The sequence below is a fragment of the Myotis yumanensis genome, unplaced genomic scaffold (genome assembly GCF_028538775.1).
Source record: "Myotis yumanensis isolate MYYU_CA2020_CCGP unplaced genomic scaffold, mMyoYum1.0.hap1 SCAF_15, whole genome shotgun sequence".
In the NCBI taxonomy this organism is placed as follows: domain Eukaryota; kingdom Metazoa; phylum Chordata; class Mammalia; order Chiroptera; family Vespertilionidae; genus Myotis; species Myotis yumanensis.
Window position 1 is genome coordinate 20,371,083 of NW_027223766.1, and position 261,755 is coordinate 20,632,837.

The 261,755-nt window shown below is 39.4% G+C and overlaps 2 protein-coding genes across 2 annotated transcripts; one reads left to right on the top strand and one right to left on the bottom strand.

Annotated features, from left to right (window-relative positions):
- Positions 1–84,382: 84,382 nt before the first annotated feature.
- CYP7B1 (cytochrome P450 family 7 subfamily B member 1) lies at positions 84,383–242,833 on the top strand. The gene is made up of 6 exons (XM_070392161.1): positions 84,383–84,650; positions 210,269–210,405; positions 220,473–221,060; positions 221,539–221,745; positions 232,254–232,429; positions 238,270–242,833. Exons 1-6 carry the CDS (start codon positions 84,538–84,540, stop codon positions 238,564–238,566), a joined length of 1,518 nt encoding a protein of 505 aa, XP_070248262.1. The 5' UTR covers positions 84,383–84,537; the 3' UTR covers positions 238,567–242,833.
- A 7,484-nt stretch (positions 242,834–250,317) lies between these two features.
- Positions 250,318–253,876, bottom strand: BHLHE22 (basic helix-loop-helix family member e22). Its single transcript, XM_070391912.1, has one exon. The coding sequence runs from the start codon at positions 253,088–253,090 to the stop codon at positions 251,978–251,980; it is 1,113 nt and encodes a 370-aa protein (XP_070248013.1). The 5' UTR covers positions 253,091–253,876; the 3' UTR covers positions 250,318–251,977.
- Positions 253,877–261,755: the final 7,879 nt, after the last annotated feature.

The following is a 261,755-nucleotide window of genomic DNA, read 5'->3' on the forward strand; positions in this document are numbered from 1 at the left end:
TCATATTTGTTTGCCAAATGTGTATTTTAATTTAGCTTTCTCTGATTGATGCATGTAATTTATGCCGCTCAGAACTAAGGCATCATATTTTTCTTTTTTCCTAACAGGGGGAGACTTTCTTGGAAACAGATAAAGGAAAGAGTCCAGTAATTTGTAGCAATGTGACTACAGCCACACATGTCCTAGAATTAATGTTCTTCATTAGGGTGAGTAGGATCAGCTGTATGTATACATCAGGTTTTTAATTAACTCAGTCCCCACAACAGGACTCATGATTCAAACTGTTAGTATTTTTTTCTTAAATCACAAAATAAAAAAATTGGGTGGTACATCTTTTCCACACACACACACACATACACACACACAAAAGGAAGGGGAAACTCAGAGACATGAAAGGCTCTTTGTACTATACTAACAGTGCTCAGGAGATCTTTATAATCCTCAGTTAATCAGATGAAGGAGAGCCTGGCATTGAAGGATTCCACCGAGATGCTGAAAATCCAATCATTGTGACAGTATTTTCTCCATATACTAGATATGATTTCAGTTTATTTGTACTGATGTCTTCAAACTAACATTTGGAACTTGTTAGATATTTTTAACTGCCTTGTTCTTGCAGTTAAACTGACCTGGTGATATTTTAATAAGACACTGCTAATTTAAAGAAATTTCAATACAACAACATGAGGCGCTTACGCAAGGGGTGAGGGGAGAAACTTTTTATAGCAGCTTCATTCTCTGAGATCATATTAACATAAAGTTGACAGTTAATCTCCATATTGCAAAAAGGCTGCCCAGACTTATTTAATTAAACTTAGAACAAATATGTTTCTTTATTTGCCAGGTACAGCTTTTATCTTAAAATATCCACTTCCAATTATGAGGCTATGGTTTAGGACAGGAGCTTGGGGCCGTGGGTGGTCAGAGCAGTGCAGACGGAGGGATATGCTGCTAAGGAGAGAGTCTGGCTGCTGATGCAGTGATCCTGGTTCCCAGGATCCGAAGAAATCTCACAAAAGATGCTGATGATTTGTGAAATCGATTTCTTTGCTTTAGATTTTAAATGATAGAATTAAGTTTGATCGAGATGTTTTTTCCCCCCTCAAATACATTTACAATCTATTCTTTAATAAATAATTGTTGAACAAACGTCCAAGCTATTTATCCAGAGAACTCTCTCAAAGGATGCACATGGAAAAACTGCGCAGGAATGAGCAAGGCCTTTGACATGGGGAGGCAATGAATTTATACTTTGGATCTGTTCTATACTGCAAATAATTTAACCTTTATGAACCTCATTTTCTCTTCTGCTAGCCAAGATGAAGGATATCTCATAATTTTTGGTAAAAGTGAAATATGATGGTTCATTCATTCCATAACTACTTATGGGACACCTTGTTTGTCCCTGCCTTCATGGAGCTTACATTATGTCAGGCCATTTTAAATCCCATGAAGCAACACCAGGAATAAGAGGATACACCATGGTGGCAGTGCGCAGGTGATATTTAGCTAGGGGACAGGCAAAGGTCTCTGAGAAAGTGACTTACTGCAATGACACTGTGGTGTAAAGGTTATAGACAGCCTCAGCCTTTAACTGTTAAAGTACAATGAAACCTTTGGAAATTCTCCACGGGGGTTCCTGTGTATGCACATGATCAAAGCTATAATATATGCAAAACTCCACCAAACAAACAAAAGCAGCCAATGTCAGGAAATAACCTGATGGTGCTCAGGTGGAAGTAAGAGGCCAAGCCAACTCAGAGGAAATTTCACACCAACAGAGGATAATCTTCCATGTTATAAATCCCAGGAGGACAAGACTGTGTTCTTCTTCTTCATATCACCAGGGCCTTCTTCATGCTAGATGGCCTTGTACTATTTATTGGAATGAACAGCAGTGAAAAATATAAGGGCTTTTAAGGAAAAGCTCATAAAAACAACTTTCAGACATTTAGCCTCTATAGGCAACATTTTGGGTCCTTGTGAGACTTGAGGCAGTGACCATTTACCAGTTCCAGATGCAAAATGTTTGCGGTCTTTGTATTCCTCTCAATAAAACTTCCTACTGTCAACTCACAGTCTGGGTGTTTACATAATTTTGAACTATTGCCAATCAAGTTGGATGCCCAGTTTCCACGTTTCTCAAAAGCCAGTGCAAGTGTCACTTGCCTACAGAGTAACCTGAACCCTCCACACCACCTGGTTTCAATGATAACAGTCCTGGTAATCGGTCACAAGTGAAGAGCAGGAGGTGGTAACCCTCAGGAGAGGAGACAAACTGGGAAGACTGATGGAGGGAGGTGAGGGTTTCCCTTTCATGCCATGAGTGGGATGGTCATGAACTTCGTTGCCCCACATGTGCATCTGAAGCTCAATGGCCTATTGTCTAATATCCTCGACACAGACGGTTGAGTTATAGGTTTTCTGCTCCCTGTCCCCCTGTGCACCCCAATCTCTGATGTTCTTCTATACTGAGTTTCAAGCTCCAGTAACACGTTGGCCTCTCCAACACACAGCAGACTGGCTAAGTAGTTTTCTGGGGACATCTTAGTCCCCTCCCCTTCAGAGGAACTGGGAGGAGTAAAGAGAGAGAATTTTCTCCCTTTCCTTGAACAATATTGAGCCATTGTGTCTTAAGAATACCGAAGAGAATAGCAGAATATAAAAATCAGGATTAAATTATTTTTCCCTCTTAGAATAATATATAAAAGTAAATAAGCAGTTTTTCACCAATTGGTAAAATATGAAATAAAAATAATCATCGTACTTTGGGTAAACAATACTTTCACTTCTATAACATAAATCACTTAACATATGACAGCAATTTTACATGCATTTACTTGTTCGATAAAGGTCGATGGAATAGAAATTGTTCCTGCAATTTTATAGATATAAAACATGTTCATCCAGGTTAAGAGACATGTTCAAGGATACGTGATATGTCATGAGCCAGGACTCTGCTGTGGGTCCACATAGTTGACTTGGTACAGGAACTTTGCATCTATTTACTAAAATTACTGTATTAGTCAGGGTTCTTAGTAGCACACATCAGTTTGGGCTGATTTAAGCAGAAAAGCATTTATTTTTCCAAAGGCTCTTGGGTGGTTCCCGGGATTGCCAAAAGGTCTGAGAAATGGTTTCATTTATGTGCCCCAAATCTTTGATGAAAAAGACTTTTGTCATATCCATTAGTTGTCACACTAACTGGTCATTAAATATCCACTTAAGGAATGCTTTGTTCACAGAAATATTTAACTATTACTCATGGGCGAATAGTCTAGCATAATCTATCTTTTCTCTTTCTCCCCTCAATAGTACTTAGTGAACCCAAAGACAGAGGAACTCAATGATATGTTGTTTTCGTCTAACCCCTGCAAAACAGTCTACAAACATCAGAAGATTAAGAACCATGAGATCTCTTTTGCGTCCCAGATCAACACTTACTACCCATGTGATTTCAATTCTCAGATTCCTTACCTTTCCTATTTACCTCAAAGAGTTGATTGTTCATTCATTCTGAAAATATTTATTGAGGGCTGAGATTAATACTGTGAGAGTGATTTGTAGACTATAAAGTTCAATGACAATTATTGTTACCACACAATTTAGTGCTTAATTTTATCTCAGCACATATTTATAACTGTTTCCTGTTTCTGTTCTGCCGGGAGCCGGTCCATCCTTGCTGCTTGACACAGTCGCTGCAGAGAAGAAACATCTGCACAGCATCTGTTTCAAGGGACCTGGCGTATATGGCATACTGTTCTTAATATGTTTGCTCCCCTTCTTGGCGCTATGTGTTAACCAAGGTCACCTCTCCGAAAAAGGTTGTTTCCCCAGGTAGGAATTTTTCCCTGAAGTTAGGGAGGGAATAAAACCCCTTAACTAAATGCCAGGCGGGTAGTTAATCACTTTAACTATGGACAATCACCCTTAAGCTACATAATCTTTACTCCCTGGAATGGAGATAAGAAACGCCCTAACCTTTGCAATAGAAATTGACAGGATTAAGATCAACTGGTATAAATACAGATGTAACAAGACAATAAACACGAGAACTTGACCAGAACTTCGCTGGAGATCCTGACCAGAACTTGGCTGGAGATCCTGGCTAGGCTGCTGATCAACTGAAGGCTGTCTCTTTGTCATTCCTTCTTCGCCAACTCCGTCCACACCTTGGGGAACCCCTGGACCTGCTGGGGTTGGACCCCAGCACTGTTCTTTCCTCTTGGGTTGTAATATTTTTTACCATAGTTCATTCTTCTTTTAATATGCAAGGAGAGTGCTAGTTCATAGTAAGCTCAACTATGGGACATACTGAAGTCCCAAGTTGATCTGCATAAGGTGCAGCTCTGACTTTGATTCTCAGCTGTTTAAAGTCATCTAACTTTCCCATTGCTCAGAGTCACAGCTGAACTCCTTAGACCACCATTCAGAACCCTCCACAATCTGGCCTTTATGTACCTATCTTTTCACCCTTGTTTTCTTCACCAAACCCCAACTTTCTCTGACCAAATTAACTTAAAACCCCTCACCACTGGAAATGCCCTGTGCTCACTTCCCATCAAACTTGTCTTACTTTTGTTATTTCTTTCCTGTGGAAACATTCATCCCATTGAGTCTCCACATTTCAAAGCCCAGCTCAAATGCTAATTCCTAAATTACTCTACATGGGCACAATGCCTTTGTTTCACAAACAAATAGCAATTTGTGTATCTATAATATGTTTAATGTTATGAAGCCATTTTTCATAGGGCATCTTAGTCATCTCAGGGGGATGTGTTCCAGGAAGTTACATCTTCTGTGTCAGGACAAAGTTCTTAAAGCTTATTGTATTTCCTATTATGACAAATTTTGGATGCATTATTACTTACATTTCATAGACAGAAAAGTTAAAAGTCAGGCTGTAATAAAATCAGGTAGTAATGATGGAAACAGGATTAGAAGCCACGTTCCTTCCATTTAAGCTCTACATTGCTCATATTTAGGTTTTGTCTACATTTCTTCCTACAAGTTAGAAAACTAAAATAATAACAATTGCAGATAAGTTAATATTTACAGTAGATGTGGTTTCTGAGTGACAGTGTGGGAGTGAATCACAGGGCACTTACTGGGCTTTGTGGAAATTGTACTTTTGAATTGATAAAAAGGGAACTAGCAATCTTGCTGGTCATCTGGGGAGATAAATCTGTAAAACTTATGGCTGATATGATAAGATGCTACAGTAAATCTACCCCAGAGGTGGTGACTTCAAGCTCTTTCTGCAACTGAAAACTGGGTTACATACTTCCTTTGTTTAAGGAAGTTAGGGACTCCACTTCCAGCTATTAAAACAGATATTATCAACCAAGTGTAGGAAAAGGATTATCATTTTGGAACTATGATTTCATATATATTTCTAGTCTCTGATACTAGAGAATGTTGTCAAATATTTCTGAGAAAGCTCACACTGTCTCCGTGGGTTGATTAGATGAGCTTTCCTACATTGGAAACCTGAGTACTTTCCAACAACTTGATTTCACAAATGGAAAAACAGCATCTGTTTTCCTGCAGCTTCGCATATGGCGATCATTGTTGCTAAGATGAGCTGAAGCAGGTAGACCGTGTGTCAGTGCCCCTCTGAGTGCTGCAGTCTCCTGGGACCAGAGAACGCTGGTCTGCTGTGCGGGGCTCTGGCTCCCCAGGCAGCGGAAAGTGTATATTTAATCAACATATGCAAAGCATCCGTATGAACAGCAAATTACTGAAAAATGATCAAATGTAATATTTAGAACCGTTGTTTGCATGTGCAGTGGCTAATTTGGATAGGTGTACTTTATGCCATATTCTCCTACTTTGAATACTTAAAAAAAATCAGCTACGCTGAAACCGGTTTGGCTCAGTGGATAGAGCGTCGGCCTGCGGACTGAAAGGTCCCAGGTTTGATTCCGGTCAAGGGCATGTACCTGGGTTGCAGGCACATCCCCAGTAGGAGATGTGCAGGAGGCAGCTGATCGATGTTTCTCTCTCATCGATGTTTCTAACTCTATCTCTCTCCCTTCCTCTCTGTAAAAAATCAATAAAATATATTTTTTAAAAATCAGCTACTGCCTTGCATAGGGGGAAGGAGTTGAAATGCTTGTATATATGCAGGAAGGGGGTGGTAGTATTTGTTATGAGAGAATGAGACTTTGTCACGTTAGCCAGCAATGAAGAATGAAAAAGAGAACCAGTGTTGGACAGAGATGGGAAGTGTATTTTGCATATGAAAAGCCTGGACACCTCTAGAATTTCATTAAGAGGAGTCCTGTCCCCCTGGGTGCTCTGACTGTGTTTTAAAAATTTCAATGTATATAACATAAATAAGATTCCTTAATCCGTGGCCCATTTGGGGAAAAGAATAGCCATGAACCTGAACGACAAAACCCTTCTTCCAGGATCAATGTTTTAAAGGTCAAGAGATTGGCAGCAGTAGAAATTAAATTCTAGAATGCATCCACCAGCCAGGTAGATTGCAAGCAGATGTTCTTTCTCCGAAGTTGCCACACCAGTCACCTTAATCCTGATTTGAAAGGACAATGCAATCAACTATGGAAAGAAGAACCATTAGTGATTCTGGAGTAATGTTGGACTTTTGAATATTATTAAACAAATTATTGTTTATCAAGAGCTGTTTCTCCAGCTGATCTCTACCACAGGCTCATAATAGATGGGAACTGGAAAATCTCAAAGTGTTCAATTTTTAATTATCAAAGTAAAAGCCAGGATTCCTAATATACCCATATTTTTGTGTGTGAGATCAACTTTATTCTGAAAAATGTCCAGTGAGACACTGATAAATTTGGAGCCTTTTGCAAAGTTAAACAGTAAGCCTCTTTTGACATGAGAATTAGGAAGATATAGGGAAAAGGCAGAAATTAAAGGCAGCTTAGAAGAAGAATATCAAGTTAAAGGCTAAGAGCGACATATGGGTTAAAAGATGTCAGGAAGAAGACAGCAGAGGCTACTGTTCCTCAGCAAAAACTGCAAAATCAAATCCCCACATGCAGATCAGTAGGAGGACACCTGTCTAGGGCTGCCTTACAATTTAGAAACTCATACACTTTAGGACTTGTACCCACAAAGTACACAATCTGAACAGTATTGGATGTCAGACTTCATGTGATTCTGTGACCTCAGGCTGCCCATGAATTGCATTTATAAAAGGCAGTTTTCAATGATTACCATCCATGAGTCTCTTACACATATTCATAAGCTGCAAGAGAAGTTTTCAAGCCTGGTCAACTTTCTTCTCAGATCACACCTGGGCCTCTTGTCCTGGGAATCGCCTCTTCCTCTGTTTGGCGTCTTCATGCCAATGGCCTATGCTACTCCCAGATGTTGACCTCACTTTCCCATTCTTGACCCAGGTGATTTGCCCATACCTGTATTATTGGGTTTGCCCAAAGCCCATTTCGGGCTTATTGTTTCTCCTAACCAGTCTGAGTTCTAGTAAAAATAATCTGGAGATAATATACTATGTGGATTCCATTTTCAACTCTGTACCTAACTAGCAGTGTAACTTTGGGAAGACAATTTCTTTATCTCACATAGCCTCTCTCTTTTCAACTGTACAATGAGGGAATTTGGCTTGAGAAGTGAAATTCACTTTGAAAAGCACCTCAAAGGCCCAGGGAAAGAGTTGCTTCCATGCACTCCTTCAGCCAGATTTCACGTAGTAATATTTGGATTTCTGTATAAAATTTTGTTTAAAACAAGGTTTGGTCACCAAAAAAGAATCCTTAAACATCTGAACTAGGGGGTTGCCAAATTCCATTTTAGATTCAATAGTTTAGGTTTTTTTTCCGATAATTTATTCTCATAATCAATCTTCATTTGAAAATTGAGGATCTAGCATTCTGCAAAATTGCCTGGTGAAAATATTTGGGACCAAGGTGGATTGCAAGCAACTTTTAGAACAAAGGGAATATGTTTTAGTGTTTTGCATTTCTTTTTTTAAAATCAAGGGATAAGTTGTACTGCAGGCACTTAATACAATTTGATAAACATGTACTGTGTGCCTGTTTTATATCAACACCTTCTTGTGTTTGGGGATGCAAAGGTGAATTAGGCATTCTTTAACAGATCCAGTGGTGAAGTGTTGTCAGGATAAAGAAATATAACTAATAGAAGAGAGAAAATTCAGAGCAAAATTTTAGCAAAGTTGACATAAGATGTAGATTGGCAACCCATTTAATGCTGTACTGTATTTTAATATTTATTTTTTGATGAAAATTAAAACCCTAATAAGATTTACTATATTGCCCTGCTGGTGTGGCTCAGTGGTTGAGTGTTGACCCATGAACCAAGAGGTCCCTGGTTCGATTCCCAGTCAGGGCCTGGATTGTGGGCTTGATCCCCAGTAGGGGACATGGAGGAGGCAGTTGATCGATGTTTCTCTTTCATCGGTGTGTCTATCCATCTCCTTTCCTCTCTAGAAAATCAATTAAAAAATATACTTATAAAAGATTTACTATACTAAGGAAAAATTTTGCTTGAGGAAAAATTTCCTTTCTTGTTTTTTTCAAACTTAGTAAAAGTCTTAAGTGTTTTATTCTACCCTGCAAAAGACCAAGCTTTATGGCTGAGACCTGACCCCTGACTACTCACAAATTTTACAAATCAGTTGGGGAGAAGTTTTGACATTTAGTGTTCTGCAGGCTGCTGCACTCTTTCCCTGATGTTCATCTTGAACTCAGCCTTGAAGCACCCTCTGAACAACTAACTGTCCAATGTCTAGTGGTAGTTATTACAGTATCACCAAGCATACTCCAAAGGCAAGCTTATGAGTTCCATAAAGTCCTGACAGTCTGCTTGTTTTTCAGCAAAACAACTCCCAGAAACAGTATTATGCAGCATTGATATAAAAGCCTGGCCTCGGAAGCCATACTATGGTTCAAATTCTAGTTTTTCCTTAGTTTCCTAATCTGAGTAGAGATAATAATGGCATGTAACTGATAAGCTGTTTGAGGCTACAGCAGATATAAAACCGAATGTTTTTGCACTTAAGAGGGCTCTATATAAGCAGCAGCTACTATTATTATTATATCAGATTTTTTTTTTTTTTTAAAGTGAGGTCAGTAAGAGGCTTGACAAGTCTCTGTGGAAGGTAGTTCATACCAGCTTAGGACACACACTGAAACATCTGTGGGGCCCTCTGGGTGAAAAGTGATCTTTCCAGAGTAGGAAATAGCAAGGGCTTGGGAGTCACTATGCTTGAGGATTGGGCCTACTTCTCCCACACTCAAGACTCACCAGAGATTTGTAGAATGCAGACTCCAGGGCCCCACCTTAACCTGCAGGGTCAGGATCTCTGCAGTTGGAGCCCAGGAGGTGCATATCCACCACAGACTCTAGTGTATACTCTGCCACCCAGGGTTTAGGCACCAGCTCTGCCATTTACCTGATTTGAGCTTGTGACATTGGGACCGTTACTTGATCTCTTCAAAACCTGCTTCCTCACCTATAAAATGGGGCTAATTGCTTTAAACACATTGTGGAAATTACATGAGACAATGCAGGGAAAATGCTCTGCTGGTCTGGCTCAGAGGAAATGTTTGAAACATGATGGGTATTAGCTTCTTTAAGCTTTAGCCCTGTTTTGAATTAAAATCACCAGAAAGTCTTGAAAACTAGTTGGACAGTACTAACGTCTGCATTGAGTTCCATAGAGAGGTGAGTGTCCAGATATCTTTTTTCTCGTAGCCATGAATCTTTCCTGTGGTAGGTGGGCTGGGGAGACAAACATTTTTCTGTAATAAACAAAACAAAGTTACTGATGAGAGTGTGGTGAAGCCTTTGGTTGTGTTACAGCAAAAAACCAAAAGTTTGAGTACCACTGCCCGAGATGGACTTGTATGATTTTTACTTTGACAGTATCATCCAACTCCTCACCCTCAATTCAGTCTTTGCTCTTCCACTCTTAGGAACTTGGTACCCAGTTAGAGTAATTCACTCATCCCAGATCCCCAGTTTATCCTCTTTCTCCTTTCTCTAGTGTCTTTTGATCTTCTTTGAAATTTAAAATTTTGGACTAGCTATCTGATTTCATATTTACTTTAGGAATTTAAATTATATTAACAATTTTATATATGAATGAGTAAAACAGATAAAAATTAAAGTCATAAAATATATAGGAGATATATTTGTGTTCTCTATCTAGGGAGGCTAAAATGAGAGTAAGAAGAATCAAAACACTGATGGAAATCGATTCAGGTCAGACAGAGCTCAGCAATCAAAGAAAAATTAAGCTTGTAAATTAACAATCAAGAATAAATAAATACATCAGGACAAAAACCTTTTTGTTAACAAAGCACAAAGTACCAAATAAAAGAAAAGGCAGTTACTAATCAGACCAGAATTTTCTTGTAACTATGACTATACCTAAATATTGCCAAATATTAAAAAAAATGGAAAAATCCAGTGAATGATTTTTAATTACTCTTTTCTAAGTGATGCCAAAATGCATATTAACAAATAGCTGAATGATTGACTGAATGTTTTGGTTTTCATCTGTATGTTTGGAATTAGGTAGATAAATACTCAATCTAGAATCATATTAGCAAATTGAGAAGTAAAGCAGCAACTCATTGAAGAAATGATGAAGGATTTTTAGTTTTTGTTTTACACATAAATACCATAGAGAAATTTCCAAATCAAAACAGCAATATGTACTTGTTAGCATTATTTCTAACCCTTAATTGTGCTTTTGCTGCACTGATGAATCTTTCTTGAACATTCAATACTACTATCCCACTCCTATTTAAATTATAATATTATGCCCTAGCCAGTTTGGCTCAGTAGATAGAGCTTTGGCCTGCAGACTGAAGGGTCCGGTTCAATTCCAGTCAGGGGCACGTGCCTGGGTTGCGGGCTTGATCCCCAGTGGGGGACGTGCAGGAGGCAGCCAGTCAATGATTCTCTCTCATCATTGATGTTTCTGTCTCTCTCTCCCTCTCCCTTCCTCTCTGAAATCAATAAAAATACATTACAAAAATAAAAATAAATAAATTATAATATTATAATGCAGCAATTTTCAACCATTTTCCTCTCATGGCACATATAAACTACTAAAATTCTGCAGCACACTAAGAATATATTACATATTTTGCCTATCTGACCAAAAAATAGGAATAATTTTTATTCATTCATACCAGATGGTTATTGTTGTGTTGGCTGTTGTCATTTTTTTAAAATTTGACAATCTAAGGGAAAAGAGGTCAGTGCCCCTGACTAAATAGTCAAGTATTGCATGTTTTAAGGATTCTTGGGACACACCAGTTGGAAATCGCTGTTATAATGTGTATTTGTTAGTCAAACTCCAAATGCAGATTGCATAATCCTTCATTTGTGTTGAGGCTTGCATACAAGGCTGCTGTAAAATGGGGTTTCTTTTTTAGAAAAACAGAAATAGCAAAATATCTCTACAATTTATTGACAAGGACTACAAAAAAGGACAGTCTTTAAATATACGTATGAATGTTTGAAGGGTGGCTGGTCCTCCATTGATATTCCAAACTGATATACATATGCATGAATATTAGAGCTGGCATCTCTATATTTGAAGCAGCAAGGTTTTCTTTTGGGGGGAAAATGAGAAGTTCTGTGAAAAATAGTAAAATTCTCCTTTTATCCTTCCCTGATGTTCATTCCTCCCCGTTTTCCCTTCCCTTCTACCATCACAGCCTGCTACATGCACAATATATAGAATGTCAGGTGTAGATGGATGGGTATCACCAGTGGCAGAGGGCAAGTGGTCCTCTCATCAGTTCACACATAATTTTGGCACAGACATATTGAGTATCAACATATGCATTTGCACGTGAACTTTGCCCCACCAGTTAATCCAGATGCAATGAGAAATTTTAGTTAGTATATTTGAATGTTGTTTTCAAAAAGAGAGTATCCAGACATGTCACTGGCACAGCAGATTAAAACTAAAGGGAATTTGTATGCATTAGGCAACAGTAGGCAGAGTCAATTCCCAGTTCTCTGTGCTGGTGGATGATACAGACTATCCCAAACTATAGCTGATCTAACAGCCATTTGTGCCTGGTACAAATTCCAAGGCATTTTTGTTTCCCACAGCTCCACCATTTTTATTATTTAACTTTTATTCATAGTTGAGTACGTTGACATAAGGGTACCTTCACATAATATTTTTGAGAGTACATGGCTATTTATTTTCTGAATTCATGTAAACCTGATAAAGTCTTTGCTGCTATACATGTTCATTTAATGTATAGAGTTAACTTTTCCCTACCAGCATTCTATAAATATCTATTGACGTTTTCCCATCCATATAGTACAGGTGAGCGAGGTTTGAGGCTAACCTGATTTAGCTGTTTTGTAGATAAGCTGTCTTTACTGCATGAGTCCTTAAAGCAGTGGTTCTCAACCTTGACTCACATTAGAATCACCTGGGAATCTTTTTAAAATCCTGATTTCTGGGCCTCATCCTCCAGAAATTCTGTTTCTTTGTGATGGGGTGGGGCCACAACATTAGTAACAAAGAAACAGAATTTCCGGAGGATGAGGACCAGGAATCAGGATTTTTAAAAGGTTCCCAGGTGATACGAATGTGAGCCAAGGTTGAGAACCACTGCCTTAGAGGATATTTTCATGTCCTTGCAACCCAAAACTTTTAGTGTAAATGCTGGGACTTTCAATGTGCCTACTCTTGTCTTCTGTAACTCAGGAAACTTCCAGTGTTATTCCATAATCACTGATATCTGATTTATCTCTTCCTTTTCAAAAACATTATTTGCATATTGAATCTCCAGACTATATCTGAAAAAATGGTCTCATTTGTTTTATTTATTTTGGGGGGACATTTTCTCTGAGTTCTGAGAAAGCTTTTCCAGTTTATCCTCCATATTACTGGGTCTAGTTTTTACATTGACCATTCTACTTTTTATTGGCCCACTGATTTTGTATTTCTTCAGTTAAATCATCACTTAAAATATAAATTTATATAATTTGTATATGAATGTAGCAGTGTGTTGTAGTTTATATACTTACAATCTCTACATTTTTTTAAATCAAATTTTAAATTTTCAAGCCCTAATTTATCTCAGCCTGCAGCTCATTAGCTCCTTTCCTTTTCAGCTCAGCCCATTGACTTCTCAGGTCTATTTTACTTATTTGTTGTTAGATAATTCAGTGCGGTACAGAGAGGGCTTGAGAAAAAGATACAAGTGAAATCAGTTAAATGAATGCAAGTGACAGAAGGAGCTATTTAGAATTAAATGGTACTGTGACAGCTCAGTCTTTACAAGACAACTGAAGAATCCCATGTATTCTGGCTAATGGTTACGATAACTGAGGAGGAAGACAGGAGAAAAATGGCGTTAGAGGCTTTTAAAGAACTCTACAAGAACAGAAAACCATAAAGTAAAAACCTAGCCCTTGGTCGGCAAACTGTGGCTTGTGAGCCACATGCGGCTCTTTGGCCCCTTGAGTGTGGCTCTTCCTAAGCCTTAGGAGTACCCTAATTAAGTTAATAATAATGTACCTACCTATATAGTTTAAGTTTAAAAAAATTGGCTCTCAAAAGAAATTTCAGTCGTTGTACTGTTGATATTTGGCTCTATTGACTAATGAGTTTGCCGACCAATGGTTAGATCATCGCCCTAACCGGTTTGGCTCAGTGGATAGAGCGTCAGCCTGTGGACTCAAGGGTCCCAGGTTCGATTCTGGTCAAGAGCATGTACCTTGGTTGCGGTCACATCCCCAGTGGGGGGTGTGCAGGAGGCAACTGATCGATGTTTCTGTCTCTCTATCCATCTCTTTTCCTCTTTATAAAAATCGATAAAATATATTTAAAAAAACAAAAACAAAAAAACCCTAGACCATGTCTTGGCAATAGAAATGGTGTAGATATGACCAGTATCCCATCTAGAAAAATTCTACAGAGATGGAAACCTGACATTAATCAGATGGGCAGGCAGAACTTGGAAATTAATGCAACTGTGACATCATTTGTATCATAGGTTGTGAGGACCTAAGGGTATAGGGGTTGTGCCAGTCATCCTGACACTATAATATATTCTATTAAATTATCCCAAACATTCTTTTCTCTGATGCTTCAGCAACCCTAACATCAAAATTCCCAACCTCCTCTCCCCATGGAGATCAGCGAGGTCTGGAATGGGATTGAGACATGGGCTGTGAACTGCAGCTTCCACCACAGCCACTAGTCCCACTGCTGGTTCGCTTTCTCAGTTTTGAAAATGTCTACCAGCTTATCTCCATTTCTATGTTTATTACACTTCTATGTGAGAAACTGGACAAATCTGTAAAGTAAACCTCAAAGCTTTTACCTTTCTCTCCCAGTTTATTGCCATTCTCTGTGTTCCTCCTGGAGTAAATATTGTTGAATCTGAGCTAGGAGTTAAAACAACTGGAAAACACTTATAGCCTCTAAAAGTTATTGGCCCTCCCCTTTTGCATCACATTCTTGCTCCTGTTTAGACTCTTTTGTAGCAGTAAGCAAGGGAACGAATCACTTCTCCAGAACGTTCACACGACACTGCCCCCTTGTGCAACTTGATAAGGGCCCAAATGGCAGGGATCCAAGAGAAAGAAAAAAGGCTCAAATAGGATTCTTTTAGGGATTTTGTTTCCAAATATATAGATGAGCCAAATGCATTTTCACACAGCAGTTCTTTTTTCCCCCCATTCATTGCCTATGTAAAGGAAAACACTTTGTTTTTAAAAAGGGGAAATCCACCTCTGAAATTATGGAACACTGACACAGCATCATTCATCTTGGCAAAAGTTGATTGAGCAGATGATGTAGATCCACTGAACTTGGACTCAATCAAAGGTTTTGCTATTTCCATTTCACAGGCCAGATGTAGCTCATCATCGGTTGGAATCAATTCCAGAAGAGGTGTTAGAGTCTGTTGTTCCAAGAGAAAATCTGATCCAGGCGCCAAAAAGAGCCACGAGGAAAACGGATACTATCTCCACCAGGGGCCCAGCAACTTAGTCCAATATTCAGTTCAGATTAAGCTGAGGGATAACCTAGAAGTGATGCTATTTTATTTTTTGATGTAAAAAAAAGAAAGCTTTATTGTTTCCATTTGGTCCAATGCATGGGAGAGGGCTTCAGGTAGTTAAAAGAATGACGAGGGCCTTTGGGGAGAGGCTCAGGCAAAAGCCAGACACCGGGGAGTGCAAAGGGGCCCTCAAAGGCCTCAGGGCTCCAAAGGCTCTTAGTCGTGCTTGAGGGTGAGCCTTTGGAAGAGATACTTGCCCAGCCCGGCCTGGGGGCCGGCCAGCCTGCGGAGGTGAGTCAGGTGTAGCCCATCTTCTTGATGAGCTTCACCTCCTCACCCCGGAAGTGGTTTCTCTAGGAAGTCACAGAGACGAGGGTGTGTGTGGGTAGAACCCAGGGCCTGCAGCTCCAAAAGGACCTGGTTCGGGTTCCTCTCCAAGGCCAGGGCTGCTTCTATGGCATCCTGAGTTTTGCCCACTCATCTTGGGGAGGCTTCAGCATGTCCTGGAGAGAATGCGGCCACCACGCTGGTTTTGCATCGTTAAGAGACGCTCAGCACCCTTTTGCTTCTTCTTGACCAACTGGCAGAAGAAGTGACCACGCTGTCCAGAGCCACATCTTCAGGGTCGAAATGGAAGCCCAGAGAGAGAGGTAGGTGTGGGAGGCCCGCAGATGCAGGTTGTCCAGGCGGTTGAAGGTAGCCTCCACCTCGGTGGAATAATGCTGACAAATTTGGGAGCTCGTTGTTGTTCGGCCATAAGGAGTTAAGGTAGAAAAGAAATGGTGTGTTGGCTGGTCTCAGAGATGGTTCCAAAGGTGGTGACTGGATAAGTCGTTGGAGAGTGGTCGGAGGCTGGAACACTGTTAAAGCAAGAGATAGATCCGTGACCACCAAGAGCACTGTGAGAAGTGATGCTATTGTATTTATAACTTATTAAATCCCCAGTCATTGTGAAATCATGTCTCATGTCTACTCCTGTGACTACACTGTTATATCTGAATGGATAGGAAAACTGAATAATTAATAATATATACACTTGGGTTTCTGATACGTAGAAAAAGCCAGAAACCAATGACAAGCTAGGGATGTATTTAATTGGGCTACTTGAGTCATCTGTGTTGACTTGAATCTGACTACGGAATAAATGCTTTATAATTTATCATAGCTCCTATAATTCAAATGAAAACAAATTCTTAATTTATTGAATAGAATACAATGAATCAATGTTACCTGATTCAAATAAATTTAAAAGAAGTTTAGAATCTTTATATTAATCTTGTTATATATTACAATATAGATTTCCCATTCTCATAAGATAACAGTGGATTTCTCTTCACATCCTTCATAAATCAAATAAGACCAACCACAATTAATGCCTACAGCTTAACTTGGAAACAGAAAGTACTGTAAATATCTATACCTGAGTAGGGAAATGAAACTCTTTCAAAAAATTCTGAGATGTTGTGACTACCATCTACTGATATTATGAATTGAAATTTTTCCCCTTAAAGGATGTTGAAGTCCTGACTTTTAGTGCTTATGAATGTGGTTTCTTTGGAAATAGAGTCTTTGTAGATTATTGAGATTTCACTAGGTTAGATCTTAATCCAATGGGACTAGTATCTTTATAAAAAGAAGACACTGGGACAAGACAAGCATCTCCATTCCCCCCATATCCTCTTCTACCTTCTCCCAATCCCCCCCAGACGTGGAAGATATTAAAATATATTATAAAGCTATAGGAAAAAATAGTTTGATATTGGTACATGAATAGATAAAATGATCAATAAACAAAAGAGAGTCCAGAAACATAGTATCATTATAAATGAAAACAATATAAATGCCTATCAGCAGAGGAATCGTAAAAATTTAAATAATGTATTTATAAAATAGAAGATTATACAGCAGTTAAAATACCTACAGCCAGAGCTACCTGTGTTAACATAGTTGTATCTAAAAGAACTTAATGGAGTGTGAAGACAAAAACAATCAAGAATTAGAATGATATAATATACTACCATATATGCAAAATTTTAAACACACAAATAATACTACATGATTTTGGATACATACACACATAAATAATAAAAATTTAAAAATAAGGCCATGAAAAATACACAACCTAGTTGTTAGGAGGCGATACACTGCCTTAACTCATCAATGTCATTACTCTTTCTTTTTGTTAGTATTTACCTGGTAAGTCTTTCTCTGTTACTTAGTTTTTGGATAGTCTTTCCTTTTTGAAAATTGTTTCTCTCCTAAGTGGTATATAGCTAGATTTTGTTGTTATTTTAAACTAATCTGATAATTATTTATTTACTGACTTATTGATTGATTGTTGATACTATTAAAGTTGTCCCCCCAGCCTCCCACCCCCCCCCAAACTCCTCTAGCCATTACCACACTGTTTTTTATCAAATAAAAAGCCAAAAGCATACAGACACCCAGACCTCTGTAGATGCCTCAACTACACAGCTGCTTGTGTAGCTGCTGAGAGTCTGCCAGGAGCCAGATGAGGTCCTTGGGATTGCTTCTCACAGTTGGCTCCCTGAGGTCAGGGGGATATTATCACATGATGCTTTGCATCCCTAGGATCCTGTTTGAGGACGGGATGACAAAACTCCCATGATACTGTTGGGGGAAGACATGCTTTGGGGAAAAAGTAGCATAAGGAAAAAATCTATTAGAATCCTCACCTCATATTTAATCGTAATGCATATGATTTGTTGCAGCTCAAATTATGTTCTTATACAAACTGTACATGCCTTTTTCCCATAATGTGGAAAGAAGGCTGCATAGCATTATCTAATGCAACATCGGTTCACTCAGCACATACTTACTTAGTTCCGACTAGATACAGGACACTGCACTGGCCACCATGCGGATGTAACACTAAGGCTGATTTGATTGTGATCTTCAGTTTACAACTGATGAGAGAGATTAAGTGCACAAATATACCACCTTGCGTTTGTATAGCACTGTTGAGTTCCTTGATTGCTTTCCAATATTTTATTCCAATTAATTCTCATCACACTCCATGAGATAACTTCCCCCCAAGGAAAATGAGCATCCAATAAATCGCCTGGCTGGTAAGCTGCAGAGAGAGGGAAGCCTGTGTTGATCTCTCTTCAGACCTCAATGCGGACTCCCACCAGGCAGCAGCAGGCCCCTTTGCAGAGACACAGAGGACTCACTGACCCTGAGCAGCCCACGCATGCCTCCCCCTCTGTCCCCAGGCTTTGCCACTCTCTGGGCTTACAATTCCCCTGCACCTAACGCTTACACATCATCTTCAAGCCCAACTATGAAGCGCACCCGGATGTCAGAGGTGAGAATTAGTTGCCATCCTCCCTGATTTTCAAAAGCCTTTTTTGACCCCTCTCATACGTGAGCGATTCAATTTCAGCATTACTAAATGTCAGGAACACAACAGTGCTGTGAGGTATTATCTTTACCATACTAAAGGTCATTTAGAGTAGTCGTTTAAAATGTAGATTCTGTAAGCAGTCTTCACAAGTTCCAGTCCTGGCACCAGGTTATGCTCCCCTCAGTAAGGTGGGATAATAAAACATTCGACTCCAAGAACTTTTGTAAGGATTGGATCAAATAATACAAATGAAATGTCTGATGCGGCCCTGCTGCCATGGCTTAGTGTTTGAGCGTCAACCTATGAACCAGGAGGTCATGGTTTGATTCCCGGTCAGGTCACATGCCCAGGTTGCCAGCTCGATCCCCAGTGTGGGACATGCAGGAGGCAGCCAGTGATTTTCTCTCATCACTGATGTTTCTGTCTCTCTCTCCCTCACCCTTCCTCCCTGAAATCAATAAAAATATAAAAATAAAATAAATAAAAATAAAATGTCTGATGCACGCAACACGTTAGCTAGTATTAGTTAACATATGAAGAAATTGAAGCTAATAAAAGTTAAGTAAAAGTTATTCAACCCTCCCTTGGCTAGTAGGATAATAAGTGGTAGGGACTGGATTGAGAACAGATCGGTCTAGCTCCAGCCTTGGAAATATGCTCCTTTCTTCAGAACAATTATACTCAAACTTTTAAGTTACATTCTCATATCAGTAGGGAAAAAAAAGAGCATGTTCCCAATATTTATTATAAATTTTATCTGTAATACTTTAATAATATATTAATGCACACTATAAATAACACACAAAACATAAAGGCTATAAAACCAGAAATAAGGTTACACGAAATTTTCTCTCACTTCAGATTGTTCTTGCTACCTCCATATGAGTGTTTGTCTTAATTTTAGTTTGTATGCCTAGCCCTAGTATAAAATATAATATCTTGCCTATAGCAGATGCTCAATAAACATAGTGAATAAAAGAGAATGAGGTTTTACTCTATGTTGTTATACTCTATACTCACTGCTGTAACATACTGACATATTTGAATGCAAATGTGCTCAAAAGCAGCGTCCTTGAATTGCTTTTTAATATAACCACTAGCTTTCAGCTGCTAAAGGTCAAGCTTCAGTCGTCATCCTCAGAGCATTAGTTAAAAGAGAGAGTTTGTTATACAGCATGAACAGCTGGTATCCCAAAAGGGACATTTACAAGGAGGAGGAAGATCTTCAAAGGCATACATATCCCATTCAAAATTGTTTGTTTAATTCCCCTATCCGTATAATCTTACAGAAAACAAATGCTGTTGCTGTCTCTTTAAAAGCCCTGGATCTGCTGGGGAATTTGAAATTGTTTAATAATCATGGCCCTTAATTGTTTTTTTTTTTTTTCGATGAATGGAATAAACTATAGGTGTAGATCTTCAACTTGGAGGTGATTGCCTGTGGACTGGATGAACGTGTGTGTTTTATTTCCTTCCCCACCAGATGAGAGGGCATAAAAGCAGTCACCTGTCAACCCACTCCAGCAATGAAATTCAGCAGCCTATTGTCCCAATCACTGCTCTCAATCACTCTAAACGGCCTCCAGAGGCCATCATTATTATAGGACATGTTCCTAAGAGCAGATAAATGGAGCTCCACCTGCCAGCCTGCATAGGGAAAGATGGACACTCTTGGCCAAAAATATGAAAGGGCCTGGAGCTTTATTGACATTTACATCAAAAATAGTTAGCAATGAAAGCAGCTGTTGTGGCGTGCTTTCACCACGACGTGTTTGGAATATGCTGTGAATTGAAATACAGACCTCCTGACAAGCAATTTACCTTCTGTCAGTCTCCATGTGCTTGCAGCATTACTGGGTACTCGCTGTGATAGGCCACTTAAAGCTGCACATGTGTACAGTTTGGATGAAAGATTAACTACAATTTGAGACAGGAAGTAAGGAATTGTGGAGTGTCATTCATAATGGCTTACATTGTCATCTGCAGGGTGACACCAGAGCAAGAAGGTGCCTCTGTTGTGACTGCCTTATGGAATCAGATGTCATTCATTTTAATGAAGATCTGACTGCAATTCTAATAAGCAGAGTGCAAGACAGCTCAGGCCTGGAAGCATTAATCTGCCTTGTTTGTTGACATTACGGTGACGACTAAAATGCCATTATGCAAGAAATTCTTTCAGAAGTGACTCGATAGGGGCAATTGTAACACAGCGTATATAACAGCCCAGAACAAAAGATGTGCCAGGAGTTCATTTCTGTATTTATTCTTCTCAGTCGATTCACTACATTGAATTCCCCCTTCCCTTGAAAAATTTCTATGAGATGAAATATTAGGATGTCTCATTAGTAAGGTACTGATTGCTCTAAGAATTCCAGGTTTTAGAATTCCAGTATCCTCAATGCAAAATTCCGTACCAAGTTTTGGTGGCACTTTCAGAAATCAATGTAGCATTTCTTATGAGTAAGAGTAGATTAAATACTTAGTCGCTCTTTCCCTAAAACTGTTGCCCTGCACCATGCTATCTGCAGTTCTAGAAGGAATAGTCAGTCATGTGTAAAGAGAAATAAATAGCTGATTGGTTTTTTTTTCTCCCTTGGCTAAGGAGTTCATCATATTCAATCCAGTAAGCTGCTCCACAATGTAGAGCCAATGGTTAACTGCCAATGCTGATATTTCTATAGAAATCCAGTGCCTTTCGAGTCATTACCAAGCCCACAAGTCATTCCACATTTCTTTTGAAAAGACGACAGAGAGTTTCCTTTTCCTCACTAAGTGTTGAGAAGATGTTCTCTGCCTCTTCTCTTTCACTAGCATCTGAGTTGGGAAGTTCCTGGGAGTGTAGCTGATGAGGAAAGAAAGCGGTGAGGAAATGATTCACGACAGTGAATTTTTAAAAAATATATTTTATTTATTTTTTACAGAGAGGAAGGGAGAGGGATAGAGAGTTAGAAACATCGATGAGAGAGAAACATCGATTTAGCTGCCTCCTGCACACTCCCCACTGGGATGTGCCCGCAACCAAGGTACATGCCCTTGACCGGAATCAAACCTGGGACCCCTCAGTCCACAGGCCGACGCTCTATCCACTGAGCCAAACCGGTCAGGGCACGACAGTGAATTTTCACAATTCCGTAGAAAGAAGGCAGCAAGGAGATGATGCCTCAAATATCCAATGCACTTGCTTTTAGGATCATGTGTGTATCATCAGCAACCCTTGAACCATCCGGTCTCTAATTCTTCAATTTCACCCTTTTTCACCACTAGAGTCACAGGCTGTGTGTGGCCAGCATTTCTACTTCTGCTTCAGATCCAAATGTGATCTGAAGTCCTTAGTAAGCTTGGGAATCTAGGCTTTCAACCTCTTCAGGCTGGCCAGACTGATTTGGTTTTGTTTTTAAACTTTTTTTTTTTTTAATTTAAAGAAGGAAGATATGGTTACTGATTTCTAATGTATGCTGAAAGATGTAACTGAACGTATTCCGGAAGCATATTCCTGCTAATAACAACTCCAAACATGTTCCTATGACTATACACTTACACATGTATTTCAAAGACCATAAATTCACGGAATCATTTGTTGTGATTGGCTGTTGGGCATTTGGCGGCTACTGCTGGCTCAGCACAGAAAATTTATGTGAGGCGAGTTCTAACGGGCCTGTGTGTATCAACGCAGAGGCGGTGCTGTGGGCGACTCACTTTCAGTGAAACTGCCTTAATTGAGTCTTTTGGTAGCTTCCAGCCAATAAATAGCGGAAGGAAATCACCGGCAGCTGCCTAGCTGCTGGCAGGCAGAGGCTTTAAGGCAGCCATGCAAATTAACGTGTTCCTGGAGCCCCTCCCAAAAAAACAAACAAGCAGCAAACATCAAAGTTTCTCTGAGTGACTTCCTTTTGCCTTTCTGTTAACTCAGCCTTGTCCTCATTCCTATTCCCGCTGTAAAAATTGTCACAAATTTAGTGGCTTACCACCCTATGAGTTTATGACCTTACAGTTCTGTAGGTCAGAGTCTGAAATGGGTCTTACTGGCCCAAAGTTGAGGTGTCACCAGAATTGCATTCCTTCTGGAGGCTCTAGGGCAGAATTCGCTCCCTGCCTATTCCAGTTTCTAGAGGACACCTGCATTCTTTGGCTTGTGGTCCCTTCTTCATCTTCAAAGCCAGCAGTCCAACACTGCTCTCTAATTCTGACCCTGGCCTCCCTCTTTCCCTTAGGACACCTGTGATTACATTGAGCTCACTTGGACACTCTCCCCATCCAAGAATCCGTAGCTTAATCACATCTGCAGGGTTCCCTTGGCTGAGTAAGGTAACATAGTCTCAGGTTCTGGGGATTAGGATGGGGACATCTTTGAGGCGCTATTATTCTGCCTCCCACACCTACTTTATAGGGATGCTCTCTGTGTTCAATGTCTTTTTCTCCCTTACAAACTTGAGAGGTAGGCACTGTAGGAAGGGCTATCACTCCCCCATGGTCAGCGAGGAAACAGGCTCAGAAATGTTGGTGACTTGCCCAACTCCATAGTGCTTTGTGCAGAATTCTATGCTGGGAAAGGAGTATAAAACTCATCACTTTTTAAAAAACAACAACTCTCACTTTTGAATCCTTATGAGTCTATCACAAAGGCACACAGAGTGCCTGGTCCCCACATGATGACCTTGCATTCCAGCTATAGTTCTCTCCATGCCAGCCTCCCACAGTTTGAGTCTCTGCTTCTTTAGAATCCAAAGGTGGGTTTAACAGAGAACAAATCTTTTGCTTCCCTTTATTAAACCTCCTACCTGCTCTTCCTGTTAGGCCTATCCTCCCAAAAGCACACATGCTCTTAAATAATCCTTCAGGCCAGATGAGTAAAAATCTTAAAAAACAAATATTGTTAATGGGCCACTGCATTAGGGCAAGCTTTTCAGTAGATGGAAGGTAAACAGTCACAACATTACAATTCCTATAGTACAGTGAGGCCTGGATTCAAATCTGAAATTCTTTTTTATCTAGATGACCTTGGCTAGATTACTTTGTACTTCTCTAGACCTTAACACCATTTTTTTAAAAAGGGGCACTTGTGATTAATGGCATAATTATTAGTGATTAAAAAGGATGACATATAATAGTACCATGCTGGTATGGTACTATTATATGTTTAACCTGTGTTTATTCTTTCTCTTTAGAGACTCTAATTAGGTGTATTTGCACATTAAAGAAAGCAGGAGGGGAATTTGGGGGGCAATATCTAAAAATTTAAAATCTCAAATAGTGTGGCAGATGCAGAGGTGTTTCTAAGTGAGCACCTTCCAGCTATTTGTCAAATTTCATCACATGGGTGTAGATCCCAGATCGCAGGGAATTACAGTCATTATAATAAATTACATGGGAGATCCCCTCAAATATATGATAAAAATGACTGGGTAATACAAATCTCTTTTAAAGATTATCTTTATTGTTGAAAGTATTACAGATATCCTCTTCCCCCCCATCCCCCCAGTAACCCCACACACACCTCACCCACCCTCCTAATACAAATTTTTTACCAGAGGATCATGGAAAATTGAAAAAAAATAGTAAGCCAGCAGTCCTTGTCTAATCTCCTTCATTCCACCCAAAGCTCATTGGTTCATGATTTTCCCATGCATTACTTTATTGGATATTTCCTCTATATTTACTGTGTACCACTTGTATTAACGTAGTAATATCATGATTAATAAAATAAGCTGTCCTCCAATGTAGCATAGACAAGCAGTAACAACTGAGGAATGTGAATGCTAGGATACCCAGTATGCTAAGATGCTTTAGGAGCAGAGTGGAAGGGCATCCATTTCAGTCATTAAAGGAAGGGAGTCAGAGATGTCTTCCTGAGAAGGGGCTATTTAATATGAGGACTGAGTAATAAGTAGGAATTACCCAGGCAAGGAGAGAGAAGTGAGGGTATTTTAGCTAGACAAAGGCAGAGCCTATGCAAAGACTTGAAGAAGAGAGCAAATGGCATGTTTGGGGGACCATAAGACATTCATCTGGCTAGAGCAGTTTGTAAAATATTAGGACTTAGGAAATGTGCTATCCCTCTCTGCCTTCCCCAACTCAACATTCTCTTGAATAGCAAATGTGGACCCCCTCTCCCAAGAACACACTCTCGAAGAAGAAGACACAACTCCCCAAAATGTTCTTTTGTCAGACAAGATTCCCCTAACATTTTTCAACTATTCTAAAATGATTTCCCTCAGAAGCACTGATCACTTTTCCACACCTCTGTACCCACCTTTTTGGGGAAATAGCTTCATGCTTCAGATCCTACTAGAGTGACTCCAACATTATTCTATGTACAAAAAAAAAAAAAAAAAAAAAAGGATTAAAAATGTAAGAGGAGTCCATCATAGGGCTACCTGAAATTAAGCAAATAGCTCTCTAATTCGTCCTGCTTTTGCCTCCACCCTATCCCTTGGACTTGGAAATGCAAAGTGTGGTCCAGTCTGGAGAGTGAACAGCTATATATCTACTGAGTGAATACTACTTGGGGAATCAGCTTGAAAACTGTCTCCTTTCCCCTGTCACAATCAACACTCCTTTTTCTAGAACAGAAATGGATTGCCAACTCCTATAAAACAGTGATTTTCAACCTTTTTCATCTCTTGTACACATCAATTTCTAAAATCCTGCAGCACACCAAAAATACATATATTTTTGCCGATCTGACAAAAATATATATAATTTTGATTCATGAACATTGGTGGTCTATTCTTACCCCAAAGAAATAAGAAATACATTACTCACAAACTGATCAAGAAAACAAAAAAACCCCAGGAATGGTACACACTGGAGTTTGAGTCTTTGGGATGCTGGGAGACCATAACCAAGAAGAGTTGGAGCACTTTCTGCTTAATGTAAATAAGGCCAGATGGTCATACCATCTTAGTGCAACAGAGCCTTAGTAGATGAAGGTGTGGTGACCCCTGAGAGGTGGGTGATCTGGAGGCTGGACATCTGAATGTGCTTTTCAACAGCAGGTCTGAGAATTGTCTTTAGTGAAGTCCCAAAATGGGCAGAAAATAAAACCAGTGCAAACCTAGCTAATCAGCCTCTTACTGGTAAAGATCACATCTCTGGTATGAGTGAAAAATTAAACACAGAGAAGACATAATAAACAAACCCAAAGCAAAGGGTTGAAAATAACTGTAGAACAAGGAGTATGGAAAGACTAAGAGGGAGAAAATAATTCCAAAAGTAATTTACTATAGCTATCTGGGAAAACAATCACAAAACTGTTTAAAAACTTAGTAGGCTATAAGAAGATAAAGCCTTTACGAAATGGTACTCACACATAGAAAAGAAATAGGAAAGAAAAAAAGGAATGAAATGAAAATGATATGAGCAAGCTAAGGAAAAATATCACTAAACGAAAACACATAAAATTACAATGAAAAATACAGCAGACACTACATAAAATAAAATCAGCAATAACCAGGACAAACTTTAGATTGGCCTTAAGGAAAAAAAAAAGGATAAAATAACAAAAGACTAAAACAAATGAGAGACCCGTGATGGTGAACGCAAAATAGCAACATAGCTTCAAAGTTGTATTACTGCTTAAGGAATAAACCGGAACGACTATACCAAAAGCAAAAATTCAAAGACAAATTTCAGAGTTAACTAGTATCAATAATTATGATGATGGATTTCAGGTGGTTGTCAAGTGGGAAGACTGTTTCGCTGAGGAGGCCTTACACTTGACAGGAATCCGGGCACCAATGCCTATCGTACTGGTGATAAGCCATATAATGTCTAATGCGGGACTAAAGAGTTACAGGAAAGTTTGAAAGTTTAAAGGTCAAAGATATATGTATTATTTTTTCCTCAAGCTTCAGGTTCTTTAATAATTGAGTAGTAAGGTCAGGAAGAGACACCATTATTTTTTTTCTAGCTCCATTCTTTCCTCAGAATGTTTGAAAGAAAAATAATAGAATAAACTATACCAGGCAAATGCTAAACAAAAGGAAATGGATTGGTTGATATCAGAACTAATAGAACTTAATGTGATATGATGAGAAATATTTCACCAAGAAGATATGACAATTATAACCTGCATTCATTGCAACCTCATATACAGAACAAAAGTTGTCAGAATAACAAGAAAAAGTCAGCAAATCTACTATCATACTTGTAGATTTTAATGTACATCCAGAGCCCAAATCAATAAGGATAAATATTTTAACAGCCTAATTCATAAATCTAATTTAATGGATTATTCTAAAGATACTTCTGTTTTTCCAAAATAGAGAAAACACTTTTTTCCCCAGTAGAGTTGGAATAATCACAAAAATTGATCATATACTAGACCCCTAAAGGATCTCACAAAATTCTAAAAAACTGGGAATCAATAATGAAAATATGTTCTTCCAAATCCATGCATTTGGAAACTAAAGCAAGTCTAAATAATTCAGAGTTAGAAGGAAACAATCCTAATGGAAATTTCAAAATATTCAGATTCTAGTAATTGGTCACAAAGGAAGATGAAACTCTCTCACTGTATCTGGTTACTTTAGAAGCCCACTGCTTTCTTGAGTTTTAGATTATTCTGCATCTAAATGCCTCTTTGCAAGGCCTGATGCTCCACCAGGCAGTTCTGTCCTCCGGCTTCTCTGAGCCCTCTGGGAGGTCTGGAGATTGTGCCTCTGCAGCCCCTGTCCTCACGTGCCCTTCCAGCAGAGGTTTGCCCAGGTTAGTGTTCAACAGCCAAATGCAGGACCCTGTGGATCTCTGGAGCTCTTTCTCTGTGGCCCTGTCCCCTCTGGTTCTCTGCTCCACACATTCCAGCTGCCAAACCCTCCCTCACTCCAGACTCTGTCTCTCTGCCTCAGCCAGCTCCCTCTGGCACCCCTGCCCTACAAGCTGGTCAGGAAAGTGCCTCCAGGAAGAAAGCCAGGGCAGCAGTCTCAGGGATCACAGTTCTGCACGGCTGTTGTGCAATGTCTGAAAATAGTCCCATATATTTTTGTCCACTTTTTAATACTTTACAGTAGGAAGGAAAGTCCAGTTCCAGTTACTCCCTCAGAGCTAGAAGCAGCATTGTGACCCATATCATTTTAGCATTTCTCCCATGTGCTATTTTTTAAAAATATATATTTTTATTGATTGCAGGGAGGAAAGGGGAGAGAGAGAGAGAGAAGAGAGAGAGAAAGAAATATCAATGTTGAAATCATTGATTGGCTGCCTCCTGCATGTCCCCTACTGGGGACCGGGCTCAAAACCTGGGCATGTGCCCTAGACCAGAATCGAACCTGGAACTCTTCAGTCCACAGGCTGATGCTCTATCCACTGAGCCAAACCAGCTAGGGCTCCCCTTGTGCTATTTGAACGTAAAAATGCTCTTTGTGTGAGCTTTGCTTGTTTCTTTCTTTCTTATTTTCCTCCAATTTCAAGACAATTTGGAATTTGATTTCTTATTAAACTCTAGTTAAACCATAAATCCAGGAAGACAGAAATCTTTAGAATCTAAGCAAACTGAAAGTAGAAGGAAACATCATTTAACTCATTTAAGATGAATTCAGAGTGTTAACATCCACACAACACTCCTACTCCTTCACCACCAAGAAAAGTAACTAGAAATTCTGAGAAAGCCCATAACTCCTTTAGTGGCCCCCATTATGTGATTCCCACGCAAATCTCAAGGAGCAGCAAGTGATAAGCTTGACCTGTGAATGGTAACCTTCTCCATGAGACCACGCTCACATGTATCTTCACTTTTAGTTTTCATCTGGACAGCAACAGAAAGACTTACATGGTCACAGAACTAATTGAACAAAGTTAAGTTACTATAATTTGCACAGTCGAGTTTCTATATTACATGGTCTTTTTGTTATTACTGTTCAACTCCCCCATTTGAGACGGACCAAAAATTTGCTTTCCTCGTGGTGGGACAGTGCTCTATTGAGGGGCACAGGTGGGCTGGAGGCCCTGGCCATGGGCCACTTGTTGTTATGCTCCTGTCCCTGAGTGCTCACACAAATGCGAGTTTCCCAGTAGGTGCCCCATAACTCCCTCACTCACCTGCCTTAACCAGCTCTGCTTACTCCCATCACCTCTGAAGGTCACATGTTTCACAATGAGAAAACCCCATGGAAGCCCCTTTCTCTCACCCCTGATTTCCAGTGTGGTGGGAGCCTTCCCTGGCTTCTGCCTAATACATTGCGATGCAGACCGGCCAGCAAATATGCTGACAGCTAGCCTTTCAGGTAGGTCAGACCTTCCCTTTCGGTGATTTATTACATGGCCAGTGTTTCAGTTAGATGAAAAAATGCCATGTGCTGATGAAGGAGTGAGTGTCCTTAGTCCTCTGCCTAAATTCTAAATGTGATCTATTCTCATCCCTCAGTTTCAGGAAAACCATGCAAAGTAGGCAACATGCATAAGCATGATTGTCCCAACGGAAAAGTAAGCAGGAAAAGAGAGAAGCCAAATGTTTGAGGAATATTTGGTTAAGTTCATAATAGCTTATTGTTATGCCCAGATTTCAGGATCCCCAAGAAACCACATCAGGGAGCTAGCCATGTCCGATGCAAAAGCATAAGAGTCTTTATTCGAGCTAGCTCGGCTCCCCCACCTTGCCGACACAGCAGCAGGAAGCAGAGAGAGAGATAACTCTGTGTGGAGACGGGTTTTATAGTGGGGGTTGGAGTAAGGGGAGGAGAAAGGACTGTGCTCTGCCGATTGGCCAGGAGCAAGTCGGTGTCTTGTTCCTGGGTGTGGCTAGCAGAGGCTTAGACTTCTGGGAAGAAGCTCCTTGCCAAGCACGTGGCCAAGGTAAGATGGAGCACTTACCCTGGGGCAAGATGGAGGGCGTAGCCCTTACCCTGGGCCAAGGTGGAGGGCCTAGCCCTTACCCTGGGGCAAGGTGGAGGGCCTAGCCCTTGCCCTTTCACTTATATTACAAAGTGAGCCCCTACTTGGTAACAGTAAAACCTGCCTATTTTGCCTTGTGCGTATTGTCTTTTGTTTTATTTTGGTTGGGTAGGTAGCATTTTGTAAGATTTAGGTTTATGATGATAAAAACATTAACAACTGATATTTGTTGAATTGCTTTAAATCATCCAAAATTATTTTCTTGTTTTTTGTCTAAAAGATTGAAATTAAACATACTATCTTCTATGTCTCATGTTATTTTCAATTTTTAGGGAAGATCAAAATAATATGTAGCCTGTATTTATTCTCTCTTTGTTGTAGAACAGAGAAGAAAAGTTTATGCAGACAGAGCATTTTAAAGTATAATACCAATCAAGATAGAGACAACAATTTACTTATTTACTTATGAAATTGGCTAGTAGAATTTTCTAAATTGTAGAGTTTTTTCTTATGAGATTCCCAAAGATACTTCATAATAACATTTTCAAATGTTTCCATAAAAAAGGAAGTTTATGAAACATGTTTAAATATTTATGGAATGTTAAAAATGAGGCATTAATTGGCAAACAGCTTAATTAAAATGCTTTCTCAAGTAATTAGCAAAAACTACTTCCCTATCTGCTTTGCATGCCATTTGTCTTTTGTTTGTTAAACCCGCCTGTCAGTCAAACTTTGCTTCAGGTAATTTTTTTTTTTTTCTCTGTGGGGAAAATCTTCAAAAAATTACATCTGAATTTAAAATATTTTGATTATCATTTTTATCTAACAAATTCTCTTTTTTACTTCATCTTCTATATGTCCCAGTAAACCACCATCCTGGGAATTAAGGGCCTGAAGATGAAATTCCGCATCAAGGCATTACTGAGTTTCCAAAAACACTCTCGAGAGAACAAACGGAATCAATCTAGAATCAACAAACAGTGCAGTTAATTAATGAGAACACCATAAGGGAGCTTTTTTAAACAATGTTGACGGCTGCTGCCTCAGGACCAATAGCACCAGAAGTTATTGCTGGTTTGAAAGAAGTGACTCTTAGGGTTCCCCCAAGGCACCTTTTGCTTACATTAGCTATTTACCACAACTTTTCCTTTTATTTGCACTCTAGGGGAAGTACACTTATTTCCTAAATTACTTTTTAAGTGATGCTTATTCCTGCCAGTAGCCTGAGGTACAGAGTGAAGGTACCACAGAGTAAACAAAACAGAAATCAAGTCTGAAAGAGCACTGAACAAGTCTGCAGAAAAATCTTTGTACCGTAGAGTTGTTTGCCAAACCACAAGTCCTCAGATGGCTCATAAAGTGTGGGGGCTTCTTCCTTGGGCCTGATCTAACTGGAGGGGGTGAAGAGGAGAGGGTGAGGGTAAGAGGAAACCTCAGAAGCAGGTGGTGGTGTTGGGTGTGAACAGTTAGGAAGATGTAAATACTTATTTTGGGCAACAAACCTCATTAAGTGACTAAAAGATATTTAGATCTTATGATAAGACTAGAGGCCCGGTACACAAATTTGTGCACAGGTGGGGTCCAGCTGGCCCGCCCCATTTGGGGCCAATCAGGCCGGGCCAACAGGGGGAGGGGCTCTGGGCGGTTGGCCGGTCAGCCCTGCCCCCTGGTTGAACTCTTGGTGGAGGGGACAATTTGCATTTTAGCCTTTTATTATTTAGGATCTTTTTTTAAAAAAATTAAATCTTTATTGTTCAGATTATTACATTGGTTCTTCTTTTTTCCCACCATAACTCCCCTCCACCCAGTTCCCACCCCACCCTCCGCCCTCACTCCCTACCCACTGTCCTCATCCATAGGTGCACGATTATTGTCCAATCTCTTCCCCAAACCCCCATACCCCTTTCTCCCCCAAGAATAGTCAGTCCATTCCCTTTCTATGTCCCTGATTCTATTATAATCACCAGTTCATACTGTTCATCAGATTATTTATTCACTTGATTTTTAGATTCACTTGTTGATAGATGTGTATTTGTTGTTCATAATTTGTATCTTTACCTTTTTCTTCTTCTTCCTCTTCTTAAAGGATACCTTTCAGCATTTCATATAATACTGGTTTGGTGGTGATGAACTCCTTTAGCTTTTTCTTATCTGTGAAGCTCTTTATCTGACCTTCACTTCTGAATGATAGCTTTGCTGGATAAAGTAATCTTGGTTGTAGGTTCTTGGTATTCGTCACTTTGAATATTCCTTGCCACTCCCTTCCGGCCTGCAAAGTTTCTGTTGAGAAATCAGCTGACAGTCGTATGGGTACTCCCTTGTAGGTAACTGAGTTTCTTTCTCTTGCTGCTTTTAGGATACTCTCTTTGTCTTTTGCTCTTGGCATTTTAATTATGATGTGTCTTGGTGTGGTCCTCTTTGGATTCCTTTTGTTTGGGGTTCTATGCGCTTCCTGGACTTGGAAGTCTATTTCTTTCACCAGGTAGGGGAAGTTTTCTGTCATTATTTCTTCAAATAGGTTTTCAATATCTTGCTCTCTCTCTTCTTCTGGCACCCCTATAATTCGGATGTTGGTACGCTTGAAGCTGTCCCAGAGGCTCCTTACACTATCTTTGTATTTTTGGATTCTTTTTTCATTTTGCTTTTCCAGTTGGGTGTTTTTTGCTTCTTCGTATTTCAAATCTTTGACTTGATTCTTGCGATCCTCTGGTCTGCTGTTGGGAGTCTGTATAATATTCTTTATTTCAGTCAGTGTATGCTTAATTTCTAGTTGGTCCTTTATTACGACATCGAGGGTCTCACTAGATTTCTTGAGGAGCTCACTACATTTATCAGCGGTTTCTAGAAAATTCTTGAAAAACGTAAAAAGTGTGGTTTTGAACTCTATATCTAGTAGTTTGCTTTCCTCCATTTCTGTCATTTGTGTCCTGTTTCTTTGTCTCGGCATTTTTTATGCTTCGCTGTGCCGATAGAGTGGCTTTCTGTGCTAAGTGTCCCAATTACCTGAGGTAGACACTCTTGGTGCACCCCCTTGTGGGCTTTGTGCACAGTCTTGTTGTAGTTAAGCCTTGATTGTTGTAGGTATCACTGGGAGGATTTGACCTCCAGGCCAATTGGCTGTGAGAATCAGCTGTGTCTACAGTGGGAGAACTTCTGTGCTGAAGACACCCTTATGGGGCAAGACTTGCTTCAGTGGGGCTTTGATGCTCACTGAGTCTGCCCCCTGAGTGTGTCCCTTATAGATCTGAGGAGTTGTAATTGGATGGTCCCACTCTGACCACTGGGTACACTGGCTCTAGGATCTAAGGAGATGCTAATCTAGCCTTTGCCTGAGGCTACCCAGCAGAAGCCAGCTGTAAAGCAATGCAAGTTGCCCTGGAGCCTTGGGGCAGCTGCAGTTTGTTAAGTTATTTTCAGATTACAAAGGGCCGGGCCTTTCATATGCAAAAGCCTCCGTGCATGGCTTGGGCAGGGCAGGGTCCCAGGGGATCAACAGGGCGGGCCGAGCGAGCCAGCAGTATGGCTGCTCTCAGTCCTGCCTTCAGAGGTCCTGGCAATCTCTGTTAGTGCCTCTGAGAGAAAGCTGCCCTCGAGTTCCGACTGATGCCAGACAGTCTCGTTTCTCCCGTATGAGTCTGGGTCCCCAGAGACTCGCTTGGAACTGGAGCTCAGAGCCTGAGACTCCCTCCCGATTGAAAAAGACAATCGTGTCCTCAGCCACCAGCCCTCTCTGCATGCACCTCCACACCTTTGTATTTACTTCCGCACCGAACCTCCTCTGAGTCTCGGTATGCTTTTCTCTTTCCTTCTAGTTGTAGAAATTCCACTCAGCCAGCCTTCCTGTGGTTCTGGATGATGTCCGTTCCATCTTTTAGTTGTATTTTTGAAGTGGTTGTGCAAGGCAGCAATCTCCGGTGTCTACCTATGCTGCCATCTTGGTTTCCTATTATTTAGGATCTTGTTACATTTCAGTGTTTAAAGGCATCAATGTACAAAACTTACTGTACACAGAATGTGAATTCTTCAAAAACAGGCATCTGACTTTTGTTTGCTCACTATTCCTAGCTCCTAAAACAGTGTCTGCTGCATAATAAGCATGCAAAAAACAAATAATTGTTGAATGAATGATTAAATGATTAATGATTGAAATGAGTGGAATTTGAGAAAAGAAAATCTTAACTTGGTTATTAATTGCCTTAGCAGTTGTTAGTTTTTAGAATCAGCCATTTGCTATCGATGTCTAGTGCCTGATATAAGAAATGTCCTATAAAGTTCAGTCATTCACTAAGTATTTGTAGAAAACCTATTACGTGTCATGTATTGTATTAAACTTGGAGATCAACAGTCACATAACAGATTTGGTCTTTGCCATGAGTTTGTATTCCGATGGGGAAATCAGATAGTAATCTAACAATTACATCAATATTTAATTGAGCAATGTGACAAGTGCCCTAAAAATGATACTGGGTTCTATGAAAGCATATAAAAGGGTCCAGAAGATTGAAGTGGTCATATAAGGCCATTTTTAATATAATGAAAATATTTTAAGTGCAAAAAGGGTAATTTAAGATGTGGGACTTAGGAATTCACAAAATTAGCCTATTCACCTCTGCATCCTTTCTTGTGAATTATAATCTCATCCAAAACTCTGAAATTCAGAGTTATTTAATATGTCAGCTACTTCAAATCATATTATGCAGTTTTAAAACTTTCAAAACTTGTACACCCACATAATACTATTTGAGTAGAATAAGTAGGCATTAAATTTAGTAAGTCTTAATTCCTTTTCCTATAACTAGGATTTTTAAACACCTTAGGAAAAAAAAAGATTAGTCTTTAAGTAATGAATAACCAAATGAAGAATCTAAACTTTTTGGATTTTAAAACATTTAGGTTTCATATTAAGCACAATAATAGAAAAAATAGATATTTATTGACTGCTTTCTGTGCCCCAAAACTATGCTAGATTCATTTACTCAATTTCAGTATTCAATTATATTTTAGTAGTTTTATTAAACTAAAACAATGTGGGTTTTCTTGCCAGATAAGATTCTTGTTTTCATGCTGTTCATTTTATTTATAGTTTTTATATATAAATGAATGAGATGAAAATATAAACCATTCTGAACTTTTTTTTAATCTAAAGAAAAATTTTGATACAGACATATAGACAATGCCTCTACCAATGGTTATATTTATCATTTTGTGCCTAATGCATAAAAATGTTGGGCAAATATAGGTGCTCCATTTTTGGAAAAGGTGAATCCTTGGTTTTTGTAGCTCTGTGTGTGTGTGTGTGTGTGTGTGTGTGTGTGTGTGAAAGAGAGAGAGAATATGCATGTTTCATTCTTTCCAATTCCTTTATTATATCGGTTGTCACCTAAAAAATTGAATTTCATCACTGAATAAAGCTAACATAGTTGGTTAAAAGCTACATTTTTAGAACTGATGGTGCCATGAGAGTTGGATAAAACAAAAAAGGCAAAAACAAGAGCAGCTTGGATTTTTAGGCATAATCCATGGTGCACACAGCCAAATGTTAGAGAACCTATATAATAAGATAGCAAACTTCTAGCAATAGAGTTTGGGAGGGCAGGCCTACATAAATTGTTTTATGTAAACTTTACCTGTTACACCTCTATTCAGAAATACTCAAGTGCTTATGTCTTAGTGAATGTGGTACTTCTCTTCACCTTGGTCTTCACACATCCTCCTGATCTCTTTCACAAATTTGCAAATTCCAGATGGTAAGGCAAGACATCTAAAGTAATGTGACATTCAGATCACATTGGAATCAAAAAAATGTAAGAGCTGGAAAGCCACATATCTGAAGAGTATAATTTATTAAAATAAATGCTTTTTTTGTTTGTTTGTTTTTACAAGAGTGGAGGGGGGCAAGATGGCGGCAGAGTAAGTGGATGTTACATTTACCTCCTCCCAGGACCAAATTGGAATTGCAACTACAATATAGAACAATCAACCTTAATAACCAACTGAAGACCAATTATTCAGAACTCTTATAACCAAGGACTTATAGAAGAAGCCACATTGAGACTGGTAGGAAGGACAGATACATGGAAAGGGCTAGTCCTACTCCAATGGAAGATCTTAGCTCTAAAAGTTCCATCTAAGGATCTGGAGTCTCAAACCCACGAGGGGTTCCCAAAACCAGAGCACCAGAGCTGGAAAGAGGTGCCCACATAACATCTGGCTGTGAAAATCCTCAGGGATTCCATCTGCCAAGGAGAGATGATAGTCTGATAGAGACACCTGGAGCCCTCTTAAAGGGCTAGCACACAAAATCTTGTTTGCAGCCACTCACTCTGGGCTCTGGCAGAGAGAGATCAGAGCAGACTAGACTCATGTGAGAAGAGATTGGGGTTTGTAGTTCTGGGGAGAGAGCTGGAAGGGATAGCTACCAGGACCTTTATTCTTGGTGACTCTCCCACACTGCAGAAACCATCTTTCTTGGGTGGAACACTCCCCTCTTTATGGCATCAGCCTGGGGAACTGCAGTAGCCCCACCCTTTGGACTCCTTGTCACCCCACCCTACAGGGATCAAGCCATGAAGAGGAGTCAGTTGCCAGGTATGGAGTGTAGAGTTCTGGGCAGATTTAGGAGGTGTCAGTGACTGTGTGGTATGGCTTTGGGGTGGGGGCTATTTCCCCACTTTCTCATTAACCTGACTGGTGCCTCACCCTCATGAGAGATCCACTAGCCCCACCCTTTGAGGTCCCGGTGGCCCCACACTCCCAACTTCTAGTAGCCCCCCCACTAGTAATGGCTAAACACTATTCTCGTCTCCCTCTAGTAACAACTCACAAATCAAGGAACTGAATTTAGTTGTATGGCTCTGGGATGGGGGCCATTCATTTTTACTTTCCTCCAAGCCTGACCTGAACCTCCCTACACTGGAGATCCACTAGCCCCACCCTTCCAACTCCAGGCGGCTCTTGCTGAGCTCCAGCTTCTAGCAGAATCTGAGACAGACCGAGTTGTGTGGCTCTAGGACAGGGGCCATTGTTTACTTGCATGCCCGAGTAGTGCAGAGCCCTCTCTTCACATGGCCAAATCTCAGTCTCTTTGGAACTCAGCTGACCTCACACAGATGACTCCCTGAGGCCCCACCACCCCACAAAGGTCTGTGGGCACTCAGAGGGCAGCTAAACAATATACCCTGGGTCATTTGCTGAGTAACCTCAGGTCCAGCACTGGCACTGAGTTTAAATCTCTGTCAGTCTGTTGAACACCACTCACCCCTGCCTGGTGACTCCCTGAAATCCTACTTTACGCAACTAGAGTACTGCCAGAGGCTCTTTCATTGACTGAGTCGAACAGGCAGCAGGCAGGTGGAGGCAGACCTTGGGTGCTTTAGGGCTTTTGCTGATCTTCCCCTTGGACCTATGTTGGTAAAAGCTGGCCTTGGTGCACAGCTTGGTCCTTCCTGTGCACATCCAGGCCCAGCAGGGGCAGCCACAAAGTGTGGATCACTTTGTACCTCCAAACAGGTTTCCCAGGCCAGTCACAGGCAGCATCTGACAATGGCTGGCGCCAGAGTCCCTCCCAAGAGGCCTCAGAGCCAACATACCCTTTGGCCAGTTTCAGAAAACACCAGAGCAGAATCCAATTAGCTTCATAATGGGCATATCCAAGAGAACCACCAAACTCAGAGATAGAGCAACAGTATGGTAATGACCAGAAGAAAAGGGGGTGGTGGAAGGTAGATGAGGTAAAGGCGGAATACATGGTGACTAAAGGGGACTTGACTTTTGGACTTATGAACACACAATACACAGATGGTGTATTATAGAACTGTACACCTGAAACATATAATCTTATTAACCAATGTCAATAAATTTAATAAAAATTCTAAAATATTTTTAGAAGTAAAAACTTGCCTACTTGGCCTCCAAAGAATCTAATGTATACCATTCAATGCTGTAAAAAGTGAAGACTGTAGAGAAATAATAAACATGCCACAGAAAAGGAGAACTGGAGAAGAAAAGTAAAAATTAAGGCATTTAAAAAGTAATTTTTAAGGTGACAATATTTAGGAAAAGCACTCAATGAAGTATTGGATGAAACAAGCATTCAGACACCAAAAATGATAGAATTGCATGAAATGAAGAATATAGAAGAATAGAGAGGGGACAAAATGTATTAAGATAAATAAGGGAGGAAAGGATTAGAAAATTGTTTTTGGCTCTTATTTATATATTTAGATAAACAAGCTATTCTCTAGCAAAGAGGAAGATTAATGTAATGCTCTTGAGCAATAAAAATGAACAGGAAGGAAGTATGTTTTGACAGCAACAATAAAAAGTCATATTTCTATGAAACTAGTAATGACTAAGCACTATTCTCGTCTCCCTCTCATAACAACTCACAAATCAAGGAACTGCATTTAGTAGAATCTGCATTTAGCAGATTCCCAAAGGAACCAAACAAGTTGTATTTTGGCATATAATATTTAGTCTAAAAATAATGAAGCAATGTCAGACACCAGAGGTAATCTATTAAGTGAAAAAAAGTGGAACTATAAATGCAATAGTCCTCATCTCTGTTAAAAGTAAATAATTTTTGGTTGTCTGTGTAAATATTAGTAAATAGCTAAATATCCTTAATCCTAAAGTAGAAGTTTCTATGAAGGAAGAATATATTCAATGTAACTAATTCTGAAAAATCAATCCAGCTCTCTGTCATTCTGAAGGTTCATTCTTGAGTACCACATTTAAGAGCCTACAGTTTTGGGACAAGTCTAGGTTATTCTCATATTATAGGCTAAGTTGTATCTGATTTAAACTTATAGGATTTCCTTCAGCTTTACAGCAAGATCTGAGTGAGGTTGCGGATTTGGATCAAATTAGAATCCCAGATAGCCTCTTTCTTTGTGGGTGACTTGCTCTTTTCTCGAATTCTATTGTTGGGGCTTGGCCATAATTTAGCCAAACTCCATGGTGGCAAGGACATCTGGGCATTTACCTCAATGTGTTCAACACATTGTCAGATCGAGAGAGATATATGCATCACAGAATGGAAAGTTTTGGTTTCACAGAGCATTGGAAATACCTCCTAAGAAGAGAAGTGTCTGTTTGGATTAGATGGTTTCCAGTTAAACAGATGGGGTACCAGCCTCCTGGGTTTAAAACTGGCAGAACCTTTTAGGGCATTCAGTAAAAGAATCCACAGTGTTTAAAGAGGAAGCAGAAACAGTAGGGTCAAAAACATGACATATTTTTGCATGCCAAATAAAAAACTTAACATATCTACAAGTACAATGTGCCAATAAATTTGATTCTTTGACAAAGTAAAATTATATAAGTTAATGGAAATTTTGACCTTTTTTTAAGATGTCAACATTTTGCCCTACAGTCACTGAATTTGGCATAAAAATTTTATAGAAAATTTTTTATTTCCTATGGTTTAAACGTTGTGATTGTCCATGGCAAATGTTGGTCTCTTTCTTCTGCCATAAAACCAAGTCTCAAGTAAAGCTCAACCAAAAGTGAGTTCGAATTAATTTAATAATCACATATTGGCTACTTAATACGCTCCAGGTCCTGTGCTAGTTTCAAAAGGTGAATAACACTCAGTCTCTGCCTGCAAGGACTTACTATCCAAAATTTTAGTTCTTCACATTTTATCTTGTTTCCACACTCATCATCCAGGCAAGACATCCAGAAATGAATCCTAACCTAAAGGTATGACCTTCTTAAGAGTCTGACATGCTATGGATCTTCATAACTGCTTATCATTTGCATATTATTGATCTAGCTAGGGAAGAAAAGCAACCTAGAATTCAACAGATAAAGCAAAGACTTTCAGGCATTATTTAGAAATCTAAAGCAAATGAAGCAGAGGGAAGACAATTGAGTTAGTTTTCATGATTTTCTTAGATTCTTTTGGTCTATCCACATCGACTATTGATCATTCTATGATCTGGAATTCAGGAGAGAAACTCACCTTAGACATACAGATTGCAGGATGAGTCACACATGGGTAGAAGTTGAAGATATAAATACAGATAAACTTGTGTGGGTAATGGGCATACAGAGGAGACAAAATGACAACGGAAGTGAATATGTTGTAAAAGTCAAAGGATAAAGTATTTCCAAAAGAGTGAAATAATTTTACATGCAGAAGAGACCACATAACAAGAGACCTGACAAGAATGGATTGGGTGTTGTAATTTGGGTACAATTGGTGACATTTGCCTGACCAAATGAGGTGAGGAAGGAGCTTAGATTTTAGAGAGAAGTATAGAAAAAAAGGTGAGTGTGATGAATTCGTGGTTTTAAAAGACTATCTTTTGTGTAACTTATAAAATACCAAAAAGTATAAAGTGAGGACTAAAAGTTTCAAGTGTAAGTAAGAAATTGGAGAGAGGAGTTATTTTTTGACTTGCTTTTGTTTATTTACTATTGTTATCTGGTTAAGGTTAACTTTAGTAGAATAATTAAAAAGAACTAGTTAGTAGGAGGTTGAAAATGTAAAAGAGAAATCCAAGAAAGAAGAAAACACATTGTACAGAACTCCCCTCCATGATAACAAAGAAAATTACAGAAAAAAAAAGCAAAAATAAAGAAAAATACTTATTTAGGCCAAAACTTAACAAGCTCTGACTTCTGATGACAAACTACAGGATATTTCACATTTTGGAACAAAAATGTTTAACACTAAGTAGAAATTACTCATCCAAGGGATTAAAATTCATAAAAAATATAAAAGTCATTAACCTTTGTATATCTAATGACATTGCATTTTAATGCATACAGCAAAAGGTGTTAAAAATGTAAAGAGAATGAAACAAAGCCATGTTGGTAGTGGAACACATTAAAACACTTTTTCCAGTGGGTAGGAGCAGAGAGGAGGGAAGAAGTGGGGGGCAGGGGGGAATGGGAGATATATTTAATACTATCAACAATAAAAAAAATATATGTATAAAAACCACTTTTCCATAATTCAGTAGGTCAAAAAATCAACAAATAAGTAAATATACAAATGATTTGAACAACAGGTTTGATTCTATTTACAAACTATGAGGCGGTTAGTCTCGATAAACCCATTGTACATTAAAAAATATCCTAAGTCAAAATGCATTTAATATACCTAACCTACCGAACAGCATAGCTTAGCCTCGCACATCTTAAACATGCTCAGAACACTTACATTAGCACACATTTGGGCAGTTATATTGAAATATGTTTCATGAGTAATTGCCTTCCTCTTCTCACCAGAAGCAGGAGACAGAGATTGGCATTTTGTAGACATGATGAGATGCAAAAACATAAAACACAATATCCAAAAATGCTGAAAACACAGTGCACTGTTGAGTACTGGTTGTTTACCCTTGTGATCGTGTGGATGGTTAGGAGGAGCAGCTCTCTGGCGCTGCCCAGCATCACAAGAATATTGTACCACATTTTGCTAGCCTGGGAAAAGATCAAAATTCAAAATTTGAAGGTTTATGGGTATTGCTTTTACACCATAGTAAAGTAAAAAAATCATAAATGGAAACATGGTAAGTTGGGGACCATCTGTACATGAAATATTGCAAAATTTAATCATGTACTAAAAAGTGAATCATCTTATCATAAAAATGAGAAAAAGTCATGAAGAGGAAATTCATAGGACAAGAAATATAAATGGCCCAGCGGGGTGGCTCAGTGATTGAGCATTAACCTATGAACCAGGAGGTTGCAGTTTGACTCCCAGTCAGGGCACATGCCCTGGTTGTAGGCTCGATCCCCAGTGAGGGGTGTGTGGGAGGCAACCAATCAATGATTCTCATCATTGATGCTTTCTCTCTCTCTCTCTCTCTCTCTCTCTCTCTCTCTCAGTCTCTCTTTCTCTCTTCCTCTCTGAAATCAATAAAAATATTTTTTAAAAAGAAAAGAAATATAAATGGATAATATAAATAAGAAATATGCCCAGCCTTATTATTAATAAAAAATGTGCAATATAAAAACAATGAGGTACCTTAAGATATAAAAAGATTGAAAAATAATGTCCGATGATGATGAGAATTTGGGAAACTATGAAGTAATTTATCTTATTGGTATGAGTATAAATTGGCACTGTTTTCTGGAGATAATTTGGCAATAAAACTAAATGTTAAATGTTTACATATTTTGGTCAAGAGATTCCATTTATAATAATTTTTTCAGGAAATAGCAGTTTAAAGGTGTATGTTCAAGAATGTTTCCTTCAGTGATGTTCAAATAGTCATAAATTGAAATCAAGTAGAGAGTTTAAAAATAAAATTGCAGCTTTGCAATAATTAAAGAGAATAAATCAACTATATACTGGCATAGGAAATAATAATCGAAGTAAGGAAAGTAGATAGTAAATAGATTACTAGTATAATTCCACTTATATAAATTAAAAATTTACATATATATGTAGCATATATGTTTATTTTTTTTAATTGAAGGAATTTACTTGGGGGCAGAGGGTGCTTAAGTGTCTCAGGCAAATATGGAGCTTTTTGTAATTCAATTTCCTGATAGCAAAGACAGTCATCAATTACACAAGATTCAGATCTGCTCCCTGAAATCTGAAGTTACCTAGACCCAGTGAGGTGGATCAGCATTGCCTCCTCAAGGCCCATGTCAGAGAAGGCTTCTGAAGTAAAATTACCTCAAGGAAATAGTATAGGCTCATGAACAGGGCTGGCAACATGAATCCCTTGTGAAGATCATTCCAGCAGAGCTTTTAGCTGACCAGAGAAACAACTTGAGTCCTCACCACACACATGTTTGTTCTCTCAGAAACCATGGAATGTAGTTAGAAGAGGGATACAAAGCAGTTATTCAAGAAATATTTTTTGAATGCTATCTCCATGGCAGTTACTGTTCAAGGTACTGTTAAAGGTGTCTTTGCTACAGCAGTGAACCAAAAATACAAATATCCTTGCCTTCACAGAGCTTGCAGTCTGGTAGGGAGAAACAAATAAACATTATTCTTATATTGGTGACATTAAGAACTGTAAAGTGAAATATTGCCAGGAGTACAGGGGCAGGATAGGAGCATTGCTGTTTTTATACAAAGTTGTCATTGAAGCCTACCAAGATAAATTTTGAGGAGGCATCTAAAATAAGTGAGGAAACAAGTCATAGAAATATCTGGTAAAAAGGATTCCAGCTTGAGAGAACCACAGAGCTAGATACCCTGAATGTGTTTCTTATGCAAGAAATATAAAGAGGCTAGTGAAGCTAAGATGAAATTAAGGAGGGGGAAGTAATAGGAAATGAGAGATTGGTGGGTTAAGCCATCTTTAGAATTTTGGCTTTTACTCTGCAGAAGAGAAGAGAGGAAGTCACTGGAGGATTCCGAGTAAAGGAGAACACTTGGCTGAGGTCTGCACTGACGAACTGGGAGTGGTAATCAAAGGACAACAGTGTGGTCTCTGTCAGCCACATTCAGGAGGCTATATTAAGGGTGTCCTACAAGAGACCACTACACAGAAGAAGAAAACAATAGCAATCACTGACTTCTGAAATAAAGTCTTAATTTTTAATATGGGTGGAGAATAGATTTTACTCTTCCATAGACTTTAATCTTTTGCAATAATTATGTTATCATACAAAATGATAAAGGTACGGTAACAAAAATAGAGTAAAAGAAAAATGTAACACAGAAAAGAAGCTATTTGTGATGAAAGTAACAGAAAAAAAAGAGTGAAGGAAATATATAATGAGTACAGAGGAAGGATGTGATTTGAACAGGCAAATAACACATCTTCCCAAAATATTTTTTAAAAGAATGTGTTTGTAGGCATATTGATGGAAGATTTGAGTAATTTTCATGAACATACCCTTAATCTCCTCTGTAACATATAAAAAAAGGTTAGGTTGCTTAGACTATGTTTCTAGATGTTGGAATCTGGGACCTAAAGAGGTTGGCAAGCATTTGAAATAGCAATAATAGGAAATGGTGCTGAGAAGGCAGCTGAAATTGAGAATCATCTATATATATAAAAGGCTAATATGCAAAGTGTCCCCTCAGGAGTTTGACTGAGAAAATGTGAGTTTGATCACTCACTATGATGTGTGCTGTCCACCAGGGGGTGGCACGGAACATGGCGGGTGACCAGCACCAGCAGTGGGGTGCTGAGGGGTGAGGGAAGGGGAAGGCGGGGGGGGGGGGGGGGGAAGGTGGGGGACCATGCAGTGGCAGCCCACAGGTGGTGAGGGAAGGAGGAGCCGGGGTAGGCGGGGGAACCTGATGGGCCCTGATCTCTGGCCTAGGGACCCTACCCATGCATGAATTTCATGCACCGAGCCTCTAGTAAAAATGTAATGTCCTACCATTACTCACATTTATGTTATTTCCTCTAGCAAACCACTTCAGAAATAGAAGTAGAGAAGGCAGATGTTTGGATTAAACCAAGGTTCTAGTTGCAGTATAACATGGAAGAGACTCTGAGAGACTTTCACTTATGACTAGTGCTTTCATGATATACTAACAGGGACTGGATTTGCCCTTATATCTTAAACAGCTACACAAGTAGAAAAATAGATGAAACAACAATTTCAGACAATTTATGACAGCCCAAAACAGTGATCCCTGAGAAAAAAAATAAGTGAAGTGAGACCTACAAGTGTCCAAAATAACTACCCACAGAAACTTTCCAGATCTCAGAGCAAAAAGATACCCAATCGAAGCCCAGAGGTCTGGCTGAGTAGAAGAGTGAGAGTTGGAAATTTCAGGAAGGCCAAGATGGCTCGAATTTGTTGGGAGGTGTGGACTTCAGAGAAAGGAGCTGCATGGAGATAGCTCTAAGGATCCACAGAGGGTTTCTCTTGAATGATTGACTAAGAAATGATTTTCACATACATGGGAGAAAAGTAGCAGAGGCTGAAAAAGGATGCATTCAGAAGAAAGGGAATAAGTACAGAAAGATCTGGTGTTAATAAGGGGTTGGGAATAATCTGTGTCCCAATCAGCCAGAGTGCAAAGGCTTCCAAATATAAGAATCAATATTGAATAGTGCTTAGAAGGATATTGCTTCAGTTGTGGGGCTCTGAATATGCCCCATAAAAGCCTTAAAACAAGCCGAAACCGGTTGGGCTCAGTGGATAGAGCGTCGGCCTGCGGACTGAAAGGTCCCAGGTTCGATTCCGGTCAAGGGCATGTACCTGGGTTGCGGGCACATCCCCAGTGGGAGGTGTGCAGGAGGCAGCTGATCGATGTTTCTCTCTCATCGATGTTTCTAACTCTCTATCTCTCTCCCTTCCTCTCTGTAAAAAAAATCAATAAAATATATTAAAAAAAAAAAAAAAAAAAAGCTTTAAAACAAGCCTGAAAAGAAACTCATTCCAACCAACTTAACTGTGTCCCAGAACCATCAGTTAACAGTAAACATGTTTAGGTTTTAGACCATAGAGTCTAGAGACATAGGTATGGGCTTTAACTAGATACTTCAATTGTTTTTTTTTTTAATATTTTATTGATTTTTTACAGAGAGGAAGGGAGAGGGATAGAGAGTTAGAAACATCGATGAGAGGGAAGCATCGATCAGCTGCCTCCTGCACACCCTCTATTGGGGATGTGCCTGCAACCAGTATATGCCCTTGACCAGAATCGAACCTGTGACCCTTCAGTCCCCAGGCCGACGCTCTATCCAGTGAGCCAAACCAGCTAGGGCTCAATTGCTTTTATTATCATGTAGCTTACAATCAAAGATTTAAAAAGCATGTTAGTCATGTTCCAAAGGCCTGTCTCTAAGTCAAGATCCAGGAGAAATATTTAAAAGTACACTTTGCTTGAGATGTTAGAAAAATGCAGCTAGTTTAGTGTAAACCAATGATAGCTTAAGCAATAACAAAGGTCACAAGATTTGTTTTAAAGAGAACATCACTGATATACAATCATAAGATAATTTGCAGAATCTTGCTTCCTCAGCATGATTAGATCACCACAGTGACGAAGGCACCAGACAAGATGATGTCAGGAACTGAATTAATCAGAATAGGAAAACCCCTGAAGCTTGTACAAGAATTAACCAATCAACTTCACCCTCAAACCCTAACTCCTAACCCTCAATCTCCTTGATTAAAAACCACTGGGGAGTTTGGGTTTTAAGCAATAGTTTCCCCTTCTCCGGGCTTGGTGCCCTGCCAATAAACTCTAATTTTTTCACTGCAAAACTCAGTATTCAGTGTTAGGCTCTGCTGCACATCACATGGGAGGGGAGGACTCTCTTCAGTTCAGTAACACTAGCACGAAAGTATGGAACCCATGGGAGCCACGGGCACAGGGAAAAGATCAACTCGTTGGTAGGCTCTTCCCCATGGAGCTCACCGACTGCTTGAAAAATTGGCAACAGAGCAAGAAACCTGAAAAAGTCTCTCATGTGCAGGTCTAGAGAAAGGAAACAGAAGCTGCTGTGGAAAAGGCTCAAAGTTGCCCTGATCCTTCTATTCTTTCTCCCCTACAGAAAAAAAAAGGCTTCAAGTCAGCGAGGGACACAACACATGTCACTATCAGGACGTATGTGAAGACCCAGGAAAGCTAGAAAAAGGGAATATAAAATAAAACACCTCTACTCCTGGGGAAAAGGCAGGGAAATATCCTGAACTCAAATCATTAGAGAATTCTCACTGGAGAAGAGGCAGGATCCTGAGAAGGCCCTCCCTCATTTTAAGATACAGGTATCTGCCCCCCCTTCTCCCCTCCCTCCCCCTGCCCAAGGCATATACCTGCCTAAGATGGAGGCTCTACCACAGTGGTTCCCAAACTTATTTGGCCTACTGCCCCCTTTCCAGAAAAAATATTACTCAGCGCCCCCTGGAAATTAATTTTTTTTAAATTTTAATAGCAATTAAACAGAAAGATATATGTATTAATGTTTCTACCTTTTTCGTAAAATATAGTAGAGAAAGGTGTAAATTAGAAACATTGAAGTTTGAAATTATGAAACTATTTATTGAACTCAGAATAGAAAGGTAATACAAAAAAAGTTAAAACAAATGCACCTGTGGCCATCACCGCCCCCCCTCCCCATCGCTGCAGCGCCCACCAGGGGGCGGTAGCGCCCACTTTGGGAATCACTGCTTCTACCAGGACTCTAGAGCAGTGGTTCTCAACCTTGGCTGCACATTAGAATCACCTGGGAATCTTTTTAAAATCCTGATTTCTGGGCCTCATCCTCCAGAAATTCTGTTTCTTTGTTATGGGGTGGGGCCACAATATTAGTAACAAAGAAACAGAATTTCCGGAGGATGAGGCCCAGAAATCAGGATTTTAAAAAGATTCCCAGGTGATTCTAATGTGCAGCCAAGGTTGAGAACCACTGAGTTAGAAGTTTCTTCATTGGTTAAGGCAGTTTCAGTAGAGGGGTGGGGGCAAAAAATAAAAATAAAAATATCCCACAACATATTCCAATAAATGATAGAAGTCAAAGGAAAGTAGAAAGTAAAGTACGACATCCACACTGCTCTTTTGAGGCTTAGTTTGAAAGAGAGAAGCTAGATGGGACTAGAGAGAATATGTCAGAGAATGGCTTATAGGCTCAACCCAGTATGTCAGTTCAATAAGAAGTGATTACAAATAAATTCATATAAATCATCTTGTTTTGCCCTTGAAAATTTCAGTGTCATTTTTTTTTTCAAAAGTTGAAGTAACATTCCCCTTCCCCCAATGGGATTGGGGCTTCTAAATTAATTGCCATTCATTTAAGTGATGGATTGAGATTTTGAAAAATTAAACCTTACCACTAAAACTTTTCTCAAAGTAATATTTCTAAATATTTTGCATAACACATCTTCGCCCTATTACAAGAAAACTTCAATAGAAATATTAATCTTCAGGGTGAGTCTTATGAAAAACAGTGATAAAGCAAAATTTGTCTTCAGTGACCACCTTCTTCATGATGCACCAAATATTTCTTAGATAAATCACAAAAATCACAATCCAAAACCAAAAAAAAGACACATTTGATTACATCAAAATTAAAGATTTAAATTCTTTGAAAGAATGAAAAGATAAGTCACAGACAAAAATAATATATATTTAGAAATCATTATCTGATAAGGACTGGTGCCCAGAATATATAGAAACACTCAAACACCAAAAATAAGAAAACAATTCAATTTTTTGAAATGACAAAAGATCTGAATAAATATATTACCAAATAAAAGATACAAAATGTCAAAAATACACAAAAATATGTTTGACATCATTAGGTGTTAGGAAAATGCACACTAAAATCATGGGATACCACTATAAAACTACGGAATGATTAAAATTTGAAAAAGCAACAAGTGACAATACCAAGGAATGATGAGAATATAGAGCACCAAGAACTCTCACTAATTGCTGTCGGGAAAGCAAAATGGTAAAGACATTTTGGAATACAATTTGACATTTTCTTATAAAGTTAAACTCAATACCATATGATTCAGACTTTCCAATCCTGTATATTTTCCCAAGAGAAATGAAAACTTATGTTCATGCACAAACCTTTAGGCAAACAAAGCAGCTCTATTCATCAGCACTAAATCTGAGGACAACCGATTGCCCTACGACTGGTGAATAGGTAAACTGTGGTACAACCATACAATTGCATATTACCGAGCAATAGAAAGGAATGAATGACTGCTATAAGCAACAAGATGGATGAATTTCAAAAGCTTCATGCTAAATCCCAAAGCTACATACTGTTTGACTTCATTTATGTGATATTATGGAAATGGCAAACTATAGGGAAAGATATCTGGAGAAGAGGGTTGACCTCAGTTCATGAAGGAAGTTTTGGGTTGGTGAAACAGTTCTATATCTTGACTGTGGTGGTGACTGTACAACTATGAGCATGCATCAAAGCTCATAGAACTTTTAACAAGTGAATAGTACATCTTAGCACATTTTAACAAGTGAATTTTACTGTATATAAATTATAACTCAATAAAAGTGAAAAATAGTAACTATAGAGATCATTATAAATAAGTGTAAACCTATAGGCCAATATTTTTGGTACCTAGAATTTTTAAAATTCACCTAATAAAAAAATATACACACACACCTTGACTATCACTCCCACTTCTGAAAATCTTTGATACAGATATTCATTAGTAACACATGGAGATAGAAGTATAAACATGTCTATTACCTTATTGTTTGGATTAGGAAAAATAATCAAATTAATGTATTAAAAATTAGGAGAATGGTTAAATAAATTATATATACATACATATCATATGTGTAGATATATTATGTGTAGTATATCTGTACTATATATAATATACTTTATATACACACTATAGAATATTTTGCTTTTAAGCTGTAGAATATGATCCCCTTTGCAGGATAAGAAAGAAAGAACAAAACCAAATAGTTTACATTAATGAAGTCAACACACCTTGATATTTGCTACAGTCAAATATCTGTACTTTACAGCTTTAACTTATTAGACTACCAGTTGTAACATGGTCAAGAGTATGAATTCTTGAGCCAGAGCTTTCTATTCAAATGCTGGCTCTACTACTACGAGCTCTGTGACCTTAGAGAAATTACTTAACCACTCGGTGCCTCGATTTACACTTCTCTAAAATAGAAATAACAGTGAATGTCCAACTCAGGATTTTTGTAAGGATTAAATGTGTTACTACATATAAAGAGCTAAGTATAGCACTTTACTGATCCATAGTAAACATTAAATGTTTGCTGTTATTAGTAATAAAGTCTGAGATTTCAACTCATTCTAGAATCTGAAGTAAAAAGAATTAAGATCATAATTGCTTTAACTAGAGCATCAGACTCTAAGCAAGTTTCTTTTTCTTTATTATTCAAGGAAAGAAATAACCAAAAACCCATACACAGAATTCTCCACTATGTCACTTTAAAAAATAAAACTCGAATAAAACCATAGTACTAAAGTTGTCTTTTCACAAAAAGGTAAAAGTACTCCTTACTCATCATATAATCCTGTATTTTAAGCCTGACACTTTTTTTTCTTTTCTTCACCTCCTTCTCCAAAATTGTGCCCAGGTGCAGAAAAGGATTTGAGTTAGTAAAAGGGAATTCACTGCCATCTAAACTCCATATGGTCACAAGAGATATCAGAAAATGAAAGAAGTTTCAGTCAAAAAGACACTCGCAGTAAAACTGAATTTTTAAAGCTACATCTGTCATATTATTTGTGCCACATGAATCATTTGGTTGCAATGAGCACAAAAGGAACTCAGTGCTAGGACTGTAGAATATGTGAGTATCTCCTGTGTGTGTGTGTGTGTGTGTGTGTGTGTGTGTGTGTGTGTCTTTCTCACAGAACATATGTTATCCCACTTGGATTTTGGCAAAGGTGAAGTTGGACCATGTAATAAAATATAGTGTTACACAATCAAAATGTTGGGGTTTAGTCCTTGTCTGAAGAAAAGCATTTGATTTGAATTTGGATTACGTGGCTGTGTTGACATTTTAGCTAGGGCTATAAAAAAAAGATGCTTTTATCTTTTCCAAATCAGCTCTTCTTTTTCCCTCCCCCCCTGGTGTGTGGCACTCAACAACAGGAAGGGAAACTTTGCAGACAATAAATGCAGCCGAACCATGAAAAAAATAAAATGGAATCGCTCTGCGACTCACATGGTGTGGCTACAGCAAGGCAGATCCTACAGAGTTGGAAGCATATCACCCTGAGCATCTGCACCACTCCTCCTTGGAGAGTGCATACTAATCATCTCTCTTCATGGTCAGTAACCACATAAGGACACCACCAGACGATGCCAGTGGTTTTGATCCTGTAGCATTTATATGCTTCCCTGCGAAGATAGTCATGCCAGATAATATTCGTCAACCTTGTCCTTGGTCTTCTCTCTTGATTGAGGCAGATGTTTATTTTCCATCTGTACTGTATGTCAGTGCAACTGCAGCCTTCATCTGGCAAAGGGTGCCTGTGATATTATGAGGCCATCACATAAGCTGCTGGAAAGATTACTCTGGTGAATAAAATCAGTTTATGGCTAAAACCATTTATTCTTCATTTTGATAAGCTCTTAACAAATGGAAATTTGCTTTCTTCCACTTTTGCCAAGCATAGGACCATGTTTATTTCTCGCTATATGGGTCACGAAGGATTCCCAGCTGTTAGCTAGAGTCAGTTGTGCATTGCTGCACTCAACAACATCTGTTTCACAAAAACAGTATCCAGCTTTTAGCGCTCAAATGGAGGCTATACCATATGCCGGCAGACCACTTAGTTTTTACCTTGGGAACTAACTTTACCCCACTCAAGGTAACAGAGGAAAAACTGAACATTTGAATGTTACCCAGCTTCAGTCACATCTTCATGTGGGCTTGTCATTTCCAACAATATATAGTAAAATTAGTTTCAAGCATATACCACAAGCTGTTCCTCTGTTTAATTATTAATTGGAAGAAAGTTTGTTTGCAAAACAGTCGAAATGTATTTAGTGATAGACCCTGATGTTGAAAGTAGTGCCATCAGATGATTTTGCAAACAGAGCCTATTAGTGACTATGATAACCTAATATGCTGTCTTAGAATTTTTTTATGGAATGAATATTTTAAAAATAATACTAAAGAACATCAACATTCTATATTTAGGTCTTCTACTTTTCTTAGTTCAAAAAATGAAGACATTGGTCCTATTTGTCTCTAAGGCCCATTCTAAGTGCTGTGATTCTACAATAGTACATAATGATTACTCAGAAAAGTCTGTGTGTTTTCTCTATGGGCAGAAGCATTCGTTTTTTAAGGTTTCTTTGATGGTATGACAAGTGCCAAGAGATTTTCCTGAGTCAAGACTTTAATTATGAAGCCAGAGCATCAAGAAGGCCTTACCTGGACCTCAGTTGGGGAACATCTTAAGTCTTCCAATTTCATTTTCAAAGACAGTAAGAAATATGTCCATGTCGGGACTGAATTTCTATAGAGACTCTAGAACAACCAGGTTAGAAACCTGATGAATAATTACCACAACTAATTATTAGGTTATTCAGATTTTTCATCTGTGAACTTGCATTAATCCACCTCTGGATTAATCACCCAATTAAAAGGAAGAAATAAATAGGTTATTAGCATGAGCAGGCCATTCCAATCCTTAACTTTGATTACCTTCTTCTTTAGAGAACTGCCTGTTTTAGAAACTAAGTCAGGGTTTGTGGCTTTGGGGAGAAATGTGGAGGAATAGTTGCCAGGATTCTGGTGCTGAGACATCTTCCAATACCACCGCAGCCATATTTCTTGTTTGGAGCAATCCCTTCTGAGTGGAATCAGCCTGGGGAAATGCATTTATTCCACTCTCTAGAATCCTGTCACCCCACCCTGTGGTTCTTCAGCCCTGCTGAGGAGTCAATAGCATAGACTCAGGGGTAGAAGTCTGGGCAGACTCAGGGGGTGTCAGTGACTGGCTTTGGGGCTGGGCCATTCCCCCCACTTTAGCATAAACCTGACTGGCACTTTCTCCTCATGAGGAGATCTGAAAGATCTCCTGGTTTTAGACAGACCCAACCTCTAGGCTCCAGAGGTCCCACCCACTTGACTACTAGGGGCTCCACCCTGCCAACTTCAGGGAAAAATCTGGAACAGATACAAATGTGTGACTCTGGGGCGAGGGATCACACCCGCCATCTTCCCAGAAGCCTGAAAGACACCTCCATTGGCTCCATCTTCCCAATTCTGTCAGAGGCTCTTTCAGTGACTGAGTCTTTTCAGTAACTAAGCCTAACAGGCAGCCAGCAGGTAGAGACAGGCAGAGGTGGATCCCAGGATGCCTTGGGATGTTTGTTGACCTACCCTTGGGTCCAGTGCTGGTAAAAGCCAGCTTTGGAGTGTAGCTTGGTCCTTCCCATGTGAAGCCAAGCCCAGCAGAGGTAGCCACAAACTGTGGATCCTTGTAGCTTCAAACTGGTTGCTGAGGGCCAGGCATAGGCAGCATCTGACATTGGCTTACACCAGAGTCACTCCCAAGAAGCCCAGGACTGATACACCAAGTGGCCAGGTTCAGACAACATCAGAACAGGATCCAACAAGCTTCACAAACAGCATATCCAAAGGAAGATCGCAACAGGCAATAAGTCTGCTGAGGCCAACTCCACTTCTTTCTTTTTTATTTCATTTTTAAATTTTTCCTTTTATTATTCTATTCTTTCCCTTTTTCCCCTTTTTATTTTCTTATTCTTTATTTGTTCCTTTTGATACTATTTTTTTCTTTTCTTCTTCTTCTTCTTTTTTTTTTTTTTTTTACAATGTTTTTTGGTTGTTGTTTTTTTCTCAGTACCTGTATAGGACCTTGCAAGCCATGGTTGGAGTTGAGCCTCACAGACAGCCAGCCTGAGGGTTGACCCCACCCTCAAATGGGCCAATAGTGATCAAGGGAGGGCCCACATGCATTCATGGCCTCGTATGTCGAAAGATCTGGATGGCAATTTCATGACTAGGGTATAACTCGAGCAAGATAAAACATAATCTTTCATTCCCCTTGGGGTAATTTTACTGAACTTGAGGTGTCTATTGCATAATTAACTTCTTCTATGAAACCTCTAATTTATAGTATTTTTTAGTCATGTTATAGAGACAGATGAGCTCATCAAATGGAATACATTTCAATTAAAGATACAAGAAATGAACACATGGCAAAAGGTTAATAGACCTTATAAAAATTAAATCTCTTGTTTCCAAAAAGTTGATGTTCTTAGTTCTTAAATTAATCCTCCTGCATTTCTACTGTTTACTGAGGTCAGTTTCAGGGAGGGAATGTGGTTCTCAGAATTGTGTTTTAATATGTGAACCAGCAAAGATACTCTCAAAGAAACAACTTAGTTATTATATAGTCATTTGTGTTGTGTCAGTTTATTTTTTTAATTAACAATTAGCTGCAATCAAGAGAGGATGAAAAACAAAAGACAACCTAAAATAATAAAACTCACTTTCTAGGCTTTTGAAAAGAACTCTGGGAAACATTAGTCTTTAGCTGCTAATTGAAAATAATCTTACTTCCCCATAAATACTTATCTTTGAGTTACTTATAAAAGTCCTAGAGTAACTTCTTAAGAAGCTCTAACAAAATCACTTCCTTCCCTTTTATCATTAATGATGATTGTGCAAAGCTCTGAGCAAATTTAAGTTTTATCATTGACAAACTAGGATTAGAATGTGCCATTGGCTTTCTTTGCATATCATATTTTCAAAAATAAAGGAAAACTTCTATATGTGCCTGTAATTCTTCTTACTCTTCTCTTTATTCTCAAATATTTAGACATAGAATGACTATATAATTTATTGTAAAAATATTTTTAAAACTTTTTAAAAGAAAAGGGGACATAACTAAGAATTATTCTAGGACAACTGGTATAATTGGAATATAGTATTACCCTATTTAAAGAGCACTTTAAGCTCATCTTTCTTTTATTGTTAACTGTAGAAAATGGGTTATAAACTCTTTTAACAGCATTTATGTCAAGTTCAAAGTTTTTCTTCTCAGTCCCTATTTGAAAATTATGTGTAAAGCCAAGACCGGTTTGGCTCAGTGGATAGAGGGTCGGCCTGCGGACTCAAGGGTCCCAGGTTCGATTCCGGTCAAGGGCATGTACCTGGGTTGCGGGCACGTCCCCGGTGGGAGGTGTGCAGGAGGCAGCTGGTCGGTGTTTCTCTCTCATCGATGTTTCTGACTCTCTGTCTCTCTCCCTTCCTCTCTGTGAAAAATCAATAAAATATATTAAAAAAAAAAAAAGAAAATTATGTGTAAAAAGATATGTCCTTAGGAGCTATGTAAGGTTTGATCCATGAGCACAAGTGCTACTAAAAATAATTATACAAAAAAGAATTTTTAACCTTGATGATACAGTCACCTGTTTCCCCATTCATGTGCTAATTTTTGAGAATTTACTAGATTTGGGCTATATTGATCAGCAAGACCCACAATTCATCGCCTCGCTAGTCTGTCATTTGGTGAGCAAATATTTAGAAAATACGGATAAAAGGGCTGTGTTGAGGATGGCTCATGGTGCCATGGCAATACCTGTGAGGGGCACCAAGCTTGGACATGGGGTGAGGGAATGTTCAGGGGATGGCTTCCTGGAGAAGCAAGAACTTCTTTCATAGTCAAGTGAAAGAACATTTACAGGGATGGGCTGTAATATGGAGAAGAAAGAGTGGGATGAAAAGGTTTTCAGGAAGAGGGAACAGCATGCATACAGGCCCCAAGGACAAAGAGATCAAGGGAACTAAAGGTAGTTTGGCATGAGGGAGAATGTAGTTGGGGAGAATGTAGAGATAGCAGGTAACTGGGGTTGGAGAGGGTGGCCAATTTGGAGGCCCAGGCCTAACCCAGGCAAGAAATAGCAGTTGGCTGAATCAAGGAAGTGAGAATGAAGACACCAGATCTCCAGCTTGAGGGAACTTCCAAGTACCATATTGTAGTCTTTCCATTAGGCAGGATCAAAAAGAATATTGGCTCCCAGTTGTTTTAAATCAGATAGTTCTGCCTGTGATTTCTAGTGTGCGCTCAGCTGCAAAGCTAATGTCTCTCAGCCATAGCACTGATCTGATAGATGATACCTAACCCCCACACCCAGTGGGGAGAAGCTGGTTTTCTTCCATACCTGAGCACCTCGCAGAAGTCCTCCAATCATCCCAACCCCCAGTTCAGGGCTATAGGAAGGTGTTTAGTGACTTTCAATTTTTGGATTGTATTTTCAAAGTAAATTTTGTTTAAAATTTAAAATCCCTGGGGATTTTTAAAAGTTCAGTTAAGAACCAGAACTTTTGTTTACCACTTACTGTACCAAATAATGGGGCCAACGGACATTACTAGTCCATTCTTGACTTCTGGGGACTCACCACCTGCTAGGGGGATTGCAACAACACGCCAGCAGATCGTGCACAGGGCGGGGAAGGCATTAGGTGATGTTCAATAGAAGATCCAGAAAAACCCTTTCTTATGAAAGTGAAATTACTTCTGCTGAAATTTTTAGTATCAATTCCTTTTTTCATTGGCATAGATAGGGGTATGTGTGTGCGTGTATACCTGGTAAAAAATATGCTGGGGATTTTTTGAAGAAAGTGAAGAAATAAAAGAATTGTGTGATAAAATAGTACTTGGGCTCTAAAGAAACCCCAATTTTCCATGACACCTCAACACCCATCAGCTGCTGTGTCCATTTTGGTCCCACCCCCTCTAATCTGTAACAAAGTCATCTTTACAGACCCATGGTCCTGCGTCTGTTTTCAATTACTGGCCCCATGATGATTAGGTAAAACTGGAAATCCTTTCCTTAGGAAAAAAATCTAATTGAAATTTTTGCACAGAATTAGAGAATATTTTTTCTCCTCCAAATTTCTATATTGAATTTATGGACTTCCTGACACCCATCTATGGAATCCTATTAAAGAACCTCTGTTCCATACTGAACTCCCTGAGGGTAGGGGACAGATGAGGAATATCATCATATTTATGCTTTATTCCCACCTTCTGGCTGAAGGTAAGACAAATTTTTTTTTAACAAATAGCAAACAGTAATAAACAGATTTTATCACCTAGCATGTATTAAGTGCTTACTAATTGCAAACATTTTTTCTAAGTCTCATATACAGTGGAGCCTTGACTTACGAGTTTAATTCGTTCCGTGACGGAGCTCGTAACTCAAATTACTCGTATGTCAAATCTTAAAGTGAACGAGTGAGGCACGTGATGCTGAGCTGATGTTGTGGCGTTCACTGTGACGTTCGCTGTGCCAACTAACGGTGGGGTATCTGAAGCTGGCTCGTAACCCGAATTTTAGCTCGCAACTCAAAGCAAAAAATCGGCCGAGAGATGGCTCGTATCTCAAAAAACTTGTTAGTCGGGACACTCGTAAGTCAAGGCCCCACTGTAGCTAATTAAATTCACAGCAACCTTTGAGGTAGATTTTATTATTTCTCTTTTACAGATGAGAAACAGTTCAGAAAAGTTGTGTAACTTCTTCATGGCATAAGCTCAGAAGTGATAAAGCAAAGTTTCATACCCAGACATACTGGCACCCAAATCAGTGCTTTCTATAATTACATTAGGGAAGAAATAAATGAATGAATTAAAGCCTTTTCAGATGTCATAAACCTAGCAGACCAAGGTTTAAGTGGTATCTTCTTTAAATTCTTCATAAGTATTTACCTAAAATTAGCTAGGAGATGGTAATTCAGATTTCCTACAGTTCAAATGCATGAGAAAAGAACTCTTGCTGTTCTACAGCTAAGGAAAAAAATGTGCCAGGAAATCCCAGCTTTTCCTATTCTATTGATTATGAATACCAGTAACTTCCCTATAGGTCTTCTCATTCATCCCTTGTTATTAAAAACAAATAGTCTGTCCTGTGATTCCCAAGGCAAAAAGTCCCAAGCACCTAAGATAAGCAAATGTCACATGGAGTTATTTTTAAAGGTAGATCACAGGTTCTTCCAAATCAACTAATATTTCCCAACAGAGAAATGCACACTATTACCAGATTTTTTTTACTCCTGTTTTTCTTCTCAATTGGTATTTTTATTGTAATTTGTTGCTGCTCTATTTCCCCCATTTTTAGTTCTCTATTACTTCCATTTAAGTTCTCCCTAACCTATAAGTCTGATGAGCTTTCTATAAAGAAAGCAGGAAAGATATTAAAAATAAGAGGATTTTCCAGGTGGGTTCTCCCAAGCTCTCGGTTCTCTCATTATAATAAAGATTTTACAGTTCCATCTGCAGGGTTTTTTAAAAAAGAAAAAGGTATATAAAGGGGGAAGATAAAAAAGAGCCCGAGATATGCCATCACTCTTCTCCCCCCACCGTCCAGATGTGCAGAGGATTAGAGGACGGTACGGAGACCATGGTGAGACGGAGTGGGCGTGCACTGGAACACTCCAGCTCCCTTTACCAAAGCATCAGGTTCACCTTTCCTTCCAAAACGGATGTCCTTACCTATAGGTGAGCCCACTTAAAAGTATCCATCCCATATTTATATATCATATTACATTTTTTTGAGATTCAATTAGTTACCAAGAATTAAGGAAAGCACACAACTAATCATTGGTCTCTAGACATCCAACCTTTAGCTGAAATAAAACAAGGGGACAAGGAGGGGAAAGCCCATTTCATTTCATCTTGCTGTAAAATTGCTCTAAGAGTTATTTTTATTAAATTCTCTAATTTTTATATCTGCTAATTAGATATGTCAATGTAACAAACGTCCAAACCTGTAGAGAATTTTTATGAGTTTGTTTGAGCCAAACACTGATGACAATTGCTGGGAAGCAAAATCTCAGCAGATTGAGAAAATGTTCCAAAGAATGGCAGTTTTATAGCTGATTTTATACATTACAATCAAAGCGGAGGCCTAAGGAGGGTTACGTGGAATCCATTAGTGGTAGGATAAGGGGGTGGGAGAAAGCAAAATGGAGAGGAAATCTCTGGGATTGGATAAAAAGCAGAATGGAGAGACACATACTTCTTTTACATTGGTGGGTACAGGATAGTTAGTAATTAGCTATGTAATTAGCATTTATGGCACAAGGAGATTGTAGGAGGGGAACAAAATGACAATGAACAAAATAACAATGAGGGGTTCTGTGGTTTCTTGCTTTTGTGTGGAGATCGTGCCCTGAGGGGTCTGGAAAAGATTACTGGGACGTTCCCAAGGTTTGTTATCTTAGATACAAAAAGATAATAGACAGGTTCATGTAAGGTGGAGATTGGCTTTGTCAAGGAAGCTATTGGCCTACCTGTCATGACTCACTTTTAGTTAGGAATATTTATGTTCAGTCAGCCTATGTGGTTCCTGTCAGTCTCTGAGTTTCTCTGGTTTAGTATGTGTTCCCCTTTTTCATCCACAGATAAATGTCCAATATTTGTCTATCTGTAAGTATGAACATCTGTTTAGAATTGTTAAATAAATGGGCAAGTGACTAAGATTATGACATGGGCTCCGAGTGACTTCTGCTTTCAGATGAACATTTCACATTATGCATTTTTGTACCAAGAAAACGTAACCAGCTGTGTGAAACCAGCCCAGGATACTTTAAAATCATCTTTCTTTTGGCTTCTTGTCTTGATCCACTTGCTATGGAATAGGAAGGACTGGAAAAGTAAAATAAAAACATCTAAATATTTAAAATTAACAATGTTCTCATAAGTTAGAAAGTTGTCATTTGAAATTATCCTCATATTAAATTAACTGAAGGTGCAGTTACAAAGCAAATAATGTGTCTGGGAGCAGTCATTCTCATTCCTGAATTAGTGTCATTATTTTATCTACAGAAAGATAATAAATCAATATCCCAAAGAAAAGAGGGTAGTTTTCTACTTATTAGATTTTCCATGGGCATGAATTAAAGCCTTCAAAAGAATTTTTTTGTTGTGCTCACATCATTAAGAGACATGCTTATCTAGTTGAAGAAATCCTTCACTAGAAGACCTACTTATTGCTAAGAGTAGAAACAAAGTACCTAGCTCTCAGAGCAAGGGCTTCAGCAACAAACCCACTAGGTTTGATGCAACCATAATATAGAGAATTATGCAATAACAATTATGTTTAGAAAACATGAATTCTACAGAAAACAATTCATAATAGAAGAATGAAAGAGAGAGAAAATGACTTATTTTCCCTCCAGATTTACTCTCAACCTTACTCCACAGAGAGGTGATAGAGCCTTATTTGCCCCCATCTCTTCCATCTATCTAGAGATGGACACTGAGCATGATCTCTGCCCCCAGATGTCCTACCATGTATGAGAGAGAAGCTAGAGCAAGACAGGTGTGCCTGTGGGGCTGAGACACAACACACATCAGGGTAGATGTTTGGTAAACAGATCACCAGAAAAACAAGGTAATTTCAGTAAATGACAGGTTCTACTGGAAAATGACACAAGGTACTGGAGAGTGTCAGGGGAGGCTAAACTGAATTGGGATTTTTAAAAATATCTTTTATTGATTTTTTACAGAGGAAGGGAGAGGGATAGAGAGTTAGAAACATCCATGAGAGAGAAACATCGGTCAGCTGCCTCCTGCACACCCCCTACTGGGGATGTGCCCGCAACCAAGGTACATACCCTTGACCGGAATCGAACCTGGGACTCTTCAGTCCACAGGCTGACGCTCGAGTCTAGCCACTGAGCCAAACTGGTCAGGGCATGAATTAGGATTGTCAAAGAACATAATTCAACCAAGTAAATTTAAAGATCTAATTGATTCTATTAAGTGATTCATGAATTGGGCAGCATCCCATCTAGCAACTAGAAGGGTGCTCCAAGGGGTAGTAAAAAAAATGGAAGGATTTTGTAGAAAGAATAGGAAGGGTTATTTTTAGACCAGGACATTTTCTTTTTGGGGAGAAGGAACTGCAAGGGTTTTTATCAGACAGATTGGCTCTTCTTTCTATGAGGAGAGGAGATAGAGAGGGCCCACATGACAGATTACCTCATTAGTACTGACCAGAAAGTTCCAGAATGGTTGATTAAGATATATTTCTAAGAAAGGTTGAGATAACAATTAGGTCAAGTATTAAATCTAGGTTTGTTGTCACGGGCTTGAGCATAAGTGATGCCATTTGGGGCTTGTGATTTTCTCTTTAACAGCATTTAGGAAAAGACCTCTCTAAGGAATGAGATTGGAGATGGAAGGAGCCAACTATGTAAAGATCTGGAGAAGGCACGTTTCAGGCAGAAGGCAGAGCAGATACTCAGACTGAGAGGTGGGAAAAGGCAGCAGGATAGAGGAAAATCAGAGGGACCCAGTGAGTGAACAAAGGCGAGAAATGACGCAATGAGGTCAGTAAGGGAGATAAGAAATAAAAGCCAATCTGTCCATTCTGACAACAGTTTTCATGGGTGGCTTATGGGAGAGGTCATACTTGGATTTATAAAGCTGGATAGGACTCTTCAAGTTGAACTCAGCCCACCCCATACACAAACAGCCTGACAATAAGCCTTGACACAATACCTCTCATACTTGCCAAGGCAATGATGCAACTCACCTTTTACTACATGCTCTTTCTCTAATTTTTCCAGTTGGCTCTCTAAACCCTGGTCTACCACTCTGTAATTCTCCCCTCGACTCCTTGACTATCTAGCTTCAACCAACAATGCTTCTCCAAACTATCTGCTGGAAAAACATATCTCTGCCCATAGCATGGGCCAGAAGGGAACAGGGTAGCCAAGCCTGTCACTCAGTTCACTGCTGAGGGAAGGGAACTGGATAAAAGGAAGACACCCTCACTCCCCACTGTAGCCTGGTAACTGCTGAATGGAATGAAGGAGCAATGAGCAGGAAGAGGGACTGCCATGGAATAGAATCCAGAGTCACATGGGAGCCCAGGGAGGGCAACAAATGCTAGTAGAGGCAGAGACCATGGCTGTGGCCTGGTATCATGACCCTGTTCTTCCTCTCTATCTCTCAGAGAGAGGATGGCAGCTTTGGTTAGTGTATCAAGTTCCATAGTCTCTCTGGTGACGCAGCTGTTGGAAGTTATCTCCATCACTAGACTAAGTTGCAAGAACTATATGTACTCATCTTTGTATCTTTAGTGGGTAGCATATGTTAGCTGCTCAAGTAATAGTTATTAAATGATTTATGTTCAATGATGTTCATCACAGCATTTTAATGGAATAATTAGAAGCTGCTTAAACACCCCATTTTGATACAACCATAATATAGAGAATTATGCAATAAAATTATGTTTTAGAAAACATGCATTCTATAGAAAATAATTCATAATAGAGGAGAGAGAGAGAGAGAGAGAGAGAGAGAGAGAGAGAGAGAGAGAGTTTTTCCCTCCAGATTTACTCTCAACTTTACCCCACAGGGTGGTGATAGAGCCTTGTTTGCCTGGGACAGTTATGCTATTGTCCTGGGTTTATTGGCATTATGAGTAATTCACTCCTTCCCACTCTCAAAAGCATCCTATTCTTGCAATAAATTTTAAAGTCACCCTTTGGTTCTGAGTCCCTCAAGGAGTCCCAGGTGTAATAGGAATGATAGCCTGGTCTCTTGCTCCCTGGTTTCTACCTGAGTTGGTCCAGGGGGAGCACTGACTGGTGATTGACAGTAGGGAGGAGGCTAGTGGGGTACAAGAGTTTATTTCCACAGCTCCTTCTCTGCAAAGCCAGTCTGGGCCTGTTGTATCTCTCTGCCAAAAGGCCAGGCAGCTGTTTTCACACCTAGAGTTTCTCTACTTCCAGATCCCAGGACCTCTTCCTCCCATTACCTCATTAGGCTTCTAGGTAAAATCAGGCTCCCTGCTGTTTCCACTGTCTCTTCCAGTTTCCCTACAACCAGCCCACATCTTTGTAAACAGTCTCTTTATGAAACTCTCCTTACAATGTCCCAATGTGAGTGTGCCATCTGTTTTCCGCTGGCAACCTGGTTGATTATCAGAGACAGCAACAGAGATACAGAGACAAAGAGAAAGAGGGGAAAAAAAGCATCACCAAAATGTTCTCAGTGGTTATCTCTGTGGGGCAAAAGTATAAATGATATTCATTAGGAAGGCTTTGTTTGTGTTTTGATGTTTTCTAATTTTTCTCCATTTAGCATGTATTTGTATTTAGAGAAATGATACAAAATAAGGTGCAAATTTGCTGAAAAAATAAATTATTGAAATACCCTTTCACTACCTCTAGAATCAGAGTTCATGTTCAAGCTTGATTCATATTCAAACTAAAATCTGCTTCTTATGAGTGTATGTTCAGTTTAAAGAGCATTGCTATCATGCTTGCTATTTATTGAACCATCACTATGACATTTTTTCTATGTCCATTATTTTATTTAATCCTTACAACCAAAGATAGATGTTACTAATCCCATATTACAGAAGAGAAAAGGAAAGCTCAGAGAAATTATGTCATCTGCCCACGGCCATTTAGGTAAGAAGAGGCAAAGTCAAGATTTAAGCCCATGCTCCCAGCCACTTCCTCCCATAAATTATATAGACATGCCCATAGACACATTAATTAAAGCATGGCATAAAATCCCTTTGAGAACAGAGTGTTCTTTTGTCCTAAAAAAATTAATTGGCCTTTTGATTATGCAAATATAAAGTAAGAAAAAATTCTATTCTCCCTGTCTTTAGAGAACGGGCCTTGGATAGGAAGGAAAGCTGTGCTCAAGGGGACTCCTATCCGCAGTGACCCCAGAGCTTAGAGACAGGGTGGCACCCAACATTAAAGAGAAAAGCTACCAGTAGGCTACTCTAACAGAAAAGACAAGTCTCTAATTTCTGAGAATCCTATCTACTACGTGTGGTTTGCGTGTTTTTTACACTGTAATACCCGTTTGGTGTTTCCCAGTCTTCGGTACATCTAGTTAAGTAAGGTTTGTTCTCATCTAGGCTGAGGTGAATTAACTGTAATCTGTTTCCTCAGGTAGGATAAAGTGACTTAAGGGGAGGAAGAGAAGGCCAGCAGGGCTGTCTGTGGAGCGGTGGTCCAGAGCTAGGCCACTGGCTGGGTCAGGTGACCTCCAGAACCAATCTTTGGAGCTTGTATGCATTCCCTGGGGATTTCCAGTCAGACTAGTGCCTCTTCTATCATTGCATTTAGATTCTTTTTATGAGTAGGTGCTATTACGTCTGTCAACTGGAGGTCAGGGGCTATGTCTTGTTTTGTATTTGTATTCTCTGTCCCTTGCACAGTGCTTCGCATATAGGAAGAACGCAATATACTTCTTTTAAACTAAAGAAAAAAAAAAACAGAAAACAATGTTTTAAAAATAAATTATTCAGACTTATTTTCTCATTTTAGGAATTCTGTAGCAACTTATGCACCAGGAATTACATCTGAAATCTTAAGATTTTATTTTACAACATACATTTCTGAAGTTTTTTTTCCTCTTTTAAATCAAGTATTAAAGTGTTTCCCTATTGATTAAATTTTTGGGAAATATTACATTTGCTCTAAGTTGTAATCAAACAGGTTTCCATAAAACAGAAAACTTAGCCCTTTTTTAAAAAAGAGAAATGAATATTTTGAATTCAATATTGATAGTATTTCCTATTAGACAGTGATATTTAATCATTTAATTTAGTCACAGCATGTTAATATTAAAAGTTAACATCTTATTTTGGCACTAATGTTTAATGGATTCTAGAAAAATAGCAGTCCATAAACAACATTTATAAAACATTTATTATGTATCACGCTCAGTGCTTTATAATGAACTTAATCCTCAGAAAATCTCTGGTAGTTGAGTGCCATTATTCTAATTTCAAAATGAGGAAATTAAGTCTCAGGAAGGTCAAATAACTGACTCCCGGAAGCATTATGCTACCTCTTTTCAGGAGGTAGATTTGCCAAAATACATAACCATGTTCGTAAATATCTTCTACTTCCTCATTCTTACCTCTGAAGCCATCCATCCTGCACACTAAGAACTTCCCTTTTTTTCCTTTTCACTCGGAACTTTGTTATGGAGATAAAAAGGGCTGGTTTATGCAACCAGCTATTAAGAAATAAGGGGAAAAATAACATTTGTCATAATAGTTCCCTCTAAATGTGCCTTTGTGAATGAGGGGTGGACCTAGAAGTCTTTTAGAGGTAATCACTGAAACGGCCCCTCCCATACAATGCACTCATTGGATCCTTCCTTCAACACATGAAGTCTTTCTTTATAGAAAGATTCCATCTCCCCTAGTTCAAACATTAGCAAACTTTTACACATCTGAAACATAGGTAACAAACAGAAAGCAATCAACCTTCTTCAAACCTGTCAGGGGCATATCAAACAGAAGAAGGCACGTTGGAGTTCATTCACGTTGCTGATGTGTGAAACCTCCCTTCCTCACTCCAAGCATATTTATGCCTATGTAGCATTTGCCTTTAGCACGTTTCTGGGTATTGTTTTAAAATCCTCTTCACATAAATAGCAGAAAATTGCCAGAGAGAAAAACAGTCACTCCTCTCAGATACAATGACAATCACAAGACATGGCAGCTGAGCGCAAGAGAAGACACCAGGAAACTGCAGAAGCCGGTAGAATGTTAATATCTATTAGTGAAATATTTAAGGAGAAGCTTGTCTAGGACCAACACACTAGACTGTCTTTCCATTTGAAATGCTCAAATAAGGATTCTATGAGAACAAAGGCTCCTGACCAGAGATTACTGCTTTAGCCCAGGATTCTACTTACGGGTCCTTCCCTGGTAATGCCATGTCAAAATCACAGTAAAGCTTTTTAGACCGAGTAAAAGGCAGATCTCAAACAGTCCTGCAGTATTACAGGTAAGGACTCACTGCAGATGACAAATCTGTTTTAATTAAATAGGGAAGCAAATGGTCTCAAACTGAAGCTTGCAGTGAACCAAGCCCTAGACATCAGCTTCACGGGCAAGTGGGACATGGTTTACCTCCTTTCTCAAGTTTGCTTAAGGCTAAATAGCATTTCTCATCTGTTACTACATGCAATGAGGATGTTGTGTTGCTTTAAAATAGTTGTCAGGTAGGGTGTGTACACATGTGTTTGAGTATGTGTGTGTGGTTAACTAATTTTTTTGTGGCAAGGAACTACTGTCATTGATGAGTCAGTTTCATTTAACCAAATTAACTCTGTTAGTTACATGAAAGATTAGGCACTATTATCTTATACTGGTATGCAGAGAGTTATACAGAAGTACAAAATGTACATCGAGGGCCAATTACACATGAAGAACTACTGATAATTATGAGAGCTGGTTAATATTTCTGAATTATTAAGTCTGACAGCATAATCCTGCTTTCTGTGTTGTTTGGTCTATTGATACCAGATGCTTAATGCATAGTAAAATGTGACAGTTCAGTAGAAGTTAATGCTATCCTGCAAAATATAGAAAATTACTTGGTGCAATATGAAATGCGGCAAGCAGAAGCTGAAAGTTACAATTGGCTTTAAACTAAAGGGTAGCTGTAAGTCTGAAAGCGTATTCAACTTCAAACATTGTTATCTCTTATTCCCGAATGCAGTGGGGTTTAGAGGGCTGTGGTCGCTTTCCACTACGACAGCTGGTTAGAGATTACCCCTTCTCCTGTCATTATGTTTGACATCATAACACCCCTACCCTCAAATGCTGAAACTGCTATGTATCCCTTCTGACAGTTCATGTGCCCATGTCGTTGGAACTCTCCCACCTGCGAGGGTGTTATTTTGGGGTCATGGATCATTTGCCATCAAGCTGATGTTTAGTACTGGTTCATTGATGATGATGCTAAACTTTTTAGTACTCAAAAGCAGTTTCTACAAAGCAGCATCAGAGATCAGTGAGAACCATGCACCTGGCTAGATTTAAAAAAATACTAATTGTAAAATTCACTTAGTGGCACAAGAGAGAGAAATTCACACGGGCCAATTATGCGTGATATACCATAGATGATTATAAGAGTGGATTAATGTTCTTGAATTATTAACTCTGACAGTACAATCATCTTTTTTTTCTTGTTTCTTCTGATGATACCAGATGTTTAATGCAGAGCAAAATGTGATTGTTACACTATATGTTGTACTTATGGCTAGAAAACAAAAAAGTACATGCTATCATTGTGACTACGAAAGGCATATGTATCATATAAGACAAAACAGATGTCTTCTTCGGGATTTTCACTCTCAGTTAAAGTAGGTGAATGTCCATAGAATATATGGGTAAGCGGGAATTTCCTATGACAAATGGGATTGCATTTCATTGCTTGGATAATAAAATATGTCACTTTTGTTAATTGGTATTATTAGTTGCAGAGGTGATGGGATGGGATGTATCAGACTCTGCCCACATAAACTGAAATTTCAGTTGTCTCAACCCTGGTCAGTGAAATGTCTTAATGATAATAGCTAAATAATGACATGAGATATGCTAAGTATACTACATGTGTTATGTTAACCTTTATACTACCCTTGTGAGGTGGGAATTATCATTATCCTCATTTTGCAGATAAAGAATAGACACAAACAGGTTAAGCAAGTTGCCCAAGATCATACAAATAGAAAGTGGCAGAACTGAAATTTGAACCCAAGGGGTTTGGTTTCTAGTCCGCACTCAAAATACACGCTAATACCATCACTACAGCCAGCTCAGTTAGCCCTAACACCCTCATTCTCCCCTTTCCCTTACCACCAGCCTAACTGTTGTTTAGAAAACAACGTCATGGCTCTAGCTGCTGGGAAGGGGGAGAAAGCCTCTATTTTCTTGCTAACAGAATGTAGCGCTAAAAGAGATGCCACCATTATCACAGGCATGCAGTTTTGTATGCTCTCATTCTTTAACAATCATTCATACTTCATGGCATAAATGAGCTTTTTCAGGTAAAACAGAATCTCTTATTTACCAGACCACTCAATTCTACCATCATTCACTAGCTAGAAGCTTAGTCATCAAATTTCAATTTTAAAAGAACCTATGCAAATGTGGAAAGAGAAAATGCTGAGACCAAAGATATCTGTAACTTTGCCAATACATAGTAGTTAGTCCTATATAAGTGGCAAGACTGGTTGTATCAGCATTTGTTTACCTTGAAATAACAAAATATAAAACTCCAAAGTAGAGGAAGACACGACTATGGAAGAACGGCCACAGAGACACAAAGGTGCTTGGGGGAAGAGTACTGATTGCCACGGAGTGTGGGCAGCCTCTAGAACAGCGGTTCTCAACCTGTGAGTCGTGACCCCATTTGGGAGTCGAACGACCCTTTCACAGGGGTTGCCTAAGACCATCGGAAAACACATATATAATTACATATTGTTTTTGTGATTAATCACTATGCTTTATGTTCAATTTGTAACAATGAAATTGGGGGTCACCACAACATGAGGAATTATATTAAAGGGTCATGGCATTAGGAAGGTTGAGAACCACTGCTCTAGAAGCTGGGAAAGAGTCTCCAATACAATCGTAAGTAGAAGTAGCAAGAATGTACATCCTTTTTCTGTTGCTAATCTTAAGAGAGATTGCCTACAGATCATTTCTACAGAAAGAAGGATGCAGGTGATAGGCCTGGAAGTGCATCTAATATAGGAGTGGGGCGTGAGAACTATACAAATCAACTGAAGTCAAACAAAGTTAAGTCAGGGGCCTGCTACGTGCTGCCTGACACATAACTTGGCTGACAAAGAGCCTCTGGCAAAGATTAATAGCTACTCATCCATACCTTATCATTTACTCATATTCTACCATAAAAGAAAAAACAAAATATACCTTGCAAAGGTTAGAGTTAATCCCAATCTTTTTCCACTCTATTTCCCCATGCCAGCACACACGCGCACGCACACACACACACACACACACACACACTCACACATACACTCTACTCCAAAGACTTTCAGGTGTTTTGCCACTTAATTTTCAAATTCTGATATTTTTAGACAGAAAAACAAGATTTTATCTTAGCAAAATATTTTTAAAGAAAATAATTACTCATTATGTATGAGGGGAATGTATTTATATAGAAATTATTGTTCAAATTTATTTTTATGTAGTTTATATTATTACAACACTGTCATCAGGATTTCATTTAGGAATAGGGATGTCCTCCCAAGCAAAGACATTCTTTCGAGGGAAGTGAGTGGTAAATTACTAAAAGGAAGGAAGGGAGAATGAACCTTGAAGGACAATTAGCAGTTCCTCACAGAGTGACACTTATTATTCTCCCCACTTGTTGAGAAAATGGTTGGTAAAGTATAATAAAACTCAGGAATACCATGCAAGGGATTGCTTAGTGGTTGTGAGCACTGAAAGAAAGAATGAATTTCAGGCTATAGTCCACATGGTTCAGCCAGAAGCTACAAGAGCCCAGAAATGGAAGAGATTAGGAGAGCGAATGTATCTGAGAATTTGCAGAAATCTTGAGGATGCCTTTGGATTCCTAAACACCAGGGGATTGAGATGTTGGAGGCAATTTCCACTGAACTAGAAGTGGTAGAAGGTTCCTCAGCTAGATGGAGTCTGGGTCTCATTATTAACATTTGGAAGATGCTACAATTTGCATAGATAGGAGTTTTTTTACTTGGAAGTTTTAGGCCACGCAGAAAGAACTAATTATTAAAGGTCTATGTAGAAAAAAGACTAAGAAGAAAAGAGTTGGGGTATTTGAGAATTGCCTCTCTATGGGAAACAGTTTATTTCCAATATTTCTAATGACATAGTACATGGGCAGCAACCATTAAATTTGGGAGTGGTATTTTGGAATTCAGAGCAGTGTTTCCCAATCCTAGTTAAACATCACATTCACTCATGGAATTGTGTTTTTTTTGTTTTGTTTTGTTGGGTTTTTTTGGTTGTTTTTTAGTTTTTTTAAAAAAACATTAATGCCTGAGCCCATTCAAATCCAATTGAATTGAAATCTTTTCTACGAGCGGGGCCTGGGCATTGGCATTCTTTGTGCTATATTCCAAGCATTGAGTGACTCTAGTGACTAGTCAGTATTGAGAACAACAAACAGTACCACCTGTTTCAGTGGAGCACTTAATTAGGCTTTCTACTGAACATACCGTAGCTGTTTGAGTGTTTATTCTTCTTTATTGATTATGTATAATTGCAATCGGGAGATTTAAAAAACTTGCCCAGATTGAGAAACTAATCTAAGAATTTCAAACAAACCTTGGTTTGCTGAAATATTGCTTGCAATGACTTGAATATTATTTTAATTTCCCTTGTTATTAAAAACAAGGAAGGTGCATTATGTAATAAGCTTATTCATTTGCATTTTTCATAAAGAGGTTTCCTGATAGTGCAAGTATTATCCTGTAAATTTAAATGTTCCAATCTCTGGTAAAAGTTAAAGAAGCGTATAAATGGAAATTTGCACAAATGCAAAACACAGTTTAAAAGTGGATATCTTCTAGAAGCTGATGATATAAGTAATAGAATTTGTAATGAGAAAATAATGTTTTCTTTAGTTAGAAAAATTAAATTATAACTTCTTCACTTTTTAAAAACTATATTACCTAGTGCATTATCTTATTAGTTGACAACTTTGAGATAAAGTTAAATATTCAGATTTTAATTTGTTTTTTTTTCTCTGAGGATCTTAACCTGGATATGTTATTTTGAAGTTTAGATTTGGGTAGGGTGAGGTAAATCTGGTATACTGGAAGTGAATATAAAGCACTCCCTAATACCTACAGATCAAATTGTTCTAAACAAGATAAGCTAATATAAGGTTGATCATTTAGGGGGGGAAAAAAATCTCACAAATCAAATCCCCAGAAAATCTTATTGACTTTATCTTAAAAATATGTCCAGAATTTGGCTACTTCTCACTTCAACCTGCCAGGCAACACACCTGAGATCCCCATCCATTCTAACCAAGTATGCCAAGAATGTAAGGCCCTGACCAGTCCTCACTCAGGACAGCTCTGAGGGTTGTGCTTGTAGTGAGCACCCTGAAGGGATGGGGCAACGTCACCCTCCAGGACAAGGAGCAGCTTTGCTTACTGCCTGCTGCTATAAAAGAGATAGATTTCCTGAGCTCAGTGTTCCTCAGCTGCAGCACATGCCCACCAATTATATAGCACTCATCTGGGCCCATCCATATTGCCTCCAAGGGACTTGGCAGGACAAGGGGAGCTAACACAAACATGAAGCTCGTGCCGCTTGCTATGCCATGAGTAATAAAGTCCTTTGTTTCTGACCCAAGAGTCTCATGTCATTTGCCAGAATCTATGAAAGTTACAGTTTAATATATTACCTTATAAATAGAGTAAAATCAAATCCCAGATTCCTGACACTCATGAAATACCACCCTAACTCAAGACACCATCCTTTCTGACCTGGATGATTACAATAGTTTCCTCATGGGTCTCCCTGCTTGCACCCCTTTGCTGTCTGTTTTCAACACAAAACTCAGAATAATTCTGTTAAAAGTCTCATTATGTCACTCCTCTGTGTAAAACTCTTCAGTGATTCATATCTTATTCAGAATGAAATTCAAAGTTTTTACAATGAGACAAAGGCCCAACATTATCCCTCTTGACTTTATCTCTTCTTACTTTCACCTTTGTCCTATCGGCACTGTTCTCTTTCCCGCCAGGCACATTCCACTGTCCCTCAGGTGTTTACTAGGTCAGCTCCCTCACCTCCTGCAAGTAGTAACTCATTTCCTGAAGAAAGCCTGTCCTGCCCATCCTGTATAACATTTCCACAACTCTACTTATCCTTCAACATTTCACGTTCTCCTTCCTTATTTTTGTTTTAACTCTTAGTTCTTATAACCCACTTATTATGTTCACTGTCTTTCTTACTATCTTAGATAAGATAGAAGCTCTATCTCCAGCATCTATAACAGGACCTGATATATACTAGCAATACATATTTATTGTATGAGTGAATGAAGAGGGCTTATGAAAGTAACTAGTGAATAACTGAATACAAAAGAATAAAAAGATTATTTAATATCCTAGTCTACTTGAAGAAAAAGATATACTGGGGAAATGGTAGATGATTGTTTCTACAATCTATTGCTGCATAATTTATCATCGCAAAACTTAGTGGCTTAAAACAACAATTTATTATTATTTCCCATAGTTCTATATTTGACTGTCCTCAGCTGGATAGCTCTTGATTAAGGTCTGTCATGCACTCGTGGTCAGCTAACACATGGGGCTACAGTTATCTAACATGGGCTGGACATTCAAGATGGCTCACTTGCAGTACAGGCAGATGATGCTGGCTCTTGGCTTGCTCTCTGCCCCTGGAGCACCTAACTATGGTAGCTAGGTTCTGAGAGGAACATCCTGAAAGCCAGTGTTTCAAGAGTCAGGAAGAAGTAACAGCAAGGCCAATGAAGGGCTACATCCAGAAGTAGCTCAACGTCACTTCTGTGATATTCCATTGACTGGAGTAGTCACAGAGCTCATCCAGATTGATAGGAATACACACATAGGCTCCACCTCTTAGTGGGGGACTGGCAAGGACAGCACATAATATCAAGAGATTGTTGTAGCTATCTTTGCAAATGCAGTCTGCCACAAAGGTCTCTAAAGAAGAATAGAGTATGAGAATAAGAAGCATACAGTTAGCAATCTTCACATAGCCTGAGTAAGGGGAAAAGACCCTGTTTTTAGAAGGAGTGTTCCATTGATTAGAAAGTTGGACTTTGCTTTGATATAGGAAAAGTTTGTGAGATATTTTTTTTCTGGTTTAGGAGCTATTCTTCTTCAAAACACCCAATTCCTAATGCCTTTTTTTCTCTCCTTACCAGATCACACATCTGATTCACTATTGATATCCTCAATATAGAGTTAAAACACTTCTTACTTGAGAAGAAAAATGAACACATTGGCATTTTGATTCACATATCCATCTCTGTCACAGATTTCAGTGTGCATCTATTCTAGACAGTGTGATCTAGTCTGATATCATAAAATCAACTTTCTCCACTGACCCCACTAACAACGTGCCACCTTGTGAGTGTCCTATCAGCAGCCACCTCTATGTCATATTTATCTTACCTCAACCTAAGGTTCTAGGAGTTTCAGCATGTAGGTATCATTTTTATTATAGAGTAGAGGACAGTTCTATGGAAAACTGTCCTTTTAGATTATAGAAGGTGTCTAGAAATTCAGATTTATTTGTTGATTAAAAAAAATTTTTTTTTACCAAAAGATAAGATTGAAAGAAAATAATTTTGCTACTCTTTCATCAGAGGTAACCTATGGTCTTGGGAAGATTAGTCTGCCTAATCTATTTTATTTATACTCCAAAATTTTGGGGAGAGAAAACAACTGTTTTATAGCAGTTTAATGCACAAAACATGTGATTAAACTAGTTACTTATAAGGTAGTAAAAATATAAAAGCTATCGGAAATAATGGTATCAGTGCTCTTATAAGTCTTGACCCCCGTGTGTTTGGATGGGACCTGGGGGGCAGACCTGTATGATATTTGGAAGCTCTTAGGATTCTTCCCCTGCTCAATATGCTCTGGTACTTGTTTGGTGAGAGGTTACGGGGGGGGGGGGGTGGGGGGGGGGGGAGATTCTCTTGACGTAATGTATCCAATCAGATTCATTATTCATAATTTTGATTGGGGTTATGTTCTTCTTTTTAAAATGAAAGTTTTAGTAAGTTACTGCAACATCAAGGTGCAGTAACACAACTTTCATTGAAACTAAGTGGAAAAGCACAAGGGGTTCTAATTAATGATCTGCTGAGATCTACACAGGTTTTCCCTACTGTCCATTCTTTATTGGGCATCTCACTCAAACTTACAGGAACAGTGTAATTGCCTATTTTACCTCTTAACTTGGAATGGGACCCATTATTTCTGATGCATTTCCATAGGCTTAACTGCTTGCATAGGCACTGTTTTAGTAGGATCTCTGACTCCATATGGCTGAGATTAAAAATGAGCACAACTATACATCTGTCAGATGCAACTCATTTTTTAATGAGAGAGACCTTGGAATGTTACATTTCTGTTTGCTTGTTTTTCTGTGTGACATTACTTCTCCTATGAGCTCAGTAAACTGGCCATTTTTCTTGTCTGTTTTCTTTAATTTATTTTCATTAAGCTGTCAAAATTGAATGCATCCCTCATACCCTGTGGTATGTGACACATCAATATGCATCATCACACACCACCTTCCCCTTTCCCATTCCCTGAAAGTAATATTGTTTACAAAAACTGACCACTTTTCAGCTTTGTGGTGAAAAAGTTACTTGAAGATGCTCAGAAGACAAATATAAAAGTAAGAATCATCAGAGAGTTCTCACATGTATTTCATTTATCCATGCATGTACAAAATATGTTTAAACACCAAGTGATTCTATGAGCAGTTCAAATATACAGTATATAAAGGCATGTCACAGCAGCACATTTGGTCAAATCAACATAGAATGATTGTGATTCAAAAATCACATTGAAAAGGACTGAAGTATTTTTGTTCTAAAAAGTCTTCCTCTACTGATCATCCAGTTTGGGGGAATTGGGGAAAACCCGAGGAAGAAATCCATGAAAGTCAGTTGCTGTTCTTGCACAAGCCACATAAATCCTTCTGCATGATCATCAACATGCTATAAACAAACAGCCTTTTACCTTCCTCCTCAGTCTCACTTGGCAGGGATCTACATTCCAACTGATTAGGATGAGACGGCCTACTTAAGAAGATGCTCATTTTATGATTCCCCAGTGACCACCACTGGGAGACTTGTGTGAAGATGAGTTTCATCACTTTTATGATTGCTGGTCACGCTCTGGAAGACTGATTGTTTCCAGAAGTCATAAGAGTGTGCCATGGGATGTTTATTGACATTTGAGTAATGGTGCATTTTACAAAGAATATTCTGTGACTATTTTACTTTGCCATTTTAAGTTTTGGGGCAACCTTCTCCCCAGTCACACTGACCATGTTCTTTCCTTCTTAACTTCTTACCATGCTTAACTTATAAATTTACTTTTCCACAAATAGTAAGAGAAGGCATCACAGTTATTCTAGTGATTTTTTTCATAGTAAATATTTTTGCATTATGGTCCTTTATAGACATAGCAGCAAAATCTGGGCAGGGAAGGAGAGTCTTAGTTGCTTTTTGTGGCAGATACAAGCTGCAGGGAGTGCTGTCAGTGACCCAAGTTGCAGGTCTCAGCTCCTCCAAAATCTGCCTCAGTTGCAGAGAGGCCTCTCCCAAGAGTACCCCTCTCCCCCAGGCTGTCCACACTCGGTGACTATGGGAGGTAGTCAGATAAAGGCCTGGACAATTTGACCCAACTGGGGACACTCTGATAGTTTATCTGTAATTCAGAGTTCCAAATAGGTTGACTACAATTTTATCAGTGTAATACGGCAGTTAGATTTCTTCTGCCCAATCTGCTCCCTCCCCCTTCCTTGTTAGGTGGTGTTATCTAAAAAACATCTTGCACTCCAAACTGCATCTCAGCATCTGCTTCTAGACAGCCCAACCTGTGACAATTATTATATCCATGCATGTACATCTTCCTGTATTCCTTTATCAGGACATTTGCTTCCAAATGGTTGTTTCCAAATGTTTGAGTACCAAATGGAGATGAGTGTTTTTGGTATTGATCTACTTTCAAGGGGTTGGATTTCCTGTCTTATTCATATAACTTCCTTATCATATGAAGACTAGATGCCCGGTGCACAAATTTGTGCATGGGTGGGGTCAGGCTGGCCCCCCCTGATCAGGGCGATCAGACTGGGCCGGCCAGGGGGAGGGGCTGTGGCCAGTTGGTGGGCCGGCCCCACCCCTGATAGGGTGGGAGGGGAGCATCGGGGGTGGGGCCGGCCTGGTGGAGGGACTGTGGGTGGTTGGCCCACTGGCCCTGCCCCCAGGTAGAACTCCTGGTTGAACTCCGGTCCAACTCCTGGTCAAGGGAACAATTTGCATTATATAGGATAGGCAAAGTTGAGAAATTAAAAAGAAAATACCTTAGGGCAAAACTACAGTACACAATAGGGACTTAGAGTCATTGAAATGATTTCATGCAAATGACAGAGGTTGAGAAAGAGGCTGTCACCAATTGGCTAAAATCAAATGTAATTGTCCTTCACCTGTTGCCCACTGATCCTTCTTCACGGCAGCCTCAAACATCAGCTCTCTAGTGAACTTATTCCTCCACACCTGTGACCCAACAGCACTCACACTAACTAACCTTGGAGAGCTCAGATTTTTCAACGCCTCCCCGCACCCCCGTGCCCGTCTACTTGTTTGCCCACCACCTCCCAGACCCTAGTTTCTATTGAGTCTTCCCCCCCTTTTTCTGTTAATCCTCACTGTGGATACTTTTTCCATTGATTTTTAGAGCGAGAGAAAGGGATGAAGGGAGGGAGGCAGGGAGAGAGAGAGAGAGAGAGAGAGAGAGAGAGAGAGAGACATCAATGTGAGACATATCAATTGGTTGCTTCTCTCATGCACCCCTACTGGGGCTGGGGAGTGAATCCACAACTCAGGTACGTGCCCTGGACCAGGAATCGAACCCATGACCCTTTGGTGTGTGGGCCAACATTCTAACTGCTGGGCCACACAGGCCAGGGCAAGCCTGCCCTTCTTCACAAGGGTTCTACTCTCCCAACATCCCTTCTTCAGGATCAAATGCCTTCCTGTCCTGTCTAGACCTAGTGACCATTTCAGGACCTGCCCAGACTCATGCATGGAGGCAATGACAGAACAGTGACTATCATGCAGTAATGCCCCCACGGAGATCCAGGTTGTAGTTAAAACCTGGCTTTTTAAGTATGACTATCCCCCAAGAAATTCAGATGTTGTGCCAGGAGGAAAGGGAGACTGAAGATGAACAAGACACACCTTTAAGGAGCAACAGTTTTCCTCATAAAGGCAGGTGGAGGCAGAAAATCACTTGAGCTAAGGTATTTAAAACATTATTTTTATGTTAATGGCATTAAACTTTTTCTTAGTTTTGAAGTTAAAGACTGAAAAAGCTATCATTGTTTCAGCTGGCAGGTTCAAGGCCAGCAGCAGATCACATACAAAGTGAACTTTCTTCTGTGTTAGATAGAGGTGCTTTGGTAGGAAGGGTTATAAAGCATCATCTTAGGGGGAAGGTGAGGACCGATTATATGTAGAAGATAGAAGAGGAAAAGGTACTCACATGTGCATAAGACCATGGAGGATCCCATAGGGTAGTATGGGGAGCATTCACAGAGGAATCTGAATCTATGGTAAACAGAACCTGGGATCAAAATAGAAGAAGAAAAGTGACCGTGAAAAATGCCATAAACCTTTATCAGTTTTCTATTGTTGCTTTAACAAATTGACCCAAGTTCAGTGACTTAAAACAATGCAAATTTATTACCTTACTATTATCTCATTGAGCTAAACCAGGATGTTGGCAGAACTGAGTTTTTTTAAAAAATTGACATTACTGCAGGATTTCACCAAAATGAGGAAAAAGAGCACAACATCCTTTAAGAATTATTGTTTTTATAAGATCTCAACATACAAAGTTAGGCAAAATCCAGGAAATGCAAGCAATTTTCTTGGTACACCTCACCTTTCACAGTAATCAAGCATTGCCCTTAAAGCAGAAAAACTTCTAAGTAGTCCTTTGTCACCATAACCATATTAACAGTTATGCTATAAGCCTTTTAGCTACCCTGGGATCCTCTGGGAATACTGGGTAATAGAAAGTTGGGAAGAGAGGTTGGCTTTACCAAAGAAATACCCAGCAATATCCTATCAGTTCCAGGGCATATAGAACTCAGGGGGTTCAGCAAGAACTGGGAAACTTGTATGTCATCAGTAAGATGTTAGTTTCTATAAGGTTCTGTCTTTTTAACTCTTTTAAACCATATCCTATAAAAAAGAAGATAGATTTTTCATGAAATTTTGAGAGTATATTTGGAGTGGTCTGATTTAAAATATAAATTATACACTACATATGATTACACAAATTACATGTAGGGTCTGAGGGAGCATAATTTTAAAGATTTCAATTAGTTATATTGTTTGTATTTTGAAAAAAAAAAGATTTGTTTTAAATGAAGAGGACTCCAAATGTTCATGAATTTTCTAACATGGTTAATTTAAATATTCTTTTGGCCACGGGCATGAGAAATTATATCAGATAAAAGGCAAGCTCAAAAATTAGCAAATCTTAGTTCCACATCATCAAAAGCCTGAAAACAAAAATGAGAATTCAAAGTGAGCCCAAAGGCCATGTGGAAAGGATGGCTACTTGTGGACACTCAGGAGAGGCATGTTCTGTCAAGGAGACCTGAGACTGATGCACAATGTGAGGGACAGCTGACCACCAAGGACAGGCGTCTTCTAGAGCAGCTGAAACCGAAGCATGCCCAAATGCCCATGTGACTGCAGGTCCAGACGGGCTGCCACCGGTAGTTAAAAGTCCAGCCTGAGGGAAATTTGGCCGCTACTCAGGAGAGACATGCTGTGCATATTAAGATCTCATGGACAGAGAAAACAAACAATGATTTTAAATATGAACCTCGAATCACAAAATGTAATATCAGTTATGTTTGAAATGTGCTATTGATAAATATTGAAAATAAAAGATCAGTGCAAAGGTTTCATTAATAAGCCTACTGATTATTAAAATGGTAATTAATAGGACAAAAAAACCACACCCCACATAATTTTGAAAATAGCATCAAGATAAAAAATATTATATGACCAGAGGGTGCATTAAAAGAAAAATAGTGTTTTACACGCTGGATCCAACAGTTTTCTTGGGCAACCCTTCCTTTTTTAAACCTTCACAGTTCCTATGGAGCATTTCCTTCACCCTAGATATTACTAGGTCACAAGTGTAGATGCTACAAATTGCAGGCACTGGTTGGTGATTGAGCTGCTTCTCTATGTAATGTGCTTCACAAAGAGAATAGCATTCATGTGTGCATTGTATAGCAAATGTTTCTATGTATGAAAGCATTTTTAAAGCTACAAGTTATAGGTCTATTTTAATTAAAATTATAAAAACATTGCAACATTTACTTTAAAAAAAATTACATAAGGATGATTAAGGGCCCTCTTAAGAAAGGCTGAACAATATGGATGGATATAAAAGACAGAAAGAGAAACAGCAGAAGAAAAGACCAGAAGAGGGAGAAGAGGAGGGGAGGGGTGAGGAACTGAAGCAATTTTAAAATTTAAACTAATAGACTGACTTTTATATAAGAATGTGAACCAGATACAGATTTTGGTTCTTGGTTGAAAACTGCAGTGGACATTTCTACCCCAAACATACTTTCTCTCTTCCTTCCAGTAGAAACTCTACACTCCCTCCTTTTTAACCTTTCAGGAATTTCATTCTTTGTGATTATGGTGGAACTACCAATAATAGTCACACAACTATTCCCAGAGATGGAAAAAGAACTCAAGCAACATCAACCATATTCATGCCCTCAGGGATGTACATTAGAAAAATATCCACAGATGAAGAAGGCAGCTGTGGCTGGATGATCTAATAAAGTCATTTCAAAAAGTGGGTTCTCAGGTTCCTGAAACTGAAAGGCATAGACACGCTAGATCCTGTCTTTCATTTTGGCAAGCTCATCTATAATTCTGAAAGTGGATTCCATTTTCTTGCTTAAGTTATGGTTCCTTTTGCTTTCAATAAAAAGATTCTAGACAGTATCTCCATCTAATTTCACTCACTGTTACATCCCCATGTTTGTCTCTACACTGAATTTTTGTAGGCATTCAACTATTTGCCAAATGATGAAACATGCGTAAATAAGTATATCCCAACTCTTAAAAACACTTCCTGCCTTTAAGATGTATAGAGTAATTTACATCTTAAGTCTAAATAGTTGAGGTAATTTTCACTAAACATCTAAAATAATATGACAGAGATGAGTTGAATATTAATATGAAAAGTTGTGTTTTAAGAGGCAAAAAATTTTAAACATTTTTGTAGTTTCCTTTATATGTTCTATTTTATAGAAGACAAGTGTAATTTATGTCCAATTCCTACTCATTCTCACTAATGAGTGACATTTTAACATCTTTTTATTCTTGTGCACATTATTGGCTTATCTGCATGAATTATATTTTTTCACAGACTTCAATTTACTAAAATTTATTGGTAATTGCATTTTTCTTGAACACCATTATAAATAATCTTTGGCCTCCCCCGGCCCCAATTCATGTGTTGAAATCTAATCTCCAATATGATGGTATCTGAAGGTGGGGTCTTTGGGAGGTAATTCGGTCATGAGACTAGTGCTCTTCTAAGATGTCAGAGAGACTCTTTCTACCATGTGAGGCTATAACAAGAATTCGGTAGTCTGCAAATCAAAAAACGGCTCTTCCCAGAATCTGACCATGCTGGTACCCTGATCTCAAACTTTTAGCCTCCAGAACTGTGAGATATGAATTTCTATTATTTATAAGCTGCTCAGTCTATGGTATTGTGTTATTAGTGCCATACTGCTAAGATAAGCACATATAATTAGCAAATTTGGTACACGTGCCTCTAAGAATCTATGAGGGTTTCCCAAAAACTTTGTAGGCAGTGAAAGATTTAAGAAAATCCATTTTTCATATCCTCAACTTTTACGTTTTGCTAAAACTGACCTGCCTGATCTGCTTGTGGTCAAGGAATTAATGTATCTTTCCCATCTTCCCTTCTCACAGTGAAAAGTTCCCTCATATTACAAAAGAAAGGATTATGTTTCACCCACCCCAACTTTTATCAAAAAGTGTCTGAAAGCTTTTTTAACCAAGTTACTATAAACTTTTGATAAGGCTTTTGCCTTTCACTTTCTCATAATTTTTCTGTTTTAGATAAAGTAGGTCATTAGAAATAGGGGTATTTTGTCTGTGTTGAAATATTTTGAAATCAGATATATTTGTAGAGTTAGATTAAAATAGTGACAATTTTCTTTTAAAGACATATCTTATTTTCCCTCCCTAATTTATGTCAAGGAAATTGTCAGAGCAAATACTAGAGGGCAGTGTGGGTTATTTCATCTAGGTGAGAAACTCATAGACTGTGTCCTTCCTTCCTATCTATCATCTATCTATCTATCTATCATCTATCTATCTATCTATCTATCTATCTATCATCTATCTATCATCTATCTATCTATCTATCTATCTATCTATCTATCTATCATCTATCATCTTTCCATCTCAGAATTAAAAGAGTTAAGATTTGTAAAAACACATGCGTTCTTTCCCCTCCCTATCTCATTTCCTTTCAGAATAATTTAGTCCAAAAGTCAGTAGCTGAGGCACAGCAAAATAACACAAAGAGGGGAAGTAGAAATGCAAGCCGAGCCATGTGTCAGGCATCAGAGCTAATAGGTGAGAGGAGATTGTGGGGATGGGGCAATGCTGGTGGTGGTGAAGGGAGGGTCTACATATAGATGGGATGGATCAAATAAGTAAATATATTGAGGGTGATGGGATCCAAGTTTCTAATTGTCAGAGAAGAGAGTTACATATGCATAGCCATTCATATACATATTTAAATGTGCATTTCTAATTAAACTTTACTTTTTATCAATTTCTGTACTATATTTAAGTTTCTTTGATCAACAATATGCCAATAATAATGGTAATGATAACTTAATCCAGATGAAGGAAAAATAACACTTAGGTCATCTGGTCATAAAGAATATAAAAAATAAATTTCAATTTATATACATATTTTTATAGCAGAAAGATAAAATGTTATCAATAAAATATCTTCAAGCATAAAAATATATTACATTAGAATAAAAGTCTGTGAGAGAAATGAAATGGAAATATGAGTTCAAGGAGAAAATATAAAATGTAAAGTTTAAAGAAGAGCTTATTCATGGGTTTTTAAAAAAATTGATTGATTGTGGGCATTAAGTCACTATAGTATTTATATTGTATTGAATAAATAAATTGAAAAGAAAATTACAGTTTTTAAGTCAAATGTCAATAATTAAAATATGCCTGGGATCAAACACCTAGGATCAAACCCTTTGACATTCATTGATCAAGTAGAGGAAGAACTGGCCACGGGGATTAAGAAACAATCAGAGAATTAAGAGTACAATTGGGAGTGCACAGCCATAGGAGTGCCAAGAAGAAGGTATTTCTTGAGAATGAGAGAGCTGTTGAGAGGACAATTTTCTTTTAAAGACCTGTCTTCTTTTCTCTCCCTAATTTTTGTCAAAGACATTGTTGATGCTGAGGAAGACCCTAAGAAGAAAGCAACAAAAGAGCAAATACTAGAGGGCATTGCAGGGCCAGAATTCAAGCTCTAATCATTGATCAGGCCGAGAACAGAGACAGAGGCTGACCGCTCCGACCAGCTGGTAGATGAGGGTCACCTGAGCTGGTGAAGTATGACCCATCATCTGGATTTCACAGCTCACACTGTAGAGACTCCCATGTATCATCCTCTACCTTTATTCCCTTAGCTTTCCATTCTGTTTTTTTCTTGTATTTCTCTATCTCCATATGTCTCAAAGTCAGTATTGTCTGAAGGCCAGTTGCTATCTGTACTGATCCATATCCACATTTGGATACCTCGGAGTCTAAGGGCTACCCCATGACTTTCTTGGGTCTGTTGGCCCTGGTCTAGTTAGATACACAAGACAGTAACACTGGAGCGTGATGTTGAAGGAACAATTTGTGGTTGGTTTCTGAAGTGGACAGTTGGGCAGTTAGAATTTTGTAGTTGCTTTGTATGCCTTATGAACCCTTGTGTTGGAATTAAGCTACTAGAGTTGCCAGATTTAGCAAATAAAATGAAAGAATCCCCAGTTAATTTTGACTTTCATGTAAACAAAAATAATACTAAATGCAGTATTTGGGACATACTGATATGTACTAATAGGGCCACTTGAGTTCCAGGGATGTAGTTCACAATCTAAGCAGCAGGAAAAAGGAAAGGCAGCAAAGGGTCTGTCCATTCCTGTTAAGGGTACTTTCCTGGAGTAATAACTTACACTTGGCCTACTGGTTAGAATTCAGTCACATGGTCACATCTAACTACAAGGAAGGCTGGGAAAGCAGTGTTTATAATGGACAGCTGCATTCTTAGCTAAAATTGAGAGCTATTCCTGAGGAGAAAGTAGATATGGAGGGTCAATGAGTCATCTCTATCAGAGAAGTGATGTGGATCAAGGCATGTGTATGAGGTAAAATAAATTGAACTGGATTGAATATAATGATGCAAAAGAGGAACAAAAGATGTCTTCAGATTTTATTTCAACCAGGTCAGTTTACAGAATGAAGGATCCTTTGAACAGAAATGAAAAACATATTCAGAAAGTATTAAGTGTATACTATAATCTTCTAAGTAAGGTACTATGCAGATACCATAGGGCTAGGAGACACAGTTGTTAACCAAATCATCTTCGGTCCACTTCCAGGGGACAGTGTGTTTAACTGCAGGGGTTTGCTGTTATCCTATATAATACAAGGGTAATAAGCAAATTGACCCTAACAGCAGAACAACTGGGAATGACTGGTCACTATGACACACACTGACCACCAGGGGACAGACACTCAATGCAGGAGGTGCCCCCTGGTGGTCAGTGCGCTCCCACAGGGAAGCTCTGCTCAGCCACAAGCCAGGCTGACGGCTGCCAGCAGAGCTGTGGTGGCAGGAGCCTCTCCCGCCTCCTCAGCAGCACTAAGGATTTCTGATTGCAGCTTAGGCCTGCTCCCCGCTGGCAAGTGGACATCCCCCGAGGGCTCCCGGGCTACCAGAGGGATGTCTGACTGCCAACTTAGGCCCAATCCCGCCAGGGAGTAGGCCTAAGCCAGCAGGTGGACATCCCGAGGGGTCCCAGACTATGAGAGGGCACAGGCCAGGTTGAGGGACCCCTCCGAGTGCACAAATTTTTGTGCACCAGGTCTCTAGTTGCTTAATAAACAAAATGTTTAGTACTTAGTAAATGTTCCAAAAATTGATCAATGCTTGATATTTTTACCTATATTTTCAAACAGGTGATCAAATGGAAAATAAAATTATGGAAGTTGAGGCTTCTTGTGAAAATCAGCAAGAGGGACTTGCTGCCGTGGTTACAGAAATGCACAGCATGCACAACATCCTGCAAATGAGCTCTGCTGGCCAAGCAGTGATGGGAACCAATTTGCTTTCTTTTGGAGGAGACAAAGTAGCTATTGGCTCTCTGCACTTTATCATATTTCCTGGAAAACTGAATCTACAACAGGAGGAAGGAGAGGCTGTAGAAGGACCCTGGAATAAGTCAGAGATGAAGATACTTATAAACATTCGGGTTCCAGTGCTGGCTCAGCCCTTCTCAGCTTTAAGGCCAAGGACAGCAACACAGCAGTAATTCCGTTCTGGAGCACAGACTAAGAGCCAGGCAGAGGCAAAGTCCTTCCAACTATGTTCTTTGAGGATATGGGATGAGGGGCTTGGGGATAGAGAGTGGGTGCAGACATGGTTGTCTAAGAGACAGTTCCCACCTGCTACAGCAGGAAAGACAGACTGAAGTAAACTTAGATATAGTGGGACAATTTGATGGGGTGAAAAGTAGAGACAGTGTTAAAAGTATGGAGGAGAAAGAGATCAATTACCAAAGTAGAGTTAGGGGTCATTTCTAGAAGGAAAGGGGATTTGAGCTGGGCCTTGAGAGGTAGCTAGAATTTTAGTATTCAGAGAAGAGAGGAAAAATTTTCAGGCAGGATGAATATAGTAAGTCTTGAAAGGGCTGATTGTGAGCGACATACTGGCTCAGGCTTTAGTGTATACGAAACTGTACTAGCCATGGGAGTTGTACCATAAAGAGAAATTGTGGAGTGCTTCTCATTTCAGGGTGAAGATTTATGACTCTATCACAAAGACAGCCATTGAGCATTTTGAACGGTCAAAACAGAATAGGTCTGTGTTGTAGGAAGGTGGCAAGGGAGAGGATGGCTGGAAAGGTCAAAGGTATGGAGGCCACTTCTGAAGTGATAATAGTTTAGAGAGCCCTTGAAATAAAATGTTGCACAAAGGAAAAACAAAACAAAACAAAACACATGGCTGTCTGGAATAGCCTTGGTTAGAATGGTTATTATTCTTTTTTATTTATCAACTCACCGGGGCAAGTCACTTAACCTAAGTCTTGTTATATGTTCTCTAAAACGACACTAAAAATTACATCACCAGTGTGGAGTGGAGAGTGAATAAACATGTGTGAAACGGCAGGAAAAGTTTCTCCCTTATTTTAAAAGCGTCTCCCTTATTCTTTCTGAGTACAACCTGTAGGGTCCGCACCACTTCTGTTCTGGCCCTTAGGGTTGTTCTGCAGTAAGCTGGTGGCTTCTGTCTTCTCTCTTCCTGGACTGTGTGCATCCTCGGGGCTTCTATGTGTTATTCCTGGTCCCCATATTCCCGGTCTCCGAGCACACAGAAGGCTCTCCAGGTAAACAAATAGGATGTGCAGGGTGACCAGGCAGGCGCGGGGCCGCGCACTCTGCAGGTCTCTGCCTGCCGAGCTCGGGGGTCGAGCCTAAGTGACACCCTAAATGGGGCCAGAGCGCCGCGGGCGCAGTCCCACCCTCTTCAGGGGCAGGTAGGGTCCCTCCCGAGGGGCGCGGGCTATGGGACGGGGAACCCACGCCACACTCACTCCCAACTCGGAACCCTCCCGCCACCCCCCCCTCATCCCCTCCCCCTCCCCCCTCCGGGCCTTACGAGGCTGGCTCACGGGAAATCCCTACCCCTTCCCCCTCGCTGGCTCCTCTTCCCGCCCCGTTTTCCAGGAGCCGGGCTGGGAGCAGGGCGGCGCGTGGGTGGGGGTTGCGCCGGGGGAGGGGAGTCGGGAACTTTAGGACCCAGGCTCCGGGGGCCCCGCCGTGACATTCCGGGCAGCGCCGAGGGCGGACAGCCGCTCGGGCCGGAGCGAGGGCGCGCAGCCCAGAAACCACGCGGGCTGCAGAGCCGCCGCCGCCGCGCCGCGCCGCTCGGAGAGACGAAGCAGCTCACCCACCGCGGCCGCGCGCACCGGACGGCGGAGGACGAGACGGCCGGCATGGGCCGCTTCCCGCTGGAGCCCTGGCTGCAGCCGCTCCTCAGCCCCGCGGGCCTGGCCCTGGCCGCGGCCCTGCTGCTCCTGGTCCTGTGCCTGCGCGGCCGGCGCACCAGGTAGGCGGCCCCGCGACCTCCCCGCGCGGCCCCGCGGCCCGGGCCACGCATGCGCCCTGGGCCCCGGGGGCTGCGCGCCACTCCGGTGGCCCAGACGGTCCCCTCCAAGGTCCAGGGAGCAGATAGTCAGCACTTACGGGGGGGGGGCGCCGACGTCTTTGGGGATCCTGGGCAATGGCACAGGCTTTTTATGACTTTCCTACACGTACGCGTCCGTGTGAAAGCGTCGGGACCGACTTGGATTTGCTGTTGGTGCAGGTTGTAGTAAGCGCTGGGCTGTGTTGCACGTTATGCGTCACGCATGGCTCCCAGACACATTCTGGTGCCTTGTCGCAGCCTGTTGAAGCTTTAGGGCCTAGAATTCATAGCGCATTTAGGGAGGGAAATTTTATTCCGTGGAGAGTGGCATGTTTTAGGAAAGTGCGTGGTATGAAGAATAACTCTGGGTGCCTCTCTGTGCCTCAGTTTACCTCACTGTACCTCGTCTGGGGGGGGGGGGGGGGGAATAATGATACCTCCTGGGATTTTTGTGAGTACTAAATGAGTTTACAGTGTGAGTTCTATGCATTTGCTCTATTATTTTTATTAGAACAAAACAACCCCCAGAAGTACGTCGCTTTATGTGATCTGATATGTGGAAGTAGATCAGAAGTTCAAAATAAAAGCATTCATTTTGAAATCACTCTACTTTCCCTCTTTACCGGGTTATTTTCCTTTTCTACTAGGTTCTTTATAGCTTTTGAAAAAACAAGCAGGTATGTTTTACAGGATAGTAATAACTACTCTGTGATCAGATATCCTACACACCCACATTCACACACATTATGTGTGTGTGTGTAAGTATAGATACACACACTCTTATATGTATCTGTATATGCACAACTATATATCCTATATAATAAAGGCTAATATGCAAATCGATCGAACAGTGGAACAACCGGTTTCTGTGATGTGCCCTGACCACCAGGGGGCAGACACTCAATGCAGGAGCTGCCCCCTCATTGTGCTCCCACAGGGGGACCGCTGCTCAGCCAGAAGCTGGGTGAGCAGCGCTAAGGATGTCCTTCTGACAGCCAGCAGGGAGTGGGCCTAAGCCGTCAGTCGGACATTCCCCAAGGGCTCCTGGACTGCGAGAGGGTGCAGACCTGGCTGAGGGACCCCCCTGAGTGCCTGAATTCATGCACCAGGCCTCTAGTATAAGTACCAGTATTTATGTGTGTGTGTGTGATCTAGGTTATTTCTCAATAGTTTTGGGGAAATAGGGTAAAGACTTTTATACCCACAGCCACTTTGGAAAGTTGCCACTTTTCCAAAGTAATTGTACTATTCTTTACATTTCCATCGGTGCTATATGTGAGTTCCAGTTGTTGTACATCCTCACTCATATTTAATGTGGCCATTCTAGTGGTTATAAGCACTATCTTTCTAGATTCTGGACTTCACTATCCTCCCCTGAAGAGTGTTGGGTTTTGTTTTAGTGTGCAGATACATTTCTGGTTATCTTGATAGGGCTACATTCCTTTGGGTGGGTCCTGCCTTTTCCAGTTTCTAGAGGCCACCAGATTTTATATCTCTTTTTCATATGCTGCTACTCCTGCCTCTCTCTTATAAGGACCCGTGTGATTACATTGAACCAATCTATATAATCTAAGATAATCTTTCCATCTCCAGGTCTTTAATTTAGTCATATCTGCAAAGTTCTTTTTGTTACATAAGGTAACATATTCACAGGTTTGGGGATTAAGACATAGGCATCTTTAAGGTATATTCTTATTCTTCCTACTACAATACGTCCACCAACCTCCAAAGATTTGTTATGTCCATCTTACATGCAAAATATATTCACCCCATCCCAACAGCCACAAAAGTCACGAAGGTCCCAAACAATGACACTGAATATCCAAGTTCACACTGTTTACAAACGTTGCTTTCCACCTAACTTCAGGGCACAACGCAGCTAAGCTTTCTGCAATTATATGACAGGGATTTCTTTTTTCCAGTTTCCAATAACATGCTCCTCATTTCATCTGGGCCCTTATCAGAAGTGCCTTTAATGTCAATATTTCTACTTACAGTCTATTTATGACAAGGTAGGTATTCTTTAAGATGATATATCTGTTCTTTACCATACTCATCACTTCCGAGTCCTCACTAGGGGAGTTGTTAACATTCATATTTGTACTTACCATCTGTTTAAGGCAATCTAGGTTTTTCCTATTGTCCTCCTCAGAATTCTCCCGGCATCTGCTCATTGCCGAATTCCCAAGCCACTTCTACATTTTAAGGTATTCCAGGTACCAAAATCTGTATGGGTTTCCGATTGCTGCTGTAACAAATAGCCACAAGTTTGGTGGTGTAAAACAACACAGACTCTCTCACAGTTCTGGAGGTCAGAGTCCTACCGGGCTGATATCAGGGTGTCAGCAGGCCTCAGACCCTTCTGAGGTTGTAAGGGAAAACTCTAGATTTTGAGAACACAACTGAACTTGTGCTAGATGAACAAAGTCTTTAACTAGGAAAAGACCTCAAAGATTGAGCCCTGAAGAGGATGTCTCACCAAATGACATTTTCCAGGCTACCTCAGGGAGAACCTCTTCCTCAGCAGGAGATTCAAAGGGTCCGGGAACTCTGTGACTGCTGACTGGTTTGACTTTCTAGTTAAGGAAGATGACCTATCTGATCATCTTCCTTAACTAGAAAATGGCAATAACAGCTACCTCACAAAGCAGAGGTGAGAAGCAAAGTGCATGAGAAATGTGAAGATGTTTTGTAAAGTGGGAAATCACTTAGGAGACAGTTGGGCTTGGGAGGGGTGGGGTCAATAGGGGAATAAAAAAAGGGAGCATCGGTAATACTTTCAACAATAAAGACAAAAAAAAAAGAGACAGTTGCTTGATCAGGTTTCTTTGACACTTCCCAGAGACCCTTCTAGTTGCTGGTTTCCTTTCCTCTTTCATCTTGTTCCCCCAACATATATAACTCCACACCCCCAAAATGCTGTAATAGGTAAGAAATAAGATTTAAATGCTGTTAAGATACATTTTAATCAAAGTAAAAATTCAGTGATATTTTTTTAATTGTAAGATGTCAGGGTTATGTTGATAACGAATTGTTTTGAAACGCTGATTTGTTGACATCACTGTATCACATAAATTTGTTATTTTCTCCTTATAATTACTTAAGTACTCTCAGACGTGACCCCTGGTGCTCCAGGTTCCTCACATTGTTACTACGGCCTAGAGCAGTGGTCAGCAAACTCATTAGTCAACAGAGCCAAATATCAACAGTACAAGGATTGAAATTTCTTCTGAGAGCCAAATTTTTTAAACTTAAACTATATAGGTAGGTACATTGTTATTAACTTAATTAGCGTACTCCTAAGGCTTAGGAAGAGCCACACTCAAGGGGCCAAAGAGCCGCATGTGGCTCGAGAGCCACAGTTTGCCGACCACAGGCCTAGAGAATGAGAAGAGCTAGGATGCCATCATTAGTGGATCTTTTTCCTTTGGTCCTCTCTTCTCATACCACCATTAGGAAGAGGATGTGGGCAGCTGAAAGCCAGGTAGTTTCCTACTAAAGCGTGTGCTGAATTTAACAGGTGGACTTTTGTGTTTTTACATAGGAGGTGATAGGGAGGGTCTTTAATTAAGGCACATCTGCGGCTCTTGATTGAAGGGCTAAGCAGTTACCGCATACTTCTCCTTATCAAGCTGCAGAGTTTGGATTGGTCTTGTTACCATTTGAGACAGATTTCAGACTTGCTTCAATGTGTTATTTTGTAACTAAAAAAAAAAAAAGTTCTCGAACATCCAGAACATTCCTGTTGTGTTGTTCTGGGAACATGGAAGCTCTGAAAAACAAACATTTGGCTGTTTATTTTGTGGGTCATTTAAAATGACCATTTAATGCTTCATGAGATGGTCAGAACTGCTAATATCATCAGCATGGAGGATTGGTCGACACTGTAATCATATTCGGCTGATAAATCCTGGTTTTCCCTTTATAATTATCAAATATTTGCATAAGAGAAATCAATTCAGAATTTGTGCTGGATCAGCCTAAATCTCTTACCTCCATCAGAATAAAATCGTGGAGTGCTTACTTTAGTAATACTACAGGGCCAATAGTGTATGTAAAGCCATTGTTTGCTCAGTGTTTCCCAACAATAAAACCTTCTTGTAGAAGGCAGTGTAGTGTAAGACAAGCATGGCTAGAAGCCAAAATGGACCTAGATCCAAAATCCAGCTCCCTCCACGGTGATGTTGACTTTCGAGAGGAAGATAAGAGATCAAAATTATAAGACAGAAATACTTAATGTCCACAGCTGAAAGCCTTTTTAAAAGACAGGGTTTATTGTAGACTTGGAGAAACAGGGACCAGAACATAATCTCTACAGTCATATTCATGGTTAATTCTGTAGTTCAGACTCTAAGGGCCAGAAGACTGGTGGCTGTAGAAACAAATGCTGCAAGATGCAGCCTTGAAATACGGTTCACCTAGGAATTACTATGTAAGATTTTAATTGGTAAAACACAAACATTTATATTACAGGCTTCTTTACGAATATGAAGAGTTGTTTCTCTCATATTTTATGTACTAGAGGCCCGGTGCACAAAAATTTGTGCACTGGTGGGGGGGTGTGTCCCTCAGCCCGACCTGTGCCCTCTCACAGTCTGGGGCCCCTCGGGAGATAACCACCTGCTGGCTTAGGCCTGCTCCCCGGGTGGCAGATGGCAGGCCTGGATCCCGCGCTGGGTAGCAGATGGCAGGCCCTCTGCCACGCTACCCTGCCCTGCTGCCCGCCGCACATGGCAGGCCCAGGCCGCGCACATGGATGGCAGGCCCGGCGGGCAGCAGGGCGGGGTGCGGGGCGGGCGGATCGAGATCCGCTGCACCTAACCCCACCGGCTGCCAGGCCACGCACACGAATGGCAGGCCTGGAGGGCGGCGCGGCAGGGCGGGGCGCGGGGCGGGTGGATCGCACTGTGCCGCCCTGCCTGCAGTATGCAAATTTAACAGCCATCTTTGTTGGGTTAATTTGCATACTCTTCGGATTGGCTGATGGGTGTAGCGAAGGTATGGTCAATTAACATCTTTGTCTTTTATGAATGTAGATGATGCTCAGCTCTGGGGTCCCTGATGGATGGGAGTTGATATAGCCTGGGGATACTGAGAAAATAAATAAAAGCAGGATTTATTGGACCTTAAAAGAGCAGTTTCAGGGTGTGAATCTAACCCACCAGCAGCATGGTTAGGTGGAGAGGGCAGCATGGCCGCCATCCTGGAGTTGATGGTGCTCTATCACAGGTCAAGTTTGGGGGAAGAAGGATGGAAGTTGTTTTGAAAGAATTTTCATTGGCTACAGATAAGGTGGGCAGAATAAGGTGAAGTGAGGGCAATTCTAGGATAGGGGCACAATCCAGAAGGAAGATGTGTTTGCTGTTTGGATTGGTTGTGGGCAACAGTCTAGAAAGCTCATGGGAAAGCAAGAAGCACAGGTTCCTGGGGTGGGTGGCACCTGGCCTTTCTCTTGTAGACAATCTCTGTAGTAGCCACCAGGAAGTTAATTTAAAGTTTCATCATATACTCAGGAGTGTGAGCAGTCTTTTGTTGGTTTTGCCCTGTAGGTGTTAACTGATTAGCTTCTTCCTCGTCCTTCCATCCTCTGGGCTGCTGTAATTTAATTAAGGATATCTCAGAATGTTTTCCTTATCACTATCTACAGTGTCTGGGCCCTACTTTATACCAGGCTCAGGTGCTTAGATGTTTTGCATATATAATCTAATTTAATCTTTATTGTGGTTGTTGAGATAGTTATTATTAAGCTATTTTTTCAGAAGAGACTAACACAATAAGAGATTGCCTAATTTACCTCAGGTTGCAGAGTTCTTGGGAGTAGAATCGTTTTTTTTTATTCCAGGTCCATTATAGCTGTGGTAGAATAAAGCTCCCTTAATCCTGCAGCTGTTCACACCTTAATGCCCAAACCTGTGTCCTAATACCAAGAAGCTGTCTGTAGTGGTGTCTATAGTATCTGTAGAGGACAGGAGAGGGGATCAATCAACCATTGCAGGCTTCGGGGATGGATTAAAGAGTCCAAAAGCCAAACAATGGGCAGCCTCTTGAAGCTGGAAAGACAAGAAAAAGAGATTCCCTTCTAGAGCCTCCAGAAAGGAACCTAGCCCTGTGAACACCTTGATTTTAGCCAAGGGAGACTCATTTTGGACTTCTGGCCTACAGAACCATAAGATAATAAATTTGTATTGGTTAAGCCACACATTTGTGGTAATTTGTTATAGAGGCCATAAAAAGCGAACACAATGCCTATATCCCCCATGCTTTCAGTATCAAACTATACTGCTTCTTGTAAGAAGAGGCAAAGAGTGGGAAAGACGGACTTAGATGACCTTTCTGATTGCCCGTGACAAGCAGGATGGAGAGTAAATATTTCTAAATACTCAGTGCCTTCATCACTCTGTCAATATATAATAATTTGAGAGTTTTTGGTCCCAAGCTTCACAGATTATCATGAGCTATGCATCAGTGTCTCTCTTTCTTATTCCTCAATTCACGAGTAAGTTTTGAATGGTTGTGATGAAGCTAATAACTCCATGAACCTTTTTGAAAAGAAGACATAGGCTGTAGGCCCTGTGATCCAGATGCGATTTGGTCAGGAAACTTTTTATTTTCCAGCCTTGGGGCATTCCTCCTTCCTGCTGTCCATGGCCTGGAGCAAGAGCTGAGGATGACTCTGAGGATTAAAAAAAAAATTATTATTATTATTTTATTTTTCAATTACAGTTGACTTTCAAAATTATTTTGCATTGGTTTCAGGTGTTCAGCCTAGTGGTTAGAGTAGACCATTGGTTCTCAACCTTCTGGCCCTTTAAATACAGTTCCTCATGTTGTGACCCATCCATAAAATTATTTTCGTTGCTACTTCATAACTGTAATGTTGCTACTGTTATGAATTGTAATGTAAATATCTGATATGCAGGATGGTCTTAGGCGACCCCTGTGAGATCTGCTGGGTTAGACCATTATATACTTTACAAAATGGTCCCTCTAATATTTCCAGAGTCTAGGATTTGAAGAGATCTAGGGAAATGGGATGCTGTACTTCACTGATTTCCCCAAAAATAGTAGAGCAGAAAGAACCATCAGCTAGAGAGGAAAGATTAACAGCTTCTTATAGGAGAATATTTTTGTACTTTATCCAAAGTAAAATCCCTGAAACGACTTAAGTTACTGTTCTGTGAAAGGCAAAGGACAAAATTACAGAAAGTACCTTGCTGAATGAGAGAAGGTGACATCTATTATATCATGCATTTTTATAGCTGCAGTGCTCATTTTTATGGCTTTGGCATTTTTTTTCAACACAGGGGTATTTGGGATAGGATCTTTTTTCCTCCTAGGAAAGTAGAAAGCATTAATTAAGTCTATAATTGGGTAATACAAAAATTAATAGAAATTTTAATAAAGGTGCAACCATAACAGGATTTAAATCCTTTGTCATTTCTCTTCATAACTTTATTCTAAATAGTTGGTAGCAATGAAGAGGGAACTTTAGAAGCTTTCCTTTAGTTTTAGCACCTGGCACAATACTAGACACTGAGTAGGTCCCGGTGAATATTTGTTATAAGGGAGAAGGATGAATGAATGAGTTAACTGCTTGGTGCCGTAATTGTTATCTATTTCCAATATGATATTGTAGAGTTGTAGGTACCGATAGCAAACTGTTCAAACCTCAAGTAAAAAGGATAAATCAGATGTCACCCAAATCAAGTTTTCTGCTGCTTTCATCAAAAAGTAAAGGTTTTATAAGCAAGTGCTTACCTATTATGAATATTTGAAATGGAGAACATAATGGTGCAACAATTATTCTTTAGTGTAAACCTCACTGAAAAACAAAGCAGTTGGAGTGCAGTCAATTCCTAAAACTCTTGCTTCTGAAAACTCAGAGTTTAAAAATATGTATTGTTAACTTTTGGGTCTAAATACTGGGTTTGTATAACTGGTATAGGTGGACGCCGCTTTATTTAACAGGTGAGCTCCTTTGTGCAAGGGCTCAGCCTGGTTTGGGTTAATCGCATAGAATCACACACATTTTGATCTTTACACACTTTCAACACATAATGGTAGGATGATTTCCCATAAATATTAAAGAGATCAGGGGTTCTGTTTGAAAATCAAAGTTGCCTTGGTGAAAGCATTGCTTTGTTTTAGAACTATGAACACCCAAACCACTTTCTCCCAGGAAGACAAGTGGCTTATTGTTCAGCCATATCCAGTGAGAATTTAGTGTCCTGATATAGTGTTTCACCGGTGCTGTCTTTTTGGGGCAGGACGTGGAGGGATTAACATCTTTGGAAGATGGACAGTTACTACTTTTGGTTTAGCTACTCCAACATTCTGGACTCTTTTATATATTTTTGTGTATTGCGTCAATACTAGCATAGAATTGTTTTTGACTTGTTATAATAATGACAGCCAACATTTCTGAGCACTTCCTATGTGCCTACCAGACATAGAAGCAAGTACTTTATATTATTATTACATGGAATTTATTGACTCCTCCTTCATAACGACTTTCCTAATTTTATAGAGGTAAAAGGTAAATCTTATTTAAATAATGTTCTCAAAAATCATAAAACTGGAATATAATGCAGTTAGGGTTCAAATGTAGTGTTTAACTTGAAGTCCAAACATTTAATATTGTTTTTTTTTTCTTTTTTATTATTCTTTTTTAATTTTCTCAATATAATGTTCTGACATTTGCACTTACTTGTTACTAAAAATAAAAGTCTTAAGATCTAATACAACTTTTAAGCATTTCTAGTAGAAATTGAACCAAGTTATGACTATATGACTATATACATTTGGACTTTAAAAGGATACATTGTCTGAAAAAAGCAGGCACGAATAGTCTGCCATCTCCCTCTAACACTAGGTTGTATGAAAATCATATTTAATGGACTAAATGTGAGAAAATACCTCTTTTTCTCTATCCCATTTACTGGCTTCTGCGCCCACTCACTTAATGGCTGGATTTGAGGTTATTGTGTACCCCTTTTATTCAGATACAGTGGAAAATAGCCTCCTTTTTTTGACATACATATTTAAAATATACAGTGAGTCTGGAGATAAGTATACGTCAGTGAAACCATCACCAAAATCTATACCCCAACTATATCTATCACCTGCAAGTTCCCTCTCATCTTCTTTATTCATGATGATGATAACAATGAATACTGAACATAATATCAACCCTCTTAGCAAATTTTTAAATATACAATACAGTATTACTATAGGTACTATGCTGTACAGCAGGTATCTGGGATTTGTTTATCTTCTATAACTGAAACTTTGGAGCCTTTGATGAATATCTCTCTGTTTCACTCTCCCCCTAGTCCCTGTTAACCACTATTTTATATTTTTTTCTGAGTTTGATTATTTTAGTTAGATTTTTCATGTAAGTGGTGTCATGTAGTATTTGACCTCCTGTGTCTGGCTTAGTTTACTCAGCATATTGTCTTCCAGGTTCATTCATATTGTCACAAATAGTGAGATTTCCTTTTTAAAGTTGAGTAACATTCCATTGAATATACATAACACTTTTTAAAAATCCATTCCTACATTGATGGACATTTTAGTTGCTTCCACATGTCTTAGCTATTGTGAATACTGCTTTAATGAACAGGAGAATGCAGATAAGCTCTTTGAGATCCTGATTTCATTTTTTTTTTGGATTTTATGCCCAGAAGTGGAGTTGCTGGATCATATGGTAGTTCTATTTTTAATTTTTTGAGGAACTTCCATAATGTTTTCCATAGTGACTGTACCAACTTACATTCCCACCAATAGTGTGCAAGCGTTCCATTTTCTCCACATCCTCACCAACACTTACTTTATTTTTTTATAATGCCCATCCTGACAGATGAGAGGGGATATCTTGTTGTGGTTTTGGTTTGCATTTCCCTGATGATTCGTGACGTTGCACAGCTTTTTGTATACCTGTTGGCTATTTTATGTCTTTTTTTTGGAAAATCGTCTATTCACTTCTTTTGCCCATTTTTTAAATTGGGTTATTTGTTTTTTTACTGTTGAGTTGTAGGCGTTCCCTATAGATTTGGGGTATTAATGCTTTATCAGCATATGGTTTGTAGATATTTTCTCCCATTTCATAAATTGCCTTTTCATTTTGTTGATAGTTTTCTTTGTTGTGCGGAAGTTTTTTAGTTTGATGTAACCTCATTAGTTTACTTTTGCTTTTGTTGCCTGTACTTTTATTATCAAATTTAATAAACCATTGTTAGGAAGCTTTTCTTCTATGTTTTTTCCCCCCAGGGGACTCTGCCTCTTGATACAAAGACTAGTGAGCAGGCCAAGAGTCACACCATAATCTTTCTGGAAACATGTACAGTTTGATTTAAAAATCACTGTTTTCCAAAGGAAAACCATGTTGAAGCATCCTGGAATCAGAGGGGAAGAATATTGTCACCCTCTAGGAATCCATTAAAGACCGTTTAGCGTGTTTCTCCTTTGAACAATCCTTCCTAAATGTATTATACAAGCTGTCACGCCATTACTGCGGTTCCTATTGCACATAGAAAACCAGCATTAAATATTGTGTGAGAAAGTGTTACCGACGGTTCAAAGATTACTTGATGTAGCAAAGCACAGTGGTTCCTGATATGTCTCTTGAATGCTTTCAGACCTACAGTGAGCTCTTAATCTTGCTTTGGATTTCGAATGACCTTTTTTCACATGGACAGAGACTCTCCGTACTGTGTGTAGAATGTGTAACGTGGCTCTTATTTCTTCGCAGGCATACATGCAAGTTCTTTCACTATACATACAGTGTATGTGTGTGTGAATATGTAAATGTGTAAATATATGTGTGTATATATGTGTATAGATTTCAAACTAGTTCTACCCTTTTTGCTTGTCAGTGTGTTGTACCATATGGTATAGAGCATCATGCCAAAAGATAAAAATACTCCTAGAACATATGAAACCACCCGTCAACTGCAGAAGGGTAAAGACTTTTGGCCACGGCATTTGTGACTGTGATGCATTTATGGACAGTAGTCCATGGCAGAATACCCCAATTGTAAAAACAGGACATATTTTGAAATCAAAGTGGCTTTTACTTTTTAAGAGAAGGAACCCAAAAGTAACAGCCTTGAACGTTTTCTTTTTCTAAAGTAAAGGAATTGATCCAAGTCAGTGTTTTCTTTCTACATGGAAAATCTCCATATTTATACATAAAATTTTCCCATCTTATTTACTCTACAGAGTTACCATACAGGGAGGCCTTAGAGATGAAGCCTGCTCTACTGCAGGTGGGTGGAGTTTCTTGGTTGTAGATAACATGGCCACTACACAGTTTTTCTAATGATTCTGTGGGTGGGCTATCAACCAAAAAAAGAAAGGTATAGAAAATCAAATCCCACAGCATTCCTAGGGACCATGGGATAAAGTCAGAATGACAATGTGATTGAGGGCTGTTTATTCCCCAAGAATAAAGGTCTTTAGGTGGTCTACAATATGCCTTACCTGTGTTACTCAGATTTTACTCATTGTAGGTTTCAAGTAGACCTGTGGTCATTTGTGTCACATTGAATATTGTTTTAAACTAACTAAGTCTACCAAATTTGGGGGAGGAGGGCTCAGTAGTTAATTTTCTAACTAAGGCCAAAACCGGTTTGGCTCAGTGGATAGAGCGTCGGCCTGCGGACTGAAAGGTCCCGGGTTCGATTCCGGTCAAGGGCATGTACCTGGGTTTCGGGCACATCCCCAGTGGGAGATGTGCAGGAGGCAGCTGATCGATGTTTCTCTCTCATCGATGTTTCTAACTCTCTATCTCTCTCCCTTTCTCTCTGTAAAAAATCAATAAAATATATATTAAAAAAAAATTTTTCTAACTAAGGACTGAGTATTTTTTACTAGAGAGAGAAATCCTATATAATGAAAGCCTAATATGCAAATTGTCCCTTCGACCGGGAGTTTGACCAAGGGGCGGAGCCGGCCCACCAACCGCCCACCACTCCTCCCTCAGCCGGCCCCACCCTCAACACCCCAATCGGGGGGGCAGGGCTGGCTGGCCAACCTCCCACGTCCCTTCCCCCAGCTGGCCCAGCCCGATCAGCCCCAATCGGGGCGGGCTGGCTGGATCCCACCTGTGCATGAATTTGTGCACCAGGCCTCTAGTTACTACATAAAACAGAGTAAATGCTATTGTCATGAAATTTCTGGGTAATAGTTCTGTAAATAGTACTCATGGAACTTGACAAATATGCAAACTTAGTTTTTCATCTCTTCACTAATGATTCTTTTTCTTCTTTTGTATTTTACCCTAATTTTTTGTTTAACAAAATGATCCTACCTGAACTTGGTTTTTACAGGATAGATCTAAAATAGAATAGTCTTGCTAGACTAGACTTCATTTTAGCAATGTCCTTCCTCATTTGATGATTTCTGCTGGAAAAATGCTATTTTGCAACTGACTTCCTACCTTGAGACAAACATAGATCTCAACACTGTTCAAGCAAAAGTCTTAGTCCAGAAGCATCTACATATTTTATTTGTGTGCTTTCCCCTTCCCTTTGTTCACTGGAGAGCTACCATAGAGCAATTATTTCAGCCTCAAATATAAAGTTAATAAAATTGAGTAAGTAGGTAAAAAATGTTCTTAATTACACTGCATTGGAAGATATATGCAGATTGCATTCCACTTTATAGGCAATTGTAATATTTTTAAAGGGTTAGTCTTTCCTTTTTAGGAGCCAAAGTGACTGATTCATGTCAGTTTCCTTAATCTGCTTTAGTGGGACTAAGGTAACCCAAACCCTCTTTGAAACTCTGCATTTGTACTCTGAAAAGAGTCATCTTTGAGAAGAAGTTCTGGCCAAACAGAACCAAAGGCTGGACTTCTGTCTGTTTGGGGACTTTAAAAAATTGTTATTCTGTTATAAAAAGGAACACATAAATTAAGAGTCTCAAGCACTGTGCTTATATGATAGGGTAAGAGGGCCTTTTAGTATTTTAAGATGACTCAAATTTGTAGGACATCTCATGACCTGTGTCACAAATTTGGAATAAACTTAAAATGGATCATTCTTCATTTGTAAATTATTTTGAACAGAGACAGTTTTACAACTATGTATGATATACATAGATTTATTTTCAAATTCACCCCCTTCCGTAGTACCCATACTTATAAAAGGAAAAGGAAGGAAGCAACAGTCAAGAACATTGTTTCTGTCTGTCACAGGATGGCTCTGGAAAATGGCTAGAAGTTTGGCTACACCCAGAGCATGCTTTCCCAGGGTCCCTGGAGCCTTAAGATCAAGAAAGGAGGAGTCCATAGCAGTGAGTGCTCTCTTTTTCCAACTGCTGTTTCCAAGTTTCCATTGGAATGCTGCAGTTACAACCAGGTCAAAGAAATAACTTAGAGTACTTATCCTTATTAAAGGAAAACAGCCAGGGTCGTGATATTTGTGAAGAAGGCAATGATGGAAGAAGGAACTGATTCCCACAGAGGAATGGCACGATAACATTTCTCACTAATTCTCTCTGAGACTCAGTTTTCTCATAAATAAGAAAGTCAGACTAGATAATCACTTTGGGAATGATAGGATTCTACAAGGACATTGCCATTCTCAAATTAACACCACCAAAAGATTTATATTTCAACTATCCAGAAGGTATGCATCTTCAAACAGGGCGAGTCTTTTATTATTATGATTTTTCCATTGAAATATCTTTCTTTCAACCTTTATAGACCCAGTGTAAAAACTCCACCTAACTGGAGTTTTTCCAGCTCTTTCCCAGACAGAATTCACCGTCTTCTGCCCTAGCACCTCAGAATTCACATCACCATGTATTATAATAATCAGCCAATAGACATCGCTCCAGGCTATTATGTCAGGAGCTAGTATGAGAATCAGAGTCTGCTTTTTATTAATCTCTACATCCTCAGCACCTAGAAAAAATGTCTGATGCATTATAGGTAGTCAATCAGTAAAACGTTAATAATTTTAAAAAGAACTGCCCTTAAGTAAAATCATTGCTCATCACATTGTGGAAAATAAAGCCTGTGAACAATTTTCTTTGTAGTCATTATTGGTTCATAAAATGCTGGGAAATCTGACACACACTTGACGATAAAGAATATGAGTCACGGCTCCACATGATTCAGAGAGCTAAGCCAGTTGTTGGAAATTCCTGTTGGACCACTTGTCAGCTACATGAGTAGTTTCAGGGTCCAACATAAAAGGATCACAAGATCCTGAATCCCAGAGAGAGTCTGGAGCCATGAGAAACAGCTCATTCCTGAAGACAGAATAACCCTGTTTCTGGGAATTAGAGAAAAGAGTTGTTTGAGTGGGATTGGATAAGGACATTTGGAAATCTAAGCATGCCTCCAGAACTTAGATCAGAGGCCACAAGATCATTTCAAAACACAAATCAGATGGAGCTCTTGGTACAAAAAGCAATATAGCAGAGGGTGGCCATCCATGTTTACCTTTATTCAAAATACTTCAGGTATATGGCAGAGTGGTGAAGAACTAGGGCTCTAGAACCAGAGAAATAAGGAGGTTGAAAATTAGCTCTGCTACGCAGCATTTGAGATAAGATCTTCCACAGTTTATTTTACATCTGAGGATAGAAGTAGTTTTGGAGGCAGATGGATGAGTTTTGAAAAGGCTTTATTGCTTATCCCCTTCAAGAAAAGTAGGCATGCACTATTTAGTAAATAGTTATTGAATTCCTGCAATATTGAAAACCCTGAGAGGTGTAGAAAGCAGAATAAGGTACCATTCCTACCTGCAAGGGGAATATAGCTGCATTAGAAAGACATGCAAATACGTCCCAATCCTCAAATGTTCACACTTTTCTGCTATATTATTTCAAGATTGCTTACTGCCCATATTTGTCAGTGTTTACACACTTAGAGCCTTTCACAATTCTGATAGGTCAAGTTAAATGATCCCTTAAGTCTGTTACCTGCACTGGGAGAAATTGAGGCCACTCATGTTAACTGTTACTATTTACATAAATTACCCAACAATCACCAAGGCAAAAGAAGTCCCCATCTCTCAGATCCATTAGTCTTCTCTTTCATGTGTTCTTCTCAGTCCAATTCAACAAGTGTGTGTTTTGGTGTGTTTTGGTTGTCTACTATATCATGCTTTTTGGCTGCTGGATGTACAGAGATGAAAGTTGGTTTCTATCCTCAACCCAGAATTTATAGATACATGATGAATCTAGCAATTTCATTACATAGTGTGATAGGTAGTCAGGATAGAGATAAGCTCCTTAAACAAACAAACAAAAAAACAAACAGAAAACAACAACAACAAACCCCCAAACAACTGTTGATAGGAGGGCTAGAATTGAGAAATTCTTAGTTGTAGGAACTACTTGACTTGGTATTGTGTTGCATATGGATGGAGGAAAGGGAAAAGGTATAAAGATGATTCTTAGGCTTTTAGTAACTGGGCCATTCAACAAGATAGAAACTGTTTAGAAAGGTTAGGTTTGGGGCCAGAGAACGAGACCATTTTGTTGGACATAATGAATGGGCAGTGTCTATGGAATACCCTGTTGTACTATTGTCTTTGGCAATTGTATATGTTAACATTATTTTTTCTTCAATTATGACTTAACCAGAGGCCCAGTGCATGAAATTTGTGCACTGGAGGGGGGGGAGGTGCCCATCAGCCCAGCTTGCACCCTCTTGCAGTCCTGGACTCCTTGGGGGATGTCTGCCTGCCTGCTTGCTCCTTACCACTCGGCTCACTGCTCCTTAGCGCTGCCGTGGAGGTGGGAGAGGCTCCTGCCACCGCCACTGCGCTTGCCAGCTGTGAGCCTGGCTTCTGGCTGAGCCGCCGCTCCCGCTGACCACCAGGGGGCAGCTCCTGCATTGAGCATCTGCCCCTGGCAGTCAGTGCACATCATAGCGACCTGGTCATTCCGGTCCTTCCACTGTAATGGTCGCTTAGGTTTTTATCATATAGATGATTTTTATCAGGAGAAGGGACAGAATGATGGGTAGGTTAGTAGAAATAAATCGAGGTAGGTGCCAAATCAGGACAATTCTCCCAGATGTCACATATTCCCTGACATCCCATGTTACATGTAAATGCTATCTACCATCCTTTCACAAGATGTGTCCTTTGGGCCAACGTATTTGGCTTAAGGGTAGGCATGGCACCTAAGATTCTTTCACTTGAATTTTTTTTAAACTACAGTTGACATGGAAGACCCCATTCATTTATGGTCCTAGAGTTGTAAAGATATGAACCTGGAAATGGCTAGCAGCCATTTGCCTCATCTTGAGGGAAGCAGATCAACATCTTGAGAGAAAGTTTAGCTGTCTAGTAGAAGAAAAAAACAAAACAAAAACGAAAAAAGAGAAGATAGCTAAAGATCACCCTCATTTATTTATTCAACAAATACGACTTTATACTTTTACTAGAGGCTCAGTGCATGAAATTCGTGCATGGGTAGAGTCCCTAGGCCTAGCTGGAGATCAGGGCCAGTTGGGGCTTTCTGGCTGCTTTCCAGGGCCTCCCTTCCCTGGCTGCTGGCTGCCAGCCAGGGCCTGCCTTCATTCCATGCCGTCCCCTGGTGGTCAGCGCACATCATAGCAAGTGACTGGTCTCCCGGTCAAACTCCTGCAGGAATAATTTGCATATTAGGCTTGTATATATATAGATCTTTTAGCTTATTTTTATTGAATTTATTGGGGTGACATTAGTTAATAAGATTATATAGCTTTTATGGCTACAATTCTATAATACCTCATCTGTATATTGTATTGTGTGTTCACCATTCCAAGTTAAGTCTCCTTTTAGCACCATTTATCCCCCCAATAACCTCTTCTATTCCGTCCCCCCCCACCCCCACCCCAACTCCCTGTCCGGCTGGTAATCATCATACTGTTGTCTGTGTCTATGAGGTTTTATTTTATTTTATCTTTCTTAATCCCTTTACCTTTTTCACCCAGCCTCATAACTCCCTCCCCCTCTCTAACAACTATAAATCTCTTTTTTTGTATTTATGAGTCTGTTTCTATTTTGTTTGTTAGTTTATTTTGTTCAGTGGATTCCACATGTAAGTGAAATCATATGGTACTTGTCTTTCTCTGACTGGCTTATTTCAGGCATTGTTTTAGATGCTTGGGAAACTACCAGTGAACAAAACATACAAAAATAATCTGCACGTAAGAAGCTCTCATTGGATTCAGACAGTAAATAACACAATAAATAGGTAAATTCTATATCACGTGAGAAGTGAGTGCTGCAGAAAAAATAGAGCAGGATAAGAGGGATCTGGAAGTGGAACTGGTTGTAATTTTGTAAGGGTTCACCCTCCCGGAGGAAGTAACATTTGACAGAACTGAAGAAAGTGAGGAGGAACAACCAGTGCAAGGGCAGGAAAGTGGAAGCAGGCCTAATGTCTCTGGGGAACGGTCCGCGGGCCAGTGTTGTGGGAGTGGAGTGAGTGATGCATAACGTTGTTGAAAATCAGGTCAGAGGAGTGACAAGTAGCCGGATTGTGAGAGGCTTTGAAGACCATTGCACGTCTTTGGCTTTTATTTTTAGGGAAACGGTAGACATTGGAAGATCGGGCACAGTGGGGTCAGGTCATCTGATTCACAGTTTTAAATGATTACTCTGGCTGCAAGGCATTGAGCAGGTTGGAAGCCAGACACCTGTAGGAGGTTAAGAAGTGATAGTGGCTCAGGTTAGACAGGTGATGGTGAGGACTTAGAATCTGAATATATTTTGAAGGTAGAGCTGACAGGATTTTCTGAATGAGGGAAGGAATTGCTCAGAGCTGATGTAGACAACTGTGAATGAGTGTGTTTGGGAGGGAAGATCAATGGCTCAGTTTTAGTTGTGTTACATTTCAGATTTCTAATTACACAGCTAATTGGACATGTCCCATGGAAAGTCAGATATTAACTATCAAGTTGAGGAGAGGGGTTTTTGGGTCTTTGGCATATAGACAGAAAATTAAGGCGACAGAGTAGCTGAGATTTAAGCGGTAGTATAGATATGAAAAAGTAGAGGACCAAGAACTGAGGCTTGGGCACTCCCACATTCAGAACTTAGGCAAAAGAGGACGGATCAGGGGCTATCAGTGAGGTAGAGGAAGACCTTGAGAGTGGGGTGTCCAAGTGAAGAAAGTGTGTCAAGGAAGAGAGACCGATAAACCTTGTCAAATGCTGCTGGTCAGTCAAGTAAGATGAGGACCAAGAAATCTGTTGAGTTTAGCAAGGTGGAGATCGTTGCTGATCTCAACAAAAGAAGTTTCTGTGGAGTGGTAGAGCTGAAAAACTGTGTAGAGGAGGTGTACTGGGAAATGGGAGGTGTGAGATTAGAGACAGTGACTACAGATAAATCTTTACAAAAATTTTGTTGGGGAGGGAATAAAAGATAAGGCAGTACCTGCTGGGGACATGTAATTATATATATATATATATATATATATATATATATATATATATATATATTTATATATATATGGCATGTTTTAATGTAAATGGAAGAGATCCTATAGAAAAAATAATAAAGAGAGGTGGGAATTTCCAGAGACAATTCTTTTTAAAAAAAATATATTTTATTGATTTTTTTACAGAGAGGAAGGGAGAGGGATAGAGAGTTAGAAACATCGATGAGAGAGAAACATTGATCAGTTGCCTCCTGCACACCTCCCACTGAGGATGTGCCCGCAACCAAGGTACATGCCCTTGACGGAATCGAACCCGGGACCCTTCAGTCCGCAGGCCGATGCTCTATCCACTGAGCCAAACTGGTTAGGGCTCCAGAGACAATTCTTAGCATTAATGAGAGAGATGGTCTTTAGAGAAACAGAATCAATAGAGGAGTGTGTGTGTGTATTTGTGTGTGTATGTATTATAAAGAATTGGCTCATGTGATTAAGGAGGCTGGCATGTCCAAAATCCAAGATTTGCAGAATGGGTCACATCAGGCTGAAGACCCAGGAAATAGCCAATGTTGAAATTCAAGTCCAAGGGCCATGGGTTGCACAATTCTTTTTTGCTAGGAGGAGGTCAGCCTTTGTGTTCTATTCAGGCCTTTAACTGATTAGATAAAGCTGAAGAGCATTATGGAGGGCAATCCACTAATTTAAACCTACCAGACCTGAGGCCCTGAACCTAACTGTCCCCTATACCTGGGCTCCTGAGCATTAAAGAGAAAAAACCAACATGATATAGAAAAATGTTAGTTACATGCAAACAAGTGGTTAGAATAAGATGGAACTTGGAGACATTGTAGAAAATAGGTCTACCTTTCATCTACCTTTCATCTAGCGCCAATATTCCACCTTTGTGTGGAAATTACCTAAAAATCAGTACAGCGGTATAGATATGAAAAAGCAGAGGATTAAGAACTGAGGCTTGGGCACTCCCACAAGTGTTAATCTCATTCAAAAAACCTCACAGAAACATCAGAATAATGTTTCCTTTGGCCCAGCCAAGTTAAAACATGAAATGAACTCTCACAAGTGGGATCTCATGTGCCAGAGAATAAGGTAGGAAGGCGGAGTATGGGTGTGCGATGCTGCTTGGTGGGTGGCTGCAATGCTGAGAGTCTGTGACAGCTCTGCAGATTATTTCAGTTTCCTCGAAAGAACTGAAGTAATCTGAAGAGGAAGTAGGAAGCACGTCATCTGATGAGAGTGAATATGGGGAATGATTACGGCCAGAATTCAGGATCACTGGAGGGTCATTCATTTAAAGTGAGACCTGTTAGTAGAATTGTGTCTTTTTCTTCAGCTGTGTTCACTGCCCAGGCTATGTGTGGAGAAGGCAGTGTTGCTGATGGAGCTATGGTTTTGCCCATGAGCTCCCTGTAGTGTGAGAGATTCAAGGGAGTTGAAGGGGTAAGCCAGGAGTGAATATGATGACTGGCCATGGAATTCAAGCAGGAAAACAGGAAGGAAGTACATTAAATGGGAGAGGGTCTCAAAAGGTGAATGCTCTGAGGGCATGAAGCCCCTGGCTCCTGTCAGTCCTGGGGCCAGTTTCACACCTGACATTAGTTATCTGAGCAAATTCCCCTTTGAGCCCAAGTAGGTTGGGTTTCTGTTATTTGAATTTTAAAAAGTCCTGCCAATTTGGGAAGAAAATATAAAGAAAAGTAAAGGGAAGAATATGACAAAACTTTCACTCTCCCCAAAGAAGTAGTTCTTAATTCTCACAGAATTGAAGTGTATCGATTTTTTAAAAAAAATGATGCTCAGATTTCACCCCTGAGATTCTGATTCAGTTGGTGAGGATGGAGGAAACTGTTTTCAAAACTCCCCAGGATAATCCGATGGTCAGCCTGGGTTGAGAATGATAATTCTAGACCCTCTCAACTATGGTCTTTAGTGACAGCTTCAAATTATTTAGATGCTGCAGATTAATCTTTGAATTCAGTGATCAGTTAATTTTTGGATTATCTCTGCATGTCACTGGGAGATTTATGGGGGAGGGAAAGGTGTTCAGATTTACTGTGGACAGTTTTTACAGCTCTAGAGATCAGCCGTGTATGAAGTCAGAGGCCAGCAATGGACTGTGGGTGACTGGTGTGCTGGGCACTGTGCAAATAGAAGCATGGCTGCCTCTTTCCAGGAACTCACTGTGGGTTATTTGTGTTTTTGATTGTGTAATGTTTATTGTGAGGAGTATATTGGTTTTAGATTTATGGCTCAGTAGTTTTGTTCTTTATGGTAGTCTAACACTTTATTGCAAATTAAGGCTCCTTAAATAACTGGTGTGTAAAGTATGGCCTTTATAATAGGCATTTATAGCAGGGCAATAGAATATACTAGAAAGGACTTTGGTCTGGGTATCAACAGAGCTGTGCTCAAGTTTCATCCCCCACCCTATCCCAGCTCTGAAATTCAGGGCAAGTTTCTCACCCTCTCTGTGCCTTTGGGGTCACCATCTGTAAAATGAGGAGGATGTCAACTATATTGTCCCTCTCACACTACCATAACTTTATTAGTATGACATCCTGCCTTCTCCACGCCTAGCCTGTTCCCAGCCCCGAAACTCTATGACTTAAGCTATAGTTTTATTTTTTCCACAATTATTTTTGATATAGAGTTGCATTTTTTTCCTGTTTTATAACACGCTATTGATCTCACCTATGGTTCATTGGAATATTGCCTGGTGCCAGATAGAAAACATGAATGGGATTGATGACAATCTGCTTTCCAATATGGCGGTTAGGGATGCATTGTGGGAAGTGAAGATGCCTGTTCAGAAAACAATGTCCATGAAGATACTAAATGATAAAGATGAGGTGAAGAAGAATGGTGAGAACACTGGTTCTTGCTGGACTTCAGAAAGGAGGAGAGAGCGAGTTTCTTTGTTGTTCTAGGAAGACTTCAGGCAAGAAGTGATAATTGACCCCGACGCTTGCAGGTTGAGCTGGCTCTCAATATTCAAGGGAGAAGAGGACTTTCTCTTGTGTGCTTGGCTGGAATGATGGAATGAAGGTGGAGGACTGGGCTAAAACATGAAGTGAGAGAAGCGAGGATTATATTTGATGGAAGAAGGGAGAGGATAATTTGCCTTGCAGGAGCAAAAGAAAGGACTGGAAATATAGAAATTGTAGACATTGAACTGCATACCAGCAGTGGACAGTGCTGTGGGGTATAATGGATGGTCATGTTCTCGTATTAATACTTAATGTTTGTGTGAAAGGTTGAACAGTTAAAATGTAATGGGGAATGGAGACTTAGGAGGGGGCAAAAATCTCTAGAAAAAGTAATACGAAGTGGGGTTTGCACATTCCTTGGAGGACATGCAGGGGATAGTGTGAAGGTAGTTTCTGGGCTTTTAACTTTCATACACCTTATAACCTTTTAACCTAAATTGATAGATTCCTTGGCATCATGCTTGGCTGCCAAGGAGCCTATCCTGCCTCCTCTTTTTATAATTTTCCAACTCTTGTTGAATCTTACCATTATCTTAAGGCATAAAAATCTCTTTGGTGGGGGAACAAAGTGAAGATTCAAAAATTTTATGTGTTTATCAAGACTTCTTTAATCAAGGCACTGCCCCCCCGCCCCATGCATTTCATTAGGGATTGGATGCCAAAAAATTTTATTTTTTTAGGTTTAATAATAATTTATAAAGTATATAATCATCTAACCTATTTTGTTTAATTGTGTGCTGCTGCTGCTGCTAATGATTGTAATAATGTAATGATAATTTAACCCATAAGAATGTTTTTAATAGCATATAGTGGTCACGAACATTAAAAACAATATTTTAAATTTTAATACACCAATATTCCTGCAGAGATGTACAATGGGTGATCTATAAAAACAAAACAAAATGGATGTGTAGCTAATAATCCTGTGCCACTAATCTCATATAGTTTGCATTCTGTTTTGGAAAATCTTTCAGGAATTAGAACCACTCAAAGGTAGATGATTCTTTTATTGGGAGATTTGCTTTAATTTGATTTGGTTTTTTGAATGGTCAAGTTAGGCATATGGTTAGGCCTATTTCAAACACATCTTTGAATCTAAGCATAGCCACCTACCAACTATAAGATCTTAGATAAATTACTTACCTTCTCTGGGCCTCAGTTTTCTCCTGAGTAAACTGGGAATAATAAGACATACCACATAGTTTTGACTTGAGGAGTAAATGAGATAGTGATGTTGAGTGCATAGTACAGTGTCAGGTATACACAAGATTCTCAGTCAATTGTCTCTCCCCTTTTCACCCTCTCATTGTATATAAATAATTCAAGTTGATTGTAGATCGATTACTAAGTTAAATGTGACTTTATAAAGTAGACTCACTTGGAACATTGTCACAGAAAAATATGAGTAAATTAGTTTTTAAAAATAAATGAAATACCAGAAATGCATCAGAAAATTACAAAATAATTGCTCCTTGATGTAAATAATAAATAATTCCTCTTCGTTCACCTCCTGTATTTTAGATTTTTGTGTATTGTTTATGCCTGTCTATCTAAATATATACCTATCTATTTATTAATATAAGAAATATCTTAAAAGGCATTTATTATCCTCTAATGATTATGACAATGAATAATAAAATACAGGTGGAAGATGTTTTGGAGAAAAGAATAATATGAAGCTTTTGGTTAATTTTGGTTTATAAGATTAATGCATACAGCAGTTACATGAAAGCTCATTGGAGGGATTTGAACTTTTATGTGAATAATGGCCATCAATAATAGTTTTCTCTCAAAAAGGATGGAAACTACTAAAATATATGCTTTTAATACTGTGTAGATTTGTGCTATAGTAGTCATTTTATCATTAACCAAGGTTTCAAATACATGATGAAAACTTAGTAAAGTAACCTATTTTCTTACCTTTTTGTATTACCTTCTCAAAGAATTCCACCCAACTATTCATAATTCATTGTCACATTTTCCTTGAGTGCAACTTATTATCAGCATTACAGAAATTCTAGAAATTTGAGGAGGGGGTAGTTGTTGGGGTAATATAAGTAAAGTTGACCATTAAACCTGTAACTTAAGAGGAGTCAGAAAAGAAAATCAATATGATGACTCATGAACAGGTAGGTTTATTCTCAAAAATCTTTTTAATACATCCCCAGGGACCCTGGATAGACGTATGTAGCTTTACGAATAATTCTTTTAGATAAGATGAAATTACTAATTTAACATTCTTACTGATGCATTAAGCTGTAGTTAGAACTACCATATTGGTGACTCTCCATAAGCTGAATGTGTATGTTCAGTGCTCTCATTTATAACAGTTTTTGAAAGCTAAAGGAATTTTCACATTTGAAAATTTGGAAAGCAATTCAGAATCTCAGTTTTGGAAAATGCCCGTCTTTCCCAGTTCCTGCCTCCCTCCATAGCCCTCCATTCCTCCTCACCATGGAACATGCATAGGAGCGAATGGCTAGAAGACAGTACTGTACACAGTTCACACGAGGTCTTGTTAAGAAGACGAGAGGGACTGTATCTTCAACCATATGGAGTGCTGAAATTTTGGGGAACAAACCAAAATGGTAATCTGAAGTCTTATTTAGGAAACAAAACTTGTGTGACTAGAAATAGACCAGCTCCTAAATATATTCTGGTTTATGTGCATTCTGTTGTAAACCACATGTCACTAGGTAGGATTTTAGGTGGTCAGTAGAGGGCAGGTATATTTTCTACCTAAAGAATGTGTCTACCAGTCCAAAAAGCTGATTATATTATTTTCTAGTTTGATCATTTCTACCCCCATGACAAATTTGTGCTTATACATACATGGTTTTTAATATCGTCAATCCCTTTGAGGCAATGAATGTTCATCTTAAGACAGTTTTAATTATGAATTAAGGTTTCAGGATTCTCATTTTTACATTTCCAAATTTTGAAAGTATCATATAAGATGGTCTCTGAAATATTGGTTCCCATCTTGGGCTTAAACAACTGAAATAAAATTATAAACTCTTGTTGGAAATTTTTCTATATTTTACCAAAATAATCCACGTTGCTCATGATATGCAGCTGTGATAGAGTGGGTTCAAATCTCTAGATTTTCAAGCATCAATAACTTTCTCGCTAATTAGGTGCTTCATCTGGTTAAATACAAGTTATTTAACCACTCTGAGCTTCAGTGTCATAAACTAAAGATTTTTATATTTCATGACCTTAAAGACTTATACTAGGTCTGAATTTTTATTTTTACAAAAGTTTAACATCCCATACTCATAGTTTGACCATTTTCCATATTTTTTTCTTTTAAATCATTTACCTGTCAGCTTCTTTGTTGGCTGCTTTTTATAATTTGGCAATTGCTTACTCTTTGTTCCTTTGATTTTTTCTGGTACATTCTTTGGCAGTTGATAGAGGAAACCCAGTGGAATGTATTTTTGTAAAAAAAGTATAAGAAGTATAGATATTTAGAGATGTAAGTAATCATAAACAGCATCAAACTCATCCATTAAAAATAAGAGAAGTAATGGCTGGATTGTTCAGGGCCTTGATTTTGGTTTAGAAGGAGGACGCAGGAACTCAGAAATTAGACCGAGGACCTCTCATACTGCACCCTGTGCATCACCTTTTAGCTGTGTCATCGGCTGTAATGATTCTACTCTGACGTAACTGGTTTGTGACATTTGAGAACAAAACTGTGATTCTGGTGAGATAAAAGTTTGAGATTTCTGTAGCCAAGGCCCCAGCCAGTTCCTTCTTCTATGTTGGGTTTGGAGCGGACCAGGCTGAGAAGGCCACCCTAACCGTAGTTTATCCTCGTCCTCCTTCATCTTCCCATAGTGCAGCAGGACCCCTGTGGTGCTTGGTCACCTACTTGGTTAGCATTTGTTTGGCAGCAGACCCTGCCTGCCTTGGGCTTGTCTTCCTGTAGATGGTGATCAGGATTGTCTGATAGCCTAGATGGGAGGCAGCATAGTGTGATAGGAAGAACAGGGCTTTGCCTTTAATTGAGCAGGTGTCATGGATCTCTTAGCCTCATTGTTTTAAAATGGAGGCTTTATTATTTTTCAGGTTATGGTGAATAATACCACACCACAGAGGGACACACAGGGTAGCATCAGGTTGGTCAGGAGACAGAGAGAGCAAGGAAAAAACTAGGGGAAGGGCCTTTATTATGGTTTCTACAGGAAGGAAAGCCAAGGCAGGGTAAGCAGGCTGAGGATTGGCTAGTTTGAACGACTTTAGCAGGCTCTGGGGCCTGTGAGCTGTCCCTGGTTGTCTGGTATCTAGCCCTGTGGTAATTAGGGCAGGGGGCTAGTCCCCAGATGGTGAGAACCCAAGGTAAAGGAGCTGGTTGAGATGGAGTCTCTGAGTCGGTCGGTTTGCTTATGAAAGGAATGCTTTTAGGTGAGCCATTTATTAGCTCTAGGAATTGGCTAACCCTGGGAAGGCGGGATCCCTCCAGTGTCCACAAGGCCTCAAGATGTCAAAGTATCAAAAATATAGACTATAGAATAAGAAGACATGCTTAATACACTCACTAGGCCTTAGGATTTTTTAATTTGAAATAATGTAGGTAATTATTACTAATGTAATGTTAGTACTTAATAATCCTGTTATACTTACTGCAAACAGGAATGTGGTCTATTCATTTGATTCTCGCTATAGTGAGGTGTGATTATTATATCCTTTTTACAGAGCTACAAAATGAAGATAGGGGTTTACTTGCCAAGTTTACACAGTGAGTAACTGTGTAACTATGCCTGCTTATTGCACTTCGAAATAAAAGGAGAACAGAATTACACGTATTGAATATCTACTGTGTGTCGAATATCTTCTGAGGTACTTTGGTATACTGTGTTATTAAATATTAAATGAATAAAAATATTTCAATACTATTAAATGTTTTTAATAACAATGCACAAAGGAATTATCATGCCATTTTATAGATGAGATAAATGAGGTTCATAAAAATTAGTGAAATTGTTTCAAGGCTGCAGACCTAATGAGTGGCAGAACTGAGATTTGAATCGGCTGGGTCTGTTGGACCCAAGGTAGCAAATGAATTTTATCTCAAGCATCAGTGTCAGTGAGCGGACAGAGGCTGGCTGCAGCCGTGTGGAGAAGGAGTCTGAGGCTGTGTCTGGACTCCCTGGGAAAGAATGTCACATTTTGTTAGTGACTTTTGTCACAGGAGTGAGGGGAGAGAGGCAGCACCCAGCCATATATTTCTCGTCTTCGAAGGAAACTCTCTTTAATATCTGTCACCTCCACAAACCTGTTGTTCTGGGTAGTCTTGGTAACAGGTTTAGCCCCATTCCCCTGAAAGCAGAGCCTGACACAGAGGCTTCTGTGCAGGTAGTTTGAGGATGTGACCCCAGGGAGCAGGAGCCAAGGATGGGGAAGGAGGGAAAGCCATAGTGTTACTGAGGCAGCCACCACTTGTACCCAGTCTGCTGTGACCTTCTGCGAAGCTTTATGAAATGTATCAGAACCTTTCACATGGGAGGATCACCGGGGCAGACGCATTTATGCGCATATAGACTCTCAGACCATGTTGGACCAGGGATGTTTTGGGCTGTTACCTCTTCTATACTGCCAGGTGGCACGTGTGAGAGTCTTCCAGGGGGTTTGGGGTGTCCTCTGCTGTGGTATCAAAGAAGCCCGAGGGTAGGAAGCAAGGAGCAGGCAGTGCAGATTGCTCATGTACTATGCAGATGCGCTGGCGTGAGATGGGTAAGAGCCTGCACTGACTTGGTCAGCTCAGCAATGGCTGGTGTGTGCTGTGGGGCCAGAGGATGTTGAACAGGTGCCCAAGAGGACACTGACCACTGTTGATCTCCGTAACTCCCAGAGGCCGGGTGAGACACCATGATTCTTGTGAAGGCTATACTTATTCCAGGAAGTTGCTAATGACAGCTAGTCTTGGTACTTCCTGAACTATTTTTCTATTGGTAAGTTGGGATTATAAATATCTGCCTGTTTATAAGAGAGCATGTATGTTGAGCACTTAGTGAGCCTACTTAGTTGAGTATCTTTTTTTAAAATATATTTTTATTGATTTCAGAGAAGAAGGGAGAGAGAAATAGAAACCTCAGTGATGAAAGAGAGTCATTGATTGGCTGCCTCCTGCACCCCCCACACTGGGGATCGAGCCTGAAACCCAGGCATGTGCTCTGACCTGGAATCGAACTGTGACCTCCTGGTTCTAAGGTCGATGCTCAACCATGCCAGCCGGGCAAGTTGAGTATCTTTTATTTGCTAGACTCCACCAACCCAGGATCTCATTCAGTCTTGAACCACACTGTTCAGAAGGAGGTATTACCCCCTTGCCCTGCACAGAGCAAATCACTCTAGGAGCCAAACTGAATTGCCTAAGACCAGCCCTGCCAAGCAGTTGAGCTGCAATTCACACACACCTCCAGCTGCTTCCTAAGCCCATCATCATTTCACTCTGCGGTTGTCTAATGGGAAAAAGCAGGGAGGGTTGGCTCTGTTTTGACCAGTGTTTGAGCTCTCACCCTGGGATTCTACAAAATGGCTTACATGTGGGTATCTGGCCCATCAGCATCCTCCACTTGAGTCAACTGGAGACTGGCCGTTCTCACGAAAAGTGCTGGAAATCCCCAGTGCTTCTCTGAGCCCGTGAATCTTTCAGCTGGGTAAGCACCAACTGAGGTTGCTGAAAGTCCCTAGAAACTGTACCCTTTTCCCTCTAGAAGGGCTAGAAGGCCACATTTTCTCTAATACTCAGAAACCTAAAATGAAACAGCAAATCATGTTACAAAGAAAACTAGCGTCAGCCTCTCTGAATGCCAGTTTTCTCATTTATGAAATAAGGCTGTGGGTTTTATGATCTCGAAGGTGCCTTCCAAGCTCACTTTTATGAGGCCAAGGCTACTACACGGAGCAGGTTTCCAGAAGCCAGTGGATAGGGGCCTGGTTTCAACATTTGTTTCTCCTGTAGTCAGCACACAGTGAACCCTGACCTGTGTCTTCCAGATGACAGCTGGCAGGCCGCCTTCTGCATGCCTTTCTTCCACCTTGATAGTCCTTCATCCTATCCCAGCACCTGTACATTCTGCTTCCAAAACAAACCCTGGGCGTAAAAAGTGGTGGGGGCATTGAGTGTCCAGGATCTCAAGTCAGTGTATTCTCTCCCCCAAGTATATTTGCAAATTGAGATTTATACCTACTTGTGACATTAAAGGAATTTCATCTACCAGCCAGTTTCCATTTTGAAAGATAGGGCTCTTCCAAGGTTCTAAAATCATCCCATTGAATGTAAAACCCAAATTGCCTGTTTGGCTCAGAGGGAAGGGAAAGAAGGAGAAAAGGAGGAAAATGAGTGAAGAATTGGACATGACGTGACCACGGGCACTGCTGGGAAGCCAGATAGTCTTTCTCTGGTTGCAGCTGCAAACCCACCAGGTACAAAGCACACAGGGTGGGGGAATGACGTGAGAGTTTAGAGCAGGAGTCCGAAGCTACAGCCTGTGGGCCAAGTCCAGCCCAACCCCTGTGCCTTTGTGTGGTGTGCAAGCTGGGGGTGGTTTTAAGCTGGGGTGAATATTTGTAACTGATGTGACGATTGAGAACACTAACTTCGAAATTCAATTGCGTGAAATGTTAACCCCCCAAAAAGAATTCCATTCCTTTCCTTAGTAGGCTTAGATTATTTCAAAAATTGTACTTTATTATTATTATTATTATTGTTGTTGTTGTTGTATTTGAAATTTTATTAATGAGAAATATGTGAAAATTGTGTTTCTTATTATGTAAATACCTGTGTAATATAATTGATTTTGCCTCTTGGCCCTCAAAGCTTAAAATCTTTACTCTCCATCTCTTTACAAAAAATATTTGCCAGACCTTCGTTAAGAGGAAAAGAAGCCAGACAATAGGAAGATGAATAGGGCTATGGGAGAGGATAAAAGTGAAGTGATGTTACAAATGAAATGAAAGAAATAGGATATTCTGTCTTCAATCATGTGAAGTACCTACATAGCATCTTTAAGGACTGGCCAGTTTCTCCCTACTTCAGAAAAAAACTCTCTTCTGTGTTCAACATACACAGGGCACTTGCACATACAGACATGGCACATGCACACAGACACAGCACACACACACACAAGTGTGCACACACCCACATCCGGACAGCTATGAGGACAATGTCACCCTGAGCCCAAGTCACAGCTCTGCCTTGAACTCATGAGATTTGGCGAGTTATTGCCTCTCTGGCCTCCCAACTATAATAAAGTTGTCCTTGGAACTTGGAATCATTAAAGCCAGAGGATTTTCCCATGTCTCGGTCTCCTTAAAACTTTGTCATTGGGTTTCATGTGCTGCTCTCACAATTCTTCAGTGACTCCAATTTTATCCTGAAATTTTCTACATAAATATAGGCCTCGCCCAAGGTTCTGTCCTCAGCTCTCTGCCTCCTTTGTTTTACATATTCCTTCAAAATTCTCATTCCTTCTCCAGTCTGATCATGACACTCCTTTGTATTACCAAATAAAGGTCAGGTGACTGATGCATAAAAGGCACTTACGTCTTCACCTCTCTCCCGCCAGCTCTAACTATGCCTTCTTGCCTTTCTAAACACTTGCCCCCGATTCCAGGGTTCACTTCTGCTTGCCTGTTTGTCTACTGAATCCTGTCTGCCCCCTCTCACCTTTCCTGGGCTAACTTCTGGTCCTTCCCGTCCCCGTCTGCCTTGTCCCCTGTCTGTTAGATTATGGCAAGCATGTAGACATTGGTTTAAATTAAATATATCAGGTTATCTTTTGGAGCACTTCAAATGACTCTCAGGGCAATCAATCACAACCCCAGTGTGAGGACACTCCCAAACACTGAGATCGCGTGCAGATCTTAAAAATGAAATTGGTCAATGTACTGCAGCAAGTTTGCACAAATATTCCAATACTAAAAATATTCAACTGATTTGCATGAGATCCTACATTTTGGGGACAGGCTTTCTATAACTTAATCAGATCATGCGTGTCACTCCCCACCTTCCTACTTTTCTCAGAAGGGTGAGTACATCCTAGTTGGGGTGACTAAGCCTTTACAGAGGCCTCCTCCCATCCTCTGCTGCCCTGTGCACGGGCACCAGCCACACTGGCCTCTTTGTTTCTCAGCCATGCCAAGCTGGCTCACCTTTGCACCCTTGCACTTTTGACTGGGATTCAGCTCCCACATATCCATGACGTGCTCAAGCTTGTCATCCAAGTGCAGCTCAAATGTCAACTCCTCAGAAAAGACTTTCCTTACCACCCTAATGCTGTCTTCTCACTCTGTCAACTAAATCCATTTCATTTGCTTTATAGACTCTTCGCAGTCTGAAACTTTCTGGCTCATGCACTTGTGTACTTATTCTTTTCTGTCTACAATTCCTATAATATAAGCTTCAGGAGAGCAGAAATCCTATTTGGCCATTACTAGGCCTCCTCAGTTGTCCTGCCCCATGTTCATTCCCTCAGGGTGTCGGTACGAAAGGTCTGATTCATTCTTTGCTGGCAATGGGTTGCTTTGGTGTAACAAAGACACATGTTTGGGTTCAAAGAAATTACATGCATGCATGCTTAATATGGAGAGCAAGGATTGTTTGCAATACAAAGATTATTTGCAGAGCAATGGGAGCTGATGCAATGCTAAATATTAGCATAGTGCTTCAGAGTTCAACAAAACAATTATTTTGTAGGCTCAGCAAATTAAAATAAAAAACAGCCCTTGAGAGTGGACATTTGGCATTGTTTTTCAAAATCAGTATAATCTTTTTTATGAGAAACTCCTGTCAGTCTATTCAAATCTGAGTTCATCATCTTAATTTTAAAAGAGTGTTAACTGTTTAAAGAGAACCATTGAATTCTGGTACATTCTAAACAGAAGTCTTCTCTTTGAATCTTCCATGAAAAATAACATTTCAAACACTGGAAGACCTTAGTAATTTACATTTGACCTCTGCTTTTTGTACAGGCTGTTAACTTTTCCAGATTGTTAATCCAGGTTGTTAATCGTGTGTGCTATCTGTAGGTCCTCTCAAATTTCATCTCATTCCTTTACATGTAATAGAAGGAGTTTATGTATAGTGAATTTACCAAAGCTTTTATAATTCCTGACTAGAAAACCTAAACCAAAGTATTTGTAAGAAGACATTGATGGGTACCATGCAAATGTACAAATTTCTCAGATTTTACTTTCTTCATATGTTGCAAGAAAAATTATATTTATGTATATGTAGGATGGGACAAAAGTAGGTTTATAGTTGTGAGTACATGAAACAGAGTTCATTCTTGTATTATTATTTATTAATTACTAGAGGCCCGGTGCATGCAATTCATGCACTGGTGTGTGTGTGTGGGGGGGTATCCCTCAGCCCAGCCTGCACCCTCTCCAATCTGGGACCCCTTGGGGGATGTCCAACTGCTGGTTTAGGCCCGATCTCTGTGGCCCAACTAAACCGGCAGTCAGACATTCCTCTCACAATCCGGGACTGCTAGCTCCCAACCACTCGCCTGCCTGCCTGCCTGATTGACGCCTAACTGCTCCCCTGCCTGCCTGATTGCCCCTAACTGCCCTCCCCTGCAGGCCTGGTCCCCACCAACTGCCCTCCCCTGCCGGCCATCTTGTGGTGGCCATCTTGTGACCACATGGGGGTGGCCATCTTATGCAAGGGTGTGATGGTCAATTTGCATATTATCTTCTTATTATATAGGATTATATTATTTTCCATACAAACAACTGCAAGCCTGCTTTTGCCCCATCCTATATAATGGTCAAGGTTCAAGCATATATATATATATATATATATATATATACACATATATATATATTATATCATATATATAGAAAAAGATATAAGATGTTTCAATTTTCCTTCAAATACTACAGTGTATAATTTCACACAGAGAACATTAGGGAAAAATATTCTCTCCTTGAGTCCCATTCTGTATCTCTTACCACCTACCTCAACTCTACATAATATCCCATATGTCTTTCCTCATTACCAGCATATTTTAAAGTCATTAGAACTCTGTGGGTAGTGGAGATACATTGGAGAACAGCTCATAATTAATATAACCCCCTTGAGGGAACTTTAGAGTTTATTTTGAATATATATATATATATATATATATATATGTATATATATACACACACACACACACACACACACACACACACACACATGCACACACACATATATGACTTAGTTTAACAGAAAATGGACATGGTATTTAATTATGAAAATATATGGCAAAGTATATAGTCTGCTTGTAAGTAAACTTTGTTCACATAGTTGTTCTGTAACCTCAGCTGGGCACCGTCTATGATCTAGCTAGTGCACTGGTTTGCTTACAGGTCCTGGAATCTCATACTTAAAGATTTTTTTCTGCTTATACATCATGGATCAGGTAGTGGCATCTGCTGGCAGTGAGTGATATTGCTTTCTAATCCTATAGGCGGCCTGGCTTTTCATAACAATACATCCCTGGAAAGCAGATCATCATGCTGTTTGTGTGTGTGTGTGTGTTTTTTAGAATGGACATATGCCTGAAAAGATAAATAACAAAACAGGGTGACGAAACAATTTACACATTGGCTGATATGTCACACGTGGAAGGAAGAAAAACTTTTATTGTGAATTTACTGTGCCCATGTGGTGTCATGTTCACAAACTGTCAGAGAGGTTAAGAGATCAGCGAGGTTAAGAGACTTGCCCAGGTTCACAGGCTGGGAAGGCAGGTATCACGTAAAATCTGGTCTTAAGTAGTTAGGATGGCCTAGTTTGTGAGCAAAAAAGAAAGGATATTCAGAAAAGGATTTGGGTGGCAATGAACACTCTCATATGCTGCTTCAGTTTTTCTGGAGAGCAATTTTCCCATATGCATTGAAAGCCCTAAAAATGGGCATGTCAGTTGATTAAGCAATTTCAATTCTGGTAATTTATTCTCAGGAAATAATATTAGAGATGCTTGAAGATTTATTAATATATGACTATTGCATCTCTATATGTACATACTATATATGACAGCATTTACTATAATCCTTGAAAAATAAATGCTCTAAATAACAACCAGTAGCAAAGAGTGGGTAACATAGATTATAGTATATCCCTATAAGGGAATGATATTCATTATTAAAATATGTTGTATAGGGCTATTTATTGACATGAAAAATGTTTATACCATATTGCCAGGTAAAAGAGCTGGTTTTGGGTGCTGTGTGATGTCATTTTCAAGTAAAACTCTATATATGTCCATGTGAATTGTGTGGGCTTATAAAGATGTATCAAAATACCAACAGTGGTTACTTTTGAGAGATAAGATGACAGGTCACATTTATTTTCTTCTTTTCCTCATCTCTATTTTATAAATTTTTAAAGGGAAAACACATTATTTTAAAAATGTAAAACAGTTTGTATCTTAAGAAAAGAATTACTATGGTAACAAAAAGCAACTAAGGGGCCCAGATTACAGAGATCCAACAGGGATGGAACTGGAGAGGGACAAGTTTCTCCGGTGGGAAGTCAATGGGATGTGACATTCAACAAGATCTGGCATTGGCCTAAGGATGATATCCTGCTATGTCAGAAAGGGAGAGGCAAGAGGCATGAGGCACCTGTTCAGGTGCACAAGTCTCATCAGAGATGTTTAAACGGCAGTCGTGGTGCCTAGAGAGAGGCCAGGCACCATGATATATAAATAATGTTTGTCGCAGAGAAATTGGTGGGCCGGGAAGGGAACCAAAGACAGGAATGAGGGTTGGCTCCGGGAAGTGGATGCAAACCCAGGGCAGTGGGGGAAGCAAGTTCAACTCAGTGTTATCAATTGTCCCTCCTTGGGATAGTTCACATTTCCCTGTGATCATGCTCCAGACCAGCTTTGTTCCCCCTCACAGCAACACACTCAGATTTGGAGACTCATTTGTTTTCAGATAGATGAAGCACAATGTCTCGAATACCAAAAGTTGCTTCAGGCTACTAATGTTCTTGGAACGAGTTGGGAAACATACAAATAAAACCAAATCATCAAATGGAACCGATAGATTTTTCCCCTACTTATTTTTTTCCCTAGGAAGCAAAGGTGCTTACATTTCTGCCTTTGACTTCAAACATGCCCCTACGTTTGGATTGTTTTCAACATCTAGATGTTTTAAACCTTGAGAAAACTTTGATCGTCAAGTTTTAGAGAGAAGAACTTTAGATCTAGATCATGTTGTGCTGCCATGCCTGACTTCACATTTTTAGATCTCAGTTCTGTTGAGTGAGAGCAAGTGAGATAAAGGTGGAGGGTCCTTTGGCCCTGAAACTCCAGGACTCTCTGGTCCTGAAACGTTGCTCTTATTTTCATTCCCATATTGTCTTTCATGTCTACCCACCCCAGTCCCCCAAATACAAGAGCAATAACAGGGAAATTCAGAAGATCAGACTGAGGGAAGAGCTGGCTGTCTCCTCTTTTTCTAGAGTATTCTACAGACTGACTGCATGGCTAAAAGGAGCGTTTTCCCATTCTTTATTCATTTATACTCATTTATTCAAGAAACACTGAATACCCAGGTTTGTTCTAAATATTGTGCTAAGTCTTAGTTAAACAGTGTTTGAACAGATACCTCTTCTCCTGTCAGGAAACTTCCTATGTAGAGAGGATTTTCAATTCTCCTACTGTATATTCCCCTAGAGATTCTGAACTTCCTCCCTCTTCTCCTCCCCCTTCCGCCCACACTGCTTCGAATAAGAAATATTATGATGGAACTTGATTGGATATATGGATACTATGGATGTAGAAAAACACTGAAAACCACAGTCTGGTGCAGGAGACAGACTCATACTCGGGCACTTAGGAATTGCCATTGTACAATCTATTACAGGTGATATTCTTTTGAGCCATAGAAACATAGCCACCTGAACATACATGATCCCATGTTTTTTCTCCTCTTTCCAGGAGTGTCTTACATATCCAGCTTTAATTAATAAGCATTACAAATCTATTCAATAAATTTCTCTAAAGTCTGTCCAACTTTTTTTTTTGTTCCCACTGCCTCTACCTTAATCCAGTTTTTCCTCATTGTTTACCTGGATTACTATAGCACCTCCTAACTCATCTCCCTGCCCTCTTTGAATTCATTATAGTCAAAGTGATCTTTCTAAAACAGAAATTTGATGATCTCTCTCTCCTTGTTATACTTTTTTAAAAAAATTTTTTTTATTGATTTCAGAGAGGAAGGGAGAGGGAGAGATAGAAACATCAATAATGAGAGAGAATCATTGATTGGCTGCCTAAAGCATGCCCCCCTACTGGGGATCGAGACCACAACCCGGGCATGTGCCCTTGACCAGAATCAAACCTGGGACTCTTCAGTCCAAAGGTGGACGCTCTATCCACTAAGCCAAACTGACTAGAGCCATATATTTTTAAGTCTAAATCCTCAGTGCAAATTAGGTTAACCTTCTCTGTGCACATCTCTGTGTATCAATAGATATTGTAATTGCCTGTGTAGTTATCTTTCTCCTAGACTACACTAAACTGAAGACTAGTTTAGTCAGCAATCAATGAATGAGCCTAGCCCTATGCCTGGCACAGAGTAAGTGCTTAATGGTATTTTTTAAATGACTGTAGGATGTCATTTTGGAGTTTGACTGAAGTCATAGGCATGGATAAAATTCAGATATAGGAGGTGCTTAGTAAGGGTTTTGTTGAATGTACTGATAATGAAGATTAGTAAACCAAGAACAGACATAGACAATAGGACCCTGAGGAACACTGACACTTTACTAAGTGATAAGGAAGGAAAATCTATGAGAGTGATTGAAAAGATGGGAGCAAAGATAGGAGAGAATGTGGGAGGGTTGTCCAGAAGCAGACAATTCAATAAATGCTTCTTTGTATCCCCAGAACCCAGCACAGGGGCAGGTGAATGAACGGGTTAAATGAATGGTGGTCAGCAGATTAGGGTTAAGTACATTCCACAAAAGGCAGTTGATAAGAGTATGTCAAATCTCCTCTTAATCCCTCTTGTGTCCTGATTCTGCAGCAAAGTAGAATATCAGCGGGACTGAGAAGTGTTCACGGGATTGGGCAATTAGGAGATCCTTGCCAATCAACCCGATAATTATTATAGTTTTAGCGGAGCATTCAATGCAGAAGCCTGGGGTCGGAATGGAGGTGAGGAAGGAGGGCAGCAAGCATAGGCCATTCTTAGAAGGAAAGGGAAGCAGACATATAGTTGGGCAATAACTGAAGTGTGACTCAGAGGAAAGGGAAGTTTCGGTTGGTTTGTACTTACCGGTGGGAGACATGTGAGGACATATGTGCACTGAGTGGAGAAACTCCACCTCCCCTCTCAGTGCTCACCCTGTGTCATAGCCCCTCAGCAGACGCTTTGGTCCTGGGCAAAGGCTACTGAATGGGTGGATGACTTGTGGGTTCAGGGAGTGCAGATGTTTACTAGGCAGCATCAAGGAGTCAAGCAGGTGGAGGTGAGAACCACCTCAACATCCTCTGTACTTGTGAGGCCTGAGAAGCATCTCGGAGTCCCCAAAAGAGGAGTTTGGTGAGAAGGGGCGAGCACAGGTCCTGAAGGGTGAGGAGCCACGCACAGAGGGTCACGGGCCAGGCCCGGGCCTTAATTTTCTCCCTTTCAAATGTTTAGCTTTGCCCATTGGGTGACTTACTTAGTTTTTTTCTGCTGTATATTTTCTTTATATTTCTCTAATGGTGATAATGATAATAATCATAATAATCATAAGCCAGGTACTGTGTTAGGTGCTTTTATAAGCACTAATTTCATCCAGTGAATAACTCAATGATAAAGATAACATTGTTATTGTCCTTTTACAGATCAGTAAAATGAGTTTAATAAATGAATACTTTCTACTAATTTCTAATAAAGTCAGTGATAACAACAGCATCATTTTTTGTACTCAAATTTTAGGGAAAATGTCTTTCCTAAAATGAGGCTATATACAAGATTATAGATTTGTAAATGTAGATTGGGGTATAAACATTCCTCAAAAGGCAGTTGATAACAAGAGTATGTCAAAATGTCCTTTTAATCTCTTTTGTGTCCTTAGAGAATAATGCTATACACAAATGGAATTGAGAAAATATGTAGTATTGGGTTGGGTATCTGTTCCAAAATTTTATATCTTAAATAATGAAAAATAATAATTTTAAATTGTTTACTCTTCTGTTTCTAATAATTTGTTTCTGAAATTGAAATATTTCTCCTGGTTCATGGCTACACATTTTTTTCCTCTTGATGCTTACTATAAAAATGTAAAAGTAAAATAATATAGGAATGTTAGCTCGCACATAAAATTTAGTTATTGTTTTTTTTAAAGCACCAAAATAAAAATGCATTTAGGATCAATACTTGAGTCTTCAGAGCCTTTACCACCAACTGAATACAAAATATATTTTAATATATTCTATAAATGAGTGATGATAACACACAAGAAGGACAGTGTCTCTTGTGTGATTCCCTATGTAATTCTCAGAACTGATTTTTCTGTGGTAAAACAAAATCAGGGAAGAAAATGCATGCTTTTAAAGTAACCTGAAAGGCCTGCCTTTAAATAGACAACAGAAGCTAGGGAAATCAACACGGGGGGATCTTAGCTGCATTATTAATCCACCTTTTTGTGTTGCAGGATTACAACACATAACATACATGAGGGTCTACACTGAAGTGTTAACAAAAGACCTTAGCTAGACTGACTTAAAAAAGGGATTTTATTCTCACCTTCTAAATATCTCCTTTTTTCTTTTTAAGTCAACTTAGATGTAGGAAGAGAATTTAGATATATTTGAAAAGTTTAGTAGAGAGAAATACTCCTTACTATCAAGTAGATTAAAAATATGCGTTGAATGGTTGACTCAGGGGCTTTCACTAAACTGGCCATGAATGCTGAAACCATCTGTTTTTCTGGACGTTGTCAGGGTGAGTGTGGCGGAGGCAGCTGTTTGAAAAGGGACGCTTTGGATGATGAACCAGCCCATTGTTTCTAAGCAATTCACTTGCATTCACAGGCTCTACCCAAGCGTACTATAGAGTAATCAAAATCAAACTATTGTTTGTACCAATCATATTGATCTGAAAAGAACGTGGTGGGATGACCCCATTGTAGATGCAAATAGTTGTTCTGAGCAGCTGTATGCTGGCCAATATGTACCTCAGTAGGAAACAGGCGTGGAAGCTAGAGGGCTCTCTGCACCCTACTGGGGGAGGAAAAAAGATTATACCAGATTGAGCTGCAGTTTAAGGGGACTGGAGGGAATGAAGACAAGTCTGTTGGCATTAGTGGTAATTTTCTCTTGCAAAAAAAAAAAAAATTGTCAACATTAACTCTATGGTGGTGAAGCTCTTTTTATACTAAAGCCTCTGCCAACTAGAAATCCAGAATCTCCATAAAATTAGATAATGACTTAAAAACTATATAGTGCAAAAGTGGTTTGCTTTGGTTGCAAATGTCAAGTCCTGACTAGTTCTGCAAATTAGAAAATGCACAATCTTGCCTTATGTGGAATTTTTCATGCAGTGTTTAAAGTTTCATAATTTATTTACAATTCAGAAAAATGTAGAAACAGTCTTGGTATTGCAATATTTGCATGAATATTAAAACAGACATGTTTGTCTAAGGAAAGAGAGCAAATGGAAGCACACAAAATGAAAATTATACTGTTTAGCTTTTAATATAACCTAAACGCTATCTTTTACCCATTAACATTTAAGCTTTTTGGTTGTCCTTGTCACTTCATTGCATGCATGCTAATATCTTCTCATATAAAATTTAATCTGTTGAACTAAATGAAGGAATTAGTATCCGAAAGACATCTTTCATTAAGCAATTAACGAATCTCTCCAACAAATCGACAAAAGCATATGTGTTTATATTTAATAATTATTTGTATGATCAGCCAGTTATAACACATGCATACACCTTGTTTTAGTCATGAAATTACTACACCTAAACTTACTGTCATTGTACTATAGAGTCCTAATAAAAATGTGATTAAACCGGGTTAGTTATTAAAGAAGATACACATCTATAGTTTATCAACTTTCAAAATGTCTCTGTTGTTTCGTATAGAGCAGTGACAATTCTCTGAAACAGCTATTTGGTTGTGGATGCGATTTTGTGTTATATTGCAGTGAAAACCAGAAATAACAGGGTAAAGTTAAGACAATTCATAGGTTTGTGGATTATGGTTAAAAGAAGGCTCAATACCCAATATGCCAACCAACCTTCATTGTTCATATAGAGGGACCATGATAAGACTTGAATATGAAAATAAAAGAAAATATCTAAGTTATCCACAAATTTCATTGCTTAAATAATTCTTTCTGAGCAGCACTTTAATTAGTAACCTACTCTGTTTCTCCTGAATTTATTCAGTTGTTTTGGTGCCACTGCGAGATTGACATGGGGTAGAGCCTATGAAACATTTGATCATGGCAAATTCAATTCATCACTAGATTGGCAGGCCTATTATTATGTGAAAGAAAAATACTAACATATATATTTTTTAATGAATTCTGATTTTTACTTGAATTGTATATCTGGATGGAATGGCTATGAAATACCTGAAAATAAACTACATTGGTTCGAATTCTTAAATGTTTTATGTATACAATTAAGAGACATAGACAATACTTCATTATTCTAACACTTAGTTGATTTTCCTTCTGCTTTTAGGAGAATGAGACCAATTACAATAAAAAAGAAAAAAAACCAATATACAGGTTTTATTCCAAAAGCAATTTCCACATTTTATTCCCAATATAAGTAAATATTTGGCCAAATTCCCCATGCCTATCTATAAAAATATCTATAGTGGTGGTAAGTGATATTCTGAATGATGACCTGAAGTGCCATAATGACAAGTCAGCCACTAGAGAATCTATATATATAAAAGGCTAATATGCTAAGTGTCCAACCATCTGGGTAATGACATCACATAGCAATGCCTGGCTTCTTCTCCGTAGCGACTAGCCTCCTTGCAATTTCTTCAGCTCAGGAACGAATCTCTCCAACAAATCGACAAAAGCATATGTGTTTATATTTAATAATTATTTGTATGATCAGCCAGTTATAACACATGCATACACCTTGTTTTAGTCGTGATGTTACTACACCTAAAATTGCTTTATAGCCAGGTAGAAACACTTTACACTGTAACCAAATGTCTGTGAAGCATTTTCCCATGCTTTATCTCATTTGAACCTCACAGAAGTTTTGGAGTAGGTAGATAGGAGACTCGGTGGAATCCTATTTTCTTTTCATTAGCCAGAAAATGGAGATTTAGAAAGCTTAGAAACTTGACCCAACTGAAAAGAAGTAAGAAATGGTGGACCTTGAAAATGACTTTAGGTTTTCTCACTGTGCAGAATATAGTAAAACACTGCTGCAGTTAAACATTTTACCTTTTGTTCTCCTGGCATGATCTATAATAATAATCTGCTTCGTGTTGATATTTATTGCTGTGTTGCTGACAATTACCTGAAGAAGTTGGGGTGCTTCATTGGGCTGGAAAAATTTTAGCTAAAGCAGAAAGCAGGTCTAATTAAGCAAGTTTATTCTATATCTATAAAATAAAGCTCTCACTGGCGCCAACCAACCGCACACGTGTGTTTCTATCTGTCATTGTTGATCATGAATTTGGTTGACACTTCTATTATAGAGAAAGGGCAAATAGCGATATTAAAATATTTCTTCTAATTAATTTCCTTTCAATGTGCACCAATTTGCACACCAGGCCACTAGTAATGACATAATTTTCACAACATTGTACTTAACAATAGTTACTTATTATTGGATTTTTCTATGTGTCCATGGGGTTGTTCAGTTTTTTAATATGGAAACAATTTACTACTCCAAACTAATAACATAAAAATTATATTAGTGTGTTATGGGCTGAATTGTGTCCCCCAAAATTCATATGTTGAGGCTCTAACGCCCAGCATCTCTGAATGTGATTATATTTGGAGATAGAGCCTTTAAAGAGGTAATTAAGGTTCAATGAGGTCATATGGGTGGGCCCTAATCCAATCTGTGTGCTTAACCTCATATGAAAAGGAATTTGGGCATACAAAGGGATGCATGTGCACAGAGCAAAGACCAGTGAGGACATGGTGAGAGGTGGCTATCTGAAACCCAAGGAGAGAGACTTCAGAAGAAACCAAACCTGCAGGTAAGGTGTTTGTATTTTAGTACAGGTAAGGAAGAAGATAGAGGCTTAAAAAGGTTCAGATTTGCCATGGGCCCTACAACTGAATACTGGGAAACTTGATTTTTTAACCCATGTCTGTGAGTCTCCAAAGCCTTTTTCTTAACCACCATGCTGCCCTCTTTCTCAAGTAAGGAAAGTCAATCAATGCCATTTAGAAAAAATTACAACAATAAATGTAGAACTATAAAAAATCTCTAAAATTTTAACCCTCATTAATAGAAAATTTAGTTAACAAAAATGGTCTATTACCTAAGAATTTTATTAATAGAGGTTAATATTACATATTGACTATCTCACTTTGAATTTATTGGGAAAAAATCCACCTGTATCAATTCTCCAAATATGTAAATCAACAAGACACATTAAATTTCTCCAGGAGATGCTAACTGAAAGAGTTTAAGTTTATAAGAAAAAGGTGTAACAGATAAAATATTGTATATGTGCTCATAGGGAAGTTCAACTTCCTTGTATAGAAAGAAGCAATTGACTGCTCCAAGCTAATAAAATGAAACGTATTATTATTCAAAGGCCATATCATTTACCCTGTGGGTTTTTTTTCTTTTTTATTGGACTGAACTATATGATTCAGGATGTGGCTAGAAGTTTAAGTCAATAAAACAATAAAACAATCGACTTGATATTTGCTCATATATACTTGGGGAGGGGCATTATTTATGGGGGGAAAAAGCAAACTATGGACATAATGATGCATTTTCTTTCACCCTCTTCCACCATGTCATCACCTGATATCTTCATACATTCAGAAACCTTATAGACTTGCTTTTTATTTTTAAACATGTAAAGAATGCTTACTTTAAGTTGGGAAAAAAATTCCTATTAAAGGTTGGAGATAGATCAAGGAATGAGAAAGGCTACACCTTGCACACACCAGCAAATAGAACATTAAAAGGAATACCGACAACATTGCAAAACAAGTAGCCAAAGTTGGGTCTCCTTCATCCATTCCTATGGACTTTTTATCTCCTTGATCATGGGTCAGCAGTTGGCTTTTCTTAAAATGATCTGCTTCAGGACTCAAAAAAGAGTTCCAACAATTCGAACCAGTACATTGTGTCAGTCATCCAGGCAATGTCAGCTCAGAAGCTTGAATCCATATTCCAATAATTGAAATGTCAATAGTTAAAAAGTATCTGGTACTTTCCATCACTGTTCTGAGGCTGTGTTAATGGCACAATCTTCAGCCTGTAGTTTATAGCAGAGCCTTCGGGCTCACATAAGAAGAAAGCGGAAACCATCTGCTAGCTGACAGTATCAACTGTCTCTGGTCCATGATTACAGTAAGGAATATAATATTAGGAAGTAGGAAAGTAAAATTCTCTCTGTATTTAAAAATAACATTTTGCCACTCTGATAAATAAGTAGCCATGTTAACACCATTCTTCCCAGGCAATTATGATCCCCTCTTAATCAAGTGACCAAATTTCCCCTAACAACTCTTGATTTTGCCTTCCCAAGATTAGACCCTAGATTAAACACAAAACTATTTCTGATTCCTGTTTGAATATGATATGCCTAGTTGTAGATTCGCAGGATAACTGCTTGATTGATGTTCTTTGAGGTTCCTCCTTATGTAGTTTGGTGTTTATCATTAATTGTGAAAATTCTTCATCATTCTTACATCAAATATTTCTCTGTTTTGTTTCCTCTTTTCCTCTGGTATGCCAATTATACGTATGTTACATATTTTGAAATTATTTCACAGTATTTTAATGCGTTGGCCTTGTTTTTTCATTCTTTTCTTTTGCTTTATTTCAGTTTGGTAAGTTCTATTGAATTACGTTTAAGCTCACTGACTCCTTTGCTCTGTCCAGTCTATAGGTGAGCCCATCAAAAGCATTCTATGTTTCTGTTACACTGTTTGTTGGTTTTTTAATTTCTAGTATTTACTTTTGATTCTTAGAGTTTTCATCTCTCTGTCTACATTATGGATCTGTTCTTCCATGTTGTGTAGTTTTTCCATCAGAGCCATTAATAGAGTCATCACAGTTATTTTAAACTAGAGGCCCGGTGCACAAAAATTTGTGCACCTGGTGGAGGGGGGGGGTTGTCCCTCAGCCCGGCCTGTGCCCTCTCGCAGTCTGGGACCCCTCAGGGGATGACCACCTGCTGGCTTAGGTCTGCTCCCTGGGGGGATTGGACCTAAGCTGGCAATCAGACATCCCTCTGGCAGCCTGGCAGCCCTCAGGGGATGTCCACTTGCCAGCGGGGAGCAGACCTAAGCTGCAGTCAGACATCCTTAGTGCTGCTGAGGAGGCAGGAGAGGCTCCCACCACCACCGCTGTACTGGCAGCCATCAGCCTGGCTTGTGGCTGAGCAGAGCTCCCCCATGTGGGAGCGCACTGACCACCAGAGGGCAGCTCCTTCATTGAGCGTCTGCCGCCTGGTGGTCAGTGTGTGTCATAGTGACCAGTCATTCCCAGTCCTTCTGCTGTTAGGGTCAGTTTGCATATTACCCTTTTACTATATAGGATAGAGGCCTGGTGCATGGGTGGGGACTGGCTGGTTTGCCCTGAAGGGTGTCCCGGATCAGGGTGGGGGTCCCGCTTGGGTGCCTGGCAAGCCTGGGTGAGGGGCTGATGACTGTTTGGGGTGCCATTAATAGAGTCATCATAGTTATTTTAAATTCCCCATCTTTAATTCCACAGTTAGTGTCATACTGGAATCTGGTTTTTATGCTTGCTATGTCTGATCAGACTGTTTTTCCTATAGATTATTAAGATCATTTTGCACAGTGTCAGCTTTTATAGTTACTTTTTTGGTTCTGTACCATTGTGAACAGTGATGACTGCCTATCTCTGTGTGTGAGTGGGGGGATGTATAAGTATTCTGGTCAAGTAATGAAGTACTTAGCACAGGAAGTCCTGGGTTAAGATTTTTACTTTGCTTTGATATACCAAATAACCTGAGCATATATCTTTAAATTGCTTTATCTTTCTCCTTGTCTTTGATTTAGTTGTGAAGCTTTCTTTCCTTGTCTTAGATTGTTATTGTGCTAGAATTCCTTTTGTGACATTTTAGCTCTTAGGAAATAGCAAAAATTCCCTAAACACTTTGAAATTGAATTTCAATTGTTTTCTGGATTTTTTTAGAATTGTGATAATTCCCTGGACATTTTCTTAATGATAGTAATAATTATATTAATAGCATCTAACATTTACTGAATATTTGACATGTGTCAGCTTCTTTGCAGAGCACTTCATATCTATTGAGAGAACATATGCTTTTCTTTTTCTCAACAAATATAATAACACATTTTGAATACGTACAGAAGAAGAAAAGTCTTTTATTAAGTTTTTCATTAATGTTGTTGATGTAAATTACATCTTAGACTTTTTCCCAGCTGGGGCAAGGGGCCAGCACTGTGTGGGTAAGGATCTTTGTAAGACCCAAGCACTTCCTGCTGTCTGCATGGGACCAAGAGGCTCCAATGGCCTGAGACTTGTCCTCTGGCCACTGAAAGCACCAAGGGAATAAATGTTACTTTTATATTATACTAGAGGCCTGGTGCACGGATTCATGCACTGGTGGGGTCCCTCGGCCTAGCCTGCAGGGATCCGACTGAAACCAGCTCTCCAACATTCCCCAAGGGGTCCCAGATTGCGAGAGGGCAGTTCTCGGGTGACGCACCCCGGAATCGGGCTCCCTCCTCTCAGGTTCCGGGTGTGTCACCGAGAACCGCAGCTGCCAAGTCACCGTAGCTCAGCAGCTCCTGCGTTGAGCGCCTACCCCTGGTGGTCAGTGCACATCATAGCTACCGGTCAGATGGTGGAACGGTCGGCCGGTTGCTTAGGCTTTTATATATATAGATTTAGTCAGAACATACTTGCTAACTTGGTTGTACGGTATAAAAACTTAAACACGTCCCTCGTTTAGAGAAGGCACCAGCCCACTGCCTGAAGATACTGACAATTCAGAATAATTATTCTCTCCAAATCCTCCCATAGAAAACTCAATGAGCTGTATTTACTTCTTTCTGGCGTTATAAAAATTATGTGTCCTTTTATGTGCAGAGACAGTTCCTTGAGGATAAAGAGTTATGCATGCTCATTAACAGAAGAATATGTACCACAGCAGGTACTGCATGCTAAACCCAATACTTATGACCCTATTGTCCACATGAGTGGCAAGCATAACTTCTCCATTGTGGTGGCAAATGAAAGGATGAAGAGATGATGATGATAATGAAAGAGGATAATTTAAATGTTCTTGCTCCATTCTTTGGTTAAATATTCAGATACACTTCAAATTAACATGCTTCTTCAAAGGTTGGAATCCAGGTATGATTAAAGCATTACCTTTTTGCTAAATTTCCTATGTTCAGAAATGGAAGATATCTTTGGAACTCTGCCTTAGAGTTGGCAAAGTAATTTGCCCTGGCTGTGAACCTTGAGTATTGGTTTTAAGCCTTTCAGTCTAAAAGGACTTTAGATTGTTTTTCTTAGTCTTTCTGGACTGATTTTCCTAGACTCTGTTAGCAAGTATATTAGTATAATCTTTGCCCAAAGACTGCCACTTACTTGGTCAGCTGTTCCCTATAGTCTTTGTCAGTTTAGAAGAATGAAGTAGTGGTACCGAGGTGGTCACTTTGATGTTGCAATCTTCCTGATAATTATTCTTTTCAAGGATTCAGGTCCTCTGTGTCATTTGCTAGGATGGTCATTGTATATATTGTGTGAAGACCTGATTCATGAGAATTATTATGAAATTGGTTCATTGGTTATATATACATTAAAAGATCTCAAGTGAACAGGAAATGATTTGTGCAGAACAATAACAAGGAGACAGTGAATGCTCAGAATTATGTCAGGAAATCCAGTCAGCAAAGAGAAATGGTGTATTATTACACATAGTGTTTAAGTCAGAGGCATGACAATTTAGGTTCAAATTAAGTAAAATAAATTACAAGAGAATTTATAATATCATACTGTCTTAGATCAGGGTCCTTGGAAGTGACACTCCTGTGCAGGACCTCCCACAGGAAACTTTAAGGGAATCAGGAAAGCAAGACAGGGAAAGGAGGTAGGCGAGGAATTGGGGGCGGGGGGCGATTTCAGGCAGAATCTCCAAGAGGGTGGGCTTCAACCTAATCCTGCAGAAGAACTTCAGAGTTACATTTATATGTGTTGAAGCTTCATACTCCCTCATCCCATGACTGGTTGGCAGCCACAGGGTGTAGGGAAGGTCATAGACCCTCAGGCCCTTCCCACTTTCTGTACCTGCAGCAAAGTGGTCCCAGTAGGCCGAGAGTCACCCTCTGAAGGGCCTGGCCATTGAGGACACCAGATTACAATTTCAGGGCATGGTGTGCGTCCAGGAATGGTAAAAAGGAACTGGGAACAGGGGGGTTCAACATTGTCTGCTATGCAGATATCCTAAGTTACTGAAGAGTAATGTGAACCCTAGCTGGTTTGCCTCAGTGGACTGAAGGGTCCTCTGTTCGATTATGGTCAAGGGCATATGCCAGGGTTGGGGGCTCAATCACCAGTAGGGGGCAGCTGATCAATGATTCTCTCTCATCATTGATGTTTTTATCTCTCCCTCTCCCGTTCTCTCTGAAATCAATACAAATATATTTTAAAAAAGAGTAATATGAAAAATGTATATAAAAATTCAATAAGGATATTTCAAATTGGTATAGTTTCTCAGATTAAAGTTCAGTGCTCTTTCCAAAACAGAAAGTTGTTTTGATTATTTCCTTTTTTTACACTGTGAGTTTCCCAGAGAGATTCAATGTATTTGATGGAACTGTATTATTTCAGGATGATTAGTCAATACTCATTTTCTAAGCTGAGTTCTATGAAATTGCATTAAAATGGAGGCCTTTCTGATCCCCAAAGTACATATTCAGTCTCTGTGGTTTCTCAGATACATGTAGTATGGGGATGGCCTGTGGTTCATTTGAAATCTTCAACAATTTTGCTAATTAAGAACTGAAAATGTTAGAGAATATGAGAAACAATGGAGAGTACTTTTGTTGGTTGTTTTTCTTTTTGTTGTTCTTCTTTTAAAGATCATAGGGCTAAAAGAAGGTTTTTATTCTACATACTTGTTCCATAAAAGGGATATATATATATTTTTGGTTTCACTTCAAGAAGTCACCACCTTAATTAAACTCCAGTGGGCCAGTTTAATTAAAAAATGTCAGTCAGATCCTCACAAGGGAACCAGATATCCATGCAGCACACCGTCTGCTTCCTTTGTGATTACTCAGAAATCTCTGACCCTGCGCCCACCAGGACAGCCCTGGCTGCCGTGGGTCGACCTGGCGAGTGTCTGCTGCTGAAGGAAGACTGGGCCTTCGGTGGGCCCATGAGCCAGGTCGGGACACACTGAAGAAGAGACACCAGGTGGATCATCAGGCCCCCGAGTTGGAACACTTAGATACTTTCTTATATCTCACTATTATGAAATAAAGGATCTGTCATCATATTTCCTATTCTCTTCACCAACAAGATAACTACGGAATTAGTTACTCTTCATCCCTGTTCTACTTCCTGTCCCCCTGTTTTCCTTTCTCTGGTCTGGTGAGAGGCCCAGAACTCAGTTTTGTGTACATCTGAGAGCCTTCTAGTGGCTACTTCAGCCTGAACTCATATACCCCTGTCAGCAAGGAAGCCAGCTCCCTAAACCAGGGGTGGGCAACCCCTGGCACGCGTGCCAAACATGGCACGCCAGTAACTTTTGCTGGCACGATAAACCCTCTCTTATAATCTTCCATTTACAATTTTTTTCTTAATATCGACTTTTTTATTTTTCAGATAAATTCAGTGTAGGTGCATCTTAGATAAATAAATAATTTTACATAACAAGTTATCTTAAAGACCATAGACATGGATTGACGAGAGAGGGGAAGAGCAATTTCTATGCCTCTGCCTTAACTCTCCCTGCCTTCCTAGATCCGACCAGTGTTTTGGTTTCATCCACATACGCTTGTGAATCTTTGTTCTCAGTGATGAATTTTGTTAAGTCTCGTAATAGGAGTAGCCTGACGGATGAAAGTAGTAGCTCGTGCATATCTCTGAAGGTCATGAAATATAAACCTGATGTAAAATCTCTGTCATCAGTGATGCAGCAGTAAAAGTCCCACTGATAATATCAAATGGAGTCATAAAGTTTTCAGTCGGACTATCAGTGTACATGTATACATTAAAAAATAAATGTATTTTTCATCATCGTATACTGTGTTTTTGTCACTCGAATGAATTTTATTATTTCTTCAAGGTTCTTCACATACGTACACCTTAAGAGATATCAAGTAGGCATAACATGTTCTCAAAAAATTAGGGTAGGCACGCAGAAGAATTTTGAGTCAGAGATTTTGCTGGTTTTGGCACGCACTCACAAAAAGGTTGCCCACCCCTGCCCTAAACCCTAGGGTGAGAGTGTGGGGAAGGATTTCTGAATCACAATGTGTTGAGAGCCTCCTGTGATCATTTCCCCTTCTAGATGCTTTAAACCCATGATTTCATTTAATGCCCACTTTGTTGTTAATTCACTTTACACAGGTGTGGAAATGGGAGCTTAGAGAAATTCAGTGATTTCCCCAAAATTAAAAAGCAAACATATGGAAAAGTGAGGAGTTGACCTGCAAAGCTATCCATGACCTGAAAGTTTCCAACTAGACTTGCTTCTCAGCTACCTTTTCTTTATTTATGAAAGTAGCTTTATTGTTTTAATCTGGTTATATAAGTATTACATGCGTAATATGTAATAGTCCATAGTATGGATGGTACATAGTTTTTCTACTCTGTTTTGGTTTTTGTTTGTTTTTGCCCCAAGAGAAAATTTTGCACTAAATGTTTTTTATTACATCTGATTTAGTATTGATGTTTTTATTTCTATGGGATAGATTTCCTCAAAGTGAGAATTTGAGATTGAAGAGCATGTGCCTTTTTATTTTAATAGCTATTTCCAAATTGCCTAAGCAGTAATTATGCTTTTTATTAAAAACCCATTAGACGTACTTAAGAATGGATACAATGTGTTCCCAACTAAAATCTGACTTTCACAAACCTGACCTGGATTAGGTACAGATAGGAATCCACAGGATCAAATTGAAAACAAATTGCCAGAGATAGTATGTGTACTTATAAATGCCCCTCCTGAATTTCTGGTTTACTTAAAAGTCACAGAAGTTCTACACATTTTACTTAGTGGGCATTCGGATACACATTGTGACATAGCAAATCAACATGACATTTATGTATAGAAACTCTCCCTATGATGTGAACTTATGGAATCAGAGGACTTAAGAGCCAGAACTGCTCTTAAACATGGATGGTTCCTCCATATACTGTGTAGGATCTCTGTGACTCATGTCTTGATGAGATGACTGCTATGATGTTATCTCATTTGGTGCTTCGCTGAATACCTGTTTCCAAAATGCTTTTCAAAATGTTCCAATTTTTAAAAAGAACGAGACATTTATTTAAATTTACTTTAAAGACCACTGATTCAGGGTTAATGATTTTATTAATCAAATTGTATTTAGCAGGGGGGAAAAAACCAGCTACAATTCACTTACAATTGAGATTTTACTCTATTTTAACATTATTTTAATGAGCTACAGATTTGAATGTGGGCTTTGTTCATCTGTTGCTTCCGCTCAATTGCAGTTTTACCCTAAGAAGACACAAGACAGATTGATCGGGCTTCCAGTCATTGTGAGGCTTAAATGAAGTGAACAGGGCCTTATGTTTCTAAACCAAATGAGAGGATTAAGGCAGAAAGAAAAAGAAGGGGGAACATTTTTACCTTCCCCCTCCCCCAAATACTCTGTACATCCTTTCCATCATCTGTTTGCTATTCTTAAATTTGCTACTATATAGTTTCCCAGTTTTCCTAGGAGAGCACCAGAAGGTGACACCATAAAATGAAAATCTCGAACAACCCCAGAAACTGTTAGCACATGTAAAAGGAAGGGAAAAGCTACTTACTACCCATCTCAATTTTTGACACATAACAATTTCAGTGCAAAAGCAAGGCACTTTAATCATGTTAGATTTTCTTTAGTAGATAATATTGTTATGTGCAAATTTTAAAAGCTATTTCTCATCTCATACTTCATTGAAAATTATTTTGCATTTATATGATTTATTTAAATGGAAACAAAATTTGTTTGAATTACAGTGATTTTTGTGGTTAATGTTTGCAGCCATATTTTAAACACTGGGTATGTTTCGGGAACTTCTCTGAGGGGTCATGTAAGGTCGAGCAAGCATATCCTGGACAGGTTTTGGCTGCTCTTGTCATCCATTTTCATAGGCGGCCTAGAGAGGCCGTAGCTCCCAAATGCAGTTTTCCATTGTGTTTATACGCTAGCTATGCTGCTTAAGATGAAAAAAAGAACTTCACATTCAGAAAACAGAATTTACAGAGTGGTCTTAAAGCTGTGGGAAGCTTTGGCCAATTTCATTAAACAAGAGATTAATCATAGTTTCTAAACTTTTATACCCAACCTTCTGATAATAAGGAAGAATGAATGCCCCATTATGTTATGTAAAAAATAGAGATGGTTTATATTAAATGCAAGATTCATAAGTTATCTTTTTAGGTAAGAACAGTTTCTAATTAACAATAATCAAATTTTTTTATGAACAAAGTTTCTTGGTGGAATCATTCCTATTTCTATTGCTGTGCATTACAAATATGAGTCTGTTAGTCATCCTTCACCCCTTATTTACATGCTGATTTTGCTTAAAATGAGACAGAACTATTTGAATTTTCCCTGAGACCTTGTTGCTTATATTATTATTATTATTATTATTTATTATTATTATTTTGCAATGTGAAAGGATTTTATTGGGCAAAGCTGCATACATTTTTATCTAATAAATGCACACCAAAGTTTGAACAACTCTTTACATGAGAAAACATTGTATTTAACCTGTCAGATTAGTTGACACACGTTATCAGTAAAAGCAAGAAAAATCTTTTAAGTTTCTTCTTTGAGTTGATGAAAACATCTCCTTAGGTTGCCATAGGCTAATACTTAAATCATGGAAAAATTCCCAAACAGAAACTTAGGGTCTGGAAGGAAAGTCAGCTGGCCCCAAATTCTACACATGTGTGTGTAGAAGAATTTAAGATTATATGCTTCAAGGAAAATATATACTTCTAATTTAGATTTTTAACTTAAGTTGTTAACTGTACTTGTGCTTCTGAAAACAGAAAATTCTATCTATAATAAAAATTTAATTTCCGAAAACAGAAAATTCTATCTATAATAAAAATTTAATTTCTGAAAACAGAAAATTCTATCTATAATAAAAATTTAATTTCCGAAAACAGAAAATTCTTTCTATAATAAAAATGTAAGTGGCTCCATATCTGGAAGGATATGCGTGGCAAGAGCGGAAACAAAGTTTCTTCCCCAGTTGGAGTGGTCCAGAGCCCAAGGACTGACTGCCCAAAGGCCAAAGGAAAGGGAGCCCAGTCACGATGGAGAGAGAGAAGCCGATGACCTCAGTGTGCACAGGAAAAGAGGAGCAGAGACTGGAGCAACAACAAACAAAGAGCATTTATTATGTGCAAGAGGCAGATGATGGGAGAAGAGCAGAGCATATTTTATTATGAAATACTTCAAACATACAAAAAAGTCCAAAAAATAATAAAGCTCAAGTATCATATTGGTAATAGGGTAGATGTCGTAAAGCCAAAAAATATATAAAATAAAATGAAATATAGAAACTAAGGTATTAAGAAAAAGAAGTGAAGAAACACTGTGATTTTGGCTGAGCAAAGCACAGGATTCACTTAGAGTAATTTTTTAACATCCAGCACAAATGTTTAACTTGTACTTGAGCTAGTTGTGTAACTTGGTGAATGACAGGGTTGTTTGTAATTTTACTGTCAGTGGGTTTTGTTTTCTTGTTTGTTAGTTAAAATTAATGTTGAAGTTCTGGCCCTAGCCGGTTTGGCTCAGTGGATAGAGCGTCGGCCTGCAGACTGAAGGGTCTCAGCTTCGATTCCTGTCAAGGGCACATGCCTGGGTTGTAGGCTTGATCACCAGTGGGGGGCGTGCAGGAGGCAGCCAATCGATGATGTTTCTATCTCTCTCTCCCTCTCTGAAACAAATAAAATATATATTTTAAATTAATGTTGAAGTTTTAATACATTTCCCATTAAAAAACAAAAACAACCACAAAACAAAAATATGCAGGAAAGTTGAGATTGACTTTACAGATAAAGAGCTAAGCATTAAGAAACAAAATTAAATTGAGTAAATTTTGAAGATCTTTGTAGCTTTATTCAAGGATTTATGAATCCAGCAGCATCCCCTGTAGCAAATAGAAAGGACCTCCAAAAAGTTGTACAAAATGAAAGACTTTACAGGCAGAGGAGGTTATACTAGGAATAGCTGATGGTGGCGAGGTCACCTTTCTTTTGGGGACAGCAGGGGTCTCTCAGGCCCATTACTGCACTAGTGCTGATCAGGTAAGTTCAGATTGTCCTGGCTGAAACTGGAATTAAATTAGGTATTAGGTCTTGGTTCAGTGATGTGGGGCTTAGCACAAGTGACTCCATTTGGGGCCTGTTGCCTTGTTTTTAACATAAGTAAGAATCAAGTATTTTCCTATAGTTTGTCATTTGTGATTACATGCGACTTTGTAATATTTTAGGCTGTTTTATTTTAAAGAATAGATTTTTTTTTTAAAGAAAAGAATTTTATTTAGAGATTTAAATTTTAATAAACTTTTGCATAAAGACAAATTTATTTGAGAGTAACTTACACATAGATTAAATTTAGAATATAATAGAGAGGCCTTTAGCAAACTCTGCTAAAAATTTTTGCTGAAAAATTATATAACACTTCCATTTACACAGACACCATTATGCTAGTTCTTAATTATGCTAAAATTTAAATCATATCCACATATAGTTTTATAATTACATAATTTAAAGGGTTATTTTTATCATAAGAGATCTATATTTGTTTAACTAGTATGTCTTTTAAAATATGCACATGACATACATTTTGGCCTCAGACAAAGAAGCCTGAATTAAAATAACTTAATGACATGAAACCAGTTTTAAAGAGCTTAATTTCCTTTTGATAGCATGTGTGTACAACCACTGTGTGGATGTTTTTGCATCGCTTCGAACATTAACATTCTCTCTGACTATTCTGTGTATCTAAGTAACCGTGATTGTGGTTCATTTCACTTAATGGTCATTCATATAAAATTAAAGCTTTGAGAATATTATTATTTGCTTCAGCTACTACCAGTTATATTACTCTTTTATAGGATGGCTTATATTTTAACATAACAGAGATTTTTCTCAGTCTCTTGACTTTTTCATTTTGTGTTGTTTTCACTGAAAAGAGCTCGTAAGTTCAAGGTGAAGTTTTCAGGCTCAAAGCTGTAAGTCAGTTTTCATGTAAACAATTGGCAACAACCATCTTTGACATCATCCTTTTATTCATTCACCTTTGCATTCTGTTGCCTAAATGACCATACCTGTGTGTTTTTAAAAATCACTATTTCTAATGAGCACATTAAAGAATCCTTAGGCATTCAATGCTTTTCTGCAAATACATGCAAAGTGGGTGTATTGTGCCTTAGATTAAAGGCCAGTAAGGCAGACAAAAAGGACACCATTGCAAATTAAACCATAAAGGTCTGAAGTATTATTAAGAGGTTCACAGATACTATGTTCCAATCAGGCTCAATAAGGGATGAATTCCTATTATGTTTCTTCCAAAAAGACATGGGAAGGGACTCAAAGTTAAAGTCGTCAAATAAAAAGCTCTTAGGCCAAGAGCACATGAATGTATGACTGGGTAATAGGTCTTTCATCTTTGAAATAAAAACAGTTCAGTTCAGTTGGAACTGAAGTTTCCCCCTTTGAGAAAGTTTATTTTAATGAGTTTCCATTTTATGCGTGGGCTGCTCTTTAATCCAGGCAGGTCCATTGAAGTCTTACCCAATAAAGATGCAAGACAGATTGTCCAAGCTTGCGGCTATTGTTAGGGGTTGATGAAGTGTATGGGCCCTTATGGTTGATAACAGAAGTAGATGGTCAAAGCCAATAAATAAAACTTTAACTCTGATTGTTGGGTGCTTTCTGCTGAAAAGGTTTCCATTAGCATGGATCTTTGGTTTTGAAGGACTTGTGAACCCAAAGGCAGCTTGTAGCTCTGTCACACAAACTAAGTCACTTAGACAAGCAACAATCTGTCCCAGCTAATCAACTCAGTTTGGCTTTTAAAATTCTAGACTTCTTTCTAGAAATCAACACTGTTAATATCTTAACAGACAATCAACAATTTGTGTATCTACTGCATATAGATTCATCACTATTGTGGTTTAAAGCGAGATAGTTTGGGCTTTATGTTGTGGGGTCTTAATAATATCAATTTTAGAATGAACAATATAGTATATACTAAGTAGATGATAGTTGAATGTGAGGGAAGGAGGATCTTTTTTGGACAAAGGTAGTCACAGAATAGTCTCAAGTGTCATAAATGTTGGTTGCCCATCCAAGTAACACTCCTGTGCTCTCTACAAATTTGTATTCTTCTAAATCCCATTTAATCCAATTTTTGAGTGATAGATACGGTCAGTTGTATATTCATAGTTGTCTTAAAACCTACTGTAACCATTTGCCAGAAGTTTAAGTTCCTTAAAAATATGCCTCAGTGACCTCAAAATTACACAGCACTAACGTAGTACTTTAGAAACCACCGCATCTCATGAGTATTTAAATCACGATTATTGTAGCACAATAGATGGGACCTTGATGGCCTTGAAGGAGTAACCCCACCATCACTACCTTGACACTGGAATGCAAGTTAGACCCTTGAGGGAAGTCTAGCTCATATTCACCTTTGCAGTTACCCTGAGGAAAATCTATCTCTGATATTTTATGAGTCAGGGATACAAATGGCAGCCTTTATACCACATCCTGCATCTGCCATTCTACAAGGAACCTCACATGCCTCACTCTACCCCAGAAGCTACACACACACACACACACACACACGCCAAATAACCCCCATCAGCTAACTTCAGACCTAGAAACGAACTATTGGCTGCATTCTGGAAAAATAGAAGCAGGATCCTAGAATTGTGGCAGAATGAGATATTCTCTTCTCTTCTATATATTTTGTAGTAGAGTGACTAACAAGGATAATAATGACAGAATGAGGAAATGAAAGAAGGTGGGTTAGGAAGCCTAATGAGGAAAGCGCAGCATAAATGTTGTTTGATAACTTACGTAATTATCCACTGGGTATCCTTTTATGTCCCTTTTCCCCTTTGAAGAATACAGTCTATAGTTTATAACCATGTTCACAGTTAGTGATCCCATCTCTTCTTTAATACAGTAATTTACAGTTATTTTATAGTCTCAGTATATTTCAGTGGTGTCAGCCGTTTTAAGAAATATCAAAAATATTTCAGATTTTTTTTTTCTTTCAGAAAGGGCAATTTAATTATTATATGCCCATTGTTTCTTTCTTGAAAGAATAATATAAATTCTAATTTCTACCAAATTTCAAGGTAGACACATTGGAAAGAAACAGAGATGCTTCCAGAATTCTAGCCCGTAATTCCTTGGTTGGAGGCCTTGGGAGCCATCAGGGTCTCAGGTCTTTCACTGAAGTCCCCTATTCCCTCCTTCCTAAATTTGATTTTTTTTTAAAAAAATGTTTTAATTGGTTTTAGAGAGAAAGGAAGAGAGAGGGATAGAGAGATAGAAACATCTATGAGAGAGAATCATCAATTGGCTGCCTCCTTCACACCCCCTATTGGAGATCGAGCCCCAAACCCGGGCATGTGCCCTGCCCCAGAATCAAACCAGGACCTCTTTGTTCATGGGTTAATGCTCAACCACTGAGCAACACTAGATTTGATTTTTTCTTTTAATGGTTTGAATTCCCAAACAAGGAGCATGGATAGCTTTATTCAGACAGGAAAAAAGGATTCTACATCTTTCTATAAGGCAACCTTTCTCTGCACCATTAGATTACATATTTGTTTAAATATGATTAAATGTTGAATTTATCCTGTGATTTTTGTAACATTTAAAAATCTCATTATTATTGTATGCAGCTGTTTATCCTGAGAGAGTGACAGGGACATCAGTTTTCATACGGTATGTGACACAGAACCAGAAATGGGACGCTGTCATGTCCAGATCTGTCTATCACTGAGGAATGGCCTTAGACTTCCTGATCAGTTCTGACAAGTCACTGACAGTTTGCAGGAGAAGCACATATGTGACAAAGGACAAGCAGAGGTTACATGTGTCAGCAAGAACCCTCTGATTCTGGCTACAAGGAGTCAAGTTATTGACAACTCTGGTATTTGGATGTGCTTGGTTTTCTTTTTAAATGTGGTTTCAGAAAATCCCAGGTGCTCATTCTTCCAGATACACACAGTTGTTTACTGTTGATTGAGTCAGTGGCTAAATGGCAGGTCACACTGATTTGAATGCTAATATGTTCTTGGTCTTTTTGCCACTTTGTTTATGAGTTTGCACATACTTAATTGACATAATTCTGGATCCTGGGCGATAAGGAGTAAATTGATATTATGTAAAGAACCACAATTGAACTGAATTAGTTTTAAAATAACGTTTAGGATAAAAATGTGCACCTCTAACTTAAGTTTTAGAATGTTAACATCTGTCCTTTGCACAGATGGCACTCGGGCCGGATGGTACAGTGGTTAGGGGCTTTTCATATCTCCTGGGTTTGAGACCTGGATCCACTTAAGAGTTCAGATACCTTGAGCACACTGCCTAATATTTCTGGGAGTCAGTGTCCTTATCTGTAAAATGGGGATAATGAGAACTCTTACCTCCTCAGGTTGTGAAGATTATGTAGGTAACTACCTGTAAAGCTTTTAGAACAAGGTGTGATATATGATAGGCCTTATTTAAGTGCTTGCAATTATTATTGAATTGTGTTGTTGAATTTTTATGTAGCTAATAAGCAATTTCTATGTGATAGCATAATATAAAAGGTAGGGATCTGTGACTTTATAATTTTGATAAAATTTGAAAAAATTTGGGCCATTATTTCTTGAAAATATTTTTGCCTTCCCTTCTTTCTTCTCTCCTTCTGGAATTCCAATTACTGCTATATATTGTCCCACAGGTCATTACACCTCTTTAATTTCTTTTTAACTCTTTTATCTGTTTTTCTTTCTTTTTGGATAGTTTCTACTGCTATTTCTCCAAGCTGAGTGATCTTTTCTTGTACAGTATCTAATCCAATCTGCTGTTGGTCTCATCCAGTATAGTTTTACTTGATATTTTATTTTCCATCTCTAAAATTTCTGTTTTGTATATCTCCCATTTTTTTAAGTTCATGTTTTCATGAAAAACTGAAGCATGTTTATATTTACCATTTTAACATTCTTGTCTGCTAATGTTTTCTCCTTCATTTTTGGGGGCCTTTTAAATTGATTTTTTTTCATAGATTTTCCTGCTTCTTTGCATGCTTGATAGCTTTTATTGCATGCTGGATATTGATGAGTTTATTTTGGGGTACTGAATTTTGTATCTCTTTTAATAGTGTCGGACTTTGTTCTGGCATCCCGTTAAGTGTCTTGGTATCAGTGTGACTAATTTGAAACTAGCTTTTAAATTTCATAAGATTGGGTCCTCAAACATATCATTTGACAAGTCTCACACAATTCACTGACAATTTTTATTTGCTGGTACTACTTATTAATTCACTAATCAACTCTATTCATCCAACTAATATTTTATTGAATTTCTCTGATATAATAGAGTAAGAATCCTCAAGGAGCTAATAGTTACAAGATCAATATAGATATAAAATATTTTTAGTCAGTGATATGCACTGATAGCATTATATGCAAAGGACTGTAGAATCTGCTGGTGCATACTTCCACATATATAATGGATGGTCAAGCACAGTGTCCTCTCTTACACTGAATTTTCTTTTCTCTCTTGACTTCACAATGTTTTAAACTTTTTTATTATGGTAAATATATATCATGAGGAGGAAAGATATCTACTTTTATAAACATTCAGGCATTTATTCAACAAATATATCTTGATTAGCTGTAATGTGCCGGTTCACAGCTGGAGCTACCACAATGAACAAAACAAAGCCCTTTCAAAATGCAAATTCAAAAGGCACAATCAAGCGGTGGTAATATATACCATATTACAAAATTACGACTCTGTATTTATCTTCCTGCTCTTAAAGTGGCATGATGATCCTAGCACTGAGTTAATGGCAGAAAGATTGCCCTTGGGCAGGCCAGTTTGTTTCCTATTCCAAGCTCCAGATTATAAGTGCTTCTGAAAAAAGCCAGTTCCAGAGAAGTGTTTGAAAGGATTGCTGATGTATTTTTATTTTTGTCTGTGAGAGTGCTCTTTTTGTAGATACAAGTTGGATTTCCTTTTTTTTTAGAGTTTTAGGGTATGAATTTCAAGAAGATTCTTAATTGCAAAAGAAAAGTCAGACTAGGAGCAACTACTACAAATGCTACTGCTGCTGTTGCTCGTTATGATTTCCTGAATTGTCAACATCTGCCCGTGCTCTGTGAAGTCCTTTACTTAATCTCTTTTCATCCTCAAAAGAGTCCTATGAGGTGTAGGATCATAATAGTACAGAAGAGAAAAGTGAGGATGGCCGTAAAATTGTTTTTAAGTATTCATGAAAACGAGACATAGCCACCAAGACGAAAATAATTTTAAACCTGCATTATTGAAAGGACTATAATAAGACTATTAGCACATGCTACATTGCACATTGTAAATTGCAATTAGCATTGTTGATTTGATGAGTGAGTAGATGGCTTTCTGAGCAAGCTTTGTTTGGAAGATTCAAATCAAATTCTACGTTATTTTCTGGAAGAGAGGCATATTATAAGAATATTTGGAATTTAAAATAACCCTCACTGTAGTGCCTTCTTAGTATCTTTGCCTTACCGAATGGCAAATGCCCCACTTAGCTAGATTTCCAAAGAACTGATTAAATGTTGAGTTGGAAACAAGGTTAGAACGGTCAGTGGAGGTGTACATCGGGATCCCTTTCTGCAGACCTTGGCCTCCTTCTCTAAGGCAAGGCTCCTTTCTGAGAGTGACAGATGACAAGACCTCCGCTGGGCAGGAGGTCTTTTCTGACCCCTCACGCTCTTTTAGTGCCACCACGTGCCCCCTCCCAGAGAGCTATGGTGACTGGCCACCCTGCATTGACTGGTCCCAGAGCAGTAGGGCCACTGGCTTGAAGAGACACCTGTAGGTTGACTGTGCAGCTGTGAAATCACTTGCACTCATCTAGGAAGTATTTAAAAATAGAGCACTGGTGCATGGTAGTTCTGCTGTTCAAGAAGTCGTAGCAGATCTCTTACATCTTCTATATGAATATATTATATACTAGAGGTTTGGTGCACAAAATTTGTGCACAGGGGGGGCGGGGAGGATCCCCACAGCTCAGCCTGTACCCTCTCCAATCCGAACCGGCCTAAACCGGCAGTCGGACATCCCTCCCAAAATCCGGGACTGCTGGCTGCTAACTGTTCACCTGTCAGCCAGCCTGATCACCCCTCACTGTCCCCGCTGCTGACTTGGTCGTCCCTAACTGTCGCCCCCTGCCGGCCTTATCACCCCTAACTGCTCCCCCCACCCCCACTGGCCTGGTCTCCCCTTACTGCCCCCCCACTGGCCTGGTCTCCCTTTACTGCCCCCCCTTCTGGCCTGGTCACCCCCAACTGCCCCCCCTGCCAGCCAGGTTACCCCTAACTGCCCCCCCTGCCGGCCTAATTGCCTGCAACTGCCCCACCTCTGGCCTAGCTGCCCCCAACTGCTTCCCCCCCCCCCCCCCCCCGCCAGCCTGGTCACCCCTCACTGCCCACCCCCCACCCACCGCAGCCTGTTCGGTCATCCATTCAGTTGTTTCAGTTGTGATGGCCCCTGGCTTTTTATATATTAGGATATTTATATAAACATATAAGAAATTGATATAAATGAAAACATATGTTATCTATATTTCACAAAGTGATCCCTCCCCTCACTGCCCACCAAACACTCATCTATATATCTCTCTTTTTAGATATACTTTTTTAGTGAATTATAAAAAAATGGCCTCATCTCATTTCCTATGTACATTGACCAATAACCCTTCTTCATAAGTCCAGAGTTTATGATTGGTCAGACTACAATTTTACTTTGGACTCTGGATTTTAAGTCTTTAGAAAAACAAGTTAGAATCCAAGAAAATAAATTGAGTTAACAAATGTTAATGTTATTATGAGATGGGTTTTTTTTTTTTACTAGTACAACTTGGAAATAACTGACTATCCAATAGAGCCCTGCCATCTTAGTGACTGGGGAGACTTTTCATTTAAAATGACAATTGAATTTCATTCCCGGAGATTAACTTCTGATTGCAAGTTACCTTTGCAGTAGAGTTTATTGAGTTTAAACAGCTACGGTCTGATTGAGTTTGTGAGGTCTCTGTTCACTCAAAAGAGAGGAAGAGGTTACTCTTTAGTACCAAATAAACACAACTCAGTTTACATTTTTGCGTAGAAAAGAACTTTTACCTGGGGATGGCATCAGAAAGCTGACTGACTAGTCATCATTTATCAGGAGAATGTGGCTTTGATTCAGACAAACATATTGAAATAGATAATAGACTCTGGAATTTGGGAATTAATATTGGCTTGGATATTCATTTTGTTGGTCTCAGGAATCCTCAAAACTAAATGGAGATGCACTCCATTAAGGCTGAAAGTATCATCTTAGTAGGGCTCTCAGACTTTCATTTTCTCTCTTGAAGCCTTGTTTGGTACACAGATATGTTGGATGGCATATGCATTTTGAGTTATTCACATGTAGATTCTAAATGCATACTAATGTGTTATTGTTTAAAACCGAATCAGTCAGGGTTTCTAATATATTCTGATTGTGTGAGCTACTAGATGGCATTAAGTAGATGGACTGCTCCATTCTGTTTTTGATAGTGATCTAAATAACCTTCTTTTAAGAAAACATTTTTTCTTATTATAATCTTTGTTCTAATTTCTAGAGGGCTTACTAGGTGCCAATGGAACATTATTATTATTGTGATTCAAAGAGGTAAGACACATGTGAATAGCTGAGACAGGTGCAACCCAGGTTTACCTTGTAAACCTGTTCATGGCAGTGATGCTGGATGGCCTCTCTGTCAAGCAACATCTTTGTATATGGGATTATTTTAATATTTTAATATGGGATGAAATGGACCTAATTTGATCCTATTGACAAGAATATTAGAGCTGTTATTTATTACAAGAACTAATTTTTATTGTCCTGAGGCAACCAAGATTTCTTGCTGCAACTTGCTTATCAGAAACCAAACAAGTGAAGGAAGTTTTCATAATTGCTAAACTTTTGACAACTATTTCTATTTCATTAGAATTAGGATCTTAATAACCAAAGTTAGGAAAATGAGAAGTTACATACCTAACAATTTCTCAGTTAGTATGTGGGAATAGTGATTGTTTGGAGAATAACTATCTTCCTAGCTTGAGTATAAAAGAGTTCCTAAATTAAGATATTTCTCCCTTATACTCATTATTAGCATGTTTTACTCAGAGTCTCATCGTCAATTTTACCAATTTTACTCTAACTTCAGTCTTACCTTTGCACTCTAAAATTTCCTTGAGTTAGCGTTAAGTTTACAGCTAAAGAGGGTATATGCCTTTTTTCAAAGACAATTCTACTAAATATATTTTCAGAGAGAAATGTTATAAGCATGTAATCTATTAGAATTTAAATAAAGGAGCTCTTAGTACTGTTTTATTTTTCTAGAAAAGTATCTTCAAATAGATATTTAATATAAAAGTAGTTTCATATAACTAAACTTAAGGCTGAATTTAGAACTCCTGGGTTATAATAACCTGTTGGAGTTCAGAAGACACACATATATATACACCACGGTGTTAAATGCTCCAAATAGCAAAGTAATCTGTTCCTGAAATTTATTGTTCTTGCTGAATCACTGTATTAACTTGATACTTTCTAGCATTTTCAGTACAATTATTAAAACAGTTATAGTGGCTCTAAAGGAACGTAATTGGGGAAGAAAGATGGCCTGTAGTGGATGAAATTCTTAATTAATCTTTCACTGTTAAATTGTTCAAAATTAATCAAGTATATTGCCTATAAGAAGGCAACTACACTTTACATATCTCAGTATTATCATCATCACCAAGCCATATATTAAAAGTTAATTTCTGATTTAAAAGTGTACTTTAACTGTGCAAAACCATCAATCCTAAATAATTCTATTATCCCCTCAAAATTGTATAATACCAGAGAACATGATAGAGTACTTTGTGCTTAACATTTGAAGTGTGTGTGTGTGTGTGTGTGTGTGTGTGTGTGAGCTTTGCAGCATCAAATTAGGGCATATATTTTTATAAAATAACTAATCTGTTTTGGAGAATACCATTCACTCACTCATTGATTCATTCATTTATTCAACACATATTCATTGAAAAAAAGTTAGGTGTTAGGTATTGAGAATAATGTCTGTGAAATGCATTAGCAATTTTCTGGTGTATAAGGAGACAATAAACAACTTGAATTCTAATCATGTTAGTAGATAAATGCCCTTGGGGCTATTTGAGAAAATTATAGAAAGGTTATCCCCCCCCACACACACCCAAATTGTTTTGATTTATGTACACTATACTATCTGCTGGTTCTCAGTATTTTTACCACCCTAACACACCAGAGTGACAAGACACAGCCCATCAGACACACTTGGTCCCTAGGACAGTGCTTCTCAGCTGGAGGGAGGTGATCACTTGTCCCTTTGCTGGAGCTGGAGATGAGTGAAAGACTCCCTGGGATCTCTGCCTCATTGCTAGGTTGAGAATCACCAGTAAATGTGCTTGTGCTTAGTTGCTGAGCAGACCACAGAGAGAAATGTCTGGATACACCCAATGCAAGGTCCATGTGGTCCTTCCATAGTCAGTAGGATCAGCTAAGTTTAGTTGATCTCCCCCCCGCCCCCATTAAATAAACTATTTCTGATTTAATAAATTAACTAGGTGTTTTTGTGTCACACAGATGTAACCTATATCCACATAAATATATTATTTGACTGGATAGTTTGTTAAGGTGTGATTGTAATTAAGACCATTTTAAGATAAATGTGAATGGATGTGCCTCAAAGCCAGAATAGCATGAATTATTGCATCTCATGGAATGCAAGAGTCAAGAGTCAAGTCTAAGATGCTTTAATGCTGGAGTTCTCTTGATCTTACCAAAGGTATCAACAGCTGCCACCTGGCTGGCAGAGACTGTAAGAAGCTATTCCAAAGAGGTGTAAGATGTGAAAACTGTGCTATTCTTAGAGTTAATGAAATAGAATAATACCTTACCCTGAAAATGTTCAGTGTTTTGATATATACTATATTCTTAAACCTACATGTGAAACACATTTAATAGTATATATCCCTTTTTGATAGGAGAAAAACAATCATCTAGTTTCTAAGACAAATTATCTTGATTTGCATGAATTGCTTAACTAGGTAGCAGAAGCACAGAATAATCTCCTGCATCATGATACACCACTGTTCTTATAAAACTCTTAGACTCTTGCGTGCTTATTTTTTCCTTTTAATGCAAATGCAGTTGGGTGGCACCTCTAAATCGTATTTAAGACCATACAAAAAAAAAAACGAAGTAGCAGGTAGGCCAGCGGTTCTCAACCTGAATAACTTAAGTCTTATATGTGTTTCACATGTAGGGAACTTGCTGTGATGATTAAGATCTATCTGAGGAACTCACGGACATTATTCAACCACAGATATGTCTTTAGATAGGGTATCCTAAAATACCAAGTTTGATTAAATGACTCGAAATTGGGTAAAATCTTTTCTGTATTGAACTAGCCATAAAATCCAGTGGCATGATGCATGAGTAGAATGGACAAGCTACTTACATGATCTGAGGAGCTGAAATATAAGTTTAAAAAAAAAGTCTTCATGTTTAGGATTATCTTAGCCTTGCCTTTTCTTTAAAATAGTAGTGCTTCTCTGAGAGTTAATATGCCGTATCCCTAACAACTTAGTATGAGTTAGCTTTTTGATTGCTTTCTTCCCTGACTAGGAATATAGAAAGAAAAATTCAGAAAACCAAAGGGTAACCCAAGAAAAACTTGAGCTATTTCTCTGGTTTGCCTCATCTCCTATTAGGATTTCATTGATTACTTACAATAGTAATGTTAGAAAACCACTTGGAGAAGCCAGCAAACAAAAAGTTAAAGAAAGAAGATGAGGTCCTTCCATAGATAATGTCACTCCTGTAATTTGAAATGGATGTTGGACCATCCATTAAAATGCTTCTTTAACAAGGTGGACTATTGCATTCATTGTTAGTTCAATCTACCCTAACGTTTCCCAAATACACATGTTTGCTGTAAACATAAGAGGACAACATTAAAACAATCATACGTGGCAGTGTGCTTTCTCAATATTCATATATTCTCTTCCTTTCTGAGTGATAGAGCTCGTGGACAAGCAGCGGTTTGTTTTTTAATATATTTTTATTGATTTCAGAGGAAGTGAGAGGGAGAGAGAGATAGAAACATCAATGATGAGAGGGAATCATTGATTGGCTGTTTCCTGCACGCCCCCTACTGGGGACCAAGCTCACAACCTGGGCATGTGCCCTTGACTGGAATTGAACCCAGGACCCTTGCGTCCGCAGGCCCACGCTCTATACACTGAGCCAAACCGGCTAGGGCCAAGCAGCTGTTATTATTACGTGCTTTGGGATATGCTGCTTTCTCTTGTTCTCCCTATGAACCATGGGGGTTTCTTATGCTTCATCCTTGAGACAGGGGTTTGTCCTGATGGCCTAGGTCAGTGGTCCTCAACCTTCTGGGCCTTTAAATACAGTTCCTCAGGTTGTGACCCAACCATAAAATTATTTTCATTGCTACTTCATAACTAATGTTGCTACTGTTATGAATCGTAATGTAAATATCTGATATACAGGATGGCCTTGGCGACCCCTATGAAAGGGTCGTTTGACCGCCAGAGGGGTCGCGACCCACAGGTTGAGAACCGATGGCCTAGCTGCTACTTCGATTTTTTTTTTTTTGTATGGTCTTAAATACGATTTAAAGGTGCCACCCAACTGCATTTGCATTAAAAGGAAAAAATAAGCACGCAAGAGTCTAAGAGTTTTATAAGAACAGTGGCGTATCATGATGCAGGAGATTATTCTGTGCTTCTGCTACCTAGTTAAGCAATTCATGCAAATCAAGATAATTTGTCTTAGAAACTAGATGATTGTTTTTCTCCTATCAAATAGGGATTATTTTTTACTTGGTCCAAAAAATGCATCCTTACCTTATATTTTGGAACAGAGTAGACACATTTAAAAAGACAGACTTTTGTATTGTTGAAAGCAAAGGGAGACAAAGCTCCCAACCCTTTCCTCAGCCCCTTTCCGCCCGTCGCCAACACGGTGACATTGGTGCAGGCAGGGTTTGTCACCCATAAATTTACAGCTTATTCCAGTCTCTTCATAAATTGACTAAATTTTTTGAAAGAAAAAATATATATATAGCTGTATAAAATACCCAGTTACAGGTTGTGTTCTATTTAGCCCTTGATTGAAACGTATTGCTCCTCAGTATCTTTTAGCTATGAAAATTATAATATGGAACAGAGATTAGAATGAAATTATCATGGCTAGAAGGCATTTACTCAGTGGTGGCAGCCACATAAACCTGGGTCCCGAGAATGATGATAATACATTAGGTTCTGCATGCCCGATATTATTGCCGTACATTATGTATGTTTCATTTATACTATTTCGCACACACCAGCAACGCTGACAGATAGGTAATTACTCTCTGCGCCAATGAGCGGTTATCAGCACCACCGCTGTTTATTGCTGGAATGAAGTGCGTTTGTCAGTCAAGGTCACTTGTTTGTGTGTCCTCTTTAATAGTTCCTTCACAGTTGTTGAACTTTGCACGCCGTTCTTATTGCAGGGTTCCCGGAGGTTACTTTGCTGCATAATGCGTTTCCTGTGTTAGCGGAGTCTCTTGTATTTATCACTTTAATTGATAAACAACTAAGTTGCAGGAAGCAGAACTAAAGATGTGAAAGAACATATTTTGTTAGTCAGCTGATGCCGCTAGGCATTCAGTAATGAATGGCCTCAAGAAGATGTATTCAGCACAGACCCTCTGAGCTGCTGCCACCCCGCCAGCCTGAGCTAGGGAAATTTCACTTAATAACGTTAACCTAAATTTCAGCCACTGATGGGCCCGGACACAATCTCATAAGTACTATAGACTTAACATTTGGACCCCCTAGAAGTATTTTTCTTTGTTCGTTTCTTGTGCAGTGCTGAGGTTATTTTCACGCTTACTATTTCCATACTTATATAACGAGCTAAATCCATTTGGGTTGACTTTAAACCAGCCATGTTTATTTCTTTTTTAGATATGTACCATTAAGCCTACTCTTCCCATAAAAAAAAAAAATGTTATCCATCTACTGCTGGTTATCATTGTTGTGTTAAAGCACCGGCCTTGTTCCAAAATGAACATTGCAACGGGGCATGTTTGAGAGTAAAAATAAATTCAGTGCCATTGTGTCTATCCTGTGAGGCCTGTAATTTCATCTGTTGTAAAATAAAGAAAGTGGTTGATCCTTTTATTTTTGTTTGTTAGCCACAGTGCTTTATTAGAAACTGGAATAACCTCTAGGATGTAATAATTTTTCCAGTCAAGATAACTGGAGCTATTTCCTTAAGCCTGTGATCAGCTTGAGTTTCTGTGTTGGGAGATTTATACTTCCGTTGCTTATTACCAAAGAAACAGTTAAAAGGGATTTATGGTAGTGCACATTATGTGAGTGTCTGGAATTTTTGTGTACTTAACTTCTCTTCCCTGCCTTTCTCTCTTTTTCCTGTGTTAACATTATTATCAAATAGAGAGAATATCTATACCTACTATTCAACGCAAATTTTATTCAAGCATTTAAGCAGAATCACGTTCATTCATTAAACCAATGATTCTTTTATTTGGAAAAGTATATCAGCACCTGGTAAAATCACACCCTGTTTACAAGGGACTGTAGTTCCCCATCAGTGCAAAAGTTTACTATTTCATTATTAAGGGATTAAACTCTGGCAAAAGGTGCCTGGTGACCATGAATGTTTTAGTTAATTTGATTATATCCATAAAGAAAGAATTTAATTCCATAGCAGCCACTGGGTCGTATGCCTGTCAGTACGGTTCCAACGCATTACAGGTTTGATCTTGTCCTGGGAGGGACTGGAATTGCCATTTGCGTGAGGCGTGGAGGGAGAGGTGATGAGCAATTCGACTCACTCGTGCACCCAGTTAACACCATGCCTCGACGTTTTCCAAACGCTTCCTTTTCTTAGTTCTTAGTTACCAGAGTGCTACAAAGAAAGGGTTTTGATCTCATGTAGATAGCATAGCATTAATTACCCTGACACTAATTAAACTGCATCAAACAAATACCACCGTGTTCCTCAGGGGGACAACAGAAGGCAGTTTAAAATAATTACTGGAGCTTCATGCATGTGTGATGTTTTCATTACTCTTAGGACACGAGCAAAAGAGATCCGCTATCATTAAAATAGCCACCCTTTAGTGGTTGCAACAACAACAAAAAGGTGGTGAAAATTTCTGTGGATATTGATGTCTAAATAGTAGTGGCTCCCATGCCCGAGAATGGTAACTTTTCCTTAAGAATCGCCAGCCTGTGAAGCAGGAACAGGTGTGCCAGTTCACATTCTGGTATGATTATGTATTAGCTTATGTTTGTCAGACCATTTCATTAACCACCCACTGCTATCACATATACATATACTTTGTTCTTCCTGAACCATGAAATGAAATGCATATATCTTCACTAATGCTTGCTATCAATGTAAATGAGAAAAATAAGCTTATTACCAATCACGGCTGCTGTGGAGCCCACACCTCTGTACACTTACAGGTAATAAACATCTTTTTGTAAGTAGGCCACAAGATATATTGAGTTCTTCCTATAATGAGAAATGGAGATCTTGTTCTAATTTTGCATTAATGGATGGGCCTTCCCAGACACATTTAGGCACAATGCAGTGGCACTGGTTTGAAGCAGGCTTCTCCTCTCAGAACTGGAAATGGTCATTATGTGTGAGATCTTTTGTCATTCTGGAGGTAAGCAAGCCTTTCTGGTCACAGAGAATGGACTCGTTCGCAACTGGATGAGTGCACCGAGTCAGTAGCCGCTGTTGTGGAGGTTGGAGATGGTCTCTGTAAGGGCAGCTTTTAGAAGGGGCTGATGTAAAAATTGCTAGATCATAGCTAAATGAAGTAGCGTAAGTGATCAACAGAATCATGGGTGGTTACAGTGAGTGTGGAATTGTACATTTGATTCCTGGTTCAGGTGTATGTGTGCCTGTGTGTGTCCACATGTGTGCACGCATGTGTCCCTGTACATGTGTGCATGAGTATGTGTGGAGAATTATATGTATTTTTCCCTCTTGTCTGCTCTCTATATACACACATTGCCCGGTCTATGACCTTTACTTCACAAGGTCACTTACCCTATTTATTTCAGTGACATATGAGCAGTGGGAATCAAGTTGCCTGGGTTCTAACACCAGGGGCCAGCCATCCTCCCTGAAAGGTGTGGGGAATTAAAATGGGAGAGGGGTCGTTTCCAGATTCATGCAACTCATATTTTACCCGGTGACTGGCTCTCTGAATGTGATTATGGAGTGCTTCTGCGTATGCAGTACTTTATTTTTTACTTTTCTCTAAAAGCAAAAATTTAAGGAAAGTATGTATTTGAGGCTTTTCCAATGATTTTTTTTTATTAAAGTAATACCAGATATCTTAGGAAACTTGATTAGGAAAATAATACTGAATTAAGTGTTTTATAATTGTCACACTAAGCAAAATAAATAAATAAATAAGGATCAAAACTGGTTGTAGGAGAAAAAATTTAATCTAGTTGCAGAAATTTGGTGGGTCCAGAAAATTTGCAAAAAATATACTTTTGTTCCTCTTTAGCCAGATGGTTTGTCTTATTTTAAGCCGATAGTATCTCCATACGTCTCTCTTGAATGTCATTGGTTTTAGCTGGAGTACAGTGTCTACTATTAGAATTTTCCTTATTCCTGCATGATCTAATGTATATGTTTGGAACATTTGGATGATCATACTGTACACCAAAAAATATTTTATTACACTTAGCTCATATTCAAAAAGGAATTTATATAATTTAAAAAAAAACCTCTTAAAATGAACAGTTCTTTTGACATGATGTTGACAGAAGTCACTTTGATGTAGTTTAGAGGCATGAATTTTCTATCTGTTCCATTTTTCCTGGGGCTCCATCGACTCAGACAGCCTGATCTGTCATTTTGCAACTCTTGGTGACGGCCTTGACAGAGAGAGGTTTTGACAAGAGCTGGACATCAGCAGCAATGCAGAATAAGCCGTGGATATTTCTCCAGGTAAAGTGACAAAATGTCTAAAAGCGTCAGAAGAACCGTGCGGTCTTCAATCGTGTCTAATATGATAAAGCAAGCCGCTGTTTACGGCCCGCGTTTCAGCACTGTGTGGTGGCAAAAGATTTAAAATTCTGTCAGGATGGAAGATTAGAGCTCTCCTACCTTATTTATGAGTGTTTACAATAATAAGAACATTTGGGTCACTAGAAAAAAAAGTTTTAAAATTCCTATTGAGTGAATGAATGATGGCGATATTGCATAATGTGATAGGAGTCTTTCAGACCGTGACATGTCATTACGTATTCGTTTTGTGTCTGCAGTACCGATTTGAGTAATTCTGCTTGATTAAAAAATACGTCCTCTTCCTTCAGTGTTGCGGATTCAGGGTTCAACTTAGAACTTTCACGGGGCACTAATTAGACTTGTTGACAGGGCATTAACTTTTCAGACCTGTCGGGGTCTTTCTCAGTTATATCCTCTATTGATGACTGTGCAAGGAATGTAAACATCGTCCCGCATATTGACTATGCTGTTCTTTTTATATAATTATTTTGTGTCTGTATTCACTCAAGAAACAGCTGTTGAAAGTTTAGCGGGATGCAAAATGGCACAGCCCGGAGAGGTTCTCGCTCACGCAGCTGACTCCGTTTTGATGTGATACCTACTGGCAGGCTTGTGTGGTGACTTCAACTTCTTTGACAGCCGCCAGCGCTGCTGACCAGTGGTCTCAGGTTTTGCAGCGATGGGGAAGAGTAGGAAAGGATCCCCCAGTTTAGCGTTTTCCCCCTGCTGCTGGATCTGCAGCTTCTGCCAACAACCATCTAAATCAACACCATGCTAGTGTGCTCTGCAGACCAAAGGTCACCCCAACATCTGGCCCCACTGTCGGCTTCTTTCAGGATTGTCACTGGGCAGCATCTGCTTATAGATTCTTTCTCAACCTCTCTTTGATCTCTCTGACAGTAAAAAGAAGCTTCTATCACCCATCATGTGTTAGGATTTAAAAAAAAATACATTCAAACGCATGGGACATTGGAAAACTGGTGGGATTTTGTATTTTTCTGCTGCTTTGATTATTTTTTTAAGCTGGGCATGTTGTTTGACATAGGAACATGGAACGAAGTGGTTCTACTCCTGATTTCCAAAAATATTGTCACAATCAATAAGTCTAACGTGTAAAGACAGTTAATCTAAGTGAGCCCTGTCTTGTCTCTCTTGGTCAGTGTTTAAAGACTAAAGGGCGAATAGTGCCAAGACTGAAGAGTGAAAAGTAAAGGTTTTGTGCGTGTTTGTTTTGTGTGAACTCGGAAGAATCACTGTTGATACCTATCGTCTGCTTTTCTGACATTTCTTTCAGTGGTTAAGATCTCATGCGTTTTTTTCATCCACCAACTTGGAATATAGGGGACAGTGTTGGGATGCTGCCTAGTCTCTGGATAAGTATTGGGGAATGGAGTCGATGTTCTCCCATCTGAAAACTGAAGCCCAACAGAGTGTCTGCCCCCGGCAGTCGGTGGTGAGGTAGCATGTTGTTTGTATACGCTGCAGATCTCCTGCACAAAGCACTCACTAAAGCATCCCCATCACCTTTGGCTCAGTTCCTTCTCTGATGTCTCCAGTTTTTAGTTCAAATTCAGCAAACATGTATTGAATGCCTACTCTGCACCTGGCATTACCCTAAGTGCTAGGCATGCAGAAGTGCGCAAGACAGACATCCCTGGATTGACAAGGGGGGGGGGGGGGGGGGGCGGGGACGGGGGCTTAGGAATGTTCCTGTCATGGAAAATCTCAATGATTTAAGTGTGTTTGGCCCTTCCTGAGAATTGGCAACCCATTGCTATATCTGTATGTGAATGTGATTATGATAGTTCACAGCGATGATTATGATAAGATTTTTAATTCCAGTCCAAATCAAATGCCACACTCTCAGGAGGAAGCTGTAATGCACTCTCCATCATGCATCACTGCCACTCCGTACACATTTATGGAGAGAATTTGTGATTTTCTTCTATTTTCATTCATTCTCCAAATAAGATTGGCTATTTCCCTTCATCTTTCAGGAAACCAAAGCAGTATGTAAAATCTGGGGTTTTACTTTGTCGAAGTAAAACAAGAATTTGTTTTTAAAGCATTTACCCCAATTTCAAAGCACTTTTACTGGTTTGGCATCCTTTGTTTTTCACCAAATCCTAGAGAAATAGAGTTTCTCTAAGTTTATAAAGTTTAACTCATGTAAGTTTGTACTAATGAGGAGAGCATTAGGGCCAGGAATCTGCATATATTATTGTTATCATTAATGTCTCATTTTCATTCCATAAAAGGGCTCCTTTAGGAGCTTGTTCTGTCAGTTTATGAATGCCTCTGAAAGTGCTTTAATAATTGATAAAATGTAAAAAAAAAATTGAGATCGCTAAAGGAATGAGACTTTTTCATGGGGGAATTAGTCTAAATACTTCATAGTCACAATTCAGCTCTAAGATGCAAACTTGGGGAGGAACATGACAAGACGAGGACTATTTCTCCCAGTCACGTGGGACTTCAAAAGTCAGGGTCAGGGTCGCCGATTCCAGGTCCCTCCCCTGCTAACCGGTTCAGTGACCAGGAGTGAGTCATTGGAGTTCTCTGGTTCCCAGGTTTTTCTATTTTATCTGTAAAACAGGGTCTCAGGGTTAGATGGCAAAACATAATCATCGTATCAGATCTTTTGCTTTATTTGGCAGTTTATAGAATTTACACTTATATTATTTCTTTTAACCAGAACTTTTAGTTCTCATATTTTAGGAATTGATCATTTCACTTTAAAGGATACTCATCTGTTATGTTTGATAAAGCCTTTCTTGGAAGCATCAGGTCATAAGGATTCTCTTTAAGGACTGGTGATACCTGTCTGTGGAAATCCCATCACCCAAATGTTAAGCGCTAGTGTTGGTAAAGAATTATCATGGTTCTGTTAAGAAATTTGGCAACAAATTTTTGTTCTGAACGTTTACTATTACACATTCAGGATGATGTAGTAGTGTCTAATCAATTACAAGAATTATTACTAAATATAACATTTACTATATACACTGAAAGAATTTGCATATTTTTGATGTATATATAATTACCTTGTTTGAAGTACTCCCAAAAGGAAAACATATCAAAAAAATATTTTCTTTTTAAAAATAGATGGATCACAAACATAACCTTTTTTAACAAACCTGTGGATTTACATATATTATTTTGGCCACTAGAGGGAGTCTGCATTGTCACAAATGCCGGAGAAACCTAGGAGAACAGGAAATAGACTGTTGGAGTGTTGATAACACATCCATTGTCTGCCCATGAAATTACATGCCTACAAAATATCAAGGTAATCAAACTCAATGTCATTAGGTCTACTATCCCCCCCAACAAAAAGGAATTTTCCATCATATTTTATTTTGTTCTTTTTTTTTTAAGTACAACTTTCAAAAGATGATAACTTAAAATGCTTCCTCCAAAACGACAGAAACTTAACAATCTAAAAGAACATGAGGGATTGAAGAAAATATATTAGTGGCAACCTGATCACTACTTTTCTTAAGTTAATTTCAGTACTGGTGAAAGAAGTGATCCGAAAATGAAAACCTTCTCTTGCTCCCTCCCATCCTCCTCACATAGGCAGCAGCTGCCGCTGGCTGTTTTCATCCTGACCTCCTGATATCCATCACCCCCAACCTGCAGGGACCTCCTTCTAGGGTGAGAGGGTAATTGTGTCTCATGTCCGGTCAGTCCTTAGCCCGTCTTCTGAGACTGCCGAACAAGTGGCTTTGCGTGTATATGTTTGCAGAGCCAGTTTACAAATGAGGAGCTGAACTGAAACCACCTGCTCCTACCACCCCACCTCCAAAAAAACAGAGGGAGGGCAGGCCCAGCCTTTCCTTTCTGCGCGTGGCTGGTTTCATCGGCAGCATTACTGATAGAGTTCGAGTGTAAACTGCCCTGTTATCTATAGGGAATCTTGGGTTTGCCTTACATATCGCACCTGACACATGATTGACATTTGACTTCACCCATTTCTGCATATTTGCTTCTCATTACCCAGGTGTGCAAACATTAGCCGGAGGACCACAACACAATGGATGCTTGAAAATGTATGTGATATACAGGGAGGGGCAAAAGGAGGTTTATAGTTGTTCATATGGAAAATAACATGATCATTAATAAATAATAATATAAGAATAAATAGTTTCACATACTCAGAGCTTTAAACCTACTTTTGCCCCCACCATCTATTTATATATTTTTAATTATTGTTTTTAGCAATTTTATTTTGTATGGGTTTCAGGTGTACAGTTTAGTGGTTAGACTACCATGTATGTTTCATAGTGTTCCCCTTAATATTTCCAGGACACAACTGGCACCATGCATAGTTATTGCAATATTATTGATTATAATTCCAATGCTTTACTTACTTCCCCGTGGCTATTTTGTAACTATCAACTTGTGCTTCTCAGTCCCCTCACTTCTTCCCACCCAGCCCCCCAACCCCCTTCCCCTCTGGCAACCATCAGTTCTCTCTCTGTGTCTATGAGTCTGTTTCAATTTTGTTGTTCATTTATTTTGTTTGTTAGATTCCACATATAAGTGAAACCATATTGTATTTGTCTTTCTCTGACTAACTTATTTCACTTAGCATAGTACCCTCTTGGTTCATCCATGCTGTAACAAATGGTAAGATTTCATCATTTTTATGGCCAGGTAATTTTCCATTGTATATATGTACCACAGCTTTTTTATCCACTTGTCTATTGATGGGCACTTGGGTTGCTTTCATGTCTTGCCTATTGTAAATAATGCTGCAATGGGGTACATATACTCTTTCAAATTAGCGTTTTGGGTTTCTTCGCATAAATCCCCAGAAGTGGAATCGCTGGGCCATAAGACAGATTCATTTTTAATTTTTTGAGGCAGCTCCATACTGCTTTCCCTGTCTTTAGTGGCTGCATCAAACAGATATGTCTTTATATTTACCTTTTGTTCTCTCATTGAGATGTAGGTATCTGATTTTCTAGGAAATCTTTATATCCCTCCCAATAACACCTGACTCAGAGGCTTGGTGGAGTTGCCTAGCACAGTGCTTCTCAACTATCTGTGGCAATGGAGCAGTCCTTTTATTCCTTTTCCAATTTGTTGCAGGTCAATACTTGTGCAAAATACACTAAAAATAAATGCTGAGAAAAGTGAAATAAAAAGCATTTGAAATACTACCCCTTTTTTTAATATATTCAGCAGACATCAAACTTCTCTGTGAAATTGCTGTAAGAGTTCCTGAACACGTCCTTTCATTTTCCAGGTCTCTTTGCGGTCCAGCACGGTCCCAGTCCACAGGCCGCATTGGCGTTGCTGTGGCCTCGTGGCATTCTCAGTTTTCATCAAAGTTCCATACCTTCCTAACAATCCAACGAGAGACTAGGCAGCATTGCTTTTCAGACTAATACATGCGGAACAGCAACTATATCAGAACTCCTCATTCTCCTTTATCTGGACCAAGGGAGGAGTTGGAAGGTTCTGCTTCGGAGCTGAGTATAGGGCAGGGATAAATATAAAAAGAGCTGTATTAAAAATTAAAAGCAGAGTTGGTGATAGTGCCAGCTTAATGAAAATAAGGTTCCAAATGTTTGACCCTGAGCAGATAATTAAAGTTTGTTGAAGATGATATTTTCTAATCACCTCACACTACAAAAGGTTCAAAATTAAATTATTTTTGTCTTAAAGTTTGGGGCAGGAATGAAGCAATTGAAGGGGGGCTCCTTGGTCATGAAATAGTCAATAGGTAAAGAATCTGGAGAGCTCAGTAAAATAATCAATTGAACACATTGCCTTATTTTTTTTTCTTTCTTTTTAGTTGCCCTTTTGAAATGGAGCTGATGGTAATTTTGCCTCCCAAGCCTCAACACACATTGAGGATAGATTAGCTAAACAAACACACTGGTCTGTGAATCAAGAGACCTAGTCATCATCTTGTCATATTTAACTAGCCATCTGGCCTTCAGCAAATCACTTTAGACCTCAGTTTTTTCTTCTTAAAGTGGGAAGACTACCCCCTCTCTCTTTCTCAGGATTACCGGGAGCACCAGGTCCACTAGCCAGTGGGCTTTGAAAGCCATCAGGCATGTTACAAACGGGTGGGGAACGGCTGGCCTGTGGGCCGTATAAAGCCCAAAAAATCATTTGGTCTGGCCCTGCCGAGGCTTTAGGAGTGAGTTAATTAAATGTGTGACCAAATATAGCAGGCTAATTTTTTAAAAAAATCTTTATTGTTGAAAGCAGGCTAATTTTTAAGTTGACAATTTTGTATGGCCCGAGAATGATGTTATAAATATCCAAATGGCCCTTGGCAGAAAAAAAGTTTCCCCACCCCTATTATAGACACATGCGTGTGTAACTATGTAAATGTATGTGTGTGTATGGCATTATTCTTTATTTTTCTTAATCAAACAGTTATCTTCATGAACTCTCTTGAAATATATAGTCTAAATTCATTGTTAACCCATCCAATGTATATGTTATGGTCTTTTCTCACTCCAGCCCCAGTCTATCCATACCTTTAAGTGTATAATGGTTTTTTTTAAAAAAAAAACATATTTTATTGATTTTTTACAGAGAAGAAGGGAGAAGGTTAGAGAGTAAGAAACATCGATGAGAGAGAAACATTGATCAGCTGCCTCCTGCAGAGTCCCCACTGGGGATGTGCCCGCAACCAAGGTACATGCCCTTGACTGGAATCAAACCTGGGACCGTTCAGTCCCCAGGCTGACACTCCATCCACTGAACCAAACCAGTCAGGGCTGTATAATGGTTTTTATTCTTGTTTTTAAAGAGGAAGCTTTTAAGTACGGTCTCTAAGATTTAGCCTCACTTGCCCAGTGATGTTAAGCAATGCTGTGGTGCGGAGCTTGCTTGTCTGGATAAAAGGGAGTCCTGCCTCGGAAGGCTCAGTGCCCCCCGCTCCCCCTACACACACACACACATGTACATACATGCCCAAGCCCTTGACACTCAGCTGTCTCCCTAGAGCCACGGTCAGGCCTCTGACCTAGGATTTCTGCACGACAATACTTGATCCTCCTGGTTATGCTCCATGAACCGTCATAATGTGGCCTCCTTTGGAGAGCAGTGATTGCATGACTGCACAAGGTCATCACCCTTGGAGCAAAGAAGAGGAGATCTCAAGGCTGTCCTGATCAGCCTCTTCAATCCCTGGAGAGACAGGTCTAAACAACTTGAATCTAAATATGAAGTTATGGAAATGGAAAAGTATCTGTCACCCCAATAAACTGTAAAAGTCTGTATTAGTCCCTGGAAGAGTCACTTGTGCTTGAGAACAGGTTAGAAGAATTATGGAACCTCATTCACTCATTCATTCACACATCCATCCATTCAAATATTTATTGAGCACACATCATGAAACCACCAGTCCAGTCCTTGGTGCCCGGTACACAGAGGCAATGAAAAAAAAATCTGAGTCTCTTGCTCTTGTGAAAAATACAGCTAATTATACAGGGTGAGGGAATAGTTTCAGGACACTTTATTCCTTCTTCTGCTGTCTTTGAAGGTGTATGCAGTGTGATAGAGAAGTTGCAGAAAACCAGCTTGACTTTATTTTTGCCCTTACACAGGGCAAAAATAGCTGTGACCCAGCTTCTGCTCTCTCCCTTCACTCCATTAAGACATTCTTTGGAATGTCCCCGGCCCATTTCTGTCGCTCTTTGAGAAAGCTGAGCTAGCGATGTTGAGGGAAATGTCTGGCAAGCCAGAGTGTGGCTCTGGCTCCAGCCCTCTGTTCCAGGGCCTGGTTCTGGTTCTGATGAACTCCATTCTTTAGTACAAACATCTGACTTTATCCGTGACTACAGATTATCTTCCTGTGGGCTGATGCTCACTTACAGTCTCACAAGAGACGTGGTTAAATGAGAATGCCCACTTATTAATTTACCAGAGGCCCGGTGCACGGGATTCATGCACTGGTGGGGGGCATGGCCTGCGGGGATCGGCCCACTGTGGGAGCACCACTCATCCCGGTCAGCCAAGCGGCGCTCCCACTGTGGGCCCACACTGATCACCAGGGGGCAACTCCTGTGTTGATCATATGCCCCCTAGTGGTCAGTGTGTGTCATAGCGACTGGTCAAGCAGTCATTCTGGTCGTTCTGGTCTTTCAGCCATTAGGTCACTGGGCTTGTATTATATAGGGTAATTGGGATGGACTCTTTGAGAGGCAAAAATACTTGTATATCCTAACCAGGACATCCCTTTGCAGACATCCAGGTAACTAGAGATCACACTGGTCTTCTAGAGGCTGCTTCATGAGAATGGAATCAGAAGCAATGGAAGGTTGATAGTCTTGGGGCTATTTTAGGCAGGCACCTATTGTCAGTGTATTGTGTATTCTTTTCCATTATCCTTCCTCTTTACTTCATCTGTAAGTTTCTTTTCTAATAATGTTTTGCCCACAGAGGACACTAGATTAATGCTGAGTGATTCATTACTTCAGATAGACCCTACATATCTGTACTCTGTACCTTCCAATGTAAACACATTCTAGGTATGTCAGAAAGTACAGCCCTTTGGGTGTTCCCAGCAATTCTGTGATAAGTGTGGTTAGTATTGAGGAGTTGGTGGAAGAAGGCACATGACCTAAAAGTTATGAGGCATGAGGCTTGCTCTGGCCCTGCCGCTTAATGCCATAGTCACTTGCCTCTTCTGTAGGTGGGAGAGTATAGACTGGGGAGCAGTAAGGGCCTGTCCAGTCTTAAGGCTTTGATGATCCCAAGTCTGCCGGTGTTAGAGGAAGACTTGTTCGTTTCACAGGGTGCACTGAAGTGGAGGGCAATTTTGTACCATCACTATTTTGTTTAATGTTTTCTTTTCTACACCTACTATGTCTCAGGCACTTGGGAATCCCTGGTGAGCAGAACAAGCCTATTGCATGTAGACTTGAAAAGGACTTAGGAGGCCATCCACATCCCAACTGTAATTACCACCGTTCCCTACCTTAGTTGCCATCACAACCATATGTTTATATTGGTGCCTGTTTATATATATGTTGGGGGGCATGTGGCAGTGGGACCCTTGCTTTTCTGGCAGTCTGTATCCTTTGACAGCGGTCAAAATAGGAGTCAAAATAGGACAAGTGGATATCCATTTGGCTTCCTCTGTCTTTATTTCAGAGCTTTTGGAAGAGCTTATATGCCATTTTCTGCTATAGGCACTAAGCCAATTTAACTTCCCCAAACTCTATGACCTATTTGAGGGTTGAATTAGTGTTGATAAATTGGGACATTTATACTTTTTGGTAAAGAATACAACTTTGACAAATGTGTATGTCAATTTAGAAGCTATGGATATCAATGTGGAATGTTAAAATAATACTTAACTATTTATATGACTTTTCTCGCTCTCATTGCTGAACTGCCTCCACCCCTAGCCCTCAACAGCATTTACTCCTGGAGCTATCTGCTCCATCCCAGAGCACTGAATTGTTCAATAAACCAGGAGGGCGGATAGAATGGTGAATTTTGTGCACAGTGACACATGTGTAATCCCTTCATAGCGTGAGTATTTAGTTCCATTTCTTACTGGAAGGCATAAAACTAATTGCTTATGTGCATGCTTAAACCCCAAGAATGTCCTGGCAGAAAGTGAATGCCTGGGGATATTTGTATCCACATCCCACAGTGGAGTGAATAGGAGAAGTGGTTCCAGCTAATGGAGAAACACAATCTTCCTTGAAAAACAATCTCTTCAGTGTCCAATTTTTTAATATGTTCATTTTCAGTAGAACAAGTCTCAAATAGTTCTTCAACCACAGCTCAACATATGTGTTATTGAAAATGCATGTTATTTCTTTAAATATGGGAAAGAATAGAACATAGGCTTTTTATTGGTGTTTGTGTGTGTATGTGCCCTGTGTTTAACCATAATTTTCTAAGCAGAAAAAGGGTATTTTATAGTTTCTTGACTTGAAAGTAGGCTACAAATAAGCTTAGCCCTATAACTCCTCAAATGCATAACATCTGGATTTGTTCACTACTTTTTTTTTATTGTTGACACTATTACAGATGTCCCCATCTCCCCCTCTTTGCCCACCTCCATCCAGATCCCACCCTCCCATCCCTCTGGCCCTCACCACTTGTTGTCTGTGTCCAAGGCTATGCATATATGTTCTTTGGCTATTTTCTTCACCTTCTTTCATCCTGTCTGTCCCACCCACCTCCTCACTGATATCTGTCAGTCTATCCTATGTATCCATGTCTCCGGTTCTATTTTGTTCATTAGTTTATTTTGTTCATTATATTCCAAATATAACAATATAATATAAATATGTGAGATCATATGGTATTTGTCTTTAACTGACTGTCTTATTTTGATTAGCATAATAATCTCCAGGTCTATCCATGCTGTCAAAAAAGGGTAAGAGTTCCTTCATTTCTATAGCTGCATAGTATTCCATTGTTTAAATGTACCACAGGTTTTTTACCCACTCATGTATTGATGGGCACTTTGGCTGTTTCCAGATCTTGGCTATTGAAAATAATTCCACTATGAACATAGGGGTGCATATATTCCTTCTGGTTGGTGTTTTCTGCTTGGTGATTAGTGTTCATTACTTTTTGAATAGTACATTTTATCCTAAACATGGGAAATATGATGGTGTTGAATAGTTGGTTTTATTTTAAAGAATATTTAGTGTTGGAACTCTTTTTAGAATTAGAAAAAAAGAGTATTACATCAAGATCTATTTCTCCTTATTTATGAAGCAAATATATATTTTAAGATAGTAAGAACAGAATTGCAGTTAACTTGAGGCATTTTCCAAGAGTGGAGATGCCAGTTGAAACTCAGAATCAAATAATTCTTCTGCTAGACATTACTCAATTAGGGTTGGGTATAATCAATAGAGACAATGATTATTTCAACATGGACTGATGTAATTAATAAATAATAGCAGGGAGGAAGGAATGTATTATGCTTTTCATGATTTGGGGGATAATGATATCTCTGTCTATTTGTGTTAGTGTATAAGCTAGGTCCTCATGGTTCCTGTCAATAAAGCAGAGCTTTGTGTGTGGGTGCATTGTCAGGGCATTCAATTATTAATTTCCCCTCCTCTTTAAAGAAATTCTAAAACTAAGATTGAATTCAGTTATGAGTATTTTGAGTGTATATAAGTATTTACTTCATTATTTCTTAAGTAATGTGCTTTGGTAGGTCTCTCTCTCTCTCTCTCTCTCTCTATATATATATATATATATATAATCCCAAGGATATATATATTATACATATGTTTATACATAGATACATAGATACATATACACATATGTGTGTGTATATATATATATACACATATATACATATATATACATAGGTGTATATATATGTATATATGTGTGTGTATATATATATATGTATATATAATCCCAAAGATTTATATATTAGAGAGAGAGAGAGAAACATCAGTGTGAGAGAGAATCAAACCCTCAACTTTTTGGTGTATGGGACTATGCTCCAACCAACTGAGCCACACAACCAGGGCAACTTATATTTTAAAGCTTGATGTTCATATATATTTTAGAGAATTTATCTCAAAGGGATGCAGCATATTTGGAAACAAATAAGAATATTTTTAAAGGTAAAAAAATGTACATAGCTATTTTTATAAAACCAATGTAACACTAGGCAAGAAATGAAAGGCTTTTTAACTTAATTACCAATATCTTAGAATTTATTTTTAAATGAACAGTTTTTTAGCGCCCAGTGCCTAGAAAACCAGAACTCCAGAAACCTGCACTTCAGCAAAAGTTGGATCCAGGAAAGTTTACTGGGAGTGGTGCGTTTTAAACAAAGTGTAAATTCCTTGTAGGTGTGGAATTTCATTCAGTGTATCCTCAACGTCTAGTATTAGGTCTGGCATATAGTCTATAAAAATAAGTATTTATTACAAAATAAATAAGTGAATTTTAAGAAGGAAAGGAAGGAGGAAAGAAAGAATGAAGAGGGGCCTGGAAAATGGAAGCGCTTCACAGGAAGCTAGTTTTAAATGCTTTTCACATGTTCATTGCAGTCACTACAGGCACCCAGTCTCTCAAGCTTTGCTGGGAGTGGTGGTAGCTATGGAAGGGCACAGCGTTCTTGCAGGAGTGGCTGCAGAACTGTCTTAGGCACAGTGATCCAGCTTGAATGTGGGATTTCAGGTGCAGACATCTATATGATCACCATGGCTCTCCCTGAGTCAGGCCCAGACAGCAGAAGGAACGATGGCTGAGTATAGTTATCTGGGACTAAATGTACTTGTCCCTGTTGTGATATGGGATGAGATGGCTGGGAAGGGGGATGTGACCTGCAGCGGGTTATGTCCACTGAACCAGCGTGCCCTGTCTCCATTCCCTGCGCTACCAGCTTCAGTTAGCAGATACCTCACGCTGGAGAATCTTGCGGACGACCTTAGGTAGATCTAGTGAAATGTGAGAGTTATTCTAAAAGACCTACCATGAACGAGTGAGGCTTTCATTATTTATTACTCCTTTCACAATGCTGAAAGCAGGTGGAGCTGTTTTCCCAGCTATGCAGAGTAACACACACTTGAAAAATACTTGAAGAAACTTTGAATTATCCAAGGAGTACATTTTTAAAGAAAAATTTACATTTCTGGAGCATCTGTTATGTGCCATATATTTTTAGATACTATAGAATGGGGTGGGGTGAATTTATTTATTTTTTAAATTGTGATGTAATTCACATACCGTAAAATTCACCTTTTAAAGGTGTAGAATTCATCAGATGTTAGTATATTCAGAAGGTTGTGCAACCAACAGCACTATCTAATTCTGGAACATTTTCATTTGTCCCCAAAAGATACTCTGTGATCAGTCATCCCCAATTCTCCCTCCCCTCATTCCTAGGTAATTGCTAATCTACTTTCTATCTCTATGAACTTAGGACCCTGCCTATTCTAGGTATTTTGTATAAATTGAATCATACAATATATGACATTTTGTGTCCAGCTTCTTTTACTTAGCATAATGTTTTTAAGGTCCACCCATGTGGTAGCATGTATATGTGCTTCATTCCTGTTTATGGGTGACTAATATGCCCTTGTGTGGATATACCACATTGCTCTATCCATTCATCAGTTGATGAACTTTTGGATTACTTTTACTTTTTGACTAAAGTGAATAATGCTGATACGAACATTTATGTGTATGTTTTTGCATGGAGGTATGTTTTTATTTCTCTTGGGTATACCTAGGAGTGGAATTGATGGGTCATATGATAACTTTGCGTTTAACCTTTTGAGGATCAGCCAGTTTCCATAAAATGCTATCTCATCATGCTTTTGATTTGCATTTCTCTAATGACCAGTGATATAGAACATCCGTGCCTGTGCTTATTCGTCATTTGTGTGTCTTCTTTAGAGGAACATCTAGGAGTAATTTTGCTTGGTATTATTATGCATTTCTGAATTAATCAGGAGACAAAAATGAAGGCAGTTTAATTCAAACAATTCTCCAAACAATTAAAATAATTTCCACAGAAAAGCGGGAGATTTTGTGTGTGGGGTGGATGTTGGGTGACATCTGGGTCACAAAGGAGGTAGTTTGGGCTTGGAGGCAGGTACAAATAGAGTGGACCTGAGTGGCGTTGACTGCAGTCGTGCAGAGTTTAAAATGGCATGAGCACACTGTGGAAAATGGGAGTGGAGGATGCTGGAGAAAACCTTACTCACAGAGGTAACATAGCATCATTAAGTATTGCTTCAAATTTTAATTTCAATTTGAAAAGCTCAGGAAAAGTGAAAGCCTGTAATAGTCAGGATCATCTGTGTCTTTTTATTTCCATAGAATGTACTTTATTAGAACCACATTTCTGGCTAAAGCAGTGGAAATTTGTGTCACTGACAACTGTCGACACCTTTATTTTCTGTGTTTTTAATTTTCTTTTTAAAAAACTATTTCTATTGATTTCAGAGAGGAAGGGAGAGGGAGAGAGAGATGGAAACATCAATGATGAGAGAGAATCATTGATCGGCTGCCTCCTGCATGCCCCAACTGGGGATCGAGTCCACAACCCGGGCATGTGCCCTTGACTGGAATCGAACCTGGGACCCTTCAGTCCACAGTCCGACACTCTATCCACTGAGCCAAACCAGCTAGGGCTGTGTTTTTAATTTTCAACAGGCCCGTGCATTGGTTTATTGTGAATTCTTATCAATCATAGAAACTTCTATATTTTAAATAAAACAGTGCCCCAGCGCTGCAGGACACAGATTTGATTTTATGTTTTTAATTTAAATAAAGTAGAACATTTGGTAATTTCCTCCTCCATTCACAGACCTGGGTCGGGCAGGGACTGTCACTTTTTTCTCTGATAAGAAGACAGAGAAAAGACCAGCTTCTCAGTGGGATTAGCCCAAAGGAACATCTGAGGGAAATAAGACTTCATTCAAAAGGAAGGTTTAACTGGTTGGCATGTACAACATTGGAGAGGAAAATGAAGGTCTGGATAAAGAACTGTTTGAGGGGAAAGAGTTGTTTTTTTATTTGCTTTTTAATGGGGGATAAAATCTACTATACTGCAGGGGGAGGTTTTCTGTTGCCTTGAAAATAAAATAAAGGTTAAATAGAAGTAGAAATTAGAAAGCAAGTAAAAAGTTGAAAAACACAACAATTTCTATTAAAAAGAACTGAGCCATCTCTGCTAGCTTTCACGGAGTTGAGCCTTTTTGCCTCACATGGTTTTTTTAAAAGAAGCATATTTAAGTGATAGCAACAAAAAGTATTTTCAAAAGCAAGAAAATATGTGCGCGGTTGTTTCCACCTGTCTACATAGCACACATCCCAGGGAAGGACGCCTGCTTAGTTTGGGGATTTCGGGAACCACCTAGGGCGGTCAAGACTAACAAATGTTTGCTTAAGTTGGGCTATATATTTATAGCCTCACAATCTCTTCCTTTTACAAAGGGCTTCCTCACTGTTTCCTGATAGTGAACCCTAGTCCCTGGTCAGTGAAGTAGCAATGACAGAAGAAATCTCTATCTATCGACTTCCATAAGTCAGGAATCTCCATCCAAAGCAGAGACTGTGTTTGGTCAACCCTTCATCCTTCACGCTGGCTATTGACTGAATGAATGCATGCATGAGGAAAGTAGACAGTCTAGCCCTAACCGGTTTGTCTCAGTGGATAGAGCGTCGGCTTGCGGACTGAACGGTCCCAGGTTCGATTCCAGTCAAGGGCATATACCTTGGTTGCGGGCACATTCCCAGTAGGGAGTGTGCAGGAGGCAGCTAAATTGATGTTTCTCTCTCATCAATGTTTCTAACTCTCTATCCCTCTCCCTTTCTCTCTGTAAAAAATCAATAAAATATATTTTAAAAAAGAAAGAAAGTAGACAGTCTAGTTTTACTATCTTAATGAAGTTGAAGTTCAACAAAAAAAAAAGTTATGAATGTTTCACAGGTCTATGAACCATCAACTCTAACTTTCCTGCCCCCTAAAAACCTCAGTACATATAAGGACTGTCATAGAAATTCAACCATATGCACTTTTTAAAATTTTATTTTTCATTTATAGTTTACATTCAGTATTATTTTGTATAAGTTTCAGATGCACAGCATAGTGGTTAGACAATCATATACTTTACAAAGTGTTCCTTGTCCAATTGCCATTATGTTCTCTTCCTTTTTAGAAACTGGCATCACAGTCTCTTTGCTTCTCTCTCTCTTTCTGAGATAGATAGATAGATAGATAGACAGACAGACATATAGATGATAGATAGACAGACATACACACATGTGTCTATATAATGGCTTTGGGTATATATCACTTTACTCTTTAACAAAAGCAGCTTCCCCAAGTTCTGATAATATAACAGTTCTGATTTCTTGGGATATGAAAAGTCTATGCAGGACTCATAACATATGGATAGGATCCCTCCTGAGACATCAGTTATGTTTGCATACAGACCCGGTTATCACCGTATATTCTGTACCTCTTCATTTCCCTCTTTATTTCTCTATGGAGAGAACAGTCATGCCCAGCAGCAGCTGTGCGACCACATACTGACTGTTGACACTGTTTTGCTTTCCTCTGAATATTACCACATGCGCCCCACCTCTTGGCTTGTCCAAAAGGCTCAGCTTGGCTCAGCATGAGTGAGATACCCACCCTGGACCAATCAACTGAAACCTGGGTCATATTGCACATGGCAGCTCCCGTGAGGGTGGTGGTTACTGGATCCCATGGGTGTCTACTGCATCCCAGCAAATGAGCCAGCATCTTATTTGTAACTAAGAAGTTGGTTTTGTTGTCACAGAAGGAGTTTGTTTTTTAATCGGGATAAGGTACCTTCTTTTGTTCTGACTTTCCTTGGGATAGAGAATTGATGCTGAGCAAATGCTGCTAGACTAGTCACAAGAACCCTAGAAGCATCTTTAAGCAGAAGACTAAGATCTGACTGTTTTAGGGGCGTATAGTAGCTAAGTCAATGGTGGGCTCTTAACCTTGGTGCAGGCTGAGAGCAGATTTAATGAAATGATATTGACCTGTAGCATACCTGAACTCTACTTCTCCACAAGCTGGAATTTGAGCATAGCCCTGGACTATGGGGGAGATTTTGCCCGTAGTTCCTGAGATTGAGAGTGACCTGAAAGACAGAGTTGGGGTGAAATGAACAATAAAAGCAAGACATACAGTTCAAACCTTCAGTCCTAAGCATTTAGGCAGAGGGGGAGAATTTAGGTAGATCAGAGGTTGGAACTAGAGTGCCAAACCAGAGCAAAAAATATCCAGAAAGGAAGGTAGAGACAGAATTAGCTGGAAGTATATGGCTTAGGCACAAGAAATCCTTCTAGGGTTCCTTTAAACCTTGGGGGAAGGAACCATGAAAGGCAATGAGCTGATTCTGACATCCCAATAATAATAATGATAATAAGAACAGCTAACATTATCAAACACTTACTGTGTGCCAACATGTATGCTAGCTGCTTTTAACAATGAGCTCATCTGACAGACCAGATTTTATAGTTAAGTGTACAGTACATTTCTGTGTAAAGAAATCAAGGAGTCTGTTTCCATCTTATGCATTCCTTTCAGCGCATAACCTTTGGGAATATTTGGATGAATCCTTAATTTTCTGACATGCTCTGATTTTAGATGAGATTTTTAATGTGATGGTGATAGAGTCTTTACAGCTTGTCCTCCTCAGTTGCTTGAGAACGTTCTGGTGAGCTGTTAGTCCTGTACTCGTACGGAATTGTCATTTTTCTGGCAATTGGCTAATGTAATCATCAGGAAATCATTGCTTTTTTTTTTTTTTTTTTTAAAAAAAAAAGCCCTTAAAAATGTGCTGTTTACCTCATTTCTATCATTTTTCTCTAAGAACTTCTAGTTCTTATTTAGCTATTATTTCAACGTTACTGTTATGTCTATGACAACATTTCCCAGCACATCATGTTGGTCAGCTTTAAGAAGGTTTACTTTTCTCCTTAGGGTTTGTGATTGTCCGGTGAGCCCAGGGGACGGCTTTGTTCTGAATTTCAGTGGCCAGTGAGGGCGGGAGGAAGCACCCCCTTTTTAAATGTATTTTGCCATGAGTGTATATATTTTCCCCCGTAACTCACAATATTGTATGTGTATTGGGCTTATCACAAGCTTCATTCAAATTGTACATGTAAATGTATTTTGTCTGGTGGGCTTTTCTGTTAACATTCCTGAGTTTTTGTTCGAGCATCATAACGCGCCGCCTTCTACATTAGAACAAAAGCCCCCAAATGTCGGTTCATCAGCTGACAATACCAGTTTTGTCTCTTAATTAGAAAAGAGAATAAAGCTGTTTAGGGGTGTCAATAAAATGACAGATGCATCATTAGCAGACGGCTATGGTGGATCAGTTCTGTGCAAATACTTGGAATGGAATTAATAGGAATTTCTGCTAGCATATTTAAATTGCAAGCCTGTGTGGGGAAAGCAGCGTTTAATGCAGTGAACTAGTCAAAGAAAACGGGCGTGAATGACCATTTAAGACTGAGTGAAGAGTGTAAGAGAAATCAAGTTGCAATAGAGACTATATTACGGAGAATTTTATATATTATTAATATATCGCAAATAAGCCATTATGGATATTATATGATTAAGTCATTTAACAAATATTTATTGAGGGTGTACTACCTGCCAGGTGGTAAATTTAATGGGAGAGTACAAGCTCTGAGTCCAAACCCAATGTGACTGTGCCTTATAATTAGTAGGACACAATTTCAGACCCATCATAAATCTCGGAAGAGGTTCTTTGAAGGTTTTGCATTGGATGGCTTCACACTGTGTAAAACCCTGGTCACTCAGTGCGATTTAAAGGGGAATTCCATTTAGTCCCTTTTCCCCAAGTGGTTGGCAGGGTTGCTTAGCCAGTGTAGGCAGGTGCACATGGGTGTGTCCCACGCAAGACGTTAGATCACGTAACTCAGTGATCAGGAAGCACTTTACCCATGGACTGAACACTGCTTGTTCAGTGATCATATTCCCAATGCTTAAAATAATGCCACCACAGAGTAGGTACCAATAAATATTGATTAATGAAGGGCTGAGGAAAGAATGCATATAAAACTGAAGACAAAGTAAGCTAATTGGATAAATTTTAAGAAAGACAGGAATTCTTATGCTAGAAGCCCTTCATTTTCCTTGAAATCTATTCATTTGCTTATTCATTCTGTCAATACATTAGCTGATCCATGTACTGTGATAGGACTGGCAGGGTCAGAAATGAAACATACAGTCCTGCCCTCAAGGAGCTCCAGTGTAGCTTTTATCTGCTGAGCGACTCTGGTCCTATGAGAGGCCTCCCTCTGATGTATCACCACCATGCAGAAGAGTACAAAATGTCACATGCGTCTAAGGCTTGGCCTTGGAGCTGTGTTAGAAAAAAGCCATTTTTAGGTTTGTTTATTTTTTGGTAAATTTCAGCAGGGAAAATGTGTGTGCCCTCAGTCTGAACGTAGATATGTAACGTTTTGGGTTTCTCTCAGGAGCTGCCATGTTCTCACTTCTTGCTCTCAAACTCCCCATTTTCAAACAGTATTGTAACTAGTGTATTTAACATCCAGAAGGGATTTTTAAAAATATATTTTTATTGATTTCAGAGAGAAAGGGAGAGGGAGAGATAGAAACACAATGATGAAAGAGAATCATTGATTGGCCGCCTCCTACCTGGGATCAAGTCCACAACCCGGGCATGTGCCCTTGACCGGAATCAAACCGGGACCCATCAGTCCAAAGGTCGATGCTCTATCCACTGAGTCAAACCAGCAGGGCCCCAGAGGGGATTTTTAATACTCCTTTCTCTCTATGACAATGCCATTTAGTGATAAATTATGTAACAATCTGTAATAAGTATTTTCTTAATATTTTAGTTGTTTGATTAATTAAAAATCAATTTCAGTTTAAAAGATACTGTTCAAAATCAGAAAATACTTCTTGTATGAACTAAATTAGCATTTATCAAATGAAAATATTACACCTTGCAGTTTGCATCGATTCATTGTTTAACCTGCGAAGCACAAATAAAAACCCCAAGGGGTTACATCAAATGAATTGTGACATAGAGTCTGTTTCTTCACCATACAATCACTGGGCTATCAGATTTATTTAGAATTTACTGTTTAAACGAAGAACTATGTAGAATGCCTGGGTTAGGAGTTACATTCAAAGTTAATTTACTCCTTTCGAACAATTTAGAACTTACTCTTGAAATAACTGGGTGTAACTGAGTCTGGGTGTGTCAGAAGGGACAGCTGGGTAACTGGTAGTTCTCCTAATTTAACTTTCATGCAGAATACCATGTTCATGAAGGAAATGTAACAAAAATTAGCCGATTCTCATAAACCCAACCACTGTTTAGAATTTAGATCAACAAAAATTTGTTTAGGATGAGTATTTGATCATGAACATTGTTTAGAATTGTTGGCTCACAGTACTAAGAAAGAGCAGAAACTTTCAGTAGGTTTGTCATTATTTTTCAATTCTCTACAGAGAGTGCAACCTTAGTGCCTGTGCCCAGGGTGGGCCCCTCCCACCATCCTGCCCTTGTGCAGCCACCGCACTTGACCACATGCCTCCACATGTGAATATAAAAGCAGGGTTTTCTCAGACAGACCTTAGAGTGTTCAGTGGTCCTTACCCAGACCCCCATCTAGACCCTGACCTCAGTCCATCTGACCTATATGCTCCCAGAGTATAGGTCTCAGTTATTTCTCTATCCTGGTGCAACTCCATGATTTAATTGACATCCTAGGCTTTGTAACTTGTCGGCCTAAACCTGCCCATCCTTGCTTTCACTGACACTGGTCTTCCTATCTTATGTTACCAGTCAGCTCTCCACCCCTTCGCCTTTGTCCACATTCTGACCCTGGCCCCCTTATCTCCCTGGCTTGTTTGCTGGCCCAGCTTTATCATGACCCAATCTATTTCCTTGGCTTTGGTGGTCAGCAATTAAGGAGTTGCCAATTGTTCAGGTATGTTTGTGTAGATTTCTCCCAGTAGGTCTATAGGTAGAGGTGAGATGCTGCATTGCTTTAATCAGCTGAGAGCCCTGGGAAATTCCAGCTGACTGAAGCAAAGGACCATGAGAGCATCTGCTTGCACTGCCCAGCTCCCCGGTGCTGGTTCACTGAAGCCACCCAGCAGGGGGCTTCAGGGGCTTTCCCAGGATTTTCCAACCTTTCTTCTCTCTTGCCTGTTTTTCTCAGTGGTGCCATAGGGATTGAAAATCCTGTCCTTAATCAGAAACCTTCAATGACTTACTGCCTTTCCAGTCTGGTCTAGATCTTTTTAGCTGGTTTCCAGACATCAGACTGTCTTCTCCGTCCTATCCTGTGTTCTCTCTCCACCCACAGCCAGTTCTACCCCCATGCTTGGTTTGTGCTGATTCCTTCTCTTCAGTCTTCTACTCCATCTGCTGAATTCTGCTTACTCTCCAAGGTGCCATTGTCCTGTGATGCCTCCTCCACCCCCCTCCCTGCCCCAAGAGGGTCCCTGCTGTCTTCTCTCCCGCTGCCAATAGACACCTCCTCATAGCAACTGCTCCCTTGTACAATAATATGGTTTTTATTACTTCCCGTATCAGCTACAGACCTCTCAGAGAAGAGACTGTGTTTTGTTCATTACACATATGTCCATTGTCTGGCACTGTTGTTGGCGATGTGCTGTAGATACTTTTGTAAAAGTTGTTACAGAATGAAAGTCAGTGCAAGAACAAACCCTGTAGTGACTTTGGGAATTACCGCTCTTATTTATTTATTTAGAGATATGATTTGTCCTAAAGTTTGAAGATAAAGTTGCCTAAGCTGCCAAGTTTAAAGGAATAAAAAAATACAGACAAGCAGCCTATGAAACTCAGTGGATTGAAACTGTTATTGTGCAGAATAGTATCTACTAGTTACTATTCATGGCTAAGACCTCCAGCTATAAAAAAACAATCAAACCATCAAAAACCTTTAAGTTGTGATCATTGTGCAATGATATTAAGTCAGGGGAACTTGTGATAAAGTTTACAAATATTGCTTTCCTGAACATATTGTATAATTGCATAGTTGTACATAGATATGCATGTAGTTGAATACTTGTAGACAGCTATATATATAGTTGAAGAGTTGTGTATAGCTATATATTAAGTTGTATAAAACTGACTCATAAAAAAATATTTCAGTTCTCTCTGATCCAAAACAAAGGTATTGCTTTATTTTTCATTAATAGCACCTCAGGTGTACCTGGAATTGATAGGGGGCCTGCTCAGAGTTAGGTCTGCATGCTACATAAGGTTGTAAACATCAGTTTGCTTTCTTTCTGTAAAGAAGAAAATGCCCATTTTGTTTTATCTTTGCCTCTTTTCATGGAATGACCACAGGCGAGGAAAGTAAGCTGGAACATTAATGCCATCGCTTATTGCCACCAACTTTTAAAGTTATAATTATTTACTCATCCGCACATTCATTCTTTCAGCAAACATGCATCAAACACTTGCCATATGCCAGACAAACCAGGTCCAACAAGGTGAAGGGTATATAGTGTGACAGACAAGGAAATCTCCTGGATAGCAGTGCAGTGTTGCCCATGCCGATGACAGAGGTGGGCAGGCTCAGCTTTTTTTGCCAATGGCAATAGCAAAGCACACAAGAGGCTCTTTCGCAAATGGAAATAGCAAAGCACACAAGAGAAAAGTGAAAATGAATGTAAAATATCTGTCTCTGTGCGTATCAGGGCTATAGTCAGTAGTCAGCAGTTCAATCCAGCAAAACTTCCTTTGCTTTAATTAATTCCTTTGTGCTGATTCTTCCTAGTGAGCCTCAATTTTAACAAATTAATTAGGTTGAAGATTAAAAGTCCCATTAGTGTCGATCATTCACTTCTTGGCTCTGGCAACAAGATAGTGAAACTTTGCTTAGTCCCGGCGGGGTAGAGGAGGGAAGGACCAAATGGAGCTCCCGTGGGCTGCCTGGTGTTCTTGGGATCCGATATTTTTTGCTGTTTTTAAGACTTTAGAAGGATATCAGCTACCATTGTCTTTTTAAAGCTATTTGTGTACTTTTCCCAAACATTACTTATCTCAAATCCTTTAGACCGGTGCTATTTATTGTCTGTGTGGTCTATGGCCTTGGTATGTTTGTGAGAAACTGCCCCATCTACTCTGATTATCTAATTTGCAGGTTTGCAGGGCATTGATTTTTAATCAAGGACCTGTTTCCACTGTCACCTCATCTGCCCGTTTATTATGGTTAAAGACACAATGGTGGCTAATATCTCACCCAGAGCAGGAAAGAACAAACCATTAATAGAATCATGAATTACCTGCAGGTCACAATTCTGTTCAAAACGCTGGTTTGTTTGAGTTATGCTTTCTGCTTTAGCTTCCACACCAGACTTACAATGGCAAGAATTGCAGAAATTCAAACAGGTATTGTTAACACTCACTCCTAGGAAGTGCCTGTAGTGCTGATAATAGATAGACAGGGACCGAGACCAGGGCAAGGGAGCACAGGATGCGCGCCTACATTCTGGTTCATAGGTCAATGCTCAACCACATATTATCTCATTCACAGTGGAAAGTTATCAATGGGAAGGAACCCAGAGAGGATGGAGGAGGTGGGAGGCCATCTGAAATCAAGTTCAGACAGGGAAACATAGCAAGGGCATTTCACTTCCTACACAGAGTTGAAGGCCAGGAGGAATTTGGTCAAGAGTTAGGATTAGAAAAATTGAATGAACATTATGCAGAACAGTGTTTTCCAAGCTGATTTATGTAAAAACAAGAGAGGAAATATCAGAATAGAACACAGCCACATGAAACTTGTCTGGGATACCAGGACCCACGAAAGATGGAGATACTCCAAGAGCCTAGAGCAAATGGAAGGTCAAGGTAGGTAGCTTAAGCTGTGTTTGTGTGTGTGTGTGTGTGTGTGTGTGTGTGTGTGTTTGGGGCAGGAAAGGGCTGTGCTGTGATGCATAGTATGCTGTAAACATAGTGGACCATCAGAAGTATTGGGTTCACAGGGAAAAGCCTAGTATCTTTAACTACTGCATGTAAATCCATACCATTAGCATTGTTATTATTAATATTATTATTATTAATGTGCATATCTTGAATCGCTGTGACTAGGAGGGACCACCTCAAGCTGACACATAAAATGCAAAACAAATCAAAACAAAACCAGAATTTTATTTATAAGTGGTCTTTTGCTATAATATTATTGAAAACTAGTCCCTAGGTCAGTGATGGTGAACCTATGACACGCGTGTCAGAGGTGATGCGCGAACTCATTTTTTTGGTTGATTTTTCTTTGTAAAATGGCATTGAAATATATAAAATAAACATCAAAAATATAAATCTTTGCCCTAACCGGTTATCCACTCTATCAGTGGATAGAGCATCGGCCTGTGGACTGAAAGGTCCCAGGTTTGATTCCGGTCAAGGGCATGTACCTTGGTTGCAGGCACATCCCCAGTGGGAGGTGTGCAGGAGACAGCTGATCGATGTTTCTCTCTCATCGATGTTTCTAATTCTCTATCCTTCTCCCTTCCTCTCTGTAAAAAATCAATAAAATATATTTTAAAATATATATAAATCTGTGTTTTACTATGGTTGCAAATATCAAAAAAATTCTATATGTGACACGGCACCAGAGTTAAGTTAGGGTTTTTCAAAATGCTGACACGCCAAGCTCAAAAGGTTCGACATCACTGCCCTAGGGCAAGTTCTGCAAAGATAGTGTCCTGTCAAGAACCTATTGATAGATGTGGGTTGCCTCCACCTAGAGAACAGAAGTAAGTACCTACTCATGGCAGAAGAAAGGAGGAATTTCTTCAGGTGAAATCTTTATCATTGGTCTAATAAAGGCGAGAAACTAATTTCTGTGGACAATTTTAATCTAAAAATCTATGATCCTTGATTCTCTACAAGTGTTGTTTCTGTTGAACTGATCATGGCCTTTCTCTTTTCCTACTTCTTTGCTGACAAGAAGCTGTTCAAATCTGTCACCTATGACCTACCCCAAAACCGGGCCCTGCTACCATGAAAATCCCGCTCAAGCCTGTTGGGCAAAATATTCCGTCTGTTTTTCAGAGCGTAGGTGTTAATGAAGTCTTTAGCACTGCCTCTTATCTCCTCGCACACTCCCTACTCTGGTCAACCTCTACTGCCCATGAGAGCCTGCTGGAAAATGCTCCAAAAGTACCTTCTCTGTTCAGAAGCATCAGCTTCTGCTCACACTTTCCCAATCACAACTCAAGACAGGGAGGAAAGAGGACTCAGAGTGACAACTGCAAAGGGACCAACAGCACAGTCCTAACTCACTCAGTTAATTCCTCCCAACAGGTGTAACCACCGCTTTAAGTTAATTTAAGACATGATTCCTTGTTTTTTTGAACCCTGTAAGCCAATTTTAAAAAATCATATATATACATATATATACTTTACATACATATATATAATATACATTTCACATATATGTCATATATCATAAACATATCATATATACATATCTTATATATGTGTTCTGTTTCTTTAGAGAACCTGGGTTAATACAAGCATTGAACAAGATTCAAGGCTCTGTTGTTATGGAACTTAAATTCTTCTAGGGAAAACTAATCACTAATCAAAAGAAATACAGTGAATGACAGGCTATGTAGAAAATAAAGCAAGACAAATATGATTGCAAGTAGTTGGAGAGCTACATTCAGGCTGGGTTTTAGGCTGGGTTAAGACAAGGTTCAAAAAGTTTCTTGAACCTTGAAAGAAGCCAGCACCTTATTCTCCACCATTCCAAGTATCTGGTTCTGGATGGCTTCACACAAGATGTAGTTTGTCTAGGCTCCCATATTTGAGTTGGTAGAGGGCAGGAACAACACCTCATGGGATGTAACTAGAGACACTGAGCCTGTATTTCTTGTGTTCAGCTTCTGAAATGGATGTTGTAATTTTGCCATTGGACCTCTTTTGCTTTTTTCATTCTCTCCTTTAGTCTTGAACATAACTACTCTGTTCATATTTGACCCTTAAGAAACCCAACTGGCCAGAATGAATATTTTTAAGCAATGTTAAACACCAGTTCTTACCTATCACTTGAAATCTGGTAATCCAAGAAACACTAATAAAAACAAACTGGCTGATGATGGTCCTAGCTTTGGCATACATGTAGTCTTTAGCCACAACATGTATCATATACTCACATTCAGAAGTCAGCTTATCTGTGCTAAGAAATATAAACTTCAGGTCTGCATTCCTTGAGAGGCAGATCTGGGTCACACAGCACCATCTGAAATGGTTGTCAGATCCCCCCTCACTGGTTTGAGGTACAACTCTTGGATGCTAAGGTTATCCCTTGGGTTAAGGTTTGAAAGAATTTCAACTTTTCCCCCTCCATGTGCCCCCTACACACACGTATACACACACACACACACACACACACACACACACACACACACACCATTGAATAATAGAGTAAACATAAGTGGCCAGATAAAATTGATAAGAAAGGAAGGAAGGAAGAAAAGAGAAAAGAGAAGAGAAGAGAAAAAAATACAAGATCTTTTCTCCCTGATAAATAACCCATAAAATCTGGCCAATTGCGTTTACTCTCATTATTCAATGGTGTGTGTGTGTGTGTGTGTGTGTGTGTGTGTGTGTGTGTGTGTGTTTAGGGGGCACATGGTGGACGAGTGTTTATGTGCTTTGAAGGAAAGGAGGAGAAGGAGGCAAGAAGAGGCAGTTTGGGGTCAGAAAGTGGTATTTGTTCTGCTTTGTACTTTATCTACTGACTGTGTTATATCTATATTGTTTTCAAATTAGTGCAGGTAAAAGGAATTGCATACCCAGAACAACTTAATCAGTCACCTCCGTTCATTAATCAAGTCAGAAACAAGAGCTTCCAGCTCCAAGTTGATGTAATTGCAGCTTGGAGAAAAGACTTTCTTTTCATTAAGGTCTTAAACTCGGCTTGTTTCTTAGTTGCCTAAAATTAGAATGGTCAATCTTATATAAAATCATGCTACTAATCTGCTCATTATTTATTCAAAATAATTGAGTGCATACTATGTAAATCACTTTAAACAGGCTCTATGGAATAAACACAAAAGTAATGAGACTATCACTCCTGTTTCATCTTAAATGCCACTACTTCAGAGAAGCCTTCCCAGACCACCCAGCCTAAATGTAGCTCTCCAGCTACTTGCAATAATATTGTCTTGCTTTATTTTCTACATAGCCTGTCATTCACTATATTTCTTTTGATTAGTGATTAGTTTTCCCTAGAAGAATTTAAGTTCCATAACAACAGAACCTTGAATCTTGTTCAATGCTTGTATTAACCCAGGTTCTCTAAAGAAACAGAACACATATATAAGATATGTATATATGATATGTTTATGATATATGACATATATGTGAAATGTATATTATATGTATGTATGTAAAGTATATGTATGTATATATATATATGATTTTTTAAATTGGCTTACAGGATTGTAGGAGCTATCAAGTCTACTAGTAAAATCCATAGGGCAGGATGGCAGGCTGGTGACTTTTAGACAGGAATTGATACTATAATCTTGAGGCAGAATTTCTACTTTCCTCAAGGAAAACTCAGTTTTGCTTTCAAGGCCTTCAACTGATTAGACAAGGCCAACCTCATTATTGATGGTAATTTCTTTTACTTAAAGTCAATTGTTTATAGATGTTCACCTCATTCACAAAATACCTTCACGGCAACACCTAGATTACTTGGTACTACTAGTCAAGTTGACACACCTCTATATCTCTACCCGTTAGAACAGTGCTTGGCACATGGTGGCTAGTCAGTATCTATGTCAATATCTATTGGCTACCTACTAATTAATTCATTGTGTAGGTCTAACAGATATCCTTTAAAATACAACCTTACCCTCCTATGCTTATGATCTGGATGGAAAGATATATCTCACACAAGTTAATAATTAAGCCACAGCACTGAGCAATGTATAATTCAAAGCTAAAATAAGTGATACTAACATAATTTAAAAAACAACAGACGAGGAATTCTGAGAAGGAAAGATTGTTGTTAGTGGGAGTCTGGTTATCTATGTCAGGTTTCATTTTATTGCCATTCTTTTTTTGACTTTTCAAATATGTTTTTATTTTACGAATGAAGAGTCACATTCTGCTTAAAAATCCAAGAGGCATTTTTTCCAAGATATAAACACAAGGAAGTAAAGAGACACAATGAAGGAAGATTGCCAGGAGGCTCAGAGATAACTTACAATTTCTTCTTAAAATACTATTAAAAATTATGGGCAATATGCGCATACGTACATACAATAATGCTAGAATAATGGAAAGAGCATACTTCAGACAATTTCCTGACTGTTGGCTCAGAATTTCTATTGTATCTTTAACTACCATATCTTTTTTTAATTGAATTTATTGGGGTAACATTGGTTAATAAAAATTATATAGGTTTCAGGGTTACGGTTCTATAATACATCACCTCCTATTGTATTGTGTGTTCACCACCCCAAGTCATGTCTCCTACCATCAGCATTTATTCCCTTGTTACCCTCTTCTACCTCCTCCCACCCCCTTTCCCTCTGCTCCATTGCCATTTTTCGTTGTGTGACAATTCCTCACAGCCCAGTGAGATGCTTTCCCTTTGCCCTCTGCAGTTTGGTTCCTGCATAATGAATGGCCCTCCTGCCCCCTTTGAGCTATCATCCTCTTGGATCCTGTGGGTCAGCTCTTAATTGGGTGGGGAGGTGACTCATTTAAGCTATTTTGTACTCAAAATAGCTTTAGTGACTTTAGTGTTATATATTCACTGACTCTGATAACTGTACTTTGTTAATTAGGTTGGCAATCTTTTTATCTTGAGGAAAATAGTGGAAACTGACCTTTTTCTTATTTTGCATACTTATTTGGGTTATTTTCTACAAAAATTATCCTTCTTAAACGAAGCTGGGAGACTTCAAGTGATTTCACCTGTACCTAGTATTGAAGGATGAATATATAATGAAGTAGAAATGAATCGGAAACCTAGTATAGACTGGGGTGTGCTCATCACTTGGCATCTACTGCTGGCTACTTCTGATTTCCAAGTAAGGGGGCATGTGACATGCGTATGAAGTGGGGTACCCCCAGGTTATGAAGAGGCCATGTGGTACAGGGCACCAGGGAAGGAGAGAGACCTATTGTTCTAGGCTCTGCCACTAGGGCAGTGATGGCGAACCTTTTGAGCTCGGCGTGTCAGCATTTTGAAAAACCCTAACTTAACTCTGGTGCCATGTCACATATAGAAATTTTTGATATTTGCAACCATAGTAAAACAAAGACTTATATTTTTGATATTTATTTTATATATTTAAATGCCATTTAACAAAGAAAAATCAACCAAAAAAATGAGTTTGCCTGTCACCTCTGACACGCGTGTCCTAGGTTCGCCATCACTGCCCTAGGGTGTGTGTGGCCTTGGGCAAATCACCTTGTCATTGTGGGGACAAATCCAAAATGGAGGTGGAATAGCCCTGAAATATTTCTAAGTCCTGAAACACTGCTCACACACAATCTTACATTTAATTCTAATTTGTGAAACAGAGAAAGGCCAAGCTGGAGACCAGAGATGGCAGGGTGGTTTGTTTGACTGTGTGTGTGACCATGTCTGAAACCCACCAGTGGCAGTCTTCATTTCTTCCCCCAAAGGGACTCTAGAAAGTTGTTAAGGCTTCAGAGTATAGTTTACAAACCCTAAACTCAATGAAATGGAAGGATGTGTTTGCCTTCTCTGAAATTCTATGAACAATTGTGCACATGGTAACTCACAAGTTTTTATGAAGCCGTGATTTCTTTAAAATAGCGACTACCTAAGAGATATGAGGGCATATCTTGCTATAAAATATTTAACTGAAGTAGGAGTATCTAGAGTAAAAATGTGAAAAGCCCTTTCTCCTCACACCCTCTTTTCATTCCCCCAATCTCTGTTTCAAGTTTGGTAGGGAGTTTGGTTTGAAGCCTTCTAGATGTTTGTTTTTGCATTTATTTTATATATACATGAGGGGAGGAAGCATTTACATAAATTGTAGCACGTGAAGTGTAGAATTATTTTTTTTATAACTTACTTCTTTCACTCAGCCACATGCCTTAGAAATCTTTGGGTCAATAAGACATACTTAATTCTTTCTAAGACCTAATTGTGTATGAGAATTCCCATTTGCCCCATGCTATCAACAGCCCTGAAAATGATCAGTCTTTGAAATGTTTCATATCTAAGTGTTTCATATTTGAAGTCTTCCTGTATAGTTTTTATTTATTTTCTCTGATTTGAGCACTAAAAATTGGCAAGGTAAATTTCCCATTATCTGTTATTCTGGATATTACCTAAGGTCTAAAAAGTGGTGAACATTTTAACCATGCAATCTGCTTAACAGAACTATTGACTGTTACGTCTTATGTCTCTGATGAGAAATTTAGGCCCTATAATCTGTAAAGCAGTTTGCTTCTGGGATTCAAACATGTTTTCATGCATTCATAGTCATTAGTGGCCTTGGAGAGAGAACATTTTATTAATTAGAGGAAACTTGTCATTCTCATAGAATTTTAATGAATAAATGCAATAATTATCATTTCCACCTTGATTTTAATTGCCAGGTCTAGCATTTATAAAGCCACAGTATTCTCTTTTTAGCTGTTGTGGGGGTTTTTTTGGTCAATTTAATAAAGACTTATTTTTCCTTTAAAAAGGAAGCAAAGCAAAACTGAGTATCAAGCTCTAACTTCTTATTTCATGTACGAGGATGTCAAGTAAGTTACCAAACCAATCCATCATAAGGAAGCATGGATCTCCTAAGCAAATGTCAGTAAAAAAGGGATAGATTTAGTAAGATTAATAATCACTTTAATTTATAGCACTCTTTCTCCCAAAGGCGCTTGGGAAGCATTTGAATCAAAGTGCAGTTTAATCCACTGAAAAACAGATATGTAAACTTGCTAAAAAAATAAAATATGAGCCTCATATAGTGGTCCTTCATATTCAGAGATGACACATTCATATTATATAGATATCAGTTCAACAAGTTTTTACTGCATTTTATTTGTTCTCCCCAAAGCCTTATTTTTGATAGATGATGCCTAAGATATACAGGGAGCGTCCTTTCAATAACGTGTGAGTGATGAAAGGCAAAACAAAACAATTTATCAAATCACACCGCATGCATCCCTATAAATTTGGAGAGTGATGAATCTGTAGACTCATAGAACTTGGCATGTCATGTAGTCATCAAAGGTAAAGCCCCAAACAGCTCAAACCCTGCTGGTGACAGGAAGGCTGATCTTACTTGGGGGAAAAAGTAATTACCCTCTGAAACTATTCCTATACTATAAGAATCCTTGGGAAGTTGAGCAGTTTTCTGTCGAGTTTGAGTTCAGAGTTGTATGGAGAATTTGATATGAATATTTCAATAGAGGATGACGTCATTATAATCTTTCCTTATTTAGCACAGTTAAGTGCCTTTACAAAAAATGCCTACTATGTGATGTTATGTCTAGTATTTATAGCTGCTAATGAAGATCCTAATAAACCACGTTTTTAGAATGTAAAAAAAAAAAAAGGTCTAGATATACATTTCCCCCCATCCTACTCCAAGGGACCAAAAGGGAGTTATTTCTTCCATCACAGGTATTTTGTAAATATAGATAAGAAATATAATGACCTAATATCATTTCTTAATGGCAAGGCACCCACATGATACCCAATTAGCAGTGAGTCTCATCCCTAGTAATTGGGTGAGTAGACAAATGAGTCATTATGGTGTGCTTAATACAAAAAGATCAGAAGAGAGTTGTCTTTCTTGTCTTCTTTGAGAACTCAAGATTTTTATTTTTTAAATATATTTTTATTGATTTCAGAGAGAGGAAGGGACAGATAGAAACATTAATAATGAGAGAAAACCATTGGCCGGCTGCCTCCTGCACGCCCCTTACTGGGGATCAAGCTGGAAACTCCCGCATATGCCCTGACTGGGAATTGAACTGTGACCTCTTGGTTAATAGATCGATGCTCAACAACTGAGCCACACCAGCTGAGCAAGAGCTCAAGATATTTTAAAGGCCACTATTGTCACCAAGTCCTAAAATATTTAAGTTGTTTCCTGGGAACATTAGGAGAATGGTTTAGGGCAGCCATGGGCAAACTACGGCCCGTTTGAAATGAATAAAACTAAAAAAAAAAAGACCGTACCCTTTTATGTAATGATGTTTACTTTGAATTTATATAAGTTCACACAAACACTCCATCCATGCTTTTGTTCCGGCCCTCCGGTCCAGTTTAAGAACCCATTGTGGCCCTCGAGTCAAAAAGTTTGCCCACCCCTGGTTTAGGGTCTTCTGTGCTTGTGTTCAAAATAGGAGAGAATTAGGCTTCAACCAGCTCCTTGCCTAGTTCTCCTGGGTCAACATGCTCCGAAGAAACACACCCCTTTTTACTGCTAGGAAGTTAATATGGTGGCCCGTATGGATGTGTAATTCGGCCCAATTTCAAATTACTTAGTTATTAGGAAACCCTCACTTCAAAAGCCTTTTTAGTTTGTTTCTTTCAAGTCTGCAATTCTATTAGCATAATTTATCACATAGTAATAGGGTTTGGGTTTTTCCCCCTTATGTTTCCCCCTGTCATTCAAAGGGTTTTTTTCCCTTTGAGGAAAAAAAATAGCTATATTTTTAATTAAGAAAAATATTTTGAAACTCAACCAGAAACTTTACTTTGGTGGATAGGCCCTGCTCACATGAGAACCCTGGTTTCTTTCTGTAATATCTGATAACTGATGTTGTTTGAGTGAGAGACTGGATGGTCATAAAGGAATCAGAATGGAAGCACCCACCCGTAGGGTTAGAAAGGACATTAGAAGTAGAACAAACTAACTTTCTGGGGTAGATACCTTTTCACCTGAATTTTACAGATTAAATAGTAATACCACCTTAACACAGCTTTTATTTTATTTTTTAATATATTTTTATTGATTTCAGAGAGGAAGGGAGAGGGAGAGAGAGCTAGAACATCAGTGATGAGAGAGAATCATTGATCAGCTGCCTTCTGCACACCCCACACTGCGGATCGAGCCCACAGCCCAGGCATGTGCCCTGACTAGGAATCGAACCGTGACCTCCTGGTTCATAGGTCAGTGCTCGATGACTGAGCAACACCAGGCATGCAACATGACTTTTATTTTAAATAGCCAACCGTGTTTGCTATTTGACAGTGTGCATAGTTTTTTAAGGCAGATAATGGCTAAAGCAAACCAACTCATCGTGATGGTAAATAACAGTCATCAGAAAAACTGTTGAAGGGGGGAGATCCCAACAAGTAATTGGATACTAGACTATTTTTCTCTTTTAATTCAGTGTTCTGATGAGTTCTACTCATTCTCCTTCAATTGTCAGGTATGAGTTAGCATCATCATCAAAACCATCCTCAGAATGCAAACACACTCTCCTAGGAGGTCATTTCAGAGTTCCCTCCTTCCATTGGCATTTCCTCTGGAAGACAAACCTTTTGGGTTAGATCCTTTCTCAAATACATTTGTGGTTAACATGAGAAAATAGGTTTTCCCGACATTGTAAAAAATATTTGTTTAGCCTGAGCCCAGTGAAATTTAATGATGCAAACCTAAAACAATCTTTTAAAAGAGAAAATTGGTATGTGTGTGCATGTGTGTGTGAATGGATGTATGATTATGTTTATACAAGCTTATTTCTTTTTAATCAAAAAACGATGCCCTAAAATCAGACCCTTTAATTATGTTTCTCTCTTAGTTATATAATGAATCATTTTGCTTTTAACCTGATATATGTTGCTTTTGGTTTCATATCAAAAAGGAAGAAATGAAAAGGATTTTTTCATAACCAAGATGTTGCTTGGTAATAATCATAATTTATTTTTAAATTGATTACTATATTCTAGGCACTGTTCTTCAAATACATTATCTCTTTTAATCCTAACACCCACTAGAGCAGTGGTTCTCAACCTTCTGGCCCTTTAAATACAGTTCCTCATGTTGTGACCCAACCATAAAATTATTTTCGTTGCTACTTCATAACGGTAATGTTGCTACTGTTATGAATTGTAATGTAAATATCTGATATGCAGGATGGTCTTAGGCGACCCCTGTGAAAGGGTCATTCGACTGCCAAAGGGGTCGCGACCCACAGGTTGAGAACCCCTGCACTAGAGGTTAGTTCCATTTTAGTTTCTTTCTGTAATATCTGATAACTGAAGTTGACTAAAGTGGGTTTTAGGGAGGCTGGGTTGGAGCGTCTCCTAGGGGAACCTGAGATTTATGCCAGGTCTTTCGTTGCCTTGAATTCCCTTAGTTCTACCTCCAGCACTACTTATTCTTGAGAACAGAGCTACAGTTGCTGACAGAAAAGAGCCTGCAGGTTCCCATGAGACTTGGACCCTCTGCTTCTCTCCTCTCCAAGTTCCTCTCATACAGTCCATCTTCCCCCTCAGAGTGCTTTGCCTGCCACTCCTCCCATCTGTTTCCCACCCCGTGCTCCCAGCACCCCGGTTCACCTCACCTGGACACTCCTCCCCAGCCTGACCCTACTCACCCTGCAGATCCGGCCCCAAATGTCCCTTGCTCTGAGGCTTCCTCCATAACCCCTCCCTGACACCCATTTAATTGTGTCTGTTCCCAATACCCCCTTTCACGGGACCCTGCTCCTTTCTTTCCCCTCAAGTCATAATTATATATTTCTAATTTATCTGAGCCATTTAATTTCTTTTCCCTCCGTAGGCTGCAAACTCTGTAAGGGGACTTGCCTCATCTCTATCCATGATGACAAGGACACTGCCTGGCATGTGAGTGGGACTCACATGTTTATAAAATTCGTGAACTGAGTTCGCTTCTGTGTGTCAGTGAAAGCCAATATTTTAGGACTAGGAAGTCATTTAAAATTTTCAAAGAGATTGTATTAATTTTGTAAGCTGATCTAAAAGTGAAGCAGTTTGTCTAAGTTAATACAATATGCCCAAACTCAGTTTGCCTACTCTAGTTGGTATAGCTTGTTAAATATTGACATTCTCTTTTTTCAGACTGCCTTCCCCCAGCCTTTCTGCCTTTTGATGTAAAATGTCTCCTCCTCCTCGAAGCCTTCCCAGATCACCTCCTAAGAACATGACCCTAATCTCCAAAGCTCAAAAGTACTCACTACTCCAATAACCTAATCTCTAGCTCCCTTAAACATCTGATTTTTATGGGCCCTCTTCTTGATAATGAACTCTGAGGGGAGAGCAAAAATCATAGCTTTTCATCTAAATATTGTACATAGAGCCCGACTCCATACCTATAATACAGTAGTCTTTCAGTTAATCTTATATAAATTGCCAGGGTCCAATTCACTGGCCAGCCGTGGTCTGGGTTCATTTTTATAATGATGCCAACGTGATTGGCAGGGACAAATTTTAAGTCCATGCATAATCAAGCCAAATTGCTCTTGGCTGGGGTTCCTTTAGACAAACTAATTAGGCCATTGTTCTGTCAGTATTTCCACTCTATATTCTGTCTCTATGTTCCTCATGCTTCAGTGCTTTCAGGACAGACAGATAAAGGACAGATGCAACAGAGGGGACTCCCTCATGACGATTATGGCTCAGCTCCCCGCCTTGTCTTCATCGCAGGTCTCTCAAATGTTTGCACATGCACCCCTTAGGTCTGTGCACATCAAGTGAAAGTCAGTGAAACGTGGGTGAAAGGGCACCGGCTTAAGGGAGTGACAATTCTGGGCGTGGCTTTTGTGTAGCCTCCAGCCTGCTACCAGAGCCCAGCTTCTCCCTCAAGAGTGGGGAGGCCCACCCCCACTCAGATCCTGCTTCCCTGCTGTGCAGTGGGAGGCACACTTCTTACCTCTCCCAAGTCTTGGTTTCTCTCTGTTTGAAAGAGGTCATGATAACATCTGCTTCAGAAGGTGATTGTAAAGATTAAAGGAGACAGTCCATTCAAAGCATTTAGTACAGTGCCTAATATAAATGGATTCCATAAATAATAGGTATTATTATTATTATTATTGAGCCAGAAGCAATAATAGTGTGTGTGTGTGTGTGTGTGTGTGTGTGTAAATATATATGGTATGGCCTGAAAAATAGTGAATCTTGTTGGCTGAATGTTCAGATTTCAAATAGGTCAGATCTCAAATACTGCCTCAGAACCACCCAACACCACACACATGCACACTCACACCGCACAGCTGACCTCAGTCATGGACAGTGTGTGTGAGCCGAGACACAGCCACAAGAAACAGTACAAGTAATCTCTCCCTTCCCTGGCCTGGGAGAATCCTGACACTTCCCAGTGGCAATCTGTATTTACACTCTGTGAGGGCAGAGTGGGTCTGACCAGGAAGAGCAGTGACAGGGACAGTATTGCTGAGAGCCAAGGACTATTGGGCAGCTGAGGGGGAAACGGTGGGTGTCAGGGGACAAGCAAGAGAGAAGCATGGCCCTGTCAGATTAGAATGGACAGAAATGATATTCTTGGTCCTCAGGATCTAGGGGTGAAGCTGAACTCAACCTCATGTCTTTATGGTGATGCAGTCACTGAAACTTAGCAGAGAAATGATGGCAAGAGCAGCCATCCCAGTCCCTTCCTTGGTCCAGTCTACTAGACATGCCTGCATGCTGTAGTTTACATACTGGTTGATAGTTTAAATACAGGGTAGGCGAGAGGAGAGCCGAGGACTTGAAGGGGCACTGTTGGAACTACAGAGCAAAGTTGCCTTGGCCTTTGCAACCTTCAGGAGTTAGAAGGGCTCCTTGACTGTTTAATGCAGTGGTTCTCAACCTGTGGGCAGCGACCCCTTTGGCGGTTGAACAACCCTTTCACAGGGGTCGCCTAAGACCATCCTGCATATCAGATATTTACATTACAATTCATAACAGTAGCAACATTACAGTTATGAAGTAGCAACGAAAATAATTTCATGGTTGAGTCACAACATGAGGAACTGTATTTAAAGGGCCAGAAGTTTGAGAACCACTGGTTTAATGCATCTTTTAAAATAGTTTAAAGCAAGGAGGCCCTGTCCACGAAAGGAGAAGGCAAGTGAATCGTGGGAAGCCGTACTTCAGGAGCTTTATAGTCTGAACCAGAAATGACTGCTATTGATTCAGCTCCTGCACGTTCCTCTGTGAAGCCTCCATTTACTTAGCCATTCATTTATACAGCCATTTTTTAGAAGTATTTACATGTCAAGCACTGTGCTAAGAGCTGGGAAAACAGAGATAAATATAAGACACATCAGTAGGCATTCAGGAATAATTAGTTGACCAAAATGAATCAATATATGATTGCTCATCACTGTCTATTATAAATAAACATTTGTAATAAAATAAGGCAGCAGCCTCCTCACAATCATTTACAAAGTGTCGTTGAAAATAAAGTAGATATCATCTTTTAATAGTGAGAGATTGGAGGGAGGAAGATAAAAAAAAAAGGTTCATGGGGAGAGGATTGATTAAGCTGAGTCTTAAATGTATCTAGAAGCTTTCCAGGTGAATAAGGACAGAAAATATCTGGGTTATGGGGAGAGTATATTTCAGAATTACTTGAGTGTAGGAGTGGATGAAGGGGAGGAAAAGGAGAAGAGGAAGTCTTAGAGGTTGGTAGAGACTAGGTGATGAGAAAGGCAGAGTGTGAGGGGAGAGTCCAGGATTGGGGTCAAACAGACCCAGTTTTAACTCCATTGCTACCAACTAACAATAGCAGTGTAACCCTGGCAATTCCCTTCCAGATTTCATTTCTTCATATACCACGAAGAAAAGCACACTTATCTCGTAGGGTTGGGGTAAGGGTTTATAACCATGTGGGTGAATTCTGGACACCTAGAAAGTACTTAGTATTTGACTGTGATCATATAATTTAAATGCCATGCAGAGGAATTTGTGCTTCATTTTGATTGTTCCAAGGAGCCAGTCAGGATTTAATCAGTGAAGTGAGATGATTGGCATTCACATTCTGGTTGGATGGGAAGAACAGAATTGATTTAATTTGGGCAAGTTTGCTAAATCTTCATTTACTCATCTGTAAAATGGAGATGGTAATAGAACTTATCTCCTCACTTTATTTTGAAAATTAAATGAGATTATACCAGCATTTGACACTGTGCCTATGCTAAGAGTAACCTATCAATATATGTTAGGTATTTTTATTCTCTTTATAGGAGTGAGATTGACAATAAAGAGACAAGCCAGCTGGGAGGCCTTCATTAGGATCTGATTGGGATAGGCTGGAGCTATTTAAGAATGAAAATTGACAGGCCTGGGATTCTTGAATGTAGAAGATTCTCTTGCTGTTGACATTCTTTCCGTCATCACATGTTTTGTCCTCTACAGAATGAACACTGTGGTGAAATGATTTTTGTAAAATATGCATTTTATAATAAAGGCATACATTTCCAAAAGAGTCAGGCCCACATTCCCTGATTGTCCCTGTGAGCGAACCATCACAATGGAGTGTCACAGCTTAAAGGAAGAGGTTACTTGGAGTTCGTCAAAATTGGAACAAGTACTGGAGACCACAGCTGGATTTAACAAACCCACAGCAGTCCAGCAGGAGCTGTGACTTCCAGTCTGCGCCAGATCTTCCCCCCTTTAGCCTGCACACAAATTTAAATATATTAAAGGGATTATTAACATCATTAAACAGTTTAACAGACATTAGCCGAGGCAATGCGAACCATCTGGATAGAGCGAGGATCAACGGCTCCGGCTCCACTCTCATAGAAACACAGTGGAAATCATCTCTGGTTCTCCAAAAGAAAAGGACACAGAACTAAAGCTGGCTCCCTCGCAAACAAATGGCAGTAACTTGTATCGGAGTTCTTTTGCTGGTGGAAACTAACTTTCAAGAACACTTAAAGTGGCCCGACACAGAAGATTTGGCTTCCTTCGTCTAAATGTTCACAGAATCCAGGAAAAACCTATCACAACCCTCATGTTCAAGAAACCCCCCACCCCGTTCACAATTGTAAGAACGTGTGCAATTTTCATTGGCCTCCTATTCTTGTACTTAACAGCAATTCCCACCAGGGCTTTATCCTTTATGCTTATGTGAAATCCTACATGTGCCATTTAAGGCCGCTGTATTTTACTCTCATTTACATGGAAGAGCTACAAGTCATCATTCATCATCTTCCGTTATTTGCAGGCCTCTGTTGAGTTTCTCCTCAATTTTTTGAAAATTTCAATGTGTTTTTCAAACCTCACAATTATTAGTTTTCTGAGTTTCTCATTACATTTTTCAGGTTAAACTCTCTCCTCATAGCAGAACAAAGAACTAAAACAATAAGCCGAGATTATAGGGTATTGCTCAGTAATGTGTAAGAACCAACCCCTTGGTTCCTGAGACCTAGTAGTTAGCCTAATCTGATAAGTGAGGAATGGTGTGATAGGCACCCTCTAAGCTGCACCTCTAAGGTGATCCTTGACTCCTTATAGTTATACCCTTGTATGTTTCCTTCTGCTTAAATGTGGGCTGGACTTAGTGATTTGCTTCTAACAAATAGAATAAGCAGAAATAATGAGATGTCACTTTCAAGATTCAGTTATGAAAAGACCATGGCTTTCATCTTGGATCATTCATTCTGATGAAGCCAGCTCCTGTGTCCTGAGGCTGCCCTGTTGAGAGGCCCATGTGGCCTGCGACTGAGGCCTGCAAAGCCCTGCCCCACTGAACCTTCAAATGAGACCACGTCCTAGCCAATACTTGAGTAAGAGGCACCTTGACCCTTGCCCAGCTTCTTGACACACATTTATTATGAAATAATCAATGTTTATTGTTTTAAGCCTCTCAATTTGGGGGTAATTTATTACACAACAATGATAATGAACACAGAAGGCTAAGATCCTAGAAACAATGTTATGTGTGGAAGTCCTGCCTGCACCATGTTTTAATTTAGTAATGGCCACAGGCTAGTTAATTAACTTTTGTAAGCTTCAACTTTCTAATCTACAAAAAGGCAATAATAATAATAATAACACTTTCTTTAGAAAGATGGTTATTTGAGCATTAATAGAGATATAAAGTGCTTGACAGTCTATCTGGCTCATAGTAAGGGCTCAATGAAGTTTTTATTGTTACTATTACCTTCAGTGCTTATCATTTTTAAATATTGAGTTTTGACTAGGGTTCTGTCCTTTAGTGTCTTCCCTTTGGCTCTCCCTGGTGGGTCTCACACTCCAGGGCTTTACTTCCCACCTATGTATGCATGTACTTTCCACCAAATATCTACATCTCTTACAAACTCAAGGTGAATATTTATTGTTACCTGTCTTATAACTCCACCAGGCTGTCCCACCCACAAGTATCTCAACTCAGAAATTCAGAGTTCCATCTTCCACCTTCCCTCTTCACCACAGACTAGCTGTTGTCTCTGTATTCTCTTGGCAAGAGTCATGATCTAAGAACCTTGTATGAATAGCTGTGTATGAATAGCTGAGACTGTGCTAAACTTCTAAAACAACCATTTCATGCATACAGTGATCCATGTACCAAAATATTCATCATAATGTTGTGCTAAATATTAGGAACTATCTAAGCTCTCTTCAATAGGAAATCAACTACATTGTACTCACAAATAATAATAGTTAATATTTATTTAATCCTTGCTATGTGGTAGACTCAGTTCTAAAAGCAATACAGGGGTGGAAAAAAGTAGGTTACAGTTGTGAGTACTGTAAACCTACTTTTGCCCACCCCTGTATAGAGATTATGTCACTTGAATCAGTACAACCACCCTGTTTATATTCATTCAGTGGAATACATGCAGTGCATTTTAGAAGATGCTGCAGGTATATATTTACTGGTATAGAAAGATACTCATGAAATACTATACAATGAGAAAAGAAAATTATGAAAGAATTATAACATAATAGCACACTATTAAAACACATCTATGCATAGATGTGAATATATATATAATAAATAGTTTTTCATTTCAGGCACTTTGCATAGTTTCAACATGAACAAATGTTCAGTTCCCACAATTTAGTTAAATAACAGCAGTTCCCAAACAACACAGTTCAAATTTTAGTTGATACAGTATGTTACTGTGAAAAATAAAGTACAAGTTTCACTATTAGCTCTTCAATCCACAAACCACTATGCAAATAACAGATGCACATCGTGTTCACTGGCCAGCCATATTTCCTCCAAAGCGTGTCTATGATGGGTCACTACACATCTGTTACTCAGTGCATGCAAGTGTGTCATTGTATAGTATCCTTGTCTCCTAGTGATTAACCCATATGAAAAATTGGATACTTGAAAGAGGGAATTGACCGAGAAAGATCCACAAGGAAACAAAAAGTGATGAAGCTGGAAGTGAGATTTGGATCTGATACAAATAGTTGTAGAAGGAATAGCTGACCCTGGGAATGGTGAGCTGACTACCATGCTAGAGACTGGAGTTGAGTGAAGGGAACTGAGCATAAATGAGGACAGTGGTTATGATGAAAAGGATGACCTCCCAGAAGATGTGACCATGCAAATAACTTACTTCACATGAAAGGAGATCTCAGGTATTTCACAACATGGAAAGCACAAAGGATAAAATGTTGGAAGCTGATCTAATCTTAAAAAATGAATGTGACAGTTCACCAAGGCATAAGAAAGATGTTCACTCCATGTAGTAAGTTACATGACAGAAAAAAGAAGGCAACTACTCTTCAAACTATTCTTGATAAGTTTTTATATTTTAAAAATGTTATTCTCAGTGTTTCTAATGTTTTAAATTAAAATATACTAAATAAATATCAGTTTATGTTTTTATCCCCCTATACATTTATAAGCAACATTAAGAAAGATTTTAATGTTTTGACCAAGACTTCTAAAGATTACAGAATAATCGTATTTTTCCTTATTGATAAGCTCATTTTGCACAGCTTCATCTTGCACAGTTTTATGGTCCTACACCAGCCGTGGGCAAACTACGGCCCACGGGTCGGATCCGGCCCATTTGAAATGAATAAAACTTAAAAAAAAAAAAAAAGACCATACCCTTTCATGTAATGATGTTTACTTTGAATTTATATTAGTTCACACAAACACTCCATCCATGCTTTTGTTCCGGCCCTCCGGTCCAGTTTAAGAACCCATTGTGGCCCTCGAGTCAAAAAGTTTGCCCACCCCTGTCCTACACCATTGTGCGGAACAAGGACTGCTTGTATATATTAGTAAAAACAAAAACAAAACAAAAAACAGTCCTTAGTACTTACATTATGTTAATAATATTACTTTGGGGTGGTTGAATTATAGGTGACTTTTTTATTACATCCATTTTACAGTGTCTCTACAATGAATATAGATTTTAAAAACCTAATCTAGCTAGGTAAGTATCTCTTTGGTTAATATACATTTTTGAGCCCTACTAATGAAAGGAATTTGGTGAGTACTGGACATTTAAGGGTATTGCTCAGGAAGAAAAAGATATGGTCATTTCCAACAAGACAGTCATGGAGTAGTGCAAACATTTTCCACATTGCACAGATTTTTACACTGCATGTCAGGTTTAATAGAGATATGAACAAAAGGCAGGAGAACACCCAAGAGAAAGGCCGTCTCCTCCTAGAGAACAGGGAGAGTGCCTCGGGCTTTATACACTCCAGTTGGCCAGTAGTGGGTACTAGTTGGCCACACCAGTTTATACTGGAAATTGCTGAAACCTATCGCCCTCTTTCTAGAGAACCAATTTTAGTTCTAGGCCTCACACACGAAAAAGGCAAAGCTAATAAGGTGATGGGAAAATACCCTGACTGTTTTGCCTGAAATTGTTCAGATACTTGCTTTATCTGCTTCCTTCTGTTATTGAAGCTTGATCAAAGGGCTGTCACTTGGATTGGTCTTTGTCTTTGTTCCTCACACTGCTTTTTATAAAATGCCAAACCTGTGTCATCAAAATCAGCAGCAGCAAGGGGCACCGAGGCAGGAAGCCCTGCTCTGGGCCCAGGGCTGAGACTGACGCAGACAACTCCTGTGCCACTGGTCTGCGTTGTTGCTGTCTGTGCTTTGCCTTTAGTTTTGAGAGTTTTAAAATTAAAGTTTAATGAGTGGATGGTGGCTTAAAATTTAATTACTTCCCCAACCACAGTGCAGTTGTGAGATCCCCTTATTATAAAGCTGACAACGCCGAGCAGGAATACTTCCTAACATAAATAGAGAGATTTCAGGAAAAAAAAAAATTCTGAATACTATATGAAAGGCTTGTGACATTGGGCTTCCCCCTGATGCCCTAGTGTCTTCAATTAATTCTTGTTTGTTAAAATGGTTTGATCTTTGATCTTGTGACCTCATTAGAACACTCCTTCCTACCTAGTGCATTGAGATCTGGTGGTGAGTGAGAAACTTCACTGTTGTCTTGGCCAGTCCGGCCTTCCCTTCCCTCTGATTCTCTGACGTTGGCTCCTCGGGCCCTTTCTTCTGAGGCAGCCCAGTGTATGTAGACAGCTTCTCCCAAAGTGCCATGATGAGCAGATGGGCTTACCCTGGTCAGGAGGCCATTGTGAGTGTGGCATCAACATTGAATCATCTTGTGAGGAAGTTAACCCTTTGCAGTTTGCTTTAAACCTTTTTAAGTCAAGGACTGAGTCTCCACTCCCTAATAATCTTACATTAAAACCAAGAACAGGCTGTGGGCTTGGGGCTCTCAGCAGACTAGAATGTCTAGCTGGAATTTAATAACAATGTTTTGTGTTTTCTCTCTTCTTCTGAATGGTGGTGATGTATTTATCTAAAGTAAATGAGTCGATTTAAAGAAGTAAACTAAGAAAATAGTGTGAGCAGTGTTTCATAGATAGGTCTAAAAAATGTGCCAATCTGTCTTTGAAAAACTAAAGTTGAGAAATATCAGTAATTTGGGAAAATCTTGGCTAGGAGTCAAGAGGCCCAGATTTATATTTTGGATCTTTGTTGTCTTAGGATGCTTGCAAATCATCAGCACATCTGTACCTCACTTGTTCTCATCTATTAATTTTCAGGTTAGATGTTATGTGATGCACAATAACAGCTACCATTTAATAGAGCCTTTCTTTTGAACTTGAATGTTCTTAAATATGTTATGTACATCATTGGATCCTCACAACCATCTCCTGAGGTAGGAGGAATTACCAGGCAAACTTTTCAGAAAATGGAGCCAAGACACAGAAATCTAAGATGCCTGAAGAGAATACAGGGAGTAGGTGGAAACCAGGAATCAAACCCAGATAGACTCCAGTTCCTGTGCTCTTAAACCACCAAGATTACCATCTTGGGTTCTCAGGAAGCATTGCAACATTCCTTTTAAATTCCAGAGTCTAAATATGTTCACCCACTTTCCCCAGATGACCTTCCAGCCACACCATTTTATTCTGTGGCAATAGCTTAAATCTGGACCTTGTGGTTCAAGCAGTGCAGCCGAGTGTCCTGGGGGAAAATATCTCCATCTGCCGGCTGCAAAATGGAAAAATGAGCCGCAGCTTCCTTAGTTTCCAGATTAACAGAGAATTTTCAATGTGGGAAACTTTTTGATGTGTGGAAATAGGAAAAGAACAGTGGAGCCACGTGATGGCTCATAAAGCTTCTGCTAGGAAGTGGCATGTGCCACCGCTGCTCACGGTTCATTGGCTAAAGGAGGTCACATGCCTCAGCCTGGCCTCAGTCAGTGTCCATGAATAATGCTCCTAGAGAGGAACAGTGGATTTAAAAATATATATATATTTTTATTGATTTCAGAGAGGAAGAGAGAGATAGAAACATCAATGATGAGAGAGAATCACTGATCAGCTGCCTCTTGGATGCCCCCTACTGGGGATGGAGCCCACCACCCCGGGAATGTGCCCTTGACCGGAATCGAACGTGGGACCCTTCAGTCCACAGGCTGACGTTCTATCCATTGAACAAAACTGGCTAGGGCGACTTTTGAACATTACTATAATTTACCACAGCTCTTAAGTTATTTCCTTAAAAATTTATCCTCACAAAGGATCTAAATAGACACCTTTCAAAAGAGGACATTCAGAAAGCCAAGAGACATATGAAAACATGCTCAAAGTCACTAATCATCCGAGAGATGCAAATCAAAACAACAATGAGGTACCATCTCACACCTGTCAGAATGGCCATCATCAACAAATCAACAAACGACAAGTGCTGGAGAGGATGTGGAGAAAAAGGAACACTTGTGCACTGCTGGTGGGAATGCAAACTGGTGCAGCCACTATGGAAGGCAGTATGGAGGTTCCTCAAAAAATTGGAAATGGAACTCCCATTTGACCCTGTGATCCCACTACTAGGAATATATCCCAAGAAACCAGAAACACCTATCAGAAAGGATATATGCACCCAGATGTTCATAGCAGCACAATTCACCATAGCTAAGATCTGGAAACAGCCTAAGTGCCCATCAGTTGATGAATGGATTAGAAAACTGTGGTACATCTACACGATGGAATACTATGCTGCTGTTAAAAAGAAGGAACTCCTACCATTTGCAACATCATGGATGGAACTGGAGAGCATTATGCTAAGTGAAACAAGCCAGTCAATGAAGGAAAAATACCACATGATCTCACTCATTCATGGATAATAAAGACCATTACAAACTTTTGAACAATAATAGATACAGAGGCAGAGCTGCCTCAAACTGATTGTCAAACTGCAGTGGGAAGGCCAGAGAGAGTTGGGGGGCAGGAGGGAGGGGAGTAAGAGATCAACCGAAGGACTTGTATGCATGCATATAAGCATAACTAATGGACATAAGACACTGGGGGGTAAGGGAGGGTAGTGGTTTGTCAAGGGCGGGGGGGGGGAAAAAGGATACTTATGTAATACCCTTTGTAATACTTTAAGAGGAAAATAAAAAAAAATAAAAAAAAAATAAATAAAAAAAATAAAATAAAAATAAAAATAAAAATAAATAAAAAAAAAAAAAAAATTTATCCTCATATTCCTTGTTTTCGGAGCTTTACTGAGGTTTTGGTAAGATAAGTTTGTCTGAGCCTTTGGAGGTAAATACTGCTGGTTCTAGCCTCTAAGAACGTTGGTGCCATAAATTTTTTATTACACTTTACTGTCACTTTGTGACAAATAACGCATCTGTCTGAGTTGGTGATATTGAAGACAAAAACATTCTGAGTCTCAGATGTCCTCATCGTTTTTTTTGCTTCAGATGCCTAATTTGGGACCCTGTATTATACTTCCATCAACCAGGGGCGATTAAAAAAAGCAAGCATTGCGCTAGACTAAGATTCCATTTCAGAAGTTTCTAGAGGTACCTCCTAGAATCTGGAGGTGGGGAAAGGGATTCATGGGTTGTAGAATTTGAAACCCTTTAGCTACCACACTCTGGCTGGTATCAAGCGGCTCGTTTTGTTTCCAGAGATTTAATGTTGTTTCCAAAAATTAGCTCTCATATGGCTCATTCAGGTAACCAGTGTTGGATATGGAAATTAGATTTTTGTTCATACAAGTTTATTACATTATAGTTTATGAATCACAGTGGCTATGTGCCAGACTCCCTTTCAAGCTAAGCAGCCTCTTTGCTGTGTTATTCCAGCTGAGTCTTTTATTTGAAGTGTTTCTTCATCTTGGCTCATTTAGCCACAAACAGAAGTTGCCCTGTGGGAGATAACATCTTATGTTTATTTACTTTATAGGATTATCACCTCTGGGCTCATTGCAAGTGCAAAAGCTATCAGGAAAGAGAAAATTTGATTTCAGGAAGTCAGGACTCCCTTAACCCTGACTCGTGCCTGCCTCTCGTTGGAGTGTGTTGCAGAGAAATCAAGTCATTGGATTGGCAGTCAGACCTGGTTCCTGATCTTGTTTTGCTGCTTTGTGGCCATGTGACTTTGGGCAGGTTATTTTATTTCTCTGATCCTCTTTCCTTATTTAGGAAACACATAATGAACTCTTTCAGGTTTAGGACTCTGTTCTGCAGAAGTCATATGGATTGTTCTAGCAAATCATTAAAGATGAGATTTTTGTTTAGAAAATATGAAAATAAAAATTTATTTCTTCAATATATAGTAATGGTGTGGAAATTGCCAATAACACCTAAGTTTAAACCTAATGCTTAAGTTCTGTTAAGTCATTAAAGTGACTTCCAATCAGGATGTGGTGAAGTCCACCAGCCCCACGGACACAGGCACATTTTCAAATGGGAAAGGAAGCTAAGGATCATGCGACATTGGGGAAAGAAAGCTTCGAGAGAGAGAGAGAGAGAGAGAGAGAGAGAGAGAGAGAGAGAGAGAGAGAGAGAAAAGGAAGGAAAGAAGGAAGGAAGGAAGGAAGGAAGGAAGGAAGGAAGGACGGAAGGAAGGGAGGGAGGGAGGAAAGAAGGGAGGGAAGGAGGGAGGGAGGGAGGGAGGGAGGGAGGAAGCATAAGAAAGAAACAAGGATGAATAGGAGACTTGGGGGAAACAGGTAATTCAGACAGGAAAAACAACCCCAAAGAACTGTGCTTAACCCTCGTAGAGAAGAAATCGCCTTCATAAAACAAGAATGGACTGCCGTCTGTGTAAATTATAATCAGACGGCACAGAAGAACTCTTGGAAATTAGAAATCTAAGGGTGGAGATAAAATAATCTGTGAAAGGGATAAAATCAAGAAAGTCTCTTATTAAATGAAGCAAAGGAAAAATGGATGGAAAGAGCTATATGAAAAGTACAGGACCATATGTCTGACTGCACTTAGAGAGATTTTAGTACTGAAAGAGCTTGATAAGAATTAGTGATGGATACACAAAAACACAAGGCAAACACAAAAGCAAAGCCACTGAGCACAACCTAAGTAATGATTATGCTGTAAACACCAAAACTGATTTAACAAATCAAGTGGGGGGATGCTTATATGATGGAGTAGCATAAGCAAACAGACCATAAGAATTATATTTAAAATATGTAAAAGGTGCCTGGCTGGCATGGCTCAGTGGCTGAGCATTGACCTATGAACCAGGAGGTCATGGTTTGGTTCCCAGTCAGGGCATATGCCCGGGTTTCGGGCTTGATCCCAAATAGGGGTTGTGCAGGAGGCAGCCAATCAATGATTCTCATCGATGTTTCTAGCTCTCTCCCCCTCTCCTTTCCACTCTGAAATCAATAAAAATATATTTTAAAAATAAAATAAAATATGTAAAAGGTGATCCAGTATAGAATTCTAGACCTTGCAAATCTTAGTGATTTCTGTATATAAATGTGGTGCTCTTTCTTCTATGTCCCATGTTCTAATATTAGTGATGATGGACTTCCTGAAATCACTCCTTTTATGCAGTGACTTAAAATCACCAGCTAAAGTTAGAAACCAATATTTGAAAAAGAATGGTATTTTCCCTTCTGAAAAGCCCTCTGATTCATAATAAGATCAAAACATTGCCTTTCTCAGGGCCATGTACTGTGTTAACAGTGGAGGGATACTATTACTTATGCCATGTTAATAGTTTATCCCAGTTAAAATATGATTATGAATTATTACATTATGAAACAAATGTGACATACAGTCTTCAGGCTACTTAGCTTCCCACCTCAGCAAACCAAGCACCCTTTTATTCTTTTCCTATGGTTCTGGCAAGCTGTGTTTGCTTATTTTAGTGCTGTCCTTTAAAATTTGGAGCTGTCTTTTTTATTGACTCAGGTTGATGAAATGGCATTTGGTAAGTTGACTATGCATTTATATATTGTTGGCATTTATCTCTACATTGTCATTTCCAAGGCTTTCCAGGCTAGTTCTCTGTTATAATTTAGTTTCCACAATTCTGTGAGTTCTGATCTTTGATTAAACATTCAAAATCAAATGATTTAATCCAATGTAAGAAATGATGAGTTAATGGAATTGATATATCTTCCATGGAGTCCAATCAAATCCTGACGGTAAAATAAATTAGCAACTGATCATTTCAGAAATTACAAATTCAGTTGCATGGTTTTCTATTTTAATTAAGGAGTTGAAATAACTTTCAATTATGAGTTAATTTCTCTCTTTTAAAATTGTCTGGGCCGTTTAAACACTTTTGACTGGCCTTCTCCTAAGACCCAGTGCTCTCTGAGTCAGTTTTGTACCTTGCAGTGTGTTCACTCAGAGAATACAAAGCCTGAAAAGTTGTAGTTTCTTTCAAAGTAAGAAGGTAATGCTGGTGCCCCATTTCTTGACCAGCAGGTCACAGCTGGTAGCCCTAAACTAAAGTCTAAAATAGGCAAATAAAGGAAATATGAAATCAAATGAAAACATATCTTAAAAATTGGTGCTCTAATGAAAACTTTCAGGAAAGAGATCAGAAGAGAACCATTATTGGATGTGTATTTTATGTGACCATATATGATGATACAGAGATATAATAATACTAAGAAGAATAACAGCTAACATTCTGAGTGCTTACTGTGTGCAAGTCATTGCCTTCAGTTCTTTGCAGGCATCTGATTAATTCTCACGTGAGGAAAGTGCGCTAGTATATCTATTCCACAGATTAGGAACCCCGGGCACAGATAGGTTAAATAAATTGGCCAAAATCACCAAGCCAGTGGGAGTTGGCACAGTCTGGAATTTGAGTCATGCCGTGTGGCAAAACTAACCAGAAGGCTTGCCATAAAGCTTGTGAGAATGGATAAGGATTTGAACTATGCACTATTAACCCAGGGTCAAGTTCATAAAGAAATGTGCTCCAGTGGTGTAGTCATTGTGAAGTCTGCTGGAGACTCAATTAAATGTTAAATGATAGCTTTTTAAAAATATGCTTTGACATTATTTCCATGGTGCCAATGTAGGCATCTTTCTCAGTTAAAAAACAACAACAAACAAACCCCCAAAAAATGAAAGAAAGCAAGCTCAATATAGACTTCTCTGAGTAAAATCCTACATGGATGTGGTTGGGCTTCTTATCCACAGAAGCATTTACAAATCACTCACTTGATCAAGGCATTAGTATAAGTCGGCTAATGGAATTGAGTATACAGGCACATCCTACAAAGCTTTATTCGGATCACACAATTGTAGAGATGAACTGATGGCTAAAGATTGAACTGCAGTATGGCTTGCAGAGTTGTGTTCTAGGGTGTGAGGATATATCTATTCATGTTCATTTGGGTTTTGCTCTAATTCCATGCCAATAATAGAAAATTTGTGACCAGTCAGTATTATTTGCTTTTGCATTGCCATTACGTTTAATGCTTTGATCCATAGTGCTTGAACAGTGCATATCTTTGTTCCCAGGATATTAAATCAAGTTTTAAGCCAGTTGCCATCCTGATAAAACCAAAACATTACAAGAGTGAAGGCCTTATTTATGACCCGCAGGGATAACAGATCTTTCTTAGAGTGGTACAAAAGTTGCCAAAGAACAGAGTGAAAACATCGAGAGACTGAAAAGTGGCATTTTCATCCAGGGATTTGTTTGTTTGTTTGTTCTTGTGAGGCAGAGGCTGTGAACACCACATACAATCACACAGCACCAGTGGATTTGCAAGGTTACGGGACTGGGGGGAATAATGAAGGTTAAGTGCAGGGGACAAGAGAGATTACTTATGATAATGAATTATGTAATTTTTCTAGACAGAGTTGGATTAACATTCATCCTGAAAAGAGATTACAGTATGTCTGATTCTTGCAGTAAGCAAATATTAAGCAGATCACTTATGTACAACATGTGAATTGAAAGTCCTAAAGGATATGTGATTTATCATATACAAGGCTCGGGGGAGGGGGGGGGAATTAACCTGTCCCTAGCTATACACACGAGATGCCCCGGGGTTTTGTGAGGGAGTGTGGAGACCGTGCACCCTGTGCTACAAGACTTCTTCCTTCGAGTGGAGCCTTGAAGAGATGATCAGGGACATCAGTGTCACAGTCTGGCAGCTGCACCCCCAGTTGTGAAGAGCACCTCTCCCTCCCATGGATGTCAGAGAAACCAACTCTGCCTGCCTCATTAGCACGTCCCCTAGACCCCGATGGAAATAATGGGGCATCCTGGTGACACCTTGTGTCCATACTTGTACAGTGATACAGTCAGATCCCCCAGTGTCTGCTCTTCATTTTCACAGTGTGGGTGGTGTGGGTCTGCTTGTCCGTATGGTAAATCCCAGGCGGTTTCTCCACTCATCGCCCTAAGACTGTTGCGCTCATTTTTAGAACCAGCCTTTGATTCATTTGTAGGGTGTATTTTTTTTTTTTTTTTTTTTTTTTTGCCATCCTCTACTTTTTAGAAGACAGTGCCTTCTGTACGTGGCTTTCATTTTAGCACTAAAATAGCATTTTCTTGAAATTTCAAAAACAACAATGCACTGAGAAGGGCATATCACCTCTGTGGGATTGTTTCCCAAAATGTTACAACCTCAGTCTAATCATGAGAAACCATCAAACAGCCCAAATTGAAGTACATTGTACAAAATAAATGAGAAGCGCTCTTCAAAAGTGCTATGTTCATGTCGGGCAGATTAGAAGATATCAGCATCTCACCACCCAGAAGTAACAACCATTACTATAGTAAAATACACTAGGCATTTCTTTTTGCATTTATATTCACATAACTTTTAAGGAAAAGAGAAATATGGTATGGGTCTGTGGTTATGTAACCACTTATTCACTTAAAAGAATATTGTGACCAAATTGCTCTGAAAAGTAAATTTGATGGGCTCCGTGTCACACAGCACCCCCTGCTGTCTCTGTCTGTGGTAAGGGCCCAGGGAAGTCATTGCTTCTCGCCACCCCTCCTCACTGATGGAGCCCATGGAAACCATCAGCTCAGTCCACCAGGGTCCTTGGAGTCGAAGTGGCTCTGTGATAGCCTTTATTGTTATCTTCAGCTTTTTGCCTGCTCACTTAAAGTTACTGCATCCATATGTATCTGGGCACTTACCTTCACTTAGCCAATAATTCAAAGCATGGGGAGGTGCTTCCCTGTCATCTGAGCAACTCTGTCAAAGGTAGAGAGGTGCAGGGAGGGTTGACCAATGAAATCATTCAGGCAGAGAATGGGCGGGCAAAACCACTGAGGTGCAATTGCCTACAATGTATGAAAAACCAGGAAAACTAATCCAGTTCTGTGTACCAGCTACTTTCAAATAAATGGTTAACCTCTTAAGGTATAGAGTATGATTCCCATTTTCAGATGAAACTGAAGGTTGACGTAGCTAGAGAACTGGACTTAAAATTTTCCATTAAGAGTCAGATGTGCAGAAATGTGACTTTCTTTCTCTGTAACTGAATTTAGATTTCTCATGAACCCCTATATCTGCTGTTGGCAGAAAACACTGAATATTTTCAGTGAAAAGTTGCTCAATCACTTCTAGTTTAAAACCTAGTCTCTTTTTTCATAGATACTAAATGATGAGATTTAGGATTCTCCCTTCCCCTTCCTTTCTGTTGATCTGGTGAATCCTGTTGTGCAGATGTGCAGGTTGGTTGTCTTTGTTGTCCCAGAGTGCCTCCTGGCTTTCCACGTGCCCCTCGACCTTTGCATCCATGACTGCAGTGCCCCCAGCTGGCTGTAACTCCCTTCTGGTTTCCCAGCAAAGTAATGCATGTGGTTCTCTGCTTCCTTGGCCCCAACTGGGATCTCACTGAGGGTGCTGGCAGCCCAGTGTAGCCAGACCTCCACCCACTCCTCCTCTTTCAGGGTCTTTCACCCATAGCCTTGCAAAGATGTCCCCTCTTCCCTGTATCCTGAAGAGCATGTTAATTCGCAGTTGTCAAGAGTTGTGGGAACATTTTAGGGATCCTCATGCTCACATTGGAGCCAAGGAAGAGTGGAGAAATAGAGAGCATTTCAAGAGCACAGTTCTAAGAAGCACTGTGAGGAAATTCCATGTTCCAGTTAAGTGGCTTCCAAAGTAATTCAAGGAAAAGGGAAGCAGAGCAACATCAAAAGTCATTTGCTCAACAACAGTTTATTCAAAAGGTCACTATTATAACCAAATATTGCCATTCACATCAGCTGCGTAGTTTCTGAAATTTTGACTCAAAATTTTGACTCACACACACAAAAATCTTCACTAATCAGGAATATTTTTTTTAAACTTAACCACTATTACAGACATTAGGTGTCCTGATTCAAATAGATTACATCTTCAATAAACTTTTCATCAGCACATACTTTTATTTTTCTGAACTGTTGTACATGTGTAAGGGTTTCTCACCACTTACTTAGGAGGTGGTTACAATAACCTGGACTCCTAGTTTAGAATGATCACAGGAAAAATGGAAAAGAAGGAATTATGTTTACAAGTACAGAGTATAGATTGCTGTGGAAAGGGCTGGGCTTTAAATGTCAACGGGAACAATGTATGAAAGGTCACTCGCCAACTCTTTTATGTATGTATTTAACCAAACAGGTAGCATAAAGATAAACAACAAACTTCAAATGTTATTAGAAACCAACTATTTTGTGTTGATTCACTCTTTTCCATTTTAGATGCTTCTTTTTAACCAAAAGAAAAGAGTCTTAGATGTTTATTCTAATTTATGTACACATTTTATGTTCTTAGATTATTCTCCACTAATTGCTTCTATATAAATCTGGACCATATTTGACACTTCAATTAAACTTCAAGAAGGGTCCCCCAATTTGTATGGAAGAAATTGCGAGCAGTGATGCAATGGTTTCTGCACAGAACTTGGGTTTAATAATTGGGAACCTTTGTAAGCTCTCATTTGTATACTTTCTGAGATGTGTCCTTATTGTCTCTTAAAGAGTAAAGAGGATATATGAGAGAGTGTATATTGTTTGGGTGGGATTAAGAGGGGGTATGGACCATGTCATTTCTTTTTTGTTTGTTGTTTTTGTTACCCATCATTGCTTCTGGATCTACCCATTTCAAGCTTCAGAACTTGATATTTCCCAAAAGGCATTGGGTATCCTATCCCCTCAACTCAGCAGTGGGCAGTGGGTATTTCATTTTCGAAGTCACAGAGCATGAGAGAGATAAATCGCAGTATTTGTAGTGTGCCAGGTGCAAGTGGGACTTTCTGGATCGTTATGGTGATAGCTTTCTCCCCTAAATTTTTTATGAATATACTGATGAAGACAGATTACTGTTATCTGTCTTCAATGGGTCATAAGTTGAACTAGCACTATATTTTTTCCGGAAAATACACAAAGTTGTGACATGGTGTTTAATAGTTTTAAGCTGTTGCTGCCAAAATAAACAAAGCTGTAAGGAATGATGACCCTCTCATTTTTGTAACAATAAAATGGCCTCCTAATGTGTTTCCCTGACCCTGGACATTAAGCTACTAATCCCCTGGATTTCTGAGCTCCATCCTTTCCCCCAGTGGAAACCCCATGCAGAATATAGCTTTTGACTGAACAACAGAACATAGAGGATAAAATTAGTTGCATTACATTAGGATATGACAAAAAGCCTTTGAAAATCTTTGTCCCCATGCAACATTCCCAGAATATTAAACAATACAGAGTAAAAGTAGGCCAAGGGAAAGAGTTAATATATTGAAAGGAAATTTTGTGAACCAGTTCACCTACTAATTTTGAAAGGGTCATTATTGACAGCCTGTATGCAGTGGCATTTGCTAGCTTGGGGATCCTGCTCTACAATCATATGTGCAAAGTTCTTGTTGTTAAATCTTTGGATATAAGAGTAGTTGCTACAATATTTTCTTGGTACACTTTTATATGTCTCAAAAAAATCAAGTCTCCATTGCTAGAGGTTGCATTCCAGAAAACAATGAGGAAAGGGACGAAGAATAAGATTCATTTCTATGCAATGTTTCTTGTCTTCCTATTTCTAAGTATATGTATTTAAATAGCAGCATACATTTTGTACGTTTTTATAGAGATAAATTGTCTTCTAAAAACAGAAAACCTAGTTCCTTGATTTCTATCACACTCTGGATTATTTTATTTTATTATTTTTTAGTATATTCCCCCCACCCCAAAGACCTGATGTTTGTTTTTTTAAGCTTAATTCCACCATCTTGGATTGTGGGAAGATAAGAGGTTCTGATAGGATTAATCTAGTGACATAAAAGTCCATGTGCATATGATCATAATCTTGATCTTTGATTAGATCTGAGCTACTAATATCTTGTGATTAATCAAAATGGGTTGCACTTCATGTAGTATATCACTTCACAAATGGAGCAGAGAATCACCTATGTTTTCTTGAATATCTGTTTTAATCTCTTTTAGGATAAAATGGCTTTGAATATTTTTGTTTTTATTTAAATCAGATTGAGTTCCCCAACTAAATGACTAGGAAGAAATTTTGAATTCCACTTTTGCTAGGATTATAAGTAAAAAAAAAAAAAAAAGAAACTTGTTTTTTAATTCATAGTACTTTAATGTTTCATTGAACATACTTCATGTTTAAAAAGTTGTCTGATTAAATTTAAATATTTCTATCCACCGTAGTTTAAATAAAAATGTTCATAAAAGAATATAACAGGATATACTTTGTGGGAATGATGTTCAGGTTTTTATTGTTCTTCACAGCATAAAACATTTTTCAAGATTATTAATTGCACCTTTTGTAATTACCTAATTCCAGTGTAATCGAGATCTGATAAGAAAAGAGCTTTACTTTGATTACTAAAATACCTGACATCTATCACCCAGACTCAGCAAGAGCTCTCAGAATAAGATGTGGACTATATGTACCTGTTTCAGCCAGCCATTTGGGCCTCACACACACAATTTCTTAAAAATTTTGCTCACAAAAAGCTCTGAATTGAACAGTCTGTCCCAGAGCCACACATACCAGAGGCTCAATAAGTATATTTCTATGACTATATAGGAATCACTAAATAAAAAAATGGAAAGAAGCTGTGCAATTCATTCAATCCACTTCTAGACTGCATTGATAACACACATGCATTAAAATAAGAATGATTTAATTTAACTTCTTTTTTTTTTCTTACAGGAGACCTGGTGAGCCTCCATTGCTAAAAGGCTGGCTTCCTTACTTTGGACTGGCCCTGAAGTTACAAAAAGATCCCATAGGTTTCATGAGAACTCTTCAAAATCAACATGGTGACACGTTCACTCTTCTCCTTGGAGGTAAACAGCACTTCTTATGTCATAAATTCTCCCTTGTTCTTTAATGTCCTTATATTTTTTCTCTAGGCAAGTTATGTACAGTATTGTTTTATTTGTAGAGCTACTACAAAAGGAAACTATGTTCTTGAGTATAGTAATCCTCACATTAAAAAACAAATTATAGAACATTCTTGAGCGTACCTAGGGAACCCCACTCTCCTGCCATCACCTGTCATTATAGTTTGGTTTGGCTTGGTTTTAAGAATGGTTTTTAAAAAGCTACAATGTATATGCATGGCCTGTGGACACGGGCAATAGGGTAGTGAAGACCTGGGTGGATGGGTAGGGGCTGGGAGGGGAGGATAAAGCAGGGAATGGGAAATATCTGTAATACTATCAACAATAAAATATATTTTTTAAAAAGCTACAATATATTAATGGACTTTATTTTGTAGATCAGTTTTAGGTTTACAGAAAATTGATCAGATAGTACTAAGAGTTCTCATATCCCTTTTGTCCCCTGATCATAGTTTCCCCTATTATTAACATCTTATTTTTGACAATATAATTCCACTTTATTTTTGAAGAGATCAAACTTTCTCTTTTAAAATAAAACTTTATTGTTGCAAGTATTATATATGCCCCCCTTTTCCCCCATTGACCCTTTCTAGCCCGCCCCCACCCCCCCATCCCAATATTATTAACATTTTATATCAGCATTTCTTACAACTGATGAGTCAATGTTGATACATTATTAAACATCCCTGGTTTACATTAGGGTTCACTCTTTGTGATGTACAAGTTCTTTAATGTTTGACAAATGCATAATGTCATGTATCCACCATTACAGTATCACACAGAATAGTTTTCACTGCCCTAGAATCCCCCATATTCCACTTATTCGTTCTTCTTCCCCTCCCTGACCCCCTAGCAACCACTGATCTAGAATGTATTTTTAACTTGAAAAGGTTCATTATCCTTCTACTTTTATAAAGTATTTACAAAACAAGAGACAAAAAACACGGCAAGGTTACTACATACCCCAACCTCATAGGGCTAAGAAGACAAGCTAGAATATTCTTAGTTAATCCTCCCTTAAGGCCCCTGCAGTCCAGATGCATCGCTATCTATTGCTGCCTAACAAACTCCCCACAGATTGAATGCCGTGCAGCAACCTTGCTGGAGTCACTTGTGTGGCTTGAGTCGTGGCTGCTTGGCTGAGGCTGGATGGTCCATGCTGGCTTTATTTACGTGCCTGCCTGGACCTCTTTGTCCACAAGCTGTTTCATCCTCTAGCAGACATCCTTACTGCATGTCAGCTAGTGTTTCGAGAGGGTACGGGGAAATGCTGCACGGCCTCTTGATGTTACAATACCTCACTTCCACCACATTCCATCAGTCAGATCAAGTCGCAGGTGAGCCCAGACTCATAGGTAGGGAATTAGACTCCACCTCTCCCTCGGCTGAGTGGCAGTCACATTGCAAAAGAGCACATGTAGAGAGTTAGCAGGAATTTGTTGTGGCCATCTTTGCAGTCTTCCACATCAGCTTATCGCCTGGGCTAGCTATTCTGTTTGCAGACTTCTGTCTGTCCTGTCTATGCTCCAGAAGGCTGAGCTCTATAGATTCTCCATACGCCTTTGCCCTCTGACTTCTGGTTGGGTGTGCGAGTGAGAAGGCAGGTGTGTTCCAGCTCCCCATCTCTACCTGGGCTCTGGTACACAGCTCACTCTCCTTCCTAAGGAAATGGAAGACATCGGCTATGACCTCACGCAGATCTCCACGTGCCTACCAAACGCACCATGTCTCTCAGTTCTTAACACCTTTTCTCCAATTTCAAAGAATGTTCAAGGCAATCCAGGGCCTTGTCTTCGTGACCCTTACTTCCTGCTTTCTCTGGGCTGGCATTTCATTATTTATTCCTCCCATACATGTGTCTTCATTTTTTTCTCTCTTGGGTCCTTATCCTTAGCTTATAACCATGCTTAATTGAGCTTCTCCTATGTTCTCTGGCCAGTTACTTTTCATTTCTTTTTTTTTTCTTTTTAGCATCCAGATTTTTCAAGAATTACCTATATTGTATGCTCTATTTAGGTCATTTCTTCTTACTGTAATTACTTAGCTGAGTATCAGAAGCAACCTTTTGTACATAGAGCAACTTCACTGCATCGCTACCATTTTAATGTAATTGGGAGGAAAAATGGTCCAACTGGATAAAATTGTCAGCATGGTTGAGTTCTCACACGAGCGAGCAGGCAGTATCCATTTCATCACAACTGCCTCCTTTACCCAGCAGCTGGCGATTCTCTTCCAAAAGTAATTGTATGCACTCTGATTTCAGAAAAATTGAAGTGAAAAAAAAAACATGCATCTTAGAAAAAGAGAAATTATAATATATAAACATATCCTTGCAAGGGTTCCCAAAGTCTGGGACCCACCTACCTCTCCAGCCTCATCTCTTGCTACTGCTTGCCTTGTGCTTAATGTACCATCAAAGCACCAAGTGGTTTGAAATTTCCCCTTCATACACCATGCCCTTTGGTGCCTCTTTGCTGTTTATTCTTCCAGAATGCCGTTCTTCTCTTTGTGAGGCATCCTCAGAAGATGGCTGCCATGGACTCATCCTCTGAGGCCATAGTCACATATCACTTCCTCCCCAACGCCTTCACTGGCCATTGCCCCTTTCCATGTTATGTTGATGCTTCTTCCCCACTCTCCAGTTACTCCCATATCACTTCTCCAATAGCATTTAATAAATTGTGACTGTACAGCCAATTCAGTTGTCTATTTCCTTTCATTATTCTCTAGCTTCTTCATTGCCAACTTTTAATCCAGAGCTCAACATGGATTAATCCACAATAAATAATTGATGAGGGATTTCCCAATACCTCAGAGCTGATGAAATACTTACCAAAATACAATTAAAGGCCATAGCTCGTTCTTCTACTCTAAGTGAGCTTTTGGCTTCATAATACAGAACTGTATTCTTCAAAAAAAATTCAACTGTATGTTCTAATGAGTAGCTACAACACATCATTGAAATTTTTACTTTTCTTTTTTAAGTGAATTATACAGAAATAACCTTAGGTAATTAAGCAGAAACTTGTGGCAGATTTGAATAATTGTATTCACTTTTCACAAAGCAACCGATTTCTGCCGACACTTGGGATCTTAGTTTTAGATACTGAGAAGCTTGCTGCATTTCTACCATCTAAATAATTTGACCATGGTTATGTTTTCTAGCTCAATAGTAGACAACCATAGTTGAATATGTACTGCTATTTCTCTTTGCCTTCTTACTAGGGTTTGAATAAATTCCTGCCAAGATATCCTATTAATGTATATGATTTTAATAATCAGTTTGCCAAATAGCTCATTTGGAAAATGTGAAATGAGGAGCAGTCTTCCACAGTTGTCCCATAATGTGATTTCAGTGAGTAATGTTCTTATATGATGAGCAAATGATTGTCATCCCAAAAAGTCTCCAGGGACATGGATGTCATCTTAATAAAGAAATTAAAAGATACATCTTTTCATGAGAAACCACATAAATTCGTGGCCTGTCGCAGAAAATAGTTCTCTAATTGGTTCTGTGTGGTGGTGCAGCAGAATCATTTTCCCTAGATGTCACCCCAGCGAAGCAGCCCTGTACGTCATTGTCAACAGCTAGTGAAATCTCTCTAATAAGAGGAGGAGTATGTAATGTGGTCAGCCTCATACAACAAAAAGTTGGTTTCTAATCCACTCCTCCAACTAATATTTACAACTTGAGATTTTAAAAAAAATCTATTGAAGAACAAGCTAAAGATGGAGATTAAAAGCTTGTAATTATGGAAAACTTATTTAAAATCCAGATTTTAAAGTCAGATTTGTTGACTGAGCATTTCTATTTCAAATAGTCAAATAATTGTCCTGAATTCCCATGGATATGTCTCTGTAAAGCACCAAATATCTGAAATAAAACATCAAAACTCAATTTATGATGATCCAAATGTCAAACTTCCTGTGTATATCAGATATCAGTGTGAGTGACCTTATTTGTTTTTTGGCATTTCTGACATACTTTGCATCATGTAGTTTCATCTTCCTGAAAGAACTAAATTTGAAGGAAGTGAAAAGACTGTTGAGTTAGGAAAGGATCCCGCACAGGTTATATGGGAATGCTGGAGTTGATACCTTGAGACCCAGGCATCTCCTAAAAAGGGAACATAATGAAATTATCAGTAAAGAAAACATTCAAATTTTTTCCCCTATTTAAAATATACATATATGTATATGTACACATATGTATATGTGTGTCATATGTATTTGATATATATATTGTAAAAGTGAGCCTCATTTTGACATTGATATTTAGACACCATTCTTTTCGTTTTGGAAAACATGGCAAAGGATATTGTTTCTACCTTGTGATCTTTGTGAACTAGGCAACTTGCTTGTTGACACATGGCATTCATTTACATGAAATTACACTAGAGGAAAAGTTAATTTTGCTCCAAGAATCCATGGCCTTCGAAATAACTTTTCAGGTTCCCTTTGTTAAGAAATTTAAATTTATATTATGAATGTATATGTGTTTTCCTAACTGTCTGATTAAAGATTACAAAGAAACTCTGGTTTTGCATCTCACATTAGCAGATGGTGGACAGATGGTTTAAATTAATATTAATTTTGGAAAACTTAGCTTAAATTGTTTATACTGAAGATTAAAAGTTGGAAAGCCAGCTAACATCTCTAGGGTTACTAGTAGTTCCAAATCCAGTTGAAGAATAAAATCCAGAAAATCAAAACATCCACTTTTAAAGAAATCCACATCTTACTCAGGGATATAGATAAAACACAATGCTTTGATATGGAAGAAAATTAAAATAAGAATGAGAAAGAGAAAATACAGATCCTAGAATGTAAAGAGGCTTGAAAACAGTGAGAATTTTATCTACAAATTGCTTTAAACTGATCAGTAATGATTTTTACATCAGAGACTATATGCAACAACTGCTTATTTAAAAAAATAATAATTGATTGCTAACCAGAATGCTTTTACACATTTAGCCTTTATTAATTTTATTTGAAATTAATGTTACAGTTTCTCCCCATCTCCTCACCCCCAAAGAGAGATATAGAAAGAAAGAGTGGATAAATATGTATTTGTGATGAATTATATACAAAAACTCTACCCTGCACACAGCCTGTACTTAAGTAGGCCAGCAGCCAGTAGCTCATGCTCTCATAGCTGAATAGAGTTTTGTCTTTCCACTTAGATTTTGATGATTGTGGAAAATTTATAGAAAAATTCAAAATATACTCTGATAATTGTGTGTATTACAAACTGAATCTTTCATACATTCTCTGAATTTTAGTGACAAATTTAAAATAACCCTAAAGATATTTAGTAAAATTATTTCATTTAGTGAAAGGAGAAAAGTATGAATCACCACCTGTGAAAATACACAGCTTTGCCTAAAATTATGTCTTTTACAAAATAAGAGAATTGATTTTCTTTTCAATTATTCATCAGGCAGATGCTGGCAATTTTATTTAATTAAGCAGCTATGGTATAAGGCAGGTGTAATAAAATATGCCCAAATCCAGTTGAGTCCTTTTTCCTCTCCCCAGGGAGAAAAACAATTGAGTTGATTTTGTAGTTGTAGCTTTGGGATCTGACAAGAATGAGTAGTCATTTCTAGCTTTACTCTCATTCTTAGATTGGCCCCTCCTTATTAAGTAAATAGAGGAAATAGAGGAAATAAAATTTAAATCATATGATTCATTTTTAGAAAAAAATAATAGCTCATGTATCTCCATGTATATCAAAAACTTAAATAATGCTTTAAAATTGTACAACAAAGAGAAAACATTAATCTTTTTTAAAATGCAAACTAGATCATATATTTAACATTGAGATAAATGATATTTTTTTATATATCTTTATTGTTGAAAGTATTACATATGTCCGCTTCACCCCCCCCCCCCCCATTGCCCTCTTCTCCCCCCTCTCTGCTTCCAAGCCATTACCAGGATTAGGTTGAAAATTATTCAAAACTTTATCCTAAATCTTTACCAAATTAAATTTAAGTTCTGTGATGCTGTTGGAGTTACCATAAATAGTAAGTGAGAAGTCATTTATCTCAGAAAGCTACACAAACATACCTGCACACACACAGAGGAATGATAAGTTTAAGAGGAAAGTGTAGATGATCCTCCATTCTTCACGGTCTAATTATTTATTTTTTTTCTAGAAGACAATAAATAGGTATCAAAGTATATAGGAGCATCTACACTTCATGTGTGTTCTTGGGAAGGAAAAATTTATTAAATGCTATTATTTAATACTATCTGCATATTACATATAATTACAAGGAGTCTTAAAACAGTATTAGGTACTCTAAGCTTCATGAATCAGAATCAGGTAGGAATTGTAAATTTGACCAGAACCTTAAATCTTTTAATTAGTAAGGTTGGACAACACTAATGTATGAAAAGACCAAATGTCACCACCTCAAATAACCATTTCTTTTTTTTTTTAATTAATTAATTTTTTTTATTTTTATAAGTATCATTAGTTTATTTTTTTAATTTATTTTATTTTTTTTTGCTAAAAGTATTAGAAAGGGTATTACATATGTGTCCTTTCCCCCCCACTCCCCGCCCTTGACAATTCCCTGGCCTCCCTTACCCCCCAGTGTCTTATGTCCATTAGTTATGCTTATATGCATGCATACAAGTCCTTCGGTTGATCTCTTACCCGCCTCCCTCCTGCCCCCCAACCCTCCCTGGCCTTCCCACTGCAGTTTGACAATCAGTTTGAGGCAGCTCTGCCTCTGTATCTATTATTGTTCAAAAGTTTGTAATGGTCTTTATTATCCATGAATGAGTGAGATCATGTGGTATTTTTCCTTCATTGACTGGCTTGTTCCACTTAGCATAATGCTCTCCAGCTCCATCCATGATGTTGCAAATGGTAAGAGTTCCTTCTTTTTTACAGCAGCATAGTATTCCATTGTGTAGATGTACCACAGTTTTCTAATCCATTCATCTACTGATGGGCACTTAGGCTGTTTCCAGATCTTAGCTATGGTGAATTGTGCTGCTATGAACATATGGGTGCACATATCCTTTCTGATTGGTGTTTCTGGTTTCTTGGGATATATTCCTAGAAGTGGGATCACAGGGTCAAATGGGAGTTCCATTTCCAGTTTTTTGAGGAAACTCCATACTGTCTTCCATAGTGGCTGCACCAGTCTGCATTCCCACCAGCAGCGCACAAGTGTTCCTTTTTCTCAACATCCTCTCCAGCACTTGTCGTTTGTTGATTTGTTGATGATAGCCAGTCTGACAGGTGTGAGATGGTACCTGATTGTTGTTTTGATTTGCATCTCTCGGATGATTAGTGACTTTGAGCATGTTTTCATATGTCTCTTGGCTTTCTGAATGTCCTCTTTTGAAAGGTGTCTGTTTAGATCCTTTGCCCATTTTTTGATTGGATTGTTTATCTTCTTTTTGTCAAGTTGTATGAATTCCCTATAAATTTTGGAGATTAGGCCCTTATCAGATATGACATTGGCAAATATGTTTTCCCATGCAGTGGGTTTTCTTGTTGTTTTGTTGATGGTTTCTTTTGCTGTGCAGAAGCTTTTTATTTTGATGTAGTCCCATTTGTTCATTTTCTCTTTAGTTTCAACTGCCCTAGGAGCTGTATCAGTGAAGAAATTGCTTTGGCATATGTCTGAGATTTTGTTGCCTTTGGATTCTTCTAGAATTTTTATGGTTTCCTGTCGTACATTTAAGTCCTTTATCCATTTTGAGTTTATTCTTGTGTATGGTGTAAGTTGGTGTTCTAGTTTCATTTTCTTGCATATATCTGTCCAATTTTCCCAACACCATTTATTGAAGAGACTATCTTGGCTCCATTGTATGTTCTTGCCCCCTTTGTCAAATATTAATTGAGCATATTGGTTCGGGCTAATTTCTGGACTCTCTATTCTATTCCACTGATCTATATGTCTGTTCTTGTGCCAGTACCAGGCAGTTTTGAGAACAGTGGCTTTGTAATACAGCTTGATATCTGGCATTGAGATCCCACCTACTTTGTTCTTTCTCAGGATTGCTGCAGCTATTCGGGGTCTTTTTTTATTCCAGATGAATTTTTGGAGAGTTCGTTCTAGATCTTTGAAGTAGGCCATTGGTATTTTAATGGGAAGTGCGTTGAATTTATAGATTGCTTTGGGTAGTGTGGACATTTTAATGATGTTGATTCTACCAATCCAAGAACATGTTTATGTTCTTCCATCTCTTTATGTCTTCCTCTATCTCTTTTTTCAACGTCCTGTAGTTTTCTGAGTAGAGGTCTTTTACCTCTTTAGTTAAGTTTATTCCTAGGTATATTAATTTTCTTGGTGCGATGGTAAATGGGATTGTTTTTATAATCTCTCTTTCTGCAAGTTCACTATTGGTGTATAGAAATGCCTCAGATTTCTTGGGGTTAATTTTGTATCCTGCTACATTGCCAAATTCATGTATTAAGTCTATTAGTTTTTTGATGGAGTCTCTAGGGTTTTGTATGTATAATATCATGTCATCTGCAAATAAGGACAGTTTTACTTCCTCTTTTCCAATTTGGATGCCTTTTATTTCTTCTTCTTCTTTTTTTTTTTTTTTTAAATATATTTTATTGATTTTTTACAGAGAGGAAGGGAGAGAGATAGAGAGTTAGAAACATCGATGAGAGAGAAACATCGATCAGCTGCCTCCTGCACATCTCCTACTGGGGATGTGCCCGCAACCCAGGTACATGCCCCTGACCGGAATCGAACCTGGGACCTTTCAGTCCACAGGCCGACGCTCTATCCACTGAGCCAAACCGGTTTCGGCTATTTCTTCTTCTTGTCTAATTGCAATGGCTAATACTTCCAGGACTATGTTGAACAGGAGTGGTGAGAGTGGGCATCCCTGTCTTGTTCCTGTTCTTAGGGGAAATGGTGTTAGTTTTTGTCCATTGAGTATGATGTTGGCTCAAATAACCATTTCTAATAACTTCTGAAAGCAGACTGAAGCAGATTCCACTTTCTGCCTCAGATACACATCTGCTGTATCACTATCCATCCACATAATACAATGTTTTCTTTACATCTTTATACCTCAAGAGGAACAAGATCCAAACAAATGCCTTGATTTCAATAAAAGTTGAATAAATATAAATGAACGAATGAAAGAATGAAATCTAATTTGACATTCTGTTTCAATATGTGACCTTGGACTTGTTACTAAATCTTTGTGAGCCACTATTTTCTCATCTATAAAAATGAAAATACTGGCCTTTTGTGATTTTGTTGTTAGTGTTGAATTAGGAATTCATCTATGAGTACCTGCTTCATACCACATCTTCATTTATTTGAGTTAAAATTATTGTATCCAGCCAAAGCTAGGATGATACCAAGTATAAAAAAGCTCTTGATGAAGTATAAATAAAAAACCAATAAGGGAATGTCATCTTACCAATTTGATATTTTTGTTATTTATGTTATTGGAGAGAAAAATATGAGAAGTGTTTAAGTCAAGGGATTCTGAGTATATTTAAAGGATAATTTAAATATTTGGGTACTTAGTTAAAATAAAAATTTGATGTGTACACTACCTTAAACATTTTTCATTGATTTTTACAGAGAGAAATGAAGGGGGAGAGAGAGAGAGAGACAGAAAGAGAAATATTGATTTGTTGTTCCACCCATCTATGCATTCGTTAGTTGATTCTTGTATGTGCCCTGACAAGGGATCAAACCTATAACCTTGATAGTATGGGGGCAGTGCTCTAACCAACTGAGTTACCTGGCCAGGGCTTATACTGTGTTTTATTAATTCATTAAGAATTTCAGAATTTTTAACTTTAAGCTTCTAGAGTTTTTCCCACTATCTTCCATTTTAAAAGGAAACATGTAGTGGACCTTTGAATGAAATGGATTTTTATTAAACTTTGCATGTTTCTAGATGTTAGTTACTAAGATCTAATTTTCATTAAGATATTGTCAAAGTTTGGAGTGGGGGGCTGTTTGTTTTGCTAACAAATGAGCTCATATTCTCATTTCTTTTAGGAAAGTACATAACATTTATTCTGGACCCTTACCAGTACCAGTCAGTGATGAAAAATCAGAAATTAAGCTTTCGAATGTTTAGTAAGAATATATTAAAGAAAGCATTTGCCATCCAAAAGTTGATGACCGATGATGAACTGAACAACGAGCTTCATGACTGCTACAAACTTTTACAAGGGAAATCTTTGGACCTACTCATGGAAAACATGACGCAGAACCTACAACAAGTTTTTGAACCCAAACTCTTTAAAACCACAAATTGGGACATGGCATACCTGTTGACATTCTGCAGCTCAGTAATATTTGAGGCCACATTTGCAACCATATATGGAAAATCTGTTGCTGGTGATAGGAAAGAATTTATTACTGAACTTAAAGATGATTTTTTTAAATTTGATGCCAAATTCATATATTTACTATCAGATATACCCATTGAGCTTCTAGGAAATGCCAAGTCTATTCAAAAGAAACTTATAAAACACTTGACATCAGAAAACTTAGCTAATATACAAGGATGGTCAGAAGTTGTTCAAATGAGGCAAGATATCCTAGAGAAATACTATACGCTCAAGGACATTGAAATAGGAGGTAAGAAACTTCTAAATGATTACTTGTCTAAAATAGAATAATTTACAATAGACCTTTGAAATAAAAAGACAAAATGGCGACCTTGAAAAATTTTATGCTCGCTCTAATTGGCTAATGATAAAATGTTTTACTCTGAAACAACCCTCTGTGATAATTGATTTTTTTTTTTTTTTTTTTTTTTTTTTTGCTGAGGTGGTAAAACAAGATACTTAATGGTGATAATGAGAAAGAGTATAGCCAAGCTGCATTTACTCCTCTTATCTCATTCCCCATCTCCCTGCCCCCAACCCCCCACACACATTACATTTTAAACTATTCTCATTAAGCAGAAAATTAGACTTCAGAAGCCTATTGGTCCTCATTAGCATGCACTGATCCTTGGCTGGGTCTGTGTCCTAACATCTTTTAATTAGCACACTGCAAATCTAATCAGTGTAATAAACGCTATTAATCTTCCTTTTCACTTATTTTCTCCCAGCACATCATTTAGGCTTTCTCTGGGCCTCTGTGGCAAACACTATTCCAACTATGTTCTGGACAATCTATTACCTTCTACGGCACCCAGAAGCTATGGCAGTGCTGCGTGACGAAATTGACCATTTGCTGCAGTCAACAGGTCAAAAGCAAGGGTCTGGATTTTCCATCTACATCACCAGAGAACAATTGGACAGCCTGGTCTACCTAGGTAATTTATTTTTATCTGTTATGAAGAAAAGAAGGTTACTTCTCTGCTAACTCAGTTTATCACTCAAAGCTGTTTACCAAGAGGTGGAGGACACAGCTGTCTAATTGACATAATAACACCCATTTACATCAGTTATAAATTATGTAGTTTATAGTTGTAGATACTCTCATTGCATGTAAACATTAAGGCCTAGATAATTAACTATGCAAGGTATGCAAAAGGCTAGACCAAAGCTTTGCAATTATTTGGAAAAAAATAGTTTCTGCCTATTAAGTCATTTGATTCTGAGCATCTGTTGACATGCTAATGCTTTCCAAACACTGCTGCTCTATCTTGTCAAGAAAGGTATTTAGAGCTTGAAAAAAGAAGGTATTTCAGGAATGCAACTTATGTACAAAACATATTTATTCTACCCTAAAATGGTGTCTATATTTTCATGCAGCAATTAGGATGTTTTATACAGCTTGGAGTACATGATTCTCAAAAATGTAGGACAAGTGATTTCCACTGAAAGTTTATGATTTAAACACACTTGGGGGTAAAAAAGAAAAAAAAAGGAAGGGAGAAAGCGAGAGAAAAGAAAAAACTACAAATTACTTCCTGTGAAATGTCAATATTTTATAAAACATTCACTGACTTATGAGATATGCATGGTCTCTGTGTTAAACACATTTGAGGTCAGGAGTGACTAAGGTGTTTTTCTGTTTCTACATATATCTGTGTACTGGTGACGTGAACTTTTGACAGCAGTGGATTGCATTCTACTTCACTAGTTTTGATAAGACCACTATGATTATGTGATGAACTTTAATTCCCAAAGTTAAATTCTATATCGATGAGTTATCCTCTGTCCCTTCTGTATTGATATTTCATCCTATGGTATCATTTACTATACAATAGTCCAAGTCCCTCTGGACAAATGGAAGAGTAAGTCTTTATATTTCTCTGTTGCTTCACTCATTTGACAATGTAGGCAAGTATTTTAACCCATGTTGGCCTCAATTTTTTATCTTTTAAATATGTTCCAGGTTTTTTGGTGGGATCTTGTGCACGTACAGGCCCTATAGGTCTTGACTGCCAGTTGGTTCCCACTGGTTAGGATAAAACCTATCAGAGGCAATAGCCAGAAGCTGGCCTTTTATTGACAGTGGCTAGCTTGTTCAGTCAATTAGGAAAAATATGTCATCTTACAGTTTGCTGTTTGGAGCATATATTATCAAAGTTATTTTGAATTTGCTTCGTGAAAGAAAATAATCCCACATTATTAAAATTCAAATATTATTTTATTTTTCTTTTGAGAATTAATGGGGAAGAAATGCACAAAATTTGTGTACAGTTCTAGACAGTTGCCTTCACATGGATACACAGTATTTTATGAATACAAGATTTGTGGTTCTGTAAAGATCAAGGTTGCATTTCCCACATATTCAATTGCATTTTGTGAATCAGATTATGTATACTGGAAAGTAAAGCAAATAAACTTCAAGGAATAGGTGTTTGTATTCGTAGACAGTTATTACTCATAAGAATGTAGTTGAGACTCATCAACCCTTTCTATTCAGCTTCTCGTTATTGCGAGGATCATTTTAAAAGTATAATATCAAAAGAGGAAAGTTTAAATGTATTTGATCAAAAGAAATGGTAGGTTCCAGGGTTATAATTTGGGTCCATTCAAGTCCATAACTAGCACTAGAGATTTTCATCCTTGGAGGACTCAAATTTACAGCTCACGGACTGTCACCAAATGAACAACAATCCCACATGAGCGAGGATCCACCTAGATAAAGGCAATCAATGCCTTCCTTCATCTGGAAGGTGGACCCTGTCTTTCACAACCTCGGTTACCAGCAGACATTCATTATGAGAATTTAATCTTGTAGAAAATAGGGTGTGTTTTTACTTTCAGGAGATAGACTCTTTTATGCAGAGTGGAGCAAACTTATGACTCAGTAACACAACAGATAACCTCTGCATCTCGTCATAGCTCAACTGTATTTCTGTATATCAAAAAAGAGCTTGAACTATCTGTACAATAGGCAAAAATTTATGGAATTAAGTATTTGCAGTGTACCACATAGTGTGAGTGTATGTGCTTCTTCTTATTATTTTCTTAGGGAAGAGTTCTATGTATTCTAAGTACAATTTCTCTTTTAAAATTTTTTTTATTGTTGAAAGTATTATAATTTCTTTTTAAAGAGATATCTTGAATTTTTATTATTGTAAAAGAAATCACAAGGATGAAATGAATGCTGTTTTTTGTGGGTGTTTTTTTTTAAACCAAGACAGACAATTTTGTTATTAGTACAGGAGAGGGACAGGAGATTTTTTTAATGGAGATATTGCATATCAGCATACATTTATTAAACAGCAAGGTTGAAAAGGAAAGTTAAAATGCCATAGAAAAGGTGTTTTGTTCCTAAACACAAATGATTTCTCTAGAGTGGATAAGAAGACAGTGCCAATGGGGTACAGGTGATGCAAATTATTGTGCATATCTTACTGATGTTTCTGGCCAATCCTGTAGGCCTCAAATGTATCGAATTTCCTCTGACATCAATATACACCTAATGTCAGCAAAAGTTAAAACGTGTAACATAGATTAGGCTTTTAAATATCAAGCTCAAAGCAATCTGTTGTTAGTGGTTGTAATGGATTTATGCTTTTATCCAATGCTCTCAAAAATATTTATTTAAAACCAGTCTACCTTTCTCTTAAAGAAAAATGTAACTTTATATACTTATGTAACTTATTAGAGGAATCCTGCTTATTCTAACCTCACTAAAATGTTATATAAATTTAGAAAAGATCTCTACCATTAAATTTAAATGTAAATTTAAGATAAGTTAGTAACTATAGTGAGGTTACTTAGGGGAGCCTAAATATAAATAGAAAGAGTTGCTGATAAAATAAAAGTTTGAAAACTGTACTAATAACTCTTACTTTTACTCTAAGAGAAAAGTAAGAGATAATGCAAGGAATGGAAGTCTCAGAATTGATATTTTGATTAATGGATAGCAAATAATCTTGAGTCCCACTTCTTATTTCAAGGTTTACTGATATAATGTATGTAAATGACTTAATAAAAAATATGGGTTCAATGAACATTATCTGTTGTTATCACCAAGATGATATTTAACCTCGATGTCATCCCTAAAGTGTTTATATTGTTTTCTTTATTTTCAAGTATTTGTGAGCCAAGCTGGTATCAAATTCACATCTACCTCACCCCCACAGAAGGGCACCTTCTGCTTAGCACACATGAAAAGAGCAACTGAACTCTAAGTAAGAATGTAAGGCACAGTGGATTATAACTCCTGAACTGCTCAGATGAATTGCAGGCACCCAGTTTTGTTCAATGAGATATCTTGAAAATCAGGAAATCTGCAAATGTGGTCCAAGTGAGGAATATTGGAAAAAAAGGAAGTGCTGTAAAACTAGGGCCCAGCAAATTTTTAATACTCTTTTAAAAGAGGAGATTATGTATTATAGTAACTCTAGAATTATAGGCTTGCTGTGATCTTCAGTAAAATTCTGTAAGACATTCTAAGCCCATTTTTTGTGAGTAGTTGGGAGGAGGCAGAAAGAAGTGATTAGTTGGAAAAAATAAAGATTACTAACAAATAATAGTGATTATTAGGCATAGTCCATATTAAATCTAGTGATGATTTCAATATTTCAAAGCAACTTAATGGACTCATGTTGTTTCGTGTGATCTTCACCAAGATACTGGGGGACTGGGGCAGCTATTATTTTGCCATTATTTATACAGATGATAAAATTCTCAGGGTGCTAAATGACTTTCCGCAGGTCATGGAGGTAAAGGAGAGAGGCAGAGCTTTAACTTGGGTTCTGTCCATACCCAGTCTTTTCCCCTCAAACCTGTCTGATACAAGAATCACTGGAGTCCTTTTCATTGTCCGAAATGGGAGGGAAGAGGAAGTCTTTGTATCATGATTCAACAAAGCCAGCCATGCTATTCACATGGACAAGATCTGAAAATTGGGCTAGGTGATGATAGAGTTAAGTTTATTTTTCATTCAGGATGAAACATTAGGAACGACGGTATTAATCATTATTTTACTATGTAGCAGGCACTGTATTAACTGCTTTATGTGATTAGCTTATTTAATCTTCAAGAGTTATCTTTAATTCTTGGGTAACAAGGTTCAGAAAGATTAGTTAACTACCCCAAATCATACAACTAGATAGTGGAGGAGCCAGAAATTGATGCCAGGCTTGTCTAACTTCAGTGCTAATCTATAAACACTGTCACTTCCTGGAAAAATGCTCTAGAGATGTACCAGAGACCTAGGTTTTGGCTGATATGTATCACTAATTCTCAAATATAATTGGGTTTGAGTGTGAAGTTGGGGCTAGAGGCTCACATCAGAATTTTATGGAGTTTTTTTTTTTAATAAAAATAAACTTTTATTTTAGAATAGTTTAGATTTACAGAAAAGTTACAAAGATAATAGAGTTTCCATATTTCCCTGACACATGGTTTCCCTTATTATTAACATGTTAGTGTGGTATATTTGGCACAATTTTGGGTGCTATATTGACAAAAACTTATTTAATGTTATAAAATAATTCTATTTGAGAAATTAAAGTTGTACATGATTTAGACAACAGTAGGAAAGTTTACAAAAGCGTCTCTTCCAGTGGGGATGCATAAACAATACCAATTCTACTTCATATTAGAAACTTATAACTGGACCCAGAGGGAGAGGCATCTTCCATAAAAGGGCACATAAGGTAGTGAAATTTTTGTACATAATATGAGGAAACATTGGTTAAAAAGTAAAATATGCTGATTTGGATGTTTATGAAATTTCCAGCTCAGCGCAAAGATAAGAGGGTTAGACAATCTAATGAACGCTGGAAGCAGGAGTTGAAAGGATTGAAAGGGAAATTTAATGAGAATACAGATTATTGTATTTAGGTCTGAAAATCAACTGCATAAGAATAGGATGAGGGAATGTGTGGCTGAGCAGAAAAGGGTTTAAAGCCCTAGTTCTCAGCCTGGATTCCTCATTGGAATCATCTGGGAAGCTTCAAAAATACTCACACCCAGTCCCACCCACAGAGGTTCTGATGTCAGGGGCCTGGGTGCAAGCTCATGATTCTAATGTGCAATCAAGGTTTAAAAGCACAAATTTAAAGTGTTTGTTAATGCAGTGGTTCTGATTGCATTCATCTAGCATGGAGCGTTATTATTATTATTATTATTATTATTATTAAACCTTCTCAGGTGATTCTAATGGACAGCCAGCACTGATAACCTGTGGGATATCAGGAAGCTTAAAACAAGTCAGGGTGACATCTCAAAAATATGTTGTTCATTTGCTTCCAACAAAGCATTCATGCAAGTATGGTATCTAGGGCAGAGAAAGCAGTTCCTCTCTACTTTTCCAACTGAAGTAGCACACCCCGTTCCACCACATTTTAGTGGCACATTTAGTAATTGAATTAATCAGAATGTTAAAAAACTGAAAGCCATATCTTCTCTGACATACAACTTAAAAATGACATGATAGTGCTCCTTAAATATTTTTAAAGGGCTCTTCTGTGGAAGAGGAATTAGGATTTTTATTTTTTACTAGAGGCCTGGTGCACAGATTTGTGCACCGGTGGGGTCCCTTGGCCTGGCCTGCAGGGATCAGGCAGCTACCGGTCCAACAGTTGGACACTTAGCATATTAGCCTTTTATATATAGATTTTTTTTTTTTTTTTTTGGCCTTTGGGTTTTCTAAAGGGGAAAAATGAAAGGAAGGGCCATTTCAGCCCAGTAAAAGAAAACAAAAAAACTTTCTAATAAAATGGACTTTCTGAATGCCATCATTGGAGATAGCCAATCAGAAATTGTACAATATCTTCACTAGGATCTTCAGAAGCATTTCTGTTTATATATACTTCCCAGCAGTGAACTACCTAAACTGCAGGAGCCTTGAAGGCCAAATCCACACGCTGTGTTCTCTCTTTTCTACATATGTCAGCTATCATTTCGCACCAGCAGCAGTAGCCCAGTGCCTTGATCAGTAGGCCCTGGATAAATGTTTACTAAATATATGAATGTTGACTTCACAAGTCTATATTTTAGCAGTAAACCAAAGGCCATGTCTGCAAAGCATAGTGAAAGTAGGCATTCATTTCTACCAATTCCGATTTATTTTTAACTATACTTAAAATATACTGTTGTTGAGCCCAAAATTAGTTATTTTTCTTTGAATGATCTGATTATTACAATTTCAGATCTACCTTCTCATCTGTCTTGAAGGTAGTTGCATAAAATCACTCACACATCTGGACCCTCCCTCCATTTCCCCACACTCTCTAGGGCACACTTCCTCCACATCCCCCTCCCTTCTCACCTACCTTCTTCCTAAGATCACTCAGGTAGACTGTGGCAGGGCCTGGCTGTTCATTTCACTCCAGCCTCGCTGCTATCCACTGATCACCATGGCTAATCAGATGGTATGACAGTCTGCACCAATCATTAAGATGACCCAAATTAACAGCCTGGCCATGTCACAGTGCATTCATTCCACATACACAGACACGGCCTAAGTGTGAGGCAGAAACTTGGATGTGCCTGTTTGTATTTGCCTTGTAACATGCATTATTGATGGTCCAACGCTGCTTCCTCACTTTAAATCTGCAAATGAGAATCATCTGTCAATTATTACAACCAGAATTGAGATCTGAGGGCAAAAGAGAAAGTGTCTGTGCCTTTTTCCTACCACCATTTATTTCATTTGCCCTTTTTCTTCACACTGACATTGTACGTAAAGCATCTTAGTGCGACACAGTCCCCAGCTTTTTGCCTACAGTGGATACTGAATCAGAATATTCTTATATCCTAAGGATAAACAAACCTTCCCAGCCAGGTGAAGAAGGCAGTGCAGGCTCTGAACTGGAAGTTGCTTGTGGGAACTTCGGTAACTGAATTTCCTTGTGTGTACTGGTCAGTAAAGCTCAATATTTAAAACAAGGGTAGCCTTATCCTAATCACCATTGCCATTGTTGGCATCTTACAGCACCTGGTGTAAAGTATCCCCAAATATTTACATTCTTGATAGCCATTTTTCTACAATGCATTTAGTAAGCGGAGGGTCCTATTACCTGCTAAATGTTAGTATAAATTAACCATCCATTATGCACAGTAAGTTTTATAAAACGTTTACATATAGAGATCATGTTTAATTAAAATTAACGTGCATATGAAAGCCAAGTGCACTAATGATCACCATGACCTTTTATTACCTGCAGCCCCTTGTTTTGCCCGGAATGATTGACAGCTTGCTGTTTGGCTACCATGTTGAATTTCAGCCGACAAGACTTCTCATTTTAACTCAATTTGCCCGCCTATCACAAGCTGGTGGCAGGCCAGACCCAAGTCACCCAGCTTTGCCTCAGCAGCTTGCTCTAGTTCTCATTAGTACGCATTTATTCAGTGGAAATTGGAAGACAAATGCTTGAAGGCATGTGAACTAAGTATAGCAAATTAGGTTTAAAGACTGAATATTTATAAGTATATGGAAAGTTGTTTTTTTTTTTATAATTCTAGAACGAATTGAGAACTGAGTGCTAGCTTTGGCATAAAAGAAATAAAGATAGTAGGGGGGGGAGGAAGATTCTAAGAATAACAATACTATAAGCTTTTTCTTTCCGTTTTGGAAATATGTAAAATGCCTCTGACAACACCTTATCAAGTACCAACCTGGCCTCTCTTTCGTGGAGTGCTTGCTGCACAACAAAGTTTAGCACCTCGCGCGTGAGGAGGGGGCGGGAAACGAGGGTCATGTTCAATTGTTGCTTGGTTATCCCTCGGTATGTTTTAAATTGCCTTGTTTGTTCGGCGCTAGCACAGAAACAGATGTTGCTCTACCGTGCAGGATAATTTACTGTACCTCCTGGTGCAGCATGGAAGCCCTCCCAGGGCCCAGCTGGTCTGTCAGTGGCACTGGCTGGTGTCTGCTCAACTATGACAACTACAAGTGGAGGCTGCAATTTTTTTTTTTTTTTTTTTTTTTATTGTGCAGTTGTCATTCTTCTCAACATATAGCTCTGCCTGCGTTCTTACGGGGGCTGGGGGGAAAGCTGCTGGCTTTTGTGCCTGTCTGTGGCAAACCAGAGCCACAGAAGCCCCGCTCTCCATTGTTAAAAATAATGCAACTCATTGCTTCTGCCGTCTAATGATTATCGGCATGATCGCTCAGAGCGAGAGCCAACCTCGTCTTGCACACATAACTGGTCCTGGAAGGTAAAACAGATTTGTCATTTATGATCTGACCGCTAAGCCACACTTTGTGCTCCATTATTGTGATTAACTTCTGCATAAGATATGCTTGCCCAATTGTCATTTGTGATACTGCAGTGGGCGCAAGCTGCCATGCTTCCCCCCCCCTCACACACACACACCCCTCCGAGCACGTCGGCCAATCGGATGTGACCGTGTTATTTGGACTGTTAAATGCCTGTCCTGTCACAGCAGCCACGGCATCATTATTTTGCTTTTGTATTTCTTCTTCCCACACCCCTAACTGGACTTGGTGGGTGAACAGGCTGCTACATATGTCAGCTACCATTTCACACCACAAGCTGAAACGATGCTGTGCTATTGTTGACCCAACAGAGCCAGCAGCCATACAGGGGAAGCCGACCCTCGATTTTCTCCATAGAAATGTTGGTCGCTGGTGTCCTGCCAGCTGAAATCCATCGTGTCAGGTGCCTTGTGGCTATCTGCAGGAGAGTTCGTGTTCCAAAACCAAAGTTCTTTTCCGGCCTCATCACCAACAAACCGATTTGACTCTGCCTGATTATAATAACGAAGGCAGTCCAGGAGAATATGCGCAGCCTTGCTGTACGTCACATCGAATCACCACACTGCCCACACACAGCTGACCACAGCCTCGTTTCTTTAGGCAAATGCATGCTTAGGAAAAGCCTCCTGGGAGAAGGCACCCAAAGCTACTTGATACCGCTATGCAAGCCAGGCATAGATTTAAATTTTAGTGAAGTGGCATTTATTTTTATTTTTTGGCTGAAACAAGTCCTCACTGACCAGTCTGCTTCTATAATCTAATAACAGGTACCTATGTTTCAGATCTTCGCTGAACACTAGGAGACTGGGCTGTGTGTGTGTGTGTGTGTGTGTGTGTGTGAGAGAGAGAGAGAGAGAGAGAGAGAGAGAAAGAGAGCGAGAGAGAGAGAGAGAGAGAGAGTTTCTGCATTATAAGCCATAAACACAACCATTTGTTACCATGTGAAGAGGGAAAATACTCTATTTGGAGCTCTTTTTCACATTTCTCATTAGAAAGAAGCAAGCTTTATATTCTAGGACCCATTCACGCTGGTGCAAACATAGTCAGTTTTGATTATGAAGGCAGAGATGCAGACTCAGACGGGAGCTACATGCTGATATGCATGCTATCAGAATGATTTATGCAAATTATGCATATTATTCCCAAAGGAATTCCTCCTCAAACTGCCAGGATAAATTGCCGGAAATTAGCCATAAAATCTGTCGTGCTAGGAGCAAAAGGTGAAGGCCACTGGGAAAGCAAGGACATTCAGCTTCTGGAATCTTCCAGGTTATGATGATGGTTGCTATTTGCTCTGGAAGTGAGGGAAATTAGGGTTTTCTTCTGAACCCTGTAAAAGTATTTCCCCTTTAAAATTTTTCCAGCAAATGCTGACTCACATTTTATTTACAGATAGCATAAAAGAAATTAAGTGTTAAGCTGTCTCAGGAAACACCACTACAATCACTTTACTCTTAACTGCCTAAGTGGTTATTAAATGCCTCAGTCTGGCTTTAAAGGCATAGCTTTTCAGAAGGCAGGTGAAATAACCCACCAGCAGTTGTTTAACTGGGACGGGGTTTTTATTTACAATGGGTATGCCCATAACGCAGCATTTCTCTCTTGTAAACTATTCCTTCCTACAAAAATCCTAACTACTGACGTTCTGCCCAAGCGCAGCACTGTTGCTCCTGTCTGTGAAGTGTCCCCAAGCCGTGTTGAGGACATACCACAGCTGTCTCACCCGCCCCCTTCTCGCTCTGGTCATGCCAGGCCACCATCCTGGTGCTCAGTGATCTGATTAGGAAAAGGTTTCCTTTTCCATCAAAGCTATCAGTGGTGAACTTTAATGGTAAATTATGGGCACTCTACAGGAGCAGTCATATTTTAAGAAGCTGTTGCCTGCAAAAAAGAAAAAGGAGAGAGACAGAGAGAGAGAAGGAAGGAAGGAAGGAAGGAAGGAAGGAAGGAAGGAAGGAAGGGAGGGAGGGAGGAAGAAAGGAAAAGAGTGAGGAAAAGAGAGAAAGAACTACTCATGGACATCCACAATAGTATGCTGATTGGGGCGGGAGAAGGAGGTGGGTGGAAGTGGAGGAGGATATAGGGGGAAATAAGTGGTGATGGAAATAAATAAATAAATAAATAAATAGCTATTTTAAAATAATGATTAAAAAAAGTAGCTGTTGCTTGTTTGTTTTCCTTCAGAAAGTGCCATTCTCGAGGCTTTACGACTCTGCTCATTTTCGTCCATCATTCGTTTTGTTCAAGAGGATTTGACTCTACCTTCAGAGACCGGGGACTACCTCATACGAAAGGGAGACCTGGTCGCCATATTTCCTCCACTCATGCACCACGACCCTGAAATCTTTGAAGCTCCAGAGGTAAATAGTCATCGAGCTGGCCATTGCTACTTCTTCTATGCTGCAGGCACATTCCTTTTCCTCTTGAGCTCTTTCTATCTCTTCCTTTCACCCCCATGTTCCAGGTGGCATTTGAGAGAGTTTGATGATTTCTGTTTTTCCTCCAATAGGAAAATGTTCCTGTTTACTGAACTGTTTGCTAAGGACCTCTCTTTCAAAGTTTCCGTGACCTATAAATCGGAATAGAGTGATGAGACTTAGTGCTAGTTTCATCAAATGAAATGGCCACTGTACCTTGGCCATCATTACCTTTAGGGCATAATTAGGTTTCCTTGGCAGAGAATTGTTGAAAGGGCAAGCTATTGACAGGTGACTGAGAGAATAAATAATGATGACACTTAGATTTTGCTAAGTGTTACCAGAATGGGGTTGATATCCCAAAGTTAAATACCATCGTAGTCATGGTTAAGCCCATATACGTTTTCACCTCTTACTAAAGATGTGTGCCCCTTCTTGATCAATTAGGATGGCATTATGAACTTGAGATTGTAAAGCTGCTGCTCACGGATGAAGCTCTGAGGGTAATTGTGTCATCTCCTTGTATTTTTTTTCCCCCAAAGCTGGAGTTAATGAATATCAAAGACTGGAAATTAATCCACCCTAGCTCATCCCTTAATACCACTTCAGAGGTTCACCACCTGCATGCAAATTGAATGCACTCACATTCTGCCTGTGCGAATCATGAAGTAATGCTGTTGCTGCAGTGGTTTTTGTATGTGAAATGCCATTTTTAAAGGGAAACCTCTGTTCTCTTTTGGAGCAGTTCAAAAGCAGAACCACTTTTAAATCCAGTTTCTAAGTGAGATGTCACACAGCCAGGCTGGATTAAAATATTTGTTGAATTTTGGAAACTAATAAGAAGAGGACAACCTCAAATACAATGAGATAATTTGCATTGATTTTAGGCAAAAATTTACGTGAGGGAGAACGTACATATGGTTTCTATGTGTTTCAGAAGGGACATTAAATGAATGATGATAGTAAGTCAGAGTAAGGTATTAGTGAGTGAATGAACATTCCCCAGACAATAAGGTTTATTTCCACATTTGTTAATATCAAAATTTTCACCCACAAATAGATAGTCAGTAAATAGGGCAAATAAATAATTAATATTTGAAAAATATTTAAAAATTTTAAATAGCTTTATTTCTAGCTGTAATTTTTTTAAAATATATTTTTATTGACTTCAGAGAGGAAGGGAGAGGGAGAGAGAGATGGGAATATTAATGATGAGAGAGAATCATTGATTGGCTGCCTCCTGCAAGCACCCTACAGTGGATCGAGCCTGCAACCCAGGCATGTGCCCTTGATGAGAATCGAACCCGGGACCCCTTAGTCCGCAGGCCAATGCTCTGTCCACTGAGCCAAACCGGCTAGGGCTGCAATTTTTAATATATTTAACATTATCATTTTCATTATATGATTATTCCAATAGTTAAAAAGTTTGCCATTCATGTCATAATAGTAAAGTCAACATTACTAGTAAAGCGCAGCCAGGACGGTGTTTCTCAGTGGTTAAGCATCAACCTATGAACCAGGAGGTCACAGTTCAATTCCTGTTCAGGGTACATGCCCAGGTTGCCGGCTTAATCCCTAGTGAGAGGTCTGCAGAAGGCACCAATCAATGATTCTCTCTCATCATTGATGTTTCTGTCTCCCTCTGAAATAAATTTTTAAAAATTAAAAAAAAAGTTACCAGTAAATACTCAATAAATGTTTGCCAAATCACCACTGTTTTTATGGTACTGTTCTTTGAGTTCTTCTGATCCTCCACTCCTAACCCTACCCTAGTGATAAAATTAGGCCATGAATTAGACTTTTAGGGATTTTTAAATCAAAGTTAAATACTGAAAGTGTGCTGATTTATATTTCTATTCTGGTATTTTTATATGCTGCAAGCACATTCCTAAATAGTGCCCAAACTTTACATAAGACATTGACTAATCTTAATAGTAATTGGAAGGGTTGGCCTCATACTAAACCTGTGGAAGAGTGAAATTGCAATATTGTGACTACTGATTTAGCATCACTGGGGTAGCTCTAACTTAAGTTGATGAGCACTCTATTATTTACTAAACTTAACATTAGTCTATTGTACCTGACTAATATTAAAATTAACTAGCGAATTCTTTGTCATGGTATTGTTTTCTTAAAATTAGTTGTGGAATGGTAATAATTATAGTTCAGAGCCATTTTTATGACTTGGCAAGGTCCTATGTAATCATTCTATAAACATCTACTGAGAATTTACTACTAGTGGGCATATAAATGGATTCATTTTGTTCTTAACAACTTAGGGTGGCAATGAGACACTGTAGATGTTTATATAACACACGCCCATCCAAAAACAACAATGCACTGACAGTCAAGAAGGCAAATCTGTTCTTGACCATTTGTCACTAAGAGCCCTGGCCCAGGAGCTCAGCAGAGGCCCACATTCCCCATGTCCTATCTTTTGTGTACTACATATCATGAATGGGAATACCAGGCCTTAGATATAGAAAACAGACAATAGCTGTTGGGTCAAAAATATGAGGCAGACTAACCTCAGATATAAGTATAGTTATTCTTGGAGCACATAGACATGGAAGAGCCTTAGCAGAACATAGGCATGGTTTCAGGATGTTCAAGCTTAAGAGACCCTAGAATATTACATTACATAACCAGGCCATGGCTTTCCTGAATCACATATCTTCCTGTTTTCTGAATGCCCTTCCTTGTCAAGAAACAAATATGGAACCTCTACTATGTGCATAGCACCCAGTTGGGTGCTTAAAAAATACAGAGATAAATAAGACAGTGTGACTACTACAATCTCCTGTGATTTCTTGGCTCTGCCATTTTCTGTGGGTTAGCTCTGTCTTCGTCCTGGTGGCAAGAAAGCCACAGCAGTTGCAGTCATCATATTCATATATAACAAGGTTCAGAGGAGAAAAGGTGATGAACTACTTTTTGTTTGTTTCTTGCTTTCTTTGTTTTTCTTTCTTCACAAGAAGACATCTGGGAGAAGTCCCCACAGACTTTTCTCCTGTAGCACTGATGAGATTGGTTCACACACCCTCTCCTAAATCAGTCAGAGGCCGAAATGATGTGAATACCATCACTGGAGCCTAGAAACAAATGAAAACACACACACACACACACACACACACACCAAATCTCATGCAGAAGGAAGATGTTGAGGAGTCGTCCACAGCAATCATTAGAGGAGCAACGGGAAATTTCAGTGTCTTACCTTTTCTCTTAAAAATTTCTCTGTTCTTATCCACTTAATGATATTGCATTTATTTGACCCGCTTTAATTATGAAGCACTAAGTTATTATGGCTATAAGAGTTTAAGTCAACATTAAATAAAAGCCCTTCCTTTTTAAAAAGTCTTTTTTAAGTATTTTTATTGATTTCTGAGAGGGAGGGAGAGAGAGATAGGAACATCAATGATGAGAGAGAATCATTGATTGGTGGGGATCGAGCCCGAGTCCCAGGCATGTGCCCTGACCAAGAATCAAACCACAACCTCCTGGTTCATAGGTCGACGCTCAACCGCTGATCTTCCTAATATTACGTTCTGCTCTGGTTCTCCATGCCCTGGCCATGGAAAGAAAACAAACTGAAAATAAATTTCCACTCAAAAATATATTTATGGCCCTAGCCGGTTTTGCTCAGTGGATAGAGCGTCGACTTGCGGACTCTAGGGTCCCAGGTTCAATTCCCGTCAAGGGCATGTACCTTGGTTGCAGGCACATCCCCAGTAGGGAGTGTGTAGGAGGCAGCTGATCGATGTTTCTCTCTCATCAATGTTTCTAACTCTCTATCTCTCTCCCTTCCTCTCTGCAAAAAAATCAATATAATATATTTAAAAATATATATATGTATATATATTTATGCCTATGTGCCCTTTGACCTTGATTATAGTCTCAGCAAAAGAAGTTGGCCTTTTCCCTTCTTGTTTCATAGTATATCCAACTAAATAGGAATTTCTATGATGTTTAGTATGAAGAAATTGAATAGGATATGGTGGAAAATTAGAGGAGTGACATTACTGATTGACTAGAAATTTGAGGGAACTGAATGTAAACACTAGCTAAGGTCACAGGGGTAGAGGACCATTATGTGTCAATCACCATGGCCTCTCAGAGGACTGCATAATCCATTTCACAGAGAAGAACAGGAAAGCCATGACAGTTTCTGGCTTACTTATGACACCAGGACATTGTGAAGTCATAACCTAAGCTAAGTTTTCCTTTTGTATTTTCTGGATTAAACATTGGGACTCCAGTAAGACTATTTCTAACAAATCATTTCATGGCAAAATTAATGTAAACTATTTGGCCGAGGCCAGGAGATCTCAGGGAGAGTGCTGTTCTCCTCAGATTGGTCAGGAAGCAGCAGTACTGAACTTGGACAAGCAGGCCTGGGCCACAGTAATGGGAAAAGGTCATCCAGAAAGAGTGCTATATAGTAACTCTGTCTCCTGGAACAAAATAGATGTCAACAAAGACTGTCCTTATTCCTAGGGATGAAGCGAGATTTTTATTTCGAACTGATTAGATTCTATTCGGATACACCCCAGAAATTTCTCTGTGGGAAAATACACTTGTGTTCTACTGCAGATTAATTTTGCCATTTGATTCCATCAGCTTGTAAGTTAGAGGGAAATAGAAGCTACCCAAAGTGTGTTTTCTAAGCATGACTATTTATCAAAATATGTATCCTAGATAAATGAGGGTAAATTCAGTACTTTTAAAGGAAAGGATTTCGCTGACATTAATACTGGCATGGAGTGAGACAGTTAGGTGGTTTGTGATGAATTCAGAGTCTACCCAGGTATTGTAGGGTCTTCTCTATAACCTGAGATGCTTTCCATCTGACCTGCTTCTTTGCCTTTGATTTCACGTAGTTCATATCAGAGTTGTGTGCTGAGCAGGTCTAATGCTAATGAGCACCAAGCACAGGAAAAAATGTGGTCATTTTCATGCATGCCACGTGTTAATTTAATCAATGGTTTAATTCACCATGGGCCGAAATAAGGTCACTCCGTCTCCTCTTGCAAACTCAAGTGAGAGTAAATTAAGATGGTGGGCCAAACACCGGAGATGAACCATTCCCATCATTTTCTGTAACAAGTAATATAACTTATTTATGAAAACATACCAGCAACACCTGCCATCCTAGAGTTACCCCAAAGAGAGTTCATTCTAATAGAACTGTCACAGGAGAAATTCAGTACAACATCAAAAAACAACAAGACTGATTTTGTGGCTTAGCTCCTCTCTAGTGCTTTATGTGAATTTCATTATTTTATATCTATTGAATCCAAACATAAGCATTGAATCCTACGTTCATAGTTCTCATCCACTAGTAGCTGACGGGGAATGGGTAGGAAAAACAGCATATTCTAGATCCTTAGTTACTAGCTCCTATTCATTATTCCAGTAACAATGGTGCCAGTGCCAGAGCCCTGACCTTCTACCAACATTGGTTTATCAAGTGCCCTTGAGTCAGGACCCACCTTACACGACAAAAATAGACATAGTGCCTCTTAGGAAACTCAGCATAGGAAAGAAATGTGAGCTGGGAAGGAAAGTCATATAGGTATTTGGATTTTAGTCTATATGGGAAAAATAACTTCTTAGTAGAATTTGAGTTTTTCTGAAAGTTCATACATGATTTGCTCTTAGTTTTGTTTTCTTAAAAGGAGCCTTTTAAGACAAGCAGGGGGAGCTGGCAATTTTGTGGACATGAACTCACACTATTTCGTGTACATTTTTTTATTGTAACACTCTCCACTTCTTCTTCACAGGAGTATAGATTCGACCGTTTTGTAGAAAATGGTAAGAAGAAAACCAACTTTTTCAAAGGAGGCAAAAGGCTGAAGCATTACATACTGCCATTTGGAATGGGAGCCAGCAAATGCCCAGGCCGATTTTTGGCAATCAATGAAATAAAGCAATTGTTAGTTGTACTTTTAACTAATTTTGATTTAGAAATAATGGATGATAAACCTGTACAACTAGACTATGGCCGCTTCTTGATTGGCATTCAGTACCCAGATTCTGATGTTTTATTTAGGTACAAAGTCAAATCTCAAAGAAGCTAAAAGGAAAGAAAAGAAATCTATCAAAACCAACCTAAACATCATCAGCTCATCAATTTGTTTTTCATTTCTGCAAATGTAATTGCTTTGCTTCTATTGTTTTACAAAGTGCTAACTTTTATTTGATCTGAGATCAGTCCAGCTTGTACTTGTTCATAAAATAAAACAGGGTGGTGGTGGGAAACTGGACATCAAAATTAACATCATAATAAACTAAAAATAGTGTTTTTAAGTTTCTACATACTGTGATTTTTCACATGTGATAGTAAATAAATGGCAATAAATTTAGCACTGTGGGATTTTTAAAAGTCACCTAAATTCTTCTCTAATATGTAAATACACACTTTATGCACTACTGGAAATTTGTGCTGGAAATGAACACAGTCTAACAATTTCCAAATTCGCAGAGAAGGAAATTAAATTTCCAGGAGATAGACTGAATGAAAATATTCCCTTCAGGTATAATATCAATAATATCTATATCACCAGGGTATGTTTTCATTACATGAGTTGTGCAGTAGATTAAATACTTCAACTTCAACATTTAATCACCCATAAATGCTCTTTATTACTTGTATACTATAGCTCAATAGAACAAAATTTATTCTGATATAAGACCACTCATGTTCAAGTTAGATCTGATAAAATTTAATGTATAAGAACACACAAAACCTATTATATATTCAGCAATTGCTCTAGACATTAGTATTGGTTTATTGCAGAAACAAATGTTGAAATCATTACAGGATTGATTGTAGCATTTGGCTTTAGTATAAACCATAAGATTATGCCAGTATTGCAATTTAGTCTTTCCTAAATGCTTCTATTTATATAAACAGAAACTAGATAGCAGTATTTGTTCTTGACACCTCACCTTTTGGACTTGGAGTTTATTTGTTTTATTTTGAATTACAACATTAGGTAATAAAATAAAATTTTATATGCCAAATACAGCATTGTGTCCATGATTCAAAGATTTCTCGTATCAGATTACCAAGTGATTGATTGTCTGGCATCTGACATAAAAGGATGATGCTCTATCTAAAGAGGCAAAACAGGTAATAAAACCCAGGTAATTCATATTGCATTAATGAAAACTTCTAACATTATATAGTACTTACTATACTTAATAAGCAAATAGATTTTCTAGCATTTATTTTATCCTTCCTGAAATACATGCTGAAGGTCCTCTGGTCTAATCTCTGCTTTTGCTTGGTTGAAGATGTTTTTGTTTTGCCCTCATTCTAGAAACATGATTTTACTACATGCACACATCTAGGTGAGAATCATTTCCTTGCAATACTTTGAAGATATTGCATGTTCCTAAGGCTTCCATTTTTTTTCAAGAGGTTAGCCTTTAGTCAGTTTAATTATCCGGTAGAAGTCTGCCCTTTCTCTCTGACAGCTTTAACATGTTCTCTTTGTCTTCAATGTTTGAAGTTTCTATTTATCATGCTTGTGATTCTTGAGACTGAGAATGTGTGTCTTTCATCAAGAATGAGATAGTCTCAGCCATTATCTCTTTGAATATTGCTCTTTCCAGCTCTCCATTAGATTCTCTCACTCTATACTCAATGTTGTTTGACCTTTTCTCCCATATTTTATATTTCTTATTTACATACTAGGTAATTTCTTTAGGTCTTCTAGTTTTTTCTGTGTACAGTATATCGAATCTGCTCTTTAACACTTCCATTGAGTTTGTTTCTTCCTTCTTTTTGCTTTAACCTTGGGTTTATAGGATTGAATAATCATAGTCCTTATATCCATTAGTTTATTGTGCATAATTATAATTGGTCCAAGCAAGGCCTCTCTGGATTTATTTACTTATTATATTTTATCCCTAACCTCCACATCAGAGGCCAATATTCTAAAGTGTTTAATGTTTATCTTTTTATAGCACATATATGATTATTTTGGGTGGATGTTTTTGATTTACACAAATGTATTTTCTATAAACCAGATCCTTCTTAATTCAGTGTTCCATAATGTGTATCCATCATGTTTTAATAATCTGTTTACCCAGGAAACTGTTGGTAAACTCTACTTCTGTTACTTTGAAGTAGAGGCCAAAGCCCAATCTTAAACTACCCTCACTTTTCTTGCCAGTGCTATGCCCAGCCACCTTCCACCCTGGGCTACTGCAAACCCTGTCCTCAACCTCCATAGTGTGTGCGCACATACACACAACTCAGGCCCTGGGCTTTATCTCCTGCCTGCCACAAAGCATGGCCCATTCATTTTGTACTAAGACATCTAGTCCACCATATACCTGACGTGGAAACCTTCAGATTCTTAAATTCATCTTAATAGTATACTTCTGTGATGTTACAGCAGAAAAAATACAAAAAATTATTCCATTTTAATTTATGTGCAGGAATTTAGAATAGAAAATAAGAATACATTAAATGAAAAAAAGAATAAATTAAATGGCTGAGAAAATATTATGCAAAATCAATGGACAGGAGAACCAAAACAAGAGAGTCCTATGACAGGCTTAAATCTAGTAATTAAATAGCATTTATGAATAGAAAAAATGCCATGGTGAAATAAGTTAAAAGACATGGATTCAAGCTGTGACATAACTGGTTTGTTATGATCAACAAGTCACTTTGCTTCTCCATGTTTCATTTCCTTATTTTCAAAATAAAAATAATAAGGCCTTTCGACATCAGGGTTCATTGTGAGGATTAAACACAGTAGGAAGGTGTGTAAACATATTTTGAAAAGTGAAATTCAACATGCAAACGCAAACTTGTAAAGGAGATACTTTAACGATGTTGTGCCTTTTAAAAACTACTTGTATGTATTTGTAAAAGGGAATAAGTTTTGTCATTAGTTAACACATTATTCATTTATTTGATCAAACATTCATTGAGCATTTCCTCTGTTCTAGATATGATGTGATGCCCTAGGTTACCTTTCCTCAAGAACATACAATATATTAGGGAAAGCAATGTACTCACAACTAATTTATTGTAAATGTAGTTGTAAGTAATAAATTCATCTTTTAAAAACTATTCTAAAATTCTGTTTTATCACTTGCTCTAACCAATCTTCCATCATTAATTCCACAGTAATGTTTTATAGTGAGAAATTACTCTGTACGTAATCACACACATTAAAACATACATATCAGTTATTATGATTGTATGGCAAAAATAACCAAAACCAAACACAGTCATTGAGGCTTCAGAATTTTTTCAAACTGTATTTTACATATTAGAAAAAAAACCACATTTTCATTTGTAAGTCTCCCCTAAGTTTCAAATGAAAGGAAACAAATAAGTAATAATGTTGATTTGTATCAATGACCACCAGTAGTGATGCACTCAACAAAAACTAAATGCTCTGAAGGTATTAAGATGAAAGCTATTTATCGCTAAGTAAGGCATGCCATAAGCAACCCACATGGGAACTTTTATCTGCCTTGTTTTGGTTTTTCTGACTGACTTCATTATATCTTCTCCATTTCATCATTAAGTTTTGGGTCACAAGTCTAAGGCAACAGAGCTTCCCAACTCAAAATTTACATGATTACTTCTGCTTATTTTCTCATAAAAAATCACTTGGGCACCTTTTCCTATAAGCATCTCCTAATGTAACAGTGGAATATTAAAACCATTTTCCAAGATTAAAGCTAAAAATTATCTAGGTTTTGATCTTAGTGTAAAATGATGTCAAAAATTATAAAATAAGAATTACATGCCAGTAAAATGTGCACTGTTTTAATCTATTAAATTCGCCATTGTTGCAAACTATTATTTACTTGAACTGCATTATTAGGTTTTCATATTCGCATTCTCAATTAAGAAAAAGTAAGCAAGCCAAGATTACATTCCCTGTAGCATTATTTTAAATTATAATGAGCGATCACATAAAACTCTCTGGTATTTCTCTGAAGCAATTATTACTTATTCTACTTCATAGTGTTCATCTAAATCAATGATCATTGATGTTTGAACTTTTTAGCTTTAAGTGTTTATTCTATTTATAATACATTCTTGAGTAAGATAAATTTAATTCATGAAAAGCTCTACTACATAATTTTAAATAGGAGATAATTTGGCAATACTTATATTTAAAAATATATTTTTAGGCAGAGGAATGCTGTATATTAAAAAAAACTGTTGTCCTGAATCATTTGTTTAATATTATCTTTTGATTTTAAAATGGTACATATGTGGATTTATGAGAAAGCATATTATCTTAAGATTGTAGGTAAGAAAAATGCTTTACAACAGGAATTCAATAAATCAATTTTTAAAGCACAGACGAATGACCATGTCTTCTTATTTCCCTATTAGGAACATGTTAGACCTGATTACAAGTGACAAATTATTTGGGAAATAATTTTGCTGTCGGAATAGCCCTACATCCTCATCCCCTCCACACGTACATATATACGTATGTTTTTATTTCCTGATACTCTCCTTAAAAGAATATTGTTATACTCAGTATTTTTCAATATGTTTTAGCTTATTTATTTATGTGGGAAATAAACATAGATCCAAGAAATATCAGTGACTAATAAGCTTTTTTATTTTAAATATTTTATTGACTGATTTCAGAGAAAGAAGGAGAGAGAGAGAGAGAGAGAGAGAGAGAGACATCAATTTGTTCTTCCACTTATTTTTACATTCATTGGTTGCTTTGCGTGTGTCCTGAACCCGCAGCATTGACATATGGGGATGATGCTCTAACCAACTGAGCTACCCAGCCAGGGCCACAGTAAACTTTTTTAAAAAAATATATCTTATTGATTTTTTACAGAGAGGAAGGGAGAGGGATAGAGAGTTAGAAACATCAATGAGAGAGAAACATCGATCAGCTGCCTCCTGCACATCCCCCACTGGGGATGTGCCTGCAACCAAGGTACATGCCCCTGACTGGAATCGAACCTGGGACCCTTCAGTCCGAAGGCCGGCGCTCTATCCACTGAGCTACCCAGCCAGGGCCATAGTAAACTTTTTAATACGTTTCTTTTAACCTGGCTGACCTTGCTAGGCTACAATTCTTCATAATTGTTATTATTCTGTGGAGACATATGTAAGAACAAGAAAAGGGAGAGAGATTTCTATTAGATGTGGTCTTTGTCTTCTGCAGATCACTTTACCACAAATAATGAGTAAAACAACAATATTTGGGCAGTATTCTATTTATTCATAAAGCTAAAATTCAAACTGTATAAAAGCATATCGTACAGAATGCTGTTGATGAAAAATGAAATGTGGCTCCTTCAGTTACTGGCCATACAGAATTTCACTGGGATACTTGGCTTTTCCAATAAACACCCCTGTGAGTCATTGTTTTAAGGGAATTTGCCTTAGACGCAGAAAGTGTTTGTGTGCATTTGAACTAGTCAGTGCAGTATTGTTTAATGATCAGGGTAAATTGTGTCCTTAAATGAAGAGTCTATGGAATAATTATCTTTGTTTTCAGTTTTGCTCTAAAAAGCATTTATTGAGTAAACAAAAATTTTGGAGAATTCTCTATGGATTTAACCATGATCATGTAAGTAGAAAAGTGCATTTTCTACTCAAGGTGCAGCTGGATAGAGGAAATACACCATGGTCATGCTGGATAATTTTAAGTTTGATACAGTTTACTGTTAATTATTTGAGGCATAGTTTATGTTCTCAGTTTCTAACTATACTCATTTTTATAAGGAGAGCATGATATATTGCAGACTACACAGAAAGTAAATGTTTAGATAGCATTTTATTTCCCTTACAACATTTTGTGCTTATAGGAGAAACTAGAGGGAATGTGAGTAACAAATAAAAGTACTAATATCTAATGATCTATCACTGAGTCAAATTTAAACACTTAAAAATAGAAAGTGTGTATTAGTTGGAGATTTTTTTTTGTTTGCAAAAGAATATTCACTCCATATTATTTTTGTTTCTAAGAAATAGCTATTGTTAATATAAAATATATGTAATTATTACATGAAAACCCACATAAATGCTTTGTATATTTAATGTTTAAATGAAATGTACTTTTATTCCACAACTTTTAAAAACTGGCCAATATTCTTAAAGTTTTGTAAATGCTTTGCTTTATACTTTAAATGAAATTTTTTTAAGTATTTGAAGTCACTTTTGAATTTTCTATGAATCTAAAAGTTTACAAAAAAGAGTATTTCCTTTGTGTTTTGAAATTAAGTATTCATTTTTTTTAAATGTCCTCTTTTGAACCAATTCTAGCTTACAGAAAAGCTGTAAAATAGTACTTATTTTTAAAGAAGGAAGTCCTCAGACTAAACAATGCTTGCAAAAAGTTAAACTAAAGAGTGGTCCTAGGACTTTGCCAGTGAAGATCTTAGTTCACCTTTGACCTTTGGTGGATGGTCATCCACAACTACTACCCTCTAGGGAAACATACTGTGCAGAGCAGTGGAACGGCGGAAATAATTCGAGTTGGTATGCCACTCAGATCCTCCATAGGTCAATGAAGTGTCTTGTTTTCATTAAAATTTTTCCTAAATGTTAAAAAAAATAGCTTACTTTGTTGAGTAATTCCAGATTTTACTTAATTTCACTCTCTTGAGAAATCTACACTTTAAAGATATGTATGTCTGATGTTTCTCCAAAAAAAAAAAAAAATGGGTTATTCCCTGACCCTGCTTCCTTTTCTCCTCCATGGCTCTTCATGTTCTGTAGAGGCCACGGGCTCGGCCTGGCACCTGAATTTTGAACATACCTCTGCAGAGAGACTGTACCTGACAGATGTAGCTATACTTACTTAAAGAGACAGTACATAATCTGAGGCTCTCCCATAATAAGTGATTATTTGTCTTCTCTTTTCAAAGAGTAGATAAAGGATATTTAACAAAGAAATCCTTATACCAAGTTCTTCAGTAATTGCCAGAGCAGATAAATACATAAAATGAGGTTAGGCTATGAAGCACTTTAATGTTTAAATGTAAATTCTCATCTCTAAACATCTCTATTAACCTAGCAGATTTGAGTGGCAACCATCCTCCTAATAAAATATGAAATCTTTTAAGATTGCCAAGCATTTGTAAATAATGGATCCTTTAACTATCCCTGAACTTTATTCTAAAACTTATAAGGAGAAATAATAATTGCTTTATATAACCACTGATACCATTTTAGCATTTGATGAAGATGTTAATTTATGGTTGGTTAGCAGTTTATGGCAGTCATTAGTTTTTCAGTTTGGTCCACATTAGAAATCTATTTTTCTTTTTTATTTTAATCTGAGACAATTATATAAAGATATGGTTATGTTTTATCTAAAATGTATCATTCTACTATAGCATTTCAAATTATTCACAGATCATAGTTCTTATATGTGCATATATGAATTTAAAAATACAGCAATAAAATGCTTGAAACAGATCATAAATTTGCTTCATATTTTATTGCATCTCTGAATCAGGTTGAGAAGACAAGGGCAACTATGGTCTTTGGGAAAGAATTAACTCTTTCCCAAACTGGGAAGGAGAATGATAGCACAGTGTGCATAATTAAAGCCAACTTCCCCCATCAAAGCATCCTGGGGACTTAGAAGATAGGTTTGTCCATCATATGGGGGCGGGGGAGAAGAGAGGCATGGTGAAGTTAACTGCAAAATCCTCCTTTCCCTTGCAGTCTAACCTTCCCAGCGCAGTCGTTCCTCTTCCGGAGCTTTCTAATCTGAATTTGTGTTTTGCCCAAATTAGAAAACACAGAGGAAGGGAAGGGGAGAAAAGTCCAGGCGCACAGGCACAGGCACTCAAGGGTACTCATTTCGCAATGGTCCAGAAGGCTCCTTCCTGATGGTGTTAAAACCAGTCATCTAGAAAAAGTGGTAGAATTTAACCCAAATCAGAAAGCCAGCAAAGAGTTTCCCTGAAAGCAAAGAGGTCCTTGGGGGATAAAACTGGGGCGCTTTTTACAGAATTCCTGGTTGTGGCGTGGCTGCGGGGTGATCTTGACAAGCCTGGCATTTGCACGTGAGCCCACCAGGCCGCGGGGGTGCCGGGGACAACCCCATCCTAGTGCCACCTCTCGAAAGAGTTTGACGCAGAGTCCCTTAAATTCGCTTTTTGTCCCTAGGAACTTGGAGGTTGGATGGCTTTGCGCCCGCAAGAGGGACCCGGAAGGCCAGTCCAGGGGGAGCTCGGGGAGAAGGGGCGCTTTGCGGGTGCGGATCCCGAGTCCCTCCGAGACGCAGCGCGAACTGAGCAGCGCTGTGGGCGCGCTGATTGAGGGCGTCGTTCTGTCTGCAAACTTGGGCTGGCTAAACTGCAGGAATAGCATCCCGCTCCCTGCCCTCCCAGGTCCCAGCACCAACACTGGTCCTGGGGCGATGCAGACAACCGGTCCTCCGCACAGAACCCTGGTTCTAGTAAACACGTTACCAATCGCTCAGAAGAGCCAGAGATCCCGCGGGGAGAGAAAGACTCTTCACTGGAGAGTTGCTTTTCCTCTTAAACTAAGTTACTGTCTCCTCGTTTTCCCTCCTGTTCCCCTACCATCTACGGTGCCCAAAGCCTGATATAAAAAGGTCAAATTTAAAGCAACCTGCAGCTCCCTGGCGTGGCGATCAAGGGGCCTCCGAGTTATAAATGCCAGCACAGAGCGCGCAGGAAACGGGCTCATTTATTTTGCTCACACAACAAAAAATGTTAATTGATGTAAAGTTGTTTGGCACGTGGATAATTTAGTCTGACCCACATTTTAATTAAAAGAAAACTTATGATGTCTCTGATGTTCATCTTTTGCCATTTGATTTTGTTTAGAGGCGCCGTCGTGTAGTTGACAACCCTCCTCACCCAACCCACATTTCATTAAAACTTTTACTAAGGATCCTCGCCTGACCAGGATTCATTACCTCCCTCCACACTTTCCGGTCTCCACTCGCAGGCTGCGGCCGCCACAGTGCGCTGTGAGCCGGGAAGTGAACGCTCATCATTATTTTTCAAAGTCTGGGGAAATGTGTTACCCTTTTTTCCTAGTGGTAATTAGTTACTATAGCATCTAATACGCAAATGTGCCCAGAGCACACCATTAACAGTTAAACGGAGGATTCAATTTAACACATGATTATATCTTTCATAAGTCATTACATTGGAGAAGTCAATGCCACTCATGCTGGAACGATCTCAAGGTCCGGGGCGCGCAGAAAGGTTCGGTTCAGGTGTCCGAGACCCAGAGGGCCTGGAGAAGAGAAGCCAGTGAGACTAGCCCTCCCGCCACCCCAGTGAGCTGTTAGCAGTAAAGAGGGGTGATGAGTCGGGTAGAAGGGAGAAGAATTTAGCTCAATACAAGGTCTTGGAGGGGATGCCCAGCTGCGGGGTGGAGTGCGCACCAGGAGCGCGCGCGCGCGCGCGCACACACACACACACACACACACACACACACACGGCAGGGGAGTTCTTCAAAGATGATCATTTGCTGGTCCTGTAGGAGTCCGAGAAAAGCCCCCGCGCTTCTGTCTGTGCCCAGTGTCAAACTGGAGGTGAAACCTAAGAGGGAGTTAGAAATTAGAGAAGGAAATTGAAATTAGAGAGTAATTGGAAAAGGAAACAGGTGGAATAAAGGCCAAGTGGGATTCTGGGTCCCCGTTTGGCCTCATCTGCCCACTCTCAATTCCCAAGACACCAGAGCAGCAGCGGGATCCACCTGGAGAAGCACCCCAAGGCTCCTGGGGGTCGGAGGGGCTCAGGGCGGCCAAGGTTCACTGGCCCTGGAGTAAGCCAGTCTTAGGAGCCAGGCCAGCCTGTCTGCCCTGTTCCATGGGCACTTAGGCAAGACCTCCCCGCCCCCCCCCCCCCGCCCCCTCCCCCTTGCTCAGTCACCAAGTTCCCACCTGGATACTCCAAATTGGAAGGACCTCTGGGGCCCACAAATGTGTGGTCTAACTTCCCAGATTGGACCAAATTCAGGATTCAACCCTCAGAAGAAAAGCCACCGGGGTTTGGCCCGACCCGTGGGGGAAGAATTCTCTCTCCAACCCTCAGTGACCTTCTCTAAAAACTGCTGCTGAAGAAACTTTGGAAAGGTTGGAATTAGGGCAGAAAAGGCCACCTACGTAAATCACCAAAACCCCCTTCCCAGTTCCTTTCCGTTCATTCCTAGAACAACATGCTGGTCAACTTCTGGAATTGGAAAGAGAAATGATTGGATTGAAATTATCAAAATAAAAAGAAATGTTATTAAACTGCTACTTTTAATAATTGCACATATTTCTCTCACATTTTGACTTATTCCCAACATCCTCTTTTTTCCTCCATCCCTATCCATTTCAAGTCTATTTAAGGACAAAAAGTGGAGATTGAGTTGTTAAAGGGTGAACTTCTGAAGCTCAAGAATGATTATTTGTACAATTTGTAATAATAGTTGAACAGTACAGAGGTTGCAGAGGAAGCATTTCAAGGAGGCCTATTTAATAATGAGAAACGCTAAGCTGTAAATCTTGCAGCAAATGTGTCCCCTACAATGTTAATATGCAAAAAGGAAAAAAAAAATCGACTGATGGTGGCTGTGTTTAATTCCTAATCAGAATGATGGACAGCAGGGCCAGAACAATACAAACTAATGGCTGTGTTGCTGATCACTTTACCCCTTGATTAAAGACACCCAATTATGGCGCAGAACAGTGTCGTAATTATGTTTCTTAATCACATCCAGGAGGTTTAATTGCCTTAACGATGTGTTTCATTAAATGAATTTAGGTATTATAGTCGACAGTTTTCATACACAGTTGTTTTCAAATTAACATAATATTAGACATCGTCATGGAAATTGTTTTAATAATCATAATTAGATGCACCCAGGCTTTGTCTGGTAAATGCTAAGAGATGGGTCTCTCCAGCCTGGGGGCTGCCCTGGTCTCTTCCCTCCCTCTACCCCCACTCCCAGACTGGGAGGGCTTCAGCTTCAAGGCCCTTTGCTGTTATGTTTTCTGAAAAGTTACAGGTTCTGATTAATCCTTTTTGATGGCAAGTGGAGCAGAAAATATCCTCCCTCACCCCCCACTAAGTTTGATGGCATTTAGGAACATCATTCTGAGCTGAGGCTCTACAGACAAATATGCGTTTAGCAAACTGCCTACGAAAGAAGCACTGTACCTTTGCCACCACCGTCCCTATAACCTCCACCACAATAAACATCAAACCTATATCTGAGGGTGTTATTCAGGCCCAAATCCAAGTCTATACAGACATTCTTTAATAGAATCAATGCCCAATTTATCCAAACAGAGTCCCTAAATATCTCATTAATAAGCAACACTGTGAAGCTTTGAAAATCTCTATGGTCACTGTTTACACTTACAGCTCAACCTGGTTGATTCTTCTGTCAGAAAACAATGTGGACAGCCACAATAAAAGTCATCCTCCATGAATTCAAATCCATCTCTTCTCCTTGGCTTTTGGGCAAGAGGGAAACAGATATTTTGATCAAAACTCTAAGAAACTTCACCATCTTTGATGGGTTCTAACATGGTTAACAAGGCCACCAAGTGGGAAAAGAAGTCCAGGGACAGCATGGCCTTCAAAGTTATGCCAGCAGACAAACTCTGGACCTTCCCTGGGTCTTACCACTGACCCCACTGCTCTCTCCCCCAATGACCACCAGGCCCAGCCATCATCTTTTGAACAAGTAAACAAGAGAACTAGTCACTCCTCTTTGTATACCCCTGACAAAACTTCTCTGAAACTCTTTTCTTTTACGTTATCTTTCAAGCCAAAAGTAACACAGAAGAGAGGTGACTGCTCCTCCCACAAAGCACAGCATAATAAAATGTTTGATCAAAATATTTTAATAAAGATTCTTTCTGACATAGATACACATACAAATGGTTGTACATAGCTGTCATAGTCTGATTGACCTATTGAATATATATCATTCTTTATACATCCAAAACCCACCAATAGATCCATCACAGCTCCCAGCTCGCCATAACCTGACAAACTAAACTTGTATTATCTGCAAGGAGTGGAAAATAGCAGGACTCCATTTTTTTTTTTTAAAAAAAAAGGATTTCTTGATTTTTGTAGGATAGAAAGGCAGGCAAACAGCCATGCAAACTAAAACCGAAAGCTCACTTTGGGTAAATAGCTTCTTGCTCTTCCTTAGCTTTGTTTTTAAATTTTATTTTATTTTTTTCTTAGAAAAATAACAAAGGATTTCACACCATAGGCAAATCAAACCAGTCTTTTAACTTAAATAATTCTCCACAATTAAAATAACTTAGATATGTACATATATATTAAAAGCAATTAAATTAGAGCTTTTAAAAATGCACAGCACAGCCTAGAAAAATATTTGCTTAGCATGGTCTTACTGATAGGTTCTATTGCTGTGATGTTTTTCCCTTTAAGAATGCAAAGGAGTCCCCTTTCAAAAAAAGAGATCAATTCATTCATCAATTAAGAATACACCTTTCCTGTAATTTTTGGACTGAAGCAATTTATTAAAGCTCAATTTAAATACAGGGATGATGCAACTGAAAAAATCCAGGTGACCTTTGATAAACCTAAGCGGCTCAGATACATCAATAGGTCTCTTCATACTTGTTGGCAAATAAACCTTTTAAACACTTGGCACACAGTATAAGTTAATCTATATAAAACAGAATTTTAGAGGCATTAAAAAAATCTGCACATAAGACCCATGACCTTACACATGATAAATACTGTTGATGTGGGTCATTGAAGAATAACAAATAAATACCATGAATGGTTAATACATCATTGCAGAGTGGAAAGTAACAAGGTGCACATAAATATTTTTAAATGCAATTCTTTCAGCCACAGTTTTTTTTATATCACTCTTGCCAAAAACTTTTGAGCGTTTTCACAGTTCAGAGACAATAAAAAATACAAGTCTTTCATAGCAACGTGTCTCTCCCTTTTTTCTTTTCACTTAAATAAATCTCCCTTCCATGTTTTTCTCCTGGCTCAGAATCAAAATGTATTTTCAAGTGCCCTTTCTGATTTGTCTGAATGAATATTCCGTCCTACAAGCCACCCAACCCCAGACTCCTCTCCCCCTCAGCACTAGCCAAATTCACAATTATTAGTAAGATTAGTATCAATACTCTCCACACTTCATACCCAAGCGACTACTTTTCAAACTTATTTTTAACCTTAAAGCAAAACTGCTTCCTGGCGTCCTAGGCTGCCACCAAAGTTGCCACTCTTCTGAGAAAAAAGACATCCATACTTCAGCTCAACTCCACCTCCTTCCTTCCTCCCTCCCTCCCACTCCGAAGACCGAGATTCTGGGGAGGTCAAGGCTCAAGTCCCGTGTGTCTCTGATACGTCTCCTCAGTTCTCGCCTCTGCTTTGTTTGCTCTGCAAATGTTTCACAACTACCAGAGGACCAAAATAAAGGGGGTGGGGGCAGCGTTTCCCTTTCCTCTAGCTTTTGGGTCGGTCTTATGTTTCTCAGGGGGGTGTTTAAGGCTTCTCCGTGCACTGTTTGCAGAGGCTGGAGGAGACGCTGTTGAACAGGGCGCACTTCTCCGGGCAAGAGGCCGCCGGGGGCAGCCCGGCGCTGAACGGGTAGCCCGCAGCCTGCTCGTAGGCGCCCAGCGCCGGGTGCAGGGCAGCGGCCGCCGCCGCCGCCGCCGCGGAGCTGGGGAGAGAGGCGGCCGAGATGGCCTGGCCCTGGTTGAGGTAGGCGACCAGGCGCCGCATCTCCTCCAGGGCCTGTGCCTGCATGAGGATGTAGTTCTTGGCGAGCAGCAGCGTGGCGATCTTGGAGAGCTTGCGCACCGAGGGGCTGTGCGCGTAAGGGATCACCGCGCGCAGCTCATCCAGCGCGTCGTTCAGGTCGTGCATCCGCCGGCGCTCTCGGGCGTTGATGTTGAGCCGCAGCGCCTTTTGCTCTTTGGATTTCTTGCTGCTGCTGCTGCTGCTGCTGCTGCTGCCACCGCCGCCAGCGCTGCTGCTACCCCCACCGCTGCCGCCGCCGGGACCCCCTGGGGGGCCGCCGGCGCCGCCGTGGAGGTGGGCGTTGGAGCAGCCCTCGGCTGCCTTGGTGCTGCCGCCTCCCGCGCCCGGGGAGGCCCGCGGGTCGCCGCCTCCGGCCCGCAGCATCAGCTCGCAGCGGCCGTCGCTGTCGTCGTCGGGGCTCTGCTCGCCACCGCTGCTCTCGGCCACCGAGCCCCGGCTCGCGCTCTCGCCGTATTTGAGGCACAGGGCGGCCCCCGCCGGCAGGCTGCTGAGTCTCGGGTCGCCCCCAACCCCGGCAGAGCCCACCAGCAGCCCGGGGACGCCCACCCCGCCGCCGCCGCCACCTCCCGCGCCGCCGCCGCCGCCGCCTCCCCCAGGCGGCGGCAGCAGCAGCCCCGCACCCTCGGGATCAGCCGGCTCGAAGCAGCCCAGGGGCGACGACGAGGAGGACGCCGGGCGCTCCCGAGGCGGCGGCGCCAGGGACAGGTCCATGCCCGGGGGCGTGGAGCGGAAAGATGCCTCCAAGCGCTTGGCCGTGGAGGCGCTGAGGCTCTTATGCAGGAAGAGGTCGTCTTCCCCCGCGGCGGCCGCGCCGAGGTGCAGCCCGCGGTCCATGGTCCGGCGCCGGCACGCAGCCCCGGCCCGGCGCGCCGGCCGCCGCCGCCTCCGCTCGGGAGTCAGGCGGCGCGGAAGACGCGCCCGAGCCGGGCTCCGGAGCTGATGAGCTCGTTGGTCCCGGTGCTGCTGGCAGCCCTCTCCCCTTCTTTTTCTTTTTCGCCTTCCCCCGCGCTCGCCTCCTCCTCTTCTTCTTCTTCTTCGTCTCCAGCCGATGGTGCTGGCTGCTGGGGCTCACCATGGGCCGCAGCCCCGCATGGTGGGAGGGTGGGCGCGGAGGGAGTGGAGCCGCCGCCGCCGCCGCCGCCGCCGCTCTGAGCCCAGCCCCGCGCCTCCTCTCCGCACCGTTTATCTTGCTTGGATTCACCTTCAAGAGATTTCCGGACCCATCAGCCAGCCGCCGCCACAGACGGGGGAGTCTTTTACATCATTATCTCTGAGTAGGTTATTATGAGGAAGACTCGCCTGTTGGGACAGCGCTTGCTACCCAATCAGGTTAACGTTTTAATTAATAGGATTAAAACGGTAACAAACAATCGCAGGCGCTATCTGGCCGCGAGTCTGAATAGTTTCATTTCCCAGGTCTGAAGACAGGCAGCAGCGAGAGCTTTATAAAAGGCGCCTGCTCCGTTATTCTGCCTGCCATCTGTATACACAGCTCAGCGCATATGTTTGCAAGGCGCTGGGTCCTGTTAGTAACCCAACAACTGCCTTTAGCTTGACATGTGTGGCGACTTTCACTCATCAATGAGCACACTAAAAGCCCTACTTAGAGGCGAGGATGTTCTTTGCTCCTTCAGCAAATTGTGGATCGGCGGCGAAGCCTGGGAGTCCCGTCGAAAGCCACCTCCCTCCACCCCCACCCCCCCACCCCCAGCCCCCACTGTCCTTCCCTCGCCACTGCTGTCTCATGTTGTGCTAAATTACCCTTCCGGGCTGGAATTATACTCCACCCATGTTCATAGGATGACACTGGTCTGGATTTGGAGATGGGACTTTGGGGGTCGGGGGCGGACTTGCCCAAATGTCACCCTTGATTCTCAACTAGCTAAGAGAGCAGAGCAATCGTCCCCCCCTTAAACACTGACTTATTTCCACCCCACCCCCCGCCCATTTCCAACCAGGTTTGGGGAAGAAAGAGAAAAAGAAAAATGAAGAGCAAATTGATTATGCAGCCCATTCGATTAAAAGGGGAGGGGGGTGTCTTTGCCCGATTTCCAAGTCACTGCTACAGTGTGATGGTGACTGAAGCACACGACTTCCTAAACAGGAAGGAACTAATTCCTCAAAGTTTCCTCCAGATTTTAAAATCCCGTGGTTTCGGAATAACCAACTTCACGGGGAGTCGAATCCTCTCCCACCCCAAGTGGGGCATTTGTGCGTATTTGCATATATTTTTTTTGCCCGGAAACGTCTCCGCCAGAGCTAGGAAGCCCCGTGGGGACATCTGGACCAGCCTGGTGGCTCTGGAAGGGCTCGTAGAGGCAGGTCTGTGAACAGCGCTCCTCTCCGGGTGGGAAGTGGTACACGCCGTCCGCTCGCTCCCCAGTTGCGAGTCTGGGAGCACATGGTACTTAGCGACTGGTGTGCCTCCTTACGACATAAGTAAAAACAATATTTCCCAACACCTCCAATAAATCTTTCTTGTGTGGCAGGGTTGCTGAAGCCTCTGAGGTTTTTGGTTTCTCCGGTTTCATTAAAAACCTTTTAATTGTGGCGTTCCGAGTTGGCCCCAGGTGTTGGACTCTTTTCATTACATTTTGCTCTAATGTGATGAAATTCTAATTCTCTCCTTACCATATGGTTAAATTTCCCAACTGAGAATTAGTTGAAAAAGGAGAAATAATCTATTAATCTCTGTAATAGATTCACAAATGAGGTTCGCCACAGAACCTGTTTTTGAATGGTGATATTTAGAACAGTCGGGCGCCTCGTTCCATAAAGGAAGGGCGAGGCCGACGCAGAAGCGCCTGCACGGTCACCTGGAAAGGCTGCACAGGGGCCCAGCGACATCTTCCCGCACTAATTGTCTGAGACGCAGTCTCTCCGGGACCGCAATACTTCCCAGTCGTCGGTTACCTTCGCGCCCTAGAATTTACTGGAACCCAAAAATTGACAAAGAGCACGCGGGCTGCGGGAGGTTTCCCAGCCTGGGACCGAGGCCGGCGGTTCTGGAAGGCTTGAGCCAGCCCACGGGTCTCGCTGGGGACCCCAAAGCCCCCCTCCGCTCCCCGCTCCCCGCCCCCTCCCACCTTCCCTTCCCGGGCGCTCGCAGCTGTTAACCTCTCCCTTTAGGAAGTTAAAGACACGCTCCTGTTACTGTTTTTTCAATGAGCAGCTTGCTTTTCCTGGGATTGTAAACAAAGGCTCTCTATAAACAATGTAGGTAAGTCGAAAGTGCCGTGGCTCTGGGAGGAGTGGAGACGTGTCCCGGGTGCCTGATTCGGTTCTTCATGGAGACAGCCTTTCCAGTGGGCTGGCCCTTTCCGCGGGACGCCTGGACGCCTGCCGGCCAGTCAGTGGGCATTGGAAGGGCCAGGTGGGAGCCTGGGCGTAGCTGGGTCCTGCAGGGCCGGGAAGCCCAGCAAGGGCGACCACAGAAAGCAGCCAAGATGCCTCCTGACCCGGCTTAGAACTGGGACCCTCGCGGGACCCTGGTCCTTCGCCGCTGTCAGATAACTACGCGCGTCCTGGCCCGTCCCCGCCCCCACCTCCACGCCATCCCAAAATCTGGTGCAAACTTTTGCGCAACTTTATTTCACTCAGTAGGAGCCCAAAACCTCTTTCCTTAGAGGCTCAAGAAAATCCCCCAGGTCTTCCCGGAGGAGGTGGCAGCTTACTAGACAGTGGACATTCAGCTTCGGGAGACTGCCCGAGAATTTATAGCAGCTCTAAATGTGGGCCTGTAACAACCGTCGGGGAATGGTCTTCGAGGTTTACGCACTCGTAAACTTTTGCTGATTGCTTCTGGGAAGTTGTTAGGCACTTAGCACTGCGTGTATCTTACAGGGCAATGAAAACACATCTGCCTGGTGTCTCGTTACCTGGGTTAATCGTCGCCAGCCCTACGTCACGGCCTAGGCTCTCTCTCTCTCTCTCTCTCTCTCTCTCTCTCTCTCTCTCTCTCTCTCTCCCCTCACTTGAGTGGGATCCCGCCGCCTGGTTTCGGGCCAGCGGAGGGAGGGCGTCTGCTGCTGATTCTGTGCCCTCTGCCCGCAGGGGCTCGGGAACTCTGTGCACTTGAACTTTGTTCCGCCAGGAAGCGGCTCCTGATGTAACTAGCAAGTTGGAAAAGTAGCAGAGGACAAGTCAAAATAAACACATTCTGGCTCCCCGGAGGGAAGGAGTGGGCAGGAAAGGGTGGGAAATGAGCCCGCGGGGAAAGCCCCTGACTCCCTGATGACCCCAGAGAGGGAAGCACTGGAGGTGCAGTCCCCTGATGGCGCATTTTCAGAGGTCACTGTGAGTTACCTAAGCATTTGGGCACAGGAAAGGCAGGGACTGTCTCCTTTGCCCGCAGCACGGTGGGGGAAGCTCAGTCCACTCGGCAGGCGGGATTTGCGGGGGGCGTGGGGGCGTGAAGGGGACGGTCCAGCAACACCCTGCACAGCTGCCTCGGTGCTGGTCTGGGTTGCTTGGCGCAGCGAGGCCCCTGGCACAGGGAGCACCCTGGGCCGAGTGTTGGATACCAAACTTACAGTCTCCAGAGCATGTTGTGGAAAGATGGATACAGTTTTGCTAGAGCAGGAAGGAGCCTACCTAAGGCTTTGGAAGGATTCTAAAATATTCAGCAAGCAGCACCGCACGGGAGTAATAGAGCTTTGAGCGTCAGGCCAAACTAATTTTTTTAGGTCCTACTTTAATGTCTTAGTGATCATCTTTATTAATCTTCGCTTGAAATTTGAAATAGGAACCTAAATAAAATCAGAACGGAGCACAATCTAATCTACTTTTGAAGAGCAAAGCCTGGGTGCCTCTTTGTTATTTCTATGGCCCCGATAAACAGTTTATTACTTCTCTAGATTAAAAAGTAGGGAGAACCCGGAACACTTGGATTTGGGTATCTGTGTTTTCTGAAAGGTAGGATGGCGAGAGAGAGAGAGAGAGAGAGAGAGAGAGAGAGAGAGTCAACTTATCTACTTGAGAACATTCTAAAAAGTAAAAGCAAAGTTTAGCAAAAATGCCATGAGCTTTCGCTTGGGAGCTGCTCTGGAAAAGCCAATTCCCTGAGAGCGGTGGGACCCCGCTCCGGGAGGCGCTTCCCGGCCTCAGGGAAGTCCGGTCTGGAAGATGGTGTCTGGCTGGGACCGGGAGACCCCGTGGGACTTCCTCCGGAACGGGGCGGGGGGGGGGGGGGGGGGGGGGTAGGGGTGGGAGGGGGAGCGAGGGCTGCAGTCCCCACTCTCGCCGGGCCGCCTAGATTCAGGGTGCGCCCCGCCGCTCTCCAGGCCCGGGCACTCCAGAGCGCACTTCAGCCGAGATGGGAGGCCTGCTGGCCTTGAACTTGCATTTGCCTCCCCGGTCCCCCGCCCAGTCCGCGTTGTCTGGTGGCACTTGTGTCGGCCTGCAGCCTGCACAGCCGAGGTTTATCATCCGGCGCCCCCTCCGGGTTTGGGAAGGCAGGGTCAACTCGGTGGCGGAGAAATTCCAGCCCCAGCCTTTTGGGGTCGTTTTGTCCTCAGTATTTTCTCACCCCGTTCGCCAGGTCCTACAAAGCTCACTGCAGGGAGATACGATGGGTGCACGTGTGTCTTGGGGACCGGCGGGGCTCATGAGGAGGAGGGCTGCGAGGGCACAGGGGCCAAGGAAGCGGGAACGGAGCTGCCCGGCTCCGAAGGCCCCAGCTTTGCCGTGGCTTTGAAGTGCTTGGCAATTCCAAGGACGTCGGCCGTGGAAAAGTTAAAACCTGTTGATAAAAAGTTTATTTTCGGAAAGATTTTTCTTTTATCTTTATCTACTTTAAATAGAAGAGGCTGATCCTCACGAGTGTTTGGCGACATGTGAGCTTCAGATTGAACAGACTGAAGAGAGGCCCTCAGCGCCCCCAAGAAGCAGCCTTTTCAGCGCGACTGTGCGCCCCAGCAAGCTCGCGGGCGGGTCCCCCAGCGAAGGGCTTACCTGACGCCCGCGGGGTCTCTCACAGGATGGAGACTTGGAAGGCAAGTGGAAAAACTTGTCCCCTGCCCTGCATGGCTCAGACCCCGGAGAACAATGCAGGGTATGCGGATGGGGATAGAGGAAAGCTAGTGAAAGGAGTTTGGAAGAATTAACTGGAATGCTCTGCATTCAATTGCACTCACGAGGGGCTGATGTACTTATTTCTGTTCTACGTGTTTCCTCCTTCAAATCTTATCTTTATCGAATGTTGGAAAACATTCGATTTTTTTTTTCCCCCAAGGAAAAATTGTTGAACATTTTTAGGGTTTGCCTGGTTTCCACGAATGAAGGGAGAAACAAACTGGAAAAGGGCTTTGATCTGCTCTGGGTTTCAGCTCTGCGATTTAAAACCCACAGCACCACCTGCTGGCAGTGAGGAGAATGTGGAGGTGGACGACAACAATACTGAAATGCGGAATGTGAAACGTTCAAATACTCTATCTTAACTCCTAAAAAATTATTTGTGATAAATCAATTACCATCACAAAACATGAGCTGAAAATTCATTACAAGCTGTCAGACATAATCATGGAAGCTAATATTTATAAGTAGGAGTTAGTATGTTATATCTACACATATAGTTTCTATAGATTCAAATATAGTTATTACTTATAGATTAAGGATAAACAGGATTCTTTGATTTATCATAAATTACTAATTTGATAGAAGAAATTAAACCACAGGTTAATTTCTAAAATAGGATTTGAACCAGTCATTTTATGCAAAAGATACAGTAACTTTATAAATACCTCGGTGTGCTCAGGAATTAATTTAGCTAGTGAAAACCAAGTGCTGAATTGCTATTCAGATACTTTCATCACCAGCAGATTTCTCTTTCAAGGGTATTTTCAGTAAAAGCAGTTCTCTTTATTCACTTTTTGTGGATGATGCTTACCACATATGGTAGAAAGGAGAGTTATGTGAAATGATGGTGTGTTGAAACATAAATTCTCCTAGTTCCTCATAGAACTTTACTAGTCAACGTTAATAAATAGTCTGCGCCATTTTTATCAACAGCCCTCCACTTAATTAACAGTCTCTCATCTCATAGTCTTTGAGGATATCTTCCTTAGGCCTTCTGAGCCTTAAACACCACCTGGAGCTAAATCATTTCCCAAAAACTTAATGCACATATTGGAATCATGACTACCTAACACTTTTTGGAATTAAAATGTTTCTGTAACATGAGTATTTTTGCAAACTTTGCTCCCTTTTATAAATAGGACTAAAGTCCAGTAAAATTTAGAGATGATATCCCAATTAAGGACATTTTCCATCTATGATTATATACTCAGGCCAGCTGTTTGAAATGGAAATAAAAGTAGCTATGCTTTTTGTAGTGTACAAAATATTGTGAAATCCTTCAAAAACATTGTAGATCAAACAGACAAATGTAAACTTCACTTCAGTTGAAAGATTAATTTTATTTGATTAGTTAAAGTGAAGATCTATTAAACCAAATATTTGGACTCATTCACTCTGTCAATGCAAGAGTTTCTGTTTGAAAGAAATTTGATTATATTTAGGAGGAACTAGATCAACAGATGGTTAGCTAGAGAGTTTTTCACAGTTAAATTTTTGAAATTTAAACGTGGCTAAGTTTGACGCCTTCTCAAACAATTTTGATGAGGTCATTTGATCTATTCTAGCAAGGCAGTATTATTGGACATAATCATTTTTAATTTATGTTTGAGAAGCATTCAACTTGTAGTTATTATTGTATCTGGCCGAAAACTATACTGATTGAGCTGTTCACATTGGTGCTATATTTACATGTTGTTAAGGAAGTATTATAAGAAGGAAACCAACAGCTACAAGGCATCATGAGAAGAGTTCCTTAACATAATAATAATATTCCTCTAATGAAGCATTTTATTCAGGCTACCCGAAGGGGCCATCGTTTGCATACAGTGGTCTCGGCTGTCTGTCTATTGTAGTGTTATGCCCCTGTGGAAAATGGATATCACCACGTGGCATGACGACTTTAAAAGTTAATTCCAAACACGACTTGGGAGCCTCCTAGGCGTTAGGTGTTTCTGAAAACAAACAAACGGCAACAACAAAAAAAACCTCCCATTGTCTCATGAATAAGAAGTTGAGAGTTTCCAAGAAGACTGTTTTATAATCCACGTACTTAAATACAGATGAGGCGAAAGTAAGTTTACAGTTGTTCTTATGGAAAATAATACAATACTTAATACATAATACCACCAGAATAAACGCTGTTTCATGTACTCATGAGTGTAGACCTACTTTTGCACCACTCTGTATTCTTACTCCCTGGAGTTGCTTCCCGTATTCCCACAGTTTTGAGAACAAGGGTCCTGGGAAAATACAGGGATGGAAGGAAGGCTGAGGAAAAGTAGGTACCCAGATTTGAGGACAAAGAATACATTTAGTGTGTTTATTTGCTTTTTCTTTTAAAATGAAGTTTTTGAATTATGATTTTTTACAGATGCCTAAACCTGATTGCTCTTCTTTGCAAATTGCTTTTAAAGGTGTGAGCCGGTGTTGTAGGAATCACAGGTTCTCAGCAGAGGAGCTGTGCAATCTTTGGCAATTTTCTTGATCCCACTTAGCTTCAGGAGGAAAATGGATCTATTAATCATGGCTTCTCTTACTGCCTCAGGGTATTCATCAAAGGAGACCGCGTGGAAGCATTTTGCAAACACTAAAGTGGTATGTGGATTTCATGTTAACACTTTATGATGCTTCTGTGACTGTTTCATCTAAACCAGTGCAGTCACTTTTAATGAGCATTGTTGGTTTGTATTTTATTTACTTTTTCTGTCATCACTTTCAAGTGCGGGTAGATTGGGGCAGCAATTCACTGCTTGGGCCATGTTCGAATATCACAGGGGGTGGGGGCCATCGCTGTGGAACTTTCTATGTTCCCAGGCCATCAGCACCCACACTCTTTGCTTCTCCCTTCTCCTCGATGCCCAGACTGCCAGGTTGTGGAGTGCCCAGTCTCCCCCTGCTATCGCAAACTGAATGGATTTGTCTCTAGCCAGTTACAAAGTGTTGATTTGACTGAATTAACTGGTACACGGATAGAAGAAGGGCTGTGTTTTGGCTCAGAGTCAATTCTGATTTGGATATCTCACAGTGTTTCCATCCTTCGGAAGAATCCTGTATTATAGCGCTTCTGAATGCGTGCAGTGCACTTTTCAGTTCAGTGACATTTGTTAAATTGATGATTATGTTATTTTTCTTCCTTCTAGATTGTTTATGTAAAAGCTTTGTGAATCTGGATCTGTCAGTGATCTTGGTGCGATATCGTTTCCTTCCTTCCTATAGCTGGTTACATCATTATTGTTACTATTTCTGTTGGTTATGGCCCGATTTATGTCAATTCAGTTGACTGATAGTTTCACCTTAGAGCCAACTTGAATTGATTTTTTATGAAAGTTTATAGAGCCAACATATGTCAAAGGTCTAACTTTATTACACATCTTGTCTTCACTGATCAATTCATTTACTTGTGGCATTTTAAAAAAAATATATT

Bases quoted from the DNA above. Each gene is read 5' to 3' on its own strand.
- CYP7B1 (XM_070392161.1), top strand. From the start codon at position 84,538: ATGGGCCGCTTCCCGCTGGAGCCCTGGCTGCAGCCGCTCCTCAGCCCC. The intron at 210,406-220,472 runs GTAAACAGCACT...CATTTCTTTTAG, and splicing joins GTTCACTCTTCTCCTTGGAG to GAAAGTACATAACATTTATT. The intron at 221,746-232,253 runs GTAATTTATTTT...GTTTTCCTTCAG, and splicing joins GGACAGCCTGGTCTACCTAG to AAAGTGCCATTCTCGAGGCT.
- BHLHE22 (XM_070391912.1), bottom strand. From the start codon at position 253,090: ATGGACCGCGGGCTGCACCTCGGCGCGGCCGCCGCGGGGGAAGACGAC.